At 40.4% G+C, this 255113-nt stretch overlaps 2 protein-coding genes across 9 annotated transcripts; both read left to right on the forward strand.

Annotated features, from left to right (window-relative positions):
- The first annotated feature begins 28112 nt into the window (after positions 1–28112).
- On the forward strand, positions 28113–151384 carry LOC117814623 (pleckstrin homology domain-containing family A member 5-like). Of its 5 annotated transcripts, XM_034686073.1 has the most exons (26): positions 28113–28203; positions 28462–28701; positions 28804–28880; positions 31933–31990; positions 99335–99418; positions 112615–112735; positions 112862–112966; positions 116229–116301; positions 118378–118478; positions 120233–120348; positions 121876–122382; positions 123683–124163; positions 125704–125787; positions 135397–135459; positions 135544–135624; positions 137344–137493; positions 137597–137698; positions 138302–138460; positions 141183–141303; positions 143233–143348; positions 145159–145371; positions 145464–145625; positions 145904–146037; positions 147636–147778; positions 148090–148189; positions 150252–151384. In XM_034686073.1, the coding sequence occupies exons 2-25, from the start codon at positions 28610–28612 to the stop codon at positions 148179–148181; spliced, it is 3435 nt and encodes a 1144-aa protein (XP_034541964.1). In that variant the 5' UTR covers positions 28113–28203; positions 28462–28609; the 3' UTR covers positions 148182–148189; positions 150252–151384. The 5 variants fall into 5 exon arrangements, with proteins under 5 accessions (XP_034541964.1, XP_034541965.1, XP_034541968.1 ...); XM_034686074.1 differs by lacking the exon at positions 148090–148189; XM_034686075.1 differs by lacking the exons at positions 28113–28203; positions 28462–28701; positions 28804–28880; positions 31933–31990 and adding an exon at positions 86603–86829.
- Positions 151385–154374: 2990 nt separating this feature from the next.
- On the forward strand, positions 154375–208026 carry LOC117815018 (zinc finger protein aebp2-like). Of its 4 annotated transcripts, XR_004631680.1 has the most exons (11): positions 154375–155040; positions 156890–157100; positions 159167–159274; positions 159490–159676; positions 159818–159862; positions 163308–163432; positions 174219–174286; positions 186070–186183; positions 187336–187365; positions 207105–207324; positions 207728–208026. XR_004631680.1 is itself a non-coding variant. In XM_034686644.1 (10 exons), exons 1-10 carry the CDS (start codon positions 154487–154489, stop codon positions 190008–190010), a joined length of 1449 nt encoding a protein of 482 aa, XP_034542535.1. In that variant the 5' UTR covers positions 154375–154486; the 3' UTR covers positions 190011–190976. The 4 variants fall into 4 exon arrangements, 2 of the variants coding, with proteins under 2 accessions (XP_034542535.1, XP_034542536.1); XR_004631681.1 differs by lacking the exon at positions 159818–159862; XM_034686644.1 differs by lacking the exons at positions 207105–207324; positions 207728–208026 and adding an exon at positions 190004–190976.
- Positions 208027–255113: the final 47087 nt, after the last annotated feature.

The raw sequence follows: 255113 nt of genomic DNA on the forward strand, positions 1-255113 counted from the left end.
CTCCAAGCCAAGTCCAGGTAGTAATGAATTTTCCACCAAGGAAGGGTTTGTTTAATTTAATTTGAAAAACAACTCAAAAGATTTAAAAACTCTGTTAATACTTAAGTACACACCTTTAAATTGACCAACCCAATCTAACTGTCCTAAACAGACAGTTAAAATGTGAGGTTAGATGGGGCGCTGGTGGCCTAGCGGTCTTAGTGCCCCACATACACAGGCTACAGTCCTCGTCGCAGGGGTCGCAGGGGTCGCTGGTTCGATTCCTGGCCGGTCGACCATTTCCTGCATGTCTTCCCCCACTCTCTTCTCCCCACATTTCCTGTCTCTCTTCAGCTGTCCTATCAAATAAAGGCAGAAAGGCCAAAAAAAAAAAGAATTTAAATTTAAATTTAAAAAAAAGTGAGGTTAGCATGTTAGCCATTTTTTCCAACTAAGAACCAATGACTTCTGTGGTACAGATTGAGAAACTATAAATTAAGCTCTACATTTTCAAACACAACGTTTTGACTCATAACTGAAAGAAAATATGCAGTTTTTAATATTTTGCAAATTGCCTTTTTATCAATTCAAACATTGGTACAAAAATCACAGGATGACAAGAACTATTAGCCTTAACTAGCAAACTCTAGGGATGGTAATGCCAGGAACTTAATTGCCTCAAACTACTCTCTATTGATATTTTAACAAGCATCATCAAAATGTCAAATTTCAGTCCTCTCTCTACTCAGTATGCTGACATTGGATTAGGGGCCAGTGTGCACAAATCGCTTGTGTTGTTTTTGTTTGTTTTTTTGTTTGTTTTTTTGGTCTTGGCAAATTTTTAGCACCAGGCCTCCAATGCGTAAAAACACCCCGTGCTCTAAGGAGAAAGTAGTTCAACTTTTTGAACACAGTCTTACTCGTCAATGTCACTTCTCCATTACCAACCAATCAAGATCAAGAGGGGGCGGGACTTATGATATCAACTTTGTCTCTATCAATGGTAGACGTCTGAACAGAGAAGAAACTAACCTTACTGTTTTTTAGGGAGCACAATTTTCAGGTACAGAGAAATAATTAAAAAACTCAATTCAATAAAAGTACATTTAAAGCATAGAGTGCATTTTAAATAAGGCCAAACAGTCACTGCTCAGGGAAGTTCTGTGGAACAACCTTAACCTTGCCACAGTGCGTGTTCAAAAATGTATGAATGTCCTGGATGCTGCCAAAAAGTGCTGTTAGTGGACTGAATTAGGGCCAACTGATGCCCATTTTTTGCACAACACATCTTTGTTCAATTGACTCATTTTCCTGAGTGGGTTATAGGTATTCCTTAAAAAGTCTTGGTCGCCATCTTCCCATCAGCATTATTTTTTTATTGCAGATGGAAATTAAAACTTTTATGATTACAATTATCAATTTAGCAGACTGTGTGGTCCTAGCAGATGTACAAGCTCTTTTAGGGCTTCTACAAAGTGGTCTGGTCCAAATGGCTTCTTGTGGTTTCCTTCAGCAGCCCGTTAAATTGAATCACTGACAACTCCAACATCTGCTACAAGTGCTACGGGGTGCAGTCAGCTGCTCTCCAAAAACATCATGCAATAGATAGTTTACAGAGCACCGGGGATTGATTTTGATGGAATTAGTTTCATGAATTAAAGTCCATATCCTCAATTATGGATGAAAATGTGAACACACCATAACAATTTACCTATGAATCAGTCTGTGAGGCCCACACAAGAATACTGGTTGTGTGTTTGTTGTTTTAGCAAATTCAACAAGAACTTCCTCCCTGGCCGTCTGTGTAAACCTGAATGTTATTGGTGTGGTGTGAATCACCAGTGCAAAACAATGGTTGCTGCAAAGTCATAGTCCAGCAGAGTCATTCCAGTCTACAGCAGGCTGTAATGGCTCCGCCTTGTGCCTGTCAGAACCTTCAGGCGCTCGAGTTTGATGTGATAATTCCCAGGCAGTGAACATGAAGCCCTGTGTATGGCTCCTGTCTCTGCATCACTGCACCTCCCTCTGCACGCTTGCTTAGCTGGACTCTTTTGGGAGCAGAGTGTGCTTGTGTATGAAGCTGTCAGGTTTTGCTTCTGTGCTCATGTGCATCTGTGCATACTGGGTTGATGGTGATTAAAAGATCAGCCGTCCGTATGTGCATTTGTGTGTGTGAATGCAACATTACACATGTGGAGCTCAGATGCACCAGCAGGCTACAGCCCCCCTCGCTTGCAGCTCAGTTAGCTTTGTATTACTTTTGTTATGTTCAGAAATGTAATCCCAGGATTGAAGTTTGATACAGTGACATGGCAGAGCCCAAATTGCACCTGTTAGGAAGAGCAGACACCTGTGTACCTCTTTGAAGAGTGTCTCTGTGCTTAAAAAAGAACTTGGGGGGGGGGGGGGGGCAGACCATGTTTCCTTTTGACAATGTATTCCCAGCTGGAGTTCTGCCGGCTCATTTGGTATTCAGTGGCCCATAGGAGCTCTGAGTCAGACAGCCGAATGCCAGCGGTAATGCCTGATGTCCGGGATAACTAGAGAGGTGAGAAGAGCTGTGAGCCGTGGAATACAGTGTGTTTGTGGTTTATTGACCAGTAGAATATAATCCAAAAGGCACATGTCCGAGAACATAAACAAATTTTAAGTAACTCAGCTTGTCAAATATATTTGAATTCAATGTTTCTTCTTTTTTCTTTTCAAAGGTAACTGATAGGGTTGCAAAATTCTGGGAATTTTCAAAGTTGGAAACTTTCGATAGGAATAAACGGGAATAAACCAGGAATTTACGGCTCTTAATATGGAACTTAAATATAGTTGGGGAAAATACATCTTAGCATAATCATGACAAACAACTAGGTTTCATGCAAGTACAGTTGAATATCTATGCTATTCCTCAATCACATGCACATAGCACACAGCTTACTGCAGGGCTATTGAGACCACCCACCTACATGCACTTTTATTTTGCACTTTTTTGGAGGGAGAGGCCCTTTTTTCATTTAACGTTTTGAATGGGACTTTGTTTGGATTAGATTTTGTTCATTTTTGAATGGCTTGGGTCGGGGGGATGAGTAATATTTAACTCAACGTTCATGTTTTGGTTCTTCAATGAAATATTGATTGTTCAATAAAATATTTAACACTTGATAAAGTTCTACAAATAAATCTGTTTTAAATGTATTATTCTGGATGGATGTCTGCTTATAACAAAACAAATATGTATGATTGGATATGATACCTTTCAATTAAATTATATTTCCCAGTTAATTCCCATAATTTACAATTTGGAATATTTCCAAAATTCCCCAGCTTAACTTCCTATGGAAATTTTCATCCCTTTGCAACCCTAGTAACTGACGAGTCAGAGGGGGAGGTCAGCTTACACTGTTAGGCAAGACTTTGAAATTTGGACATTATCTTTAGAAACCTCTAACACACAAAAGTCAATGCACACTTTATCTAATTCAACACTGAAAACTTTAATTTAAAGCTCCTGTGAGGAGTTTTTAGATGGTCAAGAAACCAGCTAAAATAAAAACATGAATGCTTCTAAATGACCTACAAAAGCAAACAAAGTCATCAACATAAAGATTGATTATTTCTACAAAAGTTCAAAGGAACATCTAAAGTCACCTGCAGGGGGTAGGTGTCAGTCAAGGTGATTAACTCCACTCAGCCATAAAAACCTTTCCTTTTTTTCTTCAAAACATTTTACAATACAACAGCAACAGAATGTGGCCCTGGGCTACAGTCCTCGCAGCGGGAGGCCCGAATTTTCCGACCCATGGCCCAATGCTGTATGTCATTCGCCACCTTCTCTTCACAGTTTTCAACTCCATACAATGTCCTGTCTTCTAAATAAAGGCAACCAGCAAATGTATAAAAGGTACCACTTTGTCCACAGGGGGCGCCAAAATCAACACAAACTAGACGTTTCCCCTTAGAGCTTTAATTTTTAAGTGCTCTGAGTTACCCAAACTTAAAATGTAGTCAGTTAATCCATTTATAATAGTATAGAACCACTTCATTACAAAAATTTTCTCAAGACATTTTACAAAAAGAGAAAGTTAGATCATACCCTGTGTTTTTAAACAGACCTGACATGTGCCCACCATGAGCAAGCCTTTGGCAAGAGTGAATACAAAGTTTAATCATGTATTTGTTGGAGCGTTTTCTATATTTTAGAGACAATTAATTCAATTTATGGACGACTACCATACTGAGATAATTCAGTAGGAGAACATTTTAATATTTATGTTGCGAAAAATATGAACTTGAAGAAGACAGGGTTGCAATAAGGTGGTTAGAGGTCAAATTCAAAGTAGTTTAATAGCCATGAAGAACAACAGATTCCATATGACCCACAAAAAACACACAATTACATAACACCAGAGACAGCCAAGTGAGCACTGACCGAGATATCAACTTAGACATTTGGTTCAAACAGGATGTAGTCATGCCTGAACATTGAAGACCTCATTTCATCTACTTTTCAACCTGCTATAAAAGCCAAGTGTCACTGAATTGAACTTTTTATTACATGAGCCAAAGGAGGGCGGAAGTAGTTATTTAAATTATATTTGTCCAACGAAATTTTCAAGCGGTAGTTTAAAAACCGGCTACGCAAAGATGTAATTTTAATTGATTTTATTTATCAGTGAAGCCACTCTGACTTGGTTGGAGTAATCATCACAGTGCCGGGTCAGCTGTGTGTCTGAATGCCCCTGATTTGGAGCAGGTGTGAAAAGCTTCTATATACTCTATATACTCCATATACTCTTGGGCTCCAGTTCCCTGTGCTGACTCATTAGCTCACCGGCTGAGGTAGTGAGAGGTTGCTCTTGTGTTCTTAGCGTACTGTCTTTATAAGCACCAAATTCTTCAGTGTGTCTCACTCACGATTGCAAGTTTTCTCAAGAAAGTATTTGTTGTCACTGGGCCTCTTTTCTAGCCCAGCTCTTTGTGTTCTCTTAAGGCATCCCTGGCCAGCTTTGTTTGTTTTGTATAAGGAGTGTTCCTGGGAGTTTAGTTTCTGGTTTTGTTTCTCCTTTTCTGAGCTCAGTATTATTTAGTCTTGTCCCTCTCCCCTTGTAATCGTTCGCGATCTTAGTGGTATTCCTTTGGGATAACTTTTAGAACCCCTTGGTCTACAATTGCATCCCACTTTCTCCTGATCCTGACACTTTGGACAAGATGCAACTTGAAAGTCACCATCAATATGTGTGTGTGAATGTATGATGAATCTTTTGACAGAGGCAGATCTCTCTGTGAAATCTGGTCTAAGAAAAACTCTCACTTTTGACCCAGTTTCAATGTCTTTCAATGGCGGCCATAAGTGCCCTTCAAGTTTTTAGATTGGAATAATGCTCACTGGGACACACCTTCACTGGCATGCACACACACAAGCTGTGTGTTGGCAGAGTTAACTGCTAGTTGAATGTGGAGGACAATGCTCATAGGCTCATTATTTTAAACAATTGCTTTGTGGGGATCGTTCCACTCCACTCTTCTTTTGGGTTCCAGCAACACATTGTCATCAGGAAATCTCAAACTCACTTGAGGTGAAGGAAACCAGCAACCAAAAGAGGATTTTATTTCTTTCTGTAAAACGAACTTGTTTACTTTAAATTTGAGCAATTTGGGCAAGAAATGAGGAGGCTGAGAAATCCACTGTTTACCGAGGATGAATGAAAATTCACGACTGCTTAGTATTCCTGCTCTGCCGTTTCACAGATATTGCTTTAGCCGTGAGCAAACGGCCATCTGTTGGAGGAAAATCAGCATCCAGCAGCAGGCATGGTGTTGATGCATCAGAGTCATCACTCTCTGACAGGGCTGGTGTGCTGCGAGAGGCAGGCAGTTGGTTATTAGGAGCGATCCCAGCCGAGGGAAATCAGTGAGTCAAGGCATCAGGCAGAGATTTTCATTTGTAATTCTGCTCAGGATAGAGACAATGATACAGAACCAGATCCCTTGTAAGGAATGTGTAACACTGACGAAACATGCACACTTCCATGAGAGAGGGTACATGTTGTGACAGGTCCTCCACATGCAGCTCACACCACCAGTGATAAATGTAGCATGTACATAGTTTGACATACACAACAGAAATCCTGAGCATGGCTGGTGCAATGGAGACAGATTGTGGGGCAATGTGAATACAAATCCCAAACATTTTTCATATAACTATAAAACTTTTAGCCGCAGACACAGAGACATGTTTAAAAGCTGACATAACTAATTTTCTGATGAGCTGTCATACTTTTCTCTCATTATGCTACTGTGCAATTTGTCAAAAGGCTCTTAAGCCACTTAAATGGAGATAAATATAATGAATTAGCTGGCGGTTTGTATGGCTTATGCAGAGTGCGGCTATAATTAGAAAGCACTACTATGAAAAGTGCTAATTTAATTACTGTCGTTACAAATTATAGCGTAATTGTCAAACTTTTGCTGACTGCTGTTTTAATTATAGCCGGTTCCAGTCAGTGTGCAGTGATCCCCTGAACATTACATATCCTCTCTCTGTCTCAGTGTGCCTTACCCATTCATTTTCTATGCCATCGGGCCCATAATAGCCAGAGGAGGTTAATTGGCGTCTTTCAGCCTCGCTGGCTGCTATGATGACAGGCAAAATTGGACCATTTAGCTTCCTATCATGGTCCACATAGCTTCTCCTTCCTCCCAACTAATTCATGCACCCATATTAACCCTAAACAGAGTGAGGCATCAAAATGTAATTTACTCCCTCTATTAGACAGGTTGGACTCCGGGGGTTTTGTATTGTTTGGGGTTTGAGTCAATTACACATCAGTCTTAATGTGTTATGATCAGCCGCCCTGTGAATGCAGGTCATTTCTGGCAAAGAGGACTGTATAAACCCTCATCATGCAAGGATGGCTCAGACAATCATCATGGTATTGTAAAACTATGACAATCTTCTTTTCCCACTGACTATGGACATAGCTAATGCGCACATCATATATTTTGATCTGAGAAACCATTGGCAACTGTCAGATGGTGATATCGCCAACATTCTGAGGATTTGGAGTCAGGATGTAACATCCAAGAGCTGATTGTACACTGCACCTGTTTGCAGTTTATACACTTCCACATCTCTTTGCCTCCATGAAGCAGCCTGCTGGTAGGCAGTACCTTGAACTAAAACCATAACACTTCAGACAGTGATTACCAATGAATAAAGATGGACCATGCTTTCTCACCCCCTTCCACTGTACTAAAGGCCCTTACATTTTGTGAATCTGGAGCCAGAGTCTGTGCTGTACCAACTGGCTCTCAAAGCTGCAGTATTAGCATCCCACCCTTCCACTTATAGCAGACACTCACAGACAAAGCTTATTGTTCTGTTCCTCCTCAACTCTACTAATCCAGTGCACATCCAGCTATATTTGTTAACCCTCCTGTTAAGTTAGTTTCTCAGGAACAGGAATAATGTTCCTGGGTCAACTGGACCAGGGTCATATTTAATTATCCAAGTGTCAGAACCCAAAAAATCCCAATAAATTTAAAAAAAATCTCATTATTAACTCTATTAATAACCATTTAAATCAATATTTAGTGCAATGGTGTTCTTTAATTCTCACAGATCATGGTTCAATGAGGATAACTCACTCGTTTTTCATGTGTGTGTTCGTGATGGGGTGAAATATGTCACACAGTTGCAAAGAAACATTTTGTATTTGACACTTCTGATTCCTTTTAGCCTCCACTTTGACTGCCGGGTCAAATTGACCCTCGAACAGTATCTATTTAAAATAATATGCAGGGGGGTTTGCAAATATGTGAAAGGAACCATTTTTATTTTATATGTTGATTACGCTAATTAAGCCAAGCAGAAGAAGTTTCAGACTGAAAAAATAATTTAAAATGTTTTTTTTTTTTTTTACTTTGAAATGGGTCAATCTGACCGGGAACATAACAGGAGGGTTAACAGAGCCGTCAATCAAGGTGCTATAACTATTTTTTTTATGGAATAACTAATTAAAGCTAAACTTTCCACAAAAAAATTTATATTCTCACATAATTCAGAATGATAATGGCATACATTTTTTAGATCAAATAATTTTACGTGTGATTGTGATTTTAAAGATGTCCCATCTATCAACATGGATGAGTTAGGCATTATGACCCGTGCTGCAGCCGGCCAGTAGGAGGAGCTCCAAATATTTTGCTTCACTTCAGGTGGGCTTCATGTTGTCCTTCTTTCTATACAGTCTATTCTGATAGTCAACTTTGTATAATTGCCCCAACACCCCATCATATCAGGCCCTAAAGTGTATTACTATTACCTAATTTATTTGTATATTTGCAAACAGAATTGAGCTCTGCTCGTCCTCTAGGACAAGTTATTTAGGATTTGGGGCTTTTTCTTAATTCAGGCACACCCTGCATGCTTCACAAAGGCACATTGGTGTCCTGTCCTTCACGCTGCGGTCGGATTTATTCGATGGATCCCGAGTCTCAGCCACGAGAGAAGAAGCACAATTTTGTAGTCCAGTGGCCAATGCTATTTTGGTGTCAGCTGTCATGATATGTGCCATCCACAGCCAACAAATTCAACACATGATAATACGAGGCTTGTTTGTGTGTTCTGCTATTTCTGTTGCTTCAGTTGGCAGAGTCGCATGCACATGGTACATGTATGAAGTGTACTCGGAAGACTGATTAGATCTACTACCCATCCATCTGGGGATCTCTTGGCCTCTCAAATCAGTGTGGGCATCCTGTCAACAGATCATTGATAAAAACTTCCTACTTTTTCAATTATTCACACCACCATTTACATTTCATCAGGGCTTTTCCACCAGAAACTGTAATCATGATGCATGATTGAATAGATTTATCTTTCCTGTGTTCACTGATGCCTTGCCTGTGGTTTTAATGGGCCTGGCTCTCTATCACCAGGAATATCCGTGCAATTTTTTTCATGACACCAAACGGAAAAGGTGTCACATTCAGGCTCTTTGCATTGATGCTTTCTGACAGGAGGAAGGAGGAAACAAGCCTCTGCCAGGGAACTGATAAATATCTGCCAGGCAAGATGCACACTGATATGAGAGGTATTCATTTTGAGTTTTCATAAGCAAATGAACAAAAAGAAGATCATGATATGGATGAAATAATGTGTAGCAGCAAAAATCAGGGGGAATGTTACCTTGTGTATATAGTAAATATCTCCTACACATCTGGAAGGAGCTACACTGAGAATGACTGATGGCAACAAACTAATTAGATAACATTATCTCTTGCCTCCAATCAGGTTCGTCTGAGTCTGAATTATAATACATGCTGCATGGTTGTGCAGTGGTTAGCACTATTGAGTCAAGGCAATAAGGTTCCTGATTTGAATCCTAGCGAGCTTTACTGTGTGGAGTTTTCATTCTCCCCAAGCACGTGTGGGTTCTCCAAAGTCAACCATTGCCTATAAGTGTGAGTGTGTGCATGAATGGTTGTTTGTCTCTACATGTTAGCCTTGTTTTATACTGGCGACCTGTCCAGGGTGTGCCCTGCCTCTTGCCCAATGACAGCTGGGATAGGCTCCAGACCGCCCATGACCCTGAATGTAATAAGCGATAGATAATGGATGGATGGATGAATGGATGGATAATTATTCCACTTCTGTTTGATCTGGTACAGTATTTAGGTATCCTTTGGGTTCCTTGAGCACCACTGGACATAGTTGTTCTTAAAGCCACCACCAATGCCACAATTTGACATATGAAGAGTTCATTAGCAAAAACGGATATCTCTGTTTTTATATATGACATATTTCCATTTAATATATTTTTTTAATAAAGTTACATTTTTAAAGATACAGCTAATTAGTAATGTCATTTTCACTTAGTCAAAGCCACCCAACTTCAATTGATTGATAATACCTAAAGCCAGTAATAGAAAAAATGTTTTTTGAAACTATTTAAAAAAAAAAATTTAAATGGGTGATCTGTTTTTTAAATGAACTCTTCATACTGTGATGTAGATAGTTGCCAAAAATAATTCTAATCTATTTTATCATGGATTTGTAGATTTTACCCCAACTAGTACTGCAAACTATCAAAAAACACTGCACCAAAAATCACATATAATATTCAAAAGGGAAAGTTAGAGAAGAGTGTATTTCAGATTCTTAAGGCTGGCTCAGTTATTCAGATTGATTTATTCAAGTCAGAGAATACAGCAGAGGAAATGCAGCCGAGCGATACCAATATGTTTCCTTCTAATACTGCCTGATCACCTGCTATACAAATCTAAACATACTACAACTCCCATTACTGTTAGGTCTTTCATCCATCTACATGAGCCATAAATTTCCCACAACTGTTGAGTTTGTAACTGTTGCCATCAATCATCTAGGAAACGGAATATTGCGGACCACCTGTGCTTTCCCATCCACAGGAAGAGCCGTTGATCATTATATGAGAATGAAACTGCAAGCATCGGCCTCCATGTTTGGCATGGAGTAATTTGGGGAACAAAATAATAATTTATTGGCAAAAGCAAAAACATCCCAGTCCTATAAGACTGAAATTGAAATGTAGCAAAAAAAAAAAAAAAAAAAAGAGCAGATTGCTAGCATCTGATTGTGTCTGTCAACATTTTCACCATCTACTCTGCTTTAAGGTTCACTGAAAAAAAAATTTGTGGATATCTTAGATGTTCCCTACATGTCTATATAACTGAAGGGTTCAAGCTGCTGGACTCCTCTGACCACTGGGACTAAACTGAGCTCTCCTGTTTTGGCTGCCCACGAAGGAGGCTCCACCAATTAATCAGCTGCTTGGCACAGCTGACAAGGGCATAATTTATAGCAAACAGTCCAAACACCTGTTCTGTTGGGCAGGAATGGGTGATAGTTGAATTATTGTGCAGCCCCTTGACTGCATATAAAGGTGGATGATGTGTCCTCACCTCTTCCCACTGTACACACCTTAACCACCTTCGATATGCTGAAATGTTGTGCATTTGGAGCAAGAGTCTGAACAGTAGAGATCAGCTGGTAGACCCAGGTAAATGGCATCCTGCTTTTTTTTTGCTAACATAACACACATTTAACTTCCTGATAAAACTGCAAAGATCCCTCAGGTCTGCACAGCATACAGCGTAACATATTCTTAGGTTGGTTATAAGTGAAAACTCATGGTGAACTTAGTGTTCTTTATTTTTCTCTTATTATTCCTCCTCTGCTCTGCTAATCTGGTTCACACGGTACCACAGCAAGGCTGCATTTGTCAACAGAGCTATTCACAGAAATCATTTTTCGATCAATTTTTTAATCTAATAAGTAATAGAAAAAATAAACTCTACTTCCCCTTTTGCTTACATTATGTAAAACCCTGCAGCGAACCAAACAGGAAAACAGGAAGAACACCTACCTGTAAAACAATTACACATTATGTCAAATCTGGGCTGTGGGGTTGAAGGGAGGATGGGGTGGGATAGGGTAGGGCATGGAAGGGGAATGGAAACCTTAAATACTGCAGCAGCTGTTCTGTTTTTTTTGTATTTGTTTACCAGCTGTGTGTGCTGCGAATAAAATGTATTATGGTAAAGTTTATGGAAAACTCAATAAAAAGTTAAAAGAGAAAAAAATAAACTTGTCAGAAAGATGAGTACGTGGATGAAAATCAACATGACAGGAGCTAACTATAGTGACACAATCCATATTCTAGATCAAATTCTTTGAGGTGTATTTTGATTTGAAAGTTTGACCCATGAGACGTATGCTGCAGCCAATCAGTAGGACAAACCTTAAATGTTTTGCTTCACTTCTGAGGAGCTGTCATATCGTCCATCTTTTCAAACAGTATGGTGCAGCCCATGAGGCCATGCCACACTGTGTGAGTATCTAGCAACAAAGTGGAGTTTGGCGGGGAAACTTAAATATTCAGGTCTCGCTGTTCTGGATCGAGTGGCTGATTAAGTTTCTATTGTGACTGAACACAACAGCCCTGAGGATGTTTCAGCTCAAGTCTTATTTTTGCATTTTTCATCAGCATCACTTCATCAGATCACACACCGTACCGTCACTGTGTTGAAATAGAAAGCATTCAAAACAGTTAAATAACAGCTTTAAGACTCCATAAATGTCCCCCTCACATCCTCATTAATCCCTCACATCTTATTCAAACAAAGCTTAGCAACAAAGCAGAGATTTCCAGAGGGTACCTCCAATTATTGTGTCCTGTTCTCACCTCAGAATCCTCAAGTTGCTTGTTTGTACCTGCAGGGACATGGCAGTCATCCAGGGAATCATGTTCTCTCAGATGGTGCAGACTGTTCCCCTGCATCTGTCTGTTTGCAGAAAAAAAAAACAGTGTAAAGGAAAGATAGTCTGTGCCCCCTTCTTGACACTCTTCCAGAGTCTACCCAAACAAAAGGCTCTTCACCTGCTGTTTTGACATCAATCTCACCTTATAGAGACCTCAGAGCGATAGTGATTAATCTGTCTGTCGAGCTTCTATGTTAAACTTGGTTTGCGTCAACAGTGGATTTAGGGCTTTTGTTCTTTTACTGTCAGCTAAATTTGCCTTTCTTTGAATTTGTGCAAATTCTGCAAAAAAGAACAGCTTGGTTTCTGATAGAGGGCCATATGTTTAACCAGGATTCAGAGTCGGTCTCTGCAGTGTGTCTCTGTGAGCTCAGAGGAACCCCTTCATCACGGCTCACTAAACAAATCAGAAATCCATTAATTGCATTTCACAGCAGTCTTAATCCACAAATTAGGAATCAAGCAGCTCATTCTGTGTACGCTACTCTCTCTGCATGGTAGGCTCAAATTCAATTATTCCAGTCTCTTCTGCTAGAGTGTTTGACAGTTTAAGTTCCCTCTGTCTTTTTCCAACTTTTCTATCATGTATGAATGTGTTTTATTTATTTTAAAACTGTCAAGAAATAGACCAGACAATTCTTCAAGTTAACAAAAAGACTGGAGAAAGAAGCGGTGTCATTTTAAAATAAATATTTTATTAGAAAATGCATACAAACATTACACACCGTCACTACAGGACAGATTTGTAACCCAAAGTGTTAAGCCATAAAATCTGCCAACAACTTTAGCTGTGTGTGAAATTGTTTCTCCTGTTCAACAGGGTGCTAAAGATCAGGGAGTTCATGGAAATGGCTTCTTGTGAGAAGATGATTCATCTGCTCTGATTTAAAGATGTTGAAGATTTCTAAAGAGGCAGGGATGTTTAACATAATAATGAATAACATTCCTGAGTAATCTGTCTGTGTCAAGGCTTTAGAAGTGGAGACAGTAGTTTACATTGTGAGATACTGATGAAGAAATTGTGGTTCATCATGACTCAGGTGTTAAGCAACAACATGAAGAAATAGTGGTGGGTGGATAATTTTTACTGTGTACTCTAAGCACCACTAAAGTGTTTCTTAGACAAACTAATTATTCTCAGCTTTCTTCAAAAGCAGAACATATTCACAATAGATGTTCTTCTACAATATATCAGGCTCATTCATTATAAACCAATGATGGGAATTATTTGTTATTATATATTATTAAAGTAATATAATTTTTGTCTGATAAAAGCAACTCACAAAAGTTACTTTCATTTACAATCTGGCACATAAGGTGACAGTATTCAATCCACCGTAACTTGAGGGATTAACGGCAACTCTTTGCTGATAAAGTAAAAGTAGCATTACCGGTGTGGATGTTTTTCAGTTTTAGAGGAGGTGGTGGCTGACAGGAGAATTATGGCCAATCTGTCGTCTTTGATGAACATTTATTTTCTATATATATTCTTGCTGAAACTATTGTACTGTACACCTTTTTTTTGCTGCTGTTACTCCATGAATTTCCCTGTTGTGGGACGAATAAAGGAGTATCTTATCTTATCTTAACATGATTGTGATTTGCAAAAACCTACTAGGAGTGTTCTGAGAAGAGGGAAAAAGTTCCCAGGATGTGACACAACAAATCATGTGAGTCACCTGAGAGGTCGTCATCGCAATAAAGAGGTATTAGAGAAAGAAAGAGCAGTTGGAGCCACAGCTAGCATTAGCACCAAAAAGAACATTCAGTGCCAACACAGCCCGTATTTGAGGCCTGCAGCAAGTTGATTACTGACAACCAAAAAGCCAAAACCATTCATGACAAAATCACAAACTTTACGGCACTGGATGATCCACCTTTTTCTGAGGTGGATCAAGGGTTTCACAAGCCATTGGTGAACAGTATCCAAAAGTGTCCTGAGCCTCTGCTGCTTTGCAGACATAACCCTGCCTGCCCTGCATGGTGTGAACTCTACACACAGTCACAGTCTGGTGGACGTCATAGGCATACATTTTATTAAATATGGACTTCTGATGTAAGCCCACCAGTGAATATGCTTAGGATGATGGCCAGTGGCTGGATTAGGACCATAGACTGTATAAAATATGGACATAGTATCCGTGACGTCACCCATCTGTTTCTGAAGCGTTGTTTTGAGGCCAATCATCGGCGGGAGCCATATTGCTTGTTGAGCAATTCTGACATAAAGAGGCGGGCTTTGAGCCACCAAGCCAACAGATACAGTGTTCCCGCCTGTCAATCAAGTAAGATGTGCTTCTCTTTGGAAGACTTGTAATCTCAATATCTTTGAAATTACAGCCTTATGAAAAAAATTCACCCCCGTACAGTGTGTGCCGATCAAGAAATGAGCTATCCAGACTACACTCGTCTTTTGTACCAGGCTGTAAACATGTTTATTTCTGCTGTAAAGATCGGCTTTTTATGTGTATGTGGTTTCCGGTGCTTCTAGAGTCAGCCTCAAGCGGATCCTCGATGAACTGCAGTTTTTAGCACTTCCGCATTGGACTCATATTTTTAGACCAGAGGTTGCCGCTTGATTAGGACATAATCCACATTCACATTTCTGTGAATACTGAGAGTCATTCACAGGATATGTTCTTCTACTGAAAATGATTCTTTATTCATGTCATTTTTCTACTTTGTTTCTTTCTGACATAACTTGTTCCACATCTTTCAACCTGGAAACCTCAACCAATAGTATGACCTTCAACCCATTCAGGGCGTTATTGCCTTCACTTTATTTTCTCACTGATATTATTCATATTTTTCTCATTTCTCCAGAATGTCCACATTTTCAGACTTTCAACATTTGTCAAACCTTCTCAAGTTATTCATACAAACACAAAGAAACTCCATTCAATCTTTAAAATATTCACAAGACTTTGGGCTTTTTCAGCACCATTCAGCCTTTTGATATCATTTAAACTTCACCACCTTTCAAAGGTGGTGAAGTTTTTCAGCCCTTCAAAGCATTCTACATTAGTGTGTATTGCATAGAATGGACAGACACAGTGAGCCATGATATACCAGGAAGAGAAGCTGTTAATATCTTTGTAACCTTCTGGTAAAATTGCCACAAAAAACACATTTTTACATAAGAAAGGCATCATAACCTAGGTTATATAGTGATGCTTGTGTCAAATGGGTTATCATAGCACAAGAATGTACACTTTGGCCAGTAGATGCCCAACTGTCTTTCATATCACAAGGACTAATCAGAGTATTAACAATGTCCCCAGTCCATGAAGTTAGGATTTAATGCCTTTGAAAATATGAAGTATGCGCAGAGATGAGTCAAATGTTACATTTTTAACATTCGCAGCACAAAATCACATTCAGGGAGTTCTCTGTGGTAAAACTTCCCCACTTTCTTGTGCCCTCTAAAGTCTGACAGACAACTCTTTGATCCGCAGGCTACACAGTGCACATATTTGCATGTTTTTTGTCTGCTAAAACATGCAAATGTGTTGCACCTACTGAACAGCCACTTTATTGCCACCTACTATAAAAGAACACAACCTGTGTGTTTGCCATCGGTGGCTTCTTCTGTGTGATATTCAATAAGGCTTTAAGAAAGATATTTTCAAAAATATCACTGTTGTTCGTAGCACCATGTCCACCCATCCATCAATCTGCCCCGTGCGCGTGTCTGTCAGTTTGCTTGCTCTATTTATTTTACCTTTCTGCTGAGCACAGCAACCGCAGTGAATGTGAACCGTCCGGCAGACAAAGCACTGATTAATTGTCTGCCTGCAACAACAGAGAGTGAGAGCAGCAGAGGGAGGACGTTTAGAGGTAAAGAGGATCGCATTGGGTCAACTGTCCTTTCAAGCTTTGACAAGTCCAGACTGAAAAAGGAGACGGTACTCCTCTTGTTGTTTATGTGTATATTTCATGTGTGTGAATCCAAATCTGTGCATTCCTACCCTCATATATGAACACCTTCCTGTCAGTGAGTGTGTGCCTGTGCTATGTGTTTGTTATCTCCAAACCACAGGCATGCAGACTCTGTTGTCTTTGTTACACAGCACAGTGATCATCCTGCCCACACCCACCCTTTCTGCAGGAGGTCAGATGTGTGACATCTCATCAGCCTGGCTGTATTGGGGATGAGTGGGGAATCAATACTTATTGATTAAGGGGGCTGCCACAAGAAAAGGCATCCTTACCCTGCCTGCTTTGTGTCAGCATCCTGGTACAGAAAGCAGATGGTCCTGGTTACCCAGTGCAGCACACGGGACGTGTTTAGTGGCCCAGACACAACCTCTCCACAGGACTCAGCTGTGCCTCTGAAACACAAACACAACGACAAATTTAGATTCTTATGCAGACACACACATACTGAGGTTCTTTCTAACAGGAAGGAACAAGGAATAAAAGTTGTATGCTTTTTGGGAACATTTTGAAGTCTTTTTATCAATGAATGCTTTTTCAAATTTGTACCAACATTTAACCACTATGAGTGAGTTCAAACCATGCTTGACATTTCTGTGTGCTGTGCAAATCCCTTGATGTGCAACCCTTACGGTTAGTGGACCTTAGCATGTGAGGAAATGAGCTCACATTTCCCACAATCCATCACTCCCACCTGTCGTTTCAGAGGTAATTTACTGCCAACGTCCTTTTACTGTTGCTGACACCGGCCAATTAAATGTGTAGGTTTAAAAAGGAAAGATTCAGTTTGTGGCTCAGTTGCTCTGTATTTAAAATAACACCCCAAAAAATGAACTTGTGACTCCTGAGCAGGTGTGGAGCGGAGGTAACATCCAAAAGCTGCGTCACTGACTCAGCACAGCGCATCTATCACATAGATAGAAGAAAAAGAGAGGAAAAACTGCTTATCTTGCGGACCTAAACAGAGAGACACTTAAAACTGCTTTTTTATTTAATTATTTTTGTGGATCTAAAAATAAAAGTGGGGTGTGATCCAGGGCTTGAAACCTGAATTTCCTCAGTGGATATTATTTGAAGAAGCATACCAGGAAAACTGTACAATAGGATTTTTGAGCCTTTCATTGAAATAATTTACATCAAACATTAGACATCCCTACAAGAACCCCGGTCTGCAAATTGCAGAAAAACATATCACACGTCATACTTTTTATATTTCTTACATTTAAATCTGTTGTCTGTGTTTACGTTTGTATTCCAGTGAATTGGCACACTGTGTGGGAGTTTCACTTGTGACTTCCAAAGCAGTCTGACTTAGAGTCCCTGTTCTGCTTGACTTGTTTTTATGAACACGCTGTAAACTGGCAGCCTCATGAACCCTCTGAGGACAGATCATTTGTGGTTGAACATTAAAAGCACACCACGTCAACATAACATGGCGGCCTTTATAAATCTGTGTGGTTTTAACAGCATACTTCATCAATGATAAGCAGATCCATCTTGTTTGGTAGTTCCCACAGAGTGTGGCATCATTATATAAACAAATAAATAAAAAAAGAGCATCTCCACTTCAGCAGAGAGCTCATTTATTTAATGCTAAAGGATGTGTGTCGAGTTGTGAACAAAAAATACTCAAGAAAAGCAGACACTTCCTTGACAGATAGGCCTCTGCTTCTGTAGATATAAATCACTCATATTCTTTTTGATTTGACTGTACGCACTCTACTGAAGAGTGTGATTAGCTCACAGACACATTCTCAATAATAAACTCTCTGCCCGTGGCTTATTTTCTGTGGAAATCCAGGATTTCAACATAACTCCTTGTGTCTGAGGTGTAGGACTAAAAAGATCGAAAACAACTTTCCCTGTAACACCAATAAGGAAGTTACTGAAGCAGGAAGGCTGGTTTGATTATGCAAAGTGTTGTGCAGGTCACGCAGTTTGGCACAACCTTGAATTTTAAAAACTCCAGGCACAAAATAACCCCCAGCAGAGCAGATGTTCATACATAAATATGTGTACTGTGATGTCAAAGAGCGGGTCATATGTTTGAGTCCGTTTCTGGAATACCTTATTGAGACTTTTGTATAGAAGTAATGTCTCTGGAGGTTACTCTTCCACAACTTAACAGTAGGATATATATATACCTTACTTTCTGTTGATTCTGCTTATAAACCATTGTGCAGAAACACTTGTTGTGCCTTGTCCACTTTTCTCTTACTAAGGAACACTACATTTATTGTAAAACTGATTGATTGATTGTTAAATATATAAATAAAAGTATCCTTTACGATGCCTGTATGACACATAAAACAGAGAAGTGCCTTCCAGAATGCCCTTTCACGAGAAAAAATATGGTTATGGCCACACTAAAAATAGAGAAAGAAAAAGAGGCCTCTGTTTGATGCCCTTCCAATAGAAAGAAGAACATTATGATTGCCCACCAGGGCCTCTTTTTAGGGGCAAAAATACAATAATGAGACATAAAAATAGAGAAAGCGCAATTAAGGAATGAATGAAGCCATGCAGGATGCCCTTCCAGTGAAAAAAAAAAGTTAATATGCTTATCATGGTATCCTTTAAATAGTAAAACAACAGTTATGGGTTTTTAAAGATGCTCTGCCTGTGAAGAAAACTTGGCAATATGCCTCTATATGGTGCCTTTCAAATAGAGAAAGGCACCATATATAAAAATACCCTTTCAGTGTATAAAACCTGACAGAGTGCCGATCATGCTGCTTCTCCAGTGGAGATAATGTGATAATGTGTCATTTAGGGTGCCCTTAAATAAAATTAAACACAGTCAGAGACTGTGTTGGATGTCATTTTAGTAGTTAGTAGTTCAACATTACATACAGCCTACTACTTTTTTCCCTTCTGTCCCTCAGACGTCTTTAGTCTTCCTCAACAATACATACAAAACTCAGCTGCACGCCTCCTCACTCACTCCCGCTCCAGAGACCACATCACCCCAGTCCTCCAGAACCTCTATTGGCTTCCCATCACCTCCAGAACACAGCACAAGATGCTCCTCATCACCTACAAAGCCCTCCATAACCTAGCCCCCTCCTACCTCACCGACCTTCTGCAGCCATACAATCCCTCCCGCAACCTCCGTTCCACCAATGCCAACCTCCTCACCCCTCTCACCAAACCCAAGCACCGAACCTGGGGGGACAGGGCCTTCTCTGTCGCTGCCCCCACCCTCTGGAACTCTCTCCCCCTACACCTCAGATTCTCTCCCTCACTCACCAAATTCAAATCCAGACTCAAAACCCACCTATTTACAAAGGCTTTTAACCTATTGATTGATCTTTGTTTGTTATGTTTTATTTTGTTTTGTATTGCTGCTTTGCTTTTCTTTGCTTTTTTGCATTGATTTCCTTTGCTTTTCTATTGTATAATTTATTTTCTTGTAAAGTGTCTTGGAGAATCTTATAAAGCGCTTTTATAAATAAAATGTATTATTATTATTATTATTATTATAGTCTGCCACCTATCTGTGTTTCAGTGTGTGATCACTACTGAGCAGAGCATCATTCTTTTGTTCATTAGGAATATTATTAAACAGCCCCCTTAGATTGTTATAGTAGTTTCTGAACAAAGTGAGACGGATAACCAGATAACAGGACATTTTATTGTCCCAAACTCCAGGGTCATTTGGGAGTATTATCTCTGTCCTTGAGGACTTCTCGCCATCCCCTTTTAAAGAATTATTCCTGGACTTGAGCCTTTCTCACATGACCCTTCCTGCCCTAAGAAGATGCTCATGACCTGTTTGTCACACTACTCTGCTTTCCCATCAGACACAGGATACGTGTGTCAACAGAGGGGGACTGCACGCTGGGACTTCTTGAATATTGCAGAGCCAAACAGATGTTGTGGTTGCGTTGATGTACAATGTGTGTCATCAGCATCTTTGTGACAAAATAAACACACTTTAAGGTGGTTTCACTTCAACTTTATCAACACTGTACGCCCCCTCAAGATGTGTGCAGTGGAATGTGGCCTTGTCCACTTCTAACAGATAGTCATGCTTTTGAAACAGCTCTTTCACATTGCACTCACACTGAGGCTGAAGTAGCTCTCAGAGAAATGATCTATAATCTAGTACTTAAGCATAAATGCACTGCAGGGTGAAGGCACAGGCTTGCACTCATGAAGATGAAACCAGGAGGTGCTGTGTGTCAGGATTTGTGAAGTCAGCACATGTGATGAGCTTTAATGAGCACTGTATATTGGGGAAATCTCATCCATGTCAGGTTATTTATGCATTATACCAAATTGGAGCTTTAGACCCAGATCAATGTTAAGTACTCCCTCATTTTTTATAATCTAATCCATTACTTAAATGACAGAGAGGCATCTATTGAGCAATGATGCCAGCTGCAATCAATAGGGAACCCACTCATGAGATGTGTGGATGATTTAAGACCAGAGTGTTTACTGTAGCCTTTTCTAATGCTTAGTAGACACAGGAAGCAATTCATACAGCAGTTTATTACACGAAGGGAGGTTAATTTAATTATGTTAACTCAGAGGTTCTTGTCAAAACCCATGGTGTTTGAAGACAACATGAAGGTAAGATTGGTTTAGATTACTAATTGTACATAAAGATGGACAACATGACTGATCCTCCAAGTCCAAAAGTGAAGCCAAAATCCATGAAGACAACATGTAGGTAAAAATGTTATTATGTTTGGATGATTAAATGTACATAAATTTGAACAACATGTCTACACCGACTCCCGCTATACAAGAGTGAAGCCAAAATACCAACCTTATTGATTGGCGCTGATCTCGGACATTTAGAGCCAGTGTCTTGGCAGTAGGGATTGGCTCGGTATTGACATATCACCCCTTCCACTGGTCAAAACACACATTTAACTTACTGATTAAATGGCAGAGATCCCACAGACTACAGCCCAACAGCTTGTTGTGGAAGTTTGATGAAAACACTTAGGGTTATAGAAAGTTCAATGATACCTAAGTTAGTGCTTGCTATGTTTGCTATCTTGCCATTCTCCCTCTACTCTACTGATCCACAGAAGGTGCATTTTTTCAACAGAGCTGTTAATCACGACAGTTTTATAATATCAAATGAGAAACTAAAACGAACCTCCTCCAAATTTGAAAACTCCCTGTGATCAGATCTGACTGTCATGACATGCACCATGTTTGAAAATAAATTATTATGCATTTTGATTTGAAGGTTTGACACATGTCCCATCTGTTAACATGGAGGAGGTCGATTTTATGACCATTTAGTGAGGGGAGCTCTCAATCCTTTGGCTCCACTTTTGGGTAGCTGCTATGTCGTGTATCTTTTTTTAACAATCTACGGTTTAGACATGCTTGTTTGGTCTTACTTTATTGCTAGGACTACAGTTGTGAGCTCTGCAGAAAGTTACACAGTCAACCTATTTTGTCTTCCAGCATGAATAAACCATCACACTGAGTACAAGTTGAGCTCTGTTTATACTTTACACAGAAAAATAAATCATAGTACAACATAGATGTGGGAAAAATAACTGTGCCTGATAGTAAGAGCTGCAGTGCATTTACTCTCTCAATCGCTTCAGTTCAAACCGAATCCGACCACTTCATCCACAGCATCCTCTAATTACAAAACAGAGTACCCACTCATTCAGTCTTAATGACACATATCACCAGTGGAAATCTCATAAAAACCTGGAAAGAAAAACATTTGGATGGTATCCAAAGAGGATATGGATGCAGTGAGGTCATCGCTGTAGTGAACACAGAGCCGTTTGTGGGTTGGGTTGTTGTCAAGCTGTGACTAACTGTGATTCAGGGAAGCATGTTAAATGATTCAGAGGTGAGTGTGGGAGAACTACATGCTTTCAGGGTCTTGTTTTTTCACAAACTTTCAAAACCTAGTGACCCATATTCCTTCAATACATTACTACGATTGCATACATCTGCGTTTAAACTGAATGAAGAGTTTTACCATTCTTCCAGTGTGCTTATTACTCTCTGCTGCTGACTTGACTGATCATAGTAGCTGCACTGGTTTGTGGGTTATGCATGCCAGTCAAATGATACTGTGTGTTGCAATCGGAGGAGCACAGTTGCTCATTCATGTTCACATCAATGAGCATTGTGCAAAGGATAGGATAAAGGTCCCATAGGAAGTTTTTGTGCTCAGAAAATAAATTTTGCACTTCAATTGTGAGCTGAAAATTACCTCTTGAAGCTATATTCAGCACTGTTATTTTTATCTAATCAAAGAATGACTAATTTCCCCGCTGTAGTAGTTAGGCAGCAATGTAATAAAATTCCCCACATTTCCGATTCGACTAATTTCAAAGTGCTTTATTCAGACTGAATGATGGCTCTATCTGTAAAAGCTTTTGATGCCAGCAGATGAGAGGTTTCGCACAGATGCTGAGTGGCTCCAGTCTAAAGAGGAGGGTCCTCCCTCTTACCTAGCACAGACAGGCACGGGGCTACTGCTGCGCTGGCACCAGAACAAAGCCCTCCAACAGCTGCTTGATAATGTGCAACCTTTAATTACATTCTGATGCCTCAAGTCTGGCCTGTGTCACTGAGCAGAGAACCCTCGCCTAACAGAGCATGGAGGAATTATGTAAGAGTGCTTTGCACAATGTTAATCAGACACAACACTGTGTTCTTATTATAATTCTTTCTTGCACTTTTACATATTCAGACCCCGGGATTCCTTAAGGACATCAAAATTAATATTTTGCGAGCTGAATAGAGTCTTTGAGAAGCTGCTTGTATTGTGTAATACAGCTAATCTTGCTTCTTTTATTCTCTCTAAAACAAGCTTGCAGGCTGAAGGTAGCCTTACATGTAGAAAATGGGACATGATTTCAGGTCCTGAAACCTTTGGGGACTCAATTTAGTATTTGCATGCATTATGAGCCTCAGGTATTTTTTGTGTGACATTTGGTGGATCTCACAGAAATCAAAATGAATAAACAAACTGCAAGGTTCATGGACTTGTGGCTCCATGTCTGTTTTTCTTCTTCTTCACAAATTTCCATTCTCTCTTGTGTTGCAGCTGTTTTTATAAACATTAAATCACACACATGCTGTACTAGCTCCACCTTTTTGCAGAAATACAAACATTCTTGGTCACTGTCTGTCAGCCTCCCACTTCAGTGTAATAGCTTTCTTTAGTGCTGATGATAAGCTACAGTACAGAGAAGCATTTATCACTCACCCTGGCAACTGTGCACTGCGGTTAAGAAATGTCTGCTCCTGCCAAAAGAAGTACATGAACTGACCCAAAGTGCTCGGCTCTTTGTTATATCAGTGCTGTCAGACCTTTGACATAGAAGTTCTTGGAAACTTGCACATAGCTGTGAAGTTCTCAATCAACCAAGTAGCTCAAAATAAATGCAGTCATTTTCTCCACTTTCTCTAGAATGACTTTTAAAGCAGTTTGACTTGTGTGCAAAACAATGTAAATCTCTTTTGTTACACAAGAAGTTTAACTATGATTTAGGGGTTGACAGATAATTGGCCTTGGCTGATTATCGAGGCCGATGTTTGACATTTGACATCAGTATTTTATTTTTCAGATCACTGATAAAATCAATTAACACCCGCTCCCGTGACCACATTACCCCCGTCCTCCAACATCTTCATTGGCTCCCCGTCCCCTACTGCATACAGTTTAAAATCCTCCTCCTCACCCACAAAGCCCTCCACCACCAGGCCCCTTCCTACCTCACTGACCTCCTCCACCATCACACTCCTTCCCGTAACCTGCGTTCCTCACACGCCAACCTCCTGTCCCCACCTCACAGAACCAAGCACTAAACCTGGGGGGACAGAGCCTTCTCAGTAGCAGCCCCCACCCTCTGGAACTCGCTCCCCTCCCATATCCAAAACTGCTCTGACCCTTCAACATTCAGATCTCTTTTAAAAACTCACCTTTTTAAGTTAGCTTTCAATTTGTGATTGTACTGTTGTTTTGTTTGATCTGTGTTATTTGTTTTTTTGCTTGTATTGATTTTGACAGTTGTACAGTGTCTTTGAGTTTTTGAAAAGCGCTATATGAAATAAATGTATTATTATTATTTATTGTTATAATTAAGCGCTTTCCCTCTGGGGCTGTTTCCACTCACCACTCTGTCTCCTCTTATGTCCCGCCTATAACACTATCTGATTGGCTAGGCGACAAAGGACAGTGAGACGTATCTGTACTATAAGTATAACTAGGTAACTGTTATCTCCTTTGAAGTTGAAAGTTTCAGTTTGAGCCATTTCCTAAAGCTGTTTAAACAAAGTTTTGTTTAAGGGTTTTTAATATTCCAAATGCTAAATGTTCTAAATATTGATTTCGGTCTCTTGAACTTCTAATAATCAAAATAGGTATTCTTCATGAAAAAACCCTGCTGAATTTGAAGTGTCAGAAATGAGATGAAAGTGCTTGTATGTTTCACTTTTCTTTTCTGAGTGCTATAATGACATGAAATTGGCCCACTAAGAAGATTGCCTGATGGAAAGCTGAGAGGCATGGACCCTGGCTTTCAGACACTCACTTTCAGATCCCACGAGTATACCAGCCCATCCAGGTAGGTATCAGAATCTAATCCAATCATTTCCACCCTAATGGATCTTATTCAAAGATATTCTGAAAGCAATTATATAAAAGCCGAGGGGGAAGTTGTTGTTTTTTTCCCTCTTTCCCTGATTTAGATATTTCTAAGTGTTCAAAAAGTTCTGAATAGCAGAATAAAAAAATCCATCTACAGATTTGATCAAAAGGTTAGGGAATTGACTGTATATAGCTCAGAATTATGCAACAAAGCCTCTGCACTCCTCCTCAAAACCATGCCAGGTTAATCCAAAGGGCACATGAAGCTAGAGTTTTGTTATATTCTTTCTTCTCGAGGACCATTGTCTTAGCTACCTGGGGAAAAAGAAGCAATTCTTTTGTATGTCACACAACCAAAAAACTGTGCTGCACTGCCTCAGGTAGAAGAAAACAAAGAGCTCAGTGTTTGACATCAGACTAGAAGGGGCATCAGTGCCTAACTGTCCCCCTCCCTCAACACTCATTCTCTAAAGTGGTCGACCTAGCAGTTGGCAGATACGTCATGTCCCTCCACCTCACCAGCTGCCTAAAAAGCAGTGGCTTACCATGTGTCATAAACACAATGCAACACAATGCCAACAAACAGGCCAAGCATAGTGGTGTTGGATGACTTCTCTTTGTGTGGTGTGAAAGGCTGATGCTGCAGTTTCACAGCACAGTGACAAAAGGTAGAAACCAGCAATCCAAAGGTATAGTTAAAACTGTGTTTCTACCAGTGCAGAGTGTGTGTGTGTCTGTGAGTGTGTGTACCATCATGCAAGGCTGGATTAACATCCAGGCAAAGCTGTCAACTGCCCAAGCAGCAACCCTCGGTGTTGAAAAATGAAGCCAATGCCGTAGTGCTAACAACTGCAGTTCCTCAAGTTTCCGCCTGAGACTGGCCCTAAAAGCCGGGGGGTTTTAGGGGTTTAGACAGGGTTCAATATTGACCACAAAAAGGTCATTCGTGGCTCAAAAATATTACACCTTGTATTGCTGACAGAGGCTCGAAATGTGATTGCTGCAAACTTGCGGCTGATTGCCTGTGGATTAAATTTTTATTTAGTTATCTTTCCTGTAAGGGTTAAAAGAAAAATCCAATCAGTGGTTGATTAATTCCATCTGACATGTTCTGTATGAGGGTCAAGGTATTGTGCATTGCCTGTTGGCTGTCTGACTGTTTAGCCTTAGGCTTTTGCACCGCTTGAATTGAGATAACTGTGCTTTTCCAATTAAAGCATAAAGATTGTATTCATATGAAACATGTTAACTCATGGATCAATTGTGGGGCAATTTGTTTGCCATGCCTGGTCCCCCCCTACAAAAGTGTGCCCCAGTTTGGCCACCCCAGTCAGAAAAGGTCTGGTTTTGGAAATGATTAGGACATTGGGAGTTATAAACAAGCAAGCAATTGATGAAAAAATTTTTTTGTAATGACAAAGGGAAGAGATTACCGCATTGAGAATACCAACATTTTCTCACGCTTATTGTAGGGATTTTTAAAAAGTCAAATCTCAGTAAAACTATAATTATGAACTGACCAATTTATTTAATGACATTAGCATCTCTGAAAATATCACAAACTCATCAAACTCTGGTCTTACTGATATTTTTTACTCAAGAGGTTGTAAACATCCCGAAAGGGAGGGGGAGGCATTTAAATTAATTCTGTCTTTGCGCAAGTTAAACAAAAACCCCATGTGAAGGCACCATCATCATCATCATCATCATCATCATCATCAACATCATCATCATCATCATATGTTCCTTGGATACCTGAACAATGGAGCCATCGTTAATTGATTTCATAACGTCTGTGCTCTTCCTTTGATATCAGATGACAATGTCTGTCTAGAAGGAAGGGGGGCTATCGGATCAATTTTGCCCTGGGGCCACATATCGGGTTAATCCGGCCCTGCCCCCAATGTTGCACACAGTCCAGAGCGGTGCCTTTGTTTAGAACAGTATGCATCTAGACAAAAGAAAAAGGCAAAAATAGCACACACAGTAAAAAAACATCTGCAATGACAACCACAAAAAGCCACAATAACATAGCTTCAATCAAACAGAGGATAAACACTATGATTGACCCTTATATATCTTACTGTAACATTGTTTGGGCTAGCACTTTTAAAAGTAACCTGAATGGTATTTGGTCTCTGCAGAAATGTTTTATTAAAATGATCACATTTTCCAACTGATTCAGTTCTACTCCCATTTTTCAATCATTACGAATCCTCCCCATCTTTGATCTTCACCGTCTACAAATGAATACGTTTGTCTTTCAATACATTCACAACTTACTCCCAGCAAGCTTTTAGGATTTATTGCTGTTTAACTCTCAGATCCATCTTTACCAAAAAAGGTCTGCAAATAAACTTCATCTAGCTTTCTTTCAGGACGACCTTTTCTCAGTTTTCCATCAGATACAGAGGCCCTCACTTTTGGAACAGTTTACCTGGTCATATAACAAGTAACACAAATTTCAACTCATCTAAGAAACAAACCATACACTTTTATTAGGTGAGTTAAGTAATACAACATGATATGCATTTTTAATGCATATTTACAAACACATACTCTCCCTACTTTCCTAACTTATAAATAAACATTCTGTTTTTTTATTTTATTTTTTATTTCCCCTTCCTTTCTCTTCATCACTGTTTTAAATATCACTCCATCTTATTAATCTTTTTTTGTTTTGTATGTAGATATTCTGTTCTACATTGATACTTTATCTTTGTGTTGATTGTTTTCTTTGGAGGGACAATTTAATAATAATAATAATAATAATTCATAGGATTTATATAGCACTTTTCTTAATACTAAAAGTCGCTTTACATACAATAAAAGTAAAAATAAAACAGGTAAATAAAACAGAACAAGGACAGAAGTGGGGCGAGGGTAGAGGTCATGTGTTGTATGCTTTTTTGAACAGGTAGGTCTAAAATGTTTTTTGAATAATAATAATGATTATCTTTATTTAAACTCGAAAATCATTGAGAGCAAGCCCTCATTTACAATGACGACGAGCATATAAAATAAACATTAAAATGCATGACAAGCAAATAAAAGATATAACCCAAAAATAATGATCAATTAAAAACTGACAACAATTAAAAGTAATGTTACAACCACTGAAAAATAATGTTTCACAAAGTCAGTTAAAAGAGGTACAATCAGAGGTTAAAGATTGAAAAACTAATGATTAAACGAAAACCAGTGCATTCGTTTTTAAAGTGCTTTGAAGTGAGTCAGAGTTGCCGATGTTTAGAGGGAGAGAGTTCCAGAGAGCCGGGGCATCGATGGCAAAGGCTCTGTCCCCCAAGGTGCGGTGCTTGGACTTGGTGAAAGGGGACAGGAGATTGGCATCTGATGATCTGAGGGGGTGAGAAGGGGAGTGGCGTTTCAGGAGGTCGGTCAGGTAAGAAGGGGCGAGGTTATTGAGGGCTTTGTAGGTTGCTCCTCCGGCACGTAACATGTTAGTGGTTAGTTTAATTATTGAATGTACCTGTTATATCCTGGCTCCTGTTATTGAACAGCAATGTTTTGTTCTTCTATATGCGCAATAAATAAATACAAAGTAAGTTTTTTTTCCATAAATATCCAACGAAGAAAAATAACAATGTAATGTTTGTCAACTTTCCTCTTGGACATGTCTGTTCAATGAATCCTTTCCCAGATAAAAAGAACAGACAGTTTGTTACCTACCTGTCTGCCCTCCCCCTGAGCTCCTGCCCTCCTCTCAGCCATCCGCGGTTGCCAAGGTTTCCGTGTACGCGCTGCCCGCGAGAGCGGAGCCGCGCGCTTGTCATCCAGTATTGCCAGACATGGCGGCGGATCTACAACCCGAGTGGATTTCTTGTCTCCCTTCTTCCTGGAGTTATGGGGTTACCCGGGATGGACGCGTCTTCTTCATTAAGTAATTATCTCTCTAAAGAAACACGGCTCGAGTTTTCCCTCCTTTTATAATTCCCACAAAGTCACCGTGTTATACTGACTGCCTTTTCCCCTCTCTCCACAGCGAAGAAGCCAAGAGTACAACCTGGCTGCATCCAGTAAGTGGCGAGGCGGTAATAACCGGGCACAGGAAAACTCCAGGTAGGTGTCACTTTACCGTGCTCAAGTTTCTCTCTTATGTTGGACGTCATGTCGTGTTGTTGTGGCTGCACATATGCCCCAAACCCGACACTTCCCACGGTGAGAGGGACTGAGAGAGAGGCTGTGACATGCATGCTGTGTTTCTGAACACATGAGTGGGCTTGGGGTCGCTCGTGCTGTGGAAAGTGAGCCCTCTCACCTCTGTCTGTGCTCGTACCACGTTCCGCGTGAGCCTCGTCTAACATATACTTGCAAACTTATAAACGACGACGACGACTTTTAACAACAACCAGCAGCATGCAGCAGAGTCATGCCGGGTTTCTCTTGTATTCTAACACGCCGGAGTCCTCTTCTTATCTCACTCTGTCAAAATGTGCATTGAACTGAAGCCAACCCGATTGAAACATTTGACAGGTAAAGAGCAACAGCTGCTGGAGACTGAGAGACTAGTAGCTGGCAATCCACAAAATGAGCTTCCTCTCTCCCACTATTCTAAAAAACTCTGAATCAGTCATTAACGCAGTGTGTTACTTAGCTAAATGAGATCCTTGCAGTGTACAGTACTAGTGACGTTACCATGTAGCAGCCTCCTCATTCAACCTCAGGTCTCTGCAGAGCATTCCCACTCATGTTATTGAACACTGCATCTTAGAGGAGCTGCCACTAAGCACTCATCTGCACACGTTGCCTCTGTTAATCAATGCAGTGTTTAACATTTTAGGTTTATAGCAGGGGTGTCAAACTCATTTCAGTTCAGGGGCCACATACAGCCCAGTTTGATCTCGAATGGACCAGACCTGTAAAATCGTAACATAATAACCTACAGAGAAGGACAACTCCAAATGTTTCACTTTGTTTTAGTGCAAAGACACACTCTGAAAATGTTCACATTTCATGAACTATCTTTTTAGAAAAACAGCTGTTTTTTTTCGCCATGAGTCTCATAGTGAGACCTATGTATGTTAAACATGTGCACGATATGTGGCTCCTTTTTTCGAAAAAGGGGGATCCACTGCTCCTGCTGTTACAAGTTTACAGATACGAAAACTTTAGTGTTGATTGGTCTCTAAAAAGTCGATGAATTTCCACTGGATTATGCAAACTGCAAATATTCTCCTAGAGTGCAGTTCAGTTGAGCTCCATCAGCACTATGGTTGTATGCGACCCCCAGAGGACAAATCTGAAACATTAGTTACTTTTTTTGAACAATTGTAGCTAATGTCTTCTCTGTAATTGTTTCACTTTGGGAAGTCATCCACGGACGAGATTGGAACCTCTTGCGGGCTGGTTTTGGCCCGCGGGCCGTATGTTTGCCACCCCTGGTTTATAGCATTTCTCAATTACCCCGAATTGAAACAGGCATTTAATCATTAGTCAGTTGCCACAGTATTCATCCTCAAATATTGTGATTATCTGTCAGAAGTCAAAGCCCAGTATTCCCACGTTGTTGTTTTTTAAATGTAAGGATTTTCTGCATTGATTTGTCTTATGTAATAGTTAAATGCATCTGTTAGGAATTTGGACTGCTGCTTAGAAAAATGCAGCAATGTGAAGACATATCAACCTTGAGGAAAGCATAACGAGTGTTCAATTTTTTGATTATTTCCTCACATTTAAAGACAAAGCAATTAATGAATCAGAGAAAAACTGGCTAAAAAATAAGTTGAAACAGGCATTTAATCATTAGTCAGTTGCCACAGTATTCATCCTCAAATATTGTGATTATCTGTCAGAAGTCAAAACCCAGTATTCCCACGTTGTTGTTTTTTAAATGTAAGGATTTTCTACATTGGTTTGTCTTATGTAATAGTTAAATGCATCTGTTAGGAATTTGGACTGCTGCTCAGAAAAATGCAGCAATGTGAAGACATTATATCAACCTTGAGGAAAGCATAACGAGTGTTCAATTTTTTGATTATTTCCTCACATTTAAAGACAAAGCAATTAATGAATCAGAGAAAAACTGGCAAAAAAATAAGTGACAATGAATGCCAGTTGCAGCCCTTGAGGTCTATTCAGCTGGGAATATCAAAATAATTGCCTTTTTGCCTGATAAAAATCAAAGAAAACTAAAGGACCATCAATTGATATTCTTTTTTGTTCCTTTTTTCACTTGCTTTTTATTGATTTTTAGGCATAGACTAAACAAAAAAAAAAAACAAGACAAACATTAAGGACATAAAGGAAATTAAAAAAGAAAATACAAATACAAGAAAGATGCTATAATGCTGACAGTAGTTGAGGTGGTGAAATTTACAGCACAAATATAAGAATCATACAGTACGAGAAAGAAAAAAAAAGACAAAGAACAAAACATAAGCATCGGCGTTTTGCAATGTGAGTTGGTGGCAGCTCTAAAAACATAAGTGTCATCTGAGTAGCCATTAGGAGGGTTAAAGCGCAATGCGAGGTGGCTTGAGAGGGAGGTATGTTGGAAGAGGTCGTCCATTTGTCCAAAAGGGGCTTCCATATTTTCATGAAAGTGTTTTCTCTGGCAGCCAATTTGTATCACAGTCTTTCCAAATGCAAAACATTCCCCAAATCTTAGAGCCATTGCTGAAATGAAGGACTTGTTTCTGACTTCCACATTTGTAAAATAAGGCGTTTAGCCAACACTGTACATAAGGAGATAGATTGCCCTAAATATTTATCTATGGAAGGGTTTGTGTCTACTGAACCAAAGATGGCATGAAGTGGGTCTGGATAGTTTTATTAAAAGCTTTATAATCAAACACAAGGTTCCAGAAGGAGACTAATTTAGGGCAAGACCAAAAATGATGGGCAAGTGTTCCAGCATATTGTTATTGTTTACATTTATCACAAAGCGGGGAAGTGTAAGGATATATGGCATGAAGTCTAGCTTTGGAATATTGATTTTCAAAATAGATGGTGACAGATGTTCACTTTGCCGATCTGTTGTTGCATATCTGCTTCTCGGCATACAAATTAACAGTTGAGAATGCACCAACCTTACTATCTCGTTGCACACAACTTCTGTTTGCTCCAAAAGTTTTGCATTAACTTGTTTTCTACAACTCTCCCTCTCCCACAGACCTCCCTACTGGATGGGAAGAAGGATATACTTTTGAGGGTGCACGCTGCTTTATCAAGTGAGTTTAACACCCTCCTACCGTGAGGCACACACCCGCCATGACCCCAGAACCTGTATACCCTGTCTAAACATGCCACATGCATATTCAAATAACATTCCTTTTGCATGTAACCATGCATGCCTTAATTATAAAGAAGAATGTATTTATTGCCAGTTTTACTGCCCAGAGTGAACAAAACTCTCTCTCAAATGCTGTGCTGCTTTTGAAAACATGCTGTGTTGTTGAAGTCAATATTGCATGGTCATAAATTGGGAACCTTTACACCCTATTTCTGCACTGTAGGAGCCGGTCGCAAAAGTTAATGATTACACAGAAACATTGTGCAAATACTAAACGGACATGGGCAAAGTGTGGTTGCTGCCTTCTAGTGAGTTGTATTTGTTCAGGCTTAGCCTCCTCAGAGTTGAGACTACTTGGAAAGTTGGGCCAACTTTTAATAAGTGTTATCTTTTTCTGACAGTTCTCTTCACTGTTTGGGTCTATGCAGTCTGCTCACACTTTGAAATGACACTAGTCTAGAGTAGATGCGGGAAAAATGTCTTTGATACACTCCAACTCACTATATTTAAGACTTTCTATTTAAAGTCCCCGTACATTGATTTAGTTTTGAACATCTTATCTCCCATATCCTCATTTTGCTTTCGCTGTGTGGGCAAGAGAAAATGTCATCCATGTCCACTTAAACATTTGGATTGCTCAGGTTGTGCCCTCTTCTGTTTGAGGACCAGGATCTACATGATTTACATCAGTGGTTGGCCCTGATACAAAGTTGTTCATCTGCAGTATTTTTCACAATCTCAGATCAATGGTAGTCTGATGCATGCGGCAAATAAAAAGAGATCACAAGTGTTATCATTCAGTCAGCACTGATTCATCATCTGTCATCAGAGTATTTCACATCTAAGGATATGAGTGGAAATATTCTGTTATTCTGCATGTCTTAATGAAATGCTCCCCTCACACAAGAGGTTTAGATATTCTGCAGATGGATTTCTCTGCCAAAATTTACAAGAATGCCTCTGTATGATTGAAGACATTGCAATACACATGCTACGAATTTAGGATATTATGCCTTATTATCCCCACTCAATCCCCTCTCAGCTTTGACTTCCTCATGAATTTGAAGAGCTTTATGTGGCAGGTTGCCAGGCAGTCAAACTGAAAGGCAGTCATTTTATATTCCAGTATTTTATCACAGCTTCTTAGCCCACAAAAAAATGGAGTCAGGGACCACATTCATTAGTTGATCACTGTGATTCTGGCACAGTCCAATGACACGGTAATGTTCAAGTTGCAAACTAATCGTGTTGTCCCCTGCAGAGCTTGCAGACAGCATGTTAGAAGTGGAGAAAAACATGGCCCCGTATGCAGGAGCTACATTTTAACAATATTTTACATTTAAGGACAAAAATGAAACTGGATCAGTTAATTCAGTAGTATTTTATTAAGTATGCCGGTTTGCTGTAGTCTGAACCTCAATTGCATTATCTGTCTGTCAAAAGGGGTCACTGGCCTGTATGCGGGTTACAAGATAAACCAGCTGTTTAACAAAGGATTAAGAGAGTGCAGACTGTAGTGATTAAAGGGATCTATGTGAAGTTCAGATGATAGATCTATATTCACTTCAAGACATTGTTTTTTCTTACATACATGATACAGATGTAATTTAATATCTATTTATTATGTTTAAGCCTAGCTGATGACTAATGATTATGTTCATTATGAAATAATCTGCCAATTATTTTCATGAATGATGGATAATCCCTTAGTGTATGAATACAGAACAGATATTAGAAAATGCAATTTCTCAGGGCTTAAAATGCAATTTCTGTATTTTTTCTTTTTCAAAACAACAGTTTAAAACACAAGGAGGATGTCCTCACATTTGGCCCCCTTTCACACAGAGAGCTCAACCTTAGTACGCATAAAGCGACAGGTCCCCTAATAGTGAGGCTGAATTCTCAAAGATATAAGTAAGTTTGAAAATGTGTGCCCCCCCCTATCACAGCCCTGGACATAGTTTCTTCAGTTACCCAATCCATTAAAGGTGCAGTTGGTAGTTTTTTTTCTGCTGGGTTAAGAAAAAAGGTAATACCCATTGGTACTCATCAGTAATTGAAGTAATTTGAGATTATGGCCAAATCTCTGTGTTTTTCAATGCCTTTGTATCAAGCAATGTTATTATTCCCCTCCATTCCCATTACCACGAACCAATCAGAGTTACTCTTCCACCCTCTGTCCCGGTTGGTTGAGTGGCAGCCCCTACTAGGTGGTCCTGAATGGCTGGGTAGCCGGCACTACTTCCTCATAGAATAAGCATGAGAAGTAAGGGAAATCTGGTGGGTTGGGGTAGTGTTGACATTCGATATCTCTCTCCAAACTGATGTTTATATCACAACGACCAACAGCAGCTTTAATCTGACAATTTTTGTAACTGCTAACACTTTTATTTGGAGATACTGTAATATTTTGTGATTACAGACAATTCGAAATCTGCCATTTTTTAAAAATTTATATTTTTGGTCATTTTTGCCTTTAATGGACAGGACAGTTGAAGAGAGACAGGAAATGTGGGGAGTAGAGAGTGGGGAAGGAAATGCAGCTTATAGTCTAGGCTGGAATCGAACCTGCGAACTCCGTGACGAGGCCTATAGCCTCTGTATATGGGGTGCACGCCTCAGGCTGGCACACATTACAGGATTCTTTAAAGCACAATATGTCTCTCTTCTGATCTTATAGTGTGGTGTGCACTACGGAGCACACCACACACCAACCGATTCTTCAGCAGAGTATCAGGTTCTTCACGCTCAATATTCAAAATCTAACGTAGTAAAACGTGACTTTGGTGTAAACAAACATGGCGGACGGAATTTCGGTCCAACTCTTCTCTTTGTCCGTCCTGTTGTGGTAGGTTTTGGATGAGACGTTATATAAACATTCATGCTGTTGCCACAAATCAACCAGTTGGTCTTCCATTTCGGAGGTCCAAGAGACTTTTGTTTTGTTTTCACCGGTGTCATGTTTTTGTTTGTTCACTCTTAATACACCCCACAGCACAGGAAAAAGGAAAATCAGACACCATGTTGTTTGCAAACATCCAACAAGCAGGCCTTTGCTGGCTTTGATCGTAAGGCGGAGATCGGGACAAAAATCAGCACAATTATCCTGTAGTGTGTACCCGCCTTTAGACCGTTAGGCCAGCACGCCCCCAGAATCTGCCTAATTTGAATGGTGTTAAAACACTCATCTGACAAAGAAAAGCTGTTTACAACAACCCTGCATTAGCTGCTGGATGACTGCACAGCAGAGAAGGCACGTGCCTTTATTTGTTTGTGTGCAAAGAAGCAGCTTAACCATATGTGAATCTTTTAGTGGCCTGTAATTACAAGTACCAGTAATGATAAACAAACTGCAGGAACTTGATGTGTTCAGCTGGGTGAACTGAGCCTGCTCTGAACTGCAGCATAGCAAATATTTTACCAAAAACAGCCTGAGGAAACAGAAGCTGATCAGCAATGTGACCAGATCCGTGTCTAATTAAAAGCAATTTCAAGAATAGAGCAAAGTGGCGGAGCAATGAGTGGAATAATTTAATTTAGCAAGCGTCCAAAGATAAATAGTTCAGTTCAGTGGATTGTCATTTTTTTTCTTTCTTTGTGGTGATACTCATTGCTGTCTCACCTCTCTAATCAGCTCCCACTGTTGCTCATCAGTGGTGCATGTCAGCTTTTGAGCTGATTGCATTTTGTAATATTATTCTCAAGTTCTCAAAACAAAATGTATGCATGAGTTCCTTATGTAGAAGGCCAACTGAAAATCTGAGTAGACATTCTTATTGAATTAGACTTCACTATTAACATGTACACTGGTGCTGATTTTGTGATGAAAATGCAGATTATTACCCTACATAAGACTGCTTATGTGTTTGTTCTACTTTCCCAGGCTAAGGTATTCCCTTTTAGAGCTCTTAAAATTCATCTCACATGGCCACCACTTCATTCATTCAGTGTCATTGAGCTCATCTGATAAATAGGTGTGGTGGAGTCACAGCACAAGATCACTTCATCAGTAATTAGTGATGAAGATATATCTTGGATGTGATTAAACTCCTGTAATCAGCTCTGTCAAACCATGCCTGTTAATTAACCTGGGGCTCGTTGTTTTGGCACAGGAAGTTGTTGACAGGTTTATGTGACAACTGTCCGGGACACTTGGAGCATTAGGACACAATCGTTTGGGCATTTTGAGGCTTTATGTGAGGCTGTAGAGGTGTAACGACTCTTTTTAACAACGATTCAATTCTCATCATGACTCGTCGGTTGCCGATACAATTAAAGGACAATATTGGTTCATTTAGAACGATCTGCCCTGAAACGATTCAGTGACTTGAAATCGATTCAGTAACTTTTTAGCCGAAAATTCAACCAGTGTGACTGTGAAATAAATACCTTGATACTGGACAGTCCTAGATGCCTGTTGTTTCTTGTGAGGGAATCAGGTATAAATTATGTATACAAAGGTTGTGTGAAATCCCATGGCGCCTTAGTAGGTGGTTAGATAGATTTGTCATGTTGTTGTGGACATATCCTGCAAACAGCGAGTGACTTATATAGAACATCTCCGTCTTTGCAAAAGCCAAAGTGTTTCCACACAATGGACCGCAATGGTGGCTTGATCATTTCCATAGACTGTATAAAATATGGATGTAGTATGCGTGACGTCACCCATCTGTTTCTGAAGCGCTGTTTTGAGGCCAATCGTCGACGTCAGCCATATTGCTGCTGTCGAGTGATTGTGACGTAAAGAGGCGGAGTTTGAGCCTCCTAGCCAACTGCTACAGTGTTCCCGCAGTCAGCTGTACCTCTCATTGGAAGACTTGTAATCTCAATATCTTCGACATTGCCGCGTTAGAAAAAAATTAACCCCCTGTACAGTGTGTGCCGATCGAGAAATGAGCTATCCAGACCACGCTCGTCTTTTGTACCAGGCTGTAAACATGTTTATTTCTGCTGTGAAGATCGGCTTTTATGAATTGGTGTGTATGTGGTTTCTGGTACTTCCGGAGCCAGCCTCAAGTGGATCCTCGATGAACTGCAGTTTTTAGCACTTCCGCATTGGACTCATATTTTTAGACCGGAGGTTGCCACTTAATAATTTCTCACTCACCGGCTTCTCCTCTGCCATCCGCCATGCTGTTTTGTTGTCTGCTGGCGCGTGGCGATGACGTCACAGACAGGCAGCCTGAATTGAGTAACGTTTAACATCTTTATCATTAAAAGTGCTAAAAAACCACATCCATATAAAGTCTGCCGTGCTTAAATCCAATGCGTTATTTCCTAGTATCGATACAATCGATTTATTACTTTTTAAAACGATGTTAGATCGATATATGTCATCAGGAAGACCAACTTGCCGAGCACAGATCGATGTAGTCGGATCATAGGAATATGAATTGATACATCGATGTAGTAGATGAATTGTTACACCCCTATGAGGCTGCCCATAGCCCATAAGAACCATTGGCCTGATAACAGCTGGAAAAGAGCTGTGTGTTATGGTAAACTGCCCTTACTATGCTAGCTACTTCATATAGGTAGCTCTTCTAAGAGGGTCATTTTTGCATACATAAGATGCAATGGTTCAAACTGAAAAACAACACTCTCCTCCTGTTTCAAGACTCCTTAAATAACGCCTCAGTCATTGATTAATTTCTATGACTCAGTCTTCTTGATCCTGCAAAATGACCTGGCTCTCACGTGCTGGCAGTGTGGCTCGGCTGTAACCATCAGGTTACACAGTGTGAGCATCAAGGAGCAGATTGTGCTGACGCAGGCCGTCCTCTGATGGAACGTGATGGGAAGGATGGAAGGTGCAGATTGTCGGTGCGATAGTGTGGACGAGAGGCGCAAGATTTGATTCATTTATGTCGCTGTGAGTTTTGAATGAGTGAAGGTCAGCGCAGATGGTAATTGAATCAGTCATGGCTTGCTGCGCTCCCCAGACTGCGCAGCCGTCTTTGAGGTTCCTGGGTGGTTTGCAGCCCAGTGCCAACACAGCTTTTTTTTTGGGGGGGGGGGACTACATGTGCACTGGTTGGCACTTGCTTCCCCACAGCCAGTGAGACAACTAGGAGGTATAATTTGCACATGTATGACTTGCATCAGTGTGTTTTGACTGCTTTGTTTTCAGACAAAAGTTACCAAAAAATGAAAATATTCTGAAAATACTGAGGTCAATAATCTGCTACCACTGCTTCTGTTACATCATGTCTAAGAATGTACAAGTTTTTTTTTTTTTTTTTTTTTTTCTGAAGAACACACCCACACATGCAAACACACACACATGGGCACACACACGTGCACACACACACACATGCGCGCACACAGACGTGCACACACACAAGCGCTAACAATGCAAGTATTGATGGATCTATTTATTTAGTGATCAACAATTCGATATCTGTGATTCTAAGTGAAATATTGATACATATCCTCATCTCCAAGATATGCAGATGAATATATTAACTGACCACACCTTCATTGAATGTCTAAAAGAGTGAGTCATAGATTTATGAAATCATAACTAAAATGTTTGTATATGTAAACATGTAATCGTTTGTACTCAGTTTGCCTACTGTCTTGTTTTGCTTGATATTTTAATCTATTCCTGATACGTGTAAACCTTCTTGGCAATAAGCCCTGATTCTGATTCATGCCATTTCTATGCTTTGAAGTTGAATCCAACTAAAGTAAATTTAATTTCTAAGATATTAAATTGTATGGGGATGAAAGTGATTTACTCCCCTCATATTAAGACTGAATGTTATATTGTTTGACCTTTTAAAACTGAGATGTGCAACACTCACATTGTCAGCCATATGACCTGAAACACACATGCTGTCACTACTTTCTCCAGGATTAATCTATAAATATGTGTTATCACTTTAATGCAGCCCGTCACTTGAACACACAGAACTGACCGCTGTGCATGCAGAGTCTGTGTCTGTGTGTTACATGACTGTAGAATGTAAACATGCATGTAATGCTGCCGTCAATGATACCGGCAAACACACAATTAAGCAAGACAGTGTTTAAGACAGTGTATTCCTACTTGTCCCAGTGCTGGTTAACATTGTAGGCACACAATAGGACTGATAATTAGGACCGTGGATTCTTTACTTTAGGCGTTTTTCAACCGCAGGAACTTTACTCCGGAACTAGGGACTTTACCACTGAACTACGTGCGTTTCGACCGGAGGAACCAGGGTCTAAATTTAGTTCAAGGTGTAGATAATCTCCCCCCCTGAAAAGCCCCTGCTTGGGGGTAGTACTTTTCAAAGGTCCTGGGACTTTCGGTTAAACGTAACGGTGTTTGTAGAGTTTACATGGTTGTTGAAAAAAAAAAGGGAGTTCCTAGGAATGCATACTAGTTTAGTTTCATATTAAGATTTCAAAATATTATTTAATATCATTTTTTTTTCTCCATACGTCACTGGCCTAATTTGCACAATCTACCGGGGACTTCAACCCGTGGTCGAAATGCAGGCAACAATGGGGCCACAGGAACCTTTTAGTTCCAGGGAATGTAGTTCTGGGGGCTAAAAGACCCCGGAACTCTTGGTTGAAATGCATCGTTTTAGTAGGAACAGTGCAGTGTTGAAAATCATGTGCAGAAGAAAGAGTTACTATCATGAGGCTGGTAACACAGATTAAACATCATTTTGGACTTTCAAAAATTACTGAATGTTGGATTGATTGGTCAGTCCATTGTGTTTATGAATAAAGTTTATGAAGTAACATCTTTCCACCTGTATTCTCTCCTCCTCTTGTCTCTGCTTCTCCATGTGGGTGTTAAAGCTGCTGTTGCAGGGCTGGACACAGTGTGGTGAAAGAGGGGGAGATCTGATTTCAAAGCAAGACATAGACTTAAACGTCCAGATAAATAGTATAATAGTATCACTGAAAGTTTGAATCAATCATAAGTAAATACACTGCATTGTCTGCTATAAATTCATGTATTTTTCTCATAATGCAATATATATCGTAGGAAGGAAGGACATTGCAGAATCAGCTTTTACAATACCGTGTAGCCTAATCTCATATGCATATACACTTGTTCACACACGCACGCACGCACGCACGCACACAAACACACACACACACACACACACACACACACACACACACACACACACACACACACACACACACAAACACACAAACACCCAAACACACATACACAGTATCGTTGTATCTCCTCATCTGCTGTGCCTCATTAAGACAAGTGTCAATACGGGTCAATAGCACTCACCTATTAGTCCTAATACATTCAGGTTTTAAGCCAGTGGCTCTTGGCTCTTGTCTCAGCTGCTGAACTTGGCAATACATCAGAGAGCACTGAACTCCATCCAGGCATTCTGCTGCTTCAGTCCTCCAGGAGCTAAAAGAATAATCCACACATCAGAGAAACTGACACTTTTTCCTGTACATTACATGAGTGTTACTTTGCACTCTGTGTCGAGGGTTGGTACCTTGGAGATTTGGCTCGTACTGAAATACACATCAGTTTTGTTGTTATGCAGTTTTTTAAAGCTCCTGTGAAGAACTCTCAGTTTTTGTTGATTTTGGCAACCTCTGTGGACAAACTTTTATCTCTTTGCTGATCTTGTCCTGTACATGTGTAAATGATGTTTTCTGATGAAAGTCTCTTCCTGCTGTCTTTTGACAGACATAAATATCACTCACAGTGAATCTTTGCCTCAGAAACAGTCAAAAAGACTGTTGTAGCAGCATGCTGTTAATCTAACCAACAGCATTTACAGACATAACAAATACAGGTACAGCTCAGACATCTAGAGTAACATGAAAAAATAATATTTTTTTATATATCATTATTTTTAAGAAATTGAAATGTAACATATTCAAGGCTAATTTCACATAAACTTAATTTTTTCTATCTTAATTTTGATAATTATTGCCCCAAGCTCAGAAAACACAGAGTATTTCAAAGTTTGAGATTATTTCAACTAGGGATGTTCACAATTAATCGATTATCGATTAATTGATTGTTAAGAAATTACTTGAAACACATTTTTGTTTTCAATTTTCTGTCATGTGGAACAAACATCATGTGGTTTCATATTACACTCATCTATCAGGGAGGTGTTTTTAGTTTAGAGCATGTTTTGATGTGAATCAGCTGTTAAAGGTGTTGCGCACAGCGGAGACGCTCAGATGGCGACTGCGGCTGTGCTTCAGGTCTCCACGAGCACTTTTTAAAGAGGATTAATGTGTAACTGCTACCAACAAAGACACAGACACAAAGGTTCACAACTTTAAACAGGACATTTTAACCTAGATATAAAGCCAACAGACTGGTGGGAATTGCTAGTACACTACCTTTGCAGACCAGCAACATCAGAGCCGTCTGAGCTTTTCTGCCGCTGGACTTATTCTGACCCGGTTGCGCTCCCGGCTGACACCTGACCGAATACACGTTTATTTGCTCAATAAGAACAGTAGACAGAAAACTGGACACTGTGAGTCTGAAGTACTTTTCTGTTGTGCCTCCACTTTATAAGATTAGGTCCGCGGAGAATATTTTCATGAGCCTGGTCGTTGATAATCAGTGTTAAACATGTACCTGTATTCAATACTGTCAGTTATATGCATTTTGTTGCTGTAGAACATATAATTTAGGGGAAAAAAATTGTGTGGCCTTGTTTTTCACATAAGAATAATAATCCCTTTTTATTGATTAATCGATAATTGATCGTTAACATTTCCAAAAATCGATCACGGAAAATACTTAAAATGTATATCACTAATTTCAACTCAAGGTTGAGAAAATGAATACTCAAATATCCTGCGTATCTCTCAGTCAAGTTCAGAACATGGAACTGGAATCATGAGGAAGACTGCTGACCTGACAGTTGTCGATCCTCGGCACCATCCACAAGGAGAGTAAGCCACAGAAGGTCATTGCTGAAGGGCCTGGCTGTTAGCAGAGAGCTGTATTAAAGCATATAATCGAACGTTGACTGGGAGGGAAGAGTGTGGTGGGAAAAGGTGCACAGGCAGCAGGGATGACCGCAGCCTCGAGAGGACTGTCATGAAAAGTCCATTGAAGAAGGGCTTCACAAGGAGTGAAGACTGAGGCTGGTGTCAGGACAGGACGTCTGCAGGGAAGGGGCTACGACTGTATTAGGCCACTTCTGAACAGAACCATCAGAAGCATCTTACCTGGGCTGAGGAGAAAAAACAGGAATATTGCTCTGTGGACTGAAGTCCTTTTTTCAGATGAAGATGAGAACAAGTTCACAAAATTCTACTTTTTTTTTTAGCTGCACCTCTAAAAATAGTCTGAATGCTTGCTTTTGTAGGTCATATAACGGTACCACTATTAATTTTGCCCTGTTTCATAACCAGCCAAGAATTCCTCATAGGAGCTTTAAAGAACGCATGTATGCTGCACAAGCTCTGTGCAACATACTGAATTGAGAATGGAGCAATTGGACATTTCTTTTCATCCCTTTTTTTGTGTCTCCCTCCCTTGGGGCTGACTAGTGAATTCTGCAGCCACCCAGAGTGCCGTATCTACTTGGTTAGTTTTTTTGTTTGTGACGTAAACAGGGTTTTTGATGAGACTGTGCCATCTGGCAGATTTGTGTTTTCCATTTTATCTCTGTAGCACATAATCCCACATTTTAACTTAAGCTGCAGGACATGATTTGGCCAATTGAGCCAGCATTTCGTCAGAGTGTTTGCCGTTAATGTCTGCTAATGAGGATTCTCGACCTGTGAGGACCTTTCAGAAGTGTGTATCAGGATAAATGGGGTGATTTCAGTTTTAAGGTGCAAAAGTCTTAATATGTCAGTCGGAGAGTGATGACCCTAATTATGAATTTGTTGCCTGGTGGAGTGTTTGCAGTGATTACATTTATGAGAAGACAGGTACAGATCACCTGCCAGTTCTCTCTCTTTATACTCTATTTTTGTCCCATTTTCTTTGTATGGAATAACCAAAATGCAGAACTTCAGACTAATAGCCGGAGCTTGCACAATAAGACAGCTGACATCTTGTTTTGAAAGCTAATGAGTGAATTATAAGTTCATGAGGGGGCTCAAACACCTTATGCTCACAGTGATTCAGACCAAAAGTCGTGCCTGATTGCTGCCCAGTTATTAATGTTTCATTTGATGACATTTTGTCAGCATCCTTTGAGGGTAATTTGCTGCTCCTGAGTGCTCATCAGTGTAAAGTGCAATATTAAATATAAATATTGTACTAGCCCGCTCTGCAAGCACCACTTTCATTAGACTGTTCACTTCTGCTGCTGCATAATTCATCACTCAGAACAGAGGAAAACATGTCAATTGAAATTTGAACAATCGTGACAAATGTGTCTCCACCATGTCTCTGTTAGTGTTTGGCTTATTCTGAGTTTTGGGTGCCCACACAGTTTCCGAATGCACATATTAAGGTAGGTGTTTATAGTTAGTGGGTACTGGATCAATATTCAGTTTTGGTGATTGTCCCTCACATATGAATAATCAAAGTCTCTTTTTGATGATTCTGTTGTTTATTATTGATTACAGATGAAAGTTGTGCATTGTGATGACTCAGCAGTATCAGCAGAAACAAGCTGTAAATACCAAACCTTGATTTATAACAGTTGTCTTTCTAAATAGTGACCATATAGTGTTTATTTCTGTGCAGATGGCATCCTCAAGACCAGCTTCCATCTCTTTTAGCTCTGTTTTTAGTCTCCACTTACCCCTGAGGGAAATATCTGGCTATTTAGCTGATTAAAGCACTGAGTTCACCATCTATTTGCAGTCTCCGTTTTTTGTGAAGGGCAGGTGGTGTATAGGAGGTAGCAGCACAGCTTCATTCAATACTACCAATTTAATAAGACATCTAAAAAATAAACATGTGATGGAATGGAACACTGCATACTCACTAAACCAACAGAGGAAAAGGCAGCTGTGCTGAAACAACAAACTCAGGGATTTAAAAGGATGGATAAAAACCCTCAAGAGAGAGAACGGAAAGGCCAAAAAGATTACAGAGAAGGTGGTTGAAATCATCGCTTTGAAGAGTCAGCCCATGTCATGGTAGAGCTGTCTTTTGGATCCACGGTATGTCCTGCTGTCTCAACACTACATCTCAGACACAGACACACCGAGTTCATGACAACATATGAGGTGATTAAAAACATCATGTGACTGCTGAAGTTGTACAGACATTTGGACCTCTGACGTTTGTCACATGTCATTGCTGAGCCTCACTGCAAACTGGATTGATTCCTCCACTTCTGAGTTTAAGCATGCAGTATTGGTTGCACACCTGTTTTGTGGATCACATACAGCAGGGGGGTCAAACTCATTTCAGTTCAGGGGCCACATACAGCCCAAGTTGATCTGAAGTGGGCCCGACCAGTAAATTCATAACATAATAACCTATAAATAATGAAAGCTCCAAATGTTTCCCTTTTTGTTTTAACGCACAAAAGTACAAATGAATTCTGAAAATTTTCACATTTAATTAATTATCCTTTTACAAAAACAGCTGTTGTATTTATCACCATGATGAGTCTCATAGTGGGAAGAATATTTTACTCTTTAAGCCCTGAAACCTGCTGCCAACACACCAAACACAAAGGTCACCCATTCACCTGACACAGAGTGTGATGTTTACTGCAAAAGAACAGATAGATTATAATAATGAAGAAGGTACAAATTTAAAATAGTAGTTACATTTATTGAAAAATTGCAGTTAATGTCTTCTCTGTAATTTTTTTTACTTTACAAAGTCGATCCCCGGGTTGGATTGGATGCTCTGGCGGGCCGGTTTTGGCCCACGGGTCGCATGTTTGACACTCCTGACATACAGGATAGCATGTAAAACAGGCCATTGAGGAGAGACTCAAAAAACACTGTGCAGCTCTATTATCTAGACAAATGCAAGTATCTGATTGGGACTTGATATTAACAGATACTCGGTATAAGACAAATTGGATCAGGACATCCCTAATCAAAGCTGGAGAATAGTTCAAGTTGGAGCAAGCTAGTGATGAATGAACAACATTAGTAAGCTACATGCTACATGTTAGAAGCAGCATCCAATGCAAGAGCCTTTCCCTCAAACATGTTCACTTTTGGAGCTAAGTTCTCAGTAGCTAGCATTGGTTCATGTGCAGTGAATGCAAAATGAGGTCATGCAGTTAGATGAGTAGGAAACAGGCATCAAAACATGTAATTTGGTTAAATTAAGGACTTATTACAGTCCTGTGACAGCCATAGACACCTGTTTTTTTTATTTATTGAGAGGATGTTTCAAAAAGTGCATCCATTGAGTTTCCTTCCTTCCTGTTTAGTTCTTAGAGTGTCATTTTTTTTATGCCGCCTGACCACAAATTCAGTTTCTGCTTTGCCTCTTCTCCTGTCTGCAGACACTTCACACACTGACACTTAAGGGCATTGGTAAAACCAGGTACCTTGTCAGAGATCTGAAGAACGGATTAGCATAAAGACTTAAAGCGAAGGGGATTTTTTTAGAGTTTCAAAAGTGACATCAGCTGAAGTGAGTTAAAATCCTGCCGTTCGAGGGGACAGTCTGAGGAATGAGCTCTCGTTAATAAACATTTCTGTCCGTGTTGGTTTGCGGTGCCTCTGTCAGCATTTTCATTATGCAAGCTTGAGGGTTGTGGTCTTAATCTTGTCGGGTAATCACAACAGGATCCCTGTCAGTCCTCCATCGCTGTCAGACACACAGTTAGGGCAGACCTTGAAGGATCTTTGTCCTCTCCAGAGAATAATACAAGCTTCTATCAGCGAGCAAAGCCTCATATCAGACCTGATTATGTAACCCTGAATATCCAGTCAAAGCAGTGTGATAGTGAGTGTGGGAGAGGTGGCCAAGTGTGCTATCAGAGCAAACTAGAGGTAAAATAGGGCTGCGAGTTTTGATACTTCAATAAGTGACACAGTTTTTAACCTTTTGAAGAAAAAAGGGCGTTTAAGCTAAATATTGACTTTACAGTTGAAGTGGCTGCTTTAGTGCATCGAATCAAATGCTCTCTGTTAGGGCTGTTTAGTGGAAAGAGTCTAGTGATACCCTTTGTACTAGGATACAGGTGTTACAATTTGATACCTTATGATATATTATGATACTGCTAGTAAGGGGATATATATATATATATATTGCGATTTTCAAAATCTGGGCCCGTATGCACGTCCAGCCATTACACAAATGGGACCATTAGTCTTAACGTACTGTTATTGAACGGCTCATCTGGCCGTTGGCTGCTTGAACGACTGCAAATAATTGGCCAATTAACTAATTGCGCCATGAAAGCGAGGCTGGTGCAAAACGTCATATGTCTAGGGAACGTCCTGGAAAACCTCTATCCAACGAATTCAAATTGCGCATGCCTACTATGCATAAACAACAATAAACATGGAGCAATATGCCTCATAGCCTTCAGTGTGATTTAACTCAGTTTTACATGCAAGATCAATAGTTTTGTGCAATGGGCAAAGCATATACAAATGTCTGATTGGCTGGCAGGTGTAAACTTGGACATCAGGTCACCTCAAGAAAAGCTTTAATAGACAATTAAATGTTCAACCAGCGGTTTAAATCAATGTTCATGGTAAACTCTCTCTGACTGCTAGAAACACGTTTAGCTCCATCTGTGTTGTTTTAAATATTCAAGTTCTTACTATTGTGTGAAAAAAACTGAATGCATCAAAAAATATGGCAAACCAGCACCAGTGAACTCCCACTGTTGAGATTATATCCAAACCCAATCAAAACTAATGAACTGTAGCCTTTGCAGGGTTGCTGGGGCAACAAACGTTCTTTTTGGGCATTTTTGTTCATTGGAATAAGAAGCAACATTAAACCTTACCACAGAGAACTGCTCTTCCTCTCCTGCACTGGTCGCACCGTGGAGTACTGTAGAGATTTATTATCAAGGCAACAAGGAGGGACAGTTTCATTCATTAGTTTTGCTCAAAGTGCAGTGTCCCTTGCAAACATTGAGTCAGACTGGACATCTCACCACTCTACAAAGACAGATGACCTCATTCACATCTGTGTGCAAATGAGTGTCTGATTCACTTTACATGGATTCACTTTACATGTGTGTAGCTTAGTGGAGATCACTTGAGTGTCCATAGAAAAATCACACAGTTGTAAAGACAACATGACGTAGTATGAACATGTTGTTGCCGTAAACACCAAATAGAATAGAAAAGAAGGGCCCCATGGATTGGCCCAGTATCTGGTCACCTGTACCTGATTAGGGTTGCAAAGGGGTGGAATATTTCCAGTAAATTTCTTGAAAGTTTAAATTTCCATGGGAAGTTAAGCTGGGGAATTTTGGAAATATTCCAAACTGGAAACTTTCAATGGAATTTATGGGAATTAACTGGGAATTGAGGGTCATTTAATGGAAAGGTATCATATCCAAGCAAACATATTTGTTTTGTTATAGCAGACATCCATCCAAAATAATACAATTAAAACTGATTTATTTGTAATTAGAACTTTATCAAGTGTTAAATATTTTATTGAACAATAAATTCTTTCATTGAAGAACAAAAACATGACTGTTGAGTTAAATATTACTCATCCAGGGGCGCTGGTGGCCTAACGGTCTAAGCGCCACACATACGGAGGCTACAGTCCTCATTGCAGGGGTCGCCGGTTCAATTCCCGGCCGAGACCATTTCCTGCATGTCTTCCCCTGCTCTCTACTCCCCACATTTCCTAAGGCAAAAATGCCCCAAATATAACTTAAAAAAATAAATAATTACCCATCCCCCCGACCCAACCCATACAAAAATTAACAAAAATGCAACCCCAACAAAGTCCCATTCAAAATGTTAAATGAAAAGTGCATGTAGGGGGTGTGGTCTCAATAGCCCTGCAGTAAACAGTGTGCTATGTGCATGTGATTGAGGAATAGCATAGATATTCAACTGTACTTACATGAAATCTGGTTGTTTTAGTCAAGATTATGCTAAAATATATATTCCCCAACTATATTTAAATTCCTTATTAAGAGCCTGCTTTCAATTTAGTAAATTCCTGGTTTATTCCTGTTAATTCCCATGGAAAGTTTCCAACTTTGAAAATTCCTGGAATTTTGCAAACCTATACCTGATTAAGCGGTATGATATAAGAATTGGATTGATGCAGAAAAGAGCAACTTAAAAAGTTGAGTTGAGAGGCGCGGATTTGGCCTACTGGTTAAGTTGCGCGCCCATGTAGCAGGTAGGCCCGGGTTCCAATCCAGCCTATGGCTCCTTTCTCGCATATCATTCCCCAAGTCTCTCCCATTTTCCTACACTATCCACTGTCCTCTCCGCTATCACTAAAGGTGTAAAAGCCCCAAAAATATAACTTTGAAAAAAAAGTTGAGTTGAGATATAAAGAGTCTTTTAAGCAAAATAATTTTGATGGTAAACATGACCATACAGCCCATACTTAATGTGTAACAGTATGTTTCTAAAGATGCTCATTCCCATCCACATGGCTAACATTAACAAACAGCACACCAGGGACAATGCTTTATTCAAACAGCTAAGCTCTTCGAGTGTTTACTCACCCCCTTGGCAGGAGAAGGCTCTGATTGCTGTGGCTGCTGACTCACTAACTCTGTCAGTACTCATGCAGCACTCTTGTGTGTGTAATGTGATTTAAGAGGGAAACCAGTGGACCTGGATCTGCTGTACATCATCCCTGTTTCAGCTCCATAACTCTCTGTTGTGAGGCCTGCTGCTGACGGGGGGGGGGGGGGGAGACAGACAGTCAAAAGAAGCAGTCCCTGAACTGCTCAGTCTGCTCTCACGCGTTGCAGTCTCTGTGAGGTCCTTGCCATCTGGAAGAGAAGTGTGTGTGTGTTTTGGTGTTTGGATGCTCTGTCTGTGTGTATGAACATATGTGTAAGAGATCCTCTGATGTCTGTGACTGCCCCAGGTGCTGATTAAGATAGTTTCTGTGTGAAAAATCCACATCAGCCCAAGTTATCCTCTGCTGTGGGTTCTTAGTGTTCCTGGATGCATTTTGTTGCTTACAAATTGTTGGCACTAATAGCTGCTTGTTCTTCTTTTTATCTTATGGGAAGGATTCTTTTCTCAGGATTGGAAACTGAAGGCCTGGCTGCTTTTTTAAAGGGATCAAAATACTCTTTTTTTTTTATCTGACAGACTTTCTCTTCATTTACAGGCTGTCAGATTGCTAGCAATGCCTGCTTTATTTCCAACTCTCTCATCATTCTACAAATTATCACAGACAAAGCCCTTTTTCTCAGTTCTTTGATTCATGCGAGTGCTAAAGGAAATGTATGTAATCCAACATGGTATAGACTATGTTGATTGAATGTGGCCTATCTCCTGGGTTTAGCAGGATCTGATCGTATAGCCTGTTTCTTTGCTCCTAAAGCCTCTTAGTTGTGTGATGTCTTTGATTCAATGCTGATAGAGCTGTTGAACTTGAGTAATCCCTGTTGTAATCTGCATTAAGCTGATCTTTGCTGATGATGTGGCAGGTTAGATGTATGGCAGCAGCTGCCTCATTGGGGTCAAGCTGTTGGTCAGATATTATTAGGTACACATTTATACGGGAGATCTTCGGAGAAGGAATAAGATAAAGCTCTCACAATATGTGTTCAAAGCTTTGCCATGGAGGGTGAACCGGCTGCTTAAGTCTCTGCTTCTTCTGTTCAGCCCACTTACTGTATTTTTTCATCCAGCTGGAAAAAAATAGAGGGATATGAAGTTGGAGAGGCACAAGTTTAAAAAGTTTTTGCTGCATATGATCTTTAGCCTTACTCGAGACCCAAGCATCCTTTCAATTCTTTTCTCTCCTCTGATGTGAAATGTTTTGAATATCCCTCCAGCCAGACTAGCTCCTTCAAAAGGGCCTGTTAAGTGGAGAAACAGTATTTCTGGAAGCTTAACCCTCTTGTTCCCAAACCGTCGCCACCGACAGGATTTGATATGCGTACTTCTCCAAATCGTAACTCCTGAACCGTTTAAGATATCTAGAAAATTCAAAAACCATCATAAAGCGGGGAAATAGACAAGCGGCAACCTCCGGTCTAATGGAGTCCAATGCGGAAGTGCTAAAAACTGCAGTTCATCGAGGATCCGCTTGAGTCTGGCTCTGGAAGTACCGGAAACCACATACACATGAATGGGAAAAAGCAAATCTTTACAGCAGAAATAAACATGTGTACAGCCTGGTACAAAAGATGAGTGTAGTCTGGATAGCTCATATCTCGGCACACACTGTAGGGGGGTGAATTTTTTCATAATGCGGTCATTTCAAAAATATTGAGATTACGAGTCTTCCAATAAGAGGCACAGCTGACTGCGGGAACACTGTAGCTGTTAGCTAGGCGGCTCAGAGCCTGCCTCTTTACGTCACAATCGCTCGACAGCAGCAATATGGCTGCCGCCGCCGATTGGCCTCAAAACAGCGCTTCAGATACAGATGGGTGACGTCACGGATCCTACATCCATATTTTATACAGTCTATGCTTTGCGCCCATATAGGTTTCATCACGGTAGCCCCTACGACTTCCGCAGTACGACTGTTATTAACTGTTATTATAGTGTAATAAACACACAATAATATTGAATATCTGCCAGATACTGAAAGTTGAGGTTGAGGGCAGAAGCACTCACTCATTGCACATTTTGACAACTCTACAGCCATACAATCAAAATAAATCCAGGCAGCCTGATTCTGCTCATAAGAGGGTTAAACAAGAAAGTGAAACAGTGCTCATGGTAGGATGCCGTAGAAACAAGAGGAGAGCTGATCTGTGTGTGTGCAGGGCGAAACCCCTCTTTCTGTGTTCCATGATATATGCGCCGTGCCCTGAGAATGCTGCAGCTCCTATATCATGCCGTGACAGAACCTACACCTACCTACTCTTATCTTTTTCTTTCTCGCTCAGATTCTCTTCTTGTTTCTCTATACCTCAGCCCCGTGGAAAGTGAACGGCCCAGTTGTTTTCCAGATGCTCTGTGATGATTGGGGGAGCTTTTGGAAGCCGTCACTCTGCCCAAATGTTGTACAGCTGTGAGCTCTTGGATGGCCGTGTTCAAATGTCCACAGAGGGCTTTGGGAGCAGCTTATTGTTTCCTGAAACAAACTGTTACAAATTCAGCCTCCCAATTTGTCTTTATCCACATCCAGACAGGCAGTCAGCACTCTCCTTTTTTTTTTAACTTCAACTGCTACGCATTAAGAAAATCCAAATCCCTTTTTTTCTCCCACATGTGGAGGGTTCACTTAAATATTTCAGCCTACCTTCTTTTGACACTCTTGCAGGGGATTGAATAGAAGCTGTAGTGATGTACTGTTGGCTGCCAAGTTTTCAATTTATCAGCTGCAGGATTAATATCGTACCCTGCTGGTCCTGTGGCTTCAGATTATTTCTTCCTTTCTTCAACTGCAGACCTCCCATCTCTCTCAATTGTCCCTCTCTTGCACGTGTGGGTTAGTCTTAATGTATGCTCGCAGCAGGACATTGTTTCTTTCTCTGATTCTTCTGCTCTGTTGTAATCCTCTCACGGTACTTGTCTGTGTCTGTAGAGCTCAGTGACAGCACAAACACTTTTGGCTACTTAGGTGTGCGCGTTTGATGTTTCCTCGCTCATAAGAGCCGTAGTGAGTGTTAATAATTGGGAGTAAGTGGCTGGCGGCTCTATATGTAGATTTGATAACCCTTGCCTTATCAGTAATGCTTTAATCACTTCTGGAAGGGATTGGATGCGCTGTGAGGCTCAACTTTTCCTCTACTCTATCTCCAGCGCTGGCACTTGTAGAAGCCATTCATCTAAAAAGACCTTATGTAATAGCACGACTGTGTGAAGGGCTTCCATAGTTATTCCCAACAAAACATCAAGCCCAAGTGAAACTGCTTTTCACAACCACTTACCATGCCTCTCTTGTGCGTCTGTGTGCATGCGGTTTAGTTTGAGGCCCATCCTGACTTGAGTGCACTGTAGATTCTGCTGCTAGATGGGGCACTTGACAGTTATAAATAGCACCCAGGTCATCACGACTGCTTCAAATAGCACCTATTTCTCTGAGGTGTATAAGCACTGTCAGAAACACCAGATTACAGGGAGTGGAGATATTTAAAAGTTATTTTAAAATAAATCTACATCCTAACATAGTGCCTGTATTAGGGGTGGGAATTGAAAACCGGATCCGATTTAGAACCGGATCCAATTGATCAATTCCATCGGAGTTGTACACCTCAAATGTTATCGATTCTTCTTAATGATTAATTTCCCAGCATGACGTCACAGCACTTTGTATTAAGTCACACACTCTGCCACGCAGAACTTGTAGGTGCAAATACCTCAAATATGCCAAAGCATTTGTCGACTCGGCCTCGAAGCTTGGGGTTCGCGTCGGGCCGAAGTAGAGAAGAGTTCCATGTGAACATGTTCGCATCGGGGAGTCGAACCCCTGCCTACATCTCCCCTTTCGGAAACGGGATGCTTTCCCTCAGGCTCAAGGGGCCACGTCCGGACTCACCCGGTCGAAAATGAGGCACTGAGAGCGGGTAAAATACCTCCCATCGCCCCCGGAGGAAAAGCGTTTTTTCCTCTCCAAATCAAAGTCTTTTCCTCCAGGCTCCAGGGGCCATGTCCGGACATAAGCGGCCGAAAATGAGGCACCGAGAACGGGTAAAATACCTCCATGATGACCCCCGGAGGAAAAGCGTTTTTCCTCTCCAAATTCAAAGTCTTTTCATCCAGGCTCCAGGGGCCATGTCCGGACTCACGCGGCCAAGAATGAGGTGAACCTATTGTTCAGTATGTTCAAGTTGAATATTTTCATGTTCAGTCTTGTGCAGACATAATTTTGGAAAAAATAAAATGGTTCCTTTTGGTGTGGAAGACTGTGTAGAACTACTTTTTTCCCCTCAAAAAAATACTCAAGAATCGTTAGGAGAATTGATAAGGAATTGGATTGATAAGCAGAATCGACAATGGCATTGACGTTGATAAAGTCTTATCAATTCCCACCCCTAATCCTAACATAGTACCTGTATACTGTGCATGGTGAGCTGCTTGCTGGGGATTTGTTCCTCTTTCAGGGGACAGGGAGGGATGCATTGGCAGTGCCAGTGATTGGATAATACACTACTCTTATTGCTCAACTGTTGGGTAGTGACTCTCCTGCTGTCAGAGTCCTCTCCCACGCTCTGTCCTCAGATCGGGCCGTCCCTGCTTAAGCAAATATTTGAACGGCGTGCCAAGTCTTTCATTGAGTGTATACCTGCTGTGATTGATATTGTTCATGTGTGTTTCTCACAAGCTTAATGCCATCACTAGAGTTACGGTAAGAAGAATGTGCTGCACTGGGGTAAGAAACACAGAAAACTTACCGAATGTGTTGTCCCTCTTTACGAATGCCTAACAGCTGTTTGTCCAGCAAAAACAGAAGCATGGAAAAACCTAACTATGTGCATCCCTTGATCCAAGCTGGTGGCTTGGAGGCACTGCTTGCTTTCTGCTTCCTGGAGATATAGCTGTCAGGTGATTCACAGATACCTGAAACATTAAGCACTGTTCTACTGTATACAGCCTTATCTTAAACCCTCTCAAATGTTTGTTATAATCCAAGGTTTCTCTATGCATGATATCATTGGCATAATATCTGTATCAGCAGATGAGAGCTTGAGAAGTTAATTATCTGAATCAGAATACACAAAAATGTCTGCTGACATGTACGGCTGATAAGGTGATGCATTAATTGTGCGCACGCCATGGCAGCTTACATGCGCCAACAACAAGCGTCAACATACTGACTGCATGGGAGTTTATTCAGCTGTCTGTTTTGACACTTCAAAAGCTATTTGCAATGCTTGTGAAGCACAGGTGATGGGAGGAGGAGTAAAACAGCACTCCTTTAATGCTACTAATGTTACTGTGCATCTCAAGAACTGTCATCCTGAACAGCACCAAGACTTTATGAGAAGTAAGAATGAAAAACCTGTCAGCAGCCTGTACTTCAGTCATCGGTGTGGTGGAAAATGCTGCTTTCCACTGGCTGATGATGTGTTATACCTATAGACAGCGTTACTTCTCAGATGTAGTCTTACCTTCATTGCAATGCTTTGTCTTTTGTCTTTTGTCTTTTGTCACGTAAAGAAGCAACTTGCTAATGCTAGCTTCACATGGACATCTGGACATTGAACGTACAGTAAGTCCTGTCAGCATGTTGAGTGGATTGACAACATTTAAGCCACAGATTTGTTTGTGTTTTTTTATCACTGAATGTCTATATTTAGAAAATGATACATTAATTATTCAAGGTTAGGGATGCAAAATTCCAGGAATTTTCAAAGTTGGAAACTTTCCATGGGAATAAACGGGGATAAACCAGGAATTTACTAAATTGAAGGTTGGCTCTTAATAGGGAATGTAAATATAGTTGGGGAAAATATATTTTAGAATAATCCTGACTAAAACAACCAGATTTCATGTAAGCACAGTTGAATATCTATGCTATTCCTCAATCACATGCACATGGCACACTGCTTACTGTAGGGCTATTGAGACCACACCCCCTACATGCACTTTTTATTTGCATGTTGAATGGGACTTTTTTGGAGGGAGAGCGGCTCTTTTCATTTAACATTTTCAATGGGACTTTGTTGGGATTGCATTTTTGTTAATTTTTGAATGGGTTGGGTCGGGGGGGAATGAGTAATATTTAACTCAACATTCATATTTTTGTTCTTCAGTGAAATAATTGATTGTTCAATAAAATATTTAACAGTTGATAACGTTATGAATAAATCTTTTTTAATTGTATTATTTTGGATGGATGTCTGCTTATAACAAAACAAATATTTATGCTTAGATATGATACCTTTCCATTAAATTACCCTTAATTCCCAGTTAACTCCCATAATTTCCCATAATTCCCATGGAAAGTTTCCAATTTGGAATATTTCCAAAATTCCCCAGCTTAACTTCCCATGGAAATTTAATTTACCGGAAATTCTTGTTTCATGTCTAAAACACATTTCTAAAACACAGACTGTCACAATAAGAGTCCAAAATTCTAGTACCAGAGAGACTTTTATGATTTAAAAAGTGAAGAAGTGGTTTATATGGAATTTAATGGTTTTTACTGCACCTAAAAACGGAGTGCCCCTGTCAAAGTGTAACGTTCGCACTGTGCATTGTGGGAAACAGTACGTGAGGGAGACTGGTCCGATGCATACAGAGTAATTTTCCTGAATCAATACAACAGTGCTAGTATAGTAGGCGGTTTCCAAAACAGCCTTGGTGTTATTTACATTAAAAAAAATGGTGTCTTGCTTTTTGTCTTTTTTGATTCACTTGCTCTGCCTAAGATACATTTTTACAAACAACTCTTTTTAAATGTCATCATTTTTTTCCTACCTGCCTCTCTGGTGAAAGCTTCAGTGATATTTTTCATTCATTATTTTGAAGCCTTCATTGTTAACAAGTCTCTTCACAATTATGCAATTCAACCTTTAAAAACACATTACTACTACCACCACTTCCTGTTGTGCACTCTGCAGCCCACAGTAATCATGCACCTGCATGTCATGTTGCTCATAGTTGTGAACCTTAGGATGCAAACAACACAGGGACCTGTTTAAAGCGTCGCTCGGCCACAAAGGCTGTAAAACACTATAGGCAGCCTCAAGAGAGAAGGTGCGATGAAATCAATCTGCCCCTCTTCTCTCACATCTGTTGAGCTTTTTTCAGTTGGGTTAGTGGAGTGCATAAGAGTGTAAGAGATGTGGCCACAGTGGAGAGAGCTGACAGGGGCTTCATAACTGTACTGATGATTGCACCACATTGTGATCCATCAGTCTAATCAGCTGACAGCCCTCTGCAGTGTGTTTCTGCAGCATCAAGAATGAATGTCTCAGAAAGTCAAGAGTCAGTTTTGAATATCAGCACTAGTTGCTCAAGGATAAATGCAGCCTTCCCACCTCTGTGCTGCTATTCACAAAGTGATGTGTGCAGGCATTCCTCCTCTTCTCTGACTGAGGGAGAGCTGCCTGCGTCTCACTGTAAGACCTCTGCTGGTTGCTCACATAAATACAGCCTCACCCTCTCTGACGGCGATGTTGTGATTGCTGTGTCTCACTGCTTGTGTGTGTGTGTGTGTGTGTGTGTGTGTGTGTGTGTGTGTGTGTGTGTGTGTGTGTGTGTGTGTGTGTGTGTGTGTGTGTGTGTGTGTGTGTGTGTGTGTGTGTGTGTGTGTGTGTGAGTTGGTGGGATGTAGCCCGGCGTCTTTGCTGTGTGACAGCTTTATTGCTGCCTGCCACTGGACTGATGATAGGTCTTATTGAGCGTGTGGGTGGGTTGTATGGTGTGTGTGTATGAAGGGGTGGGTACAATAACAGGCACAAATGTCACAATGGTGGAGAGAAGAGCGATGATATGATTTTCACTGAACTGCACCAACATGAGATGGACTTCATGAAGTGCACCAGGAGGATCAGCACAATTCACTGCATGTCAAGAGACTTGTGGCAGATGTGTGTGTTTGTATGGTATTAAAAACAAACAGGCATAATCCATTTAAATCAGGGGTGTCAAACTCATTTCAGTTGAGGGGCCACATACAACCCATGTTGATCTGAAGTGAGCTGGACCAGTAAAATCATGACATAATAACCTATAAATAACAACAACTCTAAATGTTTCCCTTTTGTTTTAGTGCAAAAAAGTACAAGTCTGAAAATGTTCACCTTTAATGAACTATCTTTCTACAAAAACAGCTGTTGTATTTTTTGCCATGATGAATCTCATAGTGGGCCGAATATTTTCTCTTTAAGCCCTGAAACCTCCTGCGAGTTCACACCAAACACACAGGCTACCCATTCAATGAAGAAAGTAAAGTTGATCATTTTGGACCCCTCAGCTCCAGCATGAACAGTTTGCTTGCTGGACAGTGTTGTATGCAGGGGTGTAGTGCTAGTGTTAGTAGTTAGTGGATCATCTTATAGTGCTCTAAAAAGTCTTTATGAATCTCAACCGGATTATGCAAACAGCAAGTCATCTATTTTCTCACTTTGGGAAAAAAAGCCCCAGAGCACCGGTCGCTCCGTCAGAACTAGGATTTTATGTGGCCCCCAGAGGACAAATTTGAAATAGTAGTTACTTTTATTGAAAAATTGCAGTTAATGTCTTCTCTGTAATTTTTCCACTGTGCAAAGTCGTTCCGCGGGACGGATTGGAACCTCTGGCAGGTCAGGTTTGACCCGCAGGCCGCACGTTTGACACCCCTGATTTTAATCTTGAATCTCTTGACAAGGGGGAAAAGTTGTTTGTTGTAATGTGATCATATTGGCCAAAAGTTTGTTTAATCCATTCAACAGAACTGAATCAGAAAATGTTTGACAACCAATTAAATATTTGGCCGATTCCATGGAAAAGGTACAAAAAATGTAGCATTTCCAAGTCCTCAAGTATTTCTCTGCATCCCTTGGTCTTGCATCAAGCAAGGCAGACAAAAAAGGCTTTCAATGAAGTCACTAGGGCTCCAAGATATTGACATTTTTCATTTGGCTGCCTGGTTTGTGGACGTGTTTTGCAAAACTCTCTGTTTTCCCATTTCTTGTACTGTAGAAGCGTCTCACATACCCACAGGGACTGAAGTGATTCATATGTTGTGTTATTTTTCAAGTCATCAGCCAGGTAGGCTTTACAATATCTTAACTTCACTGTGAAACTACTAAGAATAGCAGCCAAGACGTCATCTTTAATTCCATTTTGTTCTGTTTGTTACAACAATGATGTCATTTTCTCTCCTCAAGGAAAACTGCACTTCCTTATTTGGAGTCAGTATAGAAAGTAACATAAATAACTCTCAAGTCTCTGAGTATTTTTAGTCTGAGTAAGAGTTGATGTTCAGTACATGATTTCAAAGAGTGACTTAGTAGTGTTTGATGACTGTGAGTCCTGATCCTTGATGCTACCAGAGAGTGTGAAACCTTCCCCAGATCTTGAGGAAGTGTGCGTGTATTGATTTAGATCAATCCTGTGTGGACTGTAAGGTCTTGTGCGTTGTTAGTTTCGCCTCTCTTGCCTGTTTGTTTTATTGTTTATTTATGCAGGAGGGAGGCTCATTAGTCATTCAGCATGACAGTGAAAATGTGTACACAAGAAGTTTGCTCTTTGCCAGGAACTAAAGCACAGAGGCTGGACCTGTGCCAAGCTACAATTTGGCTTTACATGACCTATAGTCAAAATGGCTGTGTTATTGAAAACATGATTATTTATCTCTTTGGAAAACTATCCAGGACAGTGACAGGGCTTATTATTCTTCAGATTGTTTTAATATCTTTCAATAATGTCTTCCTTTATTGTGAGATTCAGATTGATTTTTCACTATTTACTGAATGGTCTTAAGGCTGGACTTAGTGTACTAAGGGTATTCAGATGTGGCTGTTAACTTGGTGACTGCTCCAAACAATCCATAAGGAGGAGAAGAAAAACAGCAAGCTGCACAAACTCACATGAAGTGATAAAATCCTGAGGAAGAAAGAGTTATTATATATTCCCAATGAAGTCCCATTCATTTTTGTTTTAGACGATATAAGGCGACAGATGGTTGGAGCACTACTAATGCTTAGTTGGAGTTGCAACTCTCCATGTTGGATCAAGTGTTCAGAGTAGGGATGTTCTGACTACCCTACTAGTCTAAAGGTAAGAAAACACTCAGAAAACAGTAAACCTTGGTCACAATTTCCTTAACACGGCTAAACATGAGATCACAGAGTCTGTGGGTGAATGCTATGGAATTGGTTTTCCAGGTGTTGCTAACATTAGCAGAGCTAGCATCACCAGCCTTCAATCCTCCTTGCAGGTTAACGTCCCCATGCCTTTGCTGGTTACACATCAACAACAACAACTGAATCCTCAATATAGATTCCATACCGCCAAACCACACCGGGCTACGAGGTGCGGTCAGTCATCTGTGCTTGTTTACATCTGGGTGGTAGAGCATCAAAGCATTATGGCAGTAGCCATTAAGCTGCAGGCTTGGCTTGTGCTGGTTGGCTGCACCCTAAGCTTAGACACAACACATAACCAGGATTTCTGGCCTACAATAATAGAAATATTGATGATTCTGTCACTTGCAATGGCGACAATCTAGCTGAGCAGCCTGCTTTGGCTTTCCGGGGAGTGCATTGCAAAATCCCACCCAAGGGTAAAAACAGACATTTAGATTTAGACTAGACAGGAGGAGGCAAAATGTAACCAACAGCAGCATAGGTTTTGAAGGGATCAGAGAGAGGTAATCCGTGTTTAAATAGACTGCCTTGTCATTGAAATGAGCTGTGATTGGTTTTGTGGGATTGGAAACAATGGCTGTTTTTGAAACCGCCTACTATACTAGCAGTCCGTACTGATTTGACCAAAATTCAGTATATAGTATGCAGTATGTGAACGGGAGTGAAACCTGCAGTATGCCAAAACTACCCATATGTTGTACTGATTCGGGAAAGTTTCTCAGTGTGCATCGGACCAGTCTTCCTCACGTACTGTTTCCCACAATGCACAGTGTTAACGTCCCCCTTCTTCTTTTTTTCTGTATATGATGGAGGGTGGCACTCAGTTTTGAGGTGCTATAAAAATGATTGAATTCCATATAGCCACTTCTTAACTTTTTAAATCATAAGTGAATGCTGAAGAAGCAGTTTCGCTTTCAGCTCGGCCGTTGTTTACTTCCACTTTCCGAAACTGGAAATCCAGTGACCCCTGGCTCAGTGTACTGCAGAACAGATCCAACAGAACAGTCATACTACACACTACCTTCAAACGCAGTATGCAGTATGCAGTATGCAGTATGCAGTAAGTACTGCAAACTACATTAGTAAGTAGTATGTAGCAGGTGGTTTAGACAACAGCCAGTGATTCAAACTGCAGCCTGACAGCAGCTGAGGCGATGACTTCCGTTTCCTGCATGAACTAATGCAAAGCTTCATTTCATTGTTTGGTTTACAAAACGTGGTTCAAAGTGTCTTAGACTGAAAGCTACAGCCTGTGTATTTAGAAAGTAGTCCACTGTAACTTGATAGCAGCAACAATACACACTGTGATCTGATACTTTTCACTGAGTTATGCTGATGTGACTCATACAGGCTCATATGTTGCTTTTATGGGGCTAGATATTCACCAGTCTAGGTTTGGCCTTACACCTGAAACCTGTTCTTTCAGACCTGGTGGTTGCCATATGGGCGCTGTCTATGAGATCTCAAATTTCAGGTGGTGCATTAATCAAACGCATGATAAAAGAGCATTGTAACTCATGAATACATTTGTTTGATGCATAAATGGATCAGCTGCACTGAGCTAAAGAAGTTGTTGGTTGTATTCCAGCAATATTAACTGTGCTGTCATAGTAATGAGGTATTAATACACTCGTGGTGAGAGCTCTCTTCTGGGGAAGATGAGAGAGTCATGTGTAAATTACCATTTGACATTCATACTCCCACATCTTACTGCAGCACTCATATCATTTCTAACATGGACTAAGCCTCAGTGCAGTACAGTGTGGTTTGAGGCATTTGTGTGTTGTAAAGCTTGAGTTTGATCATTTATTGACATGTATTTTATAAACCATGACTGGGAACTATGAACCTCAGTCTCAGACATATAAGTTTAGATGAGAGATTAGCAGTCTAAAGGGCTCATTTCCAATCACTACCCCAGATTAACTGTGTCTCCAGAGAAAGGAGCGGTGTTTGGTTGTGTAATGCAGGACTTTTTTTTGTCGCTTAGTCATTGCCTGAGACGAAACCTGTGCAGTGACTGTAGAGCCAACCAGAGGCATTGTCATAAGTCAACCACAGACTGTCGCTCACTGACTGGTCACTTTTAATGATGCACAGTTTCCTTTTTGTTTTTTTCAGAGTGAATCAAATATTCTCTCAGGAGTTATTTTGCTTCTCTTATGTACTTCAAAACCACCCTGTTGCTTTATTGCTGCAATCTTTAACACCTAACACCCTTAACAAGGCTGCAACATGCACTGAGACATGAAGTCATACTGTGTTACTCATGTACCCATTCAAAGATCATTTTAATAACAGTGTATTCAGTGTTCTGATGACAAACAGAGCACAGAGTCATTTCCTTATTAGCAGTGAGGTGCAGCGTTTTTCAGTACAATACAAGTGAAGATTTTTTAAGTTAAGTGTATTTCTGTTCAGAGGAGCAGAAGAAAATCTCAGCTGTGGCATCGTGACCCAACAAGGTACAACTTCTCTGTTTTCTGTTTCCAAGTTTAGAAACATTTTCTCTTTTGTTTGAGATTACAGTTATTTCAAGTTGTCTTTTAGGTTTGTTGCTTCCTTTTTCAGTTCTTTACTCTAAGCTTTTGTGCAAACAGAGCTGAATTCCTCTGGCTTCAATTGAATTTTAATTACCACCACCGCTCCATTTTACAATTAGGCTTCTTGAGAAATCAATCAGGGTCTGTTGGGAAGAAGGTATTGTTCTGTGTGAAAAACTTCCCTCCTTACTCTTCACAGACAGACTCTAATTCTGATGTTGTTTTCTAACTTTGATAACCAAGAGTCATGGAAGTCTTCAAATCCAGATAACACGTGTTTTGTTTATGAAAAGGTTTGTATCACAGTTTTCTGAGGTATCTGGCAGGAGGTGCTGTGGATGTTTCAGGCATGAGGTCTACTGTGGGACCGCAGTGAAGTATGTTGTAATGAAATGATAAGGAGACTCAGGATTGGATGGATTATATGTTTGTTGTGCACTTAATTTGGAAATCAAGCTTTGCTGCCAACAGATAAAGGGTTGAAGAGAATCTTTTGGTGTTGAGGTTTAGTTTTTTCCTTTAAGATATGTTTAATGTGTAGTAAAAGGCAGCTGTTGACTCACTTGTTATCTCTTGCCTGAAGTCGTACCTGTGCTCCTGCTATAAAAGCCATCATTTGAACAGGAACAGGCACTCAGGAGGTGATTCCCTTGTTTGGTCTTACTTCATGTGCCCTCAAACCGCTGTATGTGCTCACTTGTTATCCAATGAACAGAGAAGATGTGACACAGTCTCAAACTTCAAGCTTTATTTAACCTACAGCTGATCACAGCTAACTCTGCTGTTAAGAATGGCTGATCATTCACAATTGTTTCTCAATTTTCACAGATATGTATGTGTGTATATGCCTTATAATAATCATTTGTTTGCTTTTTGTATTATTGTTGTAATTGTGGTTGATTTAGTTAGAATTTCTGTTGTAATTATAATAATAATGATAATTATTTTTATCATCATTAAGTTTTTGTTTGTTTGTTTTTATTTTATTTATTATGTATTATTTATTTAGGGATTAGACGGAGTCCTGAGGAAACGCTACATTCAAATTCATGCTACTTATCCGTGACTACCAACCCTAGCTTTAAAGGTGACATATCACGCTTTTTTCATCAATATATATTGGTCTAAGAGGTCCCCAAAACATGTCTTTAAAGTTTATGCTCAAAAAAACCCTTTGAAATCAGATTTTGGCATGCCTGAAAAGCCCTCTTCTTCAGTCCTCATCAGAACACTCTGTTTTCCCTCTGACCACGCCCCCTCAGGAAGTGGATGTGTCCTCGGCTCTCCAGCACGTTGATCTAATGTTTACATGTTGGCTGAATATACACGGCTGCTCAGAGATCACGTTACTTCAACCCTCTGAATCTGATCCAGAATCTGATCCTGACAGAGAGGCACCTGTAGCAGGACCTTTCTGAACGATTGGTCATAGATTTAGTGTTTCTTGTTGTTTTATTTATCAGTATGTTGACGTGTGTCTTGGTACACAGCTACGAACATGTAGCTATGTGGCTATGCTAACTAGCGCTAGCACTTATCCATGATAAATAAAAATCATCCACTAGATCTTCAAATCTGCAGACGTGGGGAGTAAAACCGACCTCTGCCAGAAAGACAGCAGGACCTTTCTGAAGGATTGGTCACAGATTTAGTGTTTCTTGTTGTTTTATTTGTCAGTATGTCGACGTGTGTCTTGGTACACAGCTACAGCTACAGCTACGAACATGTAGCTATGTGGCTATGCTAATTAGCGCTAGCACTTATCCATGACAAATAAAAATCATCCACTAGATCTTCAAATCTGCAGACGTGGGGAGTAAAACCGACCTCTGCCAGAAAGGCAGCGGAACCTTTTCTGAAGGATTGGTCACAGATTCTGTGTTTCTTGTTGTTTTATTTGTCAGTATGTTGACGTGTGTCTTGGTACACAGCTACAGCTACGACATGTAGCTATGTAGCTATGCTAACTAGCGCTAGCACTTATCCATGATAAATAAAAATCATCCACTAGATCTTCAAATCTGCAGACGTGGGGAGTAAAACCGACCTTTGTGTTTATTAAGACAGCCTACAACTAGCATGCCTCCCTCCTAAGCTCCTTGTTAGCACACATTTGTGCAGGTAATGAAAAACGGAGGGGGGATTCAGTATTATTTTATACAGTCTATGGGCTGAACAAGCTCCGAGCTCTGACTCCGTGACAGACCAGATATTGTTGTTACGTAACAAAAACACGGAAGTCTGAAACGGCTCGTTTCACACACATTTACAGAAAGGTGGAGAAATCAGAACAGGGGCAGAATGGATTTTTTTCATTCTCGGGGGGTTTGTAGACATTCCAGGGACACATATTTCAGGTAGAGAACCATTAAAAAGTCAATTTTGCATGATATGTCACCTTTAAGGATTTGAATGTCTTATTGTTGTTGTTGTATGACACTGAACAAGTGTTCAACACAGCTGTCAAATTATGTCTAAAAAGTTCTAATAAACAAAGATAATAAAAAAAAAAGAATGACAGATCATGACACTCAGCTGTATCTGCTTCTTACGTACACAGCTACATGCTTCTATTCACAGAGATTGTAAATATAATAATGACACTGTGTAAGTGCCACCTACTTCTGCTCTTCAGCACTGCCTGTTTTCAAAGGCAGTTAAAACACCATTACATGAGACAGACTGCCTTACATTAAGGTAGGAAGGAAAACCCTAGTGCCTGCAAGCCATTTGGTGTTTACACACTGGCAATATAGCAGCAAGCTGTCTGTCTTCATAATGTATATGTACAAAACATCATGTCACAGCTGAGGCTCAGTGAGCAGCAGTGTCCTTCTGTAGTTTATATATCTTTTATTTTATTATACTGCTTCTGTGGCTTGGAGTGACTATTGTACTCCATCTGAGTGGGATGCAGTCAGAATAATACCACAGAGTTTAAAGACTATGCTCTATGGAAAGGTGACATGTACCGATATTTAAGCTGCAGATGTCCCAGTTCTAGGTCCTGTGATAATAAGAAGGTGTGCGAGGAGGATGGAGTCATATGAGAGTTAGGAGGTTAGGACAGAAAGGGAAACAGCGATGGTTTAGACACACTGACTGAACAGTCAGCATTGTGCTGCCCTTCACCTGCGGGCAGAAACAAGATCGGGGGCAGGGGCAGCCAAAAATAGTAGCCTGCATCACTTTCCTGCCTGGGTGAGGAGTTTAGTGACCCTGTCAGACCTGGATGTACCTAAGCTGATTCAGTCTTTGAAGGGATGCAGACTTGTGGAAATGATCCCTTATGGTGCTATCTGGGACATGTGAGTGAAAGGGGACCTGGGTGCAGAGTTGTGACGCAGGGGAGAAACCACATATTCACCTTCGGATTCCCCCACAAGCAGCTGATAGGCATGATGAAGTGACACTGAAGAGGAATGAAGGGATACACTGATGTTATTTGGAGGCCCTAATGAATTTAAAATAATCCTGGACTGTGTGTTTGCATCTGTGTATATATATGTGTGTGTGTGTGTGTGTGTGTGTGTGTGTGTGTGTGTGTGTGTGTGTGTGTGTGTGTGTGTGTGTGTGTGTGTGTGTGTGTGTGTGTGATTGTCTCTTTGACATATGCTGCTGTTTTATACTCCTCCAGCGCAGCCATTAGCAGAATGAGTTGCACGTCTGTGTGTGCAGCCGAGAGATGAAAGACTCTTTGATCTGAATTATTTTGAGGTTTCCTCATTTGATTGAAGATATTTTTTAAATTTTAAATGCAGGCTATTCTGTGATCAAGGTTTAGTTTCTGACAGTGTCAGAGTGAGTTTGAAACATTTGTCTATTCTTTGATCAAATAATCTCAGCTACTCTGTGGGAGTATTATATGCATGATTGTGTAAAACATTTAAAGAGGCCTTAAGGTTCATTGTAGAAGTCCCACTATGTGTTGCCTGTTTACTGCAACCGAAGCACAAATCCTGTTTTTACTTCCATGATTAGTCTGAAAAAGATGAATCCACAGATAAAGCAGCATATTTGCATCCATGTACAGTATGATCCTGCCTTTTAAAACCCATGAAGATAATCTATACTTCCTGCTGTGTTGTAAATATTTGTGCCCAGAATAAATGCAATGTTAAGACTTTTGCATTTGACGTCTGGATTAGTGTGGGCACTCTTGTGGCTTAAAGTAAGAAAACAGGAAAAAAAGGACATTTGCATGTGAGTGAAAAGGTAGTCAACACAATAATGACTCATTTCTGCCTTGGATTTGTGTTTTTTCTATGTAAAAGACTCGTCTTCTAAACATAGACGAGGCTTTACATCCAAGCAGCTGTGCTCACAAATCTCTCTCTTTGTGCTTTCTTTGATGAATATGCATTGCTTTTCTGAGATCATGCAGTGCCGCCTGTGATGTGGGGCTAATTGTTTATGCCTGCATGGTTTTCTTGCTCATCTCCGCAAAATTATTTTCCTTTACATCCTTTTCCAGCTGAAGGGGAAGCTGACTGTGCTGCTGAATGTGAGAAATAAGACCAGATGTTAGGCCTGCATGAGATCAGGGATTTTGTTGAAGTGTAGTTACTGGTTTCACCCAGCAGAGGGCGCCATTGCTGCAAAATTATATTGTATCAGAGGAGAGAAGGTCTCTTTTGTTATGTTATTATTTTTTATCTCACAAATAGTCTATTATTATTACTATTTGTATTATGTTTGGCATATCATATTTATTTGTGAGTGTGAAGAGTCAGAAGCTGGTACCTGGTGCCTCTCTCCCCTCCCTTCATGACATTTACTCTTACCGCCTCGCCTGAAAAGCCCTGCGCATAGCAGGCGACCCCTCCCACCCGTCTCACAGACTCACAGCCTGTTGCCATCAGGAAGGAGACTATGCAGTCTCCGGGCTGGAACCAGCAGACTGAGGGACAGTTTTATCCACCAGGCAGTCAGGCTGCTGAACTCTCTCCCTGTTTTACCCCCTCTTCCCATAGTGCCTCCTTCACAGACTTAGCCCGGTCACTGCCCCCCCCCCCCAAAAAAAAATCAACGCTGAGGTCTGTCATCCTCTGGACTGAAACGCACACACTCACTTTGATTTTAAAGTGCACTACAGCAAAGTTTTTTCACTGTTGAAAACTGTATTTTAGTATTTTTATTAGCTTACTCTTTTTAATTTTAGCTTATCGGTTTCTAGCTATTTCCTATGCTTATCTGTTGTTGTCGTTGCTAGGGTCTGAGAGAGAAACATAATGTCAAATCCACTGTATGTCTGGTACATACTGCAGTTTTTGACAATAAAGAAGACTTTGAAGAAGTTAAAATGCATCTAATCCTATTATACTAGTGCATTCCCACAAAACAAATCTTCATCTCCTATCTTCATTCTTATGCCTACAATCAGAAGCAAACGCCTCATGATTCTCAACAATTGTCTTCCTCCTTGTACGTCATGAAAATTACTTCTTTAAACCTATTCCTGAACTGGATTGTGTTCTGACATTGCTGTAGCTCCATGTTGAGTCTATTCCAAAGTTTTACACCACAGATTGAAATACAAAAGCTTCTCCTTGTGGTCTGAACACTCACTATCTTTAATCTTAACTTCCCTCTTAAGTTATAACCCCCCTCTCTTTCAAAGAATAATCTTTGAATATTTCCTGGAAGTAGATTTATCCTAGCCTTACACACAATTTTTTCAGTTTTATAATCCACAAGATCAAATTTATTATATGACTATTTCCACCAGTTATATTAATCGTTCTTATTCCATTCATGCAATTATATTGTTATCTTTTCCCAAAGTTGCCCATAATTTGCTCTGTAGTTTCAATATTCAGTGTAATTTCTGATTGTAGCCTTTGGAGGGCAGTGTTGTCTTGTGCTCATGATATTGGCATGTCTGTATCTGTACACAGTAATAACAATTAGAGACTGTGCTCCATTAAGAAATATGTTTTTGTTCTACTGTGTGTGCAGATGAACTCATGAATGTAAACAGAGCTCTCCATGCACAGCCAACATTTGCACACAGGTGCCGGTCGGTTGAAGGAACAAACATGGAAAATAACCAATTGATTGCTGCGGTGGTCAATTTGTTAAACTCCTAAATGTCTTCATGTGTGAGAGGAGGGGACTAAAGAAGTGACAAAAAAGTGTGGTGCACCCTTATTGGCACTACATATTCCTTCTACTCTCTTATCTCGCCCCCACTGTGTGCCTGTTGCATAATCAATCCAAGTAAGTGCCACTTAGGTGCATGTCTCACTCAGAAAATAAAAAGCCCTGCCTCTGCCAGGAGTAGGAGGATGACTGGGTGTATTTCACCTTGAGGTGTTTACAGTAAGGTGTGGAGTCCGACAGGGAGCATTTCTTCCTACTTTCTTTCTGTTTGCAGCGTCTCGCACAGTTCACTTCCTCTATTTTTATTGAAAAAGTGTTGTTGTTCATGTGGTTTGTTCCTCACAAACTGCTTTGTGGTTTCACCTTCCCTTCAGGGAAAGTGGACAGCATTTTTGTTACGGTTCAGACAGCAAGGTTGAACTATTCACCCAATTACTCTGTTTCTGTCTCACTCCTGTCTTTCCAAGAAGTTCCCTCCCTTTCTCTGATTTATGTGCCTCTCAGGATGTTGATGCATAGCCTTTGTGGCCCTTTATAACTCTACACCTGACATATGCAGCTGTCGGTCACAGGGCGGTAACCACGTGGGAGATGCTGCAGTTTCAAAAATGTACATCAGACTTTGATGAAGCTTGTTTATATGAAATGATATCAATCAATCAATCAAGCTTTATTTATATAGCACCTTTCATACAAATCAAATGCAACCCAAAGTGCTTTACAGCAATCGAAAAAACAAGCAAGAAGCAGAAATAAAACAATGGCAAGATATATTAGGTGAAAATAATAATAATAATAATAATAATAATAATAATAATAATAATAATAATAATAATAATAAGAGTAATAATGATAAAATATAATAAAATAAAATAGAGACTAATGCACACCAGCAATAACATATGTGTAATTAAAATAAGTTAAAGCATCAAAATTAGAAATACAAATAGTTAAAATAAATAGATTTAAAAAGGGTAAGGATAAGAGCTGAAAATAGAATTAAGGCTTATAATATCAATATAACTGAGTAGATAAATAAAATAAATAAATGAAGGAATAGATAAATAAAAACAGAATAAGATAACAGTTTAAATTATGAGTCAAGTCAACTTTATTTATTTATTTATATAGCACATTTAAAAAACAACCCCAGTTTACCAAAGTGCTGTACAAGCTTAAAAAACACAATCAATAAAAACAAATAGTAATTAAAAATAACAGATATTAAAAACAAAATAGATAACAAGAAAAAAGCCACAATAAATAAAATCCCAAATAAAATGTAGGACGTCTCGCTCAATAGGTATTTAAAGCCAGTGCGAAGAGGTGCGTTTTAAGTAGAGATTTAAAATTCTCAAGTGTCTGAGCATGCCTTATATCATGAGGCAGACTGTTCCACAGTGTGGGAGCAGCCACCGCAAAGGCTCGGTCACCTCGAGTTTTGAGCCTCGTTTGCGGGATATCTAAAACCAGCTGGTGCATTGACCTGAGTGCTCTGGCTGGAGCATGTAGGTGCAAACACTCACACAGATAAGGTGGTGCCAGCCCATGTAAGCTTTTAAAAACCAACAACAAAGTCTTAAACTGGATCCTGAAACTGACAGGAAGCCAGATAATAAAGCAACAGTCAAATCAATATTACAGTAAAAGGTAAGTAATACAATTATTAAACCCTACATAAAAGCCCTACTGAATAAATGCGTTTTTAGTTTACGTTTGAAAGTCTGAATATCATCCCTCCATCATGAATTAGCTGGATTCGACTGCTTTGTTGTAGGCATGCTGAGCTGTAAAGGAGCAAGATTTGAACCCCAACAGAAGAAGCTTGTTGTTCTTTTTCTCTGAGGACTTGAGTAATGCAGCTGCACCTACAAAAAACACCAGTGGGTGACCAAAGAGGAGACACTCCCTGTTACAGGGATGAGAAATCAGCCTCTCCCTTGGATGAGTCGGTTTAACAGAGCAAATAAAATTATGGAAAGTCCTTAAGCATGTCTCAGGGATGATGTCCTCCAAACTCAAAGCGTTACAAACTTAGCACAGTGAAGTCAGAATTAGACTTTGTGGATCTGAATGAGGAATATGAAAGAGGATGACAAGAGGAGGGAAACACAAACGTGCCACATCGGCGTTGGGTTGAGTCGCTGACTCAGTTCACTACCCAGCTCACTACGCTGTCCTCAATTTGTCAGCTCCCCCTGCACATGCCGAGTCTGTGTTGTAGTGTGGCATTGATCGCCCCCATTTCCTCTATGGATTAACAGGGTGTTATATTAGAAAGCCAGATCAGGATGTGGGAGAGTTCGGTGAGGACAAATTGTAGTTTGGGCTCTGAACTTTTATTCTGTTTAATAAAAGAAAAGTAAATAAAAAAGGAGCTCGACCTTTAACATGCTAATGCAATTACATGTTCACATACAGTACATACTGTCCACACATGTTCAGATTTGTTGACAGAGAGTCTTAATACACATGACTCCCTGTGAGTGTGGAACAGTCGTGTTCTGTGTGTGTGTGTTTTTCCAGTTCATCGCTGCCTCTCTGTGTACACATCTGTTGACTTGGATTAGGCGTCCTGACCACACAGTTAGTTAGATTGCAGTGTTGAAGCTGTAGCCGATCCATTTCCTTAAAGATTCAGCTTTCGGAATCACATCTGATTTGTTTTGCATCTGCACACATTGTTTTGTGTCTGTGCAGAGCTTCTATCCTCTATAACAGGGGTTCCCAAACTTTTAACCCCATGACCCCCAAAATATTGGTGCCAAAGACTTGTGACCCCCACTGCCCCTCGGAGTGGTTTAATGTGGCTTCATTTAGCTGGTCTGCAGAAAATTAGCCTACCTATATGAGCATGTGTCTGTGTTTCCTGTGCTGTTATGAATTCACCTACTGCTACTGGTGCTTTTGATAATTCACTGTTCACTAATCCTAAACTTAGGAGTCATCTGGAAAAAAAGGCAGAAAACTCATTACATTATCTACTTTAAAGGTTTTATTTCAAGTTTAGCTACTATTTCTGTTGGTTTTTTTTTTACTATAAATGGATACAATTTGCTATTTTTAGATTGTCATTCAATTTTTTTATTGCATTTTTCAGTATTTCTTTGTTCACCACAAGTTAACAAATTATATAAAAGTAATATAAAACCAACAAAGAAAATAAAAAAGTAATAAATACAAAAAAATAGAAAATTAATAATAATAATTAACATTACAAACAAAAAGGAAGAACATAAGAAAACAAGGTAAATAAACAAATCTAAATAATAATAATAATTATAGATATTTTTAAAATAACTTAAAAAAAACACATTCTGGAAGACATCTCACGACCCCCCCCATTTGTATCTCTCGACCCTCCAGGGGGTCCTGACCATAGACTGTATAAAATATGGACGTAGTATCCGTGACGTCACCCATCTGTTCCTGAGAGCTGTTTTGAAGCAAATCGACGGCGGCAGCCATATTGGAAATGCGGAACTCAACTAGGCAGAGTGTGACGTAGTGTGAGTCTCTTAGCCAATGGCTGTGTGTTCCCGACCGGGAGTCACGTCAGTCATGTCCTTATTTGGGCAAAACTCATAATCTTAATATCTTCTTAACCGTTACGTTAGAAAAAAATTCACCCCCCGTACAGTGTGTGCCATTAGAGAGATTAGCGTTGTAGGGCCAAGCCGTTTTTTGAACCAGGCTGTAAACATGTTTATTAATGCTGCAAAGATCGTCTTTTTCCCATTCATATCTATGTGGTTTCCGGTGTTTCTGCAGCCAGCCTCAAGCGGATTTTCGATGTATTGCAGTTTATATCACTTCCGCATTGGCTTCATCGTTTGAGACCAGAGTTTGCCGCTTGGTCCTGACCCACACTTTGGGAACCCCTGCTCTATAGTGTAGTTCCAGTTGTTTGACTTCAGCAACAGCCCTGCTACAGTAGATACATTGTACCTAACAGAAAGGTAACAACCAGAAAGTCAGCTGTAGAACTCTTTGGGTAACTTTATCTTTTGTTTATTAGGACTGTTCCTCACATGACTGAAGCTGTAGGCAAGAAGTGGAATATGTGCTCTCTGCAATGTTTGTTTAGTCATCTGCTGTTTGCCTTCCTGCAGCCTGGAGATGATAATATTTGACAATCCACAGCACATGATGAGTGTTTTTTGCTTGCTTCCAGGGAGCTCATTTGGTTAAAAGAAAAGGCCTGAATAAAAGATGATCGTAATCAACAAGTATACATGTAATTGAAAGGTAGCACTCATGTAAAAGTAAATATCGCCCTGCCTGATTACAGATGCTGTGTAATCCTCAAATCGTCCTCCTCGTTTTCTTTAGTCATGCCCTCACTTTCTTTCGCTCTCACTTTCTTTCCTCCTCTCTCTGTCTCTCTGAGTATCTTGTTCTGTCACTTCCATTGCTGACCCACTTCTGTTGGTCATCTTTTCTATAATCAGTTAGACTGATGTCTCAGTGAGGAAGTGCTGCCTGTATCTCTGCTCACGCTATCAGCTTTCTTTGCCTGGGGACTGGAGGAACTAGAGCTTAAGAGATCTTTTTATTGCATTTCATTACAGTGTCAGTTAAAGGCTGCCATTCTCTAAATCGCTCTGTCAATCTGAAGTTTAAGTCTTTTTCCTTCTGCTGCTGTTGTGGTCGCGGCTTTCCTCCAATATGTCCAAATCCTCCTCGTTAAAGTTCTGGATGATAGACGGATCAATAACGCCCCCGCACCAGGGGTGGTATTATTTGTTCATGGCTGCAGATGATGATATTGGATTTTGCTCCTATATTGAGGGCACAAATACTCCCCTCTGTCACCCACTCTGTCAGATTGACACACACACACAGACAGACACACACACAGACAGACACACACACACACACACACACACACACACACACACACACACACACACACACACACACACACACACACACACACACACACACACACACACACACACACACACTGCAGTTAAACTTTCCATGACATTATCGGTTTTATCAGAAGTAGGCCAAAGCAGAAGCCTGGCCCTCTGGCAGGCCTACTGAGCATGCTCAGGACTGCTGAGGGCTGGTTAGTGCAGCAAAACCCTCATTCTACTACTTTTCTCTAGGCGTGTCTTTGTGGGTCTGTCACTGTCGCTGGAAAAAGACAAAGACCACACAGGACTCAAAGAAAGTTAGCCATTGTTTTACTCCAGGGTGAGTCAACAGACTGTCAGAAAACAGAAGAAGGAAAGAATAAATGAAGGAATAATTCTTCATATTTGGGATATTAAACATTGTAATATTTAAAGCATTTGTTAAAAAGATTAACTTGCATTCGTTTTTGAAGTAGTTGCTGGTGAGTCATCTCATAGTTTGAGCTTTATTCCATTCAGCACTAAGACAAAACCTGCTCATGGGGGTGCTGGTTTTGGCTCTGTCTCTGTGGTTAAATTGTGCGCCCTTTGTGCTGAGGCTGTTGTCCTTTAGGTCAGTGATTCTGTTTCCATCCTGCAGCCCTTTACTGCATGCCGTTCTCAACTCTTTCTCTCAGTGCCCTGCTCTGTCCATCATCCTATCCTCTCCAGATAAGCCTCAAAATAAACAAAAATTCTGCTTATGACAGATGAGAGAAGAAGTTCTACCTTCTTCTGGCTATGTGTGTTAAAAATAAAACAAATAAAACAATAGGTGTTGGTGAGAAAGAAAGTGATCATATTGTTCTTTTCAACCAAACTGTATTCTTGAAGTTTTGGCAGTGTTTTTTTTTCACTGATATTCATGACGAGGCAGCATGAACAGTCTGACCAACCAGGCGGACCATATCAGGTCAGGTCACTCCTTCATCCTCACATGTGGACATTATGCAAGAAAACAAACACAGATATGAAGCAGAGGAGCAAAGCCAGCAGGATGTCAAAGCTTTTGTGTCCTCATTACATCCTTTTTTTTTTTAAAGTTATATTTTTATGCATTTTTGCCTTTATTGGTATGAAGGCTGAGGAGAGACAGGAAATGTGAGGAGTAGAGAGTGTGGGAAGACATGCAGCAAGTGGTCGAGGCTGGGAGTCGAACCGGTGACCTCTGCGATGAGGAGTGTATGTGGAGCACATAGATTGCTAGGCCACCAGCACTCCCTCATTACATTCTTCATACTAACTGCATACAGTATTTAACAACTTCCCCTACTATGCAAATGATTGTAACTAAAATGTTTCTATTTAATTTCTACCAACTCACTGTTTCATAAAGTAACTTGCCACTAATGTAATATCACTCAAATATTATGTATGATTTTTACTCAGGTGTGCAGAGCTTGTTGTAGATACCACATATGATGCATCAGGTTTGATGTGTTTGCCTTTTAGCTGCAACTTTTTAGCTGCAAGTTTTGTAGACACAGGAACCGTGGGGACTAGAGAGTGGGGAAGGACATGCAGTAAATGTTGAAGCCTGGAATCGAGCCTGCGACCTCTGCGACAAGGGCTATATCCTCTGTATATGGGCAGACGCTTACAGAGGACTTCCAGCAGATCCGTGTCTGGTCCGTCTCCGATCTGCTGCGGTCCGTCTCCGATCTGCTGCGGTCCGTCAACACCCACCGGTTGCATTTTCAGAACGCAGCACGGTGTAGGACTGCTGGACAGCTGGGGTCATGGGACCAAGGTTTTCCCACGGCAATCACTGAATCAAGGATTCTCCTTTTCCTCTCCTCATCCATGTTGTCTTTATCAGCCTCTGAAAACCTCTGACCTGTTGACTCCAGCCCTGGCTCCGCTCTAAATGACATTTTGTTGTCATAGTTAAGTTAAAAACAATCTAACAATAACACAGTGTTTTATTCTGAAAATTAACCGGATGTTTTAATTTTGTTTTGGTGCCTGACTTCCTGTCCCGCTCTGCTCTGTGATTATTTGATGCTTTGTGCTCCGGCATCCGGCAGAAATAGAAGTCTTGCGTATCTGATCCGTTGCGTTCCGACCTGCCGGATCAGAGACTCAGCCGGAACGCAAGGAAGCGGATCCAGCGGGGGTTAACAGATTGACTAGAATAGAAACCTATCAGATCCTGTGTCATGACGGATCGGAGAAAAACCGGAGACGGATCTGGTGGAATTTGGCCTTTAGGCAGCTAGGCCAACGGCTCCCCAATCGGTTGATATCTTGAATAACTCCTTCATCGTTCTGGGTGTACCCAAAATACTCCCACATTGCCGACACTCATTTCTTCAGTGGATACAAAACTTAGCTGCTTGGTTCCTATGCCATAGTTAAGCTAATGTAGTGTTGCCTACTGTTGTACTTTGAATAGGCTGTGCTGAATACAATGTACCTGCTTCTTTTTGAGAGTGATAACAGAAACATTGGATGTAACGCAGCCTTCAGGATTCAGTAAGCATGACATTTGACAGCTTGGTTAATAATGAAATCGGTTGACTGCTCCAACCCTAACTGTATGTGGTTTCCTAATCTGTAGAGTGTACAACACTTTTTCATTTTACACAAACAGGAATTGTTTTAACACAAGCTTAAGAATCTTCCTTCAAGGATTCAGCATAAAAAGGCAAAAACAAAATGCCTTTCTAAAGATTTACTACTTCTTTTCTGTTTCAGCTGTCTTTACTCAAAATCCCAAATGATCTTAATTTTTTGCAGCTGGGAATAGCTCCTCTAATTCCTCTGTAAACAACACAGAGGGACAATCATGCTCACCAACATCATGTACAATAATCCAGCAGCAATTTAGTACTTTTCCTCACAGTTAAAGTGTCGAAAAAAATGCACCCTCAAAACCTACTTAAAACTAGGATCTGCGATGGAACTAGGGCACAGTCAGCGCCTCTTTAGCTGTCATTTTCATTTTTAAACACTCCACAGAAATCTAGATACACTGACTCTGTTCTCATAGAACACACACTGTGGGTATTAAAAGACAGCAGGGAGACGTATAAGACATGTTTTTACTCTCTTCTGCTCCCTAAAGCATTCAGCATTAGTTGTTGTCGATCACACTATCTCTAATCCTAGCTCTCTAAGTCTGTCCCTCTTTCTCAATCATATAGGTGCACCTGTTGAGTAATTCTGGGGCTTACTCAAAAGAAACTGTTCACCCTCTTAGTGTTGTGTCCCTTTCATATGTATTGAAGCAGTTAGTTTGCTCTTAAAATAAGTGAGTGTCGTAAAGCTTTAGTCATTTTATGGCAGAATGACGGTATTGTCATCAAGCTGGGTTGAATAGACGGTCTTCTCTCAGTTCATCTATAATAAAGGAAGTAGCTGTAAGAGAAAGAAGGGGGTTCTCGGGGTTCAGTGAATGGTTCTCCTGGCTGTGATGAATGGAAATCTGATGCAGAGTCATTCACAGAGAAAATCAAGTTGTTTGTTCAGAGGGGAGGGGGATCAGTTATATTTCCTGAGTGGATGCATAACTTCTCTTTTATTACATGCAGACACACATCGCCTCCAGCCTGGTGGAGCAGAGCTGATTAATGTCTTAACATAAAGTTCGCCTCAGCTACATTGCTGCACTGTACGCTGTGTTGTAGATATTTGTGCTGCAGAAGCTGAAACTGCATCTCCTTAATCAATCTGCAACACAAACGCTACCTCGGGAGGGGGGGGGGGTGAGAGGATACAATGGGTGATGGTACATGCTGTGCTGCACTGTGCTCCTCCAGTTTAAAGTTAGTGGTTGTGGAGAGTGTCTGTGTATGTGGATGGAGAGGGTTTTATTGGCTCTATCAAATCAGCACCATGGCCTACATTACCCAGTCCCAGCAGGCTCATTACATCCGCAGACACGAGTTGATATATTCATTAGGCCCACGATGAACTGTGTGATTCTCTTTAGCATGTACCTGGAGGAGCTGCGTGTGGGCGTTCACAGGATCTGCAGAGTTTGACTATTGTTTTTATATTTCGCTCATGGCTTTAAGGAAATGTCTGTTTCATGCGGATGTCCAAAACATCGGAAGTAAACACAGTCAATTGAAACAATAAATAATGAATAAGAAAGTTGCATTCTACTGCTCGAGGAGCAACGCTGGCAGTTTCTGCTTGTAACAGGATGCATTTTGCTCTAGCAGACTTGACCTCGCTCTGCTGCTTTTCTTTGGCTCTCTGCTCCACTTTGAATAAATATGGCTGAGTATTCAAGCCAGCCAAAACACTGTGAAATGTAGAAACAGCCAGTAACTCTTCCAGGCAATCTTTGTATGTGAATCGACTGCACTACAGGCCTGAAGAACAACAACACATTTTGTAGCTGGACCCCAGAGACATGGGGAACATCAGCAACAAGCACAGGTGTTTACACTTTTAATGGCTACATTATGATACCACTGTGGATAAAAAGCTGTGCTTTACAGCGTAAGGAAGGTTTTAAGTGGCTCTGCTGATTGAATAGATTGGGCCCCGTCTGTGTCTTCAGAAAACAGTGTGTTAAGTTTGATCTAAAAAATCCACCATAACTCTTGTTGTTCTTATTGCGCTCTGTGACTCCATTACAAAGCGATTTACATCCACTTTGACTATTGAAAGTAAGACACAGCAGTGTTCTCATATGAGAGACATGCACAACTGCATAGCTGGTACCTGTTTATTATTTTCACTGTAATAAGGGAGCAACAATGGTTCCACAACAAGTGCTGCAAACCAACAGAAATACATGGATTCCACCAAAGAGGGATGTAAAGGTCCCTCATAAGATAACTGAAGATTAGATCACAGAAGTGTGAAGGTGACACTTGTCTCTATATGGCTGAGGGTGCTCCCTGCCTTCTCTTGTTCATCGTCATTACATCCCTTCAGTCTGTCGCTGAGTAGAGATATTCAGACAGGATGGTAGATGAATATTTTGCAGTTGAGGATGCATCACATGTTTCCCACACATAGATGATACCTGGGAGGCCGGCCAAGTATATCTATCTTTATTGCCATATATCAACCTTTTCAGCATTTTTTTCTTTTTTCCCCTCCATATACGACTGCCATCCGCTACGAATAAACCAGTGGACCATCTCTTTTATCTTTACTCCTCAATTATATGTCGTGAGTAGAATCTGCTCCACCCCTATCTACATGCTTGTGCTTTCTTGCTTTTTGATTAGAAAATAAAATAAAGTTGTATTTTTATTAATTAATTTATTTTATTTTTTAGTCAAGTCAAGTCAAACTTTATCTATAGAGCACATTTAAAACAACCTCAGTTGACCAAAGTGCTGTACAGATATTAAAATACAATATAATCACACATAATATAACAATAATTAAAAACAATAAAAGAATAGTAAGAGCTCAATTTAGGAAATAAAAAGAGTAAAAAAGTAAAAAGCCAAGGATTCTTGCTTAGCTGGGACTGACTGCCAAGGAGAAAAGATTTTTCAGGAGTGTTTTAGTATTTTAATTAATTTATTTCTAAATGTATTCTTATCATTTTATTTGTGTGTAGAAGAGTCAGCTTCATTGAAAACAGCATGAAGATATATTGATACACGGAACATCTACATCCTTCAACCCCAATTGCTAACACAAATAAGTAAAACAAGGGCAAACACATACACATCAATGAAATAATAATTATAACAATAATTATTATTTTTATTTTTATTGTATTTTTTTGGCCTGTTTGCCTTTATTTGATTGGACAGCTGAAGAGAGACAGGAAATGTGGGGAGTAGAGAGCGGGAGAAGACATGCAGGAAATGGTCAACCGGCGGGGAATCGAGCTGGCGACCCCTGCGACGAGGACTGTAGCCTCTGTATGTGGGGCGGTAGACCGCTAGGCCTCCAGCGCCCCACAATAATTATTATTATACTATAACTGTAATATAATTAAAACAAAAAAGGAATTACATTTACAGTTCATGAGGATGCACAAGCGTGGACCTTTATATACAAAATATAATATAAAACAAAGTAAAAAGCAGCAACAGAGTAATGTATACGTATACAGAGTTAAATTATGTGTCCATAGACTATGTTATAAATGTATATCTATATATTGTTTCTATAGAGCCTTTACCACTATTTATATACCCAACCTTTTTAAAACTGAAGAACAGCAAAAACCAATGATTTTGAAAATGTGTCCTCTATTGCTCCACAGTCAGTTTCTCTAGGGGTTGTGCTTCCTTGTTTAATCTCACCACTTGGTGTAATATTGCTCCAGTGTCCATGACAACATCTCATTTCAGATAGATGCTCCCGTCCACTAAAGTTGTGTACTCTTAAACGCACATTTAGCTCCGGTCAGGAGGTGCAGCTTCAGGTCAGGTCATGATTCAAATCCCTGATTCAGATAGCAGAGGTATAACACAGATAAAGTGAAATATTTGATGCACATTGTTTTAGTATGAGTTAAGGTACTATCATGGCTATCTAAGTTCCAGTATGATTACTATGTTGTTTGCGCAAGAACACTTCCTCTTGCATTTATGTATTACTGTCGGGCTCAAAGATAGATCTGTATGAGCCCCAGAGCTTTCCATTTAGATGACTTGATCAGATTCCAACAACATTTTTGAGTTTACCAAAGACTCAGTGTACCATCCTTCTCCCATTATTCTGCAAAACTGAAACGCCACAGATTGATGCTGTGCTTACCCAAAGGTTCTAGTGTTTATGTTGAACAGTTTAACCATAAATTATTCATAACAAAATAATTACCTCTGTGTTTGGTTGCCAGTGAAGCAAACACAGTTGACAGGCCGACCCTGTCAGCTGTATGATCCAAATTGTGAAGGATCTATAAATATTTTCTGAGAAGCCGGAGCCTCCATACTTTTTGCTGATACTGAAGAAAAGACAGGAAAAAAGGAGTCAAGCCAGTTAGAAAGCAGTCATGAGTTGGCAGAGTTGTGTTGAAGGGGGCGGGGCTATGGCTCATGCTAGAGTGCATCGCTATTGGTGTTTTGAATGCAAACTTTGGAATTTGTGACTGTCAGTGCTGCCAAGTCTCACAAAGCAGGCTGAGCAGTGAGGCGAGTCAGTCTGACCCCTCTGTTCACTTGCTGGCCTTCTGTGAGGTCACTCACCAGGGACATCGTGCTTTAAAAACACTCTGGGTTCACTGATCTGCAGGCCTCATTTTCCTCCCACTCTTTTTTTCGCTCTATCATTCTTGTAATTTGAGCATCTTGGTTCAATCCCAGGACTTCACTTTGGCATATCTGCTACTCCACTTGTATGAGAGATCCTAGAAACAGCCTTTCGAATTTCAATGTGTCAGTGGCGCAGTGATTTTTGGCCTGCTTGTGTAATTACAGTCAGTGGGGTGTTGTAATTCATGAGAGGATTCAGCTCTCCTAAACTTCCTGGCAGCCTGGGGGGACTGCGGGCTTGACTTCCTCATTGATTGGGCCGTTTTGTTAGCCTCTGCAAAATTAGCCATATGCTTTTTGATCTCTGTCTAATTAGTCCCTTTAGCGCGCTTGTTTGAACCTACTCTTCTTTATTCACCAACCTCTCAAAACAGCATTAGAAAAGAGCCAAGGATAGAACTCTTTAGTCCAATGTTTCCAATTGTTTGACAGTAATAAATCAATAAAACATAAAAGACTGAGTGAGAGTCATCTAGGCTGAACTTTTTCTCTTCAGCACAGAAATACAAAATTGGTCCCAGCAGCCTAAGAGGAATATTTTCAGTGCAGTATCAGAAGCTTTTATCTCTTAAGTGAAGGTACATGATAAAACCTGCCTTGTTGTGAGATTTCTCAATTTGCAGCAAACACGTCTCTCTCTCTCTCTCTCTCTCTCTCTCTCTCTCTCTCTCTCTCTCTCTCTCTCTCTCTCTCTCATTCTCTCTCTCTCTCTCTCTCTCTCTCTCTCTCTCTCTCTCTCTCTCTCTCTCTCTCTCTCATTCTCTCTCTCTCTCTCTCTCTCTCTCTCTCTCTCTCTCTCCCCAACTCTTAGGTATCTTCCCTGGAACGAGCCGAGGCATGCTGAAGATTAGCAAGAAGTCCTCTGTGTGTAGTTCAAGTTACCTTGTGTGTGTTTTATCCTCCTGAGACCCAGAAGAAAAAAAGTTTTGATATATTTTTTTTTCTAGATAAGTATTGGGGTTGAAAGAAACATATTACAGAAAAAAAATAAATCAATAATGTTGTTAATTTAATTTTTATCATCTGTCCCTTGTAGCGGATATTAGGTCTTGATAAGTCAGAGACTGTAATTATATTATTTCATGGATTTGTGCATTTCTGTCAAGATTTCGTACCATTTCATGAACATTAAAACACTAGTGTAGTTGGAACACATCAGAACCATAGACTGTATAAATATGGACGTAGTATCCGTGACGTCACCCATCTGTTCCTGAGCGCTGTTTTGAAGCCAATCGATGGCAGCAGCCATATTGGAAATGCAGAACTCAACCAGACATAAGGCTGATTCATACTTCTGCGTTGAATCAACGGCGTACCCTACGTCGGGGGTCCACGTAGCTCCCGTACCTACACATAGGCCTACGCACGTAGCTGACGTGCACCACCTCCAAAATGTAACTCCCCGTAGAGCCGACGGGGACCACAAGCCCTGTGATTGGTCGGCTCACAGCACTTCCGGGATCCCGCACATCGGCTGCACATCGGCCGTGTATTTCATCTCCTCCTCTCTATTCTTCATGTAATCATGTCTGTATGATAAACAGCAACATGTATCAGCTGTAGATTAACATAACCCGCTCTGAATCGCTCTGGAACAGTAAACGGAGATTGTAACGAGGCCAAAAACAGGCGACCGGCTATCAGAGAGACCGCACTTCCCTCATGCGTTTCGGCGGAGAATTGCTGCGCGACACAGACACATCGACGCACAAGTATGTGGGGCTCATGTCCGCATCAGCCCCTGCTGCGTGGGGGAGATGCAGAAGTATAAATCAGCCTATAGTGTGACATAAAGAGGTGGAGTTTGAGCCTCCTAGCCAACAGCTATGTGCTCCCGACAGGGAGTCAAGTCCTTATATTATATTATCCTTATTTGGGCAGAAACTCATAATCTTAATACCTTCTGAACCATCGCGTTAGAAAAAAATTCCTCCTTTGGTGCCATAAAATATGAAAGTTTAGTTTGCAGCCATTTTGAAAAGAAAGTTAATGTGCTCTGTTGGCCAGACCCCCACAAGTGAGACATCATTAGAAGGCCCAGGATGTCCTCTTCACAGGACAGTGGGGTTTTTACAGACTGCATATATGGTGCTTAACATAGATGGCTAAAATGCATGTCCTCCACAGAGGACAGAAATGAATTGCCGGGTCTCAGGAATCCATGTCGATACCCTCACATGCATGTAAGCAGGAGTTCATATTCACTGTGTGTTTGAAACCCACAGAGTCTCTTGAGATGAACTGAGAAAAAAAAAAGAAGTATTCAGTCCACTGATGTATCTGCAGTCTGGTTGCTCTGGATTTCACTGCTCCTGCACCCAGCAGTCCATTGTTGTTTTTCGGCTCCATTTGACACACAAAGCTAATTGCTGAAACTGAAGACACCCCCTCCCCCATACACTTACACACACCAATGCACCAAGAGGTTGACCATTTAGCCCATCTTCTCAGTGGCTCCCTGAAGACAAGCCGGTAACAGAGTTGTTTATGCATGCACCATTCTTCCACTATCGCTCAGCTGGAAACAGAGGCCCCTGCAGAGAGCTGGCAAACGCTCCGATTCGGGGCTGTCTTCTTCTTCAACAGCAACCCTCCGAATGCTGCTGACACCGATGCTCGCAGCCACTGTATACATGCAGCTGGTCAGAACAGCAGCAGGTAATGACCTGCAAATCTGTGACAAAAGAGGGAGCGTGGGCGTGTAGGCGGAAGAGGAAAGAGCCAGAGACGAGAGCGAGTGGGCAGGTAGAAGAGGATCCTCTGAGAGTGGATAAACATGTGAACACTTAGCTATTTCCCTCTCCCTTCCTGTGTCTATCTCTTACTCTGTGTGGGCAGTTAATGAGTCTGAAAGCTTCTCCTCGGCATCTGTCAGCTGAGAACCGGATGAATCCTCTAGTGCATGCTGAAAAGCTGAAAAGAAATGCTTTATTGCTCATTGATAATTGGTAAGATGGGTAGATCACCCACAGACGTTCCTGTGACCAGTTGCTCTGTACTGTACTGTCAAGGACAGCACTTCTTTCAACACATATTATACCATTCAGGTGATGAACGCTTGTATTATGTTGCACAGGTGATTCTGTTGTTCCAAGTCTCTGTATCTTTACAAGGCCTTCAGCTCTGACAGCAAGGCAGGAGCGCCGGAGCCAAACCGCCATGATAACATCAACGGATCTGAGCTTGCCCACTGTGTTATCCTTACTCTGTCATAAAGCCTAATGGTGTGTAGCCGTAAAATGGAGTAGGGCTCAGGGTTAGGTTGAGATAAAACAGAATTTGTATGACCTTGGTATGGTCACAACCCCACTAAAAGAGCCCCACAAGAACCTTAAGAGGTTGTGAAGGGAGTACTTAGAATTTTCCATGATCTTATTCCTTACAGAAAGAAACCCCAACAAATGGCAAAAAGATGCAACCAGACCAAACATTCAGCGACTGGATTGATCTCGACTGATGTCACAAACAGTTTAAGTCATCCAGGACATGTTTTAGCACTGAATCACAAAACTTTAAACCACCTTTGTTGACCACAAGTTGAAGTCAGTGATCTCATCCTGAAGATGTATGTTTGAAGTTATTCAGGTGGGCTTGTTGGCTCATCTGTTGTTGGCTGTGATGGTGACATTTACTTTTTAAGAATGCAGCAGACACCCTCACTGAATAACAATGAGTGGAAAAATAAGTAACAGCCTGTAGGAGAATACATTGATCGATCTGAGTCTTTAGACACAACGTTGGTGATTTGAGAATGGGGTTGTCAAGATAAGGGAAACTTCAACTTCAATATGTTGCCAGCAAAATTCAAACATTATAGAGACCTGTTTCAATACCGCAGCAACAAAAAGAAAGTACTACTGGGCAGCTTTCGTTTATTATGTATTGACTTTTTTTTGCTACTTCAAGGCAAAATGGCCTCATTTTTTTACAACTACACTGCAAAAAGTGCCTTATTTTTATATTACTTCATGGCAAAAGTGCCTTAGTTTTACTACTGCACTGCAAAAAGTGCCTTAGTTTTACTACTACACTGCAAAAAGTGCCTTGCTTTTCACTACTCCATGGCAAAACAGTGCCTTGTTTTTTACCACTATACTGCAAGAAGTTCCTTGTTTTTATATTACTTCATGGCAAAAAGTACCTTATTTTTGACTACTATACTGCAAAAAGTGCCTTATTTTTGACTAATATACTGCAAAAAGTGCCTTATTTTTATACTACTTTATGGCAAAAAGTGCCTTCTTTTTTTTAACTACTACAATTCAAATAGTCCTTATTTTTGACTACTACACTGCAAAAAGTGCCTTATTTTTTACTTCTACATCGCAAACAGTGCTAGTTCAGACAAAGTCATTGAACAGAGATCAAAATTTGACAAACTGATAATGAATAATGTGTTCTCTGTTTCACCACTCTGTTTACATTAGCGCCTCTCACTCTCTTTACTTAATCTAACCTGACCTCTGCTGCTCTCTCTCTATTGCTCTGTGGCTTTGTGTTAGTGGTTAATGCAGACTGCATTGTTTTTGAGCATGTGATATCGAAAGGTAACCGGGTATCGACAGTTTTTACAACCTTTAGTGAGGATCCATCCTGTAAAGAGTTCTTCCTTAAGGTATTCCCTCTGACAGTGTAAACAATTATCTTAATAACACTGGAGTGTTTGATTCCAACACTGACAGCTAACTTGGACTCAGTCATCCGGGATTTAAAAAACATGCTGTCCCGCTGCAACACACAGCAGATACACAGATGGCCGAACAGCTTGCTTTGACTTTCTCCTTTAACACTTTTTTTAATGGGTGTTGGAGCACACACTCCTTATTTGCTTTGGATCAATCTTTCATGGATTTGATCTCTAAATATCATATCACATATCCTCCAGTTTCTCATTATTCCTCCTTCTCTCTTGTTTCTTTGGGGTTTGTTGTCCATTCTGTGCCCCAGGTGGTGTCCATATCCCCTTGCTTCAGGCTTCAGCATTGGGGGCTCTCCCTTGAGGACTAAACATCCCCTCCCTCCATGCTTTGTAATGGAGGCATAATGCATTATTAATGTAGTAGAGCTGGTCAAGGTTGACATCTATAACGTGTCTTTACTGTGTGTTAACCCATCAAAAACACATTAAGCTGTTATTTTTGGTCATATCTCAAAGACTTTAAGAGCTACATGCACTTTTCAGAAATGTGAAAGTATCTCTATGGAGGGAGCAGGGAGAAAAAGGCAGCCACTAACAGTGTATTGACTGTCCCTGGGTGTCTTCCCTCACCATTGACTGCACTCAGCAGGTTGACGAGTGGAGGAGCTGTTTGGCATCTTTAGGTCTGGGCCGAGGTCATTGTCCGGGCTTTCAAATCTTCAATAGCTGCAGGGTCCCTGCTGAAACTACTTAATATTCAGTTCTTTCTCCCACTTCATCCTTTTGAAACTAACAAGCTTCAACCAGATACAGTTCCATTAGCTGGACACAAATGGAAACCAGACCTCAGATGTAGTCCGTGTCAGCATGGCTACATTTTTGCAACAAATGTATCACAGCCTTATCTGGGTGATTCAAAATAGTTTTATGATGATCCTTTCAAAGCAACGGCTCATTTTTGAACATGCTCCTTTGTCAGGACTTGCTGAAGAATGAGGTGAGGGAGGTGCACCTTAGCAAATGCCAGACATTTCTGCTTCTACCATGGAAAAAATGCTCTACTCATTTACAGGCATCATTTTGACCTGTCAGGTAAATTCTCAAAAAAAAAAAACAGTGTTATAATTTTGAATCTGACATATGGGGTCACCTGAAATCTTCCATGTGGTTTTGTAAGAATACCTTAAGCTGTTGTGGAGTGTTGGTTTGGCCTTTCCATTAACTAATAACTACCACAAAAACAAGACTTAAACTTAACCTTCATTTTAAAGATAACCCCTTATGTGTCATAATTATCTGATAAAAAGTAATAGTAATGAGATAAAGTGTCAAAATCAGGAGAAAAGTCTTAATTTTAAGTCTAAATAAACAAATAATGATAAGCTAAAGTTGTTCATTTGAGCTAGAAAGTTTATATTGTTCAATAGGAAGTGAGATGTACCTGATAAAAATTCATTCATTCACAAAAAGAAGGAAACATGACATGAAAAAGTTTTGGAACTCAACTCAACTCAACATTATTTATATAGCACCTTTCATACATAAAAACATGCAGCCCAAAGTACTTCACAGAATAAAGAGTGCCATTATGGAATAATGCTTTAATAAAGAAACAGCTTAGCCTTAGTAATAAAAAACATCATCTTCTAAGTCATAACTAAGGGATGGAAGTAAAAATTTGATTTATAGTCAAAATTAAAAAGTGAAAAAAATATGAAAGTCAAATTAAAGCTACTGTTGGTAGTCATGATATAAACATCAGTTCTGAGAGAGATTTCGAGTGTCAACACCACCCCTTCCCTCTCTGCTGTCGTAACCCCGCCCACAAAAGATCACTTCCTATGAGGAAGTAGTGGCTTACCAGCCAATCAGGGCGATGTAGTAGGGCCGCCACTCGACCAATCAGGACAGAGGGTTGGGGAGTAGCTCTGATTGGTCTGTGATAACGGGAACAAGGGGAATAATAACTGCTTGATACAAAGGCATTGGAAAACACAGATATTTTGCCATAAATTTAAATTACTTCACTTACAAATAAGTACCGATTGGTATTATGACCTTTTCTCCAAACCCAACAGAAATAAACTTAAGTTTTTTACACCATTCCTACCAACAACAGCTTTAATGACATAAAAAGTTGTAATCATTACAAATAAATAAAATAGTTATTTATGTCCTAAAATAGAGGACAGAACAGTGGTCATGCATTCATCTTAACATGACTCCATCACTGTATCCTGTCAGTCTCTCTCTCTCTGTGTAAACAACCTGCTTCTGCTTGGTTTGTAATTATGCTGAGCGGGGGGAATAACAGCGCCACTGGCCACCTTGCTGGCTTTACACCCGGACCGTGACGTCATCGCGTCTCCGGTTTCAGTGTGTCTCTACTACGGGCAGCACGCGGCGCAGCAGTCAGCGCGAGAGCCTCTGCACTGTGAACACACACAGCAGCAGACTGGGCGCACTTCACCACACACGCTTCTTCTTCTTCTTCTTCTTCAAAGTGAACTCTCCACCTTGTTACATCAGACCTTCACGTTTGGATAAAACGGATCCGGTTCTTCTTTTTGGCCCCGGTTGACTTCGCCGTGAATTTTTTAACTGCGTGGATATTTATGGGAGCTTTTCATTGTAAGTAAAAAAAAAAAAAAGCTGCAGTGTTGTTGATGTGTGCGACATGCGTTCAGCAGGATGTGTTCTAAGAGCGATAAGTGAGGTGTGTGTGGTGTTTGATTGTACCCGTGGTGATGCTTGATGCTATCACAAGGCTTTTAAGATGCAGCTCCTGTGATTACCTTCTGTGTTGCAGTTATAACGAGCCCCTGCCAGGCTCCCAGTCAGCGTTTGTTCGTCCCATTACTTCATGTGTAAACAGCCTCTCTGTGACACTACCATTGGACACTACCAGAGCTGGCTCTAACCGACTTGGTGCCCTAGGCAAGATTTTAACTGGTGCCTATTGTGTTATAACCAACTCCACCAACAATCACATCACATACACTTAAAGACAACTGACATTCAGCTTTATGTTTTACAGGTTCCCTTTGTTTTAAAATTAAAATAACCTCTAAAAGAACATTAATAAAATGGTAATGGTAATAACAGCAGGAAAATGATAATACAACTTCAAAATGCATAATGTATTAATAGTAGAATTTATTCAGTCATTATATAACAAAATAATTTTCACAGTGCAGACACTTTAAACAAAGCAACAGTAATGTATTAAGTGATGACTGAAAAGGCAGAAGCAAAATGCTTATTTAAGCCTAGCCTACATTTTCTATCTAATTAAGCTAACAGCTTCCAAAATGTAAGGAAAACAACAACAAAACAAAAACAGGTAAATCATGAACACTTCAAGACTTCAAAAACTGCTTTACATACCATTATTTTAAAAACTAAAAGTGAATCGCAAGCTTTTAAATGTTTACTGGCATCATTCTGCAATTTAATCCAAAATTAAATTAGACAAAACAATATTGTTTTTCATATTATCTTCAAATTTTCTTTCTCACTCATTTAGCGGCGCCCCCTATGGATGGCCGGCGCCCCTAAGGGATGGTCGGCGCCCCTAGCATTTGCCTTTACTGCCTATGCCATGTGCCGGCCCTGCATTGGACACTACCAAAGAGCCCCATAATGTTTTAGTCAACATTACAACAAGGAATCACTGCTTTGTTCTACTTAGAGGGTTCAATATGCTAGGGCATATACATATCAGATTACTTATGTGTACCTATACTTCTAATGACTTTTGTTAAATTACTGATTACTTGAGTGATATACACTATCAGTCAGAAGTCTGGACACACCTTCTCATTCACTGGGTTTCAATTATTTGAATTATTTTTGACATTGTAGATTAGTACTGAAGACATCACAACTATGACATAATATGGATTACAACAGTAGTCAAATAGGGCTATCCATTGTGTACCAACCCTAACTCTGAACAACACAACTGATGGTCTCAAACACATTAGGAAGGCAAGTCATTCTACAAGTCAAGGCTCAAGTTAATTAGAAACCATTCCAGGAGACCACTTCATGAAGCAGACTGAGAGAATACCAAGAGTGTGCAAAGTTGTCATCAAGGCAAAAGGGGGGCTACTTTACAGAATCTAAAATATAAAACATATTCTCGTCTGTTTAACACTTTTATGTTAATTAAATAATTCCATATATGTTTTTTTCATAGTTTTGATGCCTTCAGTATTAATCTACAGTTTTTAAAATAATTAGGATAAATAAAAAACGTTGAACGAGGGGGTGTTTCCAAACTTTTGACCGGTAGTGTATATGTCAATATTTTTTCAATTCCAGTTGTTCTTTAACTGTAATACTACAAATTGTGGATGTTTGGATTGGCATGCCACTTCTCCTCTGTGCACCAAGGAAATTGCAATTTTAGATTTCTATCTCTCTCAATTTAAAAACTCATAATCTGTAGGTCAGTAAATCTGTGCCCCGGGAGTTTCCAGCAACTGTACACAACAATGAAAGCAAACCCCTGCAGGGAAAATACTTCCAACTTCCTTTCTCAGTTTTTATTTTGTCTGGGAACTCTCTATCAGAGCAGTTTCATTCTCTCTGTTTGCATTTGTCAATGTAAAGTTCTTTAAACTCAGCTGTTGCTTGATATTTGTCTATAAGGGAGTTAAAGAGTCACAGTTTTCCCCTGATGACTGCAGTCTACTTCTTGCATTAGATGATAGTTCTATTCCTGGCGGTTCTGAAGTGCACAGTGGTTCTGGATGATCATTAAAAGCTTTTATCTGCTTTAACCACAGTTAGTTAAGGCTTAAAATTATAGCATTACCCACTGTTTCCTGCACTGACCAAACTCTGCCCTCTCTTTAATTATCAACGTTCACCACATCAAACACACCTCACTCCCTCTTAAAAGTGATACGCCATTTATTGTAATGCCTTCTTTTATTTTGTGGTTTATGACAGAAGTTCTGAACACACACAAGAAGCAGTTGAACCTGTTCCTCGTGGTGTGTCTTGAGGCGTTATGCTAGACGTCTCTTTTTGTCAAACTGTAGCTCGAGGCCGTGAATAAACATCATCTGTTTGACCGTAAAATCCAGGCAAGTCTGAAAGCTGTTAGCTCCTTTAAGTGTAACTGAAGTATCTCTGTTGGGACTTGTGGTCGAGGAGATCAAACACATAGTTGTGTGTGGTTCAGCATGTGTGCAGGGAAGCTATCTCTTTGCAAAGCTAAAGATTAGGATGGCACATCTCAAACCCACAGACAGAGAGGGAAGGGTTGTACTGTCCCAAGTACTTTAACATATTGTCTAGAAACTCATCTAGTGACCACTGACTTCAGTAATGTTTCCTACCTTTAAAACAGGCCAGTGTGAGAAGACTACAAAGTGTGAGGAACAATCAAAACAATTCTTGGACTGACTCAGTCTTTCTTGTTTTTTTGTGGGATAACCAAATACATCATATTGCGGGAGACAGATTTCATCGAAGAGCCTGTCAGCTGTAATGGAGATGTGCAGATGCCCTGTAATAAGCTCATAGTCCAGCCCCTGCATTCACTGAGCAGAAGACATCAAGGGAGAGAGGAGGGCGGGGCCATGTTTGATTTCAGGCTCTGAATCCTGAGAGATAAACCAGGGAAATGCTGAAAGCTGCAGAGAGGTGCACAATCCCATCCTCAGCCAGTGTACAGGGTGTGATGTACAGAACCATCATCTCTGGTGTTCAATACCTGCTTTCTGGACTCTTATTGAGAGATGTTTACATGATGACAGCAGCTATGTGGTGTTCATATGTTTTGCATTTTGATATTTCAGTTGATGCATGAGAAACATTTTGGATACATTCAAATGCTCTCACTTAATTTGCCTTCTGATTCAGTTTGTGTTGAAAGGAGGAGCATCATTCAGTAGTAGTCGAATCACAGCTTATTTGTCTGCAGTTTCCATCTTTTCATCTGCTATAACTTTAAGCAGATGACCTTGATTATTCTATAGTTGTCAGAGTACTATTTAAGGTTCTGCACCTCTCTTTCATACTACATTTAGATGTAATTTCTGCCTTACTTTCTGGAGATTACAAAACTAAGGAAGAGGATTAGGACCACCAGAGAATGAAAAAATAAATTAAGGTCAACATTTTTATTCTGAGAAAAAAGTCAGAATTCTGAGATTAAGGTTAAAAATCTGAGATTAAGGTAAAAAATCTGAGAAAAAAGGCAGATTTCTGAGATTAAAGTCAGGATTCTGAGATTAAAGGCAGGATTCTGAGATTAAGGAAAAACAAATCAGAGATTAAAGTCAGAATTCTGAGACTAAAACCAGAATTCTGACTTTTCTTTCAGAAAAATAATTTAAAAAAAATTACCATAATTTTTTTTTTCTGAGGAAAAAGTCAAAATTCTGAGAATAAGTCAGAATTCTGAGATTAAAGTCAGAATTCTGAGATTAAAACCAGAATTCTGACTTTTTTTTCAGAAAAGTATTTTTAAAAAAATAACAATTTTTTTTCTGAGAAAAAAGTTAGAATTCTGAGATTAAGATCAGACTTTAATATCAGAATTCTGACTTTTCTCTCAGAATAATAATAATAAAAAAATGTGACCTTAATTGTATTCATTTTTTTTCCAGTGGTCCTAATCCTCTTCTGTACAAAACAGACATTACAGTACAAGAGTTTCTTTTTTTTACCTTAAACTTTTACCAGAGTCTGTGTTTCCTCTCTGCACTCTATCCTCCATGTAACCACACTTAATGCCTGCCTGCTGCTGGCTTTAACAAAACCCTGGAATTAAACATTGAACGCTCAACAAGAAGAGTTATTCAGACACTGAAAGTGAAAGTTGGAACTTTTGACATGTGGCAAATGTGATGTGTTGAATTCCTCTTTCTTGAAAACACCTTTGAAGAACTGATTCTTTCATCTGATGAAGCACAGTTGTGACGCGTTGGCCTCCAGTCAGAAGGTCACAACCATGCTTGACAAAAATTCTTGGCATTTTCCCTTCAAGTATCTTCCTGCATGTTCTCCACGGATGCAAACTTTCACTTTCAATCAGTGATTTTTTTATCCTCCAGTAGGGAGCTTGTTTCCATGGCTCTGAAATCTTCCTGAATCACCTGTTCAGCTGTGTCACCTTGACACACTTTGCAGACAGTCGCAGCTGCTTGAGGGGGCTGCTAATTGAATTGTTTGTGGAAAAAAAATCTGATTTGGGGCCCGAATGAGCAGCTGTTTCTGTGTTTAAGCACAAAGGTCTAAGGTGAAAGTCAAAGCGTCATGGGCACCACTCAGCTGAAGCTGTGTTCTCTGTAAGGATTGCAGAGCAGGTTCTCCCTCAACCTTTCCTTAAAGATAGAGACTCAGATCAGCCCCTGATCTGACAGCAGTCCAGGTATTGCACTTCTGGGATTTCACATTGCTTCATGTTGCTGCTCTGAGTTTCATGTGGCCTCTCGGGGACTGCAAAGCCCCTGTTTTGTCTTTTCTGTCTTTTCTCCCGCTGCCCTCCACATGCCCACTCACAAACTGCCTAGTCTGCTTATTCTGCTCAGCTTTTGTGAGGAGGGCTATTCATACCCTCAGTCAATGTCCAATGTGGTATAGAGGAGTTCCACTCCAGGCAAACTCCTTTTTTTCTGCTAGTTAGGAACGCTCACCTGATAATGTGAAAGTATTAATCATTACCACTGCCTGGCCTTGTAGAAAACTTGTGTCCAAGTTGCTGCCTGTGTAATAGGATTAGATTTAGGAGCGTTCACAAGATAATTGATTATCACTGAACAGCTTGTTTTGGTGATTTGTAGTTATGTTTGTGTGAGGAACTAAGAAGTGTTCCTGCTGGACTCTCTCAGTGTTAGCTTGTATGTGCCAGCATTTGGAAAGTACTTAATAGTGGGGTCTTGATTTTACTTTGACTTTAAAATTTGCACTCTATTTAATATTGTAAATTTTACCTAACTTTTTTAAAGTGAAGACTACCTATATTTTACTATGATGAAATACTAAAATGATTTAGGTAGAAGCTACAAATTTTTTAAATACACTTCACAACTTAAAAATAAGTTGATGATTGTCGGCAGCCATATTGCCACTGTCGAGCGATTGTGACGTAAAGAGGCGGGCTTTGAGCCTCCTAGCCAACAGCTACAGTGTTCCCGCCTGTCAATCAAGTCAGCTGTGCCTCTCATTGGAAGACTGGTGATCTTAATATCTTCGAAATTGCAGCATTTGAAAAAAATCCCCCCCCCTACAGTGTGTGCCGATCAAGAAATGAGCTATCCAGACTACACTCATCTTTTGTACCAGGCTGTAAACATGTTTATTTCTGCTGTAAAGATCAGCTTTTTTGAATTGGTATGTGTGTGGTTTCCGGTACTTCCGGAGCCAGCCTCAAGCGTATCCTCGATGAACTGCAGTTTTTAGCACTTCTGCATTAAACTCATATTTTTAAACCGGAGGTTGCTGCTTGGTGGCATCCCTAATATCAATCCTACCTTCCAAACCACAACTGCAGAGTCCCGCCAACCCAAACTGTCCTCAACAAAGAAGAAGTGATGATGCATGCGCATCCTTCAGTACATACCCACCAACCTTATTGCTCACAGCAAGAAGGTTCCTGGTTCTGTGGACGGGCAGACCGGTGCCTTTCTGTGTGGAGTTTGCGTGTACCTTGCCTCTCGCCCAATGACATGGATGGATGGAGCTGAAATATGCATCCTAATATCAGGCTTCAATAAGATGGCAGGATTTCACTTGCGCACCATTAATAACAGGCGTGTGATCCCTCTGGGGAGTATATGCTACAGTGCTCCCTACACATGCTCTACTGTATGGAATATGTGTCATTATTTTATATCCTTGGGGAAAAAATCTGGATTGCTTGATAGCTCTGACCTGGTCTGCTCACTTCGGTACAGCACATTGCCCACTCGGTGAAGGACCTGAGGCGACTTGAAAGGCATTCAATTAAAAATAATTAGGGAAAATCTGCTGTGGTCAGGGTGTATGTATTTATAGAAGCTGAGAGGACAGGGAGAGGAAGGACTTTCTTAGCATGAAGTTTCCCCAAGTAACAAAGCAGTAGTATAAACCTGGAGCTGATAGCAGCATCACTGTTGTTGGGTAGATCATTGGGTCACTAGATAGTTTTCATTGGATGTGATTCTGTGTCTCAAAAAGTCACCATGTGTCACAAACCAATCTTCCTCTCCCTCTTATTTCTCCTTCTATACAGCGTTGTTTCTTTTCCATAAGCCTCAGCCAAAATTGCAGAGCTCGTTTTGAGAGCTAAATCTTCCCCCATCCAAATTAGCAACAGCAGTTAAGACTCTTCATGATAAGTGCTTGTTTTTGTGTTCCTTCACAGTACGCAGAAATCCCCTCTGTCTTTACCATGAGGCAAGAAAAATTTGACAAAACAAATGACCGCAAGGCCTTTAAGACGTTAAGCTGTATGGATGCAAGTTAACCCGCTAATGACTCCCAAGGGGTTGACAAGACCTGTGCTTATTTTACAGTTTTACTGTATCCAAATTTACTGCACTTTACTTTAAAATACAAAGATCAGTGATGATGATGATGAGCAATGAACGTGAAGAGTTTTAAATCTCTGAATTTAATATACTTCACAGTGATTAAAGAGTGCTTCACCTGTGACATAAACAAGCTGGAGTTCAATACCAAGTGTAGTGGCCATAATGTTGATTTTCACGTCATATTTGTGAATCATTTATATTTATTGCCCTTTTACCTTATTCAATTATTTATTTTTTGATATTCACCTACTCATCATATTATAGTTTTACTATTCTTTATTTTCCTGCTTGAGTACTTATCAATCTTTTATTTTAAGTTATTATCACATATTATTGGCTTGTTTCTTTATTCATTTACTTAATGTGTTTCTTATGCAAAAACATCACTTCCTGAAATTGTTTGCATTGATCTTTTTTTGTAATGTGTCAAAATCTAAATAAAAAGACCTTAGAAAAAAAAATGTTAATCATGATTATTTCTTTTTTTGGTTGACTTAATTTCCTGTTTTGGGTTCATGGGTGTGGTTTACCTTTTGGCGAGAGGTATACAAAGAGGGTGAGTGGGGTTAAATATTTTTTGTTGACCGCCACCATCATCGCCATTATAATCGTTTATTTAGATCTTTTTTAATATTGAATTATTTTGAGTGTTTTGTTCAAACCTTAAGCATACCTGGCCAATAAAGCTGATTCTGATTCTGATTCTGAATAAAAAGAAGACTTTACTTGGACTTTGATTTTGATTTGGCACCTTTCAATCTTAGCCGCTTCACCAAGTATTTGCCTCCACCTCTTTAAAAAAAAAAATCTATCAAGATTTAAATTCCAACTTTGGTTCTGTTTTCAAGTAACTATGTCCAAGTTAGGCACCAAATTCTGACGTTAAAATCCAACCATATGTTGTCAAAACTCCAGAAGACCTTTCCCCCCTCTTTCTAACACAAAGATCCGTCTTGGCCCCTCACTTGTTTGTGGTTAAACTGTAAAAGAGGAGTGAGGGATCAAAGACCCTCCCAGAACAATAAAAGCTAAGCCTGTGGAGTGTTGACCCCCGAACCTTAAGCTCTTCATTACTGCGGCTCACTGCTAATTACTGTGGACAGGACAGTCTAAAAACCAGAAAACTACCCAACCCTCCTCTCTCTACCGGGTGGTCAGCTCTGACAGCCACTCCTAGCTCCTAAACATCTGAGGGTCAAGAGGCAAGTAACCTGCTGGTGCCCTTCACCAATACCCGCCCAATAAACCAACACCTTACTCTAGAAAACAAGAAGACCTGCACCTAAACAAAGAGCATATGTTATCGCCTTCTCTATTGAAGCAGAAACATTACCATATGCTCCTCTTTCTGTACCCAATCTAATCTTGACTGTACTGACCACAGACCACATCCTCAACGGCACATGGGACCATAAGTTGGCAGAGATTATTTAAAAAGCATATTTACTCCAAAGAGATTTAACTCTGAGCTGGTAGCTGAGCAGATTCTGTTTGTTTTGATTCCCCGACAGCTTCTGTTGTTGGGTTTGATTGCTTTATTACTCTAATGTTTCTGAGGGCCCCGTATGCTGAGTGAGAAGTGGCAACCATCCCACATGTTGTGTCAACAACTGTTTACAATAAGAATCAGTCACGTCTTCAATCAACTACTGATGCCACGTGGAGGATATAGAACTAATTGTGAATAATATCCGCTGCAGTGTGGGATGCTTTCATGCGTTTTATCAGTGTTTACAGCCCGTCACTGAGATATTCTAAATGTCACTTCTGTAGGATTTGAATAGGATGACAAAATAGCTCTAGGAAAAGTTTAAAAAGGAGAAACCCACAGCTTGTCAAGGGTTTTTTTCTTAGTTCTTCCTTAAAAAAAAAAAAAGGGAAATGTGAATTGCTGTTTTTCATCCGGTCTATTTTTGCCTACACACAACCACACCCATCATGTTCCCTCTGAGCCCCCATGTTTTCCACGGAGGTTTAAAAACTCATGTCCTCCCATACCACATGGGTCACGCTCGGAATGTTTAGGACCTTCTCAAATAGCTTCCATCTATATAGGTATAGGAACTCTTTGATGTCACACACCCCCCCTCTTAAAAACTCTGACCCTGCACACGTGTCAGGCAGTACATCTGCAGAAAGTTTCCTAACATTAGGTGTGCATTTTTCATTTTATGGATGTAACCCTCAGAACATAGGTGAACTTCATTTTGAAGATCATGGTTTAGGTTAAAGTTTTGAAATCTTTATTCAGCCAATGTGACTGACATCCTTTTTATACCAGGAAATCATCTAATAGCTTTTAAACGGGTAAAAGTGGATTTTATTTCGGTAGATTGTTAAATTGAAGTCAAATATTGCATTATGTTTTGAAGGTAAGAATGCATGGTGAGCTCAAGTAGCTTGAAGTAAGTCCGGATTAATTTTCACCACCTCTTAGCCTCTTGATTTCTAAAGGGAGCCCATGGCAGAGCCGTCTTTAACCCAAGCTGCAACCTCCGGCTGCGAGAACTGAAGCCAATATGGAAGTGTTAAAAACTACAGTTTCTTGAGTGTCCGCATGAGGCTGGCTCCAGAAGTACCACCACATACACATAATTCAAAAAAGTCCAATACAAAAAACAAGTGTAGTCTGGATAGCTCATTTCTGCTGACTTGATTGACAGGTGGGAACACTGTAGCTGTTGGCTAGGAGGCTCAAAGCCCGCCTCTTTACCTCACCTCAACAGCAGTTTGGTTGACTTCGGCATTTCCAATATGGTCCCCGCGATGATGGCTTCAAAACAGTGCTTCAGAAACAGATGGATGACGTCACAAATACTACTTCCATTATTTATACTGTCTGCTTTAACCCTGAGTCCTTTATAAGGCCAGTAAAATTGGGGGAGTCCGATTGTATGGAACTAAATGAGAAAATTATCTACTTTTCACTTGATTCATTACCTTGGTGAAGACTTTCCTCATGACTTAAGGTCTTAGTTGCTACTTTTAAGTCTATGATATATTGTTAAGTCATTTTGTCAACAAGGTTCCCATTTAGGTTTGACCTAAAGGCAGAATAAGCTTATGAATGTGGCGCCATGCTTATGATACGTTACTACTTCAGCTAAAGCAATTCTGTTGATTTAAGATCATCTGTTGTCAACTTCTAGACTCGGTTTAGTCTACTACAGAGCTGAGATAGATCCCTCATGACTAACATCAGAGACCTTCAGATGTTTTCTAAGACTTGTTTTTACTTTGTAATGTGCAGTTCACATTGCAGCGAGTGTGCATTGTGTGCTGAGGGCAAATACTTTGCCATTATTTACAGCCACTGGGACTTGACAGCCAATCCAGAACATGGAGCTGAAAAACTGTTAAGATTTGCACACAGGGTGTTGATTCCCAGTGTGAATGACAACAGTAGCAACTGTTTGATAGTAAAACGCTCTCTGATTCAATTTGACGTAGATGATATGTTATTAACTTTGTACCCTTCCTTTTTTAGTAATATTACATCATGGAATGTGCAGATACCAAATGCTAATTACTCTGGCTGAAGAAGTACTGCATAAAAGACAACTTGTGGTGCATTAAGTTGCTGTTCACAAAGGAACTGAGGTTATCAAAGCTTAACGTTTCTCAATTGACAAGTCACATCCACTGATCAGCGAATCATTATTAATTCATCCGTCTTTGCTGTCCATACATACCTATCCAGACTTTGTCTTCTCCTTAAATCCATAGCCAACTTAAGTTTAGAACAGTATAAGCATGTGTGAAGGGAAACCAAAGAAAAACGGTGCCGCTGGTCTGCCCCAAGACCGCACAGAATACTCTGCTGCCAACAGTGCCTCCAGTAATTACAGACCAGGGCTGTGGAGACCGTTGCTCTCCAGGCTAAACTGAAACTAAACCTCCTATTTCATGCTTGGTATTTGCTCTTTGCAGTACACGAGTACCCCATGTTTAAAACTGTTATTTTTGGGCTGTAGCTCGACTCTCTTCTGTTTATAGTGCAGCCTGACTGAGATGAAATATAGAATAACCGTCCAGCATGTGAAGACAGGAGCAGCGTTGAGGATTGTAGTTGACACTGCAGTTATTCTCTTTACTCCCAGCTTCATGTCAATACATTTGATTAATACATCAAAAACATACTCTCTCTCTCTGCAGCTGATGATCTTACTGACAGTAAAATCAAATCACAATTGATTTTCCACCTCCAACTGGTGTGTTATGAGATGGGAAGAATTTACTGGAAACAGTGAGGGTGGTAATTCTAACTGCATAATTTTCAGGTGCCCCCTGGCCATTCAGATCACACACACCACTGACCAGGCTCCATATTCCTGGAAAGCTGCTGTTATTGGACAGGCCCCAGTTCGACTGTGTGGTCTGTGTGCTGGTACACTGATCATGTCAGGATAGAAGTGACTGCAGGCAACTGTGTTTGGACGGCAGGATGGGTGGGTTGAATCCTCAGCACCTCTGCCATTAGATATAGTGTGTACGGGCACAGCTGTGCTGGAGTGTGCAGATTTGGGTTCTTTATTTGATTTGTTCAAGTTGGAATTTGATTTCACTGATTTTTCATTAATCTTATTTAGGGTTGCAAAGGGGTGGAACATTTCCGGTAAATTTCCATGGGGAGTTAAGCTGGGGAAATATGGAAATATTCCAAATTGGAAACTTTCCATGGGAATTTATGTTAATTAACTGTGAATTTAGGGTAATTTAATGGAAAGGTATATCAAAGCATAAATATTTGTTTTGTTATAAGCAGACTTCCATCCAAAATAATACAATTAAACCAGATTTATTTGTCAGTAGAACTTTATCAAGTGTTCAATATTTTATTGAACAATCAATTCTTTCATAGAAGAACAAAAACATGAATGTTGAGTTAAATATTACTCTTCCCCCCAATCCAACCCATTCAAAAATTGACAAAAATGCAATCCCAACAAAGTCCCATTCAAAATGTTAAATGAAAAGAGTCACTCTCCCTCCAAAAAGACCCATTCAACATGCAAATAAAAAAGCATCTTCCCTCAAGCTTCTCAAGCCTAGCCTCTGCATTTTTGCTAAACCTGCTCAGGCAATGGGCTCTTCCTGGGCTCTTCCTAAATTCCATATTAAGAGCCAACCTTCAATTTAGTAAATTCCTGGTTTATTCCCATAAATTCCTGTTAATTCCCATGGAAAGTTTCCAACTTTGAAAATTCCTGGAATTTTGCAACCCTAATCTTATCTGAAAGAAATGGTTTTTTTTTCTGTGGAGTTTTTTCTACAACCTGACTACATGCTTTGGTTAGAGGCAGTAATTACACACTAGTGTTTTCTTGGGGTGTTTAAAAGCATTTCTTAACCAAAAACTTTCCATGTTTTTGTTTCTGTCTGGTTTTAGTGCACTATAAGGGGTGGCTCTGGTCGCTTTCACAGAATGGACCAAAAGCTAAACACTGTACAGTTAGATTTCTTATCAGTGATGTTTGACTTTAGGGTAACCAACAGGGTATCCATTAACCCTTTCAAACATTGATTTATTGATTTTGCTGAGCTCGTTCATGAGTGTTCTCTAACACTAATCACTCTTTATGTCTCCCTTTTTGTCTCATTAGTCACAATGAGCGGAAGGTGACCTGTAAGCATCCTGTCTCCAGCCTACCCTCCCAAGACAACTGCATCTTTGTCATCAACGAACAGTAAGTCACTTGTTTTTTGCTTTCAGAATGCCACTGGGTCGCATATTTTGAGCACTACGGCAAGTTGTTGCAACTACTGATGTGAGGCAGGCAACATTGCGCAAGTCTGCGCCTGCCACTCTCTATTTGAGGTTCTTCCCTTTCAGTTCAAAACCTCTTCACTGCAGTGCTTCCTCCAATTCTAACAAACAAACCCTCACAAATAAGACCTCAGCTTCCATGGAAATGTCACTTAGATGGTTGTTGTTTATTGCAGCTGGCTTCTACATCTAGTGTCAAGGCGACGTTTATAATGTTGATGCAAGAAGACTGACAGATAAAAAGAAATTATAACATCTTTTGGGAATGCTGTGATTCACATCCGTCCCTTGTTTCAACCCTGCACAAGAGTTCATGGCCTTTCTAGATATCGGAAGTAGAAGAAAATGTCCCTTAATGTCCATGTGATCTTCCATGCTGCTCTTTAGCACAACAGTCATCACATGTCCGCCCATATGACTGGATCAGAGGTTACTCATCTTGAACTTTCACTTCAAAGAGAACAACACAGTGAATCTGTCAAACTAAAATTAGCCTGTCTCCTCTGAACAGAGGAAACAAAGGGCAGATGCTGATGAAAAACTTTGGCCTCCTTTGCAGCTTCCTACTCAAATATACTACCAGTCCGTGAGTGTACTAAATATACATGTACTAGTCTGCATGCATCACAACCCACACCCTGACTCTAGCCTCAGCTTTTATCCTCCACCCGAGACATCTTAGCTTAATGTTATGCAACATGTATCAGCTCCGCAGTCTCTGCTCAGCTACTCATCTCCCTCAGAAACTCCCTCCAAGCAGATTCTTCTTACTGTTGTGACACTGGAGTCACTTCATCACAACTGGTGTCAATTATTCTATTGAGCAACAAATGCTAATTGAAATATGTTCTACTTCAAGACCAGAAATGTCACTACGATGTGGGAAAACATTGCCACGCCCAAAATCCTACTGGAAGATGAATCCCTGATGGGGACAGTTTATCTATATATATTTTTTATTTGTGGCTTAAAAAGTAAAACCCTGGTTTGACCAGAAAATTACACATTGGTTACGTTTACGTGAGACTTTTAATTCCTCTTTAATTCAGAATAAAAATTCAACCCTTTTTAAAAAGATTAAAAATGACCTTGCAAACACCTAGTTCCGAATGAAAATGACCATTCCGAATTAAATTTAAATCCGAAGTAAGTGGCCCGTCCAATCAGAACCCTTCCCAACCCCCAGACCTTAAGCGGAATTGAATAAAGACGATTAACCATGTTTTCCATGAAAAACCTCAATTCGGAATTACTATTTCCATGTAAACGCGAAGGACAATACTTTAATTCCAAATTATTTAATTCTGAATAATTAATTCAGAATTAAAAAACATCAGGTAACCGTGGCCATTGGCTACGTTACATGAGATTTTTAATTCCTCTTTAATTCAGAATAAAAATTAAATCCTCTTTAAAAAGATTAAAGATGACCTTGTATTCCGAATGAAAATGACCATTTCGAATTAAACTTAAATCCGAAGTAAGTGGCTGGTTTATTCTGACTTTAAATCTGAATTGAATAATTCCTTGATCATGTATACGTTCATTCCGCTTTAAATTAATTCCGGTCGTTCTGAGCGTGCTCGTTCCCTTGTCCTGTCGCGATGATGCACATATTCTGCACTGGCGAGCACATATTCCAGGATGGCCGCCCGAAGCAAGCGTTGGACTCGAGCCGAGACTATTTATTTAATAGGAGCCTTAGAAGAAATGGATACCATGAAAAGAGTTGATGGACAGAAGCATAAAAATGTGGACCCTCTTAAAGCTGTAGCATCTAATTGTACGTATTGTGTGGTCCTCCATGTTGTAACTGAAAATAAAAGAAGCAGGAACTGGAGTCTGTTTTCTTCTGGTAGACGTAAATACATCACACTCGCCCCTGTCCAATAAGAACCCTTCCCAACGCCCAGATCTTAAGCGGAATTGAATAAAGACAATTAAACGTGTTTTCCATGTAAACCTCAATTTGGAATTACTATTTCCATGTAAACACGAAGGAGAATACTTTAATTAATTCTGAATAATTAATTCCAAGTTAAAAAACATCATGTAACCGTGGCCAGTGACTTCCTTTTTGTATCACCTCATTAATGCAAGCTGCTTTTGTGCAGCAGAGATGGAAAAGTCAGGAGAGGGTTGTGAGGGAGCATGTTGTGCCAGAGATGTCACACTGCACTCTCTTGACACATTCCTCCCCTCGCTGTGTTATTCTCACATCTCTGCTGTTTTTCATGCTGAGAGGCACAACATGCTGCTGCAACATGATATCTAATTTAGCAATTTGTTTTTTTTTATCACTGAAAGATATAATAAGAATAATAAAACTCTTCTTGAGGTCAACATCAGAGTGATATAAACTTCTTCATTAGTCATTGTTATTTTTGAGTTCATTACAGCGATGCTTCATCCTACAGTTGGCTCTGTTTTAGCAAAAGTGATAAGCAGGAAAATCTTCAACCCGGACAAGTAATAAAAGGCAAAGACGGATTTAAGCTGGCGCAGGGATAAAGAGGCCAGGCTGAAAATCACTGCATAATCTGTTCTGTACTCTAAGTAAATCCTAAACACAAAGTTTAGTTTACATTCAGTATTATGAGTTTAAGAAACGGTCAAGAATAAAAAAAACAGAAAACAAGTCAACTGAGAGGAAAAAAGGAAGGAAACTATTTGATTTGTTAACAGATTCAAAACACTGCGTAGAAGCCTTGTATATTGTGTTACTGCATTTGTTTCCCTGTGTACAAAAACAACAAAGTCATGATGTGTGAAACTCATTTACACATCCATGATGAATGTGTGATGGTCAGAGGTGGAGGTATCCTCATCTAAACATATCTTCCATCTATAAAAGTGTCGCTCATGCTTAGACTTTGAACTATGCCAGGATAGAAGTCGCTGCTCAAACCACGACTCAGTCCCGTCTCTAACACGTGGCTTCGCCGACCTCAGTGAATGTCAGCCTCAGCATTCTGCTTTCATTAGTGTACATGTCTGTGCCTTTTTTAGCACTCCACGGGTCATGTGCTAACTGACAGGAGATATTATATCTCACATGTGCGACATGTTAAATGAAACATGAACTGCAACAACAGAACTTAATTTAAGCATGCGTTATTCGACACAGTTAGGGATGACAGATCTGACGACACCATATATATGCACACTACCAGTCAAAAGTTTGGACACACCTTCTCATTCAATGGTTTTTGTTTATTTTAATTATTTTCAACATTGTAGATTAATACTGAAGACATCAAAACTATGAAATAATCTGGTTTTGCCATAATATGGATTACAACAGTAGTCAAATAGGGCTATCCATTGTGTACCAACCCTACCTCTGAACAACACAACTGATGGTCTCAAACACATTAAGAAGGCAAGTCATTCCACAAATGAACTCTTGACAAGGCTCACATGTTAATTAGAAACCATTTCAGGAGACCACTTCATGAAGCAGACTGAGAGAATACCAAGAGAGTGCAAAACTGTCATCAAAGCAAAAGGGGGCTACTTTAAAGAATCTAAAATATAAAACATATTCTGGTGTGTTTAACACTTTTTCTTTTAATTAAATAATTCCATATATGTTTTTCATAGTTTTGATGCCTTCAGTATTAATCTCCAGTTTTCAAAATAATTAAAATAAATAAAAAATGTTGAATGAGAAGGTGTTTCCAAACTTTTGACTGGAAGTGTATCAATATATATTAATGTAAAGGTTGTACCCTCTACAAAGGGATAGTTCACTTCAGGCAGAGGAATAGGTATTGTGACAAAGTTAAACAAAGTGGTTTCTGGCATTAGTGTTTGGGTCAGAATTTCTTAAAGCTAGCTAAATTATGTGGTAAAATATCCCATCTGCAACTGCGTGTAGCCTAGTGTCTGGCCAGTTCCTCAACAAAGGGGTCAAGCTGTCCAGCATCCCCTCTTGGTATTATACGTACTATTGACAGGTACCTCATAAAATCCCAAGAAAAATGAAGTAAAAGGAAAAAAACAAAAACAAAGAATACCCCCAAAACTGTTCCTTCCCTGTACCTGATAAACCACTCAGTTTAAGTATGAACAATTTTCCATATCATGAACCTGGCTCTCTCAACAGGACGTCATGTTTGTACTCACACGGACTGATTACCCTTACAGTAACACGTCACATGATGGGAGTCGGTATTTAGACTACTTGAATTTATTGTTTTCCCAAAGTCCTCGCTATAAGTAAACACTATCCCCAACCGGAGGTACTTACACTCTAATACAGGCTTTGCATGACCGGTTACTGTTTCTCCAGGTTTCTGAAATGTAAACACTTAAGTATGAAAAAGTGGAAAAAAATATTTTAAAGATGAAAACTTAATAATTGAACTATTAATGTGCATGTACTGTTACCTTTTCAAGATTGTAAATAATATGGTGGTTTTAGAATCAAGAGTCTATAACACAACAATGTAGCCTATATGCTGCTACTTTACAAACCCCTAATTCACCCCCCCCAAAAAAAACCTAAACTTAACTTTGAATCTCAACAAACGTATCTTTCCTCTGTTTGTGAATTGTGGGAAATTGTGTCACCCAGCGTTTAGCAGGTAAAACACCACGAGGTGGAAATGGTTTCCTCTTTGTGTTCTCCACATTCGTTGTCCTTCTGTGAAACACTTGATCGTGTTTGTCCGTCAATAACACTTGTTGTGTCACACACTAACCACAAACTGTTGGTTGTTGAATGGTGTTTTGCTTGATGACCCGTTATGCATTTGCGTTCCAAAGTCATGTGAGGTGCACTTACCTGTCTGAACTATTTGTTGTGTTCACCTTCAAATCTTAGCACAGGAGGGTCTTTACTAATTCTTCCTCAGCTGTAAGTCAAGCTGCACATGTTGACTCAATGACCCTGAAACTTCATGTTCCAAAAACCTTCCATGTTTTCGTCCCTTCTGAATGTATCGGCCAAACACAAGTAGCTGAAATATCCTGATCCAACAGTCATTGTTTACACCGAATTTACATCCCTAATTTAAAGAGATTTACCTTATTTGTTTTAATATCTAATACTTTCATTTGGGAATCGTTCACTTTCCATTTCTCTATAATTACTCCAATTTTCCAACAAGGTATTTTTGTACGGTAATTTTTTATATTTTTTTGCAAGGTGCTGAAAAAAGTGGAAGTGGTTTTATTTGAGTTACAACACACCTTAACATGAAAAAGGATTACTTTGTTTACAAAGAAATATAAGAGAAAAAATATATTCCAACTGTCCATATCTGAGAAGATTTGAAATAAAATAAAATAATAGTTATTTAAATTTTGAGTTCAATCCAGTTTTCTTAAAATCGTTACAGAATTAGGTTGAATGGGTTGAGTGTATCGTTACATCCCCATCAAATACTATTTCAATGTATCATCAAAGGTTACAGGACTACTGTATGTTGATATGCTAAACTAGCAAAGCTCTTGTGTTAGCTCTTACTGTCCATGGTGCCTGATTTTGATCCAAAATATAGAAATAGTCAGAAGTTATACATACAGTTATATATTTTTTGTTATGACAATCCAATAGAGCCCAGTGCCACCAGTTAAAAGGGTTTTTGGTTGACAATACCGGCATCTGTAAATCAGTGGTTTATCACCCAGCTCTGTGATTTTCTGTACCTGATCCAGATGTACACACTGTTTTCTTGAACTGTGTGTGCTTGCCTTTTCCTCTACTCTTTTGTTCATTACAAAGAAAAGATCAGCTTCAGCACCAAACAAAAGTGTTGGAAAGCGCCCTTATTTCTTTAGAAATGCTGTGTGGTCGTTTTAAAAAATGCACCCTCAGCCGCTCAGTTCAGTGTTCCCCCCCCAGTGTGCTTAGAGCACCAAGCCTCAGTGGCAGTGTAATCCCTTCTCACTTTTTATGCACACACAGACCCACGCACTCACACGGACGCACAAAGTCCATGCAGGACCAGACAGAGATGTGTCACTTTCATCACGCTAAAAAGGTCTTTCCAAGTGGAATTGATTGAAAGACTTTTAATAGAAATGTACCAGATATTGATCTGGAAATGATTTTATTGATTTAAAAACAGTCATGTTTCTTCCATTAAAGATAGTTTGTTACACTCGCAGTTTGAGCTGCATCCTTTTTTAACGGCTAGCTCTGCAGCCTTCTCAAAAAAAGCTCATGTAGCTGTTGTTACTTAGCTGTTGTTTTAGTCCACTGGAGTCTGTAATTAGAGCTGTAACATAGAATTTACTGACTTGCTGTTCACATTGGGAATTCAGTTCAAATCTACCAACTTAGCACTTCTACAGCCCTGGGGTTTGCACTTAATTCTCATGGTGAGACACCTCTGAGTTAATTTATGGATCTCAGTGTGTGTGTGTGTGTGTGTGTGTAAAGCTGGCATGATCTCTCTGTATGTTCCTCTTGGTGCATCCGCCTCCTCCACCAGACCAAAGGCATGCAGGGTATGCAGGATCAAATGAACACCATAAATTACCCCCCATGTCGGAGTGAGTGTGCTTGGCTGTCTGTGGACTTCCAACCTGTCCACAGTGTTTCTATGCAGGTGGATGCATTTTACAGCATTGCATTTCAAAGGTATGCAGGCTCTGTAAACCTGTGCTGTTAACCTGCACATAAACCGGACTAAAGCTATGTTACTAAGGCAAAATTGTCCCAGCTGTTCAGAGAGATAAAGGAATACTTTTTGACTACCTCATGGTCCTGACGGGTTTCAATTTGAGACCTGTTGTTGTGCTGCTGTGGTAAACAAAGAAGGTGTTGTGTTTTCCCTTGTATTTTGCTTCAACTTTTACTGTGTACAGCCACTGTGGGCTTCTAAGGAACAGGCACTAACCTTCATAAGAAAAAAGTATTTGAAACCAGACATGAATATTTAACAGCATTCTGTGGAAATGAACAGTGACCCAGGCCATGTGGAGTTTCATGCTGACAGTTCAGAGGAAGACAGCTAGAACAAAGTTTCACTTCCAGTTAAACACCCCCAGCTCCCAAAAGTTTGGACACTGGGTAAAAGATTTACTTGTGAATATTGCAAAGACAACATAGGGAATGTTGAAACTGAAGCATTACATGAAAACTATATGCTTTTTAAAAATGTGATGCCAGCAACGCATTTCAAAACAGTTGGAACAGGGGCATGTTTACCGTTGTGTTGCATCACCTCTTCTTTCAACATAACTGTGACTGTTTGGGAACTGAGGAAACCAGTTTCTGGAATTTAAAAAGGGAAATGTTGTTCCATTCTTACCTGATATGTCAGAATTTTTGAGTCATGATGCGCCAAATGTATTAAATAGGTGAAGTCTAGACTGCAGCCAGTCCAGTGTAGTACCTGGACTCTTCTACTACTGAGCCATGCTGTTGTAATATGTGCAGAATTCGGGTTAGGGTTAGGGTTAGGATTAGGGTTAGAGTTAGGGTTCAGATTACGGTTAGGGTTAGGGTTAGGGTTAGGAATAGGGTTAGGATTAGGGTCAGGATTAGGGTTAGGGTTAGGGTTAGGGTTAGGGTTAGGATTAGGGTTAGGAATAGGATTAGGGTTAGGGTTCAGATTAGGGTTAGGGTTATGATTAGGTTTAGGGTTCTGATTACGGTTAGGGTTAAAGTTAGGATTAGGGTAAGGGTTAGGGTTATGATTAGGGTTAGGGTTAGGGTTAGAGTTAGAACCAGAACTCAATTTAATCAAACAGAACCAGAAACAAACTCATGCAATCAGAACCAGAACCAAACTCAAGCAAACAGAACCAGAACCAGAACCAAACTTGAGCAAACAGAACCAAAAACAAACCGTACCAGAACCAAACTCAAGCAAGCAGAACCAGAACCAAATTCAAGAAACCTGAACCAGAACCGAACCAGAACCGAACCAGAACCGAACCAGAACCGAACTTGAACCGAAACAGAACCAGAAGCAGAACCGAACCAGAACAAGTCCAGAACCGAAACAGAACCGAACCAGAACCGAACCAAAACCGAACCAAAACTGAACCAAAACTCATAGGGTTAGGGTTTGATTAGGGTTAGGGTTAGGATAAGGGTTAGGATTAGGGTTAGGGTTAGGGTGAGGATCAGGGTTAGGATTAGGTTTAGGGTTAAGGTTTGATTAGGGTTAGGGTTATGATCAAGGTTAGGGTTAGAGTAAGAACCAGAACTTAATTTAAGCAAACAGAACCAGAACTAAACTCAAGCAAACAGAACCAGAACTAAACTTCAGCAAACAGAACCAAAACCAAACTCCTGAAGAGAATAAGTAACGTGTTGTATCTTCACTCTGGGTCAGTTGAGCAGACCTTGTCTCGGTTGTTAGATCACTCTGCCATCTGACCGCTTTGCAAAGCTCATTGAAGGCCGGAATAAAGCTCACAAAGACAAATCGTTGTTGTTTTAGTCTATCATTTCCAGATTTCCGCCACACTACTCGTTCTTATTGAGAAAAATAAGCATGTGAACGTGGTCAGGTATTAGCCGGGAGCCCAACCGGGTCATAATCAGTCCGGCGGCAGAGAAAAAAAGCGCTCGTGGAGACCTGTCACTCAGCCGCAGCCCTCAGCTGAGCGTCCCGACTTTGAGCAACACCTTCAGTCAGCTGATTCACATCGAAACATGCTTTAAACTTAAAACACCTCCCTGAAAGCGGAACCAAATATGAGACCACATGATGTTTGGTCCACGTGATAGAAAATCAAAACAAGAAATTTGTTCGATTAAGTACTTAATCAGTTAACCGATAATCAATTAATTGTGAACATCCCTAGTTGCTGGCATCAAATTTAAAATAAACATATATATTTTTCATGATACAATGAAAATGTTCAAGTTCAATATTTGATGTCATTGCAGTGTTTTCAAGGACAATAATTTGCAAACCATCAAAATCGGTCTTTTATCAACATTTCACACAGCATCCAGATTTTTTTTTATAATTTGTGTTGTACATGTGAAGCACTTGTTTGATCTTCAATGTGTGTGTGTGTGTGTGTGTGTGTGTGTGTGTGCACTGTACATGGTTGAAGAGTTAATCTTTTTTTTGAATGCTATAAATTATTTCACAACAGATTCTTAACTGTTCAAATCTGATGCTTTTATTTTGATATTTTAATGGACAACCTTGAATGTATTTTTTTAATTAGTATACTTTTATTAGTATTCACTAACACTGGTCTGACAGAAGAATCAATTTTGAAGATGTTAGTTTGGATTTAGGGATACTTTCCTGTGGATTCTCTACAGTCCAATCATTGGATTTGTTGTGGCAACTTTTAGAATAAAATTTTTTTTTGGCACTTCTGCAGGACGTGATCTTTCCAACTTGTGCCTTTGAAATAGGTTTACTTAAACAATGAAATGAATGCCGTATAAAATTAAACAAAACGAGAATTTATGAAAAACATAGACAAACAAAATTCTCTAGTTGTTATCAACTTATATTTCCACAAAAGCGACAAAACTATATAAAAAAAAAAGCTACTGTTAGAAAATAATGTTGCTCCTTGTCCTGCTCAGATGAAAGCACATGTTGCATTGCACAAGCTCTGTTGCTCCCATTTAGCAGCACCAATCACCTGCAGCATGACAATTAAAGGCACATACACTCAAATAACTCTATGGCTCTAACAGGATTGATTATTCTGTTGGCAGATACATCAAAATTAAACGTGCATTATTTGCTTCTATGTGACATGTTTTTGTCGTCCGTGTTTTTGATTAAATTATTTTATTATATTATTGTAAAAACAGCATTCATGACCTGTTTCAGCTTCAGGATTTAGCTCCTGAAGAAACGTTGAGCTGTGCATGAGGGCTGTACACACCATCATTTCTCCTATTGTTCCTCTCTTCCTGCAGTCACAGGCCAGCTCTTTCACTTAGGCAGCCAATTTGACAGACTCATTACTTTTTAATTTCACTGCATACAGTTTGATTATTGGTCCCACACTAATTACCAACAAAGCCCAAACACATAAACAATCTCCAGCCTGGGAACGGTCCGTCAGCCAGCATCAAATAGAACAACATCACTCTTACAACAAAGTCAATCCACTCCTACTGACACAAGGTTGGTTGTAGCATGCTGAGGATATCTTCTGTCACAGTATATACTACAAATCTTTGAATTCCTGCAGTGTTTGCGACATGCAGAAGAAGGAACATCTTTGTAGCCCTTCAATGCTCTGTAAAAAGCAGCTATTTCAGAACAGCGAGCTGAAAACTGTGTGCTTTTTAACTCGAGAAACATTAGTCGCCCACACGTCCAGCTGATGACGTCCTTGATGGTGTTTCCAGAGATGTGTCGCCTCTCCGCAGAACACTCACATATTCAGATGCTTAAAACGGCCAGTGAACAATAATGTTTAGAAGAATTCTGCTTCCTGGAAGAAATGCTCTGATTAATCCGGCAACCACGAGATCTCAAGTACATAATAACTAGATGTGGCTGCTCAGTCTTAAAATAGTAACACACCAATAACAGGTAAGACGGCGTCAGACTGTGGTTGTCATTGTTTTGTCATATTGTTTTTCTGGAGGGTCTGCAGGTGATATCAGACCTGTCAGTATGCTGCACGGGTATGAACATACTGTGTTTGTTGCCTGCTGTTGTGAAACAAACTGATGTTATCGCTCCCTCCTTTTTGTGTGTGTGTGTGTGCACTATAACAGTATGGAGTCTAGGTTGTTAAATTCTTTCAGTTTCCTTATTCTTGGGTGTTAATAATCTTGTCTTTGGTTACAGCAAGTTTATATAGGTCAGGGGTCAGCAACCTTTAACACTCAAAGAGCCATTTGGACCCGGTTTCCACAAAAAATAAAAACCCACCAGGAGCAGCAAATCCATTTTGACATCTAAAATGTAGAAAGCAGTGCATGTATTGTTTGTCTACCTTTATGCTATGTGTAGCAGACGAAACTGCATTGCTAGCTGGAGTCCTAGCTTACACGTGTTTCCCTGTTGCATCCACATCCACATTCCATCAGTGTCACAAATCCAAATTATTTTGCAGATGATGCTGGATTCTAAGATAAGAAACAAAACTCTAGACGGACACGGTAAAAAACGTGTGACTCCAAACCAGTCGAGCTTCCACTGACTCCTCCCACTGTTTGTGCCACACACAAACATATTGAAGAGACAGTGTCTTCTTATCAAAAAAGAAACTATAATAATATGTTAAACAACCAAACCTAATTATATTTTTCTACATTCTTTACCACAACAATTTCTTAATTATACTAACGCTAAATAAATCTATAAACAGTCACTAATAACCGGAAACATTACTTTGCCCCATACACTATGTATAAAAAACTATAGTGTGTTGCTTATGAAATCAATGAAGTGCTACAGGGAAAATGAAATATATTTCTGTGTGCAACATTTTGAACATTTTTAAACTCTGGGGAAAAAATCACGCTGGGAAGGTTTATGTCATAAAAAGCCGAACTTAAATTATCCATCTGCAAAACAAAAATGCTGTGTGCAAGCCAAGCGGCAACCTCCGGTCTCAAACTATGAAGCCCATGCGGAAGTGTTATAAACTGCAGTTCATAGAGAATCCGCTTGAGGCTGGCTGCAGAAACACCGGACACCACATAGACGCCAATTCAAAAAAGATGATCTTTGCAGCATTAATAAACATGTTTACAGCCTGGTTCAAAAAACAGCTTGGCTCTACGTAGCTAATCTCTGTATCGGCACACACTGTACGGGGGTGAATTTTTTTCTAACGCGACGGTTCAGAAGATATTAAGATAACGAGTTTTTGCCCAAATAAGGACATGACTGACTTGACTCCCGGTCGGGAACACATAGCTGTTGGCTAGGAGGCTCAAACTCCGCCTCCTTACATCACACTCTGCCTGGTTGAGTTCTGCTTTTCCAATATGGCTGCAGCCGTCGATTGGCTTAAAAACAGCGCTCAGGAACAGATGGGTGACGTCAAGGATACTACGTCCATATTTTATACAGTCTATGGTGCCGGCATCCTTCGTGTACCAGAGCGTGTAGCGGAGTGTTGACCTAAATTCCTTTTTTTTCTTAAAGCGCACTATTGAACTGAACAATATAAAATACATATTTGCAAAATATAAGTGCCGATGTGTGAGACCCACTGGCGGGAATTGTGATGCATATTTTGAGCGACAAAAAATGAAACAAATTAAGCTGCTTTTTATTTTAATGTTACAAGTTCATTATAATCTTCAAATTTAGAATTACAATTTTAAAAACACTGACAAACAAAATTAAAATACACTTAAATTGATTCCTCATCATTTATTTTCCAAAGCCACAGGGAGCCACAGCATAAGGATGAAAGAGCTGCTTGCTGCTCCAGAGCCGTGGGTTGCTGACCCCTGATCTAGGTGATAAAGCTGATAGCAGAAGAGTTGATCAGTTATAGATGATCCAATAACTTTAATTTGTGCAGTGTGGTACCAGATAATCTTGAATCAGAGAATATTAGCTAATCTATCAAATTGGCAGGTTAGTTGGGGGAGTTTTCAGTGACGGGTTGGCAGCTTCTGTCCTTATTCAGTGACCTGAAACCAATACATCAGAGAGATAACGTTTTTTCCTCCTTTACTGCTGCAGTATTTCTGCTCTACTCTGGTTTTTCTGCCCTGTTCCCTGTGGACCGCAGCTTTGTTCCCCTCCTAAAGAATGTAGGACATCTCCATAGACCAGAGACAACTTATTTCACAAGGTGTTCTGTCCTATGGCCGGTGCATTGAACTTGCCATGCTTTCAACATTTGCTTTAAAAAGAAATGGAGCCTTTTATAATCATTCTGTCCTGATTCACTGGCACTGCTGCATTTCAGTATGTCAGGCAGACTTGCAGACCATTTAAAGCTGTTAGAGAGCAGGGAATGTATCTGCAGTGACAGGGTGGGAGTAATTGGCTTGATTCATAGGCCCATGTTGAGATCTCATTATAGAAAAGTTTGAACTTAAGAGGAATGATGACAGAACAGACAATAGAGTGCTTTACCTTTTTTCTTGCTCTTGTTTTGAGGTCACAAGACACAGATGTATAGTTTTTATTTCTGACCGATGACTTTTGTATCATATTCTCTTTTCTTTGCGTTGTGTCTTTTCTCCAGATCTGCACCCAAAGTGTCTGCGAATGAGACAAAGGAACGGCCACTGAGCACCATGAGTGAGGCCTCTAACTACACTGGCGGCTCAGACCAAGCCGCAAACCCCGGCAGCCCAGCAGGAAGAGTGAGTGACTCACATGCAGATGGGATTATCATACTTTGATGAAAAGTTTGAGAGAAGTCCAGAAATATGTTATTATGGGGGGATTTTCCTCAGTTGCTGTTTTTGTCTCTTGTATTGTATTTACAGCCCTCAAGACCTTCAAAAAAAATTCACAACTTCGGGAAGAGATCCAACTCCATCAGGAGGAATCCCAGCGCTCCAGTGATCAAGAGAAACTGGCTTTATAAACAGGTGAGCAAGATTATATCTCTGCAGTCCAATTAATCATTTAGAGCTCAGAGAAGCAGAGGAGGAACCTTGGCTTCATATTCAGCTAAGCAAGCAGTTTGGCCTTTTAATGGCAGAGTCAGTATAACTGTATGTCAGGCAGATGTCTAAATGGATGCTGGATTGATTGCCGTCTAATTTGTAATTTAACATACATCGACCAGCCATAATTAATGCATTCCTCAAAAGCTCAGGCATAAGTTTTACTTTAAATAAGGCTTCTACATTTTCCCTTTTTGTTGACATGGTCAGAGAGATGTTGATTTTACTTTGTTTATTGCTGAAGTTGTAGTGGGTTGTGATATTGAAAAGTGTTCCAAATATTTTGCCCCCTCGTGCATTAAAGAAGTGAGACAAAATATTACAGGAACACCTTTCCATATACTTGACTCTTGTACACCAACACCACCACCACAAAGTATGACCTCACTCTAACCTTTGTTATCACCTTTGTTACTATTATCAGCAAGAACTGAAAATGTAGAGGCGTCATAGTAGAAGAAGAATGTACGGTAGAGCTGTTGTATTTGAGGGCAATAGACTGCACAGGTGGTCATGATGTTATGGCTGATGTGTGTGCATGCCCACTCGCAGATGAGTGGTGCTTACTGTGGTGGCTCCTCTACTTTGCATTATCAACAGCAACAACAGTTTGAATGCTGACTCAGTAAAGTAAAATGTGGACCATGGTAAACAGTATACCTTTTAAACTACCTTAAGCTGAATCTGTGGCTGCAGGGAAGAACATATTTCCACATGGATCAATGAAATTCTTATTCCATCTTTATGCTGTGTTTTAAACATTACAGTAACAACACATTGACATAATGATATATATCACTAATAGAATAGATGATACAACAAATTCTGTCTAATAATACAGAAAATGAATATAGAAAATATGGCAGAAAATCAGCTCAAGTCATTCATTTTATAGTTAAAGGCCCTGTAAGAAATTTTTAGCCGTTTCTGAAACAGATTGTAATTAATAGCGACGTCTCTGTACGACTAAAAAGGCAAAAGGGACCCTCAAAGAGAAGATGAGTTATTTCTAAACTATTGTTTTAAATGCTTATAAATGCTGCTGAGGGGAAAGTGTCAAAGATTAACTGATAAAAGGCTGCATAAACAGACTTTTATGGGCTGTTTCAGAACCCAAGATTCATTTTGAGTAGCATGTTAGGCATTTAAAATTAAAACAGGATGACAATATTTTTATTTTTATTTAATTTTTTGGGGCTTTTTGCCTTTATGATAGGACAGCTGAAGAGAGACAGGAAATGTAGGGAGTAGAGAGGGGGGAAGACATGCAGTACATGGTACCGGGAACCTCTGCGACGAGCACTATGGCCTCTGTATGTGGGGCGCTTAGACCTCTAGGCCACCAGCGCCCCAGGATGACATTATTTTTAATTGGAAAACAGTACTGTGTGTTCACATATACAGGACAAGGTCAGCACAGAGATGAAGCATACTGCTTGGCCACAGGGGGCGCCAAAGTCAACATAACCCAAAAGTTACTCACAGGAGCTTTAAAACTGATACAGAACTTATTCATATTAATTTATGGTATGCTTGCTTACATTTGTTGGATTGTTGGATTGTTGGATATGAATTTGCATAGCTGGTTAGTATAAAGGAAAATAACTTTATTTGTGAAAAGTGTCTGAGCTGTAGCAAAGAACTGGAGGTCTTTTATGTAGAAACAGAAGTCTTTGTACAGTTTCCTCCCTATTACTCAGAGAACAAGGTTAGTGTCTCCCACTTTAAAAATCTGCTACACCCATCCCAAGATAAGCACAGAGGAGGTTTTTTGATGTCTTAAAGGATCTGAGCAGTTCTTTGTCCAGTGTTTCTGCACTGCCAGTCATCCAGAGCGGCCAGTGTTTGAATACCAATCCCTCATCGCGGCTCCCTGGTTACTTACAGGAGGGTGAAAAGGGGGTGCTTGAGGCTGCTCGTGGTCAGACAGGACTCTCTCATGCTTTTTAAGTGGGAGACTCATTTAGTTTTGATTGCAGCCTCCTGGTGCAGCTTTGTGAACACATGATGGCTTCCTTTGGTTCAGCTGCCAGCTGCTTCTTCTTTGGGGACCTCAATCAGGGTGACGTAGATCAAGGGAAAGACCCACAAATCTGCTACCGTGAATAAAAGCTGGATTTGCACTTTTATTTTCCTGCCTCATTGAAACCTGGAAGCTATTGAGGTCCTTGGCTGGGGAAAAGCTGCAGCCCTCCAGTTGATCCATTGGGAGAACAAAATGCCACAGTGATTGATGTGATGGTGAAAGCCCTGTTTTCCCCTTCCAGCCTGAGCAGAGCGAGATCTGACAGAAGCTTTGATAAAGTTTATTCATGAGCATTTAGTAAATTAGTGGATAAAACCTTGATTGAATAGTGGAAAGGTGGTGAAAATGGTAAAAGCAGGAAGTCTGAATCCATCTCTTATACTTCTAATGCATCTCCATTCTGAACACACTGAACAGCATCTGGTATTGTAACTTTTTGATTCTAATGTGTAAAACACCCTGGCTCATGGAATTGAATTTCCATTTAAAGTAAACTGCTGCCCACATGCTGTTTCACCATAATGACACAGTTGCTCAGGTCCCTCCTCCTACTTTTGTCTCCGGGTCCAATCCTCGATTAGGGACTGTGCTCAAGTTTTCCAATAAAGCAACCGGGGGAGTTAATACCCTTTTCCTCACCCTTCATCCCTCTCAAGCAGCAGCCTGAAACCCCCCTTGATCGCAGCAATGCAGCACTAAAGCACAACTTAAGCCAAGGAGGTGTATTCCTTTACTCCCTAGTGAACTACAGTCATCCTTTTAAAGGTAGAAGCTGTTTATTTTATTGAAAGAATAAAGCAGAGAAGCACTCCAGTTTATTCCTTACCAGAAATCAAGGGTGTCTTTTGAACTTAATACATTACCGTCACTCCATCTCTGTGTATGCAAAATTGAGTGTCGAAATGGCGCAGTACAGAGTAAATACATTTCATACATCTTCATTAAAGGATGAGTCACAGTGTTACAGTGCAGAATCTAAAACAGCATCCAGTATTGCATCAGGAAAAACACTGATACCTGGTTTCTACTCTTTCATTCATTCTCAGGAATACCAGAGCCAGTTTGAAACCTCATCTTGCAAACTAAAATGAAATTTGTTGTTTCTGTCTGCTAACTGTTGTAGACTAAACATGCTTTATTCCTCTGGTGTCTCTCCAGGACAGTACAGGGATGAAGCTGTGGAAAAAGAGGTGGTTTGTGCTCTCTGACCTGTGCCTCTTCTACTACAGAGGTGAGTCCTGACCTTGCAGCTGCTACACTAACACGTTTCATTAGCACCGCATTGCTTACAGCAGTAAGTGATGGCTTTCGATCAGCAGTTCAAAGCAGTGACCTCCAAAACCACAAGCCATGCTTTTAGCAGTTATTAATAAACCTGGATCCAAGCCCCTGTAGTAAGCAGCCTGTCAGGTCCAACTGAAGCGATGTTTTAATTAAAACAACTTTCCTGATGTCTGATTTGTGATTTAAGAGATCATTTGTTCCACAAGAGAAGCCACAGTTTTGAACAGGACTTGGATGAAGTCACAGTGTTAAAACAGCTTCCAGAGATGATGCTGCTTTTATGCAGTGGTTGCATACGAGCGCAGCACGAGGATTCAGTTTCATTTAACATAATTTATGGAGCCAATATTTAAACAGGCTCCTCTGAATCCACATAAGAGGGACCACTTTGATATTCTGGCTTTGATCATCCTTTTGGAAATGTGTGGTATTACATGGTTCTGTAATTTAGTGGAGAGAACCTTTAATTTCTCAACCAACTAATAAAAAATGATATTTGGACAGAAGCAGAAATTTAAACGATTTTGTATTTGATCTTTGATTTTAATAAACCTTAGCACCTTAATCACAGTCAAACTCTAAGGCTTGACTTTTTTATGCTAGGCTTATTATAATAGCCCAGTCCAGTTTCAAAGTTTGCATTCATTTGATAAAACCAGGCTCCCCTCTTAACTCTTTAGTCCAGTAGACCAGCATCAGCAAGTGTTTCATATGATCCTTTATATGAGATGCTATTGACATAGCTGCTGTTGAGTGGGTATCTCAGGACTAATGTTCATATCAAATATTGACACAGCTGTGCCCAGAGAACACTGAGAGCTTTCCTACAAAATGAACTGTTTACTGTGTAAGGTAACTGCAGTGTATGCCTGCTGCTAAACAGAATAAAAGAAGCCTTGCTGGATCTCCTCCCAGCTTCCCTTGTTCATTCTGTACGGATACAGTCATCATTTCTGCTGATCAGGATGACATCTCGTCTGTGTTATTTCTGGTGTCTGCCAGTCCTGTCGCCCTCTTTCCGCCCACTGACTGACAAAAGCCACAGCCAGCAGCTCACCCAAAGGCTCTATCCAGACAGACATGTAGAGAAATCTATCCATCAGCACTGAGTGGCAGAGAGGTCACGAACTGCGCTGGCCCTCCTCTAAACTAAGCTGCTATCTGCTGCTGTTATCAGACTATTACTGTGTGCTCAGAGTCTCCCACAATGTTAGCTTATGTTCAGACTGCTCTGCACTATTCTCTGTGATTGTGTGCATGTTAGAGAGGGATGAAGATACTTCATGAATAAATAAATGGGGGGCTAGTGGGCTACAGGTACAGCTGATGCAGGGGAATAGAATAAATACATCAATCCTTCAGAGTTTAGAAATGGACTCAGGGCTTAAAGAATGCTCCAGGGCAGACTGTTTTACCTCACCACTACTGGAGGCTGACCAGAGTTCAGCTACAGTATGTCCCTCTGTATGTTACTCCATCTTATGAGCCTAATTCATCTCAGTCGGAATCAGTGAGCTGCTTACCCAACATAACAGCCCCAGTCAACACACAAACAAGCATGTATGCCAGTCAGACAGAGCAAATGGACCTATGGGAGAGCAGCGCCCGTGCTCCTGATATACTCTGCTGTCCGGCACTGTTTCGGGTGAGCAGTGCAGATTGCTTATATCAAATTAGGGGGTTTAAGCAATTCTCTGCCTAAAACTCGGGACTCAATCTAATCCCCCCTGTGGAGAGAGCTCCATTGTCAATGTGGAGCCCTGTCTGCTAACTTAATGAGGATTAGAGAAGCCTAGTTGCATGGGACATTGAATCAATGCTTTTCTGCTGATTGGACACTTCTCAGCTGACCAACACACTCCTCATCTAGTTTTTATCTCACATTCCCCTTGATTTGTCTCTGACCTTTTTTTTTTTTTAGCTTTACAAATAAAATGCTCCCCATCAGAGTTGAGTTGAAGTTTACAAACCCCAAAAAACTCTGAAAGTGTGTAAAAGTGTTTTGTTTTTTTTCTCCCCGCAGATGAAAAAGAGGAGGGGATACTTGGCAGCATCCTCCTACCGAGCTTTCATGTATCCATGCTGTCTGTGGATGATCACATTAACAGAAAATATGCCTTCAAGGTCAGTGCATGTTTTCACTCCTGTCAGACTTTGTTAAACTGCACATGTTATGGATGAGAGTAGAGAAAAGTCAGTCAGTGATTAGTATAATTTAAAGCTTTAATAAAATCAAACGATAAGAGCTGGATGTACAAAGCTTCCTTTAAGTCACTGGTATCCAGTTTGAAGGTTGGCCTTATATTACCACAGTGTTTTGTATAAATCATCTCCCAAGTTTACTTTGCTTTGAACATTTCTGCACTCAAGAATTCATTTCCACTTCCTCTACGGTAAAGTAAATTCAAGTCATTTCTTCAAAACCTGATTCGCACTAAGAAAGCAAAGAAAGCTCTGACCAACACTGATATGTCTGTGCTTGTTGCTGCCAGTGCTGCGGCACTAGAGCGTGGCGTTAGATGACTCGGAAACCCCAAGTTATAGGGCAACAGGAATATTTTATGGTGTATACAGCACTTGACTGTGGTTCCTTCATAAAACCTAAGAGACAAAAAAAAGTTGACCTGCCAAGTACAGCCAAACACAGACGCCCAGGAGTCTGCCCAAGGTCTCTGCAACCACACAGCCCACTCCTTTTTCCAACTTAGACCAAAAGAAGAGGGGGAGAGGGAGGGAGGGAGGGGGAGAAACATGAGAGCAGGGTACGACCTCTTCAGTTTACAGGGATTCACTCAGGAATGGGATGACTTTTTGACTTCATAGTTTTCATTCTGAACTTTTTCTGTCTGATGTTGTTGTGGCTAAATTGTCCATGTCATTAAAAGCTCCTTATTTCTCTGCATCAGTCTCAGGACGGAGGAGTAAAGACTTTTTTTTTTTCAGACATTGGTAAACAGGATATTGAGGTTCTTCACTAAACATTCTGTTTTTCTCTTTCTGTGTCTGGCTTTAACAATAAACTGGTTTGTTCGCTGCAAGCACACAGAGCAAGTACGGAGCAGCGGGCCACTCTCACAGTGCACTTTGTGGTAAGTCCTACACCATCGGGACTGATGTAGAGCCCTGATCCAGTGTTATTCATTTAACAAAGGCAGCATCTTTCACCACTGTAGTCTTAACATGACATGCTTTTGAATATTTTATGCTACACAAAGTGTCTATTATTTAGTGAGGCAAGTACATAATATATGTAGGGTTTAACAATTGTATTACTTACCTTTACTATAATATTGATTTAAATGTTGCTTTATTATATTCTATTTTTATTTATTTATTTATTTTAATTTATCAACTCAGTTTTATTGATGTTTCTAGCCTTAGTTTTATTTTCAACTCTTATCCTTACCCCTTTTTAAATCTATTTATTTTAACTATTTGTATTCTTAATTTTGATGCTTCAACTTATTTTAATTACACATATTTTATTTTTGGTGTGCATTAGTCTCTATTTTATTTTATGTTATTCTTATTTTTAATTATTATTATTATTATTATTATTATTATTATTATTATTATTATTATTATTATAATTATTATTATTATTATTATTATTATTATTATTATTATTATTATCTTCCCCTAATATGTCTTGCCATTGTTTTATTTTTGCTTCTTTCTTGTTTTTCAATCACTGTAAGCACTTTGGGTTGCATTTGATTTGTATGAAAGGTGCTATATACATAAAGCTTGATTGATGATTGATTGATTGATAAAAGCAGCATGAACTTGAAATAAAAAAAAAAACATCCCAGCTGACTCCATGATTCTCTCTCCTCTCTTTCAGGTAACTTTTGTCTATCTGTCCACTGTCACAACAGGCCACACATCCCAACATGAGGACATACTATTTTTGCAGTGACACAGCCAAAGAGATGGAGTCTTGGATGAAAGTAATGACAGACGCTGCACTCGTGCATTCAGAGCCAGTCAAAAGGTTTGTAGAAGCATCACTAATGCAGCCAGTTTTTACAAAGAGGCTGCTTTTTCTCTGAAGCTGGGAGAATACAGTGTGGACTTTTTCACTTGAGCAGAGAAGACATCATTTGTAAAAAGGCATATGAGGACGTTCCTTAAAACAAGAATGATTGACCTTGTTTTCCTTCCTGCGTCCTGATTCTTCTTTGTAGCATTTGTATTGACAGAAAGCACTTTGAGATCCTCTGTTAAGCCTTTTGAGTTCTTAAACAACACTATTTGACATTTTCTGTTCTGTGGGTTTATAGAAACTGTGACTGTCTTTATATTATGCAACTGTTTTTTTAATGTTGAACTTTTACATACAAGAATTCCATGTGCATGTGGGCATGAACGGACTGTAGTTGCATGGTGCAGGTTGTTAAGGGGATGTTGTGCACAGCTGTGCTGGCTGATCAGGATCACTGACTCATAAGGACCATTTTTTCTCCCTTTCCTTTTTTTAACTGTGTTAAATGTCGGTGATTTGGCAGCTCGCCTGTCTAATGCCCTCTTTCTACATGGGCGAGCAGAGGCGTATTAGTAAAATGTTTTGTAATTACACAGCCTAGTAGTGCCTGAAATCTGCTGAACAGCGCTGATAAATTGTACGAAGAAATGTTGATTTAAGGTTATCTATGTAACAGAATTCTATTATCTATCTTGACTGCAGGATATCTACTTTTCAAATTATCTACTGCCTTGTATTCTATAGACAGTATTACATTTTATCAAATGCTTTCATACTTTAGGAAGGATTTGTTAAAAGGAACAAGATTCAGTAGCCAACACAAAGACCTTTACCTTTTAGTGCGTCTACATCCCCTTTTAAACAAGTATGAGTACACGCACACAGACCTTTCATAGGGCTTATAATAAACTCTACTTGGCTGGTGGAGCCACAGAAGCCTGGAGAAGACATTATGTGACCATTTAAAAGGAGACAAATGAAACTGTGAAGGGGTGCCTTTCCTGTCGCCCTCCTCTTGCTAACCCAGTGAGCCGTGCTGCTAAGGGGAATTTGCCAAACTTTGAAGCAGTGACCTTGACTCTGTCTAAGGCCAAAGAGCAGTGGTGTCTATTACCTCTGCAGACCTCCCTAAGGACCAACGAGCTGCAGATAGGGCTTCTAGAGAGGAGGCTGGAGGGAGTTGCAAATGCACAGGCTGTGTTTTATTGGAGATATCTGATTTCCTTCAACACGCCTGGCCTCCTCTGGCAGCTGGAAGAAACATTGTGCACCTCCGCCCATTACATTTGCACTTTCTTTTTGTTTAGACCTGGGTAGAGTAGTGCTCTAGGTCTACAGTGTTTTTGTTTATACTTAGGGCTTTGTTTGAAACACTTTTTAAAGATGGCCTGTGACAAAGTGTGTAACCCCAGCTGTGTAGTAAATCTGATGCAGTTATCCTCTAATGTTTGCTAAAGTTATTGTGTTGTCTTGATTATCTTACTGAACACAGCTTTAGGTATTTCATATTAAGGCTGAATCTTTTTTCTCTCCCAGGCTGGACAAGCTAAAAGTGGAGCAATGCGGACCTCAAGAAATCAATCACGTGGCCAACAACAGGCCGCCGCTCACCCAGCCTGAAATACAAAACAACGAACGAAACCGTGAGGTGGTCCAAGAACACACTGTAGCAGTCACTTCCCCCCCAGCTGAAGTCGAGAGGAAGCAAAGAGACGCAGAACGCTACGGCTTCCAGCAGGACGGGACCGAGCGGGAACGTCCTCTCACAAAGATCAACAGCATCAAACTGCAGCCAGCTCAGGCAGCGGCTATCAAAGCTAACCTCGCCTCACCACAGACCCCTTCAGAAATGGATGGGTTACACCGCAGCCCTCGGGTCAATGGATCTGGTGAGCAGTGCCCAGCTAATGGGACCGGAGCTCCTCCTCAGAGGAGTCCCACACACGAACCAGAGCGCACCTTAAGTAGGACCAGCTCCATGCAGCAACTGGAGCATTGGGTCCGCACACAAAGAGGACGAAACCAGGATGACGATACAAGGAGGTTGGTTTGATCATGGGAACTTTTGTAGACTTATTGAATCTGAATCTTTTGCACATACTGTGTGTATACATATCTTTGTGATCTCAGAAAAAAATGCTCTGAAAGTCATTTAAGGTCGTGTGAAAGTGTCCAGTCTCGTCATACATTGACAGTGAGAAGTTGAACTTGGCAAAACTTTGTGTAATCTATAAATGCTGATTCACCTGCATATTTAGACGCTAGAGATTCTCCCTGAGCACCTGAGTGCCCACACACAGTACATATGCAGATTTTCCAAAGCTCCTTAGACCCATTTCTTCCTGTAAAGCTGTGTTAAAGCCAGAGGATTCACCCGCTCCTCACTGACTCCATGACTTAAACACTTTGATATTACACTACTGAGTGTACACTAAGTAGAACAGGGGATGCACAATAGCCGAGCAGAGCTGCTAGCTGGAGTTGCTGCCTGATTCTTTCTCCCTGCTGTGAGAGTCTCATTTTTAATTGGTGGAGATTAAACTTGCTCTCTCACCATGTCTGCCTGCCTGGCCGTCTGTCAGTGTGTCTGTCTCTCCATCTGTTTAGCATTGCCTGGCTCGTGCTCACAATCCCCCCCATGTTTGCTTCTATACCTTCCTCTTGGAAGTGAATGAAAACTGTACATAAACACCCTCTTTGAAAGGTGCATGTGTTTAAAAAGATTAGCATGGATGTAACCACAACAAGGCCTTGGACCTTAATTTCCACTTTGGCCCTCTATGATAAGTGCACACTCTCTCCTCAACAGTTCCTCTTTGTCATTACATGCATATTCTCCTGAAGGGTATTTAGTCTCCATGTAATCACAGGCTCTTTTTTTCGATGCTTCTGGGCTTAGCAGACTGGTGAGCAACAATCTGTCAGGGAGTCGCAATAGGAAGCTCTCTCGATGCCAGCTGCACTGACTTTGAACCCACTGTGGAAGTGGAGCTTTTCAAAGCTTTGTAGTCACTGGATGGCATTAATGTGTCCTTTGGAGAGTGAAGGGTTCAAACTGTGTCTCTAAAAAAGACAAAACTGGAGGTTTATTTGGATCCACCAAGTTTTTGAAAGGCAAATTACAACTTTCACTGAATTGCTATGCCATAATGTAACATTGCTTCAAGTTAGTCAAGTACATGTGAAATATATCTCAGCTACTTTTGTGTTTTATCAAGTATTCAGTAAAAACTGCTGTTGATCTGTTTGAATTCCACTGAACAGCGGTTGAAAAGTTTTTAAGTACAAATCAACAAATGTTTCCTCCCTTCCCTCACTGATTTCTGTTTACCTCTCTCTGCAGTATTACATCATACCAGACACTGCCTAGAAACATGCCAAGCCATCGGGTCCCCTATATGCCTCATTATGGTGATGGCTACTGCAGTATGCCCAGGAATAGCATGGCGCAGCGGGACAGCATCTGCAGCTTATCCCCATCGCTGTACGACCAAGCCCTGGGTCCCTCAACGTCTGACAAGCGCCGCTCTATGCGTGACGACACTATGTGGCAGTTATTCGAGTGGCAACAAAGGCAGGCCTACACCAGACATCCGGGCCTCTACAGCAACATGGCCAGCCCCAAAACCATGATCAACCTGTCGGAGCACGCAGCACCGAGCCACTCCATCCCGCCGTCGCCCTCTCACGGCTCTCTGTCCATGTACGGTGGCTATTCTCCGATGAGATCCTACAACATGAGCAGTGCTCGATCAGAGCTGTCCTCGCCCGTCTACAGAAGAGACATGAGCATCGACAGGCGGCACAGGCCACAACCTAACAAGGTCTGTGGAGGCACAAATACATGAGGTTTCCCCGTATAACAAACATAATCAATGGTTCCTTTTTATCATCTTGTGGTATCTAGTCAGGCAGATATTTGAAGCCTTTATTGATTTGTGGGTATTTATCCCTGAGATGAAATAAGATAAGATAAGCTGAGTTTTGTTGCTGCTTCCAGCATTAAAAAAATGTCTAAAGAATAAAAACATCTCATTCTTCAGTCGGTGCCAAACACGCTGTCAACAGTCTCCATTAGAACCTCATCTCACATAAGAAATAAAAACTGCTGGCAGGTTGTTCTTTGGATTTTCTGGAACAAAAGGCACCCATTAAGCTTGGAAGCTTTTAAAAGCTTAATACCCTTTTTGGTTGTTATAGTTTCCATCCAGCCATCAAGTACTTTTCATGATTTCAAGCATAACAAACGAAATGCCAATCCTTTTTTTTTTTTGCCTTTATGGCAAAAATCTGAGATGGGTGTTTTGATATGAAATAACAATATGACTAAATACAACTAAGGAGATGAAAATGTCAGGCGGTGCATTATAACCTGCAACAGTCCATGATGTAAAATGCTGTTTCGTTCCTAATTTTGCAAGAAAGAATGATAATCCTGCACATGTACACAACCACAGGGAACTGCAAAGTAAAACACACATGCAGTTTTGCTTTTGTGATGTATTTGATGTTAATTTAATCAACATTTTCAGCCTTGCAGCGTTTTGCATGTGTGACCACACCATAGACTGTATAAAATATGGACGTAGTATCTGTGACGTCACCCATCTGTTTCTGAAGAGCTGTTTTGAGACCAATCGGCGGCGGTAGCCATATTGCTGCTGTTGAGCGATGTGATGTAAAGAGGCCGGCTTTGAGCCTCCTCGCCAACAGCTACAGTGTTCCCGCCTGTCAATCAAGTCAGCTGTGCCTCTCATTGGAAGACTCATAATCTCAATATCTTTGAAATTGCCGCGTTACAAAGAAATTCACACCCCGTACAGTGTGTGCCGTTCCAGAAATGAGCTATCCAGACTACACTTGTCTTTTGTACCAGGCTGTAAACATGTTTATTTCTGCTGTAAAGATCAGCTTTTTGAATTGGTGTGTATGTGGTTTCCGGTACTTCCGGAGCCAGCCTCAAGCGGATCCTCGATGAACTGCAGTTTTTAGCACTTCGGCATTGGACTCATACTTTTAGACCGGAGGTTGCTGCTTGGACCACACCTACCATAGTAGTGTGCAGACTATACATGTCAGTTTGGCCCCTACCTTCAGGAATATATCACATGGCAATTTAACGACTTGCCATGTGACTTGTTAAGTACAATGTTACAATGTCATTTAGCAGACGCTTTTATCCAAAGCGACGTACATACGAGAACAAGAACAACACAAGCAAAGATCTAGACAAGAGGAAACAAGATCAGTAAGAGTAACAAAGTGCTTCAAGTCCATTAGTACTTTATTTTATTTTCCTTCTTGTTGTTTTTACATGATATGTGCATAACCACCATTTGTCATTTCTCTTAATGTATCCAACAGTATGCCTACCCACCTGATAGGAGGTCTATGCCTGCAGGGATCCCAGTCCAGACTATCACGGCTCAGTCTCTCCAAGGCAAAACAGTAAGCTCTAATCTATGTTGTGCCCATCTGTGTCTGCCATGATGTTCTAACCACATCTCTGTCGTACAGAACCTAGTGATTTCCCGCCTGAGCTTGACACACACTACACTCATGTAGGTTTAATTGGACTTCTATGAGTGACAAGGCTATTTCCAAATCATCACCTACCCTCCCTTTCTCCCTCTCTCTCTTTCTGTCCTTCATTTCTTTCCAAGAAGACATTGTGACAAAATCTTTAGAGACAGATTTAGGCAGAGCTTGGATGTATGTTCCAAGTGGTAGGATTTAGGGTGTTTCTCACTTTTGGAGCTCCTTTGACTTGCTTCACATCAGTGGAGACTTAAAAACCCTGTCACTCACAGCTCTCTAAGCCTGATCAGGAATTTATGTCAAAGCGGCGCACAGTGCTGTGTCCTCATGGAGCTTGGAAAGTGTGAACTGAATGCTGTATTAAATGCTAAACTGTTCTTCTGTCTTGAGTGGATGTGTGGAATTTGCATGCTGCTGACTGCTGTAACACCTCACATATTCTCATGTCCCCGACTGCATGAAAATTAAATACCAAGATATAACAACTTCTCACCTTTTGGGAGCCTGATGCCTCTAAAACTCCTGTCCTGATGTGTTCTCTCCTTCCCTCTCCTACTACCCCTGTGGTGTGTCCTTGCTTCCTTGTGGCTATATGTCCTATCCTTCCTCCCTCCCTCCCTCCCTCACAGCCTGAGGAACTGACTCTGCTGCTGATAAAGCTGCGGCGGCAGCAGGCAGAGCTAAACAGTATCCGGGAGCACACTGTAGCACAGCTTATGCAACTAAACGTGGATGGCAACAACCCAAAGGTCAGGCCCCCAGAGGTTCTCCAGGAGGGGTGTGTGCTAGCGTGTGTGTATGCCATCTTTACCCACCACCATTATTCATCTGGATCTAGAGGAGTCTTCTGGTCTCTACACATGGATGATTAATGGAAAAGAGAGGCACTGTAGAAGGCATTTTCTCCTTAAAGGAGTAAACTTTGACATACTCAGAGATCAGCCATCTTTCTTTCAAAATTTTTCCATTACTTGTGAATCATCTGGAAACAAAAACAATCCCATTTAACAACAAGAGTCTGTCCATGGCATTTGATCCACTTCAGTAGAGCGAGCAGTCGATTGAGCCATTTCACTTCCTGTTCTTGTAGTCCAAACAGATTTGAGCTAGTCATCAAAGTCAAAGCCATTAGCCAGCTTAAACAGTGATTGACTAAGGAGGTTAACACCACTGGAATTCGTAAATTCAGGATTTTAAGTCTCTTCCAAGATGTCAGACTACAGATTTGAACATTCCTGATGTAGGCCAGTGAAGCCTGAGATAATGGGTAATGAGGAATCCAGGTTTATAAACACCTTCAGTCTCATTATTTAGCTTACTAAGTTAAGTGGGTGAGTACCCTGAAACACACACACTTAGTGTGGTGTAGTTTAAGTATTTTTCAGCCTCAGCAAACTGCTTTTCATGTGTTTGTAGGTCAAGCAGAATATAGCTGTTTGCTAATTATGCAGCTTCAGTCTCACCCTTCCCACAGTACTTTCATTATTTTACCTTATATAGCACGTCCACTACCTGACCTTATTTTCCACCTTGACTGCTCCTGCGTTCCTTCCTGTCCTGTTATATTTGGGTAGCTGGACATGAGATGCCCGTGTGTGAGTGTGTGTGTTTATAAAAGAGAGAGAGCATCCAAGTATGAATGTGACCTTTTCTTTTCTCTGACTCCTGTTGCCTTTTCTCTGCTCTCCTCTTTGCCGCTGACGTTAGAACGACATTCTCTCCCATCACCTCCAAAGGAACCTCATGTATTTGGACAATCAGGTGGGGTAATGCATGAATGCATGGCCCTGTCTCTTCCTGTCGTGAACTGAACTCTTCTAATGTTATTTTTATAATATTGAGCAATGCTGCCTTCTGATAGTCCTTTGACTCCCTGTTTAACGACCAGCCAACTTACCATAAATAATACAATGTGTAGATTTTAAGCATGGACCGATGTCTCATACCACAGCATTTATTTCCCAAGCTAGTTTGCCATGTTGTCACTAAAATGCTGGACATCGTCATTCATTCATTCCTACTTTCATTATCAGCTATACTAACTAGATATCATTTGATTCTGGTATAGAATAAAAATGGGGAAATACTTTACATCTATAATAATAACACAAAAATGTTCAATGTAATCATACTTTAAAGATAAGATAAGACGGACCATTCTCTCCTGAAGAATATTCAAAAACATAAAGTTTGTATTTAATACAGAGTAAAAAAATTAAAGCTCCTGTGAGGAATTTTTAGCCGATAATATAACTCAGGGGTTCCCAAACTTTACAATGCCAAGGCCCCCCAAACAGCATTAGCTTCTGGATGGGGACCCCCTTTGCAAACCCACAGACAACGCTTCACGCTATGTAAAGAAACATCAACTTTTAGAATGTATTTTCTTACTTTTATTCACTTTTCAATAATTATTACATTTGTTTAGCATATGAAATTATTAACAAACGTAAAATAAATACAAATAATTAGATTCTATTTTTTTCCCCCTTCCCCCCATTTTTCTGAGCCCCCCCCCAGTGCCCCCTGGCGGCCCCCACTTTGAAAACCACTGATATAACTGACTGAAATTACACCTGATGCCTCTGTATGGCCTACAAAAGGAAACCACATCATAAGAAACAATAGTTATTGTTTCTCTTTAGTTATTTTAATGTCATTAACCACTGTCCTGGGTACAGACAAGGTGTTATTTACATGCTGACATTTTTTATCAGAAATCACTTCTAACACCTGTAAAGAACAAGATTAGTTCAGAGGTACCATAAAACGGGTTGTATAAGACATTTTGAATACCTTTTTTGTCATCTAAAAAGTGAGCTGCGGTGCCACCAATACATCAGTATAAAACACAGAGCAACGTTTTCTATTGGGTTACAGTATTTTACCCAGAGTCTGCCCATATCTGACAGCCATCAATGATACTGTAGGCTAAGTTAAACTACCATATGGGGAGCTGGCAGCACAGCAATAACAGAGGGTATCAGAAAGAGCTACACACATCTGCACAGAAACTGCACGTTGCTGAACACAATGAAAGTGTTTATGCTGTAGCACAGGTTCAACTTTTTTTTTCACTTGCGTCTTATGTACTTGTGCGACTTTTATTGCAAATTTTACAAATATTCCTGCTTTGTCCAGAGGGGGCGCCAAAGTCAACATAACACAGAAGTTCCTCACAGGAGCTTTAAATACAATCAAGTACAAGTTAAGTAAGGAGTAAAGGCTGATTTATACTTCTGCGTTGCCTCTACGCAGCAGGGGCTGACGCGGACATGAGCACCACATACTTGTGCATTGATGTGTCCGTGTCGCGCAGCAATTCTCTGCCGAAACACTTGAGGGCAGTGTGGTCTCTCTGATAGTCGGTCGCCTGCTTTCGGCCCCACTACAATCTCTGTTTACCTTAGCTGATACACGTTGCTGTTTATCATACAGACATGATTACATGAAGAATAAAGAGGAGGAGATGAAATACAAGGCCGATGTGCGGCCGATGTCGGGGATTCCGGAAGAGATGTAAATGCGGGAAACACAATGCCGCCAAGTGGACCAATCACAGGGCTTGTGGTCCGCTTCGATTTTACGGGTAGTTACATTTTGGAGGAGGTTCATGTCAGGTACGTGCGTAGGCCCCTGCGTAGGTACAGGAGCTAGGCTGTCGATTTGACACAGAAGTATACATCAGCCTTAAATTGTCTCAGTCTTAATTAGTCAACTAAGTGGAAACATATATTGACAGCAGTAGTGGCAGTTAAACTGAGGGGCTGTAAAATCTTAAAGTGCACCAAATAATGCCTCTAAATGGCCCATGGTATTATCATAACATAGTAATGAAAAGTGATTTCTCATACAAAAATGTATATAAAATCATTTTCACATGCCTTTAATATGCAATACAAATATTGCATTCTAGGGCCTGTAAGGAAATGTTGAACTTTTATCTTTTATATTGCTTTGTGGTGCTTTGAGAATTCAAGTAATTGCACACATATACTGTATGACACACAGGGGCACAATAACACATTTCTAATGAAAAATAAAGTGAGGATTTCACATTCAAATGAATTTATCTCCCAACCATTAGGAAATGTGTTATTTACCTGTAAAGTCAGGCCTCCTAATGATATGTACTTTGTACTTCCAGAAACAGTGAGCTACATTTATGTGTATAAGGACCTCTCACCTCCAATTAGTAAAGACTTCAGAGCTTTACACAACACTTTCCTCTTGATTCTGTTTGTTGGCATCTCTTATCGTTCCTGTGTCCATCCTTGTTCTGTCTGGATGCTCATGTATATGTTAAAGTCCGCTTTAATGAAAGCTAATGAGGTGTTAAGACATTGTCGGTGTTGTCTCTGAAATGAAGCACTGTTTTTGAACTGACGATTGACGTATCACTCCTCTCCACACTGGACTAGATGAAGGAAAATGACCCTTTAATCGTCATGACTCACACTATGATTGAGAACTCTGCCCCAAGGCCTCAACTTTACCAGCAAGTAAGGCCATCCGTAGGCTTTGGTCCGCCTCATCCTCACCAGTCGCTGTCGTTCTTTTGGTCTGTCGTGCTGCAATGCTCCTCCTCCGGTGTTTTAAGTCCTCATGGCATCTTGAGAACCGGTCTTCTTGTATCGTTTTGTTTCACCAGCATCTCCTCATCCATTGCTTTTGACTGTTCTCTTACTTAAGAATTCATGCAAGAACGGGCATGACTTGTAAAAGAGTAGTATGATGTGTTTGCTTTACCTTTCAGTTGAAACCCTATTTCACTCTCAACTTTGTGTGTTGAAGCTAGTCATGATTTACTCCCAGAATAGTGATCAGCTATCTGTGGGTTTGTCCCAAAAAACAAGCTAAAGATCATTTAGATAGAAAAGTCCTGTTTTCTTTCTGTCTAGTGTCCTAACCAGAGAAGGTTAGTCTGTTATCATCTTAACTCTTTGCAGACTCTATTGCCAGGCCTCTTGAATCTAATCAGAATGCCTTAACTTGGAATTACCAGACTTTTTTACTTCTCTGCCCTTTGCATTATTTACACCACGTCTTTCTGTGAAAAATCTGTGTTGTTTTTAATGCTGATTGTAAGCACAGCAAGTTATTAGTTAATAATCCACAGTCTTCAGAAAACTGCAGAAGAAGTAGTTAACTTTGAGTCAACTAGTGCAATATTATGATTTAGGGGTAAAAAAGAAGCCCTCTTGAGCATCAGCTGTGGAATTGACTGTATCTGATATGTCCAGGGAGACCCACTGACGTTGAGTATTTAGACAGATGTCTTCTTGGGCCCAATCCCAATCTCCACTCCAACAGACTCACATACACTGAGGCGTGGTAAGTGTGTGAGTGCTTAGTTCTGTCCCATTGTCAAATCATCAAGTGCGTGCAGGCTCTGATGAGGGGCTTCAAATTATGCACTTCCTTGGAGCCTGCATGCTTGCAGACTCTCCTTAAGGAATTACCCACAGTTCATTGCTAACTTGGTGATGTGTATAAACTAGGGCTGTCAAATAACGCGTTAACAAATTCCTTTTTAACACCACAATTTTTGTTGACGCGCAATTAACCCACGTACATTCTGTGATTATTACTCTCCGCTTGTCCTGTGGGAAAGCAGGAAGCGGTGCAGCAGTAACGCTGTGGATGCCAAGCAGAAACAAACCTCATGAACAGAAATGGATAAAGAAATGAGTCCTTTTAATGACAAGCTCGGCTTTAAAGTCCTGCCTTTGGTTAACAAGACTTATAGTATTTGTTGATGCAAATTACCGCAATAGAACGTCCAGTCTCAAATACTACTGAAAGCCAAGAACACAGCTGATGCAAAGTCCTCCTCATCATTGCCAATATTGTCTAGGCATCTCTATGACAAACCATCCAGAGTGGCCTTTATTTTTCCCCATGTGAGGTTAGACACTGACACTGTGTGAGATTTGAGTGTTTAGGATCCAGGGAATGATCTTTAAATGATGGAAAGTCTAACTGACCAATGTAGGATACTTGTTGTTCAGTGTGTCTTGATGTGATGCATGAGGTCCATCATTTTGTGTTGAGCTGTTTCAAAAAACAAAGGAGGCTCAGTTAACTTCTAAAAGTGTAACATTGGACACACCATTGTGTAAGTATTACTAAGTAATGTTACATTCAAGTCAATATGCTCATCATGTTATGCTTTCATCACACTTTTTGAGTGTGTAGTACCGTTCTGGAGAATTATCTGGACAAATATTTGTCATGGTTTTGGATTGTTGCAATAAAAATAGACATACATTTGCATCAAACAAGCATATTTATCCACTCCCATGTTGATAGGAGTATCAAAAACTAGAAAAATATCTCCTTAAGGTAGATTCAGGAGTGATTAAAAATGTGTGATTAATTGAGCGAGTTAACTCTGGACAACAATGCGATTAATTGCAATGTTTAAAAAAACAAATAATTTGACAGCCCTGGTTCAAATATTATAGTCCAGCACCCTTAAAGCTGCTGTTGGTAGTCACATAGTAAACATCTGTTCAGAGAGAGGGACTTCGAATGTCAACACTGTCCCACCCAACCAGATTTCCTCTTAGCCCAACACAGATCGGCGTGTGCAGTCACGATAGTGCCGGACTCATAACCAATCGGAGGATGTAGTAGGGGCCGCCCCTTAACCAATCAGGACAGAGGATTGGAGATTAGCTATGATTGGTCCGTCATAACGGGAACGAGGGGAATAATAACATTGCTTGATACAAAGGCATTGGAAAACACAGAGATTTCGAAATAGTCTCAAATTACTCCACGTACCGATGAGTACCGATGGGTATTATGACATTTTCTCCAAACCCAGCAGAAAAAAAGTAATGTTTTTTACACCATTCCTACCAACAGCAGCTTTAACTGTAAAAAATGTATATTGAAGTTGGCCTAGTATTTAATAAAGACAAAAAAAGAAACTAGATCATGACAAAGAAAGCACAGACGTGACAGGAACGACTTCTTAAGTTGGCTATATAGTTCATCACTTCTTTGTGAATATACATCTGAACAACATGACCAACTCTACAAACATGATGCAATTAAACAAAGATTATCATTAATGCCTTTTTGAATGCCAAAAGTTTGTTAAAATATATTGATCCTGCAAAAGCAAGACACAAATATCAGCTGGATTTGGCTTTTCTTTTTAAGATTATTTTATGGTGCATCTTTTTTCAAGCAAACGTGGGACGGCCTGATACTGTGTCCCATTCCTCATTTTTATACCATCTCAAGCCCTCAGGGATTCACGCACTCTCACACTGCAAGCCTGATGTCATTAAGGTCTGTTCGAGGTCACTTCTTAGGGTTCAAGGTGGAGATTGGGATTGTCCTACGCAAACCTTTCTTGCTTTTGTTGCATTTCCTCCCTCTTACCCTCTCTTATCATTCTGCTGGTGGAAAAGGAGAAGAGCAGCCTGCTTGTGTGTGATGATGGCCATGACATCACTCTGCCACTTTTGTGATCACCTCATGGGGTGTAAAAGTGTTGCTGAAAGACTGCCCCCCTCCCTCCTCCTTGACCCACCCGCACTTATTCTCCGACCATTCATCGGCGTACCAGCCAGGCAACAGCTGCATTTCCACCTGTTCAGCTGCCAGGAGTCTGTCTCCCCCCTTTCTTCCTCCTCCTCCTCCCCTTCCTCCTCCTCTTCCTCCTTCCCCATGCCACTCGTAATCCACACCACACATCCCCACAGTGAACCTCCCTGAGCCGTGGGAGAGTTTGCATGTTCTGTGTGGAATGCCGTGTGGTTCTCAGGTCCAACCTGCTTTAACTGTGCTGTGTGGTTCAGCTGAGGAAAAAAAGGTGCTTAATAAGTGTGTGAAAGAGTGCAGGTGTGTGGAGCCTTGGTTTACAGTCACGTCTAAAGGTATTTGGACAGTGAGTCATTTTTGGTTGTTTTGGCTCTGCAGGCATTGGATTTAAAATTGAAAAATGTCTTTGAGGTTGACGTGTCCACTTAGCTTCAGGTGGTTTTAAGGTGCAAGGAATACATACATACAGTACATGACATAGTGAACAACCAGAGCGACTTATGTTCAATGATTTGAAATGTGAAAAAAAAGCTGAAGACCAACTAAACTCTGACGTTAAGCTAGAAAGAAAGTGATTGCCTCAGAGCCAATCATTGGTCTCGGAACAATGTCAGTAAAAACGATCAAAAGTTTGTGAATTTAAAAGAAAAAATAATCTAGCTCTTCCATTTTTGTGGAGCTTAAAGTTTGCACTTCCACCTTATAGACTTTATTTGATTTAAATCCAATGTGAGTAGAAACACAAAACAACACTGGATCATGTCATTGTCCTCATACTTTTGGACTCAACATGTGTTGCTTATAGATGAAGAAGAGTGGCTGAATGATGAAGCAGTTTGCATAAATATGGGATCCAATGCAGTTAGATTGATTCCTCTTGCACAAGCAGTGGTTTCCTTTCTTTCAAATTAGAGTAATAATAATAATAATAATAAATTGTATTTATATAGCACCTTTTAAAAACATGTTTACAAAGTGCTTTACAGAGTGCAAGACATAGCGAGTGAAAACACGAAAGCACATTACAAAGGTAAGGAGAGCTAAAATGAGTTAAGTGAAAAACAATAATAAAAACCATGTAGAAATGAAAAAGTCACTGATGAGTTAAGAAGTAAAAGCACATTTAAAAAAGTGTGTTTTAAAAAGAGGACAAGCATGTGGCTTGCCTGATCTCCTCCGGCAGGTCATTCCAGAGTAACTGGGCCCTGACTGCAAGGGCCCGGTCGCCTCTGGTTTTTAACGTCGCCCTTGGGAGTTCCAAGAGAGACCTGCAGGAGGATCTCAGGTAGCAGTTTGGGACATACATTTTAAGGCATTCACTTAGGTACTCACAGAGTAGTGGTATGAATTTGAATGGAAAGACTGATGAGGGTTTTTTTTCTTGGATATAGGATTAAAGAATGATAATAATAATTCAATAGATATAACTACAATACAGTCTAACAGTGAACAGCTTTTGTATGTATTTCAGCACCACCTTCATAATTCAGGGTATCATTAGTATGGTCAAGTCCTCAGGAGATTTGTGGTTATGTTTCTAAATTGCACTTTGACTTAATTCAACTAATTCTGACAACAGCTTCAAGACAGTCCATGCAGAAATTCTCTGCAGAGCATTTACCACAGAACACATAGTTAGTGGACACAGCTTATGCTTTGTCTTCATCATTTAGAAAGCTAGATTGTTTCCCAACATAACCCTTGTGTTGTGCTTATGTACACAAACGCCTGTAGGTGATGAAACATGAGGCACCAAAAGCCCTGTTTAAACTGGCTGCAGTGCCACTGTTGCTTTCTAATTTAGATGGTCTGATTCAGCGGAATGTGAGTTACAGCTCAAGGGAAAACTCCAGTGGCTCAGTGAGAAAGCCCTGGCATGATACTGCATTTGATCTCCAGATTCTAATGTGTATGTGCGTATTTGGAGTCTCTGTGTTAATATTCTGTCTGTCTTCACAGCTGAGTCCAGAAGACTACAGCCAACACGCCTATACATGTATGCCAGAGGAGGTGGACATTGATGTAAGTTCGGTGTTACATTCTCAGATGACATTATACTTCATTTAATGATATGATGGGTCACAACTCTGCTGTTCTTCTCTGCAGACCAAACTGAGCCTGTTGTGTGAGCAGGATAAACTGGTGAGGACACAGGAGGAGAAGCTTCAGCAGCTGTACAGAGAGAAGGTGAAACACACGCACCAATGTCATCATATATGTGTAACACACATAAAAATGGTGAAAGTGTTTACAACGATGAGGAACCAAGTTAGAAAATAAACAACAACAAAAAAATCCAGTTTAAGCTCTGAATTTTAAAAATAGCTCCACTTCAGTTTATGAGCAGAAGACGCAGAGAGAAACAAGCATCTGCTATAATTTTCTTTAAAGTGGATACTGTTTTTATTCTTTAAGAGTTGTAAGGTTCACACATTGGTCTTTTTGGGGGGATTGGGGGTTATGCTTTTATTGAGAAGATAGGACAATGAATAGAGTAGAGCAGAAAAACAAAGAAGTGAGAGTGGAGGACGTCATGCAGCAAAGGGCCTCAGGTTGGGCCACCTGCTAAACATCTTGGCCAAAACGACGCCTAATTGGCCATTTTGTTAAGTAAATGTTTATGTGTTTATAAAAGTATTTTTAAGGTGTGTGGAAAAATTGCAGGTTTGACTTTGAATGGCCCGAAAAACCTGTGCCAAAGGACTCAAAACAAGGCCCAGTGACTCCTGTCTGACTGCAGTCATCCCTTGTGGAGTTTAAGTCGCTCCCTTCTAGCAGCAGATACAGCCGGCCAGCCTGTTGGAACAAATAGACTAAAAAACACATTTGTCTTGACTACCAATGGCTTTTTAAATGACTAAGTAATTAACTGTGTGCTGGTGTTAATTGTGTTTTTGTAAGTTGCAGTTGTAAGTGTCCATCTGACTTTTTAATTTATTTTAGTGTCTTCTATGTTTTATTTATGGACCTGATGGATGCATGTTTACTGCTGACTGCAACACAAATTACCCTTCAGTGGGTTAATAGAGACAACCTTGACCTACCTTGATGTATTTGATCAAAGAAAGGAGGGAAGGAAGAAAGAAAGAAGGATGAAAAGAATGAAAGAAAAAAGAAAGGAAGGAAGAGAGAGACAGAAAGGAAGGAAGAGAGAGAGAAAGAAAGGAAGACAGAGATAAAGGAAAACAGAAAGGAAGACAGAGAGAAAGGAAAGGAGAAAGGAAGGAAGGAAGGAAGGAAGGAAGAGAGAAGGGGAGGGAAAAAGAGAGAAAGGAAGGAAGTAAGAGAGGAAGAAAGGAAGGAAAAAGAGAAGGAGGATGGAAGGAAGAGAGAGAGGATGGATGGAAGGAAGGAAGAATGAAAGAGGATGGAAGGAATGAAGAGAGAAAGATAGGAAGGAAGAAAGAGGATGGAAGGAAGGAATAATTAAAGAGATGATGGAATGAAGGAAGAATGAAAGAGAGAATGGAAGGAAGGAAGAAAGAGGGAGAGGATGGAAGAAAGGAACAATTAAAGAGAGAATGGAAGGAAGGAAGGAAGGAAGGAAGAGGGTGGAAGGAAGGAATAATTAAAGAGAGGATGGAATGAAGGAAGAATGAAAGAGTTCTTTAGGATCAGTGAATACTGATATCTTTTTATCATTCTTTTTTACATTTTGTTTACCAAACAAACAGTTGATTAATCACAAAAGTCACAGATTTATAAATAAGTAATTGTGTACAGTCATACATTCATTTTAATACCTTTGTCAGAAGTCACTGTGCGAATAACAACATGAGCCAGAAAAGTTTGCAAGGCTGAATAATCCTCCATGACTTTGCTGAAGTTGACTGTTCTGTAAAGGGTACAGTGACAAATTACATTCTCATGCTGTATGTGTATTTGATATGTGGTTTGTTCTTTTAGCACACCCTGGAGACAGCACTCCTGTCAGCCAGCCAGGAGATAGAGATGGGCTGTGATAACCCTGCTGCCATGCAGAGCGTGATCCAGCAGAGAGATCTACTGCAGAGCGGCCTGCTCAGCACCTGCAGAGAGCTTTCCAGAGTCACAGCCGTGAGTCATGCAGCACATTCACACACACATAACATGCACCCATACTTGTGCTTGTTAAATTACATCTGCTGTCATTCACATGGTGTATCTTCCTCTGATGCAGGAGCTGGAGCGTTCCTGGAGGGACTATGACAAGTTGGAAGGAGATGTGACTTTGGCGAAGAACAACCTTCTAGAGCAGCTTGAAGCTCTGGGTAGCCCTCAGGTACGATTGTCCTTTAAACTGAATCTGCACTGTTTGCTTTCACTGCTTCTGCTTCCTAACACTGGCATGGTTAAACAGTCTTTCACTGCAGAATACATACCCCAACCAGTGTGGTTGGGGTATGTATTCTGCAGTGAAAGTTTAAAATGTGGCAGATTACCTGAAACACAGAGCCAGCTTTTTCTACATTGGGGAAAAATAAAGGCTGTGCTCTGGTGCTCTTAGCTGCAGTGTTGAGGGAAGTAGCTGAGAGATCAGAGGAACACTGTGAGTGATTGATGACTGTAGCAATGATAGAGCAGTTCTTAATTAAATCAGTCTTTTATCTCGTCCTTCATCATGGGAGAAGTGTAGACAGAGAGAAATGTTCTTACAGTTATTCCTGGTTAAGCCTGAGCCAATGATAACTCAGAGTAGAGGAGTCAGAGGGCCAGCGGGTAGCCTGGACATCGTCTACTTAAGTGCCCTTCACTTACAGACAAACCTTTCATGAGTAAGGAGATAATTGCAATCTGCCTCTCTTCCCTCTCTCTTCACTGTGCCCTGAGATAAGGTTTACTGCGATGTGAACACGTGTGTGTTTTTTTTTCTGTGCTCACGCAGACGGAGCCTCCCAGCCAGCAGCACGTCCGCATCCAGAAAGAGCTCTGGGGGATTCAAGACGTGATGGAGGCGCTCAATAAACACAAAGCTCAGAGAAATGCTGTCGACGGTATGAACTATTACGGGTCCAAGAACAACTTCAGCAAGCACAAAAGTGAGGTGAGGAAGCACAGAGAGATACCAAATCATCTCCATCACAGAACCACACCGTTATATGGGCTGAAACTCATTGTTGCTCAATCTGTGTGTTGATCTACAGAATAATAATCATATTGTTTCACAGTGTGGGCCATCAAGAAAAAATATGATTTATTTTTTCATTGTAATTTGAATATGTTTGGTTTTTCAATTGTTGAAAAAACTAATTTGAAGTCTTCATTTTATTTTTTTATTTGATTATTTGATTATTTATTTTGGAACAATTAAACCTTTTTACTTTATTTTTTATTGAATTTTAGAATTATTTGAAAACAAGGCACAGACAGTTGTTGTCTTTGTTGTACAGTTCTGTACAACAACGACAACAACAATAACATCAACAACAACAACAACGGGGTCAATAGATTTTGTTGGTATTATTTACATAACTAGAGGAGATGAGGCTAGCACAGGATTAGTTTCCTTCCATTTGTAAATATTTCTTCCTTATGGCTATACAGTGAACATCAACAGAGTATACATACACATATACATATATATACATATACAACAATTAACTCTTCTAAATAGAAAGAATAGTGTCCACAGTCCTGATCTCTATACCACCATTACAATGCCTCCAATACTACTTTAAATGCAGTCTAGGGTATCAAGTAGAACGTGTGTAGACCAGTCAAGGCAGCAGTTTGATACCATTAATTAATAGCTACATGACAAATTGCTTGTTTCTTCTTGTCCAGAGCAGAAGCCTACAAAGGGATCATTTATCATGCCTGTCACTTGCAACTACAGTTTTCAAGTGACATAAAAGAACAGTGCTTTCCTATCACATATACTGAGGGTTCTTTTGAGTTGTTCTCTCAATTTAGCTGCAGAAACCCCCCAAATAATGTAAAAAATAATAATAACAAGCAAAGCATGGCAGGATTCGGAAGGCAAAATAAACCTTTTAGCAGACAGAGAGGAGTGTAGAAATTCTAAAAATAAAATACAACGCACAAGATCAACAAGAATAAACGCAAATTAAACAGAGTAAATTGGTGGGACAGTAGACCAATACATCATTGTTGAAGAGTTTTTTTTTTTTAAATACATGAATAAATGAATACATAAAAACATTAAAGGACAATAAAGTAAAAAGGTTTCAATAAAAAGAGGACGTCACATCGGAGGAGGAGGATGGAAAAGGATCATCTAAGAACATTTAAATAATGAATGAAAAAGAAATAAAAGATAATAAATAATGAAATAAAATTAAAACAATTATTTAGTTGGATAAAAAAAGATAATAATAAATAGAAATGAAAAGTGGTTAAAGGGATGAAGTCACATTAAAGCAAGTCTGTAAAAATGGGTCTTAAGAAGAGAATTAAACGATGTCTCTGACTCTGCAAGCCTTATCTCCTTGGGAATAAAGCACTTTCATTTTAAGAATCCATATTTCACACTAATCAAATGGTAGCTCAGCCTGTTTTCAGTCGCTCAGCTTTCTTTTTAGAATTCAGATTAACAAATTATAGTGAGCCAGGCCATACAGCAATGGTAGCAGTGGCATCACACCTATACAGGGTTAGTAGTACACAACTGATGAGTGATAATACTAATGATTAGATATCAACAAGGAACAAATACAATCTGAAAATCGCTAAAGAAAAGTGTCTGTGTGCAGCCCTACAGCTCTCTATATTAATTTTCCTTTATTTGATGACCAACTTTATGTGAGTGCTCAGACTGCCTGCTCTGCTCATGGTCAGTCTGAGTGCTGGTATCAGAGGATGTGTCACTAGCCGTGTAACAGCATGTGGAGCTCTCTCTCTGGTTCATCAGTCCGTTAGGCTGCCCTGTGGGTCGCAGCTCCTCTGCGACAGATGGCTGTTGCCCTTAGCGTGCATGGTGTTGGCACCATGTGTCACCTTGCTTCCTGTCCTGTCATGCCCTGTATAATTCCCAGGAGGAGGACTCGGTACCCCCGCGGCCACCCCTACCCGAGTCCTACGAGCCCAACCCCCTCACGGCACCCCCTCTGCTCTCTCATGCCGGTGTACGCGCTTCGTCCCTCCACCGGCCGGAGGACAGGAAGTCTAATCACAGGAACGGCACGCACAGCGTAAGCTTGTTGACCTGTTGACCTCGGGGCTGACCCCGCCCTCAGCTGTGTCATTGCACATCATTGCTCGCTGTGGTGGTTTTTTCAGTTTCATTCTGACAGACGTCTCATGTCTTCTGGATTGTTTTTGGTTTGATTGTATCCCTTTTTTTTACGTGATGCCAGTTTTCCATTCTATGTTTTTTATTTCCAAGTCAGATTGAAGTCCTCATTGCATATTTATTTTCCACCTTGTAGTTGAACTGACATGTCCTTCTTTTCTCTTCTGTGTTGAAATAAAGTCATGTTGTTGTGTTTTGTTGTGTTCAGTCCTTGGTTTCAATCTAGGACATGTCTGAGTTTGAATGTGTTTGCCTGCTGCCTACTTTTTATTTGGCTGTAAAACAGTCTGTTGACCTCGAACCGCATGGAGAGTTTTCCCTCAAATTTTATATACTTGTATTTCAAGATGTCCAAGTATAAAGAAATCACTTTTCCACTGTCTCTAAAGTCATCCTGGTAGAAAAAAACATCACATTTTCAAATGCTTTCTGACTGAGTTGTAACCAAACTCTCCATACCTTTAAACCAGTGCTGTTCTTTATGTGTGTTGAACTTTTCTTTTCTTATCATCAGGGCCCAGACTACAGACTGTATAAGAGTGAACCAGAGCTCACCACTGTAACTGAGGTGGACGAGAGCAATGGAGAGGACAGATCTGAACACCCGTCTGAAAGGGATCATGCTGGAAACAAAGGTACAACTGCAGCCAGTGAGACGCCAGATTCTTGATTCATTGTGTTAACGCCAATACAAACTATATAGGTTATTGTTTGCTATGTGACCTATTAAACATGTTCCTAGTACTGATAGTTGCAGCTGCATTTAGTTTAGTTTAGTTTAGTTTATTCACACACATCATCACAAATATACATCTATACATATTCAGTAAACATTTCATAATGGTTGGATGTGTGGAAAGGGGTGACCACAAGGAAGCTATTTAAAGCTTTAATAGGGGGCCCAATTTCCCACAAATAAAGTGGCAACAGACGAGATACAACAACAACATACTAACAGACAAATAACAAACACACAACAGACAATCCCAATATTGTGGTGACATACATAAATGAGTGGGTGCATTGATATGATCAGTACATTAATCACACATTACCAGAAGTTGCAATTTTAGCTTTTTCTTGAAGATGGAGATGGAATGTGACATTTTTAACCCATCCATATCTGGGGCCCTCTGCATACAATGCTAAAGCTGGTACATTTTAACCTTTGTTTTTATTCCTGGTGGGATGTGTGTGCATAGTTAGGAAGATTGGTATTAACTCATACAATTTCTGGTTCAGTTTGTGGACTGTTTGGTACATTATACAGACATTCTGGAGGTAATTGTACTCAGTTAGCCTCAGAAGACTATAACGCTTGAAAAGTATTCCAGCAGGAGAAGTGAACTCAGACCATGATAGTGCACGTATGACTTTCTTTTGGGGAGTCTCAAGATTTTTGGGTTTCTTTGTGATCAAAAAAAAATTTTATTGAATTTTTTTTGCTGTGTTATAAAGATAATATAAATTAAAAATAATGACAGAGAACGAATAGGTAAAACGTTTTTTTAAGTGAGTTGGAAATGTGTTACACTGTATGATATTGCTATGATATGATATGTAGATGAGGCTCAAATAAAGTTTGTACAGGGTGAGTAGTGCTGAGAGGGGAACAAAATGTCTCAACTTCAAAAACAAAGCAGCATATTTCGATAGTTTTTTATTTATAACTTCTTCAATATGACATTTGAAATTAAGAGATTCATCAATGATGATCCTCAGAAATTTTGTAGCTAACTCTTAGAATATTCTGACAATGTAGTTTGTTTTGTTGATATTTAAAGAAAGTTTGTTGCACCTGAAGCAGTTATCTATTTCCACAAGCTCATTTTTTATGATTTGCTCTAGTTCATCTGGATTCTTATGGGAAAAATTAGGTTTGTGTCATCAGCAAATAATATTTAATGTGGTTCAGACGAGGAGTTCACAAAGTCATTTATGTACATTCACACAGGCATCGCATTGACCCAAAGCTTTGACACCGTGTTAGGCTTTTCTGTGACGGCAAAAGTCAAGTCAGTGTGCCAAGCATCTATTCCGATCTATTTTTCTTGACTTTGTTTAGACCCCATGCAACAGTACATCAACAACAGTTCTCTCTCTCTCTCTCTCTGTGAAGCGCTGTGAAAATTTCCCAGGTTAGCAAATTTTACAAGATTTGATCAAACAGCTTGCACAGCAAAATCCAGATGTTCTGAAGATGAATGATGACTGTAGCTCTGCATTCGTTCCACTCAGCTTCACAGTCAATAGCGGCAGCCTGACGATGCAGACACTGCAAGAAAAACTGCAGTTTCCTCGGTTAAACCTCAAGGTCACACGAGTATGGTGACAAGTTTTTCACACATGGGAATACTCATTACTCTAACATTTACAATTCCCATTCAAGTGCAGGCTCATAATAAAGTTTATGCACTAGTATATATTAAATCTGTATATTTCTCAGCTCATTTCACAGTAGCTTCTTGAAGAAATCATTCTCCCTAAGTGAATTGGTATTATTATGAGAATGCTCTCTCACTGAACCAGATGGCTGATCGACCTTTTGTTTTTGTTTCCTGCAGGGATGTCCTACCCTGTCGGCATTGTCCCACCCAGGACCAGATCCCCAGTGCCCGATTCATCCTCCATAGCTTCATATGTCACCTTAAGGAAGAGCAAGAAGCCAGATCCAAGGACGGTGAGTCCCTCCACTTTTAACTATCGACTCATGTGACATCCAACAGTAGCTTTACATTGTTCTTAGCTTGTTTTAGATTAGATTAGATTAGATTTGATTCAATTTATTGTCATTGAGCATGTAACAGATACAAACAAGCAATGAAATATAGATAGCATCTAACCAGAAGTGCTTAGCAGTAAGTTAAATAACAGAATATACAAATATGACTGATGAATAAATATGGTATAATATGTATCTACATGAATGACTAGACTATATATGTACAGTAGTGCAATAGGGATTACAAGAGATTTACATTTTACAGTTTTTACATTTTACAGTTTCTACGGAATGAATGAATGAATGAATGAATGAATGTACAGGATGGAAAGTGCAGTTATATGTGCAGTGGTGGTTCAGTCCTGAGGTGGTTGGTAAGCATGTTTATGTGAGTGAAGGGAGGCTGTGGCATCGGGGGACAGAGTTCAACAAAGAGACAGCTGTGGGGAGGAAGCTGTTCCTGAACCTTGAGGTTTTGGTCCTGAGGCTCCTGTAGCACCTCCCTTATCATTTTGGACTAGTGGATACTGCCAGAAACTGCCATTCTAAGTCTTTAAAAGTATGAAACTACCAAGCACTTATTTCTTATGACTCAATACAAGTCTTTCAGCTGTAGAGAACCATACTGATTAAAATGGTTAACCAATGCTTTTAGCTTTCAGGCTTTTTTCCTCTTATCTCTTCAGTGTGAGCCTCTCGTGGGCAGCAGCAAACATCCCCCTGTTTGATATGCTTGAATTGCATTTACTCATCTCTTAATTGGTTGTTTTGATTGCTAAACTCTTGCTTGATAGCGAATATGTGGCAGAAGAAGCCACTCATCACATGGCCTGGCATGTGACTCGTGCTCTTGAAAGCAGGCTGTCGTAAAAATGATGCCAAGCTTGGTGTGTGCAGTTTCCAGCCTCGAACACGATCAACTTAAACATACTAAACATGTCATTACTGCACCACACTGTAGGGTGTGTCCTGTTTTTTGGTGTCTGTTTTTGTTTTGTATCTGTGGACATATACTATAAACTTTATTTGTCAGTTAACTCACATGCTATCATACAGCGGTCCTCCATGTCGTTCCGTTGGCCTATGGTTGTAGGAGAGTGTGTCACAGTTCTGTAGAGTTCAGCTAAGTTCTTTTATACCAGCCTCCTCTTCAACAATCTGGACAGTGGAGTCTCCCTCCTCTCGGCTGTGGACTGAATCCAGATCTGCCATCCCCTCAAGCATGACACTGCTGAATGTGAACAACTTCCCCTCAATTCACGTCACATCATCTGCCTCTCCTGCTGAGGCATTATTAAGCCCCCAGCCTCTCTGAGCGCACCCATGCGTGCCAGCAGGAGCGAGTGTGCGTGCACAGCAGCCAGTCAAGTTGCTTCCATATGTGTTTGGACTGCTACTTTTTTTTTCTCTGAGACTGAACATTCAAAAGTCTTTTCACTGTCATTGTTGTAGTTTTTTATGCCACTCATGACCGCACACTTTGTGGAAAAACACAATAACTCTTTCCAGTACATGTTATATTACCAAAGAAGATGACATTTCTCTACTTGGTCACTGTTTTAAAAGTGCCTTGTATTTACAGCGACAGAATCTGACTAAACCACACCATGAAGCAATGTAGCTACACACCCAAACTGTGGTCCTGTGGAGTAGAAATGTACCACCGTGGCATTTGTCTCATAGCATTACGTCATTATCAACTGCTCTATACTGGGTGTTCTTTTTGTGTCCTTCCCTGATGTCTGTTATTGTCATCTCTGGCTAATAGGAGCGACCACGCAGCGCGGTGGAGCAGCAGATGAGTTCTGAGAGTGGCCGTCCCAGGATGAGCGTGGAGGAGCAGCTGGAGAGGATCAGGCGCCACCAGCAGGGCACCCTCAGGGAGAAAAAGAAGGGCCTGGCTATCCGGGGTGGCAGCCAGGAGAACACACCCTCTCGCAGTCACTCGTTTAATAGAGAAAACCACTTAAGAAGCGTGCAGGTATTGTGTGACTGCTGCAAAAACTAAAGCATCACCTGAGGTAACCTTGGGCTGAAATCATCATTCTCTGTTTTCTGTTTTCTCTCTTGTAGTCCCAGAGTAGGCGCAGGGATGACGTGGTAAGCTGTGACATCCAGATGCTGGAGGCCTCACTCAGACAGCAGGAGGTGGTGAGGGAGCAGGAGACACCCGCAGAGGAGATCGCCCGTCTCAAAGAAGCCTCACAGACTGATATCCTAAATGTAGATCGGGAGGTGAGGCTCAGCAGTCAAAACAGGAGGGTCTTATAAAATCAAACGCAACTTATTCATTGTGGATTTTTAATTATTATGAATTAATTCTTACCACAGTGAAAAAGAAAAGTCGGAATTAGAATACTTAATTCATCCCTGGGGGAAATTTGAGCGCATTAGTTGCTCTGAAACAGAATATTAGCACAAAGATGGTACTCATATGTAAAATATTTGGTATCTGCTAATTTGTCTTATGAGGCGAGATATGAGGTCTTACTATTTGTGTTGTGTGTTTGCAGCTTGCAGTGCCTGACAAAGTGCTGATTCCTGAGCGTTATGTGGAGTCAGACCCAGAGGAGGCTCTGAGTCCTGAGCAAGAGGCTGATAAGCAGAGGAAAGTGGACCGCATCAAAGCTCTAATAGCCAAAAACAGGTGAACAAACTATCATGATCTGTCTGTACCTGTAATGTTTCATTAGCAAGGGTAGTGCTGTACAGACCCTTGACATTACTTAGGATCCTCTGATTATCTTTACAAGCGAGAACTGAAATTTCCCCACAGTCATGCAAAAATGATTTATTGAAATGAGGAGCAAGTTGGGGGTCATTGCAGGAAATTAACATAAATGATTCAAAGGGAAGCTTTATTTAAACATACCAATCAGTGCCTTAGATTTGCAGTGAAAAACACATGCTTATATCAATGGCCCAGTGACTCCTTCATGAATGTTAGCTTCCTGTAATTGGTTTTAATGCGATGGCTTATTTGTCCCAGGTAATTGTGTTTCTTCTGAAACCTTGTTTATGTTTATTTTGTTGGATGTCTACATCTTTAAATTTTGTCATCTGACTCCAGTTGCACAAATGTTTTGCAGTGGGTCATCGCTTTCAATCAATCAGACTTTATTTATAAAGCGCTTTTCATACAATGACATTGTAACACAAAGTGCTGTACATAAAAACAACCTAAAATATAATAAATTAAGAAAAGAGCTGTTTGTTGTGACTGGAAGACAAATAGGGAAATATAAAGAGAAAACTGTGGGGTACATCAGGTTTTCAACTATAAATGTGTTAATGGGAGCAATGCATCATTCTTCAGGCAGTGTATGAAGTCTATTTTGAAGCCTCACTTTATTCATTGATGTGATTTAATCCTAATGAAACATATTTTTAGTATATAGTAGAGTAGTAATTTTATGAGAAGATTTCTTTTTTTCCCTTTTTTTAAAGCTGCTGTGAGGAACTTTTGTTTTGTGTCAATTCTGGCGCCCCCTTGTGGACAAAGTGATACCTCTTATCTCTTGTCCTATACATGCCAAAGTAGTGTTTTCCACAAAAGCCTCATCCTGTTGTGTTCAACAGTCAACTTTATCAGGCAATGTGATTATTTTCCATGAAAAAAGTCAAAGAAAGGCTGTTTCTGAAGCAAGATGTCCATTATCTGGTCTGGGACCTACCCCCCCAGGGCGGTTTATGGCATTAAAAATTACAACAGAGAAGGTGTCAGTGTTGTTGTAGATGGTCTTGCTTGCTTTTGAAGGTTATAAAGAGGCATCAGTATCATTTTCAGTCTGTTTCTCAGCCAGTTCAAAACTCCTCACAGGCCCTTTAAGATATATTTTTTGGCTTTTTTGGTTAAGACAGCTGAAGAGAGACAGGAAACGTGGGGAGTAGAGAGTGGGGGAAGACATGCAGTAAATGGTCGAACCGGAGACCTCTGCGGCGAGGACTATAGCCTCGATACGTGGGACGCTTAGACCGCTAGGCCACCAGCACCCCAAGAAGATAGTTTCTTATACTGCAATTTGTTTGCCTTTTTGAAAGGGAGACAGAAACAGAACTAAACAAAGTTTTCAATCTTTGTTTGTGCTCCTGATTTATAAGGAATTTGGAGTGGAGTAGAAATCCACACCCTCAACATTTCCAGTGTATGAAACTATTTGGTTCTTAAGGGATTAAAAGTAATTGTGTATGTACATATATATGCATCAGCTATATCTTACAGAGAACTTTTGTGTGTACTCCCAGCATGCAGAACGTGCTACCTAGTTTGGCTCTCAGCCCTGAGGAGGAGAATGTGGAAGAGGTCACCGTGCAGGAGAAAGAGAAGATGATTAATATCTCCTACGAGCTGGCAGCAGAGGCCTCCAAACGCAGCAAGCTGGTAGCAGGTATGTACGTCTCTTGAGAGAAGAAAAGGGGGATGAGCAGGAGAACGCATGTGATAAAACAATAGTTTGTGCAAGCCTTGTTCGTGGAGGTCACTACTTCCTGAATGCGAGTTATCAAACTGCAGCTGCTTCCATCCGTGCATGTGTTTAGTCATTTATCATTGTAGTAGATTCTTCATTAATTTCATTGACGTCAGTGATTATTTTCTGTGTTGCTTGGCTGTTGAGTCATTAACTGCCTACCTGATTTATCTCTGTTGTTTTAAGTGTGCCTGTTTGTTTGTTCAACATGTTGCTCTGTTTCATTGCAGTGAAAAGCCTGTCGTCCTCACCCCCACCCCTTCCACAGTCACCTAACACACCCCCTCAACTCACTGATGGGTCTCACTTCATGTGTGTGTAGTAGCACCAGTAAGGGCCTTCATCAATAAGTTTTGTCCATACTCACAATGATTAGAAGTGTTTTCATGTTGTCTTTAGGAAGGAGAAGCATGTCAGCATGAAGACATTAAGCAGTATGAAATGTGTGTTGCTGTAGAACCACCGTTTTCTCTACCTCGTGGTGTTGCTTGTTGTCTGTGTAGAATAGTTCATGTTGATCCTGTGCAAATATTTTGAACCAATTGTATAATATTTTAAGATTCAAATGGTGTTGATAATCAGACAGCCAACTTATGAGGCACACCTCCTCCCTGCCTGGTGCACAACCACCACAACTGAGGCCAAGCATTCATGGCCGACTGTGTGTGCAAACAGAAAGTCTGCGCATGTGCTTTTATAGCGAAGCACGACCTGTCACTCACCATGTCGCAGCCACTAGTGGAGCTAGTGAAGTCGGTTGCTGAGGATCAGAGCGCACTTTCCAGGTTGACACTGTCTAATGCACATGCTTCCTACCTCTGCACACATGGCATTGCTGCTCACTTCAAAACAGAATTGTCAGTCAAACTACAGAGAAAGATGTTCTCTTTAAATACAGATGAATCCACAAATGCAAATATGGACAGGACCCTTTATTTTCTTGTCAGGTACTTTGATGAAAATATGGGCAAAGTATTGACCCAGCATTTGGCCTCAAGACAGGTCAATATTGCAGATGCTACAACTCAAACGCTTTATTAGAGGACAGTATACTGTGTACATGTCCTTGGGCTAAAGGCATGTTCACAGAATACTCCTTTTTACATGAAAACCTTTGGGAAGTGACCGATAGGCAGGGAAAAAAAGGCTCTTAGGTGTGTGGCATGGTGGGTTGAAGGTCGGGTAGTATGATTTGGTGTCAACAAAAAAATTCAGTTAAATGATTTCTTTGGGCAAACCCATACAATCTAAAGCAGTTCAAACAACTTCTCATCTCAACTTCTACCTTTATTGAATGTTTAACTCTGTTTTTTGGCATCATTTGAAATGAGTACAACAAATTGTTATCACTGACTGAACTGCATACATTTTTGCATGATTGCAGCAAAACATTAGAAGAGTTCAACTCAAAGCACAATAAGTTGTATCTATTGTAGCATAGCTGTCCAGAAGGGTGCGACCAACTTCAAGGTCAACCATAAAAGGTGCACTCAAAAACCGTACGTTCGTCTATCAAGCAAATGTTAGCTTGCTTACTAATGTACAGAAATTCCTAGCAAGCACTGAGTTGATAACTTTAGCAAATTAAGATACTCCTAATGCTGATATTCTCAGCATCATGTGGGTACACTTGATCACAGTAATGTTTAAGGCATTAGATTAACTGTTTTCCCCGTTTTCCACACAAATGTCATTAACTCACCACTAGTGATCAACGATTAGAGATTTTGGTGGTATGATTATGGTGAGAGAAATAATCACGGTTTCACAATTATCCCAACTATTATGTTTTATTTTCGGACACAGGTGTCATAGGGACGACCTCACCTGTAGAGAATAAAAGAGACGCACTCCGCGGAATGTTTATTTAGTCCCTTCTTCTTGTGCCGTTTTGGCAGCGCCTTTTCTGCTGGACTGATTTTAATAAAACGCCGCCAACAAGTCGCTCTAATGTTGCAGTTAAAACTGAAAACAGTGTTCTTCATGAAAACACCGTCTGACTCTGATGGGATCTGGGGAGTCACAGGTGTCAAATGGGTGGAGGACGCTGCCTCGCACTTTTAAATGATGGAGAAACTCTGCACAGGTGTCACCAATTTTTCGTTTTCAAGTTGCGCCGAGCAAATAATAGTGAAACTCACATTTATCAACTATAAAGAACATTTGTCTATGCTGAAGATACATATATAAAAGATATAGATACCTCTATTATAACGAAAGGAGGGGCTATTTTATTGCTGTTCTAAATGTGGCCACTGAGGGTACAGTACACATTTGATTATTTGGGAATAATAAGGTATCGGTTGTGTATTTTTATTATTTATTTATTTTTGTTATGGAGCATAATTTGACCTTTATCCTCATTTTAAAATCTCTCTTTATCTCATCACAGCACAAGCTCTGGCCTCAGTGAAAACCTACACATGAAGGACTCAGTGTTGGAGGCATAAAGGTGCCTCAGAAGGCTTACCCAAGAACATCAGCACAAGGCGACGGCCTACAGAGAAAGAAACTGCCTACTCTGAACTCTGGGGTGTTGACCTCCGACTTCTGTATTCTCACTGTGACGTCTTAAGCTCCAATGCCACCAAAAACACTTTATCTGTCTGATATTTCTCTGTTCTTGGTCCTCTTTGGGCCACCACACCCTCCTCAACCTGGTGAGGCAACACACCTCTGTTACTGTCGTCGTCACAGTTCCACTTTTGGTTTTTACATGGTTTTTAAGGTTATTTTATTATTTATATGGTTTTATTAGGTTATTCTTTGAACATGGGCCAACTGTACATAGATATAAGGCTAAAAGACTGAAGTCTGAAGTTAGACTAAGGGGCCTGTCAGAAAAGGTCCTGGTTTCACCACCTGTCCAAACATTTTTCACATAATTTAATTTCACTCGAATCTTTCAGTAAGCCACGTTTTCCACACAAATGTCATTAACTCACCATTCATATTTATCAACTGTAAAGAACATTTGTCTATGCTGAAGATACATATATAAAAGATATAGATCCCTCTATTATACCGAAAGGAGGGTTATTTTATTGCTGCAGATTGATCATAGAGAAGATTATTTGTAATTTGATCTTGTCCCTGGGTTGTAATAATTTAACTACAGGATCTTCTGCAAGCCCTGTCGCATTGTTGCCGACAATTATGTGAATGTTCAGGCTTTTGTCACTCTATACTATCTTTTTTATTGCCGAGAGATATATTTAAACCAAGAGAAGGAAAATAAATCAGAGTTTGGTTCTATATTATGACATGTTAGTTTGAAGTCTTGGAACTAAAACAATAAAGATTAGCACATGTAAAGCAATAAAATGAAAATGTTTGTGGATCCAGGATTCATATTTTTTCTTTGTGTAAAAAGTGTAATTATCAGAGGTTTACTGTGTATATAATGTACATGGTATAGCAGGATGGAAATGTGTATCCAACCTATGGTTACATACTAGATTTGATTTGCAAATGTTCATATTCCATCTGTTTTATATCATGTTAAATAAATGTTGCTGTTCTTAACAAGAGGTGTCTTTTGTTTTTTTTACCATTATTGTACCAGCTGTAGTGGTAAAACTGGTAATGATGCTATGTAAACCTAAACATTCTGCAATCAAAGATTCTCTTTATATTGATTCAGTGCTGAATGACTGCTGTAAGTATACACTTTATAAGAATTAGGTGTCCTAGTTTTTTGCATTTGAGTCATGAAAAATGTGAACATTTCAAAGTAATGCCTCCAAAAATTGACATGTTACAGTTTTCTAAGCTTCATAAGAAACAATGTAATCTAAAGCAGGTTATTTATAGGGTATACTTTCTATACTATAGACAGTAAATGTGAGATGATCCCACAGACTAGGGGTTCCCAAACTTTTTAGTCCTTGACCCCAAAAGTAACAATGCCAGAGACTGGAGACCCCCATTGTCCTGAGGTGGTTAAATGTTGCTCACAGCTTCATGCAAGAACTAGTGGGCCAATCCAAAAACTTACACTTTTCTTTGAAATGTATAAAAGGCGAGAAGCAACATCATTTCCTCAGGCGTCATGTGGTAACAAAGTAAGTGGAAAATGATATTTTTAACATGGTTCTAACTAAAATGTAACTACAATGTTTGTATATACTTTTAAAATAACGGATAAAATACTCTTTATTTAGACACTGATCATCCCCGAATCAGTGAGGGTCGTGACTCCCCAGGCAGTCCTAACCCCAACTTTGGGAACCACTGCCAGAGACCATCTCTGGGCAGTGCTCTTGAATTTGTCAGATAATTTAATTTAACAACTATGGCTCCCTCTTCTGGCCTTTCTGTTGCTTCAGCACTGGCACTCTAATAATGCAGGACCAATGCCCAAAGGGAAAGAGTCTAGTTTGTTTCTGAAAAAATAATTACACAGCACATATATGTCTCCTCCTGCAATGACTAGAAATGCCAAACAACAGAAATAGAAAGGGGAGTTAATTCACACATTACAGTGTTTTTTTTTCCCAACAGTTGCAAAAGAAAAGTGGAGTAAAATTACAAGGTGGCACTTTAGGATTTATAATGTAAACAAATAACTCAAATAGGAATAGTCTGACCATAAGTAGTCCATTGCAGTGCTGATACACTGTGATTTAAAGCTACTGGATCAGTCTTTTAAATTTCCTCAGGACATATTGTTAAAAATGCATTAAGTGGTGCTGAATCTAACCCAGCAAAGCAGCTTATTTATTGTAATGGTTTGTATTTATTCAAGAAGGTTTCTTTAAGAGTCAAGGTCTTTGTTTCCAGAGATTCTGGGTCATGAGGCATCCCACCCAGATTAACATAAACAAGAGAAGCATTTCAATTGTTGTATCATTTACAATTTATAGCAACAACATATTGAAGGTGCAAGAGGAAACAAGTGAACAGGCCTTACTAGCAATATTCATTTCACCTTAGGTCAAGGATTATGTAAACCAACGTGTTTCCTTTAGGGCAGGTTTTAAAGGACAATTGAAGGTATTCAGTGTGGGGAATTGTTTCATGGTTATATTTTGCAGCTTATCCAACTTAATACAAAAAACCCAAGCAGACATTTTGTATGGAGCTGGATGTATTTACACGTGTGGATGAATTCATACATATTTGTGCAGTGTTTCACTCTGCACTGAGATTTATTACTGGTGATCATTACAATACTCATCACTGCATCCTGTACAATAAGGTGGGATGGTCTTCTCTGACTGAAAGGCGTGATTTACACTCATAGCTGTTTATTTATAAAGCGCTTGTTGGGATGCTACAGTCATATTTATCTTTGATGCTAGGATGCTTGGTCCTCTGGAGCATAACACACCAGATCTACTAATTGGCTCACTCTCCATGTTCCCATAGTTAATTCAGAGCTGGGAAAATCTGCTTTTGGCTTTTTTGCACCATCTGCATGGAACTCCCTTCAGAGTACATTTCAAATGAATGCATTTGTTTCTTTTAGTCATTTTAAATCATTAGTTTTAAACGTTTTCACCTCTGATTGCACCTGTTTCAACTGACTTTGTGTAAACATTACGTTTCAATGGTTTTAACATGACTTTTTAATTGTTGTCTGCTTTTTAATTGATCATCATTATTTTAAGGTTTTATCTTTTATTTGCCTATCATGCATTTTAATGTTTCTTTTATATGCTTGACGTCATTGTAAATGAGGGCTTCGCTCTCAATGGTTGTCGAGTTTAAAAATAAAGATAATTACTATATAATTATATTCAACAAGTCACTGGGCTTCAAATAATCTTGTTTGGGGCGGCAGTAGCTCAGTCCATAGGGACTTGGGAACTGAAGGGTCGCCGGTGCGAGTCCCAGTATGGACGAAATTTGGCAAGTGGACTGGTGGCTGGAGAGGTGCTGGGTCACTTGCCTGGGCACTGCCGAGGTGCCCTTGAGCATGGCACCGAAACCCCAACTGCTTGGGGTGCGCTGGTTGATGGCAGTATTCTCACTCTGACATCTCTCCCAAAGTGCATGTCCACTGCATGTGTGCGTTCATGATTGTATGTATATATACCAAAAAACTGTGAGTGTAGCATGACCGAAAAACAACACGAGTGAAAAAATTGAATTACCCCCCTGGGGATTAATAAAGTACGTTTATTCTTCTTTTAAAGAGGTGCACAGTCAATATTGTGCAGTTACATTTGGAGAAATTGTGAAAATTATAATATTGATATGTAGCTTAGATTTGAGTCAGTTAACCAGGATAGTTGTAAGCATATATTTTTGTTTAATGCAAATAAATCAGTATTAAAACAGCAATGTTATATTTTGTTGGGTTGGCTGTGGTGATGGGGCCCACTGAGATATCTTTTCAAGGGGCCTAGGATTCCTGGCACACTTCATTCTCTTAATTTCCCTAACATAACTCTTGGAGATAGACACTGGTCCCTCTATTTAAAAGAAACTATGTGATTTCTGAACCACATGGAAAGTTTAAATACCAACGTCAGCGTTTCTCCTCCTCTTGCCACATCTGACCAATCAGAGAGCAGACAGTGTGATTTGACCCCGCCCTTCTTCTGCGGTGAAACGTTTGACTGTGCCACGGCTGAATTTTAATACCGAAAGTGTCCCACGGTTCGTCGGTACGCCGCTGAAATGGCTGCTGCGGCGACAGAAGAAACACCCGCACCGACTGTTGAAGATGATGCACCGCCCGTGGAGACAGATACGGACAATGGTGGAGAGAAAGAAGAGGGCCTCCCCGAACCGGAAACAGAGGAGCCACCAGGCAGTAGTGTAGAACCGAAAATGGAAGAAGTGGACGCTGAGGTCGGTGAAGAGAAGCCCGCAGAGGCTGCAGACAAGGCCGCGAGCGAGGCGGCTGTGACGGACGACGGTGCCGTTATGGAGGCGACAGCTGCAGCGGGAGAACCGGAGCAAGAACCGGAGCAAAAGCCAGTGGCGAAGGAAAGCCCTGGGGATAGCAACAACGAGTCTGGGAACGATAACACAATAAAAGAGGCGAAGGAGGAACCGGGAGAAGACAGCCGGTGCTCGGGGATGGACTGCGAGAAGAGCAAAACAGGTTGTGAGGATGTGGAGAAGCCCAGCGGTGGAGGGGACGGGGAGCTGGGCGACAAGAGGCGGCCGAGCGTGGAGATCTCATCCTCGGATGGGGAACCATTGAGCCGGATGGACTCGGAGGACAGGTAAGTTTGGAAAATGACGACCAATAAGGGTCGGTTGGATGCTAGCAGGTTACAGACAGTCATTCTTCCCTCTGTCTTATTCTTTAACCCTCCTGTTATGTTATGTTATGTTATGTTATGTTATGTTATGTTATGGGTCAAATTTACCCTTTTTTAAAGTCTATTTTAGGTAATATATGCCTTCCAAACCTGCTAAATGCAACATAAAAATCTGGGCAGCATGTGACAGAAAAGGTGTCTCGTGTTAATTTATCGACATCACTTCATAAAAACAAAAAAATCAAAATATAGAAAAAATTAAAGCTCCTGTGAGGAGTATTTGAATGGTCATGAAATGGACTGAAATTAACAGTGATGCCCCTTTATGACCTAGAAAAGCAAACAAGATTGTTTGAAAAGGTATTGATAATTTCTGTTTTGTTATTTTAAAGCTTGAAATTGCAGTGAGAGGGTAGGTGTCAGATGTGGTGATTGTCAGAACGTCAAGAAAAACCCTTTCTCTTTAGCAATTATTCTTAATGAGTGAAATAGTTGGCTGATAGTTGAAAGCAGGAGGAGATAACATAATTTACACATGAACAGGACAAAATAAGCAAGATCACTTAGTCCACAGGGGGGGTGCCAGAGTCAACACAAACAGAAAGTTACTCAAAGGAGCTTTAAACAAAATCTATGTCTTGTAAAACTATTGTATTTATATTTAGGTCTTTCCAATGCACATTTTAAAAAGTTTTAACAAGACTTTTCATTAAAACAGAGTGAGCTATCCTCATTGAAGCATGATCTGTGAGGATTAAAGAACACCATTGTGCCAAATATTGATTGAAATGGTTAGTAATGGAGTTAATAATGAGATTTAAAAAATGTTTATTGGGATTTTTTGGGGGTTTGGACACTTTTGGATAATTAAATACCCACAAACATTATTGCTCTTCCTGAGAAACGAACATAACAGGAGGGTTAAGGAACACATTCTGACAGATGATTTGATTTTACAGGTTAAATTACCAGAATAGATATTCCTAATCTTATCAATGCACAAAGCAGAAATGAAAATATTCTCACATCCTTTAAACATTTCCTTTTTAAGTTGAGATGTTGATAATAACATGTTGCACTCAAGTATTTTACAAGACCTTTAAAACATATTTTTTAGTCTAATGTGGTTTGAAATAAAACTCCTCCCTTATTTTAAATTTCAGAATCAAACTGCAAACTTATTTTCATTTCAAGCATTTACATAATATGATTCCTCCTATTAATAAGGTTTTAGATTTCCTTTCAAACTTGTCTTAATCAGATATTGGACTGTGTTTAGGTTTTAATGTTATTTCACTTCACAAATTCATCTTGCACAGTGAAAACAGCCCTCTTTTTTTAGACTACTCTAACTAACCTCCAAGTTGAAACAGTTCTCATCTAAGAGGTACTGAACACATTTTTGGAAAGTGACAGCTATTTGAATATAATTCTGTTGATCCCATGAACACATCTGGAGCAAAATCATTTGACTTCAGATAGGAGTGAGTTGCATATTTTTCTTGACTGGTAAAATCTTGCAGATCAGCCCTTCATTCATGTTAATAGTGCAGCAAATTAGAAGTATAGTGCTAGATGTATTGAATACAAAGACAGAATTGATTTGACATGACTGATGAAAGTGGTATGCATGCAAAATCTGTTGCAGCCTCAAGGCTTTCACGCATAGTGCCTACTTAATGTGTCTGCACCTGTTCTTCATGGCTGTGCGAAGCTATGAAGATGTACTCAATGGCTTTAACGATCATATTTTTAACAGTGGGACTGTGTTCTTCATTCCACCTCTCTCTCTCTCTGTCTGTCCTCTCAGTATCAGCAGCACCCTGATGGAGATGGACAGCACGGTATCCAGTGGGCGCTCCACCCCTGCTATGATGAATGGACAGAGCAGTGCCAGCTCTTCAGGGCCTAAAACAGTGGCTTACTCCTGCTGCTGGGACCTGTGTCCACAGTGCTTCAACTCCAGTCCTGACTTGGCAGAGCACATCAGAGGCATTCATGTTGACGGGCAGAGAGGAGGGGTCAGTAGACTTTAAATTATCACACAGGCTTGTTGCTTATCCCCCTCGCTTCATTGGGCCTTATATCAACATATATGACAGGTAGTCATTCTGACCACTCAAAGCGCTTTTTACACTACCCGTCACGTTCACCCATTCATACCCATTCACTCACTGATGGTAGAGGCTGCTATATAGTGAGGGACCATCAGTATTAGTTGATCTCTTTCGTTCACATTCACACACCTCTGAACAACAGAGGGAGAAATTCGGGGTTCAGTGTCTTGCTCAAGGACACTTCGGCATGTGACGGCAGGAGCTGGGATCGAACCGCCAATCTTCCGATTGATAGACGACCGACTCTACCCACTGAGCCACAGCCGTTATGTAATCCTATGTTCAGTAAAGTTGTAAAGGACGACATGTTGGAGAAGGAGATCTTGCTGATAAGATTTAAAAACTGGAATATATCAGTGCTGACAAACTACAAACTGGTTTTAATTCACACTCAGAATTAGTGGCTGAAGATAGAAATATTTCAACCCAGAACCAAGCGGCCCACGTGGAAGTGTTATAAAATGCAGTTCATTGAGCGTCCGCTTGAGGCTGGCTGCAGAAACACAGGAAACCACAGACACACCCATTCAAAAAAAGACATCTTTACACATTAATAAACATGTTTGCAGCCTGGTTCAAAAAACGGCTTCGGTTGGAAAAGCTCATTTCTCTATCAGCACACACTGAATTTTTTGATAACGCGACATTTCAGAAGATATTACGATTACAAATTTTGCCCATTTAAGGACATTAGGCCCAAAGCCTGCCTCTTTACCTCACACTAGCTCGATAGAAGTTAGGTCGCGTTCAGCATTTCTAATATGACTCCCGCCAACGATTGGCTTCAAAACAGTGTTCAGGAACAGATGGGTGGCATCATGGATAATACGTCCATTAAATATACAGTCCCTGCCAAGAACGATTCATCTACTACATCGATGTATCGATTTATATTCCAATGATCCGACTACATCGATCTTTGCTCGGCAAGTTGGCCTACCAGACGACATATATCGATCTAACATCGTTTTAAAAGGTAATAAATCGATTGTTTCGATACTAGGAAATAACGCATTGGATTTAAGCACGGCAGACTTTATATGGATGTGTTCTTTTTACACTTTTAATGATAAAGGCGTTAAAAGTTGCTCAATTCAGGCTGCCTGTCTGTGACGTCATCGTCCCGCGCCAGCAGACAACAAAACAGCATGGCGGATGGCGGAAAGACAGAGATGTTCTAAATAAGTCGCTCACTGTGTGTAGGATATGTAAGGTCAAGTAAAGTACCACAGCAACACGACAAATCTATCTAACCACCTACTAAGGCGCCATGGGATTTCACAAAACGTTTATATCCATGATTAATTTATACTTGATTCCCTTACAAGAACAACAGGAAGCTAGGACTGTCCAGTATCAAGGTATTTATATCACAGTCACACTGATTTAATTTTTGGCTAAAAAGTTACTGAATCGAATCGAATCAAATCGTTGTTAAAAAGAATCGTTACACCCCCACCAGAACCCATAAAAATGAAAACTTTCACAATAACTACACAGCACTAAGAGTGCGACAAGTGCTAACATACTTTTTGTCTTAATTTCTTTGTGAACTGTTTTGGTCATATAACCTTTTCATTAACTTGAACTTGTGTTCAATCAGAAATATGAGTGTTATCAGTTTTTGGGATATGCTTACTCGCAGAGGTAGATTGTGTGCTGTATGATTGGCCATTGTAATAGTGAAATAAGTATACTTTTCCTATGCTTAGATATGACATATTCAGATCTTTATGTTCTGCCTGGGCCCACCTACACTCAAGAAACTCTCCAGACTCCAAAGAGTTGAAGTCAGGACAAGTCAATGCAACATATGTAATTAGGAAAATCTGCAACCAGTGTGTGCATCTTTTCCTTGTTGTTTTACAGTGTGACCTTTTTTTTTTGTTTTTCTCCCCATTATTGTTGGTTTTTGTATATTTACAAAGCTCCTTCTTCTCTCTTTTTCTCTGCTTCTCTTTTTCCATCAGGTTTTTGTGTGTCTATGGAAGGGCTGTAAAGTATATAACACACCATCCACCAGTCAGAGTTGGCTTCAGAGACACATGCTAACCCACAGTGGAGATAAACCCTTCAAGGTAACAACAGTGTTCTGATTCTGATGATCACACACATTGTGATGATAAGGGATCTTTGGTGTTGATAAGTTTGTCCATTGGTTAAAGTTATAGCATCAACATCTAGCCTAATCCATCATCACGGAACCTTTCTCTGCAATGCCATCGTAGTAAATGACATTTCGTAGTAATCATATAGGAAGTATACAGTATCTCTGTGTTGTAATTTCCTGCAGTGTGTGGTTGGAGGCTGCAACGCCAGCTTTGCTTCCCAAGGAGGGTTAGCCCGTCATGTCCCCAGCCACTTCAGTCAGCAGAGCTCCTCCAAAATGTCAAGCCAGGCCAAACTCAAGGAGGAGTCTCCCTCTAAGGCCGGCCTCAACAAGAGGAAGAAGCTCAAGAACAAACGCAGGTGCTCCCTACGTACGTACCTAACAGACACACAAACAAACAACTGTCTCAAATCTTTCTCATTGTGGTTTCTGTCTTTTTCCTTTTGGTATGGATCATGAGTTGAACGCATTTGTTAAATATTGTTCAGTTTCCATAATCTCTTTTTTACAGAGGCCAAAGCTGGACCACAACACATGCAGACACAGACACAAAAAGGTGCATAAGCTTATGGTTTTGGATTTATTTCCTCATGGCAGTGTTCAGCATAGTCTTTGGTCTTGATTGTCTTTTTCCTTTCACCTCAGATGATACATCTGGTTTATACTGAAAGTTAGCTACCTATTGAATTTTATATAATTTAGTCTACACTGATACATAGATTTGAAGTAAAATTATATAAAACTAAATTGCAAAGATAAACAACCTACACACAAATCAGATGTTTCAGTTGGCTGCAGTTGTTAATCTGCTGTTTAAATTTTACAGTTGTGGTTTGAAGATTCAGACAAACATTAAGAGACCACTCCAGTTTACATAACTCAGTCCACTTGCTGTGGCTCGTGTTTACCTGACATTAACGACAATGCTTTCCCTAGCATAACTTTTTAATTCATAACCATCCAGAGGGCATTTTGTTTACATTAACATATAGAGATAATTAGAATATGCATGCCACAAATGTGCCAGAAGTTATCACGATCCCTCAAAGAAAACCTTCTTTTAATTTTTTAGATTTTGCAATGGATCAGGGGCACTTTACAAAACTCCTTAGTGGTTGATTCAAAGACACTCTAAAGAAAAGCCAAAAAAACCATTCAATTCATGAGACGTTTTGCCTGAAAATGGAACAAAAGGAAATTATATGGAAATGTAAATATTATGAGGAGGATTTTTTTGGCCTTCAACAAGAGGATGTTTGTGGAATAACTCTGTTCTTTGATAAATATATCCAATTATACAAATGAAAATATAGAAAACACCAAGTTATGATAAGGAATTCAGAAGTATCTGTAAGTTGTTTCATATTGTAGTGCATTGGTTGAAAATTGGTGAGCTCACTCATACCTTGCACTGGAGCTCTATGTTGGTCTCCAGGGATGCTGTTAGTAGTTCGATATTTTCTGCATAATATAATACATCATCTGCTATTAAATCTCATTTTAATTAAACCTTTTTGTTTTTTCAATAGCAAATCGTTTATAATGACTTTGATTTGGGCTTTTATGTCGAGATAATAATAATAATAATAATAATAATAATAATAATAATAATAATACTTTATTTATATAGAACTTTTCAATACAAGTAACAAAGTGCTTTACAGTGGGCAATAGAAGCAAGAAGAAGTGCAAAGCAAAATGAATTGATTAAAAATAAAATGAAAAAAAGCTTTAAAACCCTACAAACTTATAAAACAGACCCTTAAAATCAGAGCTAAAATTACATCAAATCACACAATAAAAGCTTTCCTGTAAAAGTGTGTCTTGAGTGATGACATAAAACAAGGGACTGACTCTGCAAGTCTGATCTCCTCTGGCAGGCTGAGATATGACAGTGGAGGAGGATACTGGGAGGAGAGAGTGATTACTGACCGCTGACAAACAGGATGAATTATAAGTCTTCATGTCTGCCTATTATGAGATGTGAAGCCAAGAGACCACCTTTATAGGCACTGACGTATTGCGCTGGTGATGCTCAGAAGCAACCTGGTTGGTAGAGCCACAGGTCTGATGTCACATCCTTTCTGCTAAACATAACAACCATCAAACGTACCAATAAACCGTCAGAGATCCCTCAGCTCAGTGCAGTCCACAGCAGAACCGTGTCTTGTATTAGTTTGAAGCTGACACTTAATAGGATGGAAAGTTCAATGACTTTTGTGTTAGTGTTCATTATGTTTCTCTCATCGGTCCTACTCCACTCTGTTAACCAGGTATCCTCCATTTGTCAATCGAGATATCAATCAACCATCTACTTAAAATGAAACAACTGATTAAAACTAAACTGCTCTAGAAAAAAAGAACAATTGGACATAAATCAGCATTGTAAAGGCTAAATGTCATGACAGAAAACAAAGTATCCGTCGTGTATTTCTATTCTGTTCATTCCATCGTTCCATCTAGGGATATCAACAGTTTTTGGTTTCAATTTTCCATCAAGTGGACCAAACATCATGTGGTCTCATATTACACTCAGCTATCAGGGAGGCGTTTTAAGTTTAAAGCACATTCCGATGTGAATCAGCTGTTAAAGTTATTGCGCACAGCTGAGATGCTCGGCTGACGGCTGCGGCTGTACGTCAGGTCTCCACGTGCGATTTTTAAAGAGGATCAATACGCAACTGCTGCCAACAACGACACGAAGGTTGATAACTTTAAACAGGACATTTCCCCACCTTTGGGTACAAAGCCAACAGACTGGTGGGAATTGCTAGTACGCTATGTTTGCAGACCAACAACATCAGAGCCGTCTGGGCTGGACTGATTCTAACCTCGTTGTGCTCCCGGTTGACACCGACCCGTATACAATACCGTCAGTTATATGCATTTTGCTATGGAAAATATAATTTAGGAGACAAACAACGTAATTGGCATCATTTTGACATAAGATAAGATACACTTTATTGTCCCGGGGGGAAATTTGTACAGGACATAAACGCAGTGCTGCTCACAAACAATACATTCATTCAACATACCAACATACAATAACATGCCCACTGTCAAGATAAGAAACCATGTCGCTGAGGCATACCAATGACACAATACCAACAATACAATAAATAACAATAAGATACCAATGTGGGAGTAAGAAAACTCAATGTTTTTTTTATGGATTAATCGATAATTGATCGCTAACATTTCCAAAAATCGATCACAGAAACTATTTAAAATGTACATCCCTCCATCTGTTAACATGGAGGAGGCGGGGTTTATGAGCTATACTGTAGCCAGTCAGCATATCTGGAAATCTTTTGGCTTCACTGTCAGTCAACACTGATGGTGTTCTTCTTAATATACAGTCTATGGTGTGATGGGCAGCTAGGGGCTGTAAGTTGTAATCAAACCAAGGTCGCCCTTTTCAAGAACTATAGCCTCTGTACATAGGGTGGTCTAATCGCTAAGTTAAACCAGGTCCTCTAGTTATTATGAATGTTGAATGTCCTCCACTCTGATCTTCTCCTAAATATAAAACAAGGCATGATTAGAAAAAGTGATGATCAGATTTTTTCTGGCTTGGTTGTCAAGCCTAAGAAAGAAGCAGACGTGTATATACTTAGAGTTCTCTCTGTTATTGTAATTTCCTAGTATTGAGTTTCTAAAAAGTAGCGTATCCACACCATTGCATATGTGCAGTGAGGCACTTATTCAGACCAACTGAACCATAAAAATCTCATCACTTACTTTAATTTGATTTTTTTTTTCATTTGATGTATTTGGAGGTTTTCTTGCTGAAAGGCAATTTTTCAAAACCACAAAGAAAAAGCATTAATCAGTCATGAGATGACTGTGACGTAGTTCTGGTTTGTTGCAGAAAGTCTTTCAAAGCTGTGGTATTTTTGTATCAGAGCCAGAGCAGCAGCCCTGGTGTTATGTTTGCGTGAATCTGGCCTGATGTGAGTCTGTCCTTCTCCCCCCCCCCCCCCCCCCCCCCCCCCCTCCAGCGAGGCCCCATGACTTCTTCGATGCTCAAACCATGGATGCTATTCGGCACAGGGCCATCTGTCTCAACCTGGCTACCCACATAGAGAGCGTGGGCAACGGTCACAGTGTGGTCTTCAACAGCACGGTGAGTTTGTTTGCAGCTCCACTCTTTCTGCCTGACTTGTAGTGTTCTGTAGCTTCTCCCAACATGTTTTCATTCAAGTGAAAGCACAACCTGTGTTTTTCATGTTTAAATCTTAATCCGTCTAATTGTCAGAACAATGACCTCTGGACGGTGAATTCTCTTTACTTGTTGTTGTATTCTTTTTAGACAGCAGGGGGCGTGAGTGAGCCATTATTTGAGAAGATCAATGCAGTTTTTTTCTCAGTGCACTTGGAGTGAACCTTATGAATCGCCCCAAGGCTTAATGTTGTTTTTCTCTGAATCAGACTTCCCGGGAAAGACAAATGGATTGTTTTTGTGTATGTTGCCCGATCCACTCTGAGCCAGGCGCATGCCACATTTAAATGAGCTCTGAAACGCCTTTGAACTTGACAATGGACTTCAAATATGAGTATTCAAGGGGAAATCTAGTAATCATGTAAAGACTTATTCTCATGGAAAATGATTAAAACAGTGGATGAACGAACTTCTCTTATACGAGAGTATAACTTAAATAACATTTTTGATGTGAGTGAATGGCAGGTTTTTTTGAATGGCTGTTACTCTAGTGATGTTCCACTAGGGGGCACTATCATCCCTGTTGAAGACCCTTACTTTTCTTGACTTCAGAAAAATGAGGTTCATCATGTGCATCCTTATTCCCCCTTATATCTAATATTGTTTATTTACAAACACACACAATCACTACTTTTCCACAGTAAAGTCTCTCATCACATTCCTATAAATTTGCCCGGTGTGGGACGAATAAAGGAATATCTTATCTTAGAAAAACTAACTGTTGAGAAAAATGAGAACATCTCCTCCCACATGTTATTGAACTGAGACACTACATTCTTCACATTTAAATGCACAAACATGCAAATGAAAGGTTGTTTGTATTAGTGTGAGGAATAATTCAGCGGAAATTGGATAGCAGATAATTAAAGAATATTAAAAATGAATAGTGCTGATAATTATAGAGTAGTTTGGCTGATGTATTTTTTGCATTTGACAAAGTACAACATTTTAAAAGTAACAGCAGGGGCGCTGGTGGCCTAGCGGTCTAAGCGCCCCACGGACAGAGGCTGTAGTCCTCGTGGAGGAGGTTGCCGGTTCAACTCCCAACCGCTACCATGTGCTGCATGTCTTCCCTCCACTCTCTACTCCCCACATTTCCTGTCCCTCTTCAGCTGTCCTATCATAAAGGCAAAAAAGCCCAAAAATATAACTTAAAAAAAAATTATAATAATTAAAGTAACAGCAGATGAAAGACGCAATTGCTCAACTTGAATGAACATTTTATTACACAAATGACAAAAAATATATATTTTGCTGAGTAAAATATTCCCACTAAGGACTTCTGGATTTCTGTCCATCCATTTGTAGTAATTAGATACAAAAAACACTCATAATGTACATCATTGTTACCATTGCTAGTTACATGTTTTATATGTATTATTATGTATTATATATGCATGTGTATTGTTTTTTTTTAGTTCTATTTTGGGGCTTTTTTGCCTTTTATTTTATAGGACAGCTGAAGAGAGACAGGAAATGTGGGGAGTAGAGAGTGGGGGAAGACATGCAGGAAATGGTCGACCGGCCTGAAGTCAAACCTGCAACCTCTGCGACGAGGACTATAGCCTCTATACATGGGATGCTTAGACCACTAGGCCCCCAGCACCCCATTATATGTATATTTAATGAATTCCTGAAAAAAAAAAATACATTAAGGAAATGCTATATGTTTCAGAACATGACTGATTTTGATGTCAGAAGCAACATTAAAAAGCATTCTTCTATACTTCATAACATAAAAACCTTGATCCTCTAGAAAATATGACGGGAACATTGGCTGGATAAGTGCCAGCATTGGCCAATGCCGATCATTTAGTTGTAGTAGTAGTATCTATTCAGTCATCATACATAATACAATAATTTTCACAGTGCAGAAATTTTCAACCAAGCTAACAGTCATGTGTTAAGTGATTACTGAAAAGGCATAGGCAGAAGCACAATGTTTATTTAAGCCTAGCCTACATTTTACATCTAATTAAGCTACCAGCTTTTAATGCTGTTAATCACCAGACCAATTTATCGGTCTACCTCCTGCTGAAAACACATACACAATCATGTGGGGGAAAAGGCAAACTGCTGGGTTACATAGCTCAATTTCAGAGTAGACCTGACAGTCACATAGATATCTCTTAATTAAACATGCATGCATCAATGAAGCCAAGTGAAACACACTACTGCCCCATTTATTCTGTTTTTTACTGGAATAGTGAAAAAGTATCAATCTGACTGGGTGCAGAGGCTTCACAATTCAAGATTCAAGATTAAAGAAGGTTGTATTGTATCATATCAGAGCATGTTAGTACATAAACAGGAAATAGATAAGCTACTCCTGTCCAGGTTAAAGGAAGGAAATATAAAATGCAGAAACGCCACAATGAAATATCGAAATAGCATCACAGAATAAAAGTTATAACAAATAGTAGACTGATTAGAAACTCTTTGTGAAAACCAGACATTAAATAAATTAAACTTGTATTTGTATTATTAAGAAGTGTGTATAAACAATTATGAAGTGAGGATATGAGGGACATCTACTGCACATTCCAGGGACCTTGATATCATAGTAATTGATATTTCTTGGGTTAAATACAATGACATCACTCTGAAATCTGTCTTCTTGATATAACTTGCAGTAAAAAAAAAAGCATTGAAGTGTGCGTAGAAGCTACGCAGTTGTTATTCTGTAAAAACTCTCCAAACCACTAAAAGAAATATTTGTCTGTAACACACCACCTCGACTGAATCCTGAGTAATTCCAAACAGCAGAAAAGCGGTTCCTTTTCAGCGTTACGTCTTTGTAAACCACATTTCCCCTATTTTTCTCCTTCCCCAGCTATCATTCCTTCCTCAGCTAATCCAGCAGTTGCCACCAAATTGACACTCAATTTACTCCAATTCAATTCATGCTTCTGCTTTCATTAAACACACAACAGCGGAGACTGGGAAATTGTTTGGATAAAAAGCAATCTGTCAGGCAGGGGCAGCAACTGAACTGTCAGCTGACAACAGACACAACAATATGGGTCAACAGAAGAAGCAGCGGATGCTTTTCAAGCAAACAAATAGTTCCCAGGATGAATTATTAAGAAGAAGAATTTAAGTGAACCTGATGATGTCTGTCTAATCAATCTCTGATGTGTTTGTATGAGTACTTCCCATGCAGATGGGTTTACATTAGGGATGCACCGAAAATTGGCTCAAAAGTGCATTTTCGGTTTTCAGCCAAAAGACTTTTATCACCGAAACAACACGGCCGAAACAGACTGTTGTGATGACGCAAGTAAAAACCCCGTCCAGCACACGCTTGTCTGGATAAGGGCCAACATGTCTGCATCCGTTATTCCTTTAATTGCAGCACTAAAGCGTCTTCTAAGCAAAGAGGTTGAGACGGACCACGGAGTGAATACAATGAAAAGTACACTCTTAGAGTCTGTGACCACACGTTTCACTGAGATCTATTCGGATCCTCTGCACTTCTTCGCGACTTTACTTGATCCACGTTATAAAGATCATTACTCGGATGTGGGAATAAAGCAGCGCGCACAAGAAATTATCCAGGTTGCAACGGATGCGGACAACCCGAGAAAAAGGACTCGTCTCTGTGAACCAGATGAGGGGCATGCGCCCTCATGTGTCTAATATGTTCAATGAAATCCATGATTTTAGTGAGGTTAGTACACAGTCAGAGCCATAAATGCAATGGTAGGGGAGACCAGGGACAGTTGTAACATTTTTGACATTTCTGTCTATAACTTTAAGCTCTTTTAAACTCAGTGTTTTCAAACTGCTGTACAAACTAGCTTCAAGTGTCTGCTAATAAATGGCCTAGAAAATACCTGTGCAACACAAACAGAAAATGCATGGCTTAATCTCAAATCCAAGGAGTGAAATGTTACAACTGTCCCTGGTCTCCTTACTAATAATTGGCATAATAATTTATTTCGGTGTTTCGGTTTTCGGCCAAGAATTTTCATTTCTGTGCATCCCTAGTTTACATGTAACTTCCACTAAATGAGCACATGTGCCTGCTGAGGCAGATTTTAAACATATTCTTCTTCATTGTGTTTCTGGCAGCTTTTTGTAACATTTTATAGCATATGTTTGCATAGCAATTACACAAAAATGCAGTTTATCACCCGGTCCTGTTACAGTTTTAGAAAAAAAATCTTGTGTTGACATCAGTGCTGTCCTCACAAACAGTATTGGTCTGCTCGTCATGTCTGCTCTGCTCTGCTCTGCATATAAAACCCCAAGTGCTCACCAGCAGCCAAGAATTTTAAAAGAAAATCTGAAGCAGAAAAAAAAAGAAGACAGAGCTTGGGAAGAGGTTAAGGGAGGTAACCGCATACTTGGACACAGACTGAGAAGGAGGAAGAGACAGCCAGGGGAGGGAGAGTAACAAATGGAGAGAAACAGAGACTTTGAGAGAAAGGACAAGGGGAAAAAAAGAGGGGTTAAGTTAAGGTCAGGGTCTCTGAATCGGAAGGAGATCTGACCAGTTGGGCATGCATTCCCCTTCTTTCTAACCCCCTGGAGGATTGTGGTGGGGAAGGACTGTGGCGCTGCGTCAAACCCCAAGCCCCAGCGGACCTTCCCAGGCCCGGGGAGATGGAGCATAGCCGTGGGGGTTCTGTGGAGTTTGGCCGGTGGGCTTGCTGACACACCAGAGCAGCTCCGGCATGTTTATGATGGGATATTTTTGTTATTCCGCCAATCTGCGTCATCAGCAGCTTGACCCCCTAACTCCAGACAGGCACCTAGTTTTTAGCAGGCCTGCCCTCCCCTGTGTTTCGTCCTGTAGTTTTCACTGCCTTGTTTTGGAGCCACACTAATATCCAGTGTGCACTCCCTGTTTCCTCCCCCTCTACCTCACTGCCTCTCTCTTACCTCCCTCTCTCGGGTCCACAAAGGATTAGAATCTGTCCCCTTAAAGCACACACTTCCATCAACAAACCACTCAGCTCACAAATCACTTCATGCTGCTTAAACACAAACCTACTTCTCTGTCTTCAGCCTTTACATACATGGTCATGGCCTCTTTAAATGTACCCTGAGCTTGTGATTATTAACCTAGTGCTGTGAGAGGCCTGAGGGCACAGGTTAGCATGCACTTTTAATTAAAAGGGCACTAAAGCAGCTGCTGGTGTACCGAGTCTAAGCTGCAAGGATAAAGACACTTATTGTAGAGCCAGCCAGGATTCAGGCTAATGCTGCAGCCAGGCCCCACTGTTGTCTGAGAGAAATTGTCTCCTCTCCTCCGTGTGGGAGTCAGCATGGAGCAGCAATAGGCCAAGCCAAGCCCTGATGGAAAGCTAGCAGATAAAGGCAGAGACAGATAAACAAGGATAAAATGCAATGACTGTACTAATTTATGAGGTGAGACTAATTGACAGAAATTCTGGGAAGAGATTTTTGGAGACATGAAAGAGGGGTCTCTAATAACAATTCAAGTTGATCTCTATAAACAGCAGAGAAGAAATATGTGTTTGAATTGTGAGCGTGAACTGATTGTGGAAGTGTGGCTTAGAGTTTGGACTGTTAAAGAGAGAGAACATTTGATGCTTGCTGACTTGTGTTTTGTCATACAGTGTCTGAAAGTGTCAGATGTTCTAATGTTAGCTGAGTTATTGGAACATTTACAGTCTACTTTTATCACTTTAACTGTTAGTCAGTTTTTGGATGGAATCAATTTAGAACAAGTTGCTCTAAAAATCACTCCCAGCCCAGCCATTACTTCAGCTGTTATTGACTCTGTCTGCAGATTTCTGTTGTGTATGCAGGCAAATGCAAAAGAACGCAAAGGAACCAGTGCAGGGCTTAAAATGAACTTTTTACCTCATCTGCCATTGGCTAGTGACCTCCAAAATTTTACCGGCCAAAAATATTTTTCACCGGCCAAATAAAAAAATCATGCCTTATTTGATTTGAAATAATTATCATACATTTTTATTATGAAAATCCAACTTAAGCATCACTTAGAGCAGGGGTGTCAAAACTTTTTTCAAAGAGGGCCACATATGATGTTGTCAGAATACCTCAGGGCCAGTGGCTTAAACTAAGACTTAGGAATCATAAAAGTTATATATGAAATCTCTATTTGATAACAATTATTTTACTTTTTCTTCTCCATAAATCAGTAACTAGGTAGTCCTCAGTTCTCAACAAGCCATGTAAAAATTAGCAAACTTTATCTACTTCTGGAGGAAGACGTTTTTCATTCGGGCCGGGCAATGTGGGAAATATGTTCTCATTATTTTCCTATGGCAGGATCACTATCTAGATTTCGTCACACTTCTTTTTTATGTTGTTCTTAAGACTTTTCTGACCAGCAGACAACATTTTAAAAACAAAATAATTCTTTTACTGCGTTCTGAACATTTTTTTGCACCATATTTTGCCTTTTCTGTATAATTTCATAATTTTGATTATGTCTTGTGTCCTCTATTGTGTCTTCTGAACTTTTAGTGTTCATCAAGAACATTTTCACATCGTGATAAAAACATTAATTTGAAAACCTGTCAACTTTAAGAGTTCTTGTGTTTCTTCTTTATTGCCGTCTTGCAGAATTCCCAGAGCTTTGGCTTTAGACAGGTAGTCCATATGAAGCTTTTTGAGACGTTTCTGGATTGACTTTAGTTTTGTTTGTGCGCTTGAAGGAAACTCAAAATGTCCAGATGATTCAGAATTTGATTGATTTCTGTGCAATAAATAACACATTTTAAGATGGAAGCTTGGGGCCATAAATAAATGGACCTTGGGCCGTGATTGGCCCCCGGGCCATACTTTGGACATCCCTGACTTAGAGAATACAGTTATGTACAGATATAATTAGATTATTGCTATTTTTTTTTTAGGTTATACTTCATTTCAAGGTGACTGCTGCATCATCATGTATTAGAAATATGAAATATTAAAATATTAGAATATGTGTCGCCACATCTTCCTCGTCGTGCTTCTTCAAGCAAAGGGAATGAATAGAACTCCAGTAGCTGACGTCACGCCGTTCCCAACGTACCAAATCACAACACAAGTACAGCGCGACGCGAGGGTCAAAATAGCCTGACAGTCGGCAGAAATGGGCGAAAGTATGAAAACAAAACCTCACATGCAATTCAAAATTTTTCGATCGGCCACTGGCGGGTGTGTGTTTTTGTGTTACACGCCAAACAATTTTTTTACTCGCCATTGGCGCTTAGCGGGTGTTAATTTTACTCCCTGAACCATTGTTTTTCAGGTAAAGTCTAACCTGGAAGGTCAGATCTCTCCTTGTCCTTACCTGATTATGCAACCAGGTTTCTCTTTCAAATGACATTTAAAAAACATCTTAGTGTAAAAAATGACTTTTCTTTACTGCATGGTAACATACTGATGGAGCACAAGAGAGTTATGAACCATAATAGTGCACAGTAATCATGAAAAATTACTCAAGTGCTGCACTCAAATTACAATGCTGATAGAATAGTTTACATTTTACTCAACTTCAGAGTCAAATGGTTTTTTAGATTTTGCAGTTTTGGAATGATAAACAAAGGAAAAAATAAGATACTAGTTATAGTTACTGAGAAGTATAAGATGTAAAGTAAGAAGCCTCAAGCTGGTAATGCTTAAAGCATTAAAAGTCAGCCGCACCTTTGCTTGTCGCAGCAGTTGGGCTTGGATCAAACGGCAACTTCCAGTCTCAAAATATGAAGCCCATGCGGAAGTATTATAAACTGCAATTGCGTCACCCATCTGTTTCTGAATGCTGTCTTGAAGCCAATCGTCGGCGGGAGCCATTTAGGAAATGCTGAACGCAGCCTAACTGCTGTCGAGCTAGTGTGAGGTAAAGAGGCCGGCTTTGAGCCTCCTCGCTGACAGCTATAGTGTTCCCGCCTGTCAGTCATGTCCTTAAATAATCAAAACACGTAATCTCAATATCTTCAAAATTGCTGCGTTAGAAAAAAATTCATCCCCCTCACAGTGTGTGCTGATCAAGAAATGAGCTATCCAGACTACACTCGTCTTTTGTACCAGGCTGTAAACATGTTTATTTCTGTTGTAAAGACTGGCTTTTTTTAATTGGTGTGTATGTGGTTTCTGGTACTTCCGGAGCCAGCCTCAAGTGGATCCTCAATGAACTGCAGTTTTTAGCACTTCCGCATTGGACTCATATTTTTGGACCGGAGGTTGCCGCTTGGCTCACATACAGGAGCAAGAAGGCACCAGCTCAGCTGAACGCACCTGCAGCATCCACTCCTTACTTCAGCCAATCCCAACACTTTTTTCCCATTTCACATCAACAGTTATTCTGTTAAAGTGTAAGACGATGATTTTATCACATCATTTATGCAATTACTGCTTTGCTTAGCCTACTTGTTCTATTTTCCAGTCTAAGAAGTTTAACGCTCAAATTCTGTTTAACAGACAAGAGACATCAACATGGTTGATTTGCCAACTTGGCTGAAATTTGCAAAGCTTCACAAAGAGAGATATAAAGGCACCACGCCAGCATCAACAAACTCATATCTGCTTTCCAAGTGTGAATATTTCTTTCAAAAAGTTATCAGACTGTAACTAAACAGCCTCAAAACTTCTGCCAGACAGCACTATACCTGGAAGCTCATCAAAATGTAAATCACCCTGTATTCCCTTTTATTCAGAGAAAGTATGGATACAGAAAAACGACTTGAATTTTATATTTGTGCTTCACAGAAGACAAACAATGGATCTGACCTGACGGATCAGTGGTATAAATAAACCTACCAAGTGTTTTCTCAAACAAAAGAAACTGATAAATGAGTTTGATTAAAAGTAGTAGAAGAAGAAACGCTGAAGGATGAGGTGGATGAGTGATTTCTAGGTCTCTGTCTCTTGTCTCAGGAGAACCTTCTCCCTCCTGTCCTCAAACCAGTTTCCATCAAAGCCACAGCCAGTCCCCAGAGTCCCAAAAATAATTTCAGATATTCATGTGCGTAAGAGAGCTTCTTCACATGTGAGCTCATTCCCTCTCCTAAAAATAGACATTCCTTACAAAAAAGAGCCCATTGACGCAAGAGGTTATATCTGGGGCTATTTTTGACTCTCCTGGTTATTTGTCTAACGGTTCTTTTCCTCTCTGACAATATTTGTGTGAATACCAGACTAGTTTTACTATCAACCAGTGCAGCATGATAGATGAAATGTTATGCATGAAAGGGGCCAACTATGCAGGAAATCTGCTTTTGTCTTAACTGTATTTTCACAAGAAGAAAGTCCTTGAAGTTTGAAGTTGTGGTGGCACACAAGATTAGTTAAGGGTGGGAAAACAGGCATCAAAACACATAAAATAAACCCTACTTTCCTTGGTAATGCTGCAGCAAATATCAGAAAATGAGTCGAGTTCCCAAAAGACGCATTCCTGTTAAAAGCCTTGTGTGTGGCGCTGACATAATCCAAAAACAAGAGCATTGACTTGTTTGTGGTGATAACTGCTCAGTGTGCACCCCATGTCTCTTAAGAATGTCAGCTGTGATAAGCACTTCCCAGCTCATTAAGATACCACCCTACTTTTGTCTGGATTTCAATGGAATGGTTACATTTTGTTGCGGGGGAAAGTGGCAGAGATCCTGTTGAAAATAGAAACCTCACTGAGCTCTTGCATGCATTATTAAGAGGGCTCACATTGCTTATTAGTGTAATGATCAGGCACTGTATCACTTGGTGAGATGTTTGAAGCATGTAGCCTCATTATGAGTTAGAAAGAAGGGGCCAGGATGGGGGCATGTCTTTGAAGCTTGCTTTCCACAGACACGAGAGGATGCTGCAATAGGAGCCAAACCCACACATTTAAGCAAATCTGAAGCTTGTTAAATTACTAACCGTCTTGAAATTTGAAATGAACCATAATGTGCAGGTTAACTTAAATGCCCACATCAATTGTAGGCACAGAATGACATAGACTGAGTGACTTGACAGCATGGAGACTGAGGTTGTCCCATTAGTAAGCACTTTTTGTGTCTAGGGATGCACCGATCCTACTTTTTAGGTCCCGATATCGATATCGATACCTGGGCTTTGGTATATGCCGATACCGGTACTAGCCGATCCGATCCTGGTATTGATTTAACAATCTCTATTCCTTAATGTGAGGAGAGAAACATGTTTAGGCAACTTCAGTCTTTTCTGACTTGATGGTGAACTGTACCTGGGTTCCAAGTGCTAAACCAGAGTCTGGAATCTCTTAATTTCAAGGATCCAGAATAATTAAATCCAATAACCTGTCCGCCTTTTCACACTTTGAATCCATGTATAGAAGGTTTCTTCCTTCGGGATTCCATTATATTTTTTCAGTGCGACTGCCATCCGTCAAAACATTAGCGCTGCACATGTTGCAAGTTTCCGGCAGAGTTGTTAGCAAAAGAAGCGTGACGTGCACCTAAACTGCAGAGCCTCTGTAGTTATCCTCCATCATGCTCCACCAGGCAAAAATGAACAGGCAGACTGGGGCTGATGACGTAGGAGACACACATGGCTGTTGTAAACACAGCAAAGCATAGATCTGAGATGAATAGATCTGCCTAATGGTTCGGCACTATATATCAGCCCATTGTCACTGATATCTGATCTAGCTTTTTGAGTCCGATCTAGCCGATATCCGATCCCAGGATCGGATCAGTGCATCCCTATTTGTGTCTATTATAGCTCATCTTGTGTGTTTGTTGTGTCTATGCAGGTGCTTGCCAGAAGGAAAGAGGGGTCTGGCAAGGTGAAGGTCCTCCTACACTGGACACCCGAGGACATGTGAGTAAAACTTTCACCACACTATATTTCACATCTGCTACACAAACAGGCCCGTGCACAGGCATGAGCCTGTGATACAATACTTATTTCGATGAAGAGGTTATCATTCAGTTCATTGCAATTGATGCTATACAGTAGAAAAGGCATAATGCAATATTTAAAAATCTGATTTTCAAACATTGGCTTCAAGAACACTATCATGGACTTCCGGTGGCCGGGCAACCAGTAGGGCAGCATAAAGAGAAGCTCTTGCATAATGATAATGATAATGATAATGATAATGATAATGATAATAATAATAATAATAATAATAATAATAATAATAATACATTTAATTTAGATAGAACCTTTTAATACATGCTCAAAAGTGCATTACAGAGTGCAAGACATTGTGAGATAAAACACAAAAGCACATGACAAAGGTTAGGAGAGCTAAAATGAGTTAAGTAAAAGACTTTAGAGAATAGAGAGAATAAAAATCATGCAGAAATGAAAAAGTCAGTGATGAGTTAAGAAGTAAAAGCCCATTTAAAAGAGTGTGTTTTTAAAAGAGATTTAAAAGAGGACAAGGATGTGGCTTGCCTGATCTCCTCCGGCAGGCCATTCCAGAGTGACGGGGCCCTGACTGCAAAGGCCCGGCTTGCAGGCAGCAGGTGGAGACATACATTTGCTTAGGGACTCAGGGGCCAGTCCATTTATTGCTTTAAAAGTGAGTGTTAAAATCTTAAAATCAATTCTAAAACCCACAGGCAACCAGTGAAGGGAGGCTAAAATGAGTGTGATGTGTTCTCTTTTCTTGGTGTGTGTGAGGAGTCTGGCAGCAGCGTTTTGGACTAACCGGAGTTTTGAGAGGTTGTGTTTGCTTAGGCAGGTGTAGAGTGAGTTACAATAATCTAATCGGGAAGCTATGAATGCATGGATGACAATTTCTAGGTTATGGTGTGAAAGGAAGGGCCTGATCTGAGAGATTTTGCGTAGCTGGTAAAAACAAGACTGAACTGTAGTTTTGATATGTTTGTTGAAGTTAAGGTCTTTATCAAAGGTGATACCAAGATTCTTGCAGTAGGGGGTGACAGGAGAACCAAGCTGAAGTGAGGAGATGTACTGCTACTTTTTTAAGCAGCCAGATCAGAAAAATGAAAACATTCATTGAAAAAAATGAAGTGTGAAGGTAAGAAAAGACTCAGAAAACAGTCAAAGTTGAGCACAATATATCTAAAATGGCTGAACACTGGATCACAGCATAAAACGTTAATTTCAATAGAATCAGAGAAACAATATTTTTGCAGTGGTCTCTTTATTTTTCTGGTGCTGAAGGTTCTCATTGACACTTAAAGACTTATAGATACCATTTAAAATGTCACAAACTTGCCATCACATGTACTATCTCCTGCTTATCATGTAAAGCTTGAGACTCACACTCAGACATTACCTTTTTGAGAAGCAGGAGTGCACATATGCACAAGAGAACATCAACAATGTATATGTAATGCTCCTGGATAGTTTTATGATTCTTCTTTCCATCCAGTTGTGGCCTGCCTCTTCTACAGAGCCTGGTATAAATCTAACCAAATCCTTTCCTCTTGGCTGATCCAATATAGCTCTCAGTGTGAGGGGTCAAGGTCCTTACACTGTTCATATCACACAAGCAACTCAGTTAAAACCCCAAGGTCCCTCTTCAGAGGGAGCTGAAGATATCTGCTATAAGTGTTAGATGCTGTCATCACTCAGTGTTGTGAGGAACCTGGTCACGCTCGCTTATTGAGTGCTGTTTGGGTGAGGATGGTCCTTACCCCTTTTTACATCTGGTGTTAGTTCTGTGCCATCTGCTTGGCTCAGTCTTCCTTGAAAAATCATAAACTGGTTCATTGAACTGTCTTCAAACAGTGAGTCAGCATCCAATATGACTTGACGGATGTTAACTTCTTTTCCAGTGGCTCTAGGTGCACAAAAAAAAAATGTGTATAGCCAAATGGTGCCCCTACTCTGTACTCACCACATACCTATTCCCATCCCACTTTGGGTGAACCATGGCACCTCTGAAGCCCCAGCTCATTTAAGGAATTGGGCAGAAGAACACGCAGGTTCTCAACCGTGCCTATGAAATGTGTCTCAGACATAGAGAGAAAGAGCTTCAAAGAATGATGTGATTTTCAGCTCAGGGGAAGCTCCCACCACACTTCCAGCACTCCCACACTCCCTTTAGAGGGTTTGACTGCACAGCCTCTGAGGATGATCAGAGAGAAGAGACAGGAAGAATGAAAGTGAGGTGGAAAGAAGGTGTAAAGGGTGGGGGATAAGAAGAAGCAAGCCAGAGGGGAGAGAGGTGTATAAAGGAGGGGGGGGGGGGAAGGGGAGGGAGGAGAGGAGAGAAGAATAAGGTCAGAGGAGACACATTTGAGTTTGAAATTCAAAGAAAAATGTGTTCCGGAAAAAGAAGAGCAAAGAAAACTCGGGTGATGCATCATGAGGTAAACTTCGGCTGACAGCTTCCGTTGAACAAACCGCTGCCAGAACCTCGCTCTCCTCTTCTTCATTCCTATTCTCCTCTCTGATCCACCTCTGCTATCTCCTCCCCGCCTTGCATGTGGGAGTGAAACTGTATGCATAGAGAAATAATGAAGGCGAAAGGGGGGAGGAAGAGAAAGATGAAGTTTGGTGATCAGGAAAGACTCCTTAGTTTAATCCCAAGCAGAGAGACTCAGATGGAGATTGATACCGAGACTCAAACACAGATAGAAGCAGAATGGATGAGGGGAACATGTTGGAGACGGAGAACGGAGGAAAGTGAGAAATTGGAGTGGGAAGAAAATGGTTTTGAGGGAGAAAAATGTGGTAGAGTGAAACCAGAGAGTGGATGATAGGGAGGGAATTAAACAGAGAGATAAAACGAGAGTGAGAGGCCTTTTGGCCTGATCCATGCAGAGAAATCAGAGACACTGCTGAGTCATATATTCGCCCTGAGGCTGGCAAGTGCTCTGGTAATTAAAACGCATAGTCAATCCATAGAGGGGTGTCAAAGGAAGTGTGCAGTGATATCTTGAGCCGTGAGTGCAGTTGTAATAGCTGCTAACAGATTAAAAAATGACCAGGTGATGATCATATGTGCAGTATATTTACATGCATTCATATATCTGACTATTTTCCATCTGCCCTTAGTGACTGTTTTTATAATCATTCCTTTCTATCAGGGCTCATATGCAGTAACATTCATAATCTGAGCTTGCTCAAAATTCTTTATTACAATAAAAATAATACAACAATTACAAAAATATTCAAAAAAGAACTAGCTGATTTCAGACAGAAGTAGACAAAAGAAGCTCCTTATTACATGCCTGCAACTGTCCATTTTTGTGAACTTCCCATGATCATCGAAGAGCTGGATACAGCCTCCAACCACAGCCTGAATCTGCTAGTTTACATTCGTTGTAGAAAACATCCTGTTTAGGGGTGGGAATCGAAAACCGGATCCCACTTCGAACCGGTTCCAATTGATCAGTTCTATCGGAATTGTACACCTTAAATGTTATCGATTCTTCTTAACAATTCATTTCCCAGCATGACATCACGTCGCGGTACGTTGCATTACGTCACTCACTCTGCGACGCCGAACTCCTTAAACCACGAGGAAACATGGAGAGGAAAAGCGTTTTTCCTCTCCAAATTCAAAGTCTTTTCATTCAGTCTATAGGGGCCACGTCTGGACTCACGCGGCCGAGAATGAGGTCAACCTATTGTTCAGTATGTTCAAGTTGAATATGTTCATGTTCAGTCTTGTGCAGACAGAATTTTGGAAATAAAATTATTCCTTTTGGTGTGGAAGACTATGTAGAACTACTTTTTTCCCCTCAAAAAAATTCTAAGGAATTGTTAGGAGAATTGATAAGGAATTGGATTGATAAGCAGAATTGACAATGGCATTGACATTGATAAAATCTTATCAATTCCCACCCCAGTCCTGTTAAATCCATTCCATGCACTTTTCTCTCTTATGTTTGGGACTTTCCATGACAAAACAATAGACAACAGGTTGCTCTCTCTTTCATTCTTGGTGTCTCTTAGTTCAGCCTCGTGTACATCACTCCAACCTTGGGAGGCAAAGGGTTTACATGCCAGCAATCACTGTTCGGAGGAGGGATTCATCAAACTTTAAATAGTTTTGACACGGATGGTTAGTAGGAAGTCATAATTCAACCTAGTTAATATTCAATCTTTGACTCCATGTAATGTCCTGGTGTTCGACAGGCTATCTGGTTGTCATTTATTTAAACATCAAGTGTCGTGACCCTCAACACCAAGGTCAACATCAAGTGCTGTACTGTGTCTGTGGGCGTGTTTGTTTACGTGCATGTTCTCAGCAACTGACTCAATGATTAGCTATGTGAATGCGGTAAGTCATGTTTATTAATGCTGGAGCGAACCATTCACATTCTGACTGACACTCATTAACTCCATTTGAGTTAATGAGTGACTGATTAACACGAACCATTCTGAACATGAACCACCAGCGGCTCACTGAGGAGAGAGGGAGGGGCTGTGTGGGCTGAGAGACAACAAGAGAGCCATAATTGCTGTTTAATCTTTGATGGATGGCTGAATGGATTCCCCTGCATGCTGTTGAATGCTTCAGAATAACAAACAGTAGAACACACAGTGTGTGACAGTGAACGCCTCGAGCCATTGGCACGTCATGTTGTGACAAACTAAGCGTTGTTTATCAAGCACAACATGGGTTTATCTCTCAAACCTTTGTTAGTTATATTGTCATTTTTTATTTGTTTTCATTGCCTCATTTAGCCAGTTACACAACTGTATCAATATATCTATTAATCATATAAATCGATTGAACTATCTTTGTGGTATCAAATTGGCAAAGTCAGTTGGCAGAGATGAATGCCCCTTAAATGTGCTAATAGTCTTTAATAATAATAATACAAATAATAATAATACTTTATTTATATAGCACTTTTCAATACAGGCAATAAAAACAAGAAGAAGTGCAAAGCAAAATGGAGTGATAAAAAATAAAATGAAATAAAAACTAAAAAGCATGCAAGCTTATAAAACAGACCCTTAAAAACAGAGTTAAAATTAAATAAAATCACTTAATAAAAGCTTTTCTGTGAAAAATGTGTCTTGAGTATAGACATAAAACACAGGACTGATTCTGCAAGTCTGATCTACTCTGGCAGGCTGTTCCACAGTGTAGGAGCCCACTGAAAAGATCCTGTCCCCTTTGGTTTTCAGTCGGGTCCTTGGAACAGCTAACAGAGCACTGCCAGAGGATCTCAGACTACGACCAGGATTGTAGGGGGATAAAAGCTCAGAGATATATAGAGGGGCAAGTCCATGTTGCACTTTAAAAGTCAATAAAATAATCTTAAAATCAATCCTAATTGATTTAAGTTACATCCATACAACCTGTGCAAATTCTCTGGCTTCTTTTCTTCCCATCTGTGAGCATTAAACAACAGCAGTACATGAAAGTTCCAATGCACATTCCAGTGATAGGCCCATAATTGCCCAATTTCTGCTGTGAATTCTGAAAGTAGGAGGTGTTGTTTTCTTCTGTAACATCAACAGCTACATGACTCTCTGGAGGGTATAAAATAAAATAAACAAAACTGAACGAGCAGGCGTAAAAATGTAAGTGAAATATTTTGTTCCATTGCTATTAAATACAGTTTCACATTCAACTCTTCCTCCAGCCAATCAGGCATACTGTATGGCCATCAATCAAGTGTTTTTTTTATTAAATGGTGGCACCACCGCTGATACCTCATACAACCCTAGGCTTGACCCTAAGGCTACCTGATGGAAGGTAGATACATATTTGTATTAGGGCTGCCACAAACAATTATTTTGATAATCGACTAGTCACCGATTATTTTTGTGATTAGTCGACTAATCGGATCAAACGTAAATTGCAGCTTATCGCACCAGCATGCAGCTGCTCTTATATAACCATCATTCGTTTCCAGCTTGAAGTGTTTAAGGTATGTGCTAACTAAAAATAAAGACAATTAAGATGATAGTTCATTCAACTTTTAATGAACTTTGCAGCTTGTAGCTGCATTCTGACATTTTTTTAAGTAAATATCTCACTGTTGACGTTATTGATAGCAGCTAACTAGCCAATTAGCTTACCGAGACGACTGTCTCTCTTCGTCAGAAATTGAATCAGCCACGGCATGCTTCCTTTTCAGATGCTCGTGCATCGCCGTCGTACTACCATGGAAGACAAGTTCTTTGCCTTGCGCATTCTTCTCTTTTATTTTGGAAAAATGTTCCCAAACTTTCGAGCTCCTTAGCCGGCTAGCCATGATACTGTTTGGGCATAACTTTTCCGGTGACATCACGGGTGACCCCGATTACCACTACTGCGCATGTGCTTCAAGGACAGAAAGGCAGACAAGACAGCGGAAGGTACAGCGGCAGTTTCGAGAGAAAACAAAGCTTCAAAAAATAAACAATGACGTCGATTATTAAATAAGTCGTCGACGACATCGTGACTAGTCAACTAATCTTGGCAGCCCTAATTTGTATTGCGCCAAATCACAACAAACGTTCTCTCAAGACGGTTTTTCAAACATAGCAGGCCCAGACCATACTCTATGTGAAATTATCAACAAAGACCCAACACCAAGACAGGATAAGACTCGGTCTTAATTCCTCTTAATCCACCATGAACAGCACCTTGCAGTATTTAGCTAGTCACAACGGTGAGGAAAAAAACTTCCTTTTAACAGGCAGAACCCTCGAGCAGAACCAGACTCATGTTAGACAGCCATCTTCCTTGACCGAGTTGGGGTTGGGAAGAGGGATAGAGAAGAATAAGACACAGCGATGATAGTGATGAGATGAATATTAGTAGTAGTAGTAGTAGCTGTTGCCGCTGGAGTCCAGCACATCCGTATCAGCTGGAGTCTGGAACGTCCACAGCAGGTCATGGTCTTGTTCTGGTCATCAAAGCCCCTAGTGGAGTTTTTAGCTGGAAATTAAAGTTCCAGTAAGGAGCTTTCAGTTTGTGTTGCTTCTTGTGTCCCCAGTGGACATTGATGTGTTTTTAGATATTAAAAATAACTGTATAGAAATAATCAGTCTTTATGCTGATGCTTCTGTAGGTCAAATAGAGGCAATAATATTAATTCAGTCTGTTTCTTAACAAGCTAAAAAATCATAACAGGAGCTTTAAGCACACATAAATTAAACTGACTTGATTTGCAAAGTTATTTTTAATACATGTGGGCACTGCCACCAGGACGGTGTCAAATGAGGCCATTGATGGACCACTGCTGAATCAGCCTTTGTTTTCTCATCAGAAAACACTCCTTTCACTCATACAGCACAAGCTTAGCAAAGAGAAACGACATAACTCTGTGTCCACAGAGTTAGCCAAGATTGACAAAAAAACAAAGTTCCTCCGGAAACCTTTGACTTGTTTTTGCAGTTTCTTGCCTGAAGACATTAGTGAGGTAAGATTGAACTTGTACAGATAACCTAAAAAGAACTGCAGACAGGAGAATGCACCAGGCCTAAAAAGCATAGCCCCTTTTTTTTGTCTTTTGAAACATCAGTGCATCAACATCCAGAAAGTGTCTAAATCCATTAAACATTAAAAATCCATTGATGAGTCTAGGGTACATACAGTATCTGTACAATTTACTATCAGCACAACTACAACTATGGCTCCACGAGAATAAGCATAGCAATCCTTTTAATTCTTTCTAATCCCCTAAAGAAGTATTTTGAATAAGCTGCTTCCACTCCAGGGTGCATGCTGATTGCTGAGCAGTAGTCTGTTGTTGGTAAATTGTTATTGTATCTTTTTGCCAAACACGTTTTGTCCTTTTCAGTCCATAAACCAGAACTCCCCGTCAGCTCTTTTCTACTTTTTAGAGTGGTCTAGTTTATAGACTAATAGAGCAAATACAATGCTCCTGGCTGGAGAATAACATGTGAAGCAATTCAATATGTTTGCAATTAATGCTACACTTGGAATTTCTTTGGAGCATTACATCTTTAAACCACCAGTCCAGGCTGGAAGAGGAGGATGCACTCTGTCCGGTTCCCCCCGTTTGCTCTGCCCATAGAGACCTCATCACAGTACACAATCCTGGCTCCTCAAGTAGCAGGGCAAAAAACCATCTCCCCTGGAAAACAAAATAAACCCATTTGTCTTTATTTGACTTGGTGTGACCAGATGGGGCCTTCTCTCTTTGAAAATATGTTTGAACACTGTGTGTATACGTGTTTGTGCGCTACACTAGAGTGACATGCTGACCCTCAGTCCGGCCCTCACATCTATCAGAAAATAATTACACATCTGTACCACAGCTCACTCACTCTTGACATATTTATGGTGACTCAGGACTGGAACATGTGCGTGCACTCAAACACACATGAGTGTTTACTGCTTCTTTGACACTCGGCAGGTCCTCCTCTGTCATTTGAGGTTTGCTTTACACAAGGACGCTAAGTCAAGACTTACTTCAACTTTAAGACGGCTTTGGAGGGGGCTGTTTCTTGTCTTGTCCCTGCCTCTTCTCAACTTGCAGACAGTAAAGGGGACAGGTACACGTTTGTCATGCACTACAGAATCAATGGAGAATGAAACTTAACAAACACTTTAGTTTCAGGGTTACATTTTTTTAATAGCTGTAAAAAATAATAGTCTCTTTAGAAAAATAAGGACTTGGTCTCTATCCTATTAGTGCTCTTCAGTATTACCGCAAAGGATATTGTGAGTTGAATCCAGTTGTAGTCTACATAGGCTGATTTTTCTTACGCCAGCAGTCAGCTGTCATTTTCTTAACCAATACCATCAGTTTGAGTTGTGACTAGTGCTGTGCGATATGACCTAAAATTCATATTGCGGTATAAATTGACTCCCTTCACGGTCACGGTATATATCACAATAAAAACTTGAGTGTAAAAATTATAATGGAAGTTCTGAATGGATTATATAGTCCCTTAGCAAAGCTAAGTTGATAAAAAAAACAAACATAATGTAATTTTGAGAACATTTATTGTGCAGATCTCAAATCTCAAAATTAAAACTCAGCACTCTATGGTGCAAAATACTGCAAATGAACAAATAACATTGCTGATATTTTGAATAAAAACAGTATAACTATTCACAGAGGTTTTTTTCAACTTTCTCTTGGAGCTGGCTGTACAGTTTGGGCATTTCTGTTTCATTAAAATACTTGCTACTCAGCACAACATATCGTGGATCAAAGGGTTTTAATCATGTCTTCAAACCATAGACTGTATAAAATATGGACGTAGTATCCGTGACGTCACCCATCTGTTCCTGAGCGCTGTTTTGAAGCAAATCGACGACGGCAGCCATATTGGAAATGCGGAACTCAACCAGTCAGAGTGTGACATAGTGTGAGCCTCCTAGCCAACAGCTATGTGTTCCCAACCGGGAGTCAAGTCAGTCATGTCCTTATTTGGGCAAAAACTCGTAATCTTAATATCTTCTGAACCATCACGTTAGAAAAAATTCGCCCCCCGTACAGTGTGTGCCGATAGAGAGATAAACTACGTAGAGCCAAGCCGTTTTTTGAACCAGGCTGTAAACATGTTTATTACTGCAAAGATCGTCTTTTCCCCATTTATGTCTTTATGGTTTACGGTGTTTCTGCAGCCAGCTTCTAGCGGATTCTCGATGAATTGCAGTTTTTAACACTTCATGGGCTTCATAGTTTGAGACTGGAGGTTTCCGCTTGCTTGAAACCCGCTGTGTTCTTCTTTTTGGTAAGGGACCATGTCTTTGCTCAAGTGAATCGTAATGGCTTTTGTAGTAGTAGGGCAAACTTTTTTCTTCCCTCCTGTGTTCAGAGACTGACTGGGCGTTTGAGTGGAGTGCATCCTCTGGCTCTCCTCATACTTGGGGACATGTTTTGTTTTTAGATGGTCGAACAAATTGCTCGTGTTACCTTTGCTTGCAGGCACTGTCACTCGACACATCTTGCAAAGGACGTTTTTCTGCTCACTATCCGACTTTTTAAATCCAAACCAAGTCCAGATCACTGACGTAGCCCCGTTTTATTTAACCAGCTCCTCCTGCTCCGTGGTCTCTGTGCCTGAAGCCATTTTTACACGGAGGCAGGTATGATGACGTCATCAAAAAGTGTTATCACGATTGGTCAGTGGAGTCCAAATCTCTACCGTAGGCCAAATTTATATCATTTATACAGTCTATTGCATATACCACGCACCACTAGTTGTGACTTTATGTTATTTTACCCATGTACTTTCTGCCTATGTGCACATCTTTTAATAAAAGGCATTTAATCTGAGCTGAAATCTGCAAACTGATGAGCAGCAAGTCAAGTTAAGATCAGATAGTGATATCAAATTATTGTTAGTTTAACTTTAATAGCCTGAAGTATTACGTGTAATGCAACGTTGGATAACAGTCGATGATGAGTACACTACTGAGGCGATCTAAATTTTATAGTGTGTACTAAATTATCCTCTAGCTTTCCCCATCCTCCAGGCACTTAAACAGACCATAAAAGGATTTGCAATCACTGTTTAAGCCAGTGGTTGTACATTAACATGAGCCACTTTACTTTTTTCCCTCCCTCACCACTTTCCCTTTCCCCCGCTACTATTTCTTCTTCTCACTTGTCTGTTTTCTATCACTTCCCGTCTCTTTTGTTCCCCACCTCTACCTGCCCTCAGTTGCACTGAATGTGCTGCATGTGAAGCACAGCCATCACCCCATCCTGCTGAATGGGCTGACTAGGCATGTGAATGAGTGATTTGGCTGGGTGGCTGCCTGCAAGAAGGTGTGTGTGTGTGCGCGTGCGTGTATGTCTGCATCTCTGGGGGCTCCTGTGATGACGCACGTAGTGACGGGGGGAATGCTGGGGGTGGAGACAGGGGGGGGGCGGCCTGGAGGAGGGAGAGGGAGGCGCAGTCAACTCCCTAAGCTCTTTGTTTCCTCTGCACCTCGACTTGCCACGCCACTGCTCTCATACACTCCCCTCTTTCATGGGGAATTGAACTGTACAGTAAGGTGCAGCTGAGCCGTACCGTACATCATGTGCACGTGCGTGTGTGCCTGTCACTCTAAAAGACACCACCCACCTACCCTTCTGCTGGAAGAGGTGACAAAAATTGAGTTACCTGGTGTCCTCTATCCATGAGTCCTTTTAAGTGTGCAAAATGAACAGCTTGACAGCTTAAGAGCAGCAGGACATGCATGGGAAAGAGAGGTGGATGATGTGCAGCAAGAGGGCCAAGACTTGAACTGGAGGCCGCAGCAATGAGGTCCCCTACAAGATGCATCTTTTTAAATGCACATGAACCCTCTCTTACTTACATGCATGCACATATTCAGACACAGCTGTTCTCTGGTCCCATTTTTTCTTTATTGAGCCTTTTGTTCAAGTCAGCAAAAGCTATTATAAAGATGAAGTGTAGAAGTAAGTTTTCATAATGGACAACACAGGAGGACAGCGTGCTTCTCCTCTGTGTGTGTGAGAGTGTGCAGATCTGTGCACTCGAGTTCATGTGTATCAGTCTTCAGTGCTGTGGTCAAGGCTGTGTTACTTATGGAAATGTACTCAGTGTTCAGTGGGAGGTGTTAACATGTGTGCTGGACTCAATGAGGCTCTTTGTTCATCTCTCTCACCCCGCTCCATTCAACCTTCCTCACACTCAATTTTCTCTCCCTCTCTCTCTCTCTCTTTTCTCTGGTTGGAGTTTAAACCTTGACCACATGTCTCCTCTCTCTCTCTACATGTGTGTGCGTTGTCTTGCAGATTACCTGACGTGTGGGTGAATGAAACGGAGCGATCGCAGCTGAAGACGAAAGTGGTGCACTTGTCCCAGTTACCGCAGGACACGGCCATGATGCTTGACCCCAACATCTATAGGTCAGTGTGTGTGTGATGATGATGCCAGTGGTCTTTTTTGTGCTAATTCCCACAGAGACACACACCCATACACATCAGTGGAGATCAACTTTTTATCATCCAAACCCATGCAGCCAATGTGTCAATATTATGTAACCCTCTGTAGGATTTATTGTGTGAAGTATTCAAGTGCTGTAAAAAAAAGTATGTTCAAGCGCTGGCCTCTGCTCTCCACACCTTTTCCTTGTGCGTGTGGAGCAGCATTGACACTTTGTTCCACCAGGGGGCAGCAACCCCTGACTTCAACTATCAGGTTAAAAATGTCAACTGATGGCAAGGATGTTATTCATCCACAGCAGCAAGATATGATAATATTTGTCAGAAACTGAAGCCATGAAAATGAGACTTCCTGCAACATATGTCCTAGAGTTTTTCCTTCAATTGGAGATGTGTATTCAGCCTGGATTCAAGTGTAAACAGTGATAAATATGGAGATAATGATTTAATTGAGGAAGTCTTGCAATTTAAAATAACATTAAAATATAACTGATAAGAGTTCACATTTTTTCAACTAAGAAATACTGAAATCAGTGTAACCAAATTGCCCATACCCTCTGCCTTCACTTGCATCCCATCCTACAGAACATAATCTGTGCTATCATTTGAATCCTGGCAGCTTTGCCATACTTAGCACACGAATCCCAGGGATGAAAAACAGATACTTTCTTTAAAGTACACCACAAAAGGATGAAAATGCATCCTCAAAGAGGAACAATGTGCCTAAAATAACTGATTGGTCTTTTTTACCTCACAAGCGAGCTGATCAGCCGCACACTGGCTGATTTTAATTGGACGTGAAGGCTGAGTAACTGTAGGGGCTGCTGCTGCTGCTGGACTCTAGTTTCACAGTGAATATAACCGTCAGCATTCAGCCACTTTGTGTCAAGGTTGTCCTAATGCATGAAATCTCCTCCAAACAAATGAGGTGGTTGCTGCCTCTTGCGGTATACACAGAAGGGTATTTGAACACCTGCATGTGTGACAGAAAGGGGCCGACATAGTGGCAGATATGATAGTAACAGTGTGTCTGCATGTTGTTGCAAAGTTGCATGACAAATCAGACAGGAAAGAAATGAGCGCATACATATCATATTCTTGTTTCTATCTTTTCAGAGCACTTCCTCAGAAGCGGCTGAAGCGCAGGTAAGCTGGAGCAAATCACTGGATGTCTGTTTTGAATACTGAGCTTTTACAGATATACTCATTTTTACACTTTTTGACATTGATGGATTTTACACACACAGCAACATAGTGTGTGTTTGGCTATTTTGTAGCAATTTACAGTCAAACTAAAAAAAATGTAATAATAGTAATCAATTTTATCTTTATAGTATCTTTCAAAAAACAGTTACAAAGTGCTTTACACCGAGGATACAAATGCACACAACAACATTTAAGGTGACATATCATGCAAAATCAACTTTTTAATGGTTCTCTACCTGAAATATGTTTCCCTGGCATGTCTACAAACCCCCCGAAAATGAAAAAAAATCCATTCTGCCCCTGTTCTGATTTCTCCACCTTTCTGTAAATGTGTGCTGAAACGAGCCGTTTCAGTTTTCCATGTTTTTCATACGTCACAACGACATCCTGTCTTTAACGGAAGTCAGAGCTCGGAGCTTGTTCAGCACATAGACTGTATAAAATACAACTCAACCCCACCTCCGTTTTTCATTCCCTGCACACATGTGTGCTAACAAGGAGCTTAGGAGGGAGGCATGCTATTTGTAGGCTGTCTTAATAAACACAAAGGTCGGTTTTACTCCCCACGTCTGCAGATTTGAAGATCTCGTGGATGATTTTTATTTTTCATGGAAAAGTGCTAGCGCTAGTTAGCATAGCTACATAGCTACATGTTCGTAGCTGTGTACCAAGACACACGTCGACATACTGACAAATAAAACAACAGGAAACACTAAATCTGTGACCAGTCGTTCAGAAAGGTCCTGCTGCAGGTGCCTCTCCGTTAGGATCAGATTCTGGATCAAATTCAGAGGGTTGAAGTAACGCGGGTCTGTGAGCAGCCATGTCTATGGATGCAACATGTAAACATTAGATCAACGTGCTGGACAGCCGAGGCCACATCCACTTCCGGAGCGGGGGGTGGTCAGAGAGCTCATTCTCATTTAAAGGCACAAACACAGAAAACAGCCTGTTCTGAGCAGGGCTGAAAGAGAGGGGTTTACAGGCATGCCACAACCTGATTTCAAAGTGTTTTTTTGAGCAATAAACTTTAAAGACATATTTTGATGAAAAAGAGCATAATATGTCACCTTTAAAAGCATAGAAAAACATTGGGTGTAAGACCTGAGCTGTGCAAGATATACAGTTGTGCTCATAAGCTTACATACCCTGGCAGAATTTATGGTTTCTTGTGTAGTTTCTGTTGTCTTTATGATATAAAAGATTAAACACAGTTTTTTGATAAAAATGTTGCTTCACCCAACCATGAATGAAACATTTTTTTTTTCTTTTATCGTTCATATTCTTTGAAAAACGTCCAAAAAAATCACAAATCCTGCCACGGTATGTAAACTTATGAGCACAACTGTAATACAGTCAGGTTGTGCTGGAAATTATGAAAACATAATGATAACCACTGACCTTAAGTGAACACCTTGTTTAAGTGAGTAATAGATAACACATTCTTACACCGCCTAAGAACTCAAAGTGGATTCTGGAGATAAAGTAACATAAGCACATACTGTGTTGTCTAAAATTATGCAACACGAGAATACATATAAATATATGTCTGTGAAGGTTCTCAGTCATCCAGGTCATGGTATTTCAAAGCTTGATCCGTAATGCAACTTGGACTGGTAGAAATTCTTTCTCAAACCTCTTGAGAAATTCTTGAAGACGTTTCATCTCTCCTCGGAGGAGCCTTTCGGAGGAGAGGTGAAACGTCTTCAAGAATTTCTACCAGTCTAGTTGCCTTACAGATCAAGCTTTGGACATATAACTATACTTTTCTAGATATAGACTCTGCTTTCTGGGAATAGAAAGAATAGTAATTAGACTTATTATGTCATATTTTTTATTAAATGTATTAGAAAAATTAAAGATTAATGTTAGTTAATCCCAAAAAAATGACGGAATTTAAAGTTTTGTTAGCCTCAGATTTGAATGAAGTAAAAGTGAATTGAGTTGTAGTGAGGGCACTTTTGTCCGAGTGTGCAGTATTTGTGTAGACACTGATGTATAAAAACGGCTATGTTGATACATAAAAAGAGAATTTTCAATCAAAGCTTCAGAAGTTCAGTGACGTTGGTCTTTGTACAATGATAAAACACAGCTGATGCTTTATTCCTGCTTGTTAGCTCATCTGTCAGGCTACATATCTGAACTACACACATTCAAAGTATCCATACTCTTTTCCCTATAATGTAGATCAAATGATTCTGGTGCCTTGATGGTAATATTTGTACCTCTGTACATGGCCCTGGCTCTCCTGTGGTGAGACATCATTGTAGATAATTAGTCATCACCCACGGTGTCACCGTTCCTGTGCGCCGTGAAGCCAGTTAACTGGGGAACGGGCCATTTTTGAGCCACAACCCTCGCCATTCTCTAGTCTCACTTTCACATGAGGTCATACTTGGATAATGTTTGTTATTCTTCTACGTGACCTCAGTAGTTAAGTGTAGTAAAAACTCTTGAGATACACTGTCTACAAAGACGTCCACTCAATGTCTGAACATCCAGCATGAAGCCCATTTTTCAAACCTGACACACTGAGAATATCTCATTCTCTCTCTTTTTCTCCTGTCTTTGTGTTCAGCCTGTAAGGACTCATCTGTGGACTTGATACTTATGGGGGAAGGCTTGTTCATAGGAAGTTTATCTATATGGGATGGGACGCTCTTCATCTGTCTCTGCTGAATTGGGGAATTGAAGTGGCGATTAAAGGAAGTATAACTTGGCAGCGCTGCAGTTCTCCTTTTTTTTTCACCCCCTTTTCAATTTTGTATATCTGAAACGACTGTTGTAGCCAAGGGCGGTGTAAAAGGGGACAACACTTTTTTTATTTTATTATTATTTTTTTTTACAAAGTTTGTGTTCATCAACAACTCAAATGAATGTTTTTCTTCTTTTTTAAGCAACAAACTGAAAAAATATACTTCATAGCCCATGGTGTAAAAAGTCTTTTTGTGTAACCTTGTCCGAAAAACCGCATATTTTATAACTGTATTGTGTAAAATATTTAAGCAGATTTTTAACTTATTTTTATACTATTGTGTACTGTGGGGTTTTGTGAAGGTTTGAATAGAACCGTATTTACTGTGATAATCTATGTAACTGTCAGTTTGGGGTATTTGGACATTACTTGTTGTAATTACATTGTACATGATATAAGTCTTAACAGTTTATGCTATTTATAATTGCTGAGTGCAGTACTTTTACTCGTGTGTATGACAATGAAGTATGACCTTGTACTGGTCATGTCAGACTTGCATTTAATGCAAAAGAAAACTTTACAGGAGCAATAACTCAGTAGTTAAGAACACTGCAGTGCAGCTCTTAATCTTACCAGTCTGAAGACAAACATATGTCATTTGACTCTAATATTTCAGTATACACTTAGTGTGAATCACACCAACCCCTCTCCCCAAGTAACATGAACTATGAACTGTTTTTAACATAGCTGTTAAGATAACCTTCATTATGCTTTTTTAAATGGTGTGTTTTCTACTGTATGATGTACCTGTTCAACATGGAATACTGTGTTTGTAATAAAAGGGGAAACAATGACAGATGTTGACAAATGCAACTTGTTTGTATGGAGGAGGACATGAGGTGTTGGAGAGGCTCAAAGGAGCAATTCATCCATTCATTGCGGTATGAGTAGGAGTTCTTTATGTGTGCATTGGAGTTATTTGGCGTCCATTAGCAGAGCATCTTTGGGAGCATGCTGCGGAAGAGCTAATGACTGGGCCGGCAGGGCAGAACCCCTGCTGGCCTCAGCTGTTAGTGAACATGCCTGCAGAGAAAAACTGAGTTCAGTGAGAGGTCTGCTGCAATATGGCCGTCATGCCCTTCAATGTCTCCTACGCTCACACTCATAAAACTCATGGGGATTTACCGATAGGTCTCCTGCATGAGGTATAATGAGGCCTTCAGGTGTAGTCCTGTTTATTTGTACAGAAAATGCACTTGAAGTTTTTGGCACTCTGATGTTTTTAGGTTCTCTTATGCATTGTCAATGGTCTGTGACAACTCGTAGAAATGTTTTTGGCAGAGAGGAGATGACTGCAAGATATGGAGGCAAAACATTCTGCAGCCATTACAATAAGCCCACCACCAGCCTAACTTAACTTAGGTAGATTCTGTCTTTCATTCAGTAATTTGGATGAGAACAATAAAAAAAACCCAACAGTTATCACCTTTAAGATAAGATAAGATATACTTTATTGGTCCCCCATTGGGGGAAATTCTTTTGTTACAGCAGCTTACAACACGGTACAGGGGAAAACAACAATGCACTAACATAGTTAAAAATATAATAACAATAATAATAGCAATGATAAAGGTAAAATAGAATAGGGAAAAATAGAATAAAATATGGCCACTATTACAGATGTGTACACACTATGTACACTTCTATCTGATAAATAGATAGGTATGTTATTGCACTTAAGATATTCTTGTCAATTTCAGCTATTTTCTGATTTGCAAATCTCTCTTTTCTTGTGGACTTATTGTCCAAAACAGTTGTGCCATGCTTCATATTTAATAATATTAATTATTTTATTCGTGGAGCACTTTTCAAAACCAGGTTACAAAGTGCTTTACATGGGCAGCAAATGAAACAGGCAGATCATAAAAACACACAAGTCAAGATAAAGAAATAACACATATTTTAAAAGACATAAAATTCCCCTAAAAGAACTTTAAAGGAATACAATTATTTTAAAACATATTTCTTAAGACGGTTAAAATAAAATAATTAAAAATAAAATGAAAAAATCCGGGAAGGCTCTGCGATAAAAGTATGGTTTTTTTTCTTAAGAAAACTGTCCTCAGAAGGCTGTTATTACTTTTTGTCTACACTTCATAGTGTAGTGCATAGCATAGCAAAGTAGTGCAAAGTCTGTGAAAATGTGTTAACCTTTGAGGGTTTTTAAAACTCTTTTCATATTTCCATATTTTTTACACATTCATTAATTATGAGATTGATAAATCATTGCCTTGCAATGAAAAAACATCATCCTGTAGCAAAACAAAAGAAACATAAAACACTGTGCCTTCCTCAATTTGGCAGTTTGACCTCGTGAAGACATTTAGTTCATGTTGGTTTGGTGAGATTTTGCTGTACTGGTTTGAAGATATCCAACATTCATATTTGTTGTGCTGTGCACAATTAGCAGCATTTGGAAAATATTCAAAGTCCCAACATGCCCTTTTTAAATGTTCAAAATACTTCTAACCACCCACTTATTTTTCTTGTTGTTTGATAACTCAATTGTCAGACTAATCACAGGATCGCTGATTTAAAGCCATTTGTGGGCAGGAAGTTCTCAGTGATAAGCGTGTACTGTGACAGTTGAATGGACCTACCAGCTCTTTGTAACAGTGAGTACATAACATTCCCACAGTTCTGACGACAATACTCACCTAATGAATCAGAGCGTTTGGCTGTGACAAAGTTAGAGACAATTTTATAAATAGGAAGTGGGCCATAACTGCAGTGTTTTCTGCAGTAATGATCAGTGTTACCCAGAAGACCTGGAAGGCCGGTCCTTTCTGCGCAAGTTCATGACACACTCTGCTTCAAGCTGCTTTTGCATAAGAGCAACGTTTCCTCAGTGGACTCGATTGTCTGACACATGTCGAGTCTGTGTCTTTGGTACAGGTAACATTTTAAATGTATCCTGCATGTGTGCTTTGATCAGTCATTGATGCATGCTAAGAACTTTATTTTTGCTAGTATTACCTTGAAAATTCATAAAATGCTGATGTATTCTTTAAACATAGCTCAATAATCAGTCAGCACCCATTCAAAAGAGACTAACTTTAACATGTCATATTTTCATCATGCTTTTTAACACCATAACCTCCACCTCAAACCACCCCATGGTACTTGACATTGTAAACTTGGAACGTGTTATAAATATATAAAAGCATTTCATAATGTAGAAATCCCTACTCTTCATATCCATGTTTTTCTTTCACTGTCTCTTTAGCACATTGTTTTCCCAGCGTTTTTCTCAAGTGGTTATCTGCAGGATGTTTATCACATTGTTACCAAGGTTTGTCCTAACCATGACTTCAGGAGTGACATCATTTGGAGCGCACAGAATGATTGATGGAGAGACTGGCAGGCAGATTTAGAAAGCGGACAGCAGCTCTGCCTGCACAACCTAATCCTGGCTCAGCCTGTCTGTGAAGGGAACGCTGGGATGCTACCCTGAAGTGACGTCTGTTCATACAACCCATGAGATGAGTTTTCCTCCTTCATCTCCTCTCACACCCAGTATGAGCCAATCCCATCGCCTTTATATCTCCACTGGAATACTCCTGATAAACTGTTTGTGTTCTGGATTAATCACAGCATGTTTGCACATGAGAACTTATTGATGTCATATTCTTTAATATTAATCTTCGTTACAGCAATAGTGGAAGCACATTCTGTGCTGTGACATGTGAACCTCATTAAGTTGCTCCATTAATCATGTGTGACAATGCATCTGAGAGTGTGTTTCAGCTCCTCTGGTTCTAGGGTTCTACTGCTCCATCCTGGATCTATTCCCTCTTCTGCAGCTTTTCTAACTCGTTCCTTAATCATCTATATGAGTTTCTCATTGTGCAAAAACACAAATTTTCCCTTTGGCTACATGCACCGCTGTCACAGTAATGATTGAAGGCATTACACTGAAAACAAAATCCATGAGCTGCAGCTCTAAATCCAGGATAAGAATTGTTTTTCCTCACTGCTGCACATATTTCAGAGGAGGAAGTGGTCAGGGAAGGGCAGGACGATGACTTGTTCCTATTAGTAGTGTTATTTTAGAGTCTGATTAATTATTGTGGCCTACTAAGGGCTATGAAACATCTCTAGAGATTTATGATCAAAATTCATCCTCTAAAATTTGACTTCATGCTTCACTGTTTCGTGTTTAGGATACATATTTTACTCAGTCAAATCTAATCGTTTGCTCGGTGCATTTCAACATCATCTAGCTTTGGAAATGGTAATCTACAAATCATATTAGCTAAACATGTTACTTTGTATTATGTGATAACAGCCCATATAAGGGATTCTTGCTGGGAGCTGAAGTTAGTATACTCTCTGTGTGCGCAGAAAAGAGGGCAGCTGCAGGAGCATTTGTAAACCTCCTAACTCTTTCTTTGTAGCCACAGTCTTAATTGGCTCTCCATCATGTTTCTGATTTTTTTTGCTCCAGCACGAAGCCTAATGGTCTTTTTATTGAGTGGCCTCTCTATCTCTGTGTTTCTCTTTCAAGTCTGTTTGAGATGCTGCGAGTCTGTGTTTTGACATAACTGTCTATCCATATCTTCATCTCCTTGTGTTATGCAATGTGATGGGCTATTCATCCGTTTGAGCACTGCCCCCAAATATATTTTGACAGCTTTGGACCCTTCCATTTGTGCAGACCGCACGGAGGGACGGTCAATAATCTCATCGTTAAGTGGCTCTAAATGTTGACCCCTTCTGTCCACACAGAGACATGATCCTGTCTGAACATCATCCAGCTGGGGAAGCCAGGCACTGCTCGGTTGTGATGTGTAGTTTGCTGCGTTCCAGATTACCTTGCAGGGTAACCCCTCTTTATTTGGGTTAGCTTTAATTTGAGGAGCATTACACAGGCTATCAAAGTGATTGTATGCATTTGCTTAAATACATGTGTGGATTCATCTAGCAGTCAAACAACTTGCACATTTTGGATTAAAATGTGGTCACAGTATTTGTTTAACTCGTCTCACCTCAAGTTAAGACTGTTTTGGTAACTCTGTGCACTCAGGATGACGCTCAGATTTCCTTGCACATAATAAAACACATATAGGTGAAGTTAAACTGTGAACATTCTGCACTAATGACCACAGAGGCTTCACCACAACTACACTACGCCATGTCACTTTTTCGTATATGTCCTGCTTCTTAATTCAAACAAATACAAGTGAAGAAACTCCAAACAGAAACCTTTTAGGGGGAAGTAGACTAGGCGTTTTTCCACCACAGGAACTTTACCCTGGAACTAGGGACTTTACCCCTGAAATACGTGCGTTTCAACTTGAGGACCCAGGGTCTAAATTTAGTTCAGGGGTAGATAATCCCCCCTCTGAAAAGCCCCTGCTTGGGGGGTAGTACTTTTCAAAGGTCCTGGGACTTTCGGTTGAATGTAATGGTGTTTGTGGAGTTTACACAGTTGTTGAAACGCAGAGGGAGTTCCTGGGAAAGCACACTAGTTTAGTTTTTTATTAAGATTTCAAAATATTATTGAATATAATTTTTTTTCTCCATACGTCACTGGCCTGATTTGCCCAATCTACCCGGGACTTCAGCCCACGGTCGAAACGCAGACAACAATGGGGGCACAGGAACCTTTTAGTTCAAGGGAAAGTAGCTCTGGAGGCTAAAAGACCCCGGAACTCTTGGTCGAAATGCACCTATAGTTCTTCTTCTTAAACAGTAACCTTTGAAGGATGAAGAAGAACTATAAACAGTAACCTTTGAAGGATGAAGAAGAACTGTAAACAGTAACCTTTGAAGGATAAAGAAGAACTATAGGTGCAAGGATTGAAGAACTCTTAATCTCTGCTTAATTTATGCCAAGATTGGCTAATTGCTTCCTGTCGCGAGCTTCATTATTCATGCCCAGACAAGAGTGGTAGTCAAGATGTTCCCTAAAATGTCATCCAATCTCTGTAATATTTTACGCTTTGTGGTATCCTTTTTTTTTTATAGAAAAACGACAAATACTGACAAATAGTGTACATTGTAATCACATTTGCAGTAGCAAGGAAGTACAATGGCTAAGCAGCCGCACACAAATTTAAGTTCAAGTATTCATACATAAATGTAGACACACATAAAATAAAATAAATACATAAATAAATGAAATAAAATAACAAAATTGAAATAAATAAAAACCCTGGGGCGCTGGTGGCCTAGTGGTCTAAGCGCCCCTTGTACAGAGGCTACAGTCCTCATCGCAGGGGTCGTCGGTTTGATTCCCAGCCGGTCGACTATTTCCTGCATGTCTTCCCCGCTCTCTACTCCCCACATTTCCTGTCTCTCTTCAGCTGTCCAATAAAATAAAGGCAAAAAGGCCAAAAAATATATAACTTTAGAAATAAATAAAAACCCACCCCAGAACAAACTGAGACCAGCAGCTGCATCAGACCACAACACAGATCATAATAGAGGCTAGATCTATTCTTTCAGTTTTTCAGCAAAAGAAGCCCACATTTCAATATTACACTCTTTAACCGTGATCATCCCGAGCAGTGGAAAGCTCTAAGTAAACTATATCTAGGAAAGTGAGGATTCGTGGTATCTTAGTTGTATTTTTATTTATTATGTCCCGATGAAGGCCAGGTCTAAGAATAAAGTTGCTCTTAAAACTATAAGTGGGGTTATGACCCTTTTAGACTCTCCTTCTTTCTCTGTGCACTCTGTAAGTCAGTGAAGTTGTGCCAGAACCCCCACTCTGCTTCTATAGCATCATTTTGTCTGACCAGCCCTGCTGTGACCCATACATGGTCCTCCAGTGCAGTCAGTCAAATAGACCTAGTTGACATCCCGCATGTATCACAGTGTGACCATCGGAAAGGGGAAAGTCAGTGTGTTGAGGTTATATAAGTCTTAGTTACAGCTGACCTGTGAGCAGTAGAAAGGTCTGCATTAATGAGTTCATGTCAGGCTCTGTCTTTGTGCTTGCCCAACACTCATTCATTGCTGGTTCAACATCGGTGCTCTGCCACAGTGTCGAATGGCCCTTCGGCCATTTACCCAGCTTTTCACTCCCTCTCCACTCAGCTACAGAATCAGTCTGTGCAGCTGAACAACAGTGCATATTGCTGTTTATAGATGAGAGTATTTTATGCGAGTATTAAGCGCCAGAGGAAAACGGCAGCAGTGAGAGTGCAAGACATGTCAAATGTATGATTAGGGTACTTCCTATTTGAACTCTGGGGTTGCAGTCTGTGTTTGGATCTGGTGTAAAATGTGCTCATATATCTTAGAATATTTTATTCTTGTTTGTGGGAGTAAGGGAGGACCTGGGGGGCTTAGATCCTGCAAAGTGATAAGACTGTACACCCTCCAGCTGGTGATCATCATACCACAAATAATTACCCACATGAACATTAAAAGGACTACGCTCCACTTCCTGACCAACTGTAACTCATGTCTCTGACCTCTACCAGTGATTTATCTTCTGGATATTAATTTTTTATTGCTAAGTTAATCGTGTATCAGAGGTTTTTACAATGTGTAGTGCATACAATGACATGAGAATTAATTAACCTTCTCAAGATTTATTTCAGTTAAAAAAAGAAATCTTTGAAAACTGATTTAGCAGCACAAGGGGAAACATTCCTTATTCAAGGCTAGCATGAGCATCTTATATTCCAGACTGCTCTTTAAGTCTCACTTTTGACTCTGCATCTTAATCGTGGCTGGCTGATGTGCTGATTTATGAGGGTCAGGGGAAGTGGATTGGATGATAGTGATCGCAGCATGCTGTGTGCTGATGACAGATGCAGAAAGAAATGGCAAAGGCTATTTTCTGTGTTCTGATCCCAAGCCCAGGGGAGAACCAGTTAGTGAAGGCACATTAGCCATGCCTAGCCTGGGCTTCCCTTCTACCACATGTGAAATAGAATATCTCAATCCTGGAGGATTTGTGCTATAATGTATCTCCCGTGTACGTATCTCTGGAGGATGGAGGTTGTGTATGACTGAGGTCAACATATGGAAATAATGTCATGCTTCTTGTCTGCCTTTTAACCAATTCCCCTGTCAGGTTGCTTTAGATCATCCTCAGCCTCAGACAGAATGAAAGCTGCTTCTCAGTCCCTGCTAGCTTACACTGTGGTGGCTTTGCTTTTTCCTTTTGCTTTGCTTATGTTTGTTTGCTGAAATTCCTGCTTCTGTCTTAACAAACAGTCTTCATGCTTTATCTTCGTTACGAACAAATCATTGGGATTGATTTGAATGGACACAGAAAGCTACCACTACTACTTTATCACTGACACTACCCATCCACTACTGCACAAGAGCAGCCTGCAAACTGCCTATGCCTTTTCTTGCTATATCACTGTACTTAACTTCTGTAACTGGAAACCTAGCATCAGACTTCTGAGCCGAGAGATGCCCCATTCTCTTCGACTGACTGCAACAAACATGGTGAGAAAGTTTGATTTCTTGAAGTAAAAGTTCATCAACTAGACGTGAATGCACGGGTTAACACACGGTCAAATTGACACCACTTAACCATGAACCCTAAAAAGTGGAAACAGGAAGGTTACCTAAAATTAACAGGACAACTAGGGCCTTGTTTACATGAGAAAGGACCCATTAACCCTACTTTTATGTTAGGGGTCAAATTGACCCTTTTTAAAGTCTATTTTAGGTAATATATGCCTTCCAAACCAGCTTAATGCAGCATAAAAATCTGGGCAGCATGTGACAGAAGAGGTGTCGTGTTAATTTATGAATATCACTTCATAAAAATAATTTTAAAAAAATGTAAAATAAAATAAACAAAAATCTATGTCATGTAAAACTATTGTATTTATATTTAGGGCTTTCCAATGTATATTTAAAAAAGTTTTAACATGAATTTTAATGAAAAATGAGTGAGTTATCCTCATTGAACCATGATCTGTGAGAATTAAAGAACATCATTACACTAAATCTTGATTTAAATGGTTGGTAGTGGAGTAAAAAATTAGATTAAAACAAATGTGTATTGGTATTTTTTGGGGTTCCGACACCTTTGGATAACTGAATATGCCCTGGGTCAAATTGACCCAGGAACATAATTGCTGTTCCAGAGAAACGAACATAACAGGAGGGTTAATAACACAAAAGACTTTCCTTTGCTTTCAAGTCAGCAGCACAAACACAGCTCAGCGGTCGGCCACTTTTGTTGTCCTCCTACTTGCACATGGCTATTTGACTGGTAACATTATACGTATGTGTGAATGGGGTTTGTGATGTCACCTTTTTTTGAGGGCCAGCGTATCACTCGTTTAAGTGGGGATGGATGGGGTTGCGTTTTCACAAATATTCCACACTGGAACCCATTTTCAAAAGTTTACATTTTCAGTCGCCCAAAACGGCATCTTCGTGTAAATAAACAGCAATAGTTTACCATTTTCTATTGAAAATGTTTGAGTGCAAACAGGGCCTCGACTTAAATGGTCTTTCTAAGAAACTTCACTCTGGGTTCAGATTACATCACAGCACTGCTTAAAGTGTAAAAGGATGATTTTTCTGAACTTTGGTTCATTAAAAAACGTTAACTGACTGAAAGCCGTGGATAGGATAATCTGCCACAGTCCTCCAGCTTCATGCTTCGTTTTTAAAAGTGTGCTACTTTTAAGTGCTATTTAATTTCTTTTGTACAGCAATTCAGTCGATGTATTGCAGGGGTGGGCAATTAATTTTCCAAAGGGGCAACATGAGAGACGGGGACTGTTTAGGAGGGCTGGACAAAAAACTGATCTCAACTCTGCTCAACGTAAATTATAGCTTTTTATTAAAAACAGCGAATTTTTTTGGTTTTGACTAGAAACTCAAAACATTTGAGGTATCATGAAAACTGGCATTGTGAAAATACCAATATTGTTACACTCTTCCATAAGTATTTACAGATTTGAAAATGTGCACATCTTTGCAATATTTCAATCGTATCATCAACTCGGCGTGTTTTGTCTCGTAGTGGCAATTTTAAATTGTAATCCTTAAACACAGAGATCTGTTCTCCACAAACTAAGCTCACAGCTTTACCTTTGACTACATAAAATAAATACTTAGCTGTCCAAAACTCTACGTTCCGTGTCAATCTTTCTTTTATTAACGGGAGCGGACCTCTTTCAAGTCTAGCAGTTAGCTTAATTAGCCAATCACGGACTGTATGCTTTGCGGCATATACTTTTCACATGCTCCACCTGCCACGCACATACGGGTCGGGAATACGGCCACGCGTAAATCACAACAACAAAAAGTCACCTTCAAAATAAAAGCATTTCACTGGCATTGGATGCATGGTGTATGCTTATTTACTGTACATTTTATTTCTGAATCTGATCACCCATTAACCTCACAGTCAGGGACAGCCAAAGGGCCTGATGTGGCCCGGGGGCCTTAAAATGCCCAGGTCTGATGTATTGCATCTGTTTTAAATAGGCTACCTTCTCTTACCTTTGTGTCTGATGGAGAAGAAACGTGAAAGTGGAACAACACTATGCCATTGCGCAGGATAATGAAATAAGTAATAACCTTTATATTAACCTCTTTATTCATACTTTTTTCTACCCTTATTCTTGTACTACTACTTGCTACTATGTCTGTGTTTCTGCAACAACCCAATATCCCCCTAGATATCAATAAAGTATTATAGTATCTTATCTTATGTAGTATTATAACTTCAGCACATCAACATTATTTCTAAGATCTAAATCACAGGGTTACTGGTAAGCATATGTCAGTGAGGTAAAAGAGGTCGTCTTGTGATTTGCCACTACCTCTCTTCTCGCAGCCTCCCATCTTTCAGTCTTCAGTGATCCGTAAGAGTTGCTGCCCATCATTCTGTGTGGTCTGTTACTCTCTCCCTCCCCGTATATCTTCATCTTTTACCCTCTCACCCGTCCATTCTCTCCTCCTTCTTATCTTCATACAGTATCAAGCATTCAGCTGTGACAGACACAACTCTATTTCTTCTAGTTTCTCGAAGGCAATGACTTAAAGTGAAATGAAAGCCCATCATTGCCACATGGTTTTTGCAGACCTGTCAACAGGAAACAGAATGTGACATGAGTGATTTATGGAGTGTGTTTAATGCTCAGGTGTTGTACACCAGCATGCTTCTTTGTTGACACAGCAGTGTGCTGTGTATGAGTCAGAGTGAATGTTAACACATTGCTGTCATGTTGAGAATGAACAGCGTAACAACATTCAACCAAGATGTATAATAAGGTGAGTTCAGTAATGACTGATTTAGAGACAACATTCTGTAAACTACGCCTTCCAATCACAAATTAATCTTGATTATACAAGAAAGAAGTTGACCAAAAAGCTGACTTGACTTTTTGCTTTTAGTATTTTAAATTAATAGATTTGCATTGCTCTTTCAGAGAGGATTTTGTCCTGTCAAGTAAACATTGAAGAGCTAAACAGGCTAAATAAACATGCACAAACACACTCATTAGTCAGGTGCTTGCCATCTGCATAATTAAAAATCAATCTACTCCCAGACAAAACAAATCAGAGCGGCACTTTATGACACCGTCTGAATCTCCAATGGAGGAAGAAAATGTGCCTCCAAATATACAAATGTACATATCATTTATTGATAAAAGATTGTATGAACTACAGCACTACATGACAAGTTAAATTCATAAATTATCAAGAATGTCAGCAAACAGATAACTACAAGGTAGGGATAGACCGATTTTCGTCCGGGCCGATTATTGGCGCCGATATTCGTCATTTTGACGCATATCGACATCGGCCTTTTTTAAAAATCAGAGGGCCGGTAAGATTTTGGCTCTAATGCAGCCGCACCACCAGGTAACTCCAAGTAGAGCATACACTTAAACACTAAATCACGTGGCAGAAATGAAACCGTCTGCAGAAAGCGTAGCCTAGCTTGTGTTCCATTTCTCCTGCAGTTTCTCATCACAGGGGTCGAGCTGAGCAGCATCCCTTGTGGCCCCTACAACTACTAGTGATTTAAAACTCATACAACCCCACTTTAAAAAACTGAAATACCCCCATAAAACAAAGATAAGTGAAAGATTAACATTTCAGTTATATTGAAATTTTGGCAAACTTAATTTTTTCTGTAGAAAACTTTAGAGAACTATATAACAATATTTCCCCTTTTACTGCGAATGAATATCGGCTCCAAATATCGGTTATCGGCCTCCTTGACTACTAATAATCTGTATCGGCCCTGAAAAAAACATATCGGTCTATCTCTACTACAAGGCAAACAAATATAAAACAAGCAGTGAACCAACGTTAAAACTGACAGCATGGGGAGATAAAAATACACTATAAAACATCACACACATTTCTTTTTGGACAGCTGAAATGTTAGCATCTTAATATCATCTAAAGAAGAACTGCAGTGTTGCTGGATAATCACACTCTGCATGTTACAGTCAAATCTCGTGCAAATGAAAATGTTGAGCCGAGCTTGTTAGATCCGGCTGACTTGCACGGCTAGTGTTTAGCTGCTCAGGTCAGATTACTTAATGCACCACACTCTCTCTCTCACACACACTGTAGGGCTGAGCATGTCACGCTAATTCTCCCATGGATGCTTCCTCCTTCATCTAAGGATCTGCCTACCTCTCTCTCTCTCTCTATGGGCTTCCCAATGCCAGCTTCATTGCCTGATATGGAAATAAGTTGTGACTGGGAAGCTGTAGGTGTCTGTGAGAGGACACTTGTGTCTCTTAAAGCCATCTAGCTAGCTTCATTTACAGGAAATGAAGTGTTGAGAACATGAGAGCATTTCTATTGCCAAGAGGTTTATATCTTTCCAGGAAAGAATTGCCAGGAGGTTTATGCACTTGTCAGAATTAGCAGTGTTTGCACACAGGTAATGGCCAACTCAACTATTAGCCTCTGATCTCTCCCACTAGAAGTGACCATTTGACAGCTGTATTCTCTGGATAACATCATGGAGGCTCAGGTTCCCTAATATGAAAGATGTCCCTTGAACACAACATCAAAGGTACCTAATCTTTGATGACAAAGCTGTAAATTTTGATCCCGACATGAAGCTTTTTTATGCACTCTCCCGACTGTTGAAGGCTGCTTTCCCTTTCTAAATCTGTTTTCCAGGACTAAATGTCAGTGTTTGCTACTTCTTATTGGTCCCACTTGGGTGGTAAATCACAGTTAGAGAAACAATGTTGTAGCATGAGGACAGAAAAATGGAGGCTTGTGTAAATACCTGAGCAGGATTAATGTTCGCTGCGTGAACGTTTTGTTTTTGTCGGTGCATTTTGCCCCCTGAAGGGAGCGACCAATCAGATTGCAGATTCAAGTTGCATACTGACATCATATTTGCCCTTTGAATGGAACCCAAAGTAGGACATGAACATGTGACGGAAAATACGTATTTGTACATGTCTATTCTCTTTCATCAGCACATCATTGTTGGCTGGATGATCTAACCCTAACCTCACCATGAGATGCATGACATCTGCACATAGCAGCAGAGGCTAAAGGCATGATGACAAGCTGCTTGCTGCTCTCACAGGGACTGAAGGAGGACATTGATGATAAGAGCTGAGCACGGAGCGCTGCATCTGGATGTGTCTTTGAGCTGCAGTTGTGGATGACACATGAAAAGGGGCCTTTGCAACCTCCTGCCTCTCAGGGCTCCTTTGGCCTGTTCATAATAGATGAGTGGAGTGAATAAGAGATGAGTTTGTGACTGTCAGCCAGCCTGATGGGGATGGACAGAGCTCAAGTTTGGCTTTCCTCATCTGGCTGATGATTGTGACAATGATGGTGATGATCATGAATGTTTCTTCCACGACACTGTCCAGGGCACACTTTGTGTAGGTCGTGCATCACAGCTATCGTCACTGCTACCCTCTTCTGGATGGCAACACAAAGACGGAGGGATGTGCCAGAAAAGAAGAGGCTAGAAGAGGAGAAAGAGACGAGAGGCGGGGTCTGTGTGTGTGTGGGGGAAATGAAGAGTGCAAAAATGGAAGTTAGAGAAAAGGAGGGCAGAGGATTGAGGTGGGGGAAGGGAAGAGTGAAGCAGCTCTGGAGTGGAGGAAATCACCTAAAAGATGATGATATGCAGATCAGACTCAGACAGGGATTTGGTGTGCGAACCAAAAACTCATTAGAGTCATAACATTTGCAAAAACATATTTGAGCAGCTGAAAATGATGCAGGTACATACTGTTTGTAGCTTTAGTAAAAGCAATAGAAGCCTGTAATATGAAAAGGCTTTATGCTTCAGTCATTTATTCTTCCTTATTTCTTTATTCATCTGTAATCTCCTGGACTCTGAAGAAATAAAAAGTATTATGGAGCTCAGATCTTGGTAGAAATGTTGGGACAGTAATGTGACAGCAGTGTATGAATACATTACCGGGGTCATCCCTGAATCATTTTTGCTCCTTGTCCCCTTTATAATAACCATTCTGCCTTTCTGAGACAACAATTTACATATCAATGTGTTCTCTCAGAGCGGGATTACCAGCAGGAATTGGACTTGTTACAAATTTGATGGAAAGAAGCGTTCCACAAATGGCTCATGAAGGAATGCATTTCGTTGGTTTCCCTGACATGAATTCTGATGTTAGCTTGTCATTGTTGTTTCCAGATATAACTGAAGTATTAGGAAATATAAGGACAGAGCTGAATGGGATTGATCTGACTTTGATAGGAAGATAGTTCTGTATTGCAGTTAATGAGTAACGTGATAAATATTTATGCATGTTTATTTATTATTTTTTAGAATGGCGTTGAATATCGAAAAAATTAAATGCCCAGGTTTTCTTTGACTTAGCTTGCTGCGGAGGGGGACATCATCATGCATTAATGAATGAAGTGACTGCACTTTACAACCAGTTTCAAGCAGTAACTTAAAAAAAAAACTTGTCCCGACTATAGGTTATGGGTTTAGAGTAAACTTCCATGGTGATCTAATACGTGACACTGAAAACTCTGGCTTTAGGTTCGGCAGACGTGACATACCTTCTAATCTCACTTTGTGGCACACTCCTTAGGTAAGGCCTTGTATATATTTTTAAATATAGTCCTCTCCAATTGTGATCCTGCAATAGCACAGTTACACACCTCCACCATCATCCTACCTTTGTACTTTCAAATTGATCCCCAGACGGTGTAATATGGTGTTCAAGTCATAGACTGTGTTTAAACATAGACGTAGTCCTTGTGACGCAATCCATTGGTTTCTGAAGTGGAGTTTTGAAGCCTATCGACAGGGGTCGCCATATTGGAAATGCCAACCCAACCCTACTTTCAGTCAACCAAACAAGAGGCACAGATGTTGAGTTAAGGTGGGCCTTTAGCCTCCTCGCTAACAACTACAGCGTTCCCCCAATTATGTGAAACTTGTAACCTTAATATCTTTAAATCTAATGAGTTACAGAAGGACACACGGTGTGCAGTTAAAGAATTTACCAGTAAGACCAATATCCTGTTTATGTAAACATGTTTATTTTTTTATTTTTTTTAAGTTATGTTTTTGGGCATTTTTGCCTAATGACAGGACAGCTGAAGAGAGACATGAAATGTGGGGAGCAGAGAGCGGGGGAAGACGTGCAGAAAAAGGTCGACTGGTCGGGAATCGAACCAGCAACCTGTGCGTCGAGGACTGTAGCCTCTAAACGTGGGGCTCTTAGACCACGAGGCCACCAGCGCCCCAAACATGTTTACTTTTTATGTAAATGGTTTTTTTTAGAATGGCTGTGTATGTGGCTTCTAGTCATTTTGGAGCCAGCCTCAAGTGGACACTCAAGGAACTGCAGTTTTTAGCACTCCTGCATTGGCTTCATATTTCAAGACTAGAGATTGTCATTTGGTCCTTGTGTGTGAGTTCACATTGGTATCGATAGTACAAGATGTCCCACAGCAGGAACTTCACATACAGACACAATTAGGCATGTACACACACACACACACAGCGTTGTTGTGTCCTGCCTGCGTTGCTGGTTCACAGCGTTCCTGTGACCACCACTTTAACGCCTCTGTTACTACCTCTAATGCCAGCACAGTATTAGAATAGTAGGACTTGGCCTGACCATTACGCCTCTGACATTCATGTTGAACGCAAGATGTTACAGGGATGTAAGTATCACACCTTTTCACAGGGTATATGTAAAGGGCAATCCACATTATACAGAAGACATTGACTCTTCACAATGAAACATAATGAAAGACCACAGTGAATTCTGAAAATGCAGTGTAATCTGCTTCAGTTCACCTTGTGCAGATTAAGACTTTAAACCTCTGATATTTAGCCTTTATTTACTTTGTACATTCTCTAGAAATGGATCAACTGGTGCTACTTTATATTTGCAGTGGATCTTGAGAGTGTTGGGCTCAGTCAGTCAGATTGTCAATCTGTGCACCAAACCACGTTGGTGTGTTTACAGTAACTGCCAAGCTTTCTATGACAGTTTGTTTGAATATCCACCTTCCCCAGAGAAAGCTTTCTTATTATTTTCAAGACTCCCATGAATTTCCATCAAGTCAGAATAACTGCTTGTCAAAAACTGAACTCATATCTAATGATCAGATTGGCATGTAATCCTTTGAGCACATGCATGCTTGTGAATACTCTCCCTTTTCCCTTTCCCTTTCTCTCTTCTTTTCCCCTCCGGCAGATATGTCAAATGTTGTGTATCACATTTATTGTAACCTAAGAAGCAGACTAGAATTGGTGCACATTTTCTCCCAAGATGTTAATACCTTCTGACTTTTATGACCCAATGAACTTTCTTCAGAGGAAGAATTTTGTTCCTGTTTTCCTCACAATTTTTATTTGAGTCTTTTCTTAAGTGCTCCGATGGATATCTGATACCACCGGCATTACTAGTTGATTTTCTCTTGCTCAAAGAGGGCTGCGTTGATGTATATATGATCTATAGCTGTCTGTCTGCTCCATCCTTTGAAACTGAAATAGAGACGTGCGATGGGGTTCTGCTGGTTTCGTGGCTAGCTATGTTGGTGCCACGGAGAAAGAAGAGTCTGCCCTTTATACAACCGCTGGGAGTGGGTGACTGACATTTCTGCTAATGCCATCACATGAGCCGTGCCATTTCAACGAAGACATGGACAGATGCCACCCTCTGCTCACACCACTGTGACCACACAGGAAACTGCATGTCTCTGCGTGTTTTCAGGTGAGAGTCTGCAGAGGTAAATTCTTACAGTCATCTAGGGATGTTTGCTGCCTCCCTCTCTGACGTCATATGTGGAATTCTGTGGTGATCAATGAGTGCAGACGCAAAGAAAAGGGGGGCATACAGGCGGTTGCAGTGCTCGGACATGGCGTGGCTACAACATGTGGTGGAGCTTTTATATGTTGCATTTTACAGTTTCAAATGAGTCTCAGTCATGCCAAGTTGCGTGTCTGCACGTCATTTACAGTTAACATTTTTGCAATGTGTTGACTTCAGACAAATCCCATTTGTTAACAGTGCATTGTACAATTTTTCCAGCACTCCTTGTAGTGTGAAGAGCGCTCAAGGACTCTCTCTGATCGACCGTGCTCTCTCTCCTCTGCTTTTTGTCTTTTGGGGGAAGGTGTTAGTCGGACACGGAGCAGTGTAGCGATTGGAGCCGAGACTTTCAGCTGAGTCCAGCGTTTTTCTCCCCTCTCCCTGATGGCTCCCAGATGTTTCTTAAAGCAGCCGCTTTCTCTGCATTTTCTTTCGATCTTCTCTCGCCTTCTCTGCGTCTCCTTTCACATATTCAGCCCCCTCCCTCTGCCCGTCCTTCCAATTTTTCCCTCTCCTCAGGGATCATACCCTTCACAAAAGTGCTCGCCTCACCTTGTCTGATCGTAATCGCCCCCTTGTCAAATAAACAGACTGCTCTTTTTATTTCTCCTTTGCATTTCTTTCTCTCCCTCCTCTGCTTTACTCAACTCACATCCTCCTTCCTCTTTCATTCTTCATCATTCATCTCTCCAATGTACTCCTTTAATATACTCTTGACCACAACCACAGAATCAACTGTCTTCACCCTCAAATGCATCTCGCATGCAATATTAATGTGACTCTAATGCACTCCATACAGCACTGGGACACTTCATTCACCTGCTCTCTTACCAGTATTCCCAAACATGGCTGACAAAGACTTCCTCTGCTGTGTTCGAGCGCTGAAATACCTCTCTGATTCAGGAGCAGAAATAGCTGTAGTGCTTGACCGGTGAGAGCTGTATGAAAGCCCATTTTTTTCCTGATACAGGGATCAGTGTGTGAAAGCAGAGTGATAGAGAGGAAAGGAAAAATGAGAGAGGAAGTCATAAGTCTCTGTGATCCTTCCTCTTCCTCCTGAGGTCTCAAGAGAACACAGGACCTTCACTGGTATGAATGAATACAAAACAGTGGGGGACTTTCAGGCTCCATTCACAATGAGCATGTTTGCACTACTTTTAAGGAATATAACTGGGTTTGTAAGGAATGAAGGAGCTCTGTTATTAAGATCAGGTTTAGAGGCAGGTCTATTGAGCCCCAATTCAGAATTTCCAATGTGCCAACCCAGGTATGTATAGTCATTGCTTATTTCCTGACATTAGTAATAAGAAAATAATGAAAATAACATTATTTTTAACAATAATGATAATAATAATAATAAGAAGAAGAAGAAGAAGAAGATGAAGAAGAAGAAGACTAATAATGACAATAATAAAGTAATGATAATGCTACCACCACTACTACTTCTACTACTACTACCACTACTACTACTACTACTACTACTACTACTACTACTACTACTACTACCACTACTACTACTACTACTACTACTACTACTACTACTACTACTACTACTACTACTACTAGTAATGAGTCCAGAAAAAAACACATCAGCCATCCTGGAATAAGAGTACAAAGAAGGTAAGGTCATAGACCATGGATCAGATTTTGTTCATCATTATGGTGGTCACATTTCTCTGATAACTTCAATTTCCCAGCAATGGCAAAAAATTAACAATAATAGAGGATACACAATGACCTCTTATGGACAGAACTGACAATTTGTTCGGAATAAACTCTGCCAGATAAGGCTCACTTATTCACTTAAAAAGAACTCTGCCTTAGGTTTTCAAAGTTTCCATACTGGCTAGTGTGGTACCAACAGGTCTGAAATAAAGCTGGTAGAAAGGCCATGAAGAGCATTCAAATTAATTAGAAAAATCTTAGAATCAATTGTAAAAAAAAATAACGGGGACAGTGGAATGAGACTAAAATTGGAGTAATATAATCATGTTTTTTGGATGTAATTAAAAGTCTTGCAGCTGAGTTCTGTGCAGTCTGGAGTCGATCACTACATATTTGAGTTGGGGGAGTTAAAGGCTGTTACAGAGATCAAGGCGTGGTGAAATAAGAGCATGTAATTGTCTCTTCAATACAGATCCTCAACTTATGTAAATAGAAATGTTTGGAACGTTTTACACAGCTGGTTTTGCAGCATAAAGGGAAATTATTAAATGTATTAGTCCTTAGCTATTTACAGGTTTATTGTTCCTTTGGTCAGCCTGTTTGAAGCATTTGCCCACACTGCTAAAATCATGTCATTGCTGTACTTTGACAGTTGCATTATGTAGTTTTCACATCAGGAATGAATGGAGGGGCATTGACATTTTGTCGTGTTTTAAAATCAACATCTTATCTAGGATTTGACACAATAGTTATCTGCAGCAAATCTCTCTTACCTTATCTGCAACAGCACTCATTTTTTTTGCTGCTATTGCTAATAATGTATGTTCATCATGAATTCCAAATATAAGCCTATCTGCCTGAGTGAAGAGGACAGAGGTGATGATTCTTTTTGTGCAGAGGAAGAGTCAAATGATGCACTAAACGCTAATGTGAGCATGCAGAGAGTCTAAGTTAAAGCTGCTGTTGGTAGTCACAGAGTAAACATCTGTTCAGAGAGAGGGACTTTGAATGTCAACACTATCCCTCCCAACCAGATTTCCTCTTAGCCCCCCAACACAGATTGGCATGTGCAGGTTAGGTTAGGTGATTTCTTGAGCCTGGTGGGACAGCTCAGGGTGTTGTAACCCTTTTCTGTCCATGATTATCTGTGTGGCGGGAGGAGGAGGGAGGCAAAGGACTCAAGAGGTTACAGGATACTGTGGACCAAGGCACCAAACCAAAAAAAAAAAAAAAAAAAAGGAGAGAAAAGTAGAGACGAGTAGAGAAGTAAAGAAATAAAGAGGTACATAAATGAAGATAGAGTAAAGTAAAGTAGTGAGAAAGAAAAAGAATAACAAAGAATAGGGAAAATAAACTTAACTAAGGTAGTGGAATAAAAGTTAAAGAGGCATGTGCAGTTATGATAGTGCCGGACTCATAACCAATTGGAGGACGTAGTAGGGGCCGCCCCTTAACCAATCAGGACAGAGGATTGGAGATTAGCTATGATTGGTCCGTGATAACAGGAACGAGGGGAATAATAACATTGCTTGATACAAAGGCATTGTAAAACGCAGAGATTTCGCAATATTCTCAAATAACTCCACTTACCAATGAGTACCGATGGGTATTATGACCTTTTCTCCAAACCCAGCAGAAAAAAAGTAACGTTTTTTACACCATTCCTACCAACAGCAGCTTTAACAGTAAGTCCATAACCACCTTTGTGATACCTGATATCTCTAACTGAGGCTTCAGGCTTTGTGGAGCAAGCTTACCCAAAGAAAGACTGAGCTGACCTCTTATTCCTTGGTGTGAAACTATTTTATTAATTAAATGAATTTACATGTAGTTAGATATTTTATCTACTCCAGAATTTTGAAATTTCAAGAATACTTCTGAGTGTTCCAGCTCCTAAAACATGGTTGTCCATGAGGGCCTGTGTAATCGCAGCATGGGAGTGCTAAAAGCTGAAGTGTTTCTTGGCTCATCGTATGAGTCATAAAGTTAATGATGCGTCCTACACTTTGGAATCACTGACAGCTTCAAGGGGAATAACAACCTCTTTTTAATTGTCAATAAATCACACACATCATGTCAGAAGCTACTGATTCAATTTAACCAAACGTGAGGGACTTTCTTGTCTTATTGCTCTATTTGGACATTTCATTTTAATTGACCTAACTAGCCTGAGGGGAACACCTCGTTGTTTTACTGCATGTAAATCTTGCACAAGGTCTTTGATGTCAAAAGGAGGTGTTGATAGTTTTTATACTCTTGTTGCAGAGAATTGGATAAGTAAGGTGATAGATTATACTATACCTCCAAATCAATCCTGGATCAAAAATCTGCACTATTGGCATGTTTTCACAAAAGAGTGCAGCAACATCAGATTGATATGAGGGACATGTGTGACAGATGGCTCTATCAGAGTGGAGTTTGCATCGTCTCTCTTTGTGTGTAGGTGCAGGTTTCATATGAGTGTGCACCGACAGACAGAGAAGTTGACTGTAAACACTATGATCTGTTGTGATGACGCACAACCCAGTGAAAGCTCATTGATATGGAGGGGGAAGTGAGGGCAGGAGCTTCCTCATCAGCAAACACATTCCTGTGATGTTGACAGGATGAACTCCTCTCTCTGCCACATAACACGACGGGGTAGATGTGCACAAATAGAGCGAAGCCTGAATGTGAGTTCACATGGACGACTCGGGCTGCTTTGCTACACTCACACGGTACACTCTACTTGCCAGTTTGAGGTGGAGGAGTTTCATATTTTGTAAAATGTGTCAGTTCACACTCTTGCAGTCAGCCTTCAGTCTTTATGCTAAGCTAAGCTAATTGCAATCATATTCTTCATTCTTAAAAAGTGTTAAGTATCACACTTTATCAAGTTTAAATGCTTTTTTTTTTTTTTAAATACTACTTTTAGAGCCCCTGATTACCTTTAACTCATGAACTCAGGGGTGTTGCAGACGTGGGGTTCACAGGGTTCACGTCCCTCGCAGCTGTCATATCTGTCCCTTGTGTCTCCCGCACTTTTCAATACTGTGACTCAAGTGTGACGGCCGTTCAATTCATTTTAACACGTCGGAGCTTGTTTTTCCAAGTTATCCTGAACGCAACATGAGTGGGCGGGAACGGAGCACTCTTGCTGCATCTCTTTTTATTATCAGAGCAGAAAGTTAAGCTCATGCTGTTGCTTCTACCTCGGCCAGGATGTGCTGTAAGTTCACACTAAAATGTAAAGCAGTCAAGCCAACAAGAGGCAGAATGCGTTGTACACCTGCGGGACACCTCCTCAAATGGTCCCAATAACATTCATCACAATGTAGAGAATTAAGTATTAGATGCATAACATTTTCTGGGAGAGGACCCCCGACCCCTCTCTTATTACCTCTGCCTCAAAACATTTGAAATGATCCTAAACTGTCAGGACCAGGGGTTTGAAGGGAGATGCCCTTGGCCTAGCCGTTTAAAGGCATCGCATAGTATCCGTGACGTCACCCATCTTTTCCTGAGTGCTGTTTTGAAGCAAATCAACGGCGGCAGCCATATTGGAAATGCGAAACTCCACCAGGCAGAGTGTGACGTAAAGAGGCTGAGTTTGAGCCTCCTAGCCAACAGCTATGTGTTCCCGACTGGGAGTCAAGTCAGTCATGTCCTTATTTGGGCAAAAACTCGTAATCTTAATATCTTCTGAACCGTCGCATTAGAAAAAAATTCACCCCCCTTACAGTGTGTGCTGATAGAGAAATTAGCTACGTAGAGCCAAGCCGTTTTTTGAACCAGGCTGTAAACATGTTTATTAATGCTGCAAAGATCGTCTTTTTTGAATTGGTGTCTATGTGGTTTCTGGTGTTTCTGCAGCCAGCCTCAAGCGGATTCTCGATGAACTGCAGTTTATAACACTTCTGTATGGGTAGTTTGAGATCTGGAGGTTGCCGCTTGTCCCTGACACAGCGGCTGCTGGTTCGATTCTGGTCCTGACACTTTGCTGCATGTCTTTTTCTGCTCTCAACTCCCCATGTTTCCTGTCTCTCTTCAGCTGTCCTATGAATGACCGCAAAAACTGCCAAAAATCATTAAAATAAATAAATAAATAATCAGCAAAAGAAACAAGGTAAAAATACCATTGTGACCTAAAATATTCACATCCCCTACAATTTGTCCCCCTCACTTCTGAAGTAATGGCTATGCCCCTGCATTTACTTACTATGCATATTTGTTTTCCCCCCCTTACATTTATTAGGTTATATATATATATATATATAGTATATTCTGTGCCCAGTGTATTAGATGTATTTAACTGAATCTGTTGCATCCTGCTCGGCCAGGTTTGTCACGTTTCCTGTACATCACCTCTCGTAAAGACATTGTTTATACACACGTGTGTTTACTCTGTTGACCTGTATTTTCCCCTGAAAACCAACTTATATCCACATAGCAGATATATTCCTGAAAGGGGAATTAATAGTATCTTTAGCTCTTTATTTTGACTGTTTACTGTTGCTATTGCTTGTTACTAGCGTTGTTGGACAGTTCAGCACAGGTGCATCTACGTAGGAAATATGAAACAGGCAAGCGGAAAGACTTTCAAAACAAAAGTGTATCTTAATGATGATAATATAGATCGATGTGGCTCAGTTGGATCATTGTTCAATCAATTGATGGATCGATCCAAATGCATGGGTTGTTACTGAAATACTGAGCTCACGTGTTTTTTTTCAATCTCTTGTCCTCTCCCAAGTGTCAACACCAACTTTGACCTCAATTCCAAAACACAATTAGATTAAATTATGCACCTGCACAGACCAAACAAAGTTCATTACATGCATCATAAAAGCAGAATGTAGCATCTGTTTGCACTTGATTTTACAGGTGAACTTTATAGAGCTGACTCTGTGTGTGAACACCTTAAAGGGAATTGAGATGTTTACATTTCTCACACCTAAATATCAGTGCTGACTTGGTGGATTCTTGCTGGGAGTGAAGAAGTCAGACCCATAAACCAAACCCAGTGACTTAACAATGAGCAAGTGATTCATGCATATTCAGTTTGATAAAGTGTCTCTGTGTGCACAATTATACAGAGAAACAGGATTAGACCGTCTCAAACATGCCTTGAACGATAACATTTCTTTTTCTTTGGTTCCACTTTCACTTTTTTTTTCTCTCTTTCGTTAATCAACATCCTCAAACCACAAATGAAATGCAGTTATGTTAGTGATCGTGTTGAAACTGCAGTTTTGAGTATAATGTGCTAAAAGAAATCCATAGGGAGACTTTTCTCCTCAAAGGACACAGGGATGAATGTAATTACTGCAAAACAATGCACATAATTAGCCGGAGTACACACTGGTGCACTTCAGTACGATGACGATCTCTGCTCTAGATTCTTTGAATCATATTCCTTCTTCGTCTTGTTACCGTGTTCATTATCATACTGAAGGATGAACTGTGGACCTGCATCCTCCTTCTTCCTCCTCACTGTTTATTTCTCAGTCATTACAGTAACCCCTCTTTCTTTCTTCTTTCTGTGTTATTATTCAGGAGCATTGTTTACTATTCTGTTTCCTCATGCCCTCTCTCTCATTCTCTTTTAAATAATTCTCTTACTGTACCCCGATTTCCATCCTTCAATATCCATCCTCCCACCCAGAACTCATACCACTTTAGTGACGCTCTGGCCCTGCTCCAAGTCTCATCCATTCAATGATCCAACACATTTTCCAGGTGCTTAAACTCCTCTCTCTCTCTCTCTCTCTCTCTATCCTCTCTCTCTCTCTCTCTCTCTCTCTCTCTCTCTCTCTCTCTCTCTCTCTCTCTCTCTCTCTCTCTCTCTCTCTCTCTCTCTCTGGCTCTGCCTGTAAAGAGTGACGCACGGCCCTGCTGTCAGGGAGAGATAGCAGACCTAACTCTGGATGTGACGTCACCAGGTTATCTCCAAGCTGCCTCCCTGCAGAACTTGGGCCTGCTTTACACACACACACACACACACACACACGAATGCCACACACACACACACACACACAAACACACACACACACACAGAAGTGTTACAGTGTTTCTCCTTGGTATGAGGCATATACGCACACGTGCAGTCACGTTTCACACCTCCAAAATCCCCATACCAGTTTCCTGTGTGAACGTCTCAGTTCCTCCCTGGTGCTCTCCACATTAAGTGAAAGTCTCCTCAACATTTTCATGAATTTTTTAACATGCAGATTTATTCTTTCCCCTTGTTTTCAGCTGCAGTGAAATGCCGACAGTGTGCCCTGGACTTACAGTATGATTCTGAAATCTTAAACTCAGAGCTTTTCTATCAGGATGTGACACGACTTAACTCATTTTATAGAATCTTAATGATACAATCTCTGTTGTTTCTTTCTGTATTTTCAAAGCTCTGTTCATACATGATTGTATTTCATGTTTTTATGTCATTTTAATTATCAGAACATGAAAATATGTATGATAACTTATTATATTACACAAAACCTGAAATATTAATTGAAACTGATTCTGAGATGAGCACATGACTAAGCATTTAATGATGAAAATAATTACACTGAAATTATTTTTAAAGAGCCTGGAATACAACTACTATAATATTTTCATTGCTCATCATTTTTTTTTACCTTTTTTATATAGAAGAGAATAGAAATAGAATCAGTCTTTATTGTCCACCAGGGTGGAATTTTGCCTCAGGCTCTTAAGATACTTTGGTTATCTAAAAAGTATAGCTCCCTTAATTGCCCTGGAAAAAAGACACCAAGAGGATAATGAAAACCAGTGTACTTTATCTCTATGGTGGTTCTGTGGTTCACAAACCTTTTCTTTCATGCACTCCCTTAGAGAGGGAAAACATAATTGCCCCCCTCCAAACAAAATGATGACAATAAAGGCCCTAGGTTATTTTATTAGAAAACTACACAGTCACTAACATTTATTACATGTCTCTTTCAGTCATTTCAATTGCACATATGACAAAAAAGCAGCTTCATCCATCAAACCACTTTTTGACACCAGATTACACAGCATTAGAAATAGTATTTGCAATACTTTTGCTGAAAGGTCTGTAATTTATTCTTTTCCCAAAGCACAAAAACCTAAATATGATATGCAATCACTTTACCAGAGGGTATAAAGTGTTTGCTGTATTGCACTTTGTGTGACGCAACTAGTGCTTTGTTGTTCACTGATGCAGGTTTCCCAAAATGATATGCCTGCAGGCAGTATTCACTAAGATTTCTGTGAAAAAAACTTGAGTTGACGTGACGTGACTGGGGTGTAATATTAGTGTAATAGTGTCGTCTTCATTTGTTGGATCTCGTACTGTCAACAGCTGCCAACGTTTTCCAACACAAAATACAATCCGGTGTTTCGGTTTAACTTGTGACCCTGTTAACTGGAGACTTTCAGCATCTGTGGTTGGCACAGAGAGGATACGTTGCTGTAGTCGTGAATGTCTCTTTTCTCTTGTCTCTTGTGAAGAAAATTGCTCTGTTTTTTTTTTTAACAGCACATATCCACAACATACAGGACCAAATAGTGCCAGGCCAAAGAGTGAAAAAATAAATAAAAATAACGATAAAATGTGTGAGTTTGACCGGCATGAAAAATAATAAAAAACAAACAGAGAAATAGACAAAACAACAAACAGAGAAGAAAAATACTGTATCAGACAATAAAACTAATAATAATAATGAAATAATGCACAAATAATGAGAATAACAAAATACCAGTATTAACAAACGACATTTTGGGCGAGTTAACAAGATGTCCATCGTACCACTGTCAGATGCCCTCTACCCATACTTCACATCTAGATATTTAATCAATGTCCATCCAACAGTGTCCACACTGCTTCCTTTCCCCGAGCCATCGCCACACCTCCTGCATTCAGTTCAGAGTAAAATTGCTCTGTTGTCATCATCAGCTGTAACTGCGAAAACCACAGATGCATACAGCCTACAGTCGCCAAATAACAGGGTCACTATTGGAGCCAAAACACAGGACTCTCCACATCTCACATTGCATTAGCTGTGAGGTGCTTTCATCACCTATTTGTTTCAGGAGACTCAACCGTTTTTCTTATCGACTCTGTGTTTGAATGAACACCATTGCCAGTATGAATACTGGTTTCTTTGTCGTCCCACCATGAAAAAGATTCCAATGTCAAGACAGTAGTTCCATACTTCATGTCCCCCCTGCCATGTCACCCACACACTTTGAGAACTGCTGCTACAGAGAATACATAGTAAGCAGATGAATGTGGCCCTGCTCCAAAGACAGATAATAGAAAAGTGACCCAGCTGTCCCATCATTATTGGGGTTAATGTGGAACCAGTGAGCTCTTTTGGTGCATCATCTCCTCCAGTAATGAGAGGAGAGCTGTGCTTGGTTTCACAGGGAGGCACTAGAGCCAGACTCTAAGTGATGAATGGGTTGGAGGTACCAACTGCTGGACAGGTGTTTCATCAAGAATGCCATTCTGTAAATATGTTCTCTGTGTACTGAAAATTAATGAGGATGTAAATTCATCTTCTTTACCAACAGTCTTCTTTTTCCTTTTTGTAATTTTTTCTCTCAGCTAATGTATTTTTTCGACTTTGTACCAAAAACAGCTTTGACTCTATGGGGATTAAATTGGGTCGAAACAGTCTATTTTCTCATCGTGCTCTCAGGATTATGTCCCTCATATTCTGTCAAGTTCAAACGTTCCCCAATGTGCCCAATTTAACATACACAGGCCCCGCAGAAAGAGACAGCTTCTGTTTTTTTCAAACATTACTTCCAATACCTGATTTTACATTTGTAGTCACTCTAACAGAGTAACAGAGTCCCAAACTGATTGGATCCTTTACTCACAAAGCGTAAAAAAAAGGGCTGCACTCTCTACATATCCCTTTGAAGTGGAAAATCCGGCAATGGTAAAGTTCAGTGGGTTTGGTTTGGATCCATGTGAATAAAATTGGACGGCCCACTTTGTTCATATAATTGAATTCAGATCAGAACGTGACGCCAACTCTTAGATGTGTGGCAGAATTTGGCAGCACTGGTAAGAACAGAGACAGCTGTATCCGACAGCCTCCACCTCCATTAGAAGCAGAAACCTCAACCACCGACAACTTCCCTGTGTTTTGATCATCCTGATCTTTGTTATAATTCATAGAGCCTGCTCTCTCGGCTTCGTATTCTCTGCTGCTGTCTTTAAAGTTTAAGTAAAAAACTTTCCAAATTTCATGTTGTTATTCTCATATTGCGTGCAGTGGATCTGAGGAAATGCAGTCATCACCATCGTCCTGCCTTGCTCTTGGCTTAAAGGGAACCTTCATCTTACCAAACTGGCACAGAGCAGGGACAGCGGGACACAGACAGATGTTTGGACTGGTGTCGGGGTGTGGTCAGGGACTACATTAGAGGAGAATATAAACCTCAGGACAGGCTTCCCCAAAGTAATGACGCTGACACTTTCCTCTGTGTTCACCAGCTTACATCAGCCGGCCATGATGCAACATGACAGAGGAGAAAGGGCTCAGAATAGACTTTGCAGTGTTGCAGAACAGCACTTTGAACATGAACTGTGTGTGAGTACACCTACTGACATTTGCAGCTTGTCAGGAGGACTCAGATTAGAGGTTTGCTCTGAAGCCTGCTGGTCTCAGTTTTTTGAACATTTGATCACACTTGCCGTTTGTTTACTCGGGGGAAGGGAGAGATGTTACACATGTGTGAATATGGATGCTGGAAGCACATGATATAAAATGAGATCAGATTTACTTGGTAAAGACATTTTTCCTCTCATTTTTTGCACTCATGAAGAATTGAATGTAGAAAGACGTGTTTTTTTTTGCGCCTGTGGTGTTGTTCTTTTGCTGTCCTACCCCTCTGGTATCATGAACTTTCTTTTCTCTCAAATATTGATTTTGACACTGACACTGACACTGTTTTGAGGCCAATCGGCAGCGGCAGCTATATTGCTGCTGTCGAGCGGTTGTGATGTAAAGAGGCGGGCTTTGAGCCTCCTAGCCAACAGCTACAGTGTTCCTGCCAGTCAATCAAGTCAGCTGTGTCTCTCATTGGAAGACTCGTAATCTCAGTGTCTTTGAAATTGCAGCGTTAGCAAAAAATTCATCCCCCTCACAGTGAGAGCAGATTGAGAAATGAGCTATCCAGACTACACTCGTCTTTTGTACCAGGCTGTAAGCAAGTTTATTTCTGCTGTAAAGATCGGCTTCTCCCATTCATGTGTATGTGACTTCCGGTACATCCGGCGCCATCATCAAGCGGATCCTCAATGAACTGCAGTTCTGCTAGCACTTTTGCTTTGGACTCATATTTTTAGACCGGAGGTTGCTGCTTGGTGTTAATCCTATATTCTTCACTTGAACTCTATTGATCTTAAGGAAAAACTGTTTTACAGTCAGGTTAAATGAAAATAAATCAAAACACAAGCACATAGATTCAATTACAAAATATATGACATTTCGAAGCAGATATAGTTTACCTGATAATACTGGAAGAGGGTCATTGGCCAATAGTGTTCTTTGAAGGAAAATTTTAGGTGACTTGCTCATTTAGTTTTTGCCAGCATTACTGTAGCTAAGAAGAATTGACACTACTGTCATACCTGCTCTTTAAATGTAAACCAACCACCAGCAGCACCTTAGCTTAGCACAAGAGAGATAACATAAAGGAAACAGCTTGCCTGTAGGTCTCAGAAAGTAAATAAATGCACGAGAGCCTCTAAATTCCACTCTTGTTCATATTCTTTATCTTTTACTTTGTGTCGATTTTGGCGACCCCTGTGGACAAAGCTTTACCTTTTGTCTTTTTTTGCTGATTTTGTCCTGAACTCTTGTCAACCGCCCACAACCTCACTTCTTTCCAGCGTCTACTGTCGCTTTACTGTCCGTTACAAAAGTTGCCCCGCTGCATTTCCGCTTCACTTAGCTGTGCCTGTTAGATCTGTTTTAAAATGCGCTGTATGCTTCATAGTTGCTTTAATTAAATGTCATTCTAACAAGAAACTGTTTAAACATTTAATAAACCACATGTCATAGCATTAGTAGAAAATTTCAACGTGGGCATTGTGCCTTAGAATAACAAGTGTGGTGACTTTCTTTTCTGTACGGACCTCCGCCGTTGCTGTTGATCAAGTTGACCCTCCCCTTCTTGGCTCTGATTGGTCAGTGATCAAGAATTGACATTTATAAGTGTGGCAGTCTTCCAGCATGACAATGATCCCAAACACACCGCTCGGGCAATGAAGGAGTGGCTCCGTAAGAAGTGTTTCAAGGTCCTGGAGTGGCTTAGTCAGTCTCCAGACCTCAACCCCATTGAAAATTTGTGGAGGGAGTTGAAAGTCCGTGTTGCCCAGCGACAGCCCCAAAACATCACTGCTCTAGAGGAGATCTGCATGGAGGAATGGGCCAAAATACCAGCTACAGTGTGTGCAAACCTGGTGAATACTTTCAGGAAACGTTTGACCTCTGTCATTGCCAACAAAGGTTATGTTACAAAGTATTGAGTTGAACTTTTGTTATTGACCAAATACTTATTTTCCACCATAATTTACAAATAAATTATTTAAAAATCCTACAATGTGATTTCCTGGATTTTTTTTTCTCATTTTGTCTCTCATAGTTGAAGTGTACCTCTGATGAAAATTACAGACCTCTCTCGTCTTTCTAAGTGGGAGAACTTGCAAAATGAGTGGCTGACTAAATACTTTTTTGCCCCACTGTATTATGGTCCTATTGCGTTGCAGTAGTTTATTTAGCATTTCTGTGCTTCTGTTGTATTTTGCATCAAAGAGAGGCATGAAGCAGCTCTTGACATGCAGCATGTGCACCTGCATTCCAGTCTGTTTCATTATGCAACATGCAATGTTGTCTTCCATAATGATGTCCATGTACAGACTTCATTGTCAGTGCTCCAGTCCACATATTTACCCCAGCCCTGATTTATTGGAACCTATAATTAATTCAAAAGCAAAACCAGTCTCCATAAACAATGCACGAGTTTGACGGCTAACTAAAGTTAACGGTCAACTGGTTACGTGGAGAGTGGGTGGGAGGAAATCACCTGAGGATGCTGACAGTCTCTTCTGATTCCATTAGGAGCTCCCACCATCATAATATATTCACTATCTTAGAGGGACAGAAATGAAGATGCAACACTAAAAATAGTTATGTGATTTCCAGCACAGATGAAGAATGCATGTTCTTTCATTTTTGAATGCTTCACCCTGGGACTCAAACCACATTGGTACAGTACTGTCTGGATAAATGCATGAATTTCCATACAATCAGATGCCAATCCAAACAATAATTAAAGTCTTAACTGTCTAAATAGAGAGTCCCACGGTTCAATCCTTGGAGTTAAATGCTAATTTAATGCATTTATATCATCTAATAGTCCTGTCACATCTTATAATGTGCAGTGCACCTTGATGTGAATGAGAGATGATTGGCATTGATTCTAGCTATACCGTATGAGACACATACAAATCATGTTATTCTTATGCATGCATTCAAACATGACCCCTGCGCAGCATACTGTCTGGACCACATGGATCACAGAAAATAACTTGAACAGAGTAAATGATTGGTTGGAAATATGAATAGCTTCAAACATGCAGGGGTGTTTCATATTTCTGGGCGAAACATGACACAGCACAATCGTCTCTTGGCACAGTGGATGGAGGCGCTCTGGGATGATGACATTCCTCTCTTTTTTTTGGGGGGGGGGGGGACTTGCTCAGCCCTGCAGGCCTGATAGTGTGATTCATAGCTCATCTAATTGGAAGTCAAAAGAAGGAGAGAGCAAAGGAGAAGGACAGTGACCACATTTCTCTGCAGCCTTGGATGTGCCAGCAGCCCTTTAGTTCCCTTTACACTGATGATAAAAAAATTAGTGTTCAGGAAAGAGAGTTTGTCTCTTGAACTCTGAGTACTACCTGGCAGAGGTAGAAGAAAGTGAAATCCAGGTTCCTCACCGTGATCAGAGGTATCACAGGAAACAAAGACAGAGCCAGAGAAACAATCTCCTCTTCTTTTTCTTCTTGACATCAAAAGAATGCGCAGTCTGCAAATGTAACGTCTCTAGAAACGACAGGAAAGGGATTAACATGGTAGACAGATAGTCGTTAGTTTTCTTTGGCATCATCCTTTCCTTACAGAGCCAGAGAAATCAAACAGGTCAATGAACTGTACAGGCAGACATGAGCAAAACTCCTGCCAGTTTCATCAGTCACCCCTCACTGATGGCAGATCTCCTTCCTGACTCAGTGTATTAAACTTGTGATTCATGTAATTGACTGGACTATTTTGCCTCCCACTGGTTTTTACAGTATATCCATTCAATAAAATTTGTTGCCCAGTTCCCTTTGTCATGGGCAGATGGAGAGTAAAAACCTGAAGCATGTCCAAACTTTGTGTTTTGACGACAGGCCTTTTTTCCCTGTTGTGTAGCTGTGGAGGATTTATAGGGCTGATTAAAGAGCGATGACTATCTGGTGTGCTTTGGGAGTTTTTATTAACTCTGGAAATCTCTATTTGCTTACACCTGCTGTCACATGTCTTGGGTTTAATTGGGTTCTTAAAAGGTTCTTTTATTTTGTGTAAATTCCATTGCTTTCTTTGTGTTGTCAGTTGATATACCTACTCTATGGACAGATATCAGTAAGCTACATACTCTGGTACAGGGTTGCACTTTTAATTTAACATCAGAACATCTTTTTGTTAAAGTTATTAATTGAACTTGGCTCTGAAACTTTTCATTAGAGCACAATGTGTTGCAAGTAGGCATCAACTTCAGGTCTTGAGATATGATGCTGATGCTGAAGTGTTAAAAACTGCAGTTCCTTGAATGTCCACTTGAGGCTGGCTCCAGAAGCACCTGAAAACATAAACACACCCATTCTTAAAAACCCGTCTTTACAGCACAAATGAAGATGTTTACATTCTGCTAGGAAAAAAACCCAATTATGGCCTGAGTAGCTAATTTCTCTATCTGCACCAAGCGGCAACCTCCGGTCTCAAACTATGAAGCCCAAGCGGAAGTGTTATCAACTGCAATACATCAAGAATCTGCTTGAGGCTGGCTGCAGAAACACCGGAAACCACATAGACACCAATTCAAAGAAGAATTACTTATCTAATTTCTCTATCGGCACACACTGTATGGGGGGTGGATTTTTTTCTAACGCAATGGTTCAGAAGATATTAAGATTACGAGTTTTTGCCCAAATAAGGACATGACTTACTGACGGGAACACATAGTTGATGGCTAGGAGGCTCAAACTCCTACCCTTTACGTGGTTTAGTTCCGCATTTCCAAATGGTTGCCGCCGTCGATTGGCTTCAAAACAGCACTCAGGAACAGATGGGTGACGTCACGGATACTATGTCCAAAATGTATACAGTCTAAGATCAGCACGCACTGTACATGGAGTTAATTTTTCTATAGCTCATTAGTTTTTAAGATAGTGTTCTGAAAGTAACAAGTTTTGCATAAAAAGGGGCTAACTTGACAGAAAAGCGGGCACACAGTAGCTTTTAGCAAGATGGCTAAAGGCCCGTCTCAGCTCCGCCTCTTTAACTCCGAAGTTAGGTTGGTTAAGCATTATCAATATGACAAATGCCAACGATAGGCTTAAAAACGTTGCTTCAGAACAATAGGTGACGTCACAAACACTACGTCGAAATAGTATACAGTCTGTGGTTGAAAACTGGCAGGCAGCTGCTAGGTAGCATGACTGGATTAGGGTTGCAAAGGGGTAGAATATTTCTGGTAAATTTCCGGAAAGTTTCCGATAAATGTCGATGGAAGTTAAGCTGGGGAATTTTGGAAATATTCCAATTTGGAAATTATGGGAATTTATGGGAAGTAACTGGGAATTTAGGGTAATTTAATGGAATGGTATCATATCCAAGCATAAATATTTGTTTTGTTATAAGCAGACATCCATCCAAAATAATACAATTAAAATAGATTTATTTGTAAGTAGAACTTTATCAAGTGTTAAATATTTTGTTGAACAATCAATTATTTCATTGAAGACCAAAATATGAATGTTGAATTAAATATTACTCATCTCCCCGACCCAAACCATTCAACAATTAACAAAAATGCAATCCCAACAAAGTCCCATTCAAAATATTAAATGAAAAGAGCCCCTCTCCCTCCAAAAAAGTCCCATTCAACGTGCAAATAAAAAGTGCATGGAGGGGCTTGGTCTCAATAACCCTGCAGTAAGCAGTGTGCTATGTGCATGTGATTGAGGAGTAGCATAGATATTCAACTGTACGTTTTAGTCAGGATTATGCTAAAATATATTTTCCCCAACTATATTTATGTTCCATATAACCTTCAATTTAGGCAATTCCTGGTTTATTCCCGTTTATTCCCACAAATTCCGTTAATTCCCATGGAAAGTTTCCAACTTTGAAAATTATCAGAATTTGGTAAACCTAGAATCTTAGGTAACTAGCACCTGGTAATATTAGAGTCCCCCACAGCTCATAGCTCATAGCTCCGCCAGTCACAGTTCTCTTGTACTACCAGCAATATTACTTGTGCACATGAGCAGAATACATTATTTCTAACATATACTGTATATCTTTAGCGTCCTGCAGACTTTTCAGCCCTGGTTCCATTTACTTTGCTAATTGTTAACACACACTTCTCCATGTCCATGGGCATGGTTATCCCATACCCCTGCTGTCACTGTCAGCTGGACAGCAGAAGGCCAAACCCGGAGTTGTCTTTGATAGATTACAGCGGTGCCCTCTGCACTGTTTATCAGACCTCTTCCTCTTTACTGCCTGCATCTGTCAGGCTCACAGTAGTTAAATACAGAAGATAAAAGCACATAGTGCAGGGCCCACATAAAAACGGCCACTCATCTGATTTATTAGGTTGTCCTCCATGAAGATGTGTGATTCTCAGGGCCACAGTGCATTGACTGTCCTGTGACATGCCGTGTCTCCAGCTCTGTGTTGTATCCACAGACGACTTTATCCAATGTGACTCCTGGCGATGATTGTTACCTCGTGATGACTCCGCTCTTCAGCTTTGATGCATTTTCTTCGTAACATAGTGCGTTGCATAAAGCTGATGTTGAAGGCTGTCTTGTGGCACATGTTGCATCACAGTGTGCGGTGCCACAAGTGACCCTGCTGCTTCTGCTGCTGCTGCTTTATATTCACTCTCTGAAATGGAAAGGATTCTTGATTTAATGGGACTTGAGGAAGCACATTTCCCGTTAATCTGAATCTGACACCCCGACGGCTGTTCAAAATGTGTTCCTCGCAGTTCTCTCTATTTGACTGACATTTACAGATAGCGGAGGGCTGATGGAAAGGGTTTGTTTGCTCACAGCGATGCAGAAGGAGGCTGGGTAAAGGAGAAGGGGATAAGATACACAGAGTGATAGGAGGAGAAAATGGGAGAGCAGAGCATCTTGAACTACGATAACCTTAAGTCCTACTCTGATGACACATGCTCCCATCTCTGACTGTGTTGATTATGGCGACAGCAGCCTTTGCTCATCTCCGTCTGGCCTCTGCATCACATTCCTATGATGAGGAGACTAGGAAGGAAAACAGTCTTTGTTGTTTGCTTTGGTAGAAATGCCTGAGTGTATAAATGCCTTTTCTGTGCCTACTATAGAAGAGGGTTTTTTAAGTGAAAGAAAAAAGAGTCTGCTTTTTACATTTTAGCTATTATATTTTTGAAATAACCAAAACAGGTTGAATCTTTTATTTGGAAAACCTGTTTTGTTTATTTTAGGAGCACATATTAAAAGGCAGAGTGAAATAGTTCAACACAAGTTCCAAAATGTACACTGAAAGTAGCACAAGAAACACACAAACCTCTAGCAAGTAGATAATTACAGTGTTTAAGTGGTAAATAACACCAGCTTCTCTCTCTGCTCCACATTTTTTATGTTACCCAGTTTACTTTCTTTTGTTATTTTGGAAAACAGAATATTGAAGGGGATTTCTTGAAGAACAACTGAAGTGTTTTCAAAAACTGTCATTGTCCATCTCTAAGAGGAGATTAATATAACAAAAACTTCATTTATGGTGGTCTGAGAGGAAGTGCAAGGTCTGACCGGTGATATCTTTAGCAGGCTGTTGATAGGGAGTCTGAGAAAAAGCTCTTTATAGACTCACTTGAGAGGTTTATGACACCGTGGTGAATGATGACCGGCTTGATATCCCTATTATCAGAAGTATTAGTCGTATGATGGTTATATTTGGTGTTGATCATCTGCTGTGATCATGTTAGGTTTATTGGTGTCTAATAAATGATGATGAACATTTTGTCCTTGTTTGAGGCCATGCATTTCAAGACTAAGTTAAGGAGTGGCTTCAGTTGTAATTTGTGTAACAGAATAATAAGGAATGAAACAAAGGATACAAATAGATGAAGTCTGTTTTGCTCAGCAGTTTTTATCAGTGTCTTGATTTGGGAATAAAATGAAGCCAATGTAATGTACTTAACTAATCGTGACTTTTGTTCAAATAAATCCTGCACTGCTACTAGGGATGCACCGATCCAATTTTTTAGGTCCCGATACCAATATCGATACCTGGGCTTTGGTATCTGCCAATACCGATACTAGCCAATCCAATCCTGGTTTTGATTTAACAATCTCTTGTCCTTAATGTGAGGATAGAAACATGTTTTGGCAACTTCAGTCTTTTCTGACTTGATGGTGAACTGTACCTGGGTTCCAAGTGCTGAACTAGAGGCTGGAATCTCTTAATTTCAAGGATCCAGAATAATTAAATCCAATAACCTGTCCGTTTTTTCACACTTTGAATCCATTAATAGAAGGTTTCTTCCTTCTTTGCAGTAGGCTACAGCTAACGTAAACTTCTTCCTTTGGGCTCCCATTATATTTTTCAGCGCAACTGCCATCCGTCGAAACATTAGCGCTGCACATGTTGCAAGTTTCCGGCTGAGTTGTTTGCAAAAGAAGCATTTACCTCAACTGCAGAGCCTCTTTAGTTATCCTCCATCATGCTCCACAAGGCAAAAATGCACAGACCGGCCGGCGCTGATGACATTGAAGATGCAAATGGCTGTTGTAAACACAGAAAAGCATAGAACTGAGATGATCTGCCATATGGATCGGCACTATAAATCGGCCCTTTGTCACCGATATCCGATCTAGCTTTCTGAGTCTGATCTAGCCGATATCTGATACCAGGATCAGATCGGTGCATCCCTAACTGCTACATGTCAGGTCTGTGGTGATTCGCACACAGAGCCAGTATATCTGATTAGCTGCACTTGTATGCTTAGCTCACAGGTGGTAGCCCAAACTCAAAGTCCTTCAGTGATATTTGATTCCATTTGACATAAAGTGAATATTTCTTTTGACTTTTCAACTGAGCTGTCTGGGATTTCTTTTTTTAATGTGAAAAAGCAGATAGCTAAAAGTAAAGTTATCAACAACTTTTGCATCTTACTTACTTTTCTGGATGCATCCTGGATGGATGTTTGTTAAAGTTTGAGCTTGTCGCTGTCTTCTCTTCAATGATTGTTATAAATAGCCAACATGTTGCACTGCTCCAGCTTGCATTTGCTGTAAAATCTTTGAAGGCAAAACTCATGATTCATGACACTTATTTAGGTGTTCTGGCAGAATCTGTTGCTGAACAAGATGGCACAAGAACAAACACACCTGACAGCCCTTGCTTACAGAAAAAAATACTATGCTTTATACAAAATCAGTCAGACTGGATTTAAGTAACACAGTAGTGAATCCAAACCAACATGGGGTGCAGGGTAAATTGCACAAATCAACTTGGGAAGAAGATGTTAAAAACAATGAAAAGCTACAATGAAACTAGTATTTATATATGCACACAGTATGCAGTGCATACAGGAATGTGTGCATGCATTTGATGGTTTGCATGTCTGCGTCTCAAGAGACCTCCACAGCCACTGGCATTTTTCTGCATTGCATCATGTTGTCTTATTCCATCTTTCTAACATGACATCATGAAGGAATAATTGTGAGCGAGGATACTGACTGTTCCTGCCCTTTTACATTTAGTGTGAAATAATTATTGCATGCATCCATATTTCCATCAAATTGCTCTCAGGACATTTAGCACACGAGCTTTCAGCTGCAGCAGACACAGAGCGGGTATATGATTAGAATCTTCCAGCCTGACCACAGTCACCACTGCCATCACCAGCACTGCCACAGTCCTTTAAAGAAATAGATCACCTCCAAATATTGGGTTATGTAACCTTTTAAACAACTGCACATTTCTCTCTCGCTGCTTCGTCTTTCTCGAGAGACCCTGGACCACAAGCGTGCCTGCAGACCAGATGCAGATGATGGTCTGTCAGTTTGCGGACCCATGGTCGAGCTATCATGATGACATTAACACTCCAAGAATGTCTGTAGCGCTCACTCTCGACCATCTTTCCACCCTCAGCCTGAGCGCTGCAAAATGTGGATTGTTATGAAGGATTGCTTGTACAGTATGCATGTCGAACCGCAGTACTCACTCTTTAGGTAGACCTTCCCTTTCCTTTTGGAAACTCCTTAAATTCTTCATATAGTGTGATGTATGGTGCAGGCTGGCTTTCAAAAAAAAGGGTGCGTTATGAAGCACCGAACTGAAGAGTTCTTATCAAATTCCTTCAGTCAGCCTGTAATTTTGAATTAGGGTGTAAACATCAACTGAGCTATGTGTGATATGCAGTCAACAGCAAACTATCAGCCAGCTTTGACTATTCGAGCAATGCCGTGCTGCACCAGGGAGAGTAAGTGAGGACAGATGAAAAGACATTTTTCATGCATCACAGAAGTCCCTCTGGATGTGCTCATGACATGCACAAGAGCTTCAAATACTTGGAGGGGGTCAAACTCTCTTCCATTGGCTCAGTCTCGGCACCTGATTATATTTTTTTCTCCTCCTCCAGCCCTCCTCCTCCTCCTCTTCCTTTCTTCCTCTCACTGACCTTTTTTTTCTGATAGCAGCACTGATATGACGAGGGTTTCATGAAAGAATAAATTTAGACAGATCACAAGCTGCAGCCCATGCTTTGAAGCCCACGATGGCGGTGTTGACAGCAGCCACTGGAGCGCCTAATTAGGCTGCAGAGAGGAGGCGTCTGTGATGCAACTTTGGACTGAACCCAGCTAATGCCACCACCACACAGAGACACTGTGAAGATGAAGCCTGCCCAGTGATTAGTGTTAACACTGTGTCACTTATATTTACGTCATCTACCGGCATGTACTCGCATCAGGATGTAATGGCTCAGCACTTAGGGGAACACCCTGGAGAAGTTGTTAAGTTGTTGGTATACTGATCTTAAAGTCTGAGGTTAGTGGGGGTTGCAGGAACTCGGCCTGGCATGTCCCCCTTGTTTGATGTACAGCCTGCTCAACATAAATCTTAGATCTGAGTTCCGTCTTGATAAAATATCCGAGGCAGGAAAGTGGAGTAGCTGTCGCCAGCTTCCTGTATGGAGCCATGCTCTGCAGGGCTCGTATGAATTAAACATGGAGCAGGGCCATTATAAATGACAGGGTCAGAACTGCCAAATGGGGATGTTGGAAAAACAATGCGACCAGCAGAATCGATCATCTCTGCCAGCTCAGAGAAACTTTGTTAAGTAAGGCCAAGTCAGCGACTATGAGACTACAGCTCTAGCAAACATCATAATAGTGGAGTGAACAGAGGCTTACTTATTGAGGATGACAGTAATGACTGGAGAGGAGAGCAGTGATGTTGGTTATGTACTGTGGTATTCTGCTGGTATGTTCTGAATGATAATCTGAGAGAGACTGCTCATTACCCTCTTACAAAGTCACAAAAGTAAAGATGTTACACCACAGTACATCCCTGACAGACTATATGTCATGTTCATAAAACCTTCCAGGTCACCTACAACATCCACATCTGGTTTGGATGTTATAGTTCAGGATTACTGTTAAGCCTGCAAGTGATGATTATTGTAATTAGGAGTTACAATAATCAGCACACATTTTTTCTCAATGAATCAACTGATTATTTGGCCAATGAAATGCGAAGAATGCCAATCTCATTTTCAAGGAGTTCATGAAACCATGTCTTTAAAGGAGGATTCCCATGCATCCTGGTAAACCTGGAAACAGTTGACCAATTTTATAGTCACGGGAAAACCCCTGGAACATGAAAGGAAGCACAATGTCCTAGAAAATTATTGAAACAGTCTCCTAATTTCATGGCAGAGTTTCCCAAAACAGAGGACATTGTCAAATAATGCAAGACCATTCCATTTCAAATGTACAAATAAGAGTCACTGCTGGCTTTTACAGTAGTTACTGTAGATTAGTGTCTCTTTTTTTCTCATCTTGTTTTCAGAAGTTGAAAAATGTTTCACTGCGTCACTGTGTTTTTTATGCAGACATCAGCTGCTGGTTATGGGTGACAACAATCAGGAACTTAACATCACTAAAGTTACAGCCTGCTGTAGTCTGTGGCTGCAAACCTATATTATAAATGCCCAAACCGTTATTGTACCATACTTATATTAATACACTCGCAGTTGTGTTTGCATTTTTCTATGATCAATTTGTCATCATTTATGAGAAAGTAAGATTTCATAATTATAGCCTTAGACTCTCTTTTGAATCAGACTTCCACTGAAAGGAAAACAGTAGTTTGGACATGATGTGCTCCTGTCATACCTGCTAAATTGTCACTTAAAATATCTCGGAACAAAATCTCTAAAAGGGAGTTAGAACCCTTATAAATGTTTTATCCCCATTCATATCATATTTAATATAATTTAAGAAGAAGGACAGGAAATGCGGGGAGCAGAGAGTAGGGGAAGACATGCAAACAGTTGAGGCCGAGAGTTGAGCTTGCTTAGCTGCGCGCTAAGACTGCTTGGCCAATGGCTCCCCTTTTGATTTTCATTTCTGCCTAAAGCTACAGTAAGGATTTTTTATCAAACTAAAACTCTACTTGCTGCCTTTATTTTACAGCATATTGTCCATGTTAAGCCCAGATTATGTACAAAGTGTTAGCATCTTCCAGACAAAATCTGAGTATTACTGACTACCCCATGAATTAATGTCCATCTATTGCTTTCTTGTACACATGAGTTGGCCTTAAATGTGACATTTTTTCATTATTCAGCGTGGCTTTGTCACATTCATCCTGCCTCTATGTACTGATGAGGGTCACGCTGGGTGCCAAGACGCTGGCAGCTTCATCCCAAACTCTCACTTGATAAAAAAAAACAAAAAAACTTGGACTCTCTGTTTGATTCATACGCCTGAACTTTGTTATCTGGACCAGGAACAGACACATTGATGAAGTGGACCCTTGAGAAGCAGTGGAAGCTGACCAAAACACATCCATCTCTCTCATCGAGAAAATAAACCAAACAAGTATATAATTAACACGCAGAGCAGGGGCGATCCTTACTGAGCAGTAAACACTGTTGGTTTTGTTTAACTCTGAGACATTAACAAATTATACAGCACAGGAAAAAATCCCTCATAAGACTACATGCTGTACCAAGGTTGGTACTTTGTTCTTCATCCAGATACACCACATAGCCTGTTCTTTTACACTACAGGATCCTGTTTATTTTTTATTTTTTTACTTTGTTCTTTACACCAGTCTCTGGCAGCACTATTATGGGAGTCCTGTGCTGAAAAGTTTGGGAGCCCTTGAGTTAGTTGGATTGTAGTGGTAAATAAGATTATTTAATTCAGTTTACTTGACACTGGACTCACAATTAATGTTCCTCCCTTGGTTTGATCTGTAGTTGACTGTTAGTCTGAAGGTTTTAGTGTTTCTTACATGTGTAAGATAAGACATGTCACTGATTTTGTGTAAACTGTTCTTTGTGTAAGCCAGTTCTACCTCATTTTACCTTTATTTCTAATATCAAAGCATGCAGTTGCCAAGCAAACTCGATCCAAGATGAATAAACCACTTCTCCACTTGTGTTTGACGTATAAAATGATCCAGGTGGTGATAGAGAGAATACTGAGGTTTCATTATAGACTGGGTTTGTAAAGCATACAAAGAACAGAGTCTAGCAAAGGATGCTTGGTTGTCTTCAGGGAGCTGAAAGGTCATAGATCAGCCATGTTGTAGCATCTCAGCAGCAGGAAGGTGTGCAGATCTGATGGTATAAAGCTATGACTAGGTTAGGTAGAGTTGTTGTGTGAATATCATCTTTTAACACCTCACCTTACATCTTTGGAATCTGAAACTTTTCTTCTCTTGACATTATCATCTCCGTTTTCATATCTTGCCTTTTCCCCGTCAAAAATCCACTCCCTTACAAAACAGTGTGAAATCCATCTGATTCTATAAGCAGACCAGACAGAAGGTTCCTTTGTTGATTACTGCACAGGCACATGGAGTAAGGTTAGCTTGAAGGTTTCCTTTTGAATGTTGGCTCTGGATACATAGGAGCATCCCAAAGAAACACAAGTAGAGTAACAGGGTGGCGGAGTAACACAGTGTTCAGAGATAATCTCCCCAAAGTAAAGGGTCAAGGATTGTTTTGCACTCCCAGGATTTGTAGGAATACTGACGGCATTTAGGGCCTGTGTCCACTAACAGCTTTTACTTTGTACTGGTTGGTAGTTTCTGAAAAAACAAATGGAGACCAGCATTTTCAGCACTAAGCACTGAGGCACTATGCCTTTCAATGTCATTTCTTACTAATCTTTCAATTAAATTTGGAAAGGGACAGGACTTCTGTTATAAACATTGTCATTAGGTAGGTATTACTTCTCTCATGTATTGCTTCTCTCATGCACCCAGACCCAGTTTCTAATTTTTCTTTTTAAATTTTCTTGAATAGAACTTAATATCATGCATATTAAAATATTTAAAACTGAATTTATGTCACAACCAAGAGAAACAGAAGTGTCTGACAACTTTTGTGACCTAGCGACGGTGAGCCCTGGCTCTGAAATTGAAGCTGTGCATGCTGCCGTTGTAAAAAACACCTTTAGTGGACACAGCTGCAGATGACTGCATACATTACAAGGGTGTCTGCACAAATGGCACAATTACATTTGAATACTTTTTTAATACTGGCTTGTCTATTACCCGTCTTGTAAAGATTATCCCCTCTCAATTTCCTTCCCCACTCTATCACTGTTGTATATGGGTATCTCACTGTGGGTGTCCTGCTCTGTTGGTACGGCTGTATCTCCCACATTCTTCCTTGTCAGATAGGCAGTCGTCTAGTGTGGTCTGAAAGGTAAACAGGGCCCAGGGGGGTCTGGGAGCTCCAGTCTGCATTCACTCCTCAGTGTCAGAGTCAAGTGTTGCCTAATGGAGCCTGTCAAAATCCCTGCAGCCTAAAACCACCTGCCTTGAGAGGCCTTATGTGTGGATGTCAGCTCCGTACAGTATTACCCAGCAGCCCTGCAGCTACACTCAATACTGTGCTGTCACACTTGATATATACACTTTGTGGAGAGGAATGAATGCTACAATTAATCTTAATTAAGCCCCGGTAATCCTGACAGAGCTCTATTAGCTGTGACTTGTGTGACCTCTAAATTGAAAATGCTGCCGTGTTGACTTGGTCAGTGTGGGAACAGGCCTGCCATCATTTGATGATGCTCTGTGAGGCATGTATGTATATTATTATATTTTCTGTGAGTTATTTGTCCTTTTATGTTATATTCAACTATTATTTGGTCGGTGTTAATTGTTGCACTCTGGTGGTCTTGGGTGCTGTAATTGTACTTGATTTAAATGCAAAGAACCTCATACACACACTATGCTCCATGCATAAAGTATAAGCACTTAAAGATATCACTTTATAATAATTATTGATGATGACGAATAGCTCATGTCAGTTGTAGTTATGGTTACATAAATGTTGTTTATGGGTGTGGACTCAGCCTAGTGGTTATTATCGCCAATATAGCGGGCAGCCTGGGTTCAATTCCATCCTGCAGCCCCTTTCCCACATATCATTCCCCCACTCTCTCCACTGTCCTCTCCTCTAAAAATAAAGGTGTAAAAGCCACAAAATATAACTTTAAAAATAAAAAAAACATTGTTCACTTCAGACCTGAAACAGTATTTTGCAGATAATATGTTTACTGTGTTGAAAATAATGGCTTTACAGCCCTTAGTAAACCCTGTAATTCAAAACACGTAAGGAGTAATGGATAGTGAGCTGGTTGTTATGGTGGATTGGGACCCTTACAGAGGAACCAGAACAGCCTTGGCTCATCCAAGTCTGCTATAACATTCTGCTCACTTTACACAATCATACTGATTACACAACTATTTAGTTAATTAATCAACAATTGTGCATGCCTTATTGATTTGAGATGGTTTTAATAAACAGGTATGCCTGAATCAGTGCTGCACCTGATTGACTATGGTATTTTCTTTTCCATTTCTCTGTCTTTAACCACCACCATCTCCCATATCATGTTTTGTGTAATGTTTGCTTCATGCTTCATCTTCAGTTTAAAAGATCTCTCGGTAATAGCCTCCAGTTTGTGTCTTCCACCTCTGCTTTTTTCCTGCTGTTTCTGTCTCATCTTTTTTTCCCACCATAACAAAGCAATACAAGAAAATAACGCACGAATGAGTCAGAACAAAAATAAAGTTGAACTGTGCTGCAAAAATAATTGCAGTGGAATGCTTTTTATATAGCAGAATATTGTATATCAGAATCTTTATTTTGAATATTGAATGCTTTCCATTTCTTATAAGACCGCTCCTCTTTTTTCAGCACACACATATAACCTCACCTCTGTGCTCCTGGTGTTCACACATGCAGTGCTCATTCATGCTGCAGGCACACTGCAGGTTGGTTCACTGAACCTGCCTCTCTCAACTCGCATTACTGGCAGCTGTTATGTGAGCTGTAGAGCCACAGCTAGCACAGAGAAGCAGCTGATGCACACTCAAAATGTCTTTATGTTTCTTTTTCTTCAGAGTTTTATTTCCCTATGAAGATGAATTTCATTTTATCTTGTCTTTGAGTCTCTTTTAGTTGCAAAAGGAAATACAATTTTAGATTGTATGTGGTGCTGCTGCCATGTCATCAGTTTGCTCAGAATGAACTCAGTGTTTTCTACATAATTTTTCCGGAAAGGTTTGTGAAGCATCAGCCAGCTGTTGGAGCAAGTTAAGTATGGAGCAGACTTCCAGGAATCAGATATAAGAGGATCTTTCCTGCTGTTGATTTTTGGCTAAACAAATAGTGGTGAGATACATTTTCTTAGTCAGCAAAGACCAACCGACCTTATCATATAAAATGCAGTGGTGGATATTATAACTATCTCCTGAAGTCCAAATGGTAAACCAGTATTTTGGGACCAAATGTTAAGACAGCATCACGTCTATGAAGTATGAACATTTCTGTATTCTTCATCTTTAGATCTTAATGAATGTGGTTTTGTTTTACATTAATGAACAGTTCAAGAGAAATAAAAGTAACTTGCTGTGCAGTGACAGAAAGTTAAACTCTACTTTCACGTTGACTGCTTCAACTAAAGCACACAGTACAGTACAATACTGCATACTATCTTCTGTATGAAGAGGTGTGTCCAGTTATCAGTACCTGCAGATTTATAACTTACATACTATACTAACCCCTAAACTCGATGCTTCAAGGAGAGGAACAGACACTGCTCGAGTTGTATCACCACACATGAGATTACTCTGAATGAGTGGAGAACTAACCTCTAATGTTATTAAATACTTCCTGCAACATTTTGATGGATGCATTAGAATATTTTGTTCTGGCAGTTGTATCAGAAGTACTGATGTGGAGTTGATCTTCTGCACTTTTGACACTGAACTACATATTTTTTTGGCTTTGAAAACAGCACTGTGGACATGATCAGGATACCAAGTAACGCTCTTACATACCCTACAGGCTCATCTTTTGGCCTGAGCATCTTCAAAGTGACTTTGAAGTTAGCAGATGATGGCGTGAATGTAGGCACAAATTGGCCTTAGCTTTCCAATGTACGGTTGACCAGGTCTGCGAGGTCCAGAGTGTGAGCTCTGTGAGCTGTGATTGGTGCATTGAGGGGGGAAGAGGTGGTGCTTGGGAGTTCATGTGTTCTAATCATTATAATTTTGGGTTTGAAAGCTGCTTTAACTTTTATTTTTCCTCTGTTGTATGCTTGTGAATTGGCCAATATTAAATCATTGATCCCTGTGTTGAAGCACTGTTGGGGAAAAGTTTGCATGATTTGTTACTTTGTGTCCTTCCTGTTTCCATCCAAAGGGCTCATTTTTCGCACTGTGTCAAACTTAAGAGTCATCTACTTTGCTAACAGAGCCAAACAGCATTGTAGCAACACAGGATTAAACAAGTCAACAAATATTACTTGAAACATTTTCCATAAGCAAAAAGCCCAGCTTGCCGTGTCTTGTAAATTTCATAACCAGAAAATCTCATGACCAACTAAAAGCCGGACGACACTCTCAGTGGCAGTTCTGGGGAGGGGCCAACAGGGGCCAACAGGGGCCAACAGGGGCCAGTGCCCCTATAAAACTGATCCTGGCCCCCCCTGTTGCCCCCCTCCACACCAAACAAATATTATACAATAAAAAAGCTTCGGTATCGCACCAATGTTACAGGCGAACACATGCGTGTGCCCCCCCCCCCAGTAAAATTGGTCTAGAACCGCCACTTGACACTCCCACTATCTCAGTCATCATCTCTCTTTTGTCTTTTTTACTTCCCCTTGTGATCGTCCTCCTCAGTTTCTTCACCTTTACATTTATGTTTGATCTTGTATACCTGGCTAGCTTGCAGTAAGTTCTGTACCAAATTGCATTATTTAGAGGCACAGCACTGGGCTTGATACTGGAAGTGTTCTGATGTTTTTTGAATCAATACCCTTAGTAGTATCATCCATTTGCATTACAGTAGTTATTAGCTTTCTGCAGGAAGCATGTTTGGCATGGGGAGAAAAAAAAAGGCCAGAACGCAATCCTCTGCAATGAAATCCAAGAACCAATCCACCTCCATCAGCCCTTAGATAATTTAGCTTTGATTAAAGGCTTTAGATCAGATGGATGGATGTCACCCATTGGCTGCTGAAGAGCTTTTATTAAACTTAACTATGGTGGTCGACATATTAGAAATGCTGACTCAAACCAACTTTTGGTCAACCTACAAACAGGCAAACAGAGTGGGGGCTACCACACTGAATGCTCTGTCCCCAAAGGTCTGCAGCTGAGTCCGGGGGTTGGAGAGGAGACCCAGGTCCGAAGACCTTAAGTTCCGGGATGGAGTGTGTTGTTGGAGGAGATCAGCCAGGCATTGGGGGGCGAGGGCATGCAGGGATTTGTAGGTGAGGAGGAGGAGCTTATAGGTGATGCGGCACTTTACAGGGAGCCAGTGGGGGTGAATGAGAGTGAGGGTGATGTGCTGCCAGGGCTTGGTGTGTGTGAGAACCCTGGCAGCTGAGTTCTGTACATATTGGAGCCTGTCCAGGGCATTGCTGGGTACCCCGAACAGGACTCCATTACAGTAATCCAGCCGGGAGGTAATGAAAGCATGGATGAGGGTCTGGGCAACTGAATCGGAGAAAGATGAACGCAGCCGGGAGATGTTCTTCAGGCGGTAGAAGGCAGACTTTGTGACTCATTTGATGTGTGACCGGGAGGGGAGGGTGGAGTCAAGAATGACAGCCAGGTTTTGGTCTTCAGGAGATGGGGAGATGGAACAGCCATCGACATGGAGGTTGCCTTTTGCTCCGAGAGTGAAAAATATTGCCAAGTGATAGATAGTCAATGGATTCCAAGGTTGCATTAGCTTTAGCCCCATAGCTGATGGTGTGCTTTAGTGACCTGTCTTCTTGCAGAAGATTATATCCATTCAACCTAAGTAGTGGATTAATGCAAGAGGAGCCATTCCCTCTCCTATAAGTAAGTGTCGCATCAAAATAACCTTGAAGGTGTATTTTGAGGTCAGATAGTTGAATAGTGTTGCTCGAAATCAAATGGATTGCTTCACATGATTTTCAATGCATTTGAAGCTCATGCACTCTGAAAGAAAAGCAGGAAAATGCAGTCTGAGCTCCATTGGTCAGTTTGGGTTAATAAATCAAGTACGAGTATTCCCTATATACCTGTCTGTATATTCTGCACTTCACCGTTGCCTTTTTATGCTTTTTAAAAGCTTACCTTGGGTCAAGCAAAGGTCAGTGAATACAATCATGACGTCAATGCCTCCTACAAAGCTCACTACACAGCGAGTGTCTCTCCTTCCTCATGCAATGGAAACTCCACACAGCTCCTCTGCCAGTCATCATGGATCAGCAGAATATCCAGCCAAGGAAACTAGAAAGTTGTGAGTATGTTCTTCCCAGATGTCGTGCTTGTTGTATCAGCCAAACACGATGTGCATGTGTCCTCAGCTGCACATACAAACAAACTTAAAAAGCTCCCGTACACATGCAAATATAGCCGCAGGCAGGGTTTGTCACGCAAACTCAGCCACCCTTACATGCACATCCATCCGTTCAAGGGCCTACAGAGTCGGTCTTTGGATTCCTGAGTGGTTATAGTTAGTCTTTAGGCTTATCTGGCTGCATATGTAGAGGAAGGAGCACTTTTCCTTGTGGAGCGGGGTAATAACAAGCGATTAGATCAGAGCCAGTGCCCTGATGGTCAGGTCTGTCTGAGAGCTCCAAGACTTTGGGCTTTTACCACTTGGACTACGTGTAGGCCTTCTCCCCAGGGTTACAGTCCAGCTGAGGCCAAGCATAGTGGAGTGCTGCAGGGAAAGTCCAAGTCCAACACACATAGGTCTGTGCACCAGGAAGTACAGGCAGGAAATGACCTGGGCCTTTGGAAGTCATTAAACCCTTCATCTGATACCACAGGGAGAGGACACACTTCAGCAGCTCCCACTGCTTCTCATGTGGATCTTTTATTCAGCCTTTGCTGTGAATGTTTCAGAGCGTGATTTTAGTTTCCTTTTTTTCTGCTTAGGAGGCCATATTTGTTTGATTTGATTTAACTGATTCAAGTGTTTTATCCAAAATCAGATAGAGATTATCTTATTATGATGTCATGTTTTGAGTAGTCACTGTAAATTTTGATCAAATAAGAATTAAAAAAAGAGCTTACACAATAAGACATATTTCTGAAAGTTATACTTCAATGTTTTTCTTTTATTTCCCTTGTCTTTATGTAACAGCAGGGTTACTTGCATCCTCTTCAACTCGCTATATGACACATCCCCAACCAACATCAGACTGGCGGGATAGTGAGAGGAACAGAGCAGTGCACAAGTCTGGCAAAAAGTGGGGGGGTTTAAATTTTTAAAGATATGCCATTTTAGCACTTTAATTATTGAACGCTTCCAGTGAGGCGTGAGTAACTTGTGCATAATGCAGACCCAGGGAAATGTCTCAGCTCCATATATTGTGAGAAATTTGGCCCATGCTTGTATGCAGTGTAGTGCTCATTACAGTTTGCAGAAAGAGAAAAAATAACAGTCAGGGGTTTTGTAGGCCTTAAAGTCAGCAGAATATTTGTCAACATGTAAACAAGTTCATGGAGAAGATGACCTTGGCTTAAAACTTGCTGATTTATTCATAAGGGCTTCCAGATTTTAGTGTTTAACTGTGGAAATGTGCTGGTGCTGATTTTGAAGCACACTAGCTAGAGCTGCAGGAGACATTCCAGCAACATCCTTCTCTTCACCTTGAGTCCAAACATTCAAGAAAATACTATCTGACTATGATAGAACGTACACGTATTTTAAGCACATGTATATGATGTTAAAAGAACAAACTCTTAACCTTTTCTTGCTCTCAATGTCCAACTTTAAATACAGTGATAACTTTATTACTGCATCTCAGGCCGGGGTAACGAAAACCATGTGTACCCCTCACTCTCAATCATTGCTTCAGCAGTAAAATGTATCTCTGCTGTCTTTGCCTTTAAAGGCTAACAGGGAGCGTTGGTGCAGAGCGTGCGTATGTTTGTGTGTGTGTGTGTGTGTGCACCAGGCTTTTATAAACACTCCTGACATGGGTAATGTTTAGTGTATCCGGGGGCACGCATGCCTTCTGTAAATTGCACTAAATCGCTTTTGCTCCAAACAAAAGAGGAGTCACACAAAGCTTATCATCCAGAAAAGTACTACAGCTCCGGTTCAAGAAATTAATTTGTTTTGTAATTTTATGCCTTCAAAAGCAGCAATCAAATCTAGGGTTTCGTGGTAAATTAAACACACGTCGTCTCTCTGTGCCAACTCTGAATCTCAGTTTAAACAGTGTCAATCAGAGAAATCCCTATTAGCAACAAAGCACTGTGTTTACTGACTAATCCAGGCACTGAGCTGCTGCTAACTGACAGACTTATACTTGTGTCATTTTCCATCCCAAACATACGTAGGCGTAGAGTACTTTACCGAACGTGACTTGACATGATATTAAAAGAGCAAATGTGAGGAACATGGGAGATAAGGAAGGTTTAAAATGCACCATCATGCATCAGTTTTACCTTAAATGTCGTATTTTCATCAACAGCACCCTGAGTTAGAGATCTACTTTGACTTTTTCGTCCTCTGTCGATATTTAAATTCCTACTGCTGTAGTCAGGCTTCACTTATCACTGTTTTAAAATAATTTAATACACAGCTTTCTCACTAATCACCTGACTGTGTTGAGTACTTCAATGTGATTGGTCAAAACCTCTTGACCAGCCCTTGACTACTGTTGTTAACTTTTTTTTTGTTATATTTTTGGGCTTTTTGCCTTTATTTTTATTTTATAGGACAGCTGAAGAGAGACAGGAAATGTGGGGAGTAGAGAGCGGAGGAATCAAACTGGCGACCTCTACGACGAGGATTGTAGCCTCTGTATGTGTGGCGCTTAGACCGCTAGGCCACCAGCGCCTCCAGTTGTTAACTTTAACTAACAAGAGCGATGCCAGTGACAACCAGATCACAGGCATCATATCAAATCAATCGAGAAGAGTTCCAAGATATTCTTTTTGTGCTTGTGCTTGTTGACACTGAGGCAAAAAAAATGCTAGCTTCTGTTAGCAACATAGTGGTAAAAATGCTGGCAAAAACGTTAGTTTCCGTTAGTATGTTGAATTGGTAGGCTAAAAAACATGGCTATTAAAATTTTTTATCCAGACAACAGAAGCAGAGCTTGTAGGTGCATCTCTAAAGTTACTGAAAGATGACCATGAGCAGTAATGATAAGAGGAACTTTGTTAAAAGTTGCGGCTTTAGCCTTGTTTTATTTTAAAAGTATGTCAACTGCAAATCTCCAAAGAGGAGAGTTGAAAGAGGAAAGCAATGTCCATAATGTACATAAAACATTTTTAAATTGATAAAATTATCTTTTAAATTATCTTTTTTGGGCATTTTTGCCTTTAATGATAGGACAGCTGAAGAGAGAATGGAAATGTGGGGGGCAGAGAGTCAGGGAAGACAAGCAGCAAATGGTCGATCAGCCAGGAGTCGAACCGGCGACCTCTGCGATGATGACTGTTGCCTCTAAACGTAAGGCGCTTAGACCGCTAGGCCACCAGCGCCCCATTAAATGATCTTTTAATCAATATTTTGAGCCATCTTCTTCACATATGTAGTCAATAGTCAGGTAATAAGCAGGCTATTGTATAGTTAGCTGGTGTTTCCTGTCTCACCCTGTCAAGATTCTATTTGGCATAACCCCCAGCTAACTATACAATATCCTTGACGTGGATATATCTGCAGGAACCTCTGAGACTAATCCAAGACAGTGAGGTGTTACAGAGGAGGAAGAACGTCATTCTTGTGTTATGAGCTAAATAATTAATAGACATAAAAATACTGCTGTGTTACATTTTTACATACAGCACTTATTGTGGTCGGGGGAGGTTCAAGAGCAGCAGACTCTTGTGCCATTTTTCCCTGATGTTTACAAGGCTCAGGCTTAACTGAATGACAACTGTAAGCTGTTTGAGAGGCTTCTCGTTTCTGTCAGTTTACTTAAGACAGCCCTTCCTCCATTAAATGACGTCAAACAGCCACTGGAAAGACTAAATAGGGCTTTTTTTAAAGTCTGTTGCCGTCCACACAACTGTCCTCACGTTGTTCTTAATGGCAGATTTTAAGTCCCTCCTCTTCGGTTGATGAAGAGGGAAAAGGGAATGGGCGGAGATGTTTTTATTCTCAATCTAGGAGGGAAAAACGTTGCCTTAAAAGTCTCTGTTTGGGGTATCAAGCATGTAGGTGTTTCCCATAAAGTGTTATTGATAAAGGAGGAATCAAGAACAGAGAGTTTGCATATGAAGGCCTCAGTCTGCTTCCTTTTGAGGGACCACACACTTTAGGGATCACTTCCTCCTCTTCTCTTGTCCAAGGGCGGTCTGACGTGTGCCGGCGCCACTTTCTGTGATGGCAACCAGGATAAATGGTACAAACAGCGGGGGATACATGGCAGCTTAAAAGCCTCTGTCCCAAATAAAAGTTCCAAAGAGAAACAGGCAGAGTGGTTGTCAGACTGTAGAGATGAAGACCAGCCATGTGAGGTGCAATCTGATTGGACAGAACCAGGATGAGGCTGAGTGTGACGCTACTGCGTCTCGGGGACAGGAAGTCTGCTGTGGTGTCCTGTCTTCTCTCTGTCTCTCTCTCTGTTCAGGTGCCAGTTGGCCTGTCTGCTGTCTTTTGTCTATTTCCTTTTTTCGAGCTTCAAACCCTCCATAGGTCATCCAGCATCTGGCTGAAATCTCACTCTCTCCTTTTCATCACAGAGCTACATCGTGTTTTACAGTAAATCACCTGACAAGTGATTCAGGAAAAAGTGGCTTTTTTTACGAGGGTCTGCTGAAGTTTGGAGGATTTGGCCTCAGGAAAGGAAAGTTGACTCGCATGCCTTACTGAAAGCCCACAGCTGTTGGCGGATCCTGAGTGGTACCCTAAATTGTTCCGTAGGTTTTCATCCCTGATGGTTGTTAGTGTCTGGCAGTTGGAAGACCGACAGCATGTACTTCAGATTCCTCTGTGTATGAAGTTCTCCAAAAGCCTCCAGACACATTCTTCAACAGCATGTTTACACCCCAGCACAATATAGTGGTCTGCTAGCTTCTGGTGTCACTACAGTTTTACATGTTAATTTGAATAAGACCTTATCTTAGCATATACTTGTGCTTACAATTAAACTCAGGGCCAATGAAGAAAATGTATACCAAAAAGCTGTACCTATCTTCTAAATGTAGTATCCTCTGTTAACCTCAGTACCTAGAGAGCTGTGGAGAACTATTTTGTTACACTGAGGACATAACATTTGTAGAAATAGAGATTTCCATTCAGGATGCACTCTCCTGTGAGTTTTGTGAAAAGTTTAAAACTGCATAAACTTGTGTTTTGGCCTCTTGGGGGAGGCAGCAAGGCATGAAAACAACATCGACATATTTTACTCTTTAAGTTCATATGTCAAAAATAAGAAAACAGCTTGTTTATACATCCACTTCATTTACTTGCAGTCTTCTTTTTTGACCACCTGGCTTTTGTAGATCTGATTTTCACTCCTTTGTGCTCCATTTTGGTCTCCACCAACTCCTGAACAAAATATGCTAAATGCCCCACAATGTTAGCTGGCTAGCTGTTAACTTTATTTAACCAACACTTCGTGGGGAGGTAGTGAACAGTGGGTTAATATATATTTTTTAATTTTTAATTTTTATCTGCTCCCTGGTTAAAAATTAGGCTGATTACTGCAGTAATAATAATAATAATTCATAGAATTTATATAGCGCTTTTCTTAATACTCAAAGTCGCTTTACATGAGGTGAAAACTAAAAATAAAACAAAACAGGGACAGAGGTGGGGTGGGGGGAGAGGTCATGTGTTGTATGCTTTTTGGAACAGGTAGGTCTTGAGGTGGTTTTTAAATGAGAGGAGAGAGTCAGAGTTGTGGATGTGTGGAGGGAGAGAGTTCCAGAGAGTGGGGGCAGCGATGGCAAAGGCTCTGTCCCCCAAGGTGCGGTGCTTGGACTTGGTGATAGGGGACAGGAGATTGGCATCTGATGATCTGAGGCGACGAGATGGGGAGTGGCGTTTGAGGAGGTCGGACAGATATGAGGGGGTGAGGTTATTGAGGGCTTTGTAGGTGATGAGCAGGATCTTGAAGTGGATTCGGTGCTGTATGGGGAGCCAGTGGAGGTGCTGAAGGATGGGTGTGATGTGGGCTGTGGAGCGGGAGTGGGTGAGTAATCGGGCAGTGACAGTAAACCATAGCAGTAAGGCTGTCATATGATCTTTTTTTAAAGCTCCTGTGAAAAGTTTTTAGCTGGTAAGAAACTGGAAACTTGGTCAATCCAGTTGCCACCCAAAAGTTCTAAGTCACGAGGCTATCTGCCTTCTCAGAGGTGGAGATTTTGTCAAAATCAGCCACTAGGGCTAAGTTGTAACAGGCTGACAATAGCCAGAATATTGCACTTTTTTTTTGTTAATGTCTTCAATCGTTTTTGTTGTTGTTGTTGTTGTTGTCTCTCTTTTTTTTGAGTCCTTTAAGATTAAGCTTATAAAATATGTGTCGCTTCTGTTATTTATTTGTGTACACACATGCCCCGGCCACCCCTGCCTATGTCAGTGCCGCATTTGGGCCACCCCATCCAAAAAGTCTGGACACGCCCTTGATTGTATATAACACAAATCTTAGGTCCTTGTTGTTCTGTCGTAAACATGTGATAAAGAAAACTGTTAATACAAGGTTTGAGCAAGCGGCAACCTCCGGTCTCAAACTACGAAGCCCATGTGGAAGTGTTATAAACTGCATTTCATCAAGGATCCGCTTGAGGCTAGCTGCAGAAACACCGGAAACCATAGAGACACCAATTCAAAAAAGATGATCTTTCTAGAATTAATAAACATGTTTACAGCCTGGTTGAAAAAACAAGTGTAGTCTTGATAGCTTATTTCTCTATCAGCACACACTGTACGGGGGGCGAATTTTTTTTTAATGTGGCAGTTCAGAGGATATTAAGATTACGAGTTTTTGCCCAAATAAGGACATGACTGACGTGACTCCCGGACGGGAACACATAGCTGTTGGCTAGGAGGCTTAAACTCCACCCCTTTAGGCCACACTTTGCCTGGTTGAGTTCAGCATTTCCAATATGGCTGCCGCCGTCAATTGGCTTCAAAACAGCGCTCAGGAACAGATGGGTGACGTCACGGATACTACGTCCCTATTTTATACAGTCTATGGGTTTGAGACTAAAGTTGATACCTTGTCTGATAAGCAAGATTTAAGTTGGACCTACACATTTATCAGATGTCCTCCCCAGTAGTGAAAACTAAGATTTGCTCAAAGAAACTAGCTTGACGTTGAGAAAGTTTGCATTTGATGCATTAAATTATGGACACTAGTGTGTTAAACAGGCCTCAACAACAGGAAGATACATTTTGTTCCTACTAAGGGAAAACTCAGGTTTTTAAATGTCTTCCTCCCAATGCCTGAACAAAACAGCACTTGACAGTTGTACATGTTTGACTTCATCCAGTTGGCTCAGGAGGAGTTTCATCAGCAGAGTCTCATGGGGATGTTGTCATCTTAAAAAAGTTCTTGTGATGTTTCAGTTGAAGAAATGTCATCAAACTGAGGTTTCCCAGCTTCTCCAAAAAATGATGAAGAGGTTTGTTCCAGGTAGTTAATTATTCAAACATACAGAATAAGGCAGTATGTGAGTATCTTTCAGATCTGTTTGATTGTTGTTTGTGATTATGCATTTGGAAAAGGTTGTCCATTACCCGTGTGCTTTTTCCTCCCTGGAAAGTTGCCGTGAAGCACTTTACCCATGACCCCCTGTTTCCCTGACAAGTGAATAGAGCCCGTGGATGTGTGTCTGGGCCTGAGCTCCCAACAACATTCCTCATGTTTAGGAAAACATGTAAACTGACGTCTTAAAAAAAATAAAAGTGAGCAGTCAGCTCTCTTGGCCTTTCTCGCCTGGCCCAGATGCCCGCATGAAAGCTGACTTTTGTGTGCTGCACAAGTCTCATACAAGGTGGACGGCCCATGTTTTTCCTGGCTGGTCTTGAACAAACACAGACCAATTACACTTGGCTGCCTGGTGTGTCAAACCATGATCTACAGTTTTATTTTGCATTATTTGAGAAAGCTTAGGAAGTAAATCTGTACTCTGCAGAACAAGAGTGAAAGAAATATATAATAGAAGTTCCTGCTCATTCCCTGGGTTAGCATAAATCCCAGACTTAAGCAGATATCTGGTGTCTAAGACAAGCAGCAAACTGCCACATGGCCTGAGAGAGCTGTGGTGGAAGAGCAGCTTTGAAAACTTTGATCTGAAATATTCAAAACTCATACATGAAACTTTTCAGACTTCCCTCAATACATATGCAATCAAATGTGCAGCTCCTTTCCCTCTTAAACCTTGGAATTACATTATTCATCTGAGGCAGTGTTTCAGCTTTCTCTTTTTCTCTGCCCGCAGCGCTCCCACCCACACCAGTGAATGAAGTACCTTCTTTTTAATTCTATCCCAATCTCCCCCCTATCATTCTCCAAAATCTGAGCACTACTGGTATGCACATTTTACATCTGTGTGAGCATGGAGGAGAAACGTGAAACCCATTTTAACTTATAGAGCCAGAAAGTTTTATCAGATGGAGACAAATTGAAGGGTTTGTCCATAAAAAAATATTGTAATAGTTGTTTAATGTATTATTGTGGTCTCTAGTCTTGGGTAGGGTTAATGATGAGAAACTGTTAAAGTACTACTGAACAAGGATTGAGTAATGATGAATGATTTAAAACCATAGTATATCTTCCTACTATTATGAATATTTATTACATGGTTTTCTTACTTGTTACCAGTCTGTGTTAAATACTTGATCCTGATTGGTCATAACAATGGTGATTAAATGTCACAACAAAAGCTAAGCCATGGATAACCCGAGTGCACACACAGGGTTCCCACGCGTCCTGGAAAACCTGGAAAACCTGGAAAACAGTTGACCAGTTTTCCAGTACTGGAAAACACCTGGAAAATGGAAGGAAAAGTAAAATGTCCTGGAAGATCACATATAGTCCTGGAAAGTTATTCCAACATGGCTGCGTTTGACCTGACCCTATTAACAAAACACATCCCGATTCATTGAAAGTTGAGTGCACGCTGTGCTGGAAAAGACAGCGACACTGCGCAACTTTTTTCACATCTTTTGTCGTTCACTTCATAATCATGCATTCACAGAAAACGGGGGTATATTGTTTATGTTTTATGGTACATTTGGCTGAATTACCGTACTCTAGCTCAGTTGTTCTCAAAGTGGGGTCCTGGGACCCCTGGGGGTCTGCGAACCATAGCGTGGGGGTCCATGAAATAATTTGAATACATTTCTAGTAAATCATAAAATTGTGCTGTGTCATTACAAAACAGCATGTACACCACTGTTATGATACCATTAGGTGGCTCGAAGGGATATGTGAGTCTTGTTACTGTTAATTTTCTGAAAGCGTTTAAGATCAATTACTTGAAAAGTATAAATGCAGTCATGTTGAGTCCACAAGGAATGAAATGACCCTCTGTTTTAAAGTATCCAAGTGGTATTTACTTGATTCAAATTGAAGTGTTATCTGTTTATCACTATGGTACAGGTCTGAAGTATTTACATTGGTACGTTTTACAATACAAATAGTTCCAAGGGCAACTAAGAGTGTAAATGGTAGTAAGCATGTGCTTTAGTGATGGGAAGTTGGGCTCTTTTCAGAGAGCCGGCTCTTTTGACTCAGCCCCCAAAGAAGAGCCGGATCTTTCGACTCCTGAACGGCTCTTAATATAGGATCTTTTGTAGCCGTATGTTTTACCTTAACATTGCAAAAACTAATGGTTTGTGTGTCCTTTTCGAACGGTGTTTTTCTGAGAAGCCTTATAATTGCCCAATTGTGTGCATTTATTCTGTTACAAAATCATTCTGACCCTGATCCTAGGGTTATGATTAGGGTTAGGGTTTTGATTAGGGTTAGGGTTATGATTAGGGTTAGGGTTAGGGTTGTGATTAAGGTTAGGGTTAGGGTTGTGATTAGGGTTATGACTAGGGTTAGGGTTGTGATTAGGGTTAGGGTTGTGATTAGGGTTAGGGTTGTGATTAGGGTTATGACTAGGGTTAGGGTTGTGATTAGGGTTAGGGTTGTGATTAGGGTTAGGGTTGTGATTAGGGTTAGGGTTGTGATTAGGGTTAGGGTTAGGGTTGTGATTAGGGTTAGGGATAGGGTTAAGGTTATGATTAGGGTTAGGGTTGTGATTATGGTTAGGGTTAGGGTTGTGATTAGGGTTAGGGTTAGGGTTGTGATTAGGGTTAGGGTTGTGATTAAGGTTAGGGTTGTGATTAGGGTTAGGGTTGGGTTTAGGGTTAAGGTTGTGATTAGGGTTAGGGTTGGGTTTAGGGTTGTGATTAGGGTTAGGGTTGTGATTAGGGTTAGGGTTGTGATTAGGGTTAGGGTTAGGGTTGTGATTAGGGTTAGGGTTTTGATTAGGGTTAGGGTTGTGATTAGGGTTAGGGTTGTGATTAGGGTTAGGGTTAGGGTTGTGATTAGGGTTAGGGTTGTGATTAGGGTTAGGGTTGTGATTAAGGTTAGGGTTGTGATTAGGGTTAGGGTTGGGTTTAGGGTTAGGGTTGTGATTAGGGTTAGGGTTGGGTTTAGGGTTAGGGTTGTGATTAGGGTTAGGGTTAGGGTTGTGATTAGGGTTAGGGTTTTGATTAGGGTTAGGGTTTTGATTAGGGTTAGGGTTGTGATTAAGGTTAGGGTTGTGATTAGGGTTAGGGTTAGGGTTGGGTTTAGGGTTAGGGTTGTGATTAGGGTTAGGGTTGGGTTTAGGGTTAGGGTTGTGATTAGGGTTAGGGTTGTGATTAGGGTTAGGGTTAGGGTTGTGATTAGGGTTAGGGTTTTGATTAGGGTTAGGGTTGGGATTAGGGTTAGGGTTGGGATTAGGGATAGGGTTAGGATTATGATTAGGGTTAGGGTTAGGATTAGTTTTAGGATTAGGATTAGGATTAGGGTTAGTGTTAGGATTAGGGTTAGGGTTAGGATTAGGGTTAGGATTAGGATTAGGATTAGGGTTAGTGTTAGGATTAGGGTTAGGTTTAGAACCAGATCTAAATTTAAGCATACAGAACCAGAACCAAACTCATGCAAACAGAACCAGAATCAAACTCAACCAGAACCGAACCAGAACCGAACCAGAACCGAACCAGAACCGAACCAGAACCGAACCAGAACCGAACCAGAACCGAACCAGACCCGAATCAGACCCGAACCAGAACGACACTAGAACCGAACCAGAACCGAACCGAACCAGAACCGAAACAGACCCCAACCAGAACCATACCAGAACTGAACCAGATCTGATCCAGAACCGAACCGGAACCGAACCAGAACCGTACTAGAACCGTACCAGAACCGAACCAGACTTGAACCAGAACCAAACCAGAACCGAACTAGACCCGAACCAGAACCGAACCAGAACCGAACCAGAACCGTACCAGAACTGAACCAGAACCGAACCGAACCAGAACCATACCAGAAACGAACCAGAACCGAACCAGAACCGTACCAGAACCGAACCAGAACCATACCAGAACTGAACCAGAACCGGAACCGAACCAGAGCCATACCAGAAACAAACCAGAACCGTACCAGAATTGAACAAGAACCGGAACTGAACCAGAACTATACCAGAAACGAACCAGAACCAGTACAGAACCGAACCAGAACCCTATCAGAACAGAAACAGAACCAACTCAAGCAAACAGAACCAGAACCAAACTCAAGCAAACATTATTAATGTCCTCAGGTTGGCATTGAGAAAAATCAGATGCCTCAGCTTGGATGGGCTGATCCGATTTCTTCTCCTAGTGAGTATTTGCCCGGTCTTCAAGAAGACCCTCTCTGAAGGAACAGATGAAGCCAGGATACACAGCCTCCCCTCCATCACCTGTATCCTATATCCTCACATATGATTGGCCGCATGGCCGCCATGCTGACCAATCGAAACAAAGTTCTGCAGTGAGCAGAGCTGGGGCTGAGCACTGTGAGAGCTAAGCAGCGAAAGGAAAAAACTGTGAGCCGGCTCTCTCTTGATTCGATTCACTATAAAGCATCGACTCTCAGAGCCGCAGCTTTTGATCATGACTCATCACTAATGTGCTTAATCTGTGTTACAATTGTGAGGGGGCCATAGACACTTTTCTCACCTATAAGGGTCCCTGACTCCAAAAAGAAAAAGAAGAACCCCTGCTCTAGCTAGTAGGAGTGCAAACTCCCGATAGTGAAAACTAATGTTTCAAAAAGACCATGAATGGAAATGTTCAGTTGCATGATAACTCTCCCTGCAAGGAGGCTGACAGCGTAAATGAGTTGCTTGTCCTGTTTACCCTGTCAGGATTCTGATTTACATAACCACACATACACTGATGTCGACATGATCACTTACAGAACACCACCAAGGCATGCTAATGATTTAGCTTTATCAACAAATTAACTGTTAAAGGTAGTAATGTGTTAGCTCTAGGCTAAAGGTGATGTATGAATAGTTCTTATCATGATTGTCAAAGAATCATGAAATCCTTTGTGGTCCCCAGGGGATACCAAAATCAAAACAAAGTCAAATGTCCTTACAGCTGCTTTAATGCATTCATGATCAGCTGTATTTGACCATTGCAATTGAGAAAAATAAAGCTGATGTTTACGATTTATGACCAGCTGGGTGGATTATAAAAGAATACCTAATAGAATATGCTTTTTATGTTGTTAAATGTTGATACAATTTTAATTTTCATGCTAAGTGAAGGTAAACAAAAATTTACCTCAAAAAGCACCTGACTTTTTATCAACAAACTACCATCAATGAGATAAAGGTTTATCCACACAATCATTTCTGCAAATGTCACATAAATCTTAAGTTAGTTGAAGATCTTAAAGATGGCTTTTTACACACGTCAAACTGTCAAATGTCACTTTTACTTTTAATAAATAGAGAAACAACAACAAGATACTGAATATCAAAAACAGGACATTTTTCAGTAGTCCAAGTAAAATTGTATTTTTACTACTGTCAGCTCTAAAAAAATCCATCTGCTTAACCTTTTTTAGCATCTGAGTTTGTTTGCATGTGCATGTGCTGTATGTATACACTTGCTTTGTGTGACATTTTACAACCCTTCCTGGGCACACAGTTACAGTCAGCCATGTCTTGACAGTCAGCAGCTTTATTTACCAACAAGCACGAGAGAAAGGTGACATGAGGAGTGTTTTTTTCTTAACAGCAGACTGTAGAGAACTGTAATATTTCCAGTTATGATTAACCTGCAGATGTCTTTCTCTGTTGATTAAATTCTAAGCATTAGAAAACTGTGAAAAGATTACCATCAATATTCATTTTATACTAATGTGCAACATAAAAGAAAATGCCAGGACCAAAATTGAATGATTGACTTTTAAATCCTGCAGATTATTCTTGTGTTGATCGACTTTTTCTAGTCACACCAGAGGGGAATTACACACTCTATTGATTTGTCTCATCATCTATGGCTCCAGATATAGGATTTCTAAAACTGTGTCCAGATATTTAAATAGTAAAGCTATCCTCTGCCAGTGAATCCCTGGATCGTACATGATTTAAATTGAAGTATTGATTGAAACAGTTTGGCAGATGTTTGAAGTCATTGACCCAGGTTCATACATAATGCAGCTGGCTCTGCTGTATGTTCCTGCTCCATTTTAGCACTGATTGTGTAATGCAAGATAGCATGGACTAATTATGGGTCATGTAGCAACTTCAGGTCAGATCCATGTTTCTAAGAGAGGAGAATTGTTGATTGCTCCTATATGCAGCCTAAAGGCCTTCTGTTCTACACACACACAAGGCAGATAAATGACTGTGTCCGGAAGTGTGTGCACATGCATGACTGTGAATAATATGATGGTGGTGGCATTTGTGTGAGTGTGTGCGGGTGTGTGTGGGGGAGATTGGTGTCCACAGCACCTCAGTGGAAACTTGGCCCGAAGCCGACTGCTGCCCATGAGGGCTGGTAAACACTCTGCGATGGATCTCACTCTGCACACAAGTGTCAAACACAATGTAAACTTGTTTCTAACACTCCATTCACACTTGCTCTTCTTTATCCCTTCTTTTCCGGAGTCTTTCAGTCCTGGATACACTGTTTATTATGTACAATGTGTCGAATAATATATGTTATATTTAGATAATCTAACTTGTGTAGCTCAATCTGATTTTGTTTTTCCTTACATATCCCTCCAGAGTGTGATCAAACAGACAGTTATCCTCAATGTATGCTCATATTGAAACTAACTGAAAGATATTTATAACCTCATGTAAATTAAGTGGGATTTCTGTCAGATTATTTCCCTTTGCATATAGGGAGAGCAGATCCAGGCTGCAGGATGAAGTGGTTTGATGGTAAACAACTCTATAAGAAAGCGGCCTTTGACACTTCCTGAGTATACATCAGATCTGTCAGCCGCCCGCAGCCCCAGTGGGCCGTGCAGGTCTGACCCAGGTCACATCAGACGACTGCCCCCCTGTGCAACATCCAAACCAGATGTCTGACGGAATGGTCCTCATAAAAAGATTCCTGTTTTACAATGGACCGTGGCATTGCCAAATAGGGTAAGACGGTTACGTGAGTCATTAAAATTCTTACGGGTAATTCAGAATGGCCTGCAGACATGTTTGTGGGGGACGAGTGAGAGAAAATTTCAGGATGATTTTTTTGCTTGAAGTGTGGTAATACATCGTCATCAGCCCCAAAAATGCATATGAAACAGAAACGGATCATTTCAGGGGGAATATGCAGGTTTTGATGAGTGTTCTACTTCTGCAGTCATTGACAGTTTGCAGGAAAACAAGGATTCCTTCTTGATTTTCTCTTGCTTTTCAGCCTCTAACACAACCTTTGTCACATTGTATTATTACAAACCTATTACCACACGGATATAGTTATTTTGGCTAACCTTTCCCCCCCTTCTATTTAATGGATTTCCTTCTGAAATGTAAGAGAGGAACAAAATTGTCATAACAGCCGTGCTCCATGTTATCCTGCAAGTAAAATGAATCCGCTTTTTCTGGCAGGCTTCTACCCTCCTTTCTCCTTTGTCTTGCTCTTATCTTCTGTTTGCGAAGAGGGAATGTTTCTGTTCCTGTCACATATGAAATAAAACAGTCAGATGAAGCAGAATTGTTTCAACTCCTTCAACAAAAAGTTACCTATGAGCTTTGATATGGTGAGGAAACACAGATGTTGTTGCAGAAATGTGCTTGCACCGGAGCTGCCGGCTTTCCTGTGTGATGCTCTGCTTTGAAAGGTCTGTCAGGCACTCGGTGAGCGTATGTTGAGAGGTGAATGATGGGACCTGGCCTCCTCTTGCTCTTATCACTTACTGTTAGCACTTCTCCTCCAAAGCTTCCTGCTAATAGAAACAGACAAGGGGTGCACAGGATTGTCTACATAGGTGGATAGAATGAATCATGGTCACCTGATTTTAGAAGCTCTCATTCCTCTCTGCACCTGAGCACAGAGGATTGACAGGTAGAAACAGCAAGCAATTTCACAGGTAATCTGAAATGAGATATGCTAAAAAATGCTTTTGAAGGCTGTAAGATGCTCATGATTTAATAAAGGATGTGTCGCTGCAAAAACACAAGCATGGCATGACAGAGCTTTGTTCATTAAATTCTTTGTCTTCATTTGGATGCTGTGAGAAGAGCAGATGTTGAAGGGCTTTAGGGTTTTTTATACACAACAGAGTGCGTCTGACAGCACGCACATTATGTACGTCACCATCTCTGCATGTGCATCAGCAAACTTGAGTGAGATTACAGGTGCTGGCTCTGCTCTGGATGTCTTTATACAGCATGTGAGAGGGTGTGATCCCGTGAGAGCATTACACGGCCATTTGAGGGAACACGAGCGCCTCCTGAGCTGTAAACACATGTACCCAAGCACACAGAAGACCCCCTGCACACTGAAACATTGATGGGAAACCTTCCACTGTGATGCAACATATCATCAGTGACACTTAAAATGGGATGAATATTTCAATGACCTGGTTGAGTGGGGACATTAGGAGTCAAGCGTGGGGGAAGCCACAGTGTTGTCTGGGGATTTCACTGCAAAACTGTTAGCATGCACAGCTTCTGTTTCTCTCCTCAGCATCTTTAGACACCTCTCCTCTGTTGGAAAAAGGGGTTTAATACCCTCAACTTGGCTCTGTAACCTTGCAGAAAAAATAATCAGGCTTCACCAAAACCATAAACCAAAATGCAACCACTGTGAGAAAGCACTGCTTTATGTTTTTACTCCCAAATACACCTTATTTATTCCATTCAGAAAGGAGCTCAGTATGAAAATGTAGGTCAATACATTTTTTAAAGAGAAACTGATTTGTTTAAGTTTTAATCAACACAATTAGACAATAAAAAATAATTGTTTTTTTTTTTTTATTCACATAAAATTGTCTGATAAAAAACAATCAAGAGAGGGAGAATCTAGCCATATGCTTGATCATGAGGACAACGCCTGCTGGGCTGGCTGAGGAAAGATTTGGGGGGTTTCACTAGTGCTGCAATATCTTGCTCCCTGTGTGAAGTCGGAACTCGGGGGTGTGAATGAGCGGAGACTGGAGAGCTAGTGACAAACACGCAGGATTCACCCTCAAGACGCCTGCATTAACCTGCCGGACACCCACTCTCAATGGTGAAATTCCTCGGAAGCGTTTATCCTCGAAAGTAGCAGTGGAGCCTCTGCTGTTCCAGGAGAAACCGGGAAGTGGCCAAACAATGGACTAAACAAGCGCGTTTTACTGCTGAACGCACACGGAACGGGACTGATGTTTTGCAGTGACTGCTGCTGCTGCTGCTGCTGCTGCTGCACGGACCGGGCCGTGGAGAAGCCACAAAGGGAAGAGGAGAGAAAGAGTGACAGAGACGGTGCTGCACAAAGGAGTGCAAAGCAGGACGCGTGTGTGCAGAGGAGCAGTGCCCTAGATC

The sequence above is a fragment of the Notolabrus celidotus genome, chromosome 6, assembly GCF_009762535.1.
Source record: "Notolabrus celidotus isolate fNotCel1 chromosome 6, fNotCel1.pri, whole genome shotgun sequence".
In the NCBI taxonomy this organism is placed as follows: Eukaryota; Metazoa; Chordata; class Actinopteri; order Labriformes; family Labridae; genus Notolabrus; species Notolabrus celidotus.

What these genes read in the sequence shown, in the direction of transcription:
- LOC117814623 (XM_034686073.1), top strand. Translation starts at nt 28,610, where the DNA reads ATGGCGGCGGATCTACAACCCGAGTGGATTTCTTGTCTCCCTTCTTCC. An exon ending in CCGGCAGCCCAGCAGGAAGA is followed by an intron (nt 112,736 to 112,861) that starts GTGAGTGACTCA and finishes TTGTATTTACAG; the next exon opens with CCCTCAAGACCTTCAAAAAA. An exon ending in GCTCTAATAGCCAAAAACAG is followed by an intron (nt 146,038 to 147,635) that starts GTGAACAAACTA and finishes GTGTACTCCCAG; the next exon opens with CATGCAGAACGTGCTACCTA.
- LOC117815018 (XM_034686644.1), top strand. Translation starts at nt 154,487, where the DNA reads ATGGCTGCTGCGGCGACAGAAGAAACACCCGCACCGACTGTTGAAGAT. An exon ending in CAAACGCAGGTGCTCCCTAC is followed by an intron (nt 159,677 to 159,817) that starts GTACGTACCTAA and finishes TCTTTTTTACAG; the next exon opens with AGGCCAAAGCTGGACCACAA. An exon ending in GCAGACACAGACACAAAAAG is followed by an intron (nt 159,863 to 163,307) that starts GTGCATAAGCTT and finishes CCCCCCCTCCAG; the next exon opens with CGAGGCCCCATGACTTCTTC.